Source organism: Lepisosteus platostomus, chromosome 7, assembly GCF_059453375.1.
Source record: "Lepisosteus platostomus isolate fLepPlt1 chromosome 7, fLepPlt1.hap1, whole genome shotgun sequence".
Classification (NCBI taxonomy): Eukaryota; Metazoa; Chordata; class Actinopteri; order Semionotiformes; family Lepisosteidae; genus Lepisosteus; species Lepisosteus platostomus.
In genome coordinates this window covers 30275021-30563378 of record NC_142617.1, presented here as the reverse complement: position 1 = coordinate 30563378, position 288358 = coordinate 30275021, and the positions used below count along the sequence as shown (strand labels likewise).

The following is a 288358-nucleotide window of genomic DNA, read 5'->3' as shown; positions in this document are numbered from 1 at the left end:
AACTTTTATTATAATAACTTTTATTTATTAAGCGCCTTTCCAATCCCAAGAATGCTGTACATCATTAATAAAGAAAAAAATAAAAACATACGGGTTTTTACAACATAGACCACGGTAAAAAGGTGAGTTTTAAGTTTAGATTTGAAGTCTAGAGACTTCAAGAAGTTTTAGAGAGAAGTTGTCTCTCGTAAAGTCTGGTGAAGGTCATTCCACCACATTCCACAACACTGAATCAGCGACAGAGAAGCAAAGTCACCAAAAAGTGACCAAAAAGACCAAAAGTCTGTGATTTAGTCCTGGGGACAGTGAGTAGAGGACCAGCCTAAACGGAGCCTAGGGGAGAGAGTGTAAACATGGAGGAGTACAGAGATGTACAGCATGATGGAGCCAGATTGTTTAGAGCCTTAAAAGTCAGTAACAAGATCTTATATTGAATACATGGTTTATAGGCAACCAATGTAGAGACTTAAGAGTAGGAGTGATATGCTTCCAGGGTGTGGTGTGAGTAAGTAGTCTAGCTGCAGAGCTGTGAACATATTGCAACTTGTTGAGAAGAGAGTTAGGGAGCCCATAGAGTAAATATTAGGAGAAATCTAGGCTTTATGTTATAAATGTGTAGGGGTTTTGTGCATTTAATGGGACAATTATTAATTGTAGCAGTAAGTCACAAAATGATTATTTGATGGCTATTAGAAAACCGACTAATACACGACAATACATTTATTAATACATAAAATGTGCATAGAAACATAACAGATCTTAAGAGTGAGGGTTAGCAGAATACAAGAGTTACAAACCAAGAGGGACATACATTCAGTATACCATTCATTTATATCGTTTCGTTAATGAGCTTTGATTACAATTTCTATACTAGATACTTGCAAGCAAGTATGTCACTCATAGGAATTAAATTGATATCAACTCAGTTTGAGGTAACAATTGAATTCTCGAGCTGCAATGCAGAATGTTGAATACTCATCCAATCTGTGTGGATTCAGATCTCCCACGGATACAAGGGAACAGCAGCAGGCTGTTGCTAAGTCAAATCGGCTTCCTTTGGCCCGGTGCCAGGCAGTGCTGGTTCGGCGTGGAGGTGTGGGAGAAAGAGGGAGAGATTTCTGCTGCAACGCGCTAGCAGTGGGCTCTCTGAAGACTGGCTAGTCAGTCCTGGCTTAACTAGCAGAGATTGTGCACCTGGAAAGTGACCGCTGAGATGAGGGAGAAAGGGACTGGCAAGGGAGCAGCAAACTTAATTCCTGTATTTTTAATAAGCCTTGCCGCTACAAATGCATGGATAAGGCCAGGATCAGGGTGAAGTTTTAACATAAATCTGAGTATCATCTGCATGATGAAAACTGTTTGCATATAATAGTACAGAGTATTATTTAGTATATAAATATTAAAAAAGTAAAGGGCCAAAAACTATAACCATAAGCACACCGTGATAAACTGGGCCCATGGGGGTTTTTATGAGGACCAAGAGAGAAAAAATGTTGCCTGCCAGTCAGAAAAGAGCAAAACCAGTAAAGTACCACTGATAGACAAGAATGTGTACAAGTGACTGTGACTAAGCAGCACTGAATGATTAACTATACCAAAAGCAACACTAAGGTCGAGGAGGAAAAGAATACTTATGGTCCCTGAGTCAGAGCCAATAAGTAAATCATTTGCAACCTTGACAACAGCAGTCCCAGTGCTATGATTTGTCACAGATGTCTGAAGGGACGAACCGTGGAATGGCAGGAGGGCGATAAAGACCTTATGCGTAGTGGAGAAACGGGGGTTAGCCTGGGCTCAGCTGATCAGGAAATGCCATATAGAAACCTATGCCCTCAGGCCACAGACAGGAGCGACCTGGTGCTAGGCGGGTCTCAGGACATCCTAATGTCAATGCTGAGCGAGGAGCAGAGCAGAAACAGGAGATAAATAGACTACACAACAAGACACACCAGAAAGACATGAATAATCACAGGGAACTAGGAACAGGACAGAAGTAGAGTGCCCTCTAGGTGTACTGGGTGTGACATGATTTGAGTGGAAGCCAGACTGAAATGGCTCAAACAAGTCATTAGCTATCACATATGCCTCTGGTTGATGTGTAACCACACACACTAAAACTTTTGACAGAAATGGCAAATTAGAGATTAGTCTGTAGTTCATTATTATATCAAAGCCCAAGCCAGGTTTCTTCAGTACTGGAGTGAAAGACGCAGTCTTTAAGGCAGTAGGGACCACACCAAGGGAAAGGAAACTGTTGATGAGGCATGCTTTCAATAAAGAGATAGGGATGGGATCTAGGCAACAGGAAGTGGTGAAGTTGTTGATACATAGACTAAACTATCTATCCATCCATTTCTAATGGTGGCGCAGTGGTTAATAAAGAACAAAACTAAAAAGTCTAATAGGATTGGTCGAATAGCTGACAGTTTGTGGTAACCTATCATATAAATTGAGCTTTGCTGATGATAGGTTAAGCTTTCGAAACCCAACCTGTTTTGATGCATGTGATTGATTTTTCACCCTTGTTTTGTTGGTTAAACTGACTGATCACAAGTACAGCCACGTTAACTGGAATGTGTAGTTTTTAATTCAGTTTGAGCCACGGCTTTAAAGAGAGTGAGCGCAAAAAAAGTTTCGGTACCATCGTCTATGTTTTAAAGGTACCCTCTGCGTAGAAGAATTTTCACCTTGAACACAAAGTGTATGTGCAGACACACATTATTTCAAATGTTGATTGCAAACATTTAAAAAATGTTCTTGCAAGGTAAAGATCTCAGTAATACACTGTTATATTAAAACTGAACTCTGGGGGCACTATACAGTGTTTCCAGGTGTGAAATATCTGTTGTAACTGTTACAATGACCACACAATGCATTAACAAATATAATTGCAATGATATTACCATAAAACAATATACAAACAATATTCACATTTCTGATAACTGTACACATTACAGTATATCAAATGATCAATATGAATATGAATAATAAATAATAAAGTAACAACATGAATGAACCTCTAGACCATCTCCAGGATGCTCGGAAAGAACATGGGAGGAGTAGTTTTGCCAGCCAACTAGCACATAATCCCCTCGCAGTCGGGAGAAGGGAAACAGGGTGTGGAGGTTTAAGTGCACTCTCCATTAATACACATTTCTTTAGTTACACAATTCCATATTAATATTCCCTATCATATGGTATTAAATCAGTATTACACCATCTTTTACAACAATATCAGCGAGTCTTCTTATTATGTATTCTTAGAAAAGGATAAAACATTATAGCTTTTTATGAAGTACATAAACTTTATATAGTGAGAACAAGCACATCAAAGCTTTTCCAAAATAACCATTGTAAGTTAGAGTTAAAGATTTTGATGCATAACATATTTATGAAGTTGATGGAATACTGTGTATACTTTTTTATGTATTTAGCTACCACTTCTATCTACTGTACATTACGTATGCATTACATGTGAGAGCATATGGCTTTAAAGCCGCTACTGTGCAGTATGTGTGAAATATATTTTTTCCTCAGCAAAATGTAATGTTACATTGTTTCTTAATTACTTGTTGCATAAATTTAGGTTACATTGCATTAGGTATGTATTACTGTATGTTATACTTCTACTTTTATTTTCAGCTACTAGAATTTCCCTTTAGTTGTAAAATTCCGTAATAATATTCCATATTAAGTGGATTTAAAAATGCACAATATTGATAGAGATTAGATCGAAGCAATTATTTCACTTACATCTGATGCACTGGAAGTGCCACCTATTGATCATATTTGACCTGTGAATTGCATACTACAGCACACCACACAACTTTTACCCTATTAGGAAGAAATGCCACACATTCTGAGTGGCCGCAACTGTAATTTTCAGCTTTTAGTTTTAGACATTTCATTTTTAAAGATGTGGTGTTATGTCCGGGCTAGATGCAGCTTCCATTCCGATACCCCAAGCAAACAACGCATTTGCTACCTTCCGACACCGTGTAAACTCACTAAGAATGCATATTCCCATGGCCATCTATTTTTCAATAAGTAGGATTCTTCCAATTTTTATCATTTTTTTATCAATTGGGCAGAGTATTTAAGGTTGTCAGAGGTCCGACATTGAGCAAAGCGCTCAGTGCTAAGCTTTGCACTACTGAAATGCTCATTCAACATCATTCTCATTCTTTGAGAATTCATTTTGCACTGCTGAAATGCTCATTCAATGGGGCAGTGCAATGGCTCTGTGGCTAAGGATCTGCGCCTGTGGTGGGAAGGTTGCCACTTCGTATTCTGCAGCCGGCAGAGGAATCCTATTCCATTGAGCCCCTGAGCAAGGCCCTTAACCGCAACTGCTCCCGGGGCACCATATAAATGGCTGACCTGTGCATCTCCCCCTGTCTGTGTGTGTCATGGCGAGCAATTTGGGGTATGCAAAAAAGATAAATTCCTAATACAAGAAATTGTATAGGGCCAATAAAGTGATCTTATCTTATAACACATGCGCAATTTTTATTTCCCAGATTCATGAGCACTGATTCAGTGGGGCCATTCAGCCTTCACTGTTTTTTGCAGCTCATACTTTTTTCTTTGCTTTTTCTTTCTCATTGCCTCCTCCAAAGCTATGGCTCCCCAGCTTTCTCCCACTGCTGTACCAGAAAGTCTCATTCTGCTGGGAACGTTTGCATATCCAGACAGCTGCATTCCAGTCTTCCTCATCATTTCTAACAGATGTATTCGAGCCAGTCACTCCGCTTTATCAAGCCAGCCTATTGGAGCTCACTTGGAGCTCGGCTTATCATTCTCCATGGCCGTGAGAATTCAGGGACCACAGTGTAAAATGTGGTAGATGTGAATTCAAACAATAGAATTACAGCATAATGTATCCAGCTTTTATTCACACAGCATCTTATAAAAAGTCTTGTTCCCATCTTTTTTCACTTTTTGAATCATGAGCTCCAGAAAGATTTATTTACAGTGTGTATAGTACCACATAAAGGAGAAACTCATGCCATTTGTTAATTTTATGGATAGTAGAAAACCTTAGCTGCCACAGTAGTGCAGTAGTTAGCATTGCTGCCTTGTAGTGCTGAGGCTCTTGGTTTAATTCTAGCCCTGGTGTGCTGTGTGTATATTCCTCCCATTTATGTGTGGGTTTCTTGCAGGTGCTCTGGGTTTCTCCCACAGTCCAAATATATACTGGTATTATTAATAACTGGTTTTATTTAACTGGCTTCTGGGAACTTTGGTCCTGGTATGTGTGTGTGTTTGTGCCTACGTTTGTGTCTGTGTGCCCTGCAATGGACTAATGTCCTGTTCAGGGTGTACCTGCCTTGCTCCCATTGCTTGATACTTGAAACGTGTAGTCCAGCTGATTTAGCATGGGCAGCCTCCATCCCATTTGAGTGTTGTTCTGAATTTGAAGAATATTAAGCACCTTTTCCACCAGGTCCATAACATCATAATTAAGCAGCAAAACCATTTTAAATGGTTTAGCACTCAGATAAACCTTTAACAGGTAAAAAAAGAATAGTTTCCATATACTGAATAAGATACAGTATAAGAACCATTGGTTTCCAGGTCATGGATTTAAGTATTTCCAGGTGACCGCTTCACAAGTTGAAACAAAATACCCTGTGCAAAAATAGGAATGGAAGGCAGCTTCAGCAAATCAAGTTGCAACATAGCTGTTTTTTGTACAGTAAAAGAGACTTATAGAGGAAAAAAGGCATACAGATTAGATCACTAATATTTCATATTTTTATTATTCCATTTTATTTTTCAAGGGATACAGTATACAGTATAAGACATATATACATGTTGGCAAGAAATAGTAATTGATGTAAAGGTCCTAGTATTTCTGATTTTTTTGTGTGTGTGCTCCGGTATTACAGAAAAGTTTACTACCTTTCTTGCATTGTTATTCACTGAATGAATGCTAAATTTGGATCATTTTAATGGCAAATTCAAAATCATGTATTTTCTTGGGTAAGGTGGGTAATAATGTTAGCTATCTTGTTACATAAACTGAGACTGATTGATCACATCTATTGGAATATATGTTAAAATAAATCAAACAGCAGAGGAATGACAAATGAACATACAGTACCTCCAAGCTTCTATAAATATGATAGTGAGTTGATGTGTGTGGAAACGTCCGCTGCCTGCACTCACTGTACCAATATATAGGGAGTCCCACCCTTAACATCTCCCTGCTTTTATTTAATTTAATTTTTGAGGTCAAAGACATAAACATTTCACAACTTTTAAGCACAAAAGATCTGGTCCAAAACTGACAAATTTCTATATTTATCTATATAGCTTTGTATTACATACAACTTTTAAGAATTGCATGTGTTTGAGATCATTATGTAATTTTTACCCTTTTTTCTATGCCCCAACTTTACATCTTCAGAACACAAAGAGCCCTAACAAAGAAGATGAGACAAATAATGAGACGTCCAAGCACACCACATTGCTACATTAGTTAAAACACAAGTAATATTACCATTCAGAAATAGATTTCCCCATTTATGTTTCAAACAAGGTTAAACTACATTTAAGTGATCATTTTACATTAATTACAGTAATTATTCTAAAAAAAAATTGTACTCATAAAATGGGAATACTGGTGTACCCTTATATCCTGGTCCCTATTACTGTTGAAATACATATATAAGCAGAAATATGTTGCATTTAACATTCTCCAGGAAAATATTTGTGCTTTCTGTCTCCATTAACATTAGTTCCATTATTTCTTTTGGAAAATAATTCCCTACGTAATATCCATGTTTAACAGTCCCCTTTGAAGAAGTTAATGTAATGTAAGGTCTTGTATTCCTTTTGGTGGTTCTCTTGTGTTTCCAGAATGGTTACTGTAAAAAAACAACACAATCTGTGTTTGGGCTTCAACATGAAAGCAACAAGACACTTTTCCCATGCAAATATCTAGTCAGAATCCTAGCATGTTTAAACTTTAGTATCCTATATGAAACAAAGAACAGAGGTGCTTCTGAGAGATATAGTAGAGTAGAAGTACAATCTTTTCTAATCCATTATACTTGAATAAAAGACAAAGCATCCCAAAAATAAAATACCTAAGTAAAGAACAAATCTTGGAAAAATGTACAGTACTTAAGTAGTGTAGCAAAGTAATTCAACTTTATTACTTCACTCCTCTGCCTACTAGCATGTCATTGAACTGTGGGAGGAAACAGGACTAACTACCTTTGCAATACATACATTCCATATCTTCGCTCATACATCAAGGACACCGAACACGCACTCCAACATTTTAATGATTTCCAATTTCAGGGCCCCGAGTGCTACATTTTTAGCATGGACATCACATCTCTTTACACTGTCATTCCCCATAATGACGGCCTAACAGCCCTCAAGCATACACTGGACAAATGCAAAGTGCTTGATCCACCCACCCACACCCTGGTACGCCTTGCAGAATTGGTTTTCACACTGAATGCATTCTCATTCAATAACCTTTTTACCAACAGATCAGTGGAGTTGCCATGGGCACCAGAATGGGACCCAGCTATGCCCAGCTTTATTTTTGTCAGCTGGGTAGAAGAACACTTCTTCACTTCCTACACTGGCTATGTCCCTGAGCTCTACAAGCGTTATATTAATGACTGCGTCGGTGCCACCACATGCTCTAATGACCAGCGTGAGTACTTTCTGCATCACTTCACCAACTTCCACCCGTCCCTCAAATATACAGTTAACATATCTTCCACTATCTTCCGTTTCTATACATCAACGTCTCCATTAACTACCCTCAACTCTCTACTTCGGTCTATTATAAACCCATGGATTCACACAGCTATCTTCTGTATAGCTCATTTCACCCCAGACACTACAAATCTCTTCCCTTTTCACAGTTCCTTTGGCTATGACGGTTATGACGATTATGCAACAACAACATCGATTTCCAGAACCAAGCCCTCAAAATGTGCTCCTTTTTCATCAACAGAGGATACCCTACCAGTGTTATTGACAGGGCCCTTGCCCGAGCCAAAAACACCCCTTGGACCATCAACTCAATCATGAACTCCCGCCATATCAATCGCATTCCTATGGTGCTTCCCTACCACCCCAACACACTTCCTATCCACAGGACTATTAACGAGAACTTTTCCATCCTACAAGATGATCTCTCCATTGGGGCCCTCTTTTCTGACCCTACCATCATCTCATATTGCCGACCACTAATCTGCGTGACCTTCTTGTTCACAGCTCCCGTGACCGTCCTCAGCAACCATCCACACCAGGCACTTTACCTTGCAACAGCGCTCGCTGTATCACCTGCAAGTACATATCTAACACCACACTCATTCAAGGCCCCTTAGGACAATTTCGGATCACTCAGATGACTTGTACTTCCAGCAACCTTATTTACTGTATCTCTTGCAATAAATGCCCAGCCATCTACATTGGGGAAACAGGGAGGAGACTCGGAGACCATTTCAGAGAACATTTTAGGGCTGTGAAGATGAAAGATTTCTCCAAGCCCATTGTTTCTCATTTCACCTCTGATGCTCATGATCATACTAATCTCTGTGTTCTCAAAGATGGTTTTCCTAACTCATACATTAGAAAGACTAAAGAAACTAAAATGATCCTGCAGCTAGGATCACACCTTCCCCCTTCTCTCAATGACAGACTACTTTTCTTCTAAATTCTCTCTATTCGTTGTAGGTTTCACTTCATACCTCTCTTCACCTATTCTGACTTCACACCTCTTGATTGGCCTCTCTTTCTGTTTCCTGCTCCCGCCCCTTGCTCCTCCTCTCTATCAGCTTTTGTGCTCCTGCTACATTACCTTTACTTACTGCCCTGTCTTTCTCACACCTGATGAAGGCTCCACGGGCGAAACGTTGTTTTCTTTCTTATCTTTTCAGCATGAAATAAACCTATTACTTGTTCCTTTGCAGCCTACGCATGCTGATGCAGCTACCCACCTGAACTACTACAGCATACTGTACATTGCATATGTTTTGTAATTCTATAAAGGTCAGATGCTAATGTAATTTCTGGTTCAGTTTTTACCCCTGAAAAGGGAAGAAAAGAAACACGTTTCAGCTGTGGAGTGTCCTTCAGGTGTGAAGAGAGTGCCAATTCAATTGCAGCCTAAACCTTCCTTCACGCATTAGGCAAAACATAAAGAAGCGCTTGGAAAGCACTGAAAGCACTCCAAGGGACAATTTGTTAAAAGCCTAACTTCCTTTTTTGCTGTGATCAACACAGACATTTTCAATGCGTGTTTCAGTGGCCTATTTAATACCACTTTGTTATTCTACATTAGAATTATGAAATATATATATATATGATTTCGTTATAAGAGTTGTTTTTACCCCTGCCTTTGACAGTATCCACTTTTCAATCTCTTTCATGTTCATTATTAATATTTCTGAATAATATCTTCCAAATATCTTCTACTGCATTTAAATTGGAATGTTTTTACAAGTATAAATCCACCAGTCTATCTATTTTCTAATTGCTTTATCCAGGACAGGTAGGAGTGTGACCTAAAATACTATGTTACATATTCTAGGTTTTTGACACAGACTTCAGAATGCTTCGACTGATGTGTAAAAAATTATGTTTATATAAATATTGTGAAAATTTTCACAAGTTGCGATCTAATTACTGTGGTTTGAGGGCTCTGTGTCATTTGTTCACAAAGTTATTGACATCTGAATCATCGTGTCTCAAAAATAGGTCTTTTAATAAGAAAGTGAGGTTGTGGAAACAGTGACAAAAGACCCTGAACAAAATACAAGCAATTTGAAATCTAATGCACCACAAGTGCCACCTGTCGATCTCTTGGGCCAGCGAATCGCATAGGGGTAAATTGCAGCCCCTGTAATGCGTTACAGGGTTTTAACATGCATTCTGAACAGTTACAACTATAGATAAAAACATACTGTTATAACACTTTCAGACAAGAATAGGCCACTTGGCCTGTCCAGGCCTGTTTGATAGTAGTAATTCGATTTTAGAATCTAATCCAACCATTTCTTGAATGAATCCAAAGTATAAGCTTCAATCACACTCCAGGGTGATTTGTGCCATTTCATTGAATAAACCAAATTAAAAAAATGAAATTGTACTCTATGGGACATTGCATAGAGTAGTAACTGTCTTCAGTGTTCAATTACTGGCAGCCCCTCTGCACCCTCTGGCAATGAAACTAAACTTAAGTGAAATTTCAAGGTGCCAGAAAGGGTGAAATTAGTCATCAAGCATTGTTTGGAAACATATATTTCAAGCGCACATCCTCCATACTGTACAGTATTTGCAAATGAAAGTGAGTGTAATTTTACAGAAGCAACAACAAAAAACATCATAGACAGTATTCTACGTCATTTATTCTGCGTGATTTTATTATTACTATTCTATGATAGTATTAATACTATAATATTTTCCTAGGTATAATTATAATTATATTAGTACACAATTCTTGAGAAAGCATTTAATTAGCTCGTCATTGCTGTACAGCAGATGTGTTTGTTTTCAGATAGGGACAGATGTCTCAGATTAGGAAATATTCTGTGAATGTCTGTGTGGTGTGAATTACAGGAACTGTAATTACGGGAACACTGTTGGAAATCCTGAAATGGGAAGCCTGCTTTTTTGTTCATTTGGTCACAACCGCCCTAAATCATAGTCATTCCTGATGTAATTTCCTTAAAATTAAATTATAAATATTGTACATAAGCCCCTTCCCTTCTTCACATTTGTCTTTTGTCTTCCTTCTCCACCCATCCTCATTTGCAGCAGCCCCTTATTTACTCCTCATTCTGCTTGGGGGGCCCAGTCTCCTCATCTTATGGCCAGGTGAATGGCCCATATCCAAGAGATTTAAGCCAAATGTAATATGATAATACACGTAGTAATACACTTAGTAGACATTTTCAATACTCTTAATTACTGGGTGTTGTTATTCCTAGTTATTCATAAACTGCAGTTATTTCTAATTATTTTGTACTTCCTGTTCTGGTTTGTGAACTGTAAGTTCAAGTGCCCTCAGTAAATAAGTTACAATAAATTCTATAGAGGAAGGCAGTTCAAGGGTCTGGAGCTCAAAAACTGGGCCAGTATATTTTCCTCTATATTGTCAAAACCTGTGTTTTAAATATGACCAATAATGTGAATCATTAGGGTCAGTAATGGTCTGTTCCATTAACAAAATTCATCCTACATACATTATGACTAATTTTTAAACTTTTCATTTTGGCAATGAAGTGAAATCATTATCTATTTTATTCTGGCTATTAAGCCCAACTAGAGAAATATCTGTGAGAAAGGGTGTTAATACTTATTGCGATGATAATTATAATTATTATTGTATTTATGTGAGGAGTCAAATCTGTTATTTAGATGTGTGTGGCAGTTCCGAGACTCAAAATTACTCCCTTTTCTGTCAAGCTATAATTATCCTACTAATCCTCTGAAATATACAGTCATTTAGTTTGCTGTTTGAGGACTGTTTCCATTTGAAAGATGCTTAAAGTAGTGTTTGGTTGGAAATATAACCATAAATTATTATTTCCAAAGCTTAAAATGTTGCAAGTAACTGCTAAATTTGTGCTACACATTTTGCAGTGTTATTTATGTACCATATTGTATTAGACTTTATTTTAGAAATTATTTTGGTATGTGGTATGTTCTTGAAATCACAGCGTAATCTGATATTGCCAGATCCCAAGGCTCTCACAATAATGATGAGGAATGGTAAAGAACAGTAATGGCTTCCTAATTGTACTTTACAGACACATATTAAAAGATGCATGTGTAGTGTATGCAATATGCTGATAGACTACTGTTGAGATCAATGGACTCTTAAATTAAGGTTCTGTATGAAGTTGAATGTTGCACAAAGGTAGACCATCTTACTGCAGTAGTTATTTCCTGCTTGTCCTCTTGTAATAAACAAGAGGACATGCTGTCATCATGATAATCAAGTTCTTCTACATTTCTATAACAGCTGCAGTAGTTGTCCAACACATTTATCATCACAAATTGTGTAGTGTATGAACATTTGACTACTAACATCAGATTTATGCATTCACAATTGTATGCATATAATTTTTGTTTTGAATTAAATATTAAAAGTAGGTGATAATTGTTGTAGCAATTTTAAATTGCCTTAAAATCAACCACAATGGAAACATCTTGTAAATAAATTGGTATTTCCTTTTGGAAAGAAAAGTATTCACATATATTAAATATATTTACATATTCATCAACCATTTCAATGTTCTCATTGTTACAGACTCAAGATTTAATTTAAATGTAAATTCACCTTCCTAAACGCATTATATACTTCTATAATCTTCTTTATGTTTAAAGCCAAGAAGTTCGCTTACCTGCATTCCATTAATTTATAAATTAAATGTTTGCAGCAATTTTCCAAATCAATCAAAGGCTAACCCTATAAACTATACTGCATGTCCTCTTCAAGTTTAACAATAAATCGGTTTTCTGTGCTGTTTCTGCAATCATTTATAAATAAAATATACAGTACATGGATAAAAGTACACAGCCTTGTGAAAACATACTAGAAATATGAGTTACTGCTTGTTGAATTCTATTTACAATAATATGTTGAGGCCTATTTGCATCTATATCCTGTTGCAGCATGCAGTCTACAGGTACCAGATCAATTAGGAATAATGACTCACATTAAGAACTGGGAGAAATCTCAGGAGATATAAATGAGTAACATGATATAAATCCAGAGACAACTATACAACATCACAGAATAATACTTCAGGAGATTCTGACATTGAGATGACTGTACTGTACTAACAGCCACTCAGTTGTTTCATTAGTGGTGTTCCAGCACGGTGTAATTTGGTTGAGTGATTCACTGACCAAAGACAAGACAGATGATAGTTGGCACTTGTGGTGCATTAGATGTTTGTGAAATTATTGCGTTATTTAATCTGTTTCCCTACTGTACTTCTTTAAATCCAGTTAATGTAAAATATTAATATAAAGGACATTTAGGTAGCTGCAAATAGAAATAATTGAAGTATAACATCTCTGAATGTCATAAAGAATATTATTATTATAATTTATGAACAGTAGATACTGTATTAGTATCTATTAGTAAGTAGTAACTTAAAATAAAAAAAACACAACACAAAAGAACACAACAGTATTCCATCTTCTTAAAAAACATTTTATCCATCAAAATCTTCGTCGTTTGCTGTGGTTATTCTGGAAAAGTTTTGATGTGCTCGTTCTAACTATATAATGTTAATATATTTTATAAAATGCTATAATGCATTAACAAAATGCTTTAACTTTTTCCATGAATGCTTGCTGTAGTTATTGTTCTAAAAAAAGTTGTAGTACTTTTCTAAATCCACTTAATCTGAAATGTTAATATTAAATTGTAACTAATGGAAAATTTTGGAAGCTGAAAATAAAAATAAGTTGCTGAATGTCATGTCATTTACCTAACCGCTTTTTACCATACAGTTTTGTGGAAGCCTACCCGGCAAGCAACAAGCACATTGCAGGGTACACCCTGGATGGGGCACCAGTCCATCGCAGGGCAAGTTCCAGTTCCATGGAGGCCACAGTAAAGGCCAAGGGAGGAAATTTCGCCCGGACACCGGGATTACTCCCTACTCTTATCAAGAAATGCCCGGAGATTTTTAATGACCACTGAGAGTCAGGACCTCGGTTTAACGTCTCATCCGAAAGACGGCGCCCACTACAGTATAGTGTCCCCACCACTATAGCGGGGCACTAGGACCCACACAGACCGCAGGGTGGGCACCCCTCACTTGTCCCACTAATACCACTTCCAGCAGCAACTACAGCTTCCCAGGAGTCTCCCATCCAGGTAATGACCAGGCTGCTTAGCTTCAGTGGGTAGGCAGTTGAGAGCTGCAGGGTGATATGGCTGCTGGCTGTTGCTGAATGTCATTAACAATATTAATTTCTAGATATAAATCTTATATTGATATCTATAATTATAGCTGGTAGTGGTACTGTATTCCCCTTTCTTTGTAAATCTGCATCAAATTGGTGTTCACTTGTGGTTATTTTGAAAACATTTTGACATGACATAAAATGCTTGCCTACTGCTTGGAAGGTCCTAGGTTTGATTCCTAGTCAATGCACAAGTTACAAATGAAACAAATGAATGACAAATGAAAGAATTGCAAAAGCTAAATTTTGCTTTCACAAAGCAAAATTACTCAGCCAGATATATAAAAATTGTTTAATATTATAGCTTGTTATAAACGCAATGTGATTTATTCATGTTTACGTACACATTAAAATAATCTATATTTTGTCTTAACGTGACTTTAAGCAACAATTAATCAGTAAACAATTTTATTTTTGATCTTGATTATAAAAAAATCTGTTTCACCCATATTGTACTGTAGTGACTTTAAAACCATATGGTTACATAATGTAGGTACAGTGTGTGCTGTATATACAACCGTATACCGATCAAACTGCAGTTGATTTATTTGTACACTACTGTTTGGATGTATTTACGGATATCATTTCATGTGACTTGCATGTGTGACATGTTGGGAATTGTAGATTTTGTTCACGTATTTGATTCAAGTGGCCAACATTTCAAAATTACATTACACACCATGAAGGAAATATGTTCCATTTTAAATAGACCATACTATCTCATAATAATAATGTTTGGAGTTGGACCACCTTTAATCACACATACAGTGTGCTGCAGAAAGCAACATTTGTGCTGCTTTCATTTCGAAATGTACAAGAACTGTTATGCTGTGGTCCTGAGGTTTTAGGGCCGTGGCCAAGGGTAAGCCAAGCTGCAGGCATAGGTTCACAGAAGCATCTTCCCCAGTAGTCTTCCAAAATGCTATTGAGAAATGATGAAGTCATAATATATGCTTGATTAAAAATGGAGCTGCATGAATAATGTGAGCCGAAAACAGGCTGTGGAAAGGCTGGCTTGAATATAGTTGCAGCTATATCACCCTGTATCTCACAACAGCTAAGCAGATGTAAGAGTGGGCTGTACCTGGATAGGAGTCCTCCTGGGAAAGCTAAAGTTGTTGCTAGAAGAGGTGTTAGTGTGACCAGTAGGGAGTGCTCATCCTGCGGACTGTATGAGTTCTAATGTCCCAGTATTATGATGGGGACACTATAAAAGAAAGTATTTCGAATGATTCATAAAACCAAGGTCCTAACGTTCTAAAATCATTAATATCCCAACGCATTTCTTGAAAAAAGTAGGGGTGTACCTTAGTGTCATTGGCAAATTCCCCCCAGGCCTTTACCATTCATGGCCTCCTAATAATCCCCATTTATAAATTGACTTCATCACTCTGTTCTCCTCCCTAGTGATAGCTCATGTGTGGGAAGAGTACTGGCACATTGTGGCTGCCGTTTGCTTTTTGTTTAAACAACTGTTATTAGCACTTTAGATCAGAAAAGTCATTTATCAAATACAGCTCAACAAAACAATAGTATTGAAAGAAAAAGGCCTAATTAACCAAGAGTCTGCAAAGTAAAAGTACATCTGTTCAGAATGTCCAGGCATGAGCACAATGATGTACATAAGCAATGTAAGCACTATGCCAATAAATGAATACAACTAAGGATTAGTCAGACATATTTCAATCTCCACCCAAGATCACAAAACAGATCTTTCGGCTATAGTTAGATCTGCCTTAATATTGCCTGAAGGTTGATAGTAACCTGGCATTCGTACAACTAGAATTGGAGCACTGGGCATCATTGTAAAAGTTACACCAATTACATCTAAGAGCACATCAGGTACAATACAGTACATACATCCAAAACAGCCATATCACAGGACACTCCCAAGTCCTAATATGTAAGTAAGTGCCAGTCACACCCTGTGAAATCAGTGAAATAGAGTGAATTAGTATCAGTTTTAAACCAGAACTGCAGGTATGGCATTGTGTACATTTTCTGTGCAAAGCTAAAATGAAATAACTTAAGTGCCAAAATTTTAGAAGAAAAAATATATTCTCTGACTGCATGATAATTAGGATTACCATGGAGTTTATCTAATTCTCTAACTCTGAGTTCTTTGTGTTAATTTAACATATAGTTTTTATCTTCTGGGTAATGTAAGAAATACAAATAAGAAAAAAAAATGTAATTAAATTATCAAGATATACTGTATAAATAAATTAATAGAATTTAAATCAACAATGGTTCATCATTTACATAAAGTATCTAAATCTTACATCTTATTTAATTAAGAAACGTACCAAAAAAAAGGATACACCTCTAGAATCAGTCCAAGAAGAGACACAAGACACAAGAAGAGCAACCAGTTACATTATCAAGTTTAAGTCCTGCACCTACACTGGCAGACTAAAAGAATTGAAGCTTTTTAACTTTTACCAGTCAATCCTCATAGGCATTGACAAAGTCAATCCAACAGACTACGTTTCCAACAAGAAACAGCGATGAAAAATGGACAAGAAGATACAAGTAAAAAAACAGAGATGTTTATTTACAATTACAATGGAGAATATGATCCACTCTCTTTACACATAAAAGTTGTGTAGTCTAAAACAAACTACAAAGCTATGTTGTTGAAGTTTCTTTTTTCTTTCAAGAAATGACTGGTTCATATCCTCAAAACCTTAAGCAAAGGTTCAGGAGGAAGTCAAACCTTCATATTACCCACTTTCATCCCTGTTTTCTATTTTAAATATCACATTTCTAGTTGGGTGACAGGGTGGCACAGTGGTTAACATCGTTTCCTTGCTGTATTGGGATGGCTCTGGCTTCTCCGTTGGATATATCCGTTGGATATAGAATGGGTTGATGATGTCTCTAGTTTATTCACTTGTGTATTTTATGGTAACCAGTACAGCCAAAGCAGAAGTAGTTACTGGTCCCATTCTTTTCCCCAATGATATCCAACATGGAGCCCCAGACTCCCGCCTCTTGACTCAACTGTCAATGCAGTCACCTTCATTTTCTAATTATCTCTAATTCCACTTCTGGATTCCTCACTTTCATTTTACAATCTGATACGTTGCTGTTTGAGTGGTCTCTGTGTTTATCCACGCTCCAAAAGTGATGCTGACTACTTTTCTTTCTAAAATTATACCTTTAACTTCCCTCCTCACTCTGACTCAAAACAAAGCACTCCAACCATTCCAAACTGTCTCACTAGATGACTTTCACTAGACATTTTTTTTATTACCAATATTCATTTAAACTGGTTCATATTCTATTTTTAGTCTGTTGTCTGTGTCTTTTACTTAAGAATTCTGATTGGCATGAATTATTTTTCTTTATTTGGTGCTTCCAACAGCTTAATCCTCACTAAAAGGATTGTTGTTCTCTTCAGCCAGGTGAGATAAGCCATTGAATCATAGTAATTTAAATCACGACTATGTATCTTAAATTATGGGTTTAACATTCCTCAAGTTAGAAACAAATCCTAAATCTCATCCGCTTCTGCCTGCTTATCTATAAATACCATGTTTCTAGCTTACTTATACTGTATATGCCTTGATTCATATCCTACTCTCCACCACATCTTTGCCCTTACAGCTGCTCCCTCATAAAGGGAGTAGGGATCCAAGAGTCTTGTTTCCACAGAGAGGTAGTCTTTCTCCTCGGAAAGTCAGGTCAAACCAATAATCACATTACTTGAATTAGAGTGTGAGCACACTACAGAACACTAAGTTACAAGCAACAAAATGGGCCATGTGATCTCTACTCTATATTATATAAGAAACTTACTTTCTTATTCAACATACAGAAGAATATGATAAGAATGGTTACAAAGGAGAGGAGGCTATTCTGTTATCTAGCTTGTTAGGTATTGTAATACAGAAGAAGAGATAGACTTCAGCTCAGACCACTGAAGGCAGTAGGTAATCACACACTTACAGTGAGTCCATATCTCTCACTGATAGTTTCCAGGGAACTGCAAAGATCAATGGTAAGTGGGAAAGTCTTGCGAGAGACAAATCAGAGTCTCTTGTACGAAAAATTAAACTCTGTGCTATACGACACAGAAAACTTCAGTATACTGACAGTTAAGATGTCTGTCACAGGGATTGCTGGAGGGGTGCCCAAGTTTCAAAATAGCAGCTGCAACAGCACTCAGGTGCAAAAGTAGCAGTTAGTTTGGACAGTGCTCCCCACAAACGAACAAAACAATTACATGTAGTGCAAAACAACAAAATGAAACAAAAATTACACAAAAACATCCTCTGAGAGTTCTAAGCCAGGAGTCCTACCACATTTAGGTCCTATGAGCTAACACTTCCCTGGCATAGCCAAATATATCTCATGATAAACTTATTTCCCCCTATAACAATCCAGTCATTTTTTAAACAATAGAATATACAGAATGTACAAAAAAAGCGAAGAAACATGAACAAAACATTTTATCCCTTTCAACTGTATTTGTAAAAATGGTACTTCCTATACTGGAATAAATACGCATACACCACTCAGCATTGACACCACAAAGCCAAGCTGTGAACAGGATTCAGGTTTGGACCCCTGAGGTGACAATCCACAGCGCAGAAAAAGGAAGGCAGACAGACAAAGCACTCTCTCACTTAGGTACAGATGGAGCCATTCAAAGTGCGCAGCACAGACACGTACCGGGGGTAATTGGCTACGGCCTCGCGCATCGTGACGCGAAAACTCTATGCTTAAAATGTTTAGGGAGAAATGGAATACTGGTGTGTATTTTTTCTTTAAAGTACCGAGACCAGCCATATACTGTATGTTTATGTTCCAAAATTAATATCGTTTATGGCCTTCGCACGCTTTACAGTATGCTCCTTTTCTTTTTATGCTCAGCTACTAAGATTTCCCTTCAGTGGTAAAATTCCATATAAATATTCAATACTTAAACGGGCACAGTAAAGACATTAAATATACATATACATACTGTATACAGTACAGTTTGCATACAGTAATATGTTTATGTTCCTAAATCAATCTTTTTTATGAGCATGTGAAAGGCATGGTGAATCGGAGATTCTCAAAAATTACTGTACTTTGCATGATTGGAAACAAATGCGTGATTGCGAAATGCTGTGGTGTTACTTTTACAAAACGGTCAATGAAAAAAAGAATGTGGACCAGGGCAATACTTTGAGTTTACAGCTTGTCCAAGGTCATTCATTATTAATACTATTAGTAATATCTTCGTTAAAGACTTTGATGGCTACAGCTCAAACATGAGAGGTTGAGCTTTATTAGCTCCACCTTGCAGAAATTCCGGATACTATTATTTTACTTGCGGTACCACGTGGTATTATGAGGTACTATACAAGAATTTACGGTAACTCGCGGTAGGCTGTGTCAAGCGCAACGCAAAATAATGCAGTATCATCTGCTCGTTTTGAATGGCTGCATCTGTAGGTACAAATAAACAAAAACATAACATTATCCTTGAGTGTGTTTGTGTGATTTCTCTATGAATAACAGAAACTGATCTAGAAGTAAAATATGGTCATAGTTTTGCATGTATGAAATGGGAACCTGCTAGCGAAGCTCCGTGTGTTGCACTTTCGCAACCTAGCTAGCTGACAAATACTGTAGATGTATGAATGCGTGTATAAATTAAGTGGGATAACGTATGTGGTGTAATGTATTGTCCGCAGACAGTGACAGAAATCCCTCTGTCACAATGTCCCAGATATTGGAAACTGTCAGTTTGTCACACTTGTAATTTCCTCCTACCAACTCAAAAAGTCATTAAAAAAACACCCTGAGTTAAGAGAGAAGAAAAAATAAACAAATGCTTTTGTTTTATTTCTCATGAATCTATTCAGAGTTTGCTCTCACTGGATATAGATTTTCCACAGTCTGCACTTTCCACTTAATCTGCTCTTTCTGCCAATGATTTCTGATTTGTTTGGTTTCCAACCCACCACACCTACAACCCTAGAAATATCTTTGTTGTTTACATCTCCTTCCCTTTCCCAATCATCACATTCCACTGTGTCTGTAAGAGCCCTTCCAGCCACTGGTGCTCAATGTGCCCCTCTGCACGTGCAAATTCACTACGTCAGTTAGCATCAGATCTGGGGTTCTTCTTCACAACTCCCTCCACCTGCAAAACTGAGGTGTTGGTGACAGTTGCTGTTGTACCAAGAGTGGTGTCAGTCTCCCTGAAACTGTCACGAATGACTGGCAGACAAATCAGGAGGATGAACCCTGTGCGGTATCTCAGGGGTTAGGGAACAAAGGGAAAAAATCCAGTAGCTTCCAATCAAGAGAGGGCTAGACGAGAGACGTAGTCGAGGGCGAGTTCTGTAGTTCTCATCAAAAAGAGATTAGAAGACTCTGAAAGGACAGCAAGGTAGGAGCTCCGAAGGGGCGACCAATACTGGGCAAAGAACAGAAGGTTTAGGGGGCTTAAATATTATGAGGAGGAAGGTGCGCTGACAGGATGTTACAGACGTGGTCTGCAGTCTTTGTCGGGTTTTGTAGTAGACCCTATGGGATGCGGAGAAGCTGGAGAACACAGGAGGCGTGGTATGGGAAAACCCACAGGGGTTTAATGGTGCACAAAATAGCAGTAATAGTCTGTGAGACAGTGAGCAGGGGAGACAAAGAATGGCATCCAAATCCGGCCTATGCCCTCAGGAGACGGACGTAGGGTATCCTGGTGCTAGGCAGGCCTCGCGACATCCGTACCCTAATTTTGAGCCCAAGGACTGGAGGAGCTAGACTTAAAATAGCTGTACAAGGTACACCTGGGGAACTTAGCAACAATCACGGGACTAATGACAAGAGTAGTGGAGTGCCCTCTAGAGGAGGAATGGTGGGTGTGACAGGTGGAGTGTTGTGGTTGGTTGATTGACAGGAATGCTATCGTTTGGAAGAAGTGCTCAGGGCTGGAGTGTAATTAGCATGAAAATGATTCCGTGTGGGAATTCGGTTGGATGAAGGCGTGACAGAAAATGTTTCATCCACATTCTGTGTGCCCAAGTTGAGACCTTCCCCAACACACAATAATCCAGCTTTCGTCCAGATGCCTGCTCCAGCTACTCTTCTATTCAGCTCCAGTTCTGCACTCCAGGCCTTAGGCTTGTGCGACTATCTGCCACATTAATGGATCCATTACACAACTCTCAGCTCCAGCTCTACACCCCTACCTACAGCTTGGGTTGTTGTACCACTTGCCTCAATAGAATCATGATGCAAATCTTCCCTTTTTCTGCAGGATCCCACCCATCCTTTGAAGCCTGCTTTGCCTGGCCTCAATTCCATTCCACACTTTGTTCTGCTCAGGATTAGCCCTTTAAGTACAACTGTCACAATAATAGTAATGACCTGTAGTCAACTATGGCACCTAACAATTTTAAAGGTACCAGAACACTTCTCTTTGCAGAGGCAGTCCCATCCCCAGCAAACAATGCAAGTATTCATTCGCAGCCCATCGTGCTTTCATTGGCCACACTGGTCAAAGATTTTCCCACAATCCAGCCCTCTGATGGTTCTTCCTTCGTTTACAAGATCCCCTTCATCTTTCTTTTTTTGGATGACTTTCTCTCATTGATTCATACTTCTAACTAGAACTCCTTCAGCCTTCACTTAGGTTTTATCAGATGTCTGAGTTCCCTTCAGCATCGAGAAATCTTTTTGGTTCTCTAGAGTTCATCCTCAATTCTTACCTTTCATGCCTTCTCTGCTGGATTAAGTCAATTCTCACCCCTTTATCCCTCATTCAATACAAGCTTCTGAACCTTCAGTCTGTTCAATTAGTACTTAAACTACACAATGTATATTGTTCTTCTGGCTACCTTATCTTCTTAACCGTACTTCCTTTGTAATATGGGAAATTAAGTCCTGCTCCAAGAGAGAAGCAACAACACAACTTTCTATAGTGGTCTCCTACGGAACAGGTTGTCTTTCTTCTCAATAAACCTTGCCATTTGAACCATAACTTTAATCATCTCCACCTTTTAATCAAATGACTGACATAAAATTAGAAAATACATACAATATTTAAAAATGGCGTATTTCTGACATGAAGTTCAACCTTTAATGCTGTGAAATCTTACTTTTCTCTGGAAATGTCCTCTGGAAATGTCTATGCCCATTATTTTATATGAGCCCCACAGATCTAACATTCCAGATAAAGGAAAATGCTTTTCCACATTGAGAGAAAATTAAAGAATAACTGAAAGTACAGAAACCTGGCTCCTGTTATCTTGTAATTGGTTAAACACAATTTATTTAAACCTTTTTCTTTCTTTGATCAAAGACTAACTGGAATAATGCCACTTAACTGTGGATTGTAAGTCAAAATATCTTATATTAGGGTATGTGTGCTCTTTTCTTGTATGCATGCATTCCCACCTTGTCTGCAGTGAGGGTTTTGTTACTCCTTGTGCCATGACAAAGTCAAGAAGAACTGTGAACCTCTCTCTCAGGGACAGATAAGAGTTGCACAGACACGGCCATAAAACCATTTGACCGTGAACAAAGTAGGCCAGGTGAATCTCAAAATCAATAGAAGAGACCCCCCCCCACTCCAGAGACAAGATCATAAATGTGGGGCCATTACTTAGCAAGAATCAATTTTAAGTGGGCAAATAAAACTTAAAATCAAGCATGTACTGTATATACACACTCTGTAACACAAACACCATGTTTTGCCTTTCAGATTATATTAAATGAAAAAATACTGTACATAGTTATACTCAAAAGAAATATAATCAACTGCATTAAACCTTAAGAAACAAGGGATATCCAAGCAAATGCCCAAAAATTGGTCTTGAATTAAAGAGCTATTTCTAATAAAACAGATATAACAGTCAAAATTCTATTTACAAATGATTGCAACAAGCATTACTGAAAGGATTTAGAATTTAGAGAATAGATTACTCTGATCAAACCATATCGATTGAGGATCCAAGTTTGAAATGCCGAGTCACCCCTCTAGTAGCTAAATGAGATAATAATAATAATAAACTTTATTTTATATAGCACCTATAAAGGTGGTTTCTAAATGCGCTTTACAGAATGACAACAACAACAATTAAAAATAAACAATAAAAAATACACAAGATAAACACAATGAGAAAACACAGGGGAGACAGTAGAAGGTGGTACTAAACACAGTCAGAGCAGAAGGGTAAAGAATGGAACCAGTTAAGTAACAGCTCTTCTAAAGAAGAAGGTTTTGAGTCTGGATTTGAAGGAGTTTGGAGAAAGTGATTCTCTGATGTCCGGGAGAGAGTTCCAGAGCTTAGAGGCATAACAGGAGAAGGCCCTGTCAACCATAGTGTAGAGCATTACAGTAGCCAATTTGGGAGAAGACAAATGTGTTGATCAGCTTTTCAGCCACAGTTAGTGATAACATAGGGAGTAGTCTAGCAATATTTCTTAGGTGAAAAAAAGATGTTTTAATAATATGCTGCACATGTGTGCCGAATGTTAAGCCTGAATCAAACATTACCCCAGGTTTTTCAATTTAGACTGAAGCTCAAGTACAGAACGATCTACAAATAGGGTTACAGGATTGGCTTTACAAAGTTGATGGGGGGTGACTTCAGTCTTGTCACAGTTAAGATGAGGGAAATTTTGAGTCATCCAAGTTTTTATGTCAGAGATGCAATTAGATAGAATAAAGACAGCCACATCAGTGTCAGGTTTGGTATGGATGTATATTTGAGTATCATCAGCATAGAAATGATAGTTGAGGCCATGTGATCTTAAAAGCTGACAAAAGCTGAAAAGTATCGAGCCCTGAGGAACACCAGACTTAACGAGACCAAAATCAGACCTAAATCAGACCTAAATCCACCAAGAGAGACAAAATGACAGCAATCTGTGAGGTAAGACTTGGACCATTTAAGAGCAGTATAAGAAACTCCAAACACAGTCTTAAGACAAGAAGTAAGATGTCATGGTTAACAGTGTCAGAAGCAGGACTGAGATAAAGAAAAATGAGGATAGAAAGAGAACCAGAATCAAAATCTATTAGAAGATCATTAGTAACTTTGCCCAGGGCAGTTTCTGTGTTGTGAAGTTGATGGAAACCAGATTGGAGGGGTTCAAAAGGTTTTTTTACAATGAGGTGGTTAGGTAATTGAAATTTGACAGCACATTCTAGAATTTTTGCAAGAAAGGGTAAATAGAAGATGGGGCAAAAACTGAGATACCACTCCTTCCCTTTGTTTGTATAGCAAACTAGAATTTTGACATAAAAAATAGCATATTTCATTCCTTATTGGTAAAATACTGCACGAAGTACTGGATGTTTTGCCACATCACATATTTCATTCCCTTACAAAAGGGTAATCTCAGAATATTTTATTAAAATTAAAATAATAAAAAAATACACCAATATTCTTTCAGGCAGAAGTGGGCTATGTTTGCTTGGTATCAAATGAATGTGCAAAACATGGGTAGTTCAGAAATCTAAATATCGAACCTGTGTGCATTATTCAGAAGAAGTGGAGTTTTCCCAGGCGGAGGGAAATGCAAATTTGAATTTGAATTGGTCAACCAGATTCCTGGCTGAAAAGAGTGGCACATCTTTGTTTGAGGCTAATAAATAGAGCAAGCCAAGAACCAATGTTTTGTAGAAGTTAGGCCCATGAGGACAGAAGTTAGGCACAAGAAGACTAGACATCAAGACCCGGGAAAGCCAACCAAGGAGAAGTAGTAAAGACTGACTTAACTGGACTCCACCCTCTCCAGCCAGCAACTCATCTACTTGAACTCCACAGCAATGCCAGATCAACTCCTGAGCTTGGTTACAGCACTCGTGGATATACAGTAGTAATGCCTACTTCCCCACTATCCAGAATATAAAAGACAGGAACACATTAAAACTTTTCTAGTTTGCACACTTTCCTTAATTTAACTTTATTCCATTTGTCTTCATTTAGAATTTGAGGTTACTAACACTTAGTTGTTCTATATCTTAGCTACTTGCAGGTGACCCTTCAAAACCACCTGATCTACAAGATTTTCATGGTAAAATTCAGAAGACAGACACCTCCTTCCTTAGAAAATATTCCTTACTTTTGCTCTCATCCACAATGTCCTGGGCATTAGCAAACATTAGGTCAATACAAGAACTTTTTTTGTGAGTGCTTTTATAACAGTCACGGTTCCATGCGGGGTCACACCTGGGGCGCGCACTCGGGTCTCCGGTGTAACGCAACAGGGCACCAACCGCGTGAGTTAAAGGAGGCCTCCCTCAGCCCAGGGAGCTGAGGACCCTGTTACGTGCCGTGAGGGCACTGACGTCACCACACTAGACTTAGAAAAATGTTGATTGTGAAATGTTGATTGGTTCTCTGGGTCATAATTAGCCAATCAATGTGAGGGAATTTGAAGGATGATAACAACACTAAATTAATTCCAATGCCTAAGCTGCTAAAATGAAAAAGCTTTTAAAATTGACATGCTGGTCTATCTACAGTAACCTCAATGAACTGTAATGTCTTTACAGAGTGATTAGGACTTGGTTACGGCAGACAGCAACACATATAGTATATATGTATATAGTAACAACAACTGTGAAGACACAAGTCCTACTGTAAAACTGACATTTCTGACACAGTAGGAAGTAAATATACAGGTGATCTACAAAGGAACACGTACTTAAGGTAATTCCTTAATGGAAAATGCTAAAGAAAAAAAAAACTTTCATTTGGGAAGTCTTCATAGATATAACAGATTTTTATCGAAGATCAATAAATCATCTTATAACTCAACATTTAATACTGAATCGTACTTTCTTAGTTAGTTTCAATAAGACCCAGCTGACCCTATGATTTTGAGCATTTTGTGTCACACAAGTTTATATAAAAATCTTCTGGAACTTAAACATATCTGAAACATATCATAGATGTTATTTAATTTTATATCAAATGTTATTTGTTTGTTCAGTCCCCCTAATTGTAGATGAATATTATTGTCATTCATAAAGGTTGACTTTTCCAATTGCTGAATAACAAATGTTAGTTCTCTACATTTTTCAAAATATTATTGATGTATTCTATTTCAATACACGACTCTTTTATGTTGTACTTGTATAGTTGTAAAACTACAACATCACCTAGACCACAAGGAAGACTGGGTTTCAAAGGTCTCATGAGCAAGACTGGTACTGCGTGAATAAAAACAATACTAGGTTAGGAGATAGACTGTAGCACTTCAGAGGTAAAACAAGTAAAACTCCTGCTAATTTTACATAGGGCATTTTTGGATACTTCTTAATGAAGAGCATTAGGAGAAATACAAAAAATTGTCACTACTACAATCTATATACAAAGTTAAAGGCTCAGTTCTCATCTGCCCTTGACCTAAGAAAGTAATTCATCAACAGACACCCAGAGTAGCTGGACATTTTTTAGCACTTAAGCTGTAAAAGGGTCAGTTTTATGATGATCGTAACTTTTATGAACAGAAAATTACATAGTTGGTCTTTACACCTTGACTGACACATACACCTTGTTCTTGTAGCTAAGCATTCCTATTGTAAAAGTGAAACAGGATTTAGGCTGAAAGGTACAATGTGAATTATGTGTCTTCAGGGCAATGGTCATAAAGTTGTTTTTGCCCTCTCTTGTGTTACCACTGCTTTAACTGTGCAGTTGCACATGGTGAATCTGTTGAAAATAACTAGAATGTTTTGAGAGTATTTGGGGTATCTTTTACCATTTTATTTTTCATATTATTCACAGAATAGAGAGGAGAGTAAATTAGTAAAAAGAAACAGGTTTGTAGCATAATTTTGTGAATGCCTATATTACTAGGCAATTGATAAATTATAATGAAGATGATTGTATACAAGGTGACTTTTTACATATGATTATTCTAAGAATTTAGTGCAGCTTTATATAATAACAGGAATACAGGAAAAGATAGGAAATTCTGGTTTCTAAAAGTAGTATCCAAGAACCGGGTGCAACACCTGTAATTCAAGATGACATGATAAATTGTGAATGATGTTCTTCAGTGCATAATTATTATTAGGTTGGAAAATATAATTGTGAATGTGCAAAAAATTGAAGTGTGTTATTATTTATTTAGAAAACAACTTTATCTAACTGATTTATTATATGTGCATAAAAGTATCTTACTCGTCTCAAAATGCTTTAAAGGAAAAGTAGAAAAACAAATAAAACAAATAAAACAGTACAAAAGATATGAGATCACAAAATTAGCACAAAAAACAGAAGGGTTTAGAGTACAGTAGAAGATGTAAAGGGACAGACACCTACATCACTTTAATAAAAGTCTTTCTGAAGAAGATATTGAGACTGGATTTAAAAGCTCTCAGGGAAGGTGACTTTCTGATATCCTTGGGGTTAGAATTCCAGAGTTCTGGGGCATACAAAGAGAAGGCCCTGTCACCCGTAGTATGTAGACAATCGTGGGGGTAAAACAGAAGACCAGAGTCAGAGGAATGAGGGTTGAGAGGTGGGGAGTAGTAGATAATAAATCAGACAGGTGATGAGGTGCCAAGCATTTAGAGCATTATAGGTAAGCATGAGGATTTCATGAAACCCGTCAAGCAAGGACTTCAGGACAAGAATAATTTGATCATTTGCACATGACCTGCTCAGAATCCTGGCTGGTGAATTCTGGACAAACTGAAGTTTATTCAGCATGGTTTTAGATAGTCCATCAAGTAGGGCGTATAATAAAATACAGTACATAAAACAATGAAGAAGATCACAATAGCCTGGAAGAGCAAAGCGAGTGTTACACAAGATAAAGCACTGAACATACAGTAGGTAGGTGCTGGTGTCACGACCAGCAGGCAGTCAAGACCAACTCTTAAGCGAGCTAATCAGCACCAGCAGTGCTATTTATACCATCTTCACCTGCTTCACGCTGCTCGGTATTGAGTCTACTCCTTGAGAGCTCTACCTGGCGTTTTTTCCCGTACCTCGTTTATTCTGGTTATTGGACTCCCCTTCTGCCTTTTCGACTTTGCACCTCGCCTCTCGCCTCGGACTGTTTGCTACCGGAGTTCTCCCTGGATTACTATTGCCTTACGCCTTTTGACCACGACCTTGCCTCTCATTTTGGATTGTTCGCCTGCCTCATCTATTACCCATGCCTGCGTCTGCACAGGATCCTTGTATCTTCCCACCAGGGATTCCTAACAGCTGGGTGGTTGAAACAATAGTAGGGAAGTAAATGGGTCTTAAATAATATTTCTGTTGCAATATGAAACTATTACAGTTTTTCTCAATCACTTACACATTAAAACTCTTTCTATGAGCAAAACATCCCAAACCATTTCATCAGATATTTCCCATTTCCCTATGGAAATTTCCCAAAACTATAAGCACTGTTCACCTGTTTCCACACAAGCTACGGATTTGTCCACAACTCTACACACAAATTTCCTCATAAAGCACAGGTTGCACCATGTGCCCATTTAGAAAGTACTGGCATTCAATAATCACCACAATATTATCACAACCTGAACTCAATTAACACACAATTCTCAAGATGCAAACACTAATAAGCAAATTTGTTCACACACCACTCAGAACCTCAGGATGTATAAAAAGGGCCAAAGGTGAGCTCATATGCTTTCGAACAATTGATCCAAACATGAAGAAAGTGCTCAAGTAAGAGAGGAAGAGTACAACTGAGAGGAGGTGGAGGTGGAAGAGGAAGGGCAAGGGCAAAGAGAACATTTGTATCTGATGAGGTCCGTGCTACTGTAGTTGACCATGTCTTTGTCCATGGAATGACAATGAGGGACGCTGGGCAAAGAGTACAGCCAAATTTGAGCCACTTCACGGTAGCATCTATAATCGGACCTTCTCTGGACAAAACAGATAAATTACTGCTATCTACTGTAACACTGGAGTGCTGTACTCTGCTCTCTTACCTGTTGTTTACTCTTCTGTACTGTAATAATGTGTGGAGCTGAGTGAGGAAATACATGTGGCTGCAAAGAAACAAGTAAAGGGTTATTCCATGCTGAAAAATAAGAAAAGGGACACAACATTTTGGCTGTGGAGCCATAGCGTTTGTTCCACCTGAAGAAGTCTCCACAACTGAAATGTTGTGTCTTATTTCTTTTCAGTAAGGAATAAACCTTTACTTATTCCTTTTCATGTAATATGTTTACTGTCAATTGTTAGGATTTTTACATATGATGAATGCAATACCAATCACAAGCTCATGAAAAATATCCACTTTAGAAGAACATGTAATTGCTATTATGGAGATAATAATGTCTGAAAAAGTTCAGATGTCAGAGTACAAAATATTATTTTTCAACTGAATAACATTATAAAGCAACAATAAGGGATCTCTATTGCATAATGCAGTAGAGAATGTTAATACTCTTAAAATTCTGAAATTCTTAAGAACTACAGAAGGATTTTGCTTAGAGATTCTATTCTTGAAACCTTCCACAAAAACTAGATCAATATTTGCAGTAGTTTTCTATATGCATATATTACTTACCTGTATGTGAAAGGAATTTAACTGATTTTCTGATAAAATCCTGAAAACAAAATTAAAGTGAGCATAACATTAACTCAGACATTGTCAAGGATAAACAGAACTAGTCCTTCGATGGTTAATTTTATTTAGGTCCACTTTGTACCTGAAACAGCTGTTAAAGCAGTCTATACAGCAACACATGCCCTTTCATAAGCTTTCCAGTACATGGACAAGTGACTCTTATTTTTACTTTTCAAAGCACAGGGGTTAAAGGTGTAGTAAATCAGCACAAGTCTGACAATACAGTCTCCCAAGGCATTCAAATAAGCAGCTGTAACTCTGTGTCCTTTTGTGCTTTAAACCTTGCTGAATTGTTTTCACACTTGTCACATTCAGTTAAGCACTTCTACTGCCTTAAATCCCTTTTATTAATTTATGAAGGTGCTCTGGAAATTATGCAGCAAAAGAATGTTTGGTTGAAGCAGACTCTCTAATCATTTTTACATTGTAGCGGCTTTTTTAAATTGTCACAATATCTTCTGCTGGGTTTAAAATTTCATTAACCACTCAGAAGTGTACTCACAGCAGCGAGTGTTTTCTGCAATTAGATGCAAATAGTAAAGATACTGTACTGCAGTTTTTGCCTGCAATTTGTAAATCACGGGTTTGAAAAAGTTGACCGAAGATAAGCTGATCAGTGGATCAGAAAGCCATAGTGTATTTTAAACCATTGAAAAATGGAAGAATCATGTTTTCACCCAACCAAGGACTTTATTTCAACTTGCAGAAAATCTATCAATATAGCTAACAGATATTTGAGTATATATAATGAACAATGTAGATCTTCCTTTGGTTTTTAACAAACAGTACTTCTTTACTTAATAAATTTTGTCATAGATCATACCGCTGGATTTTTATTAGTAACTAAAACATGTCTCAGTGTGGTTTTTCTTCGATACTAGTAACTTTCTCTGAACACATTCATGAAAGAAGGAGGTAAACATGCTGGTATCTTCTATTATGATTAGAACAAAAATGTGTGGACAAGTTATATTTTTCTATAGTTTACAGCACCATTACAATAATTGGAATTATTTATCAGCCACTAAAAATCCTATCAGTACAGTACATGATGGTTTGTAACATTACTGTTACAATCACATTACAGGAATAATCTTCAGTATCACTGCTGGATTCATATAGTTATAATGAATTCCTGACAATGCATTGCTTTCTTCAACATGAAGGAAAGAACAATGGTTTAGTAATGTTCATTTTCAAATGTGAAGACATTTTGAGTTGTGTCTCCTAAAGTCAAGCAACATTAACATTTGTACTCTATAAATATATACAATTACATAATTTATGGGTGAATTCATGCCATACATGTTCTAGGAGGAAATTTTGCAGGCCCGATTTACAGATTTTAAAAGATGTGAAGGAAAATCCACTCTCTAGTACAGATGCAGCCATTCAAAATGCGCGGTAAAAACCCGCGGTACGGTAACCTACCCACAAGCCACCGCGGGGCACCGGAGCATACCGCAGGGCAAGTGATTGGCTGGCCAAAATGACCGACAGGGGCACTCGTGGTGCATTGGTTGGTAGTGCAAAGATTGAATCATTTAATGTCTTTACTGTGCACATTTTAATCCGCTTAGTTTTGAATATTTATATGGATTTTACCACTAAAGGGAAATTTTAGTAGCTGAGCATAAAAAGAAGAGGAGCATAACGCATCTGAAGGTCATAAACGATATTAATTTAAAACATTACTGTATGTATGTAAACTGTACTGTGTATGGCTGGTCTTGGTAGTTTAAAGAAAAAATACACACCAGTCTTCCATTTCTCCCTAAACATTTTAAGCATGAAAGTTTTATGAAACGGTACCCAAATATGCGATTGCTGTATAGAATGAATTTTAATTAAAAAAAAATATTTAACACGAACATTAAGCTGTTTACATCTTCCGCCTGAGAACAGTCACCCGTTGCTACCCAACGCAGAATGGTGATTGGCTGACACCATCTGACACCCCTCTGATTGGAGAAAAAAGACGTGCTGGCGTGCTATACCAGGAAGAGGATTCTTTCCATTCAAAACGTGTATTTTAAAAGTTTAAGAAGTAAAAACCTTACAGCGTACACAGATTTCTAAACTGATCAGGATCGTTATCTTTGTCTTATGCATAATAATGTTCACCGCTCTGTCCAGCAAATTAATAATAAACTTTATTTTATATAGCGTTTTAAACGAATAAGTAATTAGATTGCTCATAAACCTAATCACTTGCTTTTTCTTTTTATTTAGGCTCAGATTACAACTATAGATCGAATTATTAATAACCATAATAACAACCAACCAACAAAAACAACCATATAAACATAATGGTGGTGCTGGACCTTCCAGTTTTATTTATTTATTTTTTAATCGCGTAACATAAACATATTACCGTATGCAAACTGTACTGTATACAATATGTACATGTATATTTAATGTCTTAACTGTGCCCGTTTAAGTATTGAATATTCATATCTAATTTTACCACTGAAGGGAAATCTTAACATAAACATACAGTATATGGCTGGTCTCGGTACTTTAAAGAAAAAAATACACACCGGTATTCCATTTCTCCCTAAACATTGTAAGCTTCGAAGTCTTTAACTAACGTGATACCGGAGTCAACAAGCATACTTTTAGAATTTGATTAAAAGGGAATATAATATGGAATCGCGTATCTCAAGAAATTAATAACGATATAATTATATTCATGTTGCAAAAGAACTGCAACGGACATAAAAACTCCCTTGCATGGTTTCATTACGACCAGAATCGGTCTTGAGATATTTTTAACTTGATTTACAGTATTTGAGAGGTATGTCTTAACACCGATACTACAGTGCTTAAGTACTGCTCACGTATATGTTTCTAGGTTTATATTATGCATTTCATACGGTCAAATTACTTTTGAGCAATAAGAAGCGAGAAACGGTATGCGTTTTACTTTCGTTTTGTGCTGGGACCCGTGGATTGATTAGAGATATCAAGTACATACAAGTCATTTTTTAAATGTTGTAGTTCGTCTTGAAAAAATGTTACGAGTACATCATCTATCAACAATTACACAGGTTCTGTTTCCATATTGCGGATTTTGGTTACGTAATATTATTTTCTAGATTTCACGTTGTGAATATGATGGGATGTCTGATGGGATGTTTCTAAAAATCCATCCTCTGTAAAACGTCTTCTCCAGTTGTCCTGCATATGTATTCGCTAATGAAGCTGTGTGTTCTGAGCCTAGATCTCTACATTTCTGTATGAACCAGCTTAGAGGGCTAAAGACAGCTTGTGTTTAAATTGAGTGTAAGGCAATTTATGCTTCTAAAGTCATGGTCAGCATTTATCTTTGTACTGTGTTGTAAACTTGTTCTGTGCCAAGTCACATTATTTTATAGCGTTTTTAAAGCGTTATCAAATACGGTGTTACTGTAGTTTACTGAGTCCCATGTCACATGGTCTGTGATTGAAACCTGTAAAACCGGTTTAATTCGTCACAGCCAGCACTCTTCAGGTGTGAGGGTCTTCTGCTCAGAATGAAACGCTAAAATGTTTGTGTATATTCTAATGGTAGTGGGGGCGGGGTGTGTGGGAATAAGTTTGGTTGAAACATTTTCTCTGAAAGCATTTTCTTCTTGTAACCGATCTTGTTACAGCATGTTACAGTTTACTATTATTAACCATATTAATTTTAAGTGCTTAATGTAAAATCTTGTAAAAATATATTTTCATTGTTCAAATATACATTAAGTCTGACTATCATATAATAAGTTAAATACAAAACTAAAGAAAAAATAGGGTTAAATATAATTCAAAATATTTTGCTAACAATGTTAACTGTTTATGAATAATAAAATGTATTAACTAAGGAGTAGGATGGCACAGTTGTTAGTATGTTTTTTGTTTTTTTTTTAACCCAATCTCCGGGAAACCATTAGTACGATGGTGAATCGGAGATTCTCAACCCTTGCTGCGTACGACTGGAAAAGAATTCGTGATCGGATCAACGAAATGCTTCGTAGGAGGAGGCAGTCTTTTCCTCTTGTCTAACAGTCTGTCCACAAACAAAACATTCCTGTTAGACAAGAGGAATTGAAAAAAAAACAATGTTGTCAATGAAAACCGGTGTGTGTGTCTCTCCCTGCTGGATGTCCCTCTCACAAACTGCTGAATGAATAAAATAATTTTATTGAAAACGAGTTTGCGATTGTCTGGTCTTTAAATTCTGTAGATACGCGATTCCATATTATATTCCCTTTTAATCAAATTCTAAAAGTATGCTTGTTGACTCCGGTATCGCGTTAGTTAAAGACTTCGATGCTTAAAATGTTTAGGGAGAAATGGAATACTGGTGTGTATGTTTTCTTTAAAGTACCGAGACCAGCCATATACTGTATGTTTAAGTTCCAAAATTAATATCGTTTATGGGCTTCACACGCGTTGCAGTATGCTCAGGCACTAAGTAAAAGGAGATGCTTCGTATTGCTTGACTAATTTTAAAAACTAAGTTATAAATATAAAAATTGCAGGCGCTGCTCTGGTGCGTCGGCTCCTACACAGTGCCTGTCTGCCGTAAGCGTTACAATATACATACAGTACCCAACACTGCTTGTACCCATCTGTCATGTAAATAAAACACCTTGAATTGAATTGAATTGAGGGGAGAAGGGGGGGATACTAAAGCCAATACTGGCTCAATGGGCTTTGACGTGCTAATGCGTTAACGGTCCGGGTGTGGCAGGCTTCCAATGTCAACTCGACTCGATTAGAAGACAATGAACGTATTTTAGCCCTAAATGAATTAATAGCAAACATGGTTTACATAAAATACATTTTTCCAAGAAAGTTTATAATAATACGATCTATAGTTGAAATCTGAGCCTACTTTAAAAATAAAGGAAAAGCATTTTCAGAGAGCAATCACGCTGTGTTTATGAAGAAAAAGTGATTAGGTTTATGAGCAATCTAATTACCTATTCGCTTAAAATGCTATATAAAATAAAGTTTATTTAGAGATGAATGATCAGTGTCGCAGTTTAAATAATGTGAGTCAGGAAACTAACACAGCGCCACCGGATTTAATAACGCAATAAAAACGCTATAAAATAATGTGACACAGTACAGCACAGTACAACAATACTGACCATGACTTTAGAAGCATAAATTACCTTACACTCAATTTAAACACAAGCTGTCTTTCTGTATGAACCTCTAAGCTGGTTCATACAGAAAATGTAGAAATGCATTAGCCTGATCATGATTAAAAAACACATAATTAAACACGCGTTTGCGATTTAAATCAGAACACGATTTAAATCAATATAAATGTTTATATTGTAACGCATACTGTCCCGCCTCCATTTCTCTATAAAAATTTACTGTTGCACACACACACACAATAGAAGCAGGAACCACTGTCAGAAGGGAAGATATATTCAAAATATCGCAAATATCGATCATGTTGCGATATTTTGAAATATAAAAGTCAATTGATTGTCCATAATATCGCTTACCTATTTTTTCGAAGAAATGTTTGTTAAAATAAAAGTCCAGCACCAGCTGGATTCGAACACACAACCTACCAGTTGGAAGTCACGCACCTAGACCAGTAGGCTACAAGACAGCTCGCATGTTCAGGTAGGCGAAACAGCCTTACACAGTCCTGCCGCAGTACACGGATATAATCATACCGTTATTAAATTCTTTAGATACGCGATTCCATATTATATTCCCTTTTAATCAAATTCTAAAAGTATGCTTGTTGACTCCGGTATCACGTTAGTTAAAGACTTCGAAGCTTACAATGTTTAGGGAGAAATGGAATACCGGTGTGTATTTTTCCTTGTGATATTTTAAGCTCTAGTTGAATGATAGGTGTCGCATTTTAAATCATTTTCGTAGCTAGAAATTATGAAACGCCCTGTTAAAAGCAAGGAAGTTTTTATGCCCCGTTGAAGTAAAACAAAATGCCTGACAAAGTATGGCTTGGACAGATTCCAAGTGCTTGTACAAATGTGCTAAAGAAATTATACTTTGAGTATACAGCTTGTCCAAAGTCATCCATTATTAATACTATTAGTAATATCTTCAGTAAAGGCTTTGATGCATAAATATTTCTGATAAAGGTAGGTTGTGTACTTCTGTCCAACTGAGCAATCTTGCTTTCATAATATATACCAACATTTTAATGACTGATGATTAACATGCTGTAATACACAGTTCAAAATTAAAGGCTCAAATGCTGTACATGAGAGGTTAAGCTCCCCCTGGCGGTTTTACAAGGCGACGCCGGATAGTTAGTCACGTGACACACGTGAAATGCGTGATACCGCGTGATACTGTGACACGCCCACCGGGGTATGCCGCGAAATACCTCACCCATTTTGAATGGCTGCATCTGTAGCTATTAAAAATGTAATGCAAAACACATCAACAGGCAGTAGAGACTGAAGGCAAATGGGTGAGGGTTCCCCTCTTCAGGAGACCGGGAATAGAATCAGAGTCCTAGTTACAGAGGTGAAGCAATAATTCAGCTGAAGTCAAGGTGCAATAGCATGAGACGAAGAAAAAGTTCTTCTCTCTTCCTCTTTCACTATCAGTTTCCCCTGATTCAGCTCTCTAACAAAAGTTATCTTGCAGCCACCCTCATCCAGCAACTGGATGATATTCCATTCATGCCTTTCAAAAAACGTATTATTTTCTTCAATAATTTGTAGCTGTGCATTATGTGAGAATTACAATTACTTACTGTTAACAAAAAAATCATTTTAAACAGACATTTTTACAGTTGTGAGGCCTTCAAATCACTACTAGGTTACACAGAAGGTGCAGGCATAAGATTACAGTGATTTTGATTTTGAGATTATCAGGGTGCTGTATAATATACTGTACATACAGTATACTGATGGAAAAAAGAAACGCAACATTTTCTGGAATAAGAATACCATAATTATAGCTTATGTACTTTCACAAAAAAGTTGACAATTTGTTTTAAGCCCTCTGACCAGCAATACAGTTTGTGCAGTGAGGCATTGCAACTTGCCAATCACATGAAAGCTCATTAGGTGCACGTTTACCCAACGCGGTCCAGGTGGAACAATGCCTGATCAGGTTATCAGGTCATTAATTCAAACCTTAGGTCACTGCAAGAAAAAGGCCACACTTAGTTTTCTGTGCATTCCATAATGCCTTGAATGTCACCAGAAGCAAGGGAGAGGTCCATTGGCATACTGCAGGCAGGCATGTCATGTGCCAGCGTTGCCAGAACCTATGGAGTAAGCCGATCTACTGTGTCCCGACTGCAGAGAAGGTTTCGCAGACCAACAGGATAGATGACTGTCCAATATCCGGTCGCCCTTGAGTAACCAGCAGGATCAACACATCAGACTAGTCCATCTGAGAGATTGTTTCAGATCTGCCACCCATACTGCTGCTGAAACTGCAGGCAGACACAATGCCCACATCGGAGACAGGACAGTGAGGCTCCATGCTGCTGGCCTTAGAGCAAGACGACCTGTCAGAGGCTCTCTGCTCATACCTCCTAGACATCACACCCAACTGGTTTGGGCCAGACAGAGGCTGCGATGGACTCGTCAGCAGTGGCATCACGTCCTGAAGAGTCACCCTTCAGCCTGTTTCATGAAGACGGGAGGGCCAGAGTATGGAGGAGAAGGTATTGCATGTTTTTTCCATCAGTATATATAGAATAAACGATCTTTCAAAATATAATATATACGCTTTGTTGTAACAGAAAGAATAAGGTTCTTGATCCCGAGATGAAGTAAAACAGATGAGTTTATTGCATGCAAGGAACAATAAAGCCGAAGTCTTGTTTCCCGCAAGAAACAACAAAACCGAAGTATTGTTCCATGTGCCGGTACAAACTTTTAGGTTATATAGTCCTTGCTTGCTGCTTCAGATGTCATTCGATGTTATGGTAAGGGGGGGGGAGGTCATGGTATTTGGCCGGTTAAGAGGCCCTGGCCAAATGGTCAGTTTAAGATTATGCCCCCAGGGGGTTCCTTGCTCGCATCTGGAATCCTTATCAGTTAACCCCCTTTCCTGCCATAAACCCCTGTTGCTTAGAAGTCTAATTTTCAGGCAGAACTGACTTAAGTTATTTACCCTTTTAACATCTTGTCTCTTACTTCAGCTTATTCTGCACTTACCATTAAATAGAAAAAAGGTACTCTATAAAACAGAAGTAATGTTAAATCAGGCTACAACAATAAAACAGCAAGTTTCCAAATGCTTCAACACTAATTGCAGATTAAATCTGGGTAACATGAACAAATACCAGACTGACACTGTAATACAGTACGGATGAGTTAGGAGCATTGCACTCTCGTGACTCTCAGTGCCACACCGTAAACACCAGCTTCTTTGGTTGCTAACTACTGTTAATTGTAAAACACACCATTAAAAGGAGTCCTGGGTATACTGCATAAAGAGTTGCAACAAGATGTGAAATACATGAAAAAAAAGATAAAAAGTTATATTTTTAATAATTGTGTGTCAAAGTACAGTGCAATATAAAAATAGTGTGAAATCTGCCATACTATTGGCAGCCGTAAAACCAGCTGATGTGGTTTGCCCAAACAGTGTGCAACTAACTAGTGTTCTTGCATCTAGTTACAAAATGCTATCACAATTATTTAAAATGCAGCAACTATCTTTGGATTTTTCAGTGAAGAACATTAAACAAAATGTTATAATAAATACTGCAGCATCTGACTGGCAGTTAGATCAGTTCTCAGGCTTTTTAGCCTTTGTTGACATACAGGTCAGATTCACTTATGGTTTCCTTACCTACAGATATACAGATGGTCCTATGAAAAAAAATGGTTCAATATTAATCAATTTTTTCTGACTTGCCTATGAGACTGACTGTTTTCAGTGAAGGGTAGTTTATCTTACCTGCTACACATCCAATAACCATCTAGTTGTGCCTAACCGTTCATGCAATGTGGATGATTATTGGATGCTTGAGTTCAAAATTGATATAAAGTCTGGGCGATATAAACCTCACTGAACTAAAACAAATGTATATTTAAAAATACTGGAAAAGATTTCCATTTCCAGCAGCATGAAGCAGATTGTAATGCTTTTTGCAATTAGTGTAATTCAGAAAATTCTGGTCACTGAGTGTCATGGTGTGTAGCATTCACCAACATCACATGTTGCATGAGTCACAACATGTCCACCACCATTTTTATAAGGGGAGGAGGATAAGTGAGAGTTTGTTGGAAGGGAAAGGGATCAAAGTAACTAGAGCTACAGTTTAATTTCTGTGGCAGAACTCCCTTGAATACATTGCCTCCCTTAATTCTTGTTCCCCCAAGGGCAACATAGAGAGGGGTCTATTCAATAGTGATAAGTGTAGGGGTTTTGTGAATTTATTAATTGTAGCAGTAATCATGAGGTGGTTCGTAATGGCTTTTAGAAAATCAATCGATCAGTGACACACACACATGGATTCAATAAACGAGATACATTTATTCATACATAAATTGTGCATAAAACATATAACAGTCTGTCTGGATACAGGTGCCAGATCTTACTGTGAGGGCTATCAGAGTGCAAAATATATAATCATGAAGAGATGCAAAACACAAAGAGATACAAAGAATATGCTTCAGTATACCATTTGGATATACTATCATTAATCAGTCTACATTAGCTACTCACGAGTAAATACATTACTCATATGAATTTAACTGATATCAACTTGTGTTGAGGTAACAGTTGAATTCTCGAGATGCAATGTAGAACATAGGGTTTACTTATCCAGATATGGATTCGTATTTCCCGGCACAGACACCAAAGACCAGCTAGCACCTGCTTCCAATCGCTGCGGTTAATCTTGGTTTAATTCCGGTGTAGCGCTGTTGCTGAATAAAAACTTATTGAGGTTGTCAACAAGAGTCCAAATGTACACTACGGTGATCAAGCAAAGCGTCCACGTTTGCATTGCCGTTGGCTAGCGATTTACGTATGGGCATTCCCCGGGCTGACACTTTGCTGAAACAAGGTTCCAGTCCCTATACAGACAACACTGGCCATCACGTGATTGTCGCGGAGAGTGTGAAAATGGCCGGAGAAGCAAAGTTTCTGAGCTGTGCAGTGTCTTATAAACCAGAACCAAGACAAGTGATGATTGGTCGAAAGTTTAGCGGGCATTTCAGACCCACGTGGGGTTACCATGCCCTGCAGGTTCCTGATTGGTTGGTCAAGGTGAGGGATGAGTCACAATGACCTCTGACATCTAGGACTCCAATCCAGGTGTTTCCTCACAGACAGATAGGCACCAGGAATGGCCATTGGCCATGATAGCCAGGCGTGGTTGGGTGCATCCCCATTTGGCAGCTGCTCCTTATCTGAGAGAAAACACTCTAAATCAGAACTGCATGAATAGCTTCTCTGTGGCTGCACCACAGAGATGAGAAAGAGAGAAGGGGCCTCATTTAGGAAAGCACAGCAACACTTAATTCTATCTTATTAATAAGCATTGCTGCTACATAAGGCAGCCTTTCTCCAAACAATTAGAAGATTGGAACAAGGATGTTCACAAAGAGCCTTAATGACTTTACTCTTGAGGAATGTTTTGGATCTCTGGATGGGCAATAGGAAAGGTTGGTCCTCGAAAAGTGCAACACAGACATTAGCCGGTCTCACTTTTAGCTTTTATAATAGTACATGTTGCACCCCACATAGAGTCATGTTTATGGGAGTGACTTTTTACTAAATTCTTAAATAGCATTTAACCGGAGTAAAATAGCACATTTAAAGACCACGTCTGTTTCAGGTCAAATACCCTATTAGCCTTAGAAGTTAGCAAGCTGGTTGAGTGTAACATGTTTATTTTTAACTGATCAGGGCTCAAGCATGAAATCAGTTTGTAGAAACTTAATTCAAGGCTTTAACAAAAAGTCTGTTTATTGTGCCATATGTGCCATTTACTTGTTATATTCAATATCCAGGTAGCAATTCCTCACATTTTTTGGGCTAGTGGACTCTACCTTTACAACCCTTCAACCAACGTATTAGATTTAACAGACTCTGTACACACTGTTTTGCAATCAGAGAAATCTCTGTTTTCATACCTTGTATATTATTCAGTATTGTTTCCAGCTGCTTTGCATCACTGTGGTCAAATATTAATTTCCATTTCTCTATAGATCTTAGATAAATCCAATCTATTAGGAAAGATAATCTTGAGCAGAGAACCAAATTCTTATCATATCATATCATATCATATCATATCATATCATATCATATCATATCATATTGTACAAACTTTCAGTTCAATTACTTTTCTCAGAGGTTCTTCAGTATGTATTTTCCTGCTTGGCCAATGTTTTTTTCAATTGCAGCATGCCTGTCTGCTTTCAAAAAGTATTTGCTCATATGTTATTCTCAAGGATTACTTCTACTTGGTATGTTAAATGTACTGAATTTAGTAACAAGTCATGAGGAATGTCACTGTCTGCCTTGATCACGTAACTGACATTAGCTGAATCAAATCCAGTCACGTTTTTAATATCTATTTCTAATGCATTTAAACATTTCACCATTTACTTTTCCCCTAAAGAGTAATTCAAAGAATGCAGATAAATCTTAAAATAACTGTCAGCTAGCCAGGACTTTATTGTCCTTGTAAACCAAACAACAAGTGCAAAACAGATCTTTTACATCAGACATTTGTCTGCAGCAGGGGTATCAAACTCATTTGCTTTGATGGCCAGTTTTTTTAAATTAATTTAAATGTATTTTAAGCAGGCCATACATGCCATAAATGATCACAATACTAGACACTACCTTTACATACTATTATCTGTAGTATTTTGAATTGTTTTTGTATTTTTTTTACAACTACTGTCTCCCTTCCCTTTAAAATGTAGTTAGCAGTCAATGTGTGTTGCCAGTTTAACTAAATAACGCTCTAAGAATGAAATGTTTTAAAACACTCTAGTTGTGATTCTTAAATCTTTAACTGCTTAAATTTCTGTTCTTTAGAAAGTAATATTGTCAGGATTTATTGTTTTACAACTGGCTGAGCTGTCCAAAACCTCGCCTTTGGGAGCCATTACAATCCCTTCCGACTATTGAGGAGCCCTTTCTATGCATCAACATGGACTATCAGACCCCTTCCTAGGACATCTAATGGTCATGAGTACATACGGATGATCCTTCATTGTGTAACATGGTACCCAGAGGCTATTCCGCTATGACAGGCTGTCAGCAGTGCAGTGGTTAGAGAACTAGTCATACTGTTCACTCAGGTTGGGCTTCCTCGGGAAACCTCCAAGACCAGAGCATCCCATCAACATCCCATCTTCTTAAGGAGGTAGCCGAGATACCTCATGTGAAGACCTCAGTTTATCAACTCCAAATGGACAGGTTAGTACAGCACTTCAATCGGACCCTGAATCAAATGTTAAGAAAGGTGGGTCAAAGAGACATGAACCTACTCAACTATGCTAATAAATTTCAAGACCACCTTGCCCACCTGAAACTCGGTGCAACTGGGTGCTTCTCCCCCCTATCAGGGCATACACGCTTTACACATCTCCACATCAAAAGGCCCCCTGGAGTCATTGTCAGAGTAGCACCCTACCTCATATAGGAGGCAAAATGTTCAGGTACACCTGAAAGTGGAAAAGATGCTGGACCTAGATATCGCCAAGGACAGAAACAGTCCCTGGTCTTGCCCCATTGTCCTCATGCCTAAACTGGACGGCACCTGGAGGTTTTGCAACAACTTCAGGAAACTCAACGGGGTCTTGATTTGATGCCTATCCTATGCCTCGGATTGAGGAATTGCTGGAAAGACTGGGGAAGGCCAGGTACATTACCACCCAGGACCTTACTAAAGGGTACTGGCAAATTCCTCTTACCGAAGAGGCAAAGCTGAAGACTGCCTTTGCCATATTCTCTGTGTGGTACCAGTACAAGGTAAGGTATATTGCTTCCAGACCACTGGTTTGAGCTGAGGGGAAAATCTACGCTGTTAGCCCACAGTTATTTCTTCCTACCCATCTATAGCCATGTGAGAACACGGTGCTTGTATTAGCAGCTGCAGCTGAGTCTGATTTTCGACTCAGTTCTAAGAATTCCTCATGATGCTATATGAATGTACAAAAAGTAGAAGCCAGTAATCCCAAATCCAGAGAGCATGATTGCCGAATCAAAGCCGTAATCCAAGAGCCGTAGTTAAATGGAAAAAGCCAGAAATCCAAAACCAAGAGGGGTACTTGCCAAAACCAGGTCGTTATCCAGAAACCATAGTTGAAGAGAGAAAGCCAGAAATCTGAAAACAGGGAGTGTACTTTCCAAAGCCAAGCCATAATCCAAAAGCCATATTTCAAGGGTGTAAACCAGGAGTCCGAAACCAGAGAGAGTACTTTCCAAAGCCAAGCTGTAATCCAAAAGCCGTAGTTCAAACAGAGAAATGCAGTTCCAAGCCAAAAAGGTGTAAAGGAGAAAAAGGTGTAACGCAGCAAAGTAGCTCACACAGAAAACCAATACTGAGCAAAGAGGTTAGGGAAGACTGTGCTTAAGTATATAAGGAGATGGAGGTGTGGTGGTGAATGAGTGATCCGAAAGGGTTGCCTCATTTAACATGGTCTACGCCTTCTTCTGCTAAGTAACTTCCAGTAAGTTACTGGAGTGAACTGTGCGAGGATGCAAAAAGGGACAATATACTTGGGGGCAAGCTTGCAAGATGGTTGCCTTAGTGGAAGGTTGCAGGTTGATAACCTGATAAATTGTCCACGTCGGAGTCTGGGTAGAGTTTGACGGTGCTGGTCCGCTACGTTCTTTTGCCGAGCTGCGGTGCGAAGCAGGGTGGCTTTTGCATTTCTCCAGAGGTATATTGCAGATTTGTAGTATATTCCTGAACAGATGGAATCTCCGTGTCTGGTGGGGACTCAGGGAAAAGAGAGGGCTGAAAACCCAAGGCACATCTGAAGGGTGACATGCCTGTAGAGGAAGTTGACAAAGAATTATGTGCATATTCTGCCCACGGAAGCAATGACACCCAGTTGTCATGATTAGATTAAATATATGCCCGTAAGAAGGTTTGCAGTTCTTGATTTATGTGCTCCGTCTGACCGTTAGCTTTGGGGTGGTGGGCTAACGTTAGCGAGACTGAAGGCCCCAGTGATGTCCAAAAAGCCTTCCAAAATCAGTAAACAAACTGGGGACCCCTATCTGAAACAATGTCTTTAGGAATGTGTAGCAGCAAGGCTTATTAAAGTACAGGAATTAAGTTTGCTGTTCCCTTGCCAGTCCCTCTCTCCTTCATCTCAGTGGTGCTTGATACAGAGAGGCCATTCAATTTGGTTCACATTTAAGGTGATTTTCTAGCTGATAGAGTGTCCTGATAAGGAACAACTCCCAAAGCTGAGACACATCAACCACCCTAACAAATGGTCATCTCTGGCGCCTTGCTGTCTGAGATTTAAAGGGAAAGTCTTATCCCAAGTTGTTTACAACCCTAAGGTCAGAGTGCATTGTTACTCATCCTCAGCCAATCAGGAACTGGTAGGGCAGGTTAAACCCACGTGGGTCTTGTATGCCCATGAAACTTTCAACCAATGAACAACCGTGGTTCCTCCAGGTAAAACAGGAAGCACAGAGTCCCTCAGAGCACCTCCTGGACATTCTCGACTCAGCGCCTCCTGGACAATCACTAGTGGCCAGTGTGTCCAAGTAGCAGGACTTTCCTTTGTTCTAAGAGTCGAGAACGGAGGTTGCCAGCACGTAACCAAAGGATCCACCCAAGGTTAGCCAGCAAGCCTCGTGAACCCACCGCAAACACTCACCTGATCAACAAGTGAACTACGGTCGGAACTGTGGACAGCTGAATCAGTATTCAGAACTACATCAGGAACGAACCTGTCTTCTTCCTGCCTAAAGAGTGTGACCTCCTGGGACCCGCAGTCACTTTTCTCCTGTGCAGAAACTCTGCTAGTAAGCCAGAACTAACTAGCCGGTCTTCAGAGAGCATCAGCAGAGCATCGCAGCAGGAATCACCCACCACGTCGCAAGCCACAACACCACTGCTTGGCACCGAGCCAGAGAGCGCCGTTCAGACACAGCAACAAGCCTGCCACTGCTTCTTTGTGCCCGCGGGAGATCTGAATCCCCACAGATTGGATGAGTATTCAACATTCTGCATTACAGCTCGAGAATTCAATTACCTCAACCCCAGTTGATATCAATTTACTTCTTGATTATGAGTGATGTACTTGCTTTTGAGTATCTAGTGTAGAAGTTGTAATCCAAGTTCATTTACGAAACGGTCTAAATGAATGATATACTGAATGTATGTCCCTCTTGGTTTGTAACTCTTCGTGATTGAATATATACGTTTTATATTCTGCTAACCCTTTCGATCGGGGGATGGGTAAGGGTTGAAGAGGAGTCTGAGAAGACTTAATTTGGGAACAAATAGAACAGGCCTGAACATACTCCCTGACATCTTTAGCAATTGTTGGCTACCAGAAGTCCCTGGAGATTAAATCCAATGTACATCGAATTCCAGGGTGTCCGGCAAAACGGGAGTCATGTCTCCATTGAAGAACCGAAGATCTAACCGAGGTTGAGACTAATAATTTATCCGGGGGGCACTGAGGAGATACAGTCTGACCAGCCAAGGTGCATCTAACTATTACTTCGATGTCCCATCTTATGGCAGCCAGGAACTTACCAGTTGGAATGATGGGCTAGGGAACCAGTTCAGTCTCAGGAGGGTTGAGGATGCGTGAAAGAGCATCTGCTTTGATGTTTTTGGAGCCTGGAGTGTAGGTAATAAGGAAGTGGAATCTGCTGAAGAATAGGGACCATCTGGCTTGGCGGGGACATAGACGTTTGGCAGATTGCAAATACGACAAGTTTTTGTGATCTGTGTATATCAGGAATGGATGATGAGCTCCCTCCAGCCAGTGCCTCCATTCCTCTAAAGCCAACTTGAGTGCTAGAAGCTCACAGTTACCCACATCGTAGTTCATCTCTGCAGGAGATAACCTCTTAGAAAAGAAGGCACAGGGGTGAAGAATCTATCTTTCCCCATGGCTCTGAAAGAGAACAGCACCAACACCATGACTGGATGTGTCAACTTCAACAATAAAAGGCAAAGAGGGATCAGGGTGTTTCAGGATTGGGGCAGTTATGAATAGATGTTTCAGGCGCTGAAGTGCCTCTTCCGTCTGAGGGGTCCATTTACCTTGTCTTGATCCTTTGCAAGTTAAAAAAGTTATAGGAGCAACCACAGAGCTGAAGTTTCAAATAAACCTCCTGTAAAAATTGGCAAAGGTACAGGTCCTGGGTACAGTGAGCAGAGGATCAGCCTCAATTGACCAGAGCCTATGGGAGGGAGTGTAAACATGGAGGATATCAGAGATCTATGATGGATCCAGATTGTTTAGAGCAGTGTTCCTTGCTATTTTTATCAAGGGTGCCGCATTGGTGGGATACCATCAAGAGGAGAGCCGCCTACCAAACACAAAGGGAAAGGGCTGATGTTTAATAGGCTTGTAAGAAACGAACAGTGTTACAGTTAAACGGTGTTTAACAGGATCTTTAAATAGGCAATAGGGAAAAACAAATACAGTGCTAAGGCACAAAGCTATGTTTTCAGTTATTCATCAGTTTTTGATTTAGTCCAGTGTTCTTCACTATTTTTACCAAGGGGGCCGCATTTGTGGGACATCATCAAGAGGAGAGCCGCCTACCAAACACAACCAACATTCAGCATATCTATCTAAACTACCTATAAATTTCTTTCCATGCCACTCAGTGTTTGACCGATATATGTCTATTACAGTGCGGTACATCAAGGTTATGAAGCAGTCAAATGAATACAGCAGTACAAATGAAAACAGGTCTACTTTAATGGAGAGATGAGCGGAACTGTGTAAGCATCTGTTTGACATTCTTAATGTTGTATTTGTAGCTTGTTGTGGCAATCCTTGTAAGACAGTCCAGGTGCTCATTGGTCAGTCTGTTTCTGTTTCCTTTTCACCATATTTATTGGAAAATGTGAATTCACATTTATATGTGCTTACAAAAAAGGACATTACCTTTTGCACACACTGTTTCACAGTAGGATAGTCTACCTCAGAGACCATGCTCCAGAAGTGGCCAACACCTGTTCTGAGCTCAGCTTTCAGGTTGTTATTCGTCGGTAACTCCACTACTTCACTTTCAAATGCAGCACAGACAGTAGGGGAGAGCTGTATAATGACTGGGATCAGAGAGGTAACAACCACACTGAAGAGGTTATCAATTACATTGAAAAATGCCTGGTACTCCTTTACATCCTGGAATCTGGATTCAAACTCTTCCCTCAGTTCCTCCAACACTTCTACAAATGCACTGTATTTGAAGTACTGCAGCAGTTCAGGGTTATCTATAGTCACAGCTCTCAGTTTTGGAAAGTGAATGAGTTCTTTGTCAAGTATGTACAATTGAGTGATTTTGTTCTGGAATGCTTCTACCACAAGTAGCTTGTTACCTGGGTGTTTCTCTCTTCTTTGGAGGTGGAAATTAAGAGTGTTGAGGTGAAGTCAAATGTCAGTCAAAAGGGCCAGTTTGAGAATCCAGTCTGGGTTTTTCAACTCTGACTCACTTTGCTGTCAAGAAGGTTTCATATTTCTGGGAGGAGGCTCAGAAAGCGTTCAAATACTCTGCCTTGAGATAGCATCTCACTTCGTTGTGGATCACCAAATCGCGGTTCTCTGTCTCATATTCCTCCAACAGCTGGCGGAACTGTCAGTGATTCAGTGCTCTTGAAACAATTAAGTTGACCACGTGCACAACCAACTGCATCACATTTTGCAGCTCATTGTTTCTGAGTTTTGCTAAAAGAGCCTCTTGGTGAATGATGCAGTGGAAGCTAACAAAGTCTGGAATTTCTTCTATTTTCCTCATCAGTCCAAAAAGTCTCTTTCCCTCGCATTTTGGGAGTGCTGTCCGTGCTGTAAGAGGACCCGGGGAAGGGTCATCTCTAACAGGTATTTCCGAAACAAAACACTGAAAATGCTAGAGATTGACCTTAGCAAGATGGCGGACAAAAAGAATCAGCTGACCAGTAGATGGAAAGGGTCTACCTTAAGAAACAACGAGACACAGCTGAGACGCATCAGGAACCGGAATATAAGTGGCCCGGAGGCAGTGAACAGGGCGGAAGCCGGTAAGGTGAATGCGTTTTGGAGGAAAAGAGTGGAAAGAGGTGGATGTTAAGGATCGGGCTAACGAACGACTGCAAGGAGAAAGGTTTATGATTTTGGATTACGGACACTGGTTTAGGATACATCGCGGATTGTCTTTATTACGAACTTTTGGAACTCGGAACTAATCAGGACTAAGGGAACGGATTACGGACTGTATTAGGAAGACAGTTGTTGGAAGAAACGCCACGGATCGGAGGACAGTAAAGTGTGGTGTAAGAACGACCTTCGTTTACATAAACTATTCCCCCGGAGACACCACAGTGCACACTGATACAAGACATGACCAGTTAAGTTCGTTCTCATTAAAAAACGAGTGCACTCAAGATGTCCTCACCTCTGGTTTGGCCAATTAGTTGCAGTTAGCATAACATTTCTTCCCTAAATGAATTGACTTTCGGGAACCTGACCCTCACACAGAGCTGAGCAACGTCGCACACATCTGTGCTTTCATCCAGTACGATACTGAAGCACGAAGCAGTGGACAGTTGCTAGTTAACTAGTTGCTAATGTATTAACCGATGTCTTCGACCCACCTTATTATGTCTGAATCTAATAACTGGAGTCCTTTGAGTTGCTTTATAATTGTGTTTTTGTTGCTGAAATTGGCATAGTCTTTATGCATAAGCAAAAAAACACTCTTTTACTATTTCTGCATCAGAAAATGTTTTTCCGCACTTGCTAAGATCCATGCAATCTGAAACGTTGCCTCTGTCAAATGCTCAGACATTGAGTTTGTTCTGTGCATGAGTTTTTATTGTTCACCCAGCGAAGCAGTAAGCTCATCGATTTTGTTTTTCCTAGTGTTACTCCCAGGTGGCAACGTGTCATTAAATTTCGTGTGCATAGTTTGACAATAGTATTCTAAATTACAACGTTTGAAATCAGAGAACATTTTGTGGCAGATTAAATATAGTGGATTGGCTCCATAAAGTACAAATACAAATTCATCTGTCCACTTTGAACGTTCTGTGTTCATCACATATAGATTATACGTTTTTCTTTTTGCTTACAGTAAGCTCATTTTGGTCAGACCTACATGTACCTTCCTGTTTCCCTCCTTCTTCCTCATCATTTTCATTAGCATGTTGATTCAATGGTTGTGCGGTACTTTCAGACGCGTTTTCACTGGTCTGCTCATTTATGTCAATTTAGCATTTTTGTTTTGTCACAAATCGATCCATGGTTTTCCTTGGAAGAGCACACTGCTAACTATGAAACCCCGCCAAGCAAAAAGAAGCGGTAATTGTGCGCCACCGTAAGGTGTTATGGAATTCGTAATATAGTTTTCATATTCTGCCACCTACTGGATAAGAAACATATTGTGTCGAATAAATTGGCTGCTTCAAAAAAACCTTTTTGCAAACTGCACTGTGTTTGATGCAATATTTGGTTATAGACTATTAATGGACAGGAGCCGTCAATTAAAGTCTCGCGAGCCGCACAATGAGTAACACAGGTGTAGAGCCTTGGAAGTCAGAAACAAGATTTAATATTGAATATGTGACTTTATAGACAACCAACGTAGAGACGTAGGTGTAGGAGTGATATGCTGTCAGGTTCTGATGTGAGTTAGTAGCCTAGCTGCAGAGTTTTGTAAATATTGCAACTTGTTGAGAAGAGGTTAAGGGAGCCCATAGAGTAAAGAGTTGGGAAATCAAGCCTTGATGTTATAAATGCTTAAATCAGGCACTCAGCATTGGACATTGATAGAAATTGCCTAACTAGGAAAATATTTATAAGGTGAAAGAAAGATGTCTTAATGACATTTTTTACACGTGGCTAAAAAAAAGGAGATCAAGTGAGACTCCCAGATTCCTGACTATGGCTGATGAGTGAATGGGGAAGCCATCAACCGTTTCTGTGAAACCCTTGAGTTTATAAAGATGAGATTTGCTGCCCACCCGTAATATTTCTGTTTTATCACTATTTAACTTTATGGAATGTGATGACCGGAGTTTGATGTCATGCAAACAAGAGAGGGAGGAGTCCAGAGGAGGAAGAATTTTTAACATAAATCCTAGTATTATCTGCATAACAGTGAAACTGAAGGCCATGTTTGTATATAATTTGCCCAAGAGGTAGCATATAAATAATAAGAAGTAAAGGGCCCAAGACTGAGCCCACCATGATTGACTAGGGCCATGGCGAATTTATGAGGGCCAAGGGAGACAAAATGCTGCATGCCAGTCAGATAAGACCAAATAGAGCAAATAAAACAAACAGTTAAAGACAGTACCACTGATAGCCAAAATGTTTTCAAGTGACTTGGCAACAAAGGTTGATTTACTCCATAAAAAGCAGCACTAAGTTCAAGGAGCATAAAAATAGTTGTACTGTAGCTGCGAAGGCAATAAGTAAATCATTCACAACCTCAACAAGAGTAGTCTCAGTGCTATGATTTGAGTGAAAGCCAGACTGAAATGGCTCTAACAAGTCATGCAACCACATGTTCTAAAACCTTTGATAGAAATGGTAAATAAGAGGTTGATCTGTAGTTCATCATTATATCAGAATACAAGCCAGGTTTCTTCAGTATAGGACTGATAGATGCAGCCTTCAAGGCACACCACACCCATGGAAAGGGTGATGATGTTGACAAATAATGGGCAGATGTCTAGGAGTCAAGTTTTCAGTAAAGAGGCAGGGATGGGACCTAAGCAACAATAAGTTGTTTTACAGGTGTAAATATTTTTTGTAAGTTGATTAATTGAGTTGATTAGACTAAATTCAGAAAAACCTGGTACAGAGAGAAAGTCAGTGAAAAAATTAGGGCTCAAAGAGTTGTCTGAATTAATTTCAAGGCTGAGGCTTGATTCAGGTAATTTTAAATGTATAACATTAATCTTTGAATGAAAGAATAGCAAAAACTTAAACGGCAAGGGTGGAAGAGAGAGCAGAGTTGTCAGGGGGCTTAGTGAGCTTGTTAATAACAGAGAAGTGCACTTTATAATTTATTTGTCCTGATCTAATTGTATTCGACATATAACAGGATCTGGCAGAAACAAGAGCAGCTTTGTAAACATGTAGTGTAGATGTTCATTATACTAGACCAGATTTTTTGCTTAAATGTTCCAAGCATCCATATACTGTAGTTTCAGATTTTGAAGTTCAGATGTGTACCATAGAAAGGAGGTTGAAGAAAACTGAGTGAGATTTAAGGGGGGCAGTTTATACAAAGTACTAGTCAACACAATCTTTAGATCATTGACATTATCAACTAGGTCATCTGTTGTGGATGACCAGTCTTGTAAAAGTGGAGATCTAAGTAAAGTATCAGAGAAATTAGAGTTGTTCAGAAATGTCAGTTTTCTAAAACAAATTGTATGTTTATATCTCACTGAAGAAAGAAGGATACAAACATCAAGTAATACAGCTTTGTGATTAGCAATGTGTAGATCAATGTCACAGATACAAGCATTCTGGCCAGAAATGCAAACAAGATCAAGTGTGTGACTGCAGACATAGGTGGAACAATTCACTGATTAGCGAGAGATCAAAGCGGTTTAGGGTGGATAAAAAATCAGAACGCATTAATACTAGACAGGTCATGGTGCTTAGTGTTGTCAACAGTTCAGATATTTTAGATAAGAAGAAAGGGCAGGACTTAGGAGAGCAATAAAGTGCAAAGTATTTAAAGGATATGACACAATAAATAGAGATATCTTTGATAATTATATCTTGCCTGTAAACTACAGCCAAACTACTGCCTCAACCAACAGAGTGTGGTATGCCTACATAAGTAAAACCTGGATGGACAATCTGATTTAATAAAATAAACTTGTTTGGTTTTTCCAGGTCTTGGTTCTGCACAGAATGTCAATGCATCTATCAATGATGAAATAATTTAGGATTTTATTTTTACAATTTGTAAAATTTACACAGTGTTTATGAGTGCAAATTTAATGTCACATAGGTTAAGTGGAATATAAAAGGATCCCTCAAATGATGCAGAAGCCATGACTAGCAACACACTGGCATTTATTTCTGTGGGTATCTCAATCCAATCAGATGCTTGGAATACAGCCAGTTGTCACAAACTGTACTCATTTTCCTCCCCCCCCCCCCCCACCCCCGGACACCCGGACAAACTCTTTATGGCAGAACATCAGGATCAGTCTTTGGTCAGACAGACATGCAACGAGCAGATCCTTAACAGGGCTCAATGTCGAAGTGCTTCCAAAGTTGTGCCTTGAACTTTTAGTGGGGACCTAGAATGAAACTGTCTGAAAGGAGATGGGTCAGACCGAGAGACGCTGAGTGGTTCCCAGGGCAACCAAGGGCTGTGAGTTGCCAGGTAGAACAAATAACGATTGATTCATATGATAAAGTGCTCTGTCAGCAGTTTCAAGCAGCACTAATGCATACTGTACCATTCACTACGGTTTTCCACTTTTTTCCACAGTATTTTTAGTTGGCTTACTATGGATGCATGCATCCATTTAAACCTCTTTGCAAACAAAACATACACATACACAAAATAAAGATTTATATCTTATTTTATATTACTTATCTGTTTGTGTGTGGGGTGCTTTGTCTTTGTCCTTGTTTGGTTGTTAGAAGGATTTGGGAAAGCAGAGCCACTTCTATCTTTCTGATAAAGGACCCAATCATAATAGCCTATTTCACTCTCTTTCATATTAATATGTAATTGGGACATACTGTTAATGAACAGATCCAGCCATTTAGAATGCATGGTGAATAATGCTGCAGAATGCAATGTACATACCACACAGCACCACACCACCTTTTAAAAATATTCTGATGCAGTTCTGCACTACTTTGTACCACGAGGTGATACTATAAATGCTTAATGTGGCATGGAAAAGCATTTGAGGTGTTGCCAGAAAACAACAATCCCGGTGAACGCTAAGGGACCATCTTTTTCCAATTATATAATTTACATTGTATGATGTTTAGACTTTTATTAATTTTAAACTCTGTATTACAGTATGTTAAATATGAAATTATTTTAAAAAGAAAGGCTTTTTTACAAAATAAAATTACTCAGTTGGATATATAAAATAGTTTATTATTATACTGTACCCTGTTGTGACTGTGATGTGCTTCTTTACGATTTACATCTGCATTGAGATTATCTATATTTTGTCTTAAAGAAAATGTCAGCAACAAGTAATCAGGAAACAATTTAACTTTAAATTTTGATTATTACTGTACTGTAGTGGCTTTTAAACCATACGTTGTCATACTGTATAGATAGTATATTTATATGGTATACAGTCACGCTGTCATTCATTGACATGTACACTACTGTTTTGGTAAATCTGTGCATATGACTTTATGTGATTTGTGTTTGTGGGAAGTAGGGAGATGAGAAAGTGCTGCTTAATGTATCCTTATAGTGAGAAAAAAAGTCCTGTGTATGATTTTGTTTTTAAATTGTAGTATATAGTCTAACAGTGTGAATTAACAATGGGTAAGACAAACTGTTCCAAAAAAGCCTTCTTCTGTGTTGTGGAGGCTTCACAGCCAAAACGTTTCTTTTCTTCTCTTTTCAGCATGGAATAAATCTTTACTTACTACTGTGCTTAGTTGTCCTTGACAAATTCTCTAGATAGATGTAAAAATTGCATACCTAGCAGCAAAGTGATGTCAAGACTGAGTAATATCTTTGCTAACCAGGGATATCCAAATGAATTGGTCACCTACAATGTAGAGGTTACTGAGCATATGATGTTCATTATATAATGACAAGTTATCATTACCCAGAAGCCAAGGGGGAAACAGAATGAGTGTTGCATACTCCTAAGAAGGCATCTATTTTCTTGCCTTGTTAACCTACAGGGCTACTTCACTACAGCTACAGGTGTAAGAACACTCTTAATACTTGGCAGACAGTACAGAACCACTTTTCCTCAAGTTAATTTGGTAAATTTACCATTAAGCTAAAGAATACTTGAGGTATTTTGTAAATTGACATACAGTACAGTAACTTTGCTCACTTTGCTGTGATGCTATGAGTTACTGGTAATATATCTCAGAGAAGAGGTGCCAGTGGTTCATCAGAAGAATACCCTGCTGCCAATGCTGTCACTGACATCAACGGGACTGAAGTGGAAAGGGTCAGTAACTTTAAATTCCTTGGTGTCCATATCACCGAGGACCTCACATGGGCTCTCAACACCACCTGTCTGATCAAGAAAGCGCAACAGCGCCTGTACTTCCTAAGACGGTTGAAGAAGGCTAAGATATGTCCCCAGATCCTCACTAACTTTTACAGATGCACTACGGAAAGCACACTGACAGGCTGCATCACAGTGTGGTATGGCAACTGCAGTGCTGCTGACCGCAAAGCCCTACAGCGGGTGGTGAAAACTGCCCAGTCCTTCACTGGGGTTACCCTCCCATCTATCCAGGACATTTATGACAGACAGTGCTTGAGGAAAGCATAATCAAAGACCCCACACACCCCAGCTACAGACTTTATGATCTGCTACCATCTGGAAAATGGTACCGGAGCATTCGGGCCCGGACTACCAGACTCAGAGAGAGTTTTTAACCCCGCACTATCAAACTGTTAAATTCCCAGCCTCTCTCACTCTTACTCTCACCTCACCTCTCACCTATGATCTGAACCTCACAGTGCCTTCTTCCTTTCTTTCTTTCTTACCAAAAACCCAAACACACATTGAAAATCTACCTCTACCATACATGTCAAAAGCTCACTCCCCATAATTTCTATCCTTTTATTTTTATTCTTTTTATGCATATTTTTGCACATAACCTGTTACCTTTTGTTGTTTTGCACATTGCCTGTTGTTGTTTTTTGCACATTGCCTGTTGTCTCTGTCTTTCTTTTGCTACACAATTGTATTGTTGTTGTTTTTTCTCTTTGTACTACTTATGTACGAGAGCTAGCTAAATTTCATGTATATGAGTGTAATGACAATAAACTTGAAACTTGAACTTGAACTTGACATGCCAGGACTCGTAGAAATTCCAGTAAAATTCACACTGAAAGGCCAAATCACCTGAAAGCCACTGTACTACAAATATGGTCAGGAGATATTCATCAACTACTACCTAGGTTATTTTATAATTAACCTTCTAGCCTTAAATATTTACTTGCAGAAGGAGTAGTCATTTATTTATTCATACTCTTCACTAGACTCAAATGTTTTTTCTTTAATTTAATCAATTTGCTGACTTAAACCAATAAACTCACCATATTTAGTTTATTAATCACAATGCTAATAGCATTTTTGTAGAGATGTGCAAAATAAGACATTGGTCAAAATCTGATTTGTGTCACTGAAGTATAGTTTTGAAATAGTTCAAGCACTGTAGGTACTGTAGGCTGGAAAGGAACAGGTAAAGGTTTATTCCATGCTGAAAAGAAAAGAGAAGTTTTGGCTGTGGAGCATTCTTCAGGTTTCAAGTTCTGAAATAATTTAAAATTCTAACATTTAATATATTGAAATATTATAGTTACTTTCATCTGTTTTAGATAATGATAAAACGTTTGTCCCTTTTAAATATCAGGCTGTAAATGAACACTTTATCTGATTGCAGGTTTTTATGTATATTTCAAGAAATCTTGAAACTCAAACACAAACTCTTAGAGCTCCCTAAACCAGTTGCTCCTAACATTCCCTGACTTGATCCACACTGATACCAACAAGCTTTAGGCCAGCACTTCTAAAACACCACAAAGCCAACCACATCATAGCATATGTCAAAAAAAAACTTGTACCTCATCCACTGAGACACACAACACAAACTGGAATGTAATCACGTCCTGAAAAGACATTGCACACCACTTCAGAATCTGATCAGGGTGAGAGATATCCAGGACAAACAGAGCCAAAAATGCATGTTCTGTTGCTACTGAAAGAAGTACTCCAGGATTAAACAGACATTCTTCCCTAAAATAACTAATCTAATCCTAGAATTCCCACACCTGTTAGAATTACAACAGTTTCTGAGCCTACTGGAGGAGGGTGTAGCAGGAACTCGGTAAACCCGGCGCCCAGTATGTGACAGCCTGGGAAACAGATACCAGGCCTCTCAGACAATGTTTATTGTTAATGTCTGCAAAAGTCAGGTTAAGACAGAGAATGAGAACGCAAATGTGTAAATGTTTTGCTCATTGTTATTTATTGTATATGGCCACAATAATCTTGGAAAAAAAGGTAAAACAAAATTATTTTCTAAGGCTCCAAGACCGATCTTGAGATTAAGAGTTTTCAGCCCACATTTGTTAGATATGCATGTTCATTTGCAGTTACTTTTGAGAGTTATTCTTATAACATACAGTAGCCATGTTAATTTGAACACTGGGCAATATATTGTCTAATTTAATTTATTTTTTCTTCGTAAAATATACTGTTTATCATTTATTTAAAATATTATTTTCTCTCTTATTTCCATTAACAATTAGTTTAGTTTCCTGTCTCTATTTTTATATTATGTCTCCGTTTTATATTAGGCTATTATTTAATGTATATAATATAAAGTGTGTAGTTTGGGTACCGTTTTTTCACATTCTTACTTTTTATATATGTAAAGCACTTTCAGCTGCTCTCAACAAATGGAAAGCACTATGCAAATTAAGTTTTATTTTATTGAGTTTTAGTGGCATGGGCAGGCTCTTTGGGTATCATTATGTTATACTGTTTTTAATGAAAAAGTGTATTTTTACAGATTGTTAAAATTTATGATTATAGATACAAGACATTAGGAGACCAGTGTGAAACAGGAAAAGTACGCACAATTACAGAAAGATATTGTACACACAAACTCTGACATTCTGCATGCTCTGAACACTTCTCTGCATGTCTGAACCCAGGCATTATTTTTTTTTCCTTTCTCTTTTTTTCTTCATATAAATGAAAGCTGAGTGCTTGGCAAAGGTACTGAAATTGTGGTTACACCCAAAACAAGGTGTTTCAGAGCTCCGTGACTCTAAAATCAGGGTGTGGTGCAGTGATTCAGTAATTAAAGAGCTCACTATAGTCTGGATGCACCATTTACAAGAGCTGAGATCAACAGATTACCTCAAGGGCAGTTTACAGGTTCCCCAGCAGGTTTCTCTGCTCGTTTTCTTCTCCTTGCCTCTGGGTATTGTCACAGACACACAAGACGTGAATGTCATCAAGGAAGTGCAGTATCGGAGGAGCAGATGGTGTTTTTCATTGATTAAGTCAGTTAGAAAATGGCATAGGAAATTAAACAAAAAATGCTCTACTGAATTAATTAACCTCAGTACACCATAATTAACAACTAACATCAGAATTTGATTTTATTGAGGAGGAAATAGGACAGAGGTGGCAGCAAATGCAAAGTACAAATCCATTATGCCTGATAATGCATATACCTTTAGATTTGCTTGACAGATTGAGGCCTACTTTACACATAGCCCAGATTTGCTCATCCATGAGGTGCAGAAAGGCCAACTGTTTGTTCTACACTCTGCAGACTAACTCACATGTTCCCAAAACATCGTACTATACATGCAGAGAGTAGCTGGATGCTGTGATTCTTCAGCAACCTTAATAATCTTAATCAAATATTTCTGCATGTTCAACTTTGTATTACAATCCAATGCTAACTTTGTATAAAAAACTAAGATAGCTGAAAGGCAAAGAGTAGCAGATATTAAGATATCTGTTTTTTTTTAGAAATTAATGTCAAACTTTTGGGTGTGGCAAATAGTTTATTAGTCACACAGATGAAAACCCGACAGCTTTTAACCTTAGCTGGTTCAGCAGAATGAATATCTTTTTTGTATTTTCTCACGCCTGCGCTGGAGGGATAGATTTCTTCCCCACATTTTCATTTAGAATAGAACCCACCCTTCCGAGTACTTTACAGTTTTTTTCTTTAACATTTTAGAAGAGGTTTGGGGTTCCTTCTCTTTGCTTTCATCTTTCTTATTGTATTTAAAGTGCTTGAGTAAAATATTATTAGACATACAGTAATTATTGGTAATATCCACCATGCATGAGCATTTTCAAAAAAGTGTATTTAAATTATTTATACAGTAACAATTATCTAATAACTGTGATTATAAGGGGTTCAAATAAGTGATGTGCTTTTTTGGAAAATGCATGCTACAGAAAAGTGTCTTCTGTATACCATTTTACTATGTTGTTGCTCTGTAGAGCTGAAGCATGGCAAAGTGCACAAACAACTGCAGAGAATGGTGCTGTGGAACAGTATAGTGAGTTATATATTAACGTATACATTTGAGAACCCCTTTGTATGACATACTGTATGGAATACATGGGAAGAAATTAGAACCAGTGTGTAACCAGTTGTATCATGTAAGGATACAGAAGTGACTGGGAGCTGAGGTTTATAGAGTGTAAACATAGTGCAGAAAGCCAGGAGGTAATGGCAGTGAGAAACTGAAAAAAGTTCTCTCTTACTGCCCTCTTTCCCCTGCACTGGTCAAGGCTGTGTGTCTGATTCACTATAATTTCTATTTTTGTTTTTAATTTTACATTTTCAATCTAGATATTTGTTTGTCATGTGTTGTATTCATTCATATTTATTCTTAGAACATTTTTTTTTCATTTTAATGTATTACAAGACTTTCAGCACACATCAAATGCTATTGGTTCCAATATTTATCTAGTTCTTTTTTAATTCTTCTTAGTATATATTCATATTTTACCTCCACTCATTACTCTGCCAGCATAATATGGCTCTCCCATCAGAAGAGAAACTATAATTTTGCTAAATACAGAAAGTACAATTCCAAAGAAAAAAAGTAAACGTTTTTTTTGTTAAGTGACAACTTTTATTATGTATTGAGGTTCATATACTTTATAATATATCTTCGCTACTTATAGTCTACTTTTTGTCATTTTCATTTACAGTAATGGTGAATACAAAGATATCTCTTTATTAATATTTCTAATTAAAAACATGAGAGCAAACTCAGCACACCATCACCAGGCCTTTCTGCAACATGCAAATTAGACTTTATTCATACTAATAATATGATATTAATTCACTAAATATTAATATACACTGTGAATCTTGTAAAATGTAAATCTTCTCATTGCTTGTGTCAATACATTAAAACTTTAAATGCATCTTAAAGGCATTTCACATTTATAAATGCTGAAGTATACACAGGCTTTAACACATGTATTCATAAAGTGTAATTTTCAGTCCTTAATTGAAAGTGTCACCAAAATTCTAAAACAAATATTTGTCAATTATTTTTAAAAGAAAAACTTTAACCAATAAAGCTACAAGAATAAGATGATTGAAAGGATTAATGGGTAACACTTTTATTTTGGTTAAAAAAAGATATAGTATTCTACATATCTTCTACCCTGGTTTATACAGTAATCATTTTCACAATAGTTAGCACTGGGACTGTCAATCTTGGGCCCCGAGGGCTGATGTGTACAGTACTGTATGCTGGTTTTCTAAGTCATAGCAATATGTAGTTCTTCATAAAGTGCAGAAATATTGCTTACAGGTGCTGTTTGAACAGATTTGACATAAGACAGAAAAGTAGTGAGCAAGAAACTGTTTAAGTAGTTTCATAGGCATTATATGTGGATAACTGGTGAAAATAATGGAGTTGCACACCTGCCTATCTGTAGGAATTTAATTTTTAATATTCTTCTAAAAAGCATAACAACACTTATACTTCAACTGTAACATAAAGAAATGCAATACTTCAAAGTATTCAAAGCACTTCAAAGCAATACTTTGAATAGTAGCAGATATCGACTGTTGTCTGTTTTAGTATGTTTACCTGAGTATATACAGTAAGTGGAATAAAATAGAACTGTATGGGTAAAACTGGTCTGATTCTCTTAGTCCTAAATGATGTATTCTGATTTGCAATCAAAACAATCTTAAAGGGGAAAAAAGGAGATTTCCCTGTAAATGGAAATTCTTTCTGATAAGGAACATGTAGGCAATAATTACCTTAAAGTAATGTAAATGGATTATGCTACTTCCTCATAGTACAGATGTTTACTTATGGCTTTGTCTAAAGCCTCAATTTACATCTCCATGAAATAGCCAAGTTACTGACAGGATCTTGTGACTCAAAGCCTAGTCATCAGGAGAAGCAACCACATATTCTAACTTAATTTTAATCAATCTTTTAATTTCCAACATCTACATTCTAGGGCAAATGTCAGTCCATGTGGTGGTTGGCATGCTGCATGATTAGTATCCTTTTGATACTCGCAACCAGGCCTTTAGTTCTGGGGAAATAAAGGAGTGTCTGAGGCTCTTTAATCCCTAGTGACCAGAGCATATGAGTATTTCATCAATCTAATATAGGCAAATTAATCTCCAATGCCATCTTTCATTTTGTCACACAGAATACTGGGATAATGAAACAACAGATGGTTACAAACAAGCTTTTTCTCAAAATTAACTAGAAAATGCCTCTGAAATGCATATTGTTGTACTAATATGGTATTAAAATACCAGTGGAAGGCAAAAGAAGATTTATCAGGTGGTACTAATAACTTAAGATGGATGTGGCATGTTAATTTCATGTCTGATGAAATGGGTAGTATCCCAGCATTGTGTACCACAGAAAACTGATTAGATTATTTCACAGGGTGGTAACTATAAAGTCACGTAATGTCTTGAATTAAAAAAATATATAACCAAAGCTTAGGAAGAACAGAGAAACAGTATAAGAAAGGCAAAAAATAATTATATTGTAACAATGCTGCACCTCTTACAAATCAATAAAAAATACATGAGAATAGAAACAAATCCTCACAAAACAAAAGATAAAAGATAAAATCTACATAAATAAACTGCTATTTGCTTTTGTTGATAAACATAAAAACCCTCTTCCAGACTGTTAGACAAACATTCTAGACATCTAAAATAGAAGTAGAATATTTAACAAAAAAAATTATCTCATTCTAAGAAATGAGAATCTGGTCAATTTTAACAACCACTGTAGAGTGTTGTTGCACCCTTGAGGGACTGGTGTCCTAACCAGGGGGGTGTCACATGGTCTCTAGTCTGCTTAACACTAAAGAAACTAGGATGAGCTCTGACCTGCTGAGCTTCTGTGGCTGCAGTAAGGACTTCACCTTTATTCCCTAAGAATTTCACACTGATTTAAATTGGTTCTGAATTGGTGCAATACAGTCAACATGACTATAAAATCTTTAAAAATGTACTGGAAATGATTTTGAGAATAGTTCAGCAAGTGTCTTATTGAAAACCTCTTTTCTAGTTGGTTTTAACCATCAGTATTAGTTATTAATGTGATAGGAATTGCAGTTGTCAAAATACAACTCATTGTACAGAAAATGCTGTTAATGTTCATTATGCAGTAGAAATACTGGGTCTTTCACATAGTGCAGCATAGGTTTAGAGAGGGAAACAGTATTGAAAAATCAAAACAAATACAGAGCATGTGAAAATATAATAAAGTATACATTACACGAGAAACCTTGGGAACAGCAAAAATGTTTAAAAATCTGTATCTACAGGTGTGGACCACACCGGTTATAAGGAATCACTGAAAGGTAATGAATTCTAAAGTAGTGTAATAAGTAATATACTGTATAGAATGGTTTATCTGCATGGTATAACACATTTGGATATTTGAGTGTTTTGACCTTGGCAAATATATTACCTTATTCAGATGGGACTATATTGGTTAGGGTTATTGTAGTTCTAAATGATGTGTTAAACTTTGCAGTCAAAACCAATTAAAAGGAAAAGGGGCCATTTTCCCTGTGAAGTATAATTGTATCCTATGATTTTTGGAAACATACTATTTCCCAGTGCTTTGGCTGTCTTTTCATAAACTGACTTCTGAACCACTTTATAACAGTTTTAATTTCACAGTGCTTCCTGCACAGTAAGTAACCCATAGCAAATTTAGACAGTCTACTTATGTAAAAAAGAAACTGTAAATGTCTTGGCACATGTTTAAAGTTTTTATTTCTATAATTAGATTTATGATGAAATATATATTTTTTTGCTATCAATTTGATATTCACAGCTGCTGAAAGGTTCAGGTGATCTATTATTCTTTATTATTTTAATTCTCCTCTCTTATATTATATATTACAGTACATGTATTTTATGTGCTTCTACACTGGCTAGTTAAGTTGTATGTACCTCACATCGCCAGGTGATCTCATTTAGTTTCATATAGTATGATTAAGAGAGTAAAATCCCAGTGTGTTTAATGGTATCTTAGAGTGTGAATTTAAACCTAAAATAAGGGATGCAGATTTCTAGGAATGCTGATGGGATACTACTTCTAAATACTAAAAGGACAAAAGTCCTATGAACATTGACAGACATTCTCACTATTTTTCAGTGCTTGTGATCCTCAAGAACAATTGCAAATATCCATTTTGTAAATATGTAAAGGTAAAAATCTTAGTAAAAACAATACAGGTGTAGTCACAGATCACAGCACTGGACCAACCATGTTCAACAATGTTCTTGACTGATATCTCCTCCAGGTACTGTATAGTATATTGAACACTCTTAACCACAAACAGAATATTAAGTTTCTAGTAAACTCTATGATGTCAAACACAAAATGTGATTTTTTTTATACAACTATATACAGTAGACATTTTTAAGTTGAAGAAATAAGCTTTCACATACTGTGTTGTAATAAACAGACCATGTTCACAACCACTTTCTAGCACGAAAGAGTGTTCAGTCCCTGCCCAGTGTAAATGCTATAGTTTCCTGTTTAAATAAGTAAATATCAATATTGTCAGTATTAAATGCCTGTGACTGTAAAAAAATGAACACATATTTACATTTAAAACATTTGAAGAATTAGCAGGTGATTTTTGTAACTTTGCACTTGAGAACAAACTGAAATTAATTCAGTAATCATTATTTCTTACAACAGTAATAGTAGTTTTGCCTTTATTTAATACAAGCAAAAACTATCACTTGTCAAAACTATCATTTAAAAGAGCAAAGATGCCAATTAAACCTGATGCAAATACTTTAAATGCAAAAGTTAATACTTTTAAATATTTTTATCTTATATTAAATCTTTATGATATTTTTAAACTACTGTTATAAAAAGCAGACATTCTATGACAACTCTGACTTTTTCGTGATTTATGTTTCTATTTTTACACATACATGATTTTTTAGAAATATAAATCGGCGTTCAAGGCCTTCTTGTGGTTTTTGTAAACTAGCCGCTTCAATTGCACTTCCCAGATCTCAATTTCTTTGCTCGTTTCCCAAAGCTAAAAACGTGATTCCTGTGCCCTAGATCGAAGTAGAAACTTAAATTGTTTTCATTAAATAATCAGTCGATATTCTCAACATTATAGTATGTAAAGAAAACTCAAATTCCATATTTGGAACTTAATATTCTCGGCATATAAGTAAAACAACAGTCATTATCTTTTCCTTTAAGCATGCAACTTATCTTTATAAATATTAACTGCCATTGATATTAAAGCGGGACCCTCATTTAAAAATACACATTCTATTACATTGTTTACAAGTAAAAAGTGCGCCAAGGACCAGGTAAACATTTCAGCCACGACCTTGTAGATTACAGTGCCACTGTGCCTTTCAGCTTCTGGGCGTGGAATAGGTGTGGTACCATAGATAGGGCAGGTGTAGGTGTACAGAGTAAGTCTGTTATAGAACTCCAGACGCTGTAGGGAAGGGAAAGAAGGGGAAGTGCACACTGCATCTGGATCACATTGGGATATAGGATTAAAGCGCACTGTTGCTATTGTGGTAAAAAGGGTGAAAAGCCATTTTAACTATATCAAGAAGATACAGCTTTCAGCATGGCTAACGAGCCGCTCAGATCGGCAATGGCTAATATTGGACTGGTGGATGACACGTCTTTAGCGCTACCTTCAGATCGCAAACTGCGGTCAGGGCAACAGCGTGTTCTGGACCAGGTGCACACAATCAAGAGGAGCAAGTCCAAATATGGCTCGGGAGGACCTGTTTCTCCTACAAGTAAGAATTCGACTGCTTTTCGTCGCGCTGGGGTTCGGTTTATAGATTTTGAGTGACCATTATGTTATTCAAAAGAGTGGCGAGTAGTTTTAGGTTTGAAAGCAAAGTATTAAAAAGACGTGTGCTGTGAAAAAAATTAAAATAATTCAAATAGCATTATGTTTTAAAAAGAGAAATGGCCATAATCTTACAGAAATGTTATCATGTAGAAAAAACCCTAAGCGTGTGCAAATCTGTTAGCATTAGAAACGGTTGTATCGTTTTTAAGTTACCTGTACCTGTATGTATTTTAAAGAGGAAGACCCACAAATGGCAATACCAGTATGACAAACGTTTGTTTGAAATAGCCATACAAAAATGTTGTCACGTGAAGTCTTAGTAATAATACAGTGTGCGTTTTGCTTTAGTTACTTTAAGGGCTTGCATACATACAGTAATTTAATAACAGATTTTCAACTATAGCCAAGGTCTTTAAAAATAGCCCCTAATTGTTCCTCTTGTTATCTAAATGCTGTTGCCTCCTTTATGCACAACAGTAATTATATATATATAATAAAAACATTCTAGGTGTATTTTTTAAAAAATACGAAAAAGTTGTTGTTGTGTAGGGAATTAAATTAGCTCTGACATGATAAAAAACAATGTTTTTTCATTTCTGGATGCTGATTTCGGTCATGAAAAATAATAACGCTGAACGGTACCTCAATTTCTAAGGTTACAGACAAGCCCTTTTGCAAATTACATGCGTCGTTTTATGTGAACTGTAAATTCTGTTTCTGTGGCGCATAATTATCTTTTTATTTATAATATTACATATTTCACCTTATGCAAAGTCCCCTTTAAAATCTGTATCTACGCACAAGGAATATTCTATTAATTTAACTTTCCATTTTCTTTGTCAGAAAAAAATATTTTGATGCGTCATGAGTTATTACATTTCTCAACATACATGTAAGCTTTGTTTATGGTTTAATTTTCCTTTTTTTTGTTCACAAAAAAGACCAAGGTTTTATGATAGTAATGATAAAATTTAAATAAAAACTAGCAGTTTATGTACAGTAATTCAAATGTATTATTAGAAATATTTTTGTATTAATCAATGTTCGAAGCTAGAAACAAATTAAATAATAATTATCTGTCACACGATTCATTACATAATATTTAAAAGCTTGTGTAAAAAATGTTATTTTCTGAAAGAATAAAAAAAAACTTTAATGGTGCAGATTCGGTAAAATAATATACAGTAGGTGAACATTATTTTTTTAAATGGCCAGTAAATTTAGAATAGGACATCCTACATCCTGTAATTTGTTGTATAAGTCTAAGTTGCTGTACTGTGAACTATAATTATAAAGGTGTGTTTATTTTTTTTTTTAATGTTTAGAATTGTGAACATTTTCACACCAATTTCAAGAAGTGGCATAGTTACTGATTTCTTGACTTACTGTAGCTTTGTATGCTGATTTAAAACTCGCATTTTCCAATGTGATGTAGATAAAATCATTCAGGTGGGTAGCTGCGTCAGCATGCATAGGCTGCAAAGGAACAAGTAATAGGTTTATTCCATGCTGAAAAGAGAAGAAAGAAAACACAGCGTTTCGGCCGTGGAGCCTTCTTCAGGTGTACAGTACAGTAAAATCATGCACAGTACAGACCTATCCTGAACAGTACACTGCCTTCTTCAGGAGAGGAGTGTTTACATTCTGGATAGACTACCTTGGCTTTTTGCAAGACAGAAAAGTGTTTTCTGTGGGGAAGATCAGTCCTTATGGTCTTCAGAATCTGTAGTGAAAGCTGATTAACCCATATGCGTGTAAGGGATGTTTTGAAGATATTAAGTTTATATGCAGTGTTGTTGTTTTCCTTGGTGATTGACACTCACTGTAGTTTAGGACTCTGTAGACGAGACCCCTTTTTAAGAAAAGGAACTGTCCCTTCAGCACTATTTTCTGAAGTTAAGGGAAAGAAGAAGGTGGTTGTCACTCTGTGGCAAAATAAAAAAAAAAGATTTAAATAACATTTATGATATTTCTTTGGTTGATATGGTGTTTTGTTTTCCAAAGCAGCTGCGAACGATCCTTTTAGTCTGTTGACTTCAGGGTAAATAAATGTACTTTTTCAGTAGATGACATCCCTTGACATAAGTTGCGATCTAATTTTTCATTCTACACCTCCATTTCTACAAATCCACACTAGCTATCAGTAGCTCAAAATGAATGTTGTCTAGGTGTATGAAAACAGCCAGTTTAACAAGTGTATGGTAACCTTTTCTCAAGAACAGTTACATTCACAAGTCTCTAAATGTAATCATATGGTTGTGAACATTTTTAATGTTTTGTTTTAGAAAAGTAGTATTTTGTGTATTCCTTTACTTTTTCCAATTACTATTTATGTACAGTACTGTATTTACTACATTGCAGTACAACATTACTTTGTAAACGGTTCTGAAAGGGTGCTCACCACCATCAAAAGGATATCTACAAAAGAAAACAGTTTATAAGAATGAATAGAAAAGTATATAAAATGTCTCACACGGAAAGGTCTACAGCTGATATGGATTTCACAGACAGATATGGGTTAATACCTGAAAAAAGGCCAAGTCATCCAGTAAAAACATATGTCTACAGTAGTTGTGACAAATGTTCTCTAGCAGTCACAGTGCCAGCCTGAGTCTTAGAAGGAGCAATGGTATAATTGTTTTAGAAAACACCTTTAGCTTACTAGGAATGTGATAAAATGTCTTCAAAAGCTACATGTCTATTACTTAATTATGTTTTAGGGTTTGCACTCTTTGAAAATGAAGTATATTTTTGCGTGTACTCACCTTGATTGTGTGGGATTCCTCAGGGGTGCTCTGGTTTCCTCGCTGAGTCCAAACGCATACTAGTAGGTTAACTGGCTTTTGGGAAAACTGGCCATAGTGTGAGTGTACATGTCTGTGTGTTCCCTTTGATGGACCTGCAACAGGTAAGCTACATTAGAACTATGGCACTGCATGTACGATAATCCAGTGGATGCTGTGTTTGCTCAGGAACTTGTCAGCTCACGGAAAGAAAAGATCTCCTGGGAACATTAATAAAGAGTTGCCTGCATGTTATCTAACACAATAACAGAGCACAGGCAAATACGGTATGTGAATAGTTCACGTATAACATATTACTAGTTATTAATTAACAATAAGCAATAATTTTGTATTTCTTCTTAAGATAATAATGTGGAATGCTTTTAGCATTCAGCAATGATAATGGTTTAAGATAGATAGGTAACAATATATTTTAGTTCTTAGTGTAACAGTTGTTATAACATGAATAATTATACTAGAGAAACAATCAAAATATATAAATATTGTTCTAGTAATTATGATGTTTTCACTGCCTTTTTTCCTATACTGAAGTTATATGTAAGCCTTCTCAATGGTTACCAGTAAAAAGTCAATTGATTTACTCATTTGTTGAGGAATCTGTATTTTGTTATCATGTTAATTACTTAAAGAGGAAATGGATAATAAAATCTACTTTTAATGTGTCCCTTCATAAAAAATGGCTCTGTCCTTTGTTTCAAAGAATTGGAACATTCCCTGGTAAGGACAAGAATAAACTTTAGAATTCCCCTTTGTTTTTTGCAATATTTTACAATGTATAGATTATTTACAGAATATGTCTTATCATAGGAGTCCTGTTATGTATAAAGAGTCTGAGACTCACCTGATAAAATGAAATGAAAATGTTTATGTCCTTATATACTGTATGTAGGGGTATTGTGCATTTACTGGGACAATTATTAATTGTAGCAGTAAGTTACAAAATGATTCTTTGATGGCTATTAGAAAACCGACCTTGCGGAATAACTCAGAAGACACACACACGGATACTGATACATGACAATACATTTATTAATACATAAAATGTGCATATAAACATAACAGATCTTAAGAGTGAGGGTTAGCAGAATACAAATACCAAGGGGGGCATACATTCAGTATACCATTCATTTATACCGTCTCGTTAATGAACTTTGATTACAACTTCTACACTAGATACTGAAAGGCAAGTACATCACTCATAGGAATTAAATTGATAGCAATTTGGGTTGAGGTAACAATTGAATTCTCGAGCTGTAATGCAGAATGTTGAATACTCATCCAATGTGGATTCAGATCTCCCGGGGACACAAGGGAACAGCGGCAGGCTGTTGCTGCGTCCAGTCGACGTCCTCTGGCCCTGTACCAGGCAGTCCTGGTTCAGCGTGAGGTGTGGGAGAAAGAGGGAGAGATTTCTGCTGCGGCGCGCTGGCAGTGGGCTCGCTGAAGTAGTTAGTTAGTCCCGGCTGAACTAGCAGAGTTTGTGCACACGCTTTAGACAGGAAGAAGACCGGTTGGCGCTAGTCCTGAATGCTAGCTGTTGACAGTTCCGACCATAGTTCACTTGTTGATCAGGTGAGCGTTCGCGTTGGGGTACCGGCAGTTCACGAGGCTTGCTGCTGGGCTAACCTCGGGCGGATCCTTTGGTTACGCGCGGGCAACTTCCATTCTCGACTCTTAGAACAAAGTAAAGACTTGGCACTCGGACACACTGGCCGTCACGTGATTGTCCGAGCTGAGTCTGAGAATGTCCTGGAGGAGCCACCTTCTGGGCCTTGTGCTGCCTGTTTTATCTGGAGGAACTACGGTTGTTCATTGGTTGAAAATTTTGTGGGCATTCGAGACCCACGTGGGGTTACCCTGCCCTACCAGTTCCTGATTGGCTGATCGAAGTGGAGGATGAGTAACAATGCTCTCTGGCATTAGGGTTGTAAACAACCTGGGATGAGACTTTCCCAAGGAATCTCCCAGACAATAAGGCGCCAGAGATGACCATTTATTAGGGTGGCTGGAGAATCTCAGCCTCGGGAGTTGTTCCCTATCAGGAAACTCTATCAGCTAGAAAAACACCTTAAATCTGAAGCAAATGGAATGGCTTCTCTCTCTGTGTCCAGCACCACTGAGATGAGGAAGAGAAAGGCTGGCAAGGGAGCAGCAAACTTAATTCCTGTATTATTAATAAGCCTATCCGCTACATATATAAAGAATGTAAATGTATTTAAATCACATTTAAATGTGATGATGAAGGCAATCTGAGTGGTAGCACAAGATCTTGATGAATAAAATCTAAAAAGTTCAACCTTTCAGAAATATTTTTTTAAGGTAAAGGGAAAAAGTGTGTTATTTTATTGTGTACAAATCCAAGAAATTAAAATCTAGGCTAGTTCAAAACTGAATACTTATCACTCTGGGGGTATAACTTGACATAATTGAGACTCTTATATGTTTGTAGCAAAAACATGCAGATAATTCATTAGAATCAGTTAAAGGAGTAGGTAGAATTTTATTCAAATCAACTTTTGAATTAGACTCCCATGAAGTACACTGATATTTAAGTCATTAAAACTGTTTAAAAGAACTGTGAGAGAAGTAATGAAACTAGCAACAAGAGTTTTTTATCTTGGTGTATATTATCTAATAGTAATAGTTTATTAAGTTGTACTGCAAATTACTGATACACATAGAAAATAATTCAGAATTTACAGCAAAACATGTTCTAATGTGTGAAATTAGAACAGGTTGACAGGTAGCAGCTTGTCAAATTCCATTATCAAAGAAAGGAACGTTTTTACATAAAATGAAGCAGTAATTAAAGGAACAGTTGAAAAGAATTATTACCCAGCTGTGCTTTATCTAACTTTGGGCAAAGCCACACGTCTCCATGTCACAAATGTGTGATCCTATGTTGAGCAATTTGATTGTATTGTTCTTATTATTTCTACCAAAGTAGCTAAACTATAGTCTAGCTCTTGTAATGGTATCCCAAAAGCGAGCACAAAGTGAAATACATATGTCTGAACATTGCAGCTCTTTTTGCGTTATTTAAACTGTCAGGCTAACATACACCATGTATTAAAATGTAAGTCTGGGGAGAAATGATTGTTCACCTTTTCCCATTACCTCTGCCGTAAGAGTTATCAAGTCAGTTTTCTCACTTGAGTGAACTTCACTTGCTCAGCGAAGCTCCTCCATTCCATTCCATTCCCACTGTAGGAGCCCTTTGCTTCACCTTGGTAGGGGAATGTGGACATCTTGTTTAATAGCAAACAAACGTCTCAATCATATTTATCTAATACAGAGTTTGTCTGAACTAAAGAATATTGTGATTATTTTTGATTTGGTGATAATGGTGTTAGATTAAATGTCTGCAACAAAACTGTAATTTGAAATAAAGTTTCCTTACATTACTTGGTTCTGGCACAAGTTAATTGGAAATGCTATTTCTTTTGTAAGAGTGAATAATGATTGTGCTCTGGCTCATGCACCTCACTCATAGTAGCATGTGTGAATTGGCATTGTATCCAGTCATTCAAAAGCACTTGATTTATAATGTTCTGAAGTCTAGAAGTATAAATGTTTCTTACACATAGTGGGAAAAAAGATTGCTAATTGGTTATATTTGACCTGCTTTATTATTTATTTAATAATATTATTAATAATAATAATATTCCACTTAAACACCGGGCACTGATTACACCATGATGTTTGCACAAGACTGGTTATTTTGTGAGGAAAAAATGAAAACATAATCCATCCATTTACCTTTTTACCTGTTCTTCCATATCAGGGTTAAGGGGGTCCGGAACCAATCACAATGACCAACAGTTGCAATCCATACACGCCAGTCCATCACAGGGCAGACACATAGACACAAACGCAGATACACGCACACTCACACCAGGGCCAGTTTTCCCACAAGCCAGTTAAACTATCAGTATGTTTTTTGACTGTGGGAATAAACCAATCGGAACTCAGGAAGAACATACAAACTCCTGCCTCTGCATATAAAAATATAATGTGAAACTTAAATGTTGATTGTGACATTACAGAGCTCACGAGTATGTGTTAAGACACTAATAGATGTGTATTAGGTTATCTACAGTTTTATTACTTGCTATTTGATCATTATAGTGCACGAATAATTGTGGTTTATTTCTTTTTGTTTTCCACCTGCCCAGGAATTGTCAGTGCAAATCATTTTGTACAGAAATATAAACATGATAAATTATATATTAAATTAATAAACCAATAGTTTTTTAAAATTGTACATTATTCCTGATAAAAATACTGTACATACAGTACATAGGTAAAACAAATATATCCCTGACAGGAATGCAAACACAAACTTTCACTCCCTGAATTTTTATTTGCTCCCTGACACATTTTTTTATGGTAATTAGCGTGTTATCTAATTTAACCTAGACGAACTTACTATGCACTGATTCCACTAAATGGAAATTTTAAAGGTAATTTAACTGAATGCACATTGTTAATTAATTTTGTATTTCAATACATTTGAAGTTATTTAATACAACCACAGTCTTATGAGGTTATGAGTATACCTTTATTAGAAATAATATATATTTGTAGAAGCAGACATTCACACTATTACAGGGGGTATTCAGAGCTTTGTGTTCTAGAGACAAATAGATGTGCTAAAGACATATTCCTCTTCAGTGTAATTTTGGTATTTAAAATTGTCTGTATTTTGAGAAACAATTGAGAAAATGTACCATTAAAGTAAATATTTTGAAAGCGATAATTTTCCAATGGAAGTGACTACTGCAAATAAGTAAAATGTGCAATTTGCAGTGCTAGAATCTGAGCCTTAAAGATGAGAAGATTAAGTTTATTTTTATTTGTTACTATTTTGTACCAAGGTAAACATTATTTTAGTCCACCGTTACTCTGATCTGTAGCTCGAGAATAGTATACCAGACTAGAAACTTTTTATGGGAATGAGAGACTTTTAATTAAGGGAATATATCCCCTTACAGTTTCTACACTGAGTATACATATAGAGTATTTACAGGAGAGGACACTGGTACTGGTAAAACCTGTTTTTTTCTTTGGAATGCTGGTCTCTTAATCAGGGTTAGTACCATTTTATGTTGCAACTCCACATGTTTTTTTTTAACATTCTCGCAATATCTAAAAAAGCATCTTGCTAGGTTAACTCTAGAACTTGCAACATTTTCAGTAATGAAAGTGTTCATTTAATGTTGTGTATCACTATGTCCTTGTCTTTATTTTTTTCACCAGGTCCTGAAAGTCAGTCCAAAATAAATGGATTTGGTTCATTTAAGTTCAATCCACAAAAGATAAATGGAAGCACTTTATCTAGAAGCACAGCAAGTGGGAACTCTTTCTATGGAAGACTGGTAATTACTTTTCTCGTTATTCTGTTATCTTTTATGTGTACTGTAATCTGTTCATGTTACCTTAATACAGTATACTTTTAAATATATACATTTTTGCAGTTTTGTCTCCTTTAGTTTTTTTTTGTATCCATGCACATGGTCAATGTTTCAGTAATGTTTATAATTAAAAAATATAACTTTAAGAGGTGACATGTATGGCAAATACTGTATCTTTGTAGAAACTGTCTTTGAAGTTCCGGAGAGTAAATGTCATGTGCAAGACATCAATTAATTTCTGTAAGAATTGGGAAAAAAACTTGTATAATGAAGATGATATGAATTATGTTTAAAATTGCTCCTTCAATGTCTTCTGTACATAATTTTTATAGAGTGACCTATCATAGAAGTGTACTTGTAAGTACTTTCTAATAATGAGACAATATAATAGTTTATTAAAAATACAAGACTCAAATAATACAAATACAGTGCTTTGATGTTTACTGTTAAGGTATTGAAATGGATAAATGGAAAGATTTTTTGTTGCTTTGTTGTATAGACAGGATCTCTGCTAGTCTTTAATGATGGAAAACAACAAGATTGAATTGTTTTTTGTTTGCATTTGCTGCCTGGATTGTTTATTTGTGATTTAAATATCATATCCAGTATCCAAGTAATATACAAAGAACACTCTGTGTTGGATTATTAATAATATTATTACTTTACTTATTTGTCTTTATTTTATATAGCAGTAGTTTTTTCCATAGTCCATCTCAAACTGTTGAACAACAAAATAATCAAACAAAAGAAGGAGGTATATACAAATTTTACAATTATTAATTGCTTTAACATACTTTGACCCAAAAAATCTCTAATGGGATGTGAAACCTGCACTAATATTGATATAAGTTCCGTAGATTTTCAGAGATTATTTTATAGGAAGATAAAAAAGAACATGGTTTGTTACCTTAGTAAAGCTGGTGTAATGGTCACTGTGTGTAACCAAAGCATTATGTCAGAGTTTTAGTTCACATCAACAGAGATTAGGAAGCTTATCAAGACTGGTGGGGGCATAGAGTGAACAAAGTACTGTCAAATAGTAGAAGTAGAAGTGCTTTAGACCATAAAGCTGGGACAAATACCTTTCAGCAGGACAAATTATCCAATGCATAAGGTCAAAGCTACAATTTAAATTTGGAGTGGCTTAAAATAAAGTGGCTGGAGACTATCCTGACAAGCAATAGGAGCAAGGGATACACCCTGGATGGGATGCTAGTCCATTACAGGGCACACATAGTACACACCTATTCACATTCACACCAGGATCAGTTTCCCCCAGAAACCATTTAACTTGCCAGTATGCATCTGGACTGTGGGTGGAAACCCATGGGAACACAAGAAGAACATACAAACTCCATGCAGAAATGAACCCAGAGCTCCTGTGCTGCAAGGCAGCAATGCTAACCACTGCTCCACTGTGCCACTGGACAATATAAATACTATGTTAGGATTAATTTTAAGATGTGTTGCCCTTACAGACAAAATATTTATGTAAAATTTAGGATAAATTCTGGTGCTGTCATCCTTAGTTACTGTACATTATCAACAAAGACAAAGTTCAAAGTTTGAATATGAGCCTATAGAGTACTGAATAAAGTTCTAGAAATATTTTGTCTGCTTCTGTAAAAGGAAAATGCTACCATAGTTATTGAGCGGTATTTCACCACACAGTATGACAATGGCAAAAAACATATACAGTAGGTATAACCAAGAAATTCATCAGAAAAAATTAAATGAAAAATCTTACACTGGTCAATTCAGTCTCCAGATGTAAATCCAATTAGACATGCAAATCCAATTTTACATGCTGAAGGAAGAATTCAAGTCAGAACTTCCCAACAATAGAGACGAATTCAAAGTGGGTGCAGAAACGGCTTAGCAACATTTCAGATTACACAAAGAGTGTGCTGACCTCATTGAGTCACAGAATTCAATTCATGCAGTTACTGTCTCATTTATGCAACCAAATATTGATTTTTGTACTCTGAAAAGCTACCAAATGTATGCATGAAATTAACCAAAAATAAAATATATCCAAAAAACCAAAAATGTTAGATAACTTTTATCATTTGTGTTAATCTCATGGTCATAAATACACTTTTGCTTAACTGTAAAGCAAAAATCACAATTTATCATGGTTTATCAAAGAAGCAGTTCTGACTTTATATGCCCTATTTTGTGATTGGCTGCAAATGTTGATGCTGTGAGTTTACTTCATGATTTAATGGCCTTAATGCTTTATATATTAAGTTTATTGTGTGGTTAGCGCCTGTGTGCATAATACTTTGGTATTATATGCAGCAAAGAGCTTTTCTTTGCACCAGTGTGGCTGAAGTCAATAAAAAGCTTTGTTTGACTGAGTTCAGTTAAAAAAAATCTTGTCTGCTTGAAATGATTTTAACCAGGCCATGTGTTATTTAATTCACATTTCTTAATCCTGAGCATTTTCCATATATGTGTACTACAGTATTTAGGAAGTTTTAACAAAAGGAAAACAGAAGCTACAAATACAAGGGAGATTTTTTTACTCAAAGTACCATTCAGTAATCAAGGTAATGGTTGTTAAAATTTACAATAAGTATGCAACCACAAGTTTAAACTAAAACATTAAAATATCCACTTTACTTTCAAAACCATTGCGTGTTTATGGAGTTGTCCTTGGATCCATCCAGACTGAAAGCTAAGGGTTTATTAAAAATATGGTAACTTATTTATATTTGCAGTAAATTATACAAAGTGTTTTGTTCTGATTCCTCACCGTCTATTGGCAATGTGCTGTTAAGTGAATTAATTGTAGGTTTAGCATTGAATGAACAGTGTTTGATATAATTTTTAAAACTTTTTTGTAGTTTCAACATTTCAGGTGTTCAAGATGTCTGTTGTGTTGTTTTGGTGCACCATTATGGAACTGGAATAAGCCTCAGTGTAAGACGAGGCTGGACTTTACAATCATATCACTGTCCAGGACCACTTACAGCATTTAAGATCGTCACACCCAGTAACAGACCGTTTAGCATGTACGGTATGGGCTGAGTGTGTCAGATTACTCAGACGCTTAAGAGACAATGGATGAAATCCCAGTTTTGGCCACAGAGAAACACTACGAATAGTTAATGTGAGTTGGGGGGTGCCACAGTGACACGGTGATTAGTATTAATGGCTTGCAATGCTGAGGCCTTGGGTTTAATTCCAGACCTGGGGTTGTGTCTGTGTGGATATTTTGTGTGCTGCCTGTGTTTGCACTGGTTTCCTCCCATAGTCCAAAGACATATTGTTCAGTTTATTGGTTTCTAGAAAAAAAATGTTCCTATATGTGTGTGTGTGTTTCTTTTTTTTTCTCTGTGTGGTTGCGCTGTGATGGGCTGGTGTGTGGTGTGGTCAGGGTGCACTCTGCCCTGTGTCGATTGCTTATCAGGATAGGCTTTGGTTCCCCCATGACCCTGAATTGGAATAAACCATTATAAAATGGATGGATGTTACAGAGTTGTCAGAATGAATAAATGGATATCATCTCTGAAGCAGGTGTGTATTGAAAGTGATTTAAGTGATTTCCATTCATGTTTATTGAAGCATATTGATTTTTTTAAATTACATCTGTAAAGTCTGCTACAGTATATTCTTTGACAGCAGAAGTTAAATAGCCACCCAGTGAGTATTTATTAGAATGAGAAGCTATATGGCATTAATGTATAGTGAATTAATTTTGAAAAGGTGCTAGCAATAACTTATTTAGACACACCTATATTGATGCATGATGCTCCCATTTGATAGTGATTGACTGACTTGTTTAGCCTGAGAATGCTGACATGTTACTGTGTTCTCTGTGCATGGTCAGTTACACCAGTTTATTTTCAACTTCCCTCAAGGCAGTTATTGTAAATTGTAAAGACTTTGTGATAGAGACTAATCTGATATCTGTATCGGCTTGTATTTGACCTATTCTCCATTTTTTGTTACTTTTCTTGAATAAATTCACTAGTTTGTGGTCACAACTAACGTCTTCTCTGCTTATCAGATACTTTCTGGGCTTGATTCTGTTTTTATTTTAAAAAATAATATTTCCAAAAAGACCATACAGAATATGTACAAGCATGAAATCAAGAGGATAAAATATGTTATGACCTCCTGTAGACGGGCTCATAGCAAGTAACATCTGTGAGTCATTGTGGAATGGGAACATGTATAGAGCTGTGTGAGTCAAAAGCAAGTTCTCACACTACAGGACACTGGGCTGGGTGTTGGTGTAGTTGAGTCAGAAACATCATCTGCATGATCCCATCTCTCTTGGCTACGGTAGCCAGCAGAGTCACTTTTTCCTCAATGCCAGGCAGCCATTATTAGAAGAATACATGTAAAAATGGGAACAACAATGACTTCATCGGCACCTTTTCTGATTCATTGCAGAATGAATAATGACAAGGTTAAGTGAGGGTAAACACCGGACTTGTATGAATAAAGGCATTGTTTGACTGTGTCATATCAGAAGTGTGAGTGAAGATTCCAATCTTCCCTGCATGTCCCAAAAGCTTTAAGTAGAACATTAAGACTTTGTTCTTCATTGCGCTTTTATCATATACAGTATAGTTCAGTGTTTTTATAATAGTAGTAGTGTAGCTGATAACGTGCTTTAAAGATGTTTATACTTAAACTCTTACAGATTTTTAAATGCCACTCAGTATTCAATATTTATAATTACTCTATTTCACTATAAATATTTTAATGTAATTACATACAGTATACCATTTATATTAATTACAGAAAACAGTTATGTCATTGCATGTTAAAAACATTATGTATTTTTTATTCCCAAAGTTTTTTTTTTAATATGCCATATTCTCTTACCCATTTTAATAATGGATAATAATGCAACATGAGAATAAGTATGAGCTCATTGTAAAAACAAGAAATCATTGCAGTTGAGATCACAAAAATCCAGAACAGGACTGAGTGTAATTCTAAGACACAATGTCTAAAGCTTCGAGATTCAGAAAACACAATGCAGTTAAAGGGCGTTGGCTGTTTGGAAGCTTTTTATACTTGCCTTTGCATGCCTTCTCCTTCAGGGCTGTAAATGAACACGCCTCTTCACAGTTTTGCTTGTCAGTATTACTGAGCTGCCATGCTTGCTTGCTTACTTAACTTTCACTTCTTATTTTTTTCTTATTTGTATTTGATAGTCAATTTAACTGTTTAAGCTGTTTGGAGTATTTCCCAGAATATTTCTCCAATGACAGTCGTACTGTTTCATACATTTCTGAACTAAGACTTTATCATCATGGGTTAGTGTTAAGACAATGAATATAAGAAGAGATACAAAAGGAGATGAGACCCTACAGGCCACCTGTGTTGCTGTCTTACTAGTAACCTGAGAGTGTACTTATTTATTTTGCTGGAGATTTTGTCCAAAGCAACTTATATTTCTGCCCATTTAGATAACAGAACATTTTACTACATATCCTTTACTACTGTAAATGAAGTATCTTGCTAATGTACAAAAGGGCAGTGTCTCTCTTGAAATTTGAATTCACAACCTTCCAGTTCATACTAGAGTATTCATCATAGAGTCTTTTAACAACATATCTGGGCAGTTTGTTCCAGACACCAGTGACTGTCTAAAAAAGTGTGTACCATTTTCAGTCCTAAATTCATCTCTTAATTTCGTCTTGTGCATATTTTTCTGTTGTTGAGTATAAAGTAGCTCCTTGTGTTTGAATACTTTAATCAAGACTCTATGAAACCAGGAGTGTCATTTATGACATGGGAGCAAATTTACCAGTAATACCCCCAAATGGGAATTGTAGTGAGAAGTTAAACGGCATTTGAAGTGCTAAAAAGGGTTCTGGAAAAAGAGACTGTTCATGACACACAAACCACAGAATCTGGCCAGACCCCCAAAAGTTTACTTCTAGCATGACCACATCTGCATTCTGAGTTTTCAAAATCCTTGAGGGTCTTTGCAAAGTCAACCCAGTCAACTTTTTCAGAATTAACAGTGAAACATGTTAGACACTAATAAAAACTACAATTAACTTAAAAGTGAGAACAGGAAGCATTTTTGCAAAGGGTTGTAGGAGTATGGAACAAGCTACCCAACCATATTTTTGAATCTGATACCTTGGCTTCTTATAGGACATGGCTGGATAAGATCCTCAGAGCAAATATCTACTATTAAATGGGCTAGATGGTGGGCTTAGCCCCCTTTTATTTGTAACAGATCATATGTTCTTATATGGATAAAATAGCACCACTTCATGCACTAATGGGCTTCAACAGCTGCATTGCCCTGTAGATTCTCAGGTGGTACAGCAGGGTAACAGCCATAGATCAAAAATGATAGAGGTCACTGGTTCTAACATTATCACTAGTTCTGAGGACCACTGTAGCTGCTAGCTTTTGCTCCAATTTATTAATCACAGGTTAATTAAGATATTTTTAATTTTGGGCATAATTCTTTCAGCTCAATTTTCAAATGGGATTTGGAATTGATAGCAACCCTTTACTAATTTCTGAGTTTCAGAAGTGCCATAATTGAGGTACTTGAAATATAACCAGATGGACCTCTGCAAAAGGAATAAACATTTATTGTGGGAGTGTCCAATACAGCATCATTCCTATTTGTGTCTTTTTAATTGATCACTTGTTTAGTCAGAAACTGTTTAGTCAGAAATAAGGAGTGGCACAGTCGTTAGCATTGCTGTCTTACAGCGCTGGGCCCCTAGGTTCAATTCCTGGGGTGCTATCTGCGTGGAGGTTTTATATTCCCCTTGCATTTCTGTGGGTTTCCTCCGGGTGTTTACTCCCACAGTTCAAAGACATATTGGTAGGTTAATTGTCTTCTTGGAAAATCGTCCCAGGAGAATGTGTGCATGTTTGTGTCTGTGTCATTGTGTGCCCAGTGATAGACTTGTGTCTTGCTCAGGCTGTATCCTGCTTTGCAACCATTACTTGCTGGGATAGGCTCTGGTCCCTCATGAATCTGTATTTGATAAAGTGGTAAGAAAAGCGATAGTCAGAAATGAGTGTAAGCAGACTGAGAAAAGGTTACTTAAACTTTAAGAAACTGGGAGAAATAAAACATTGGAGCTAGGATTTTTTTGTTAAATTTAGGACTGAGTGTTGAAATGTGTTAAATAGAAGTCTAGCCAAGCAAACAGATCAATTAAAGTAGTCAGTGTGAACTGGTGATTCAGTTCAGCTTGAATGAACACCTGCAGATTGTAGTCCCCGAAGACTGGTTTGGAGCCGCTAGTTTAGTCTAGCATGTGCTATTGTCTCTGAGTCAGGGAGTGTGAGTCGCCTTTACGTCAATGTCTTTTATCAAAAGAGTTGAAACTGCAATTCAGATTTTTGTGTTGTTTTTACTCTTCCTAATATTTTAAGAATAGCTGCCTAATAATGACCTGTGATCTGTTTTAGTACTTCTTCTATTTGCCACTTTACAAGAAAACTGTTGTGTATGACCAGAGTCCAAGAGAAAGTATTAACAAATTTTGCCAATATTAGATTTTTATAAGAGCTGTAAATATCACTTGACATGAGATACCATTATGCAGTCTTAATTAGTGGCATTTATAATCATCAGTCTGAAATTTTGGATACTACAGTCAAGTTGGAGAGCACTGAATAAAATATTTAAAGAATGTATCCTAAGCAGTTGAATTATCTACCCTGAATGAAGACTAACTGGAAGAAATAATGTTTTATTATTGCTTTTAGGTAAGCCAGCAAAAGAGCTTCCCTCCAAACACATTTCAAAACAGGACTACAACAAGGAGAATTGTGAGCTCCTCAAGCCAGAGGGAGTTTGGCTTCTTGCCTGCCAGTCCACCCAGTGGCAATCCAGTACTGAAGCCTAGCCGCAGCGATCCCGAACTGGCAGTTTTCTCCACAATCCAAAGGCCAGCAGTTCGCAGTGCAACAGTCAATGTCAAAACCAATCGGAGCAGTGTGCAAACTGTACAGAGCCCTTCTTATCAACAAAGCCCCAGCCAGCCTCGCTTCAGAGTACCCTCTGTCAACTCGAGCAAGCTAGGGTCAAAAATATCTGTAACAAAGAGCAAAGCTGAGCAGATTGGGTGAGTAAAGAGCCATCCTGTGCTAAGGACAGGGCATTACAATATCTTACCTACAGTATTTCAGCAACACTGTGTTATAATTAATTTTTATCAAAAAATATTCATTTAGTTTCTACAATACCATTTTTTTATCATTTCTATTTTTCTTGTGGCCGACAGAATAAATGGGGATGTGACACAAGCTGATATAACCATGCAAGAAGCTGTGGAGTACCTGTCTAGCAGAGATGAAAACTACCAACACTGTGGTTCGTCTTTCATCCAACACGTCACCTTCAAAGATGACAAGGCAAAGCAAGAGGTGAATCAGACTGCTGCTGTTGTATGTCACACTTGACTCAAGTATAGCACTGATAGATCATTCTCACCTATCCTCCAGAAAACAAAACAAACAAATTGTAGTGAGAATTCCTTTTAGCTATAAATGCAAATTAATTAGACACTAACCATATAATTAACAGTATATAACTAACAGCTTTTTAACAATGGATGGAAATCAATCATACATATAAATGAAATATATGTGCTTCCTCAATCCTGATACAGTACATTCGAAAATATTTAAATTCACCTTTTTTACTGCAAGTACAAATGTGTGCAATTTTACCTTTTCAATTTATATTTTACATAAGATTATACAGGAATTCACCTCTCATTTTGGGAATCTGTTTCAAATAGGAAAAAAGCTGAATCCAGACCTTTTCCCACCCACCTTCTAAAAACATTTTTTTTCTTTGAAACAGTGCTAACAGACTAATTGCTAATGTAGTTCAACTCAGCTGGAAGTAATTGTATAACAGCAACATTTATAAAGCCATGGCTTGTTCAAATCTGGCTTAAAAATAAAATACACTAGTTTAAAACTTGATAGAATAAAAACAAGTGGTTTCCCACATCTGACAGACATGTATGCAATAAGTTAATAGGTCAATCAGAAGAAAATTTGTTAAAAGTTATTTTTAAACATTACCTATTATAACATTGGCCTTAGGCCCTATCCTTTAAAAGTACCTCTCATCTCTGAGCAATTCTTGACAGCTTAATTTCCCTGACCGGTAAGAATCTCTGGGCACTGAGGGTGTGTATGGCCACATGGAATAGAGCTGAGAATACAGGAGGTAGGGGAGAGTGAATACAAAGGAGGAGAGAGTGAATTCATACTCATTGCAACATTGATTTCTGGCAGTAGTTTTAAAAATCTGTACTATAAATGAATGCTATTGTTAATGAATCAGTGAATAAGTGCTAGTTACCGTCTTGTGGCGTGATGTCATGTAGTGCAGTAGTGTGAGAAATGTGCCTTTGTGTTTTTTGTTGCATATCGGAGGAAAAACCTAATTTGTTTGCCTCAGTGATTATTTTCGTTATGAATATAAAGAGACTTTTTAAATAGTTTACATCTCTGTATATTATCGTTATTATATTCCATATCTGTATATTAATGTGTATGTTCAATTGTATACAATTGCACTTTGAATCTAGAACACAATTAAATAACTCAAAATTATTTCTAAAATGTTTACTTAAGTATATTGTTAGTTGAATTAAGTGTTCATTTATATACAGCAATTAAAAGTTTGGTCTAAAAAAAAAGGTTATTTAAGGGCCCCAAGGGTCACATTTCCTAAACCTTATCCTAAGGTGTGTTTCCTATGTCAGGTTTACAGGCTTAATGGAATCCCCAGTCTTATCAGTCTGCTTCAAAGCTCCAACCCTCAAATTCAGCAGACAGCTTCTGCAGCCCTTCGCAACCTCGTGTTTAAGGACAGCACCAATAAGCTGGAGGTGAAAAGATGCAGTGGGATTACTGAAGCTGTGAGACTGCTCAGGGATACAGACTGCACTGAGACTCAGAAACAGCTGACAGGTATGCAGTTTGCATTATCTTTTGTAGAGAATGGGGAAAACATCCTCTTAAAGCTGGAAATGTTAAAAACACTAATTAGCTGATTATAGGTCATCTGAATCACTATTGTTAAAGATTCCAGTGAAGCTTTATAGTCTTATTGTGTTTTTTTTGGTATCAAAAAAAGTATTAAACTAAACAGATAAACACAAGGACTGCATTGTCTGTAAATAATAAACTTTTAGATCCTATGATTCATTGCTGTATTTGATATGATATCTTGTTAGGTTTTGCTAATTGTAAAACATCCTTTAATACTGTATGCTAAATTTTTTCATCCTTCAATAATGTATGCTGAAAATATTTTTTTCCTGTACTATTTAACTCTATTTTTACAGTTCATTATTTGTTTTGAATCTAATATATGTAAAGTGCTCTTACAACAGTGTGAATATGTTGGTCTTCTAGGACATTAACACCTTTAATAAGTACTGTGTTGGTCCTTGAATAACTTAGTTACCAGTAATGATGTAACTTACAAAATCTAATACCTTCTAACTCCACTACTTTTGTTAATATATGTTAATTCAGTAGTTCTCAAACTTTTTGGACCAAGTACCAACCCTGATCAAACCAAAGAATCCAAGTACCACCTACAGGTCATCTTCTCATAGGAACCACAGAAAATCTCAATGACCAACATGAGTGCACATGCGTGCACACGCTCAGATACACATATAATAAATATTATAATAATAAACTTTATTTGATATAGCGCCTTTAAAGGTGGCTTCTTAATGTGCTTTACAGAAAAAAACAGGAACAACAACAATTAAAAATAAACAGTAAAAAAAGCACCATTTCAGTGAGAGGGGTGAGCATGTTTAGTCGAGCAAAACAAAGGTGAATTCATTGGTCAAGCCTTGATACAATTTACAATAGAGTCTTACAGATTTTAAATCGTCAGGCATTTTCTTGAAAGCAAAGGCCTCGCGGTGGATGCTGCAATTCATATCTGGAGCAACCTTTCTTAATTCGTGCAACTACACTGCTGTGTCGGCTTGTCATCGCTCTTGCATCATCTGTACAAACTCTGACACATTTTATCCAGTTGATGCCATTCTCTTCGATAAATTCATTCAGAAGCTGAAACATGTGCTCTCCTGTAGTTCCTGTTGGTAGCGGCTTACAGAACAGAAAGTCCTCATGGGACATGCCCTCAAACTTGTATCTAACGTAAACGTGCAAGTTGGCCAAAATAACGACATTTACAGACTCATCTAATAATAATAACATCACTTTATTAACCATTTACAATTTCTTGCATTAGGAATTATCTTTTTGCATACCCCAGCTTGCTCTCCATGAGACACACAGATAGGGAGAGAGCCTGGGGTCAGAGCACAGGGTCTGCCATTGTATGGCGCCCCTGGAGCAGTTGGGGTTAAGGGCCTTGCTCAGGAGCCCAATGGAGTAGGATGCGTCTGCCGGCTGCAGGATTTGAACTGGCAACCTTCCAGCCACAGGCTCAGATCCTTAGCCACAGAGCCACTGCTCAGCCGATGAAAATTAGTGAAAATTAGCTTTTCACTAATTGCAGTGAAAAGCATCTGCTCGTCTTAACGCGCTCCATCAGCGTACTTTTGACATCATCCGCCATATCAATAATTCTGAGTGACTGTGTCTTTCGGTGGGGGCAGCAGGTCGAGCTGTTTAGCAGCTTTTTCTCCACACATAATGTGTGTCAGCTCTTTTGCCAATGGTAAACAAAGTTCTTCACAAATAATGTGGGGCTTACCTGCTTTAGCAATCCGCAAGCTTTCATTGTTCTCCGTTTCCATTTCAGGAATCCGTCTCAGAAGTTAAAAGAAGTTTTTATTTCATGCGCATGGGAGCGAAACACAGAGATGCTCTGTATTTTTCTAAAATTAACCTAGAACAGTTCTTAAATATTTTTCTGTTATCTATCACACTTTCCTATGCTCATAAGATTGCCAGCGTTCGTAGTACACATTTCTATACTTTCCTGTGCTTACTACATTGGCATTGTTCCAAAATCACACACATTCTCCTACCTCCCTGTTTGCTGGAGCTAACTTTTTTTAAATACAGTTTACCACTTACGTTCATAGCACGCATTCCAATAGAATGGTATAGAATTACATTGTAGCTCTTGTGTCCACTCAAGTATTAGCGTGCGCTGTATCGTAGTATGTAGGCTGTGTATTTTTCAGTGTACACAACAAAGTTCCAGGGTCATATGGCATACCTCCTGGCGGCGCTCTGCGTACCACAACTGGTATGCATACCACAGTTTGAGAACCACTGTGTTAATTTATTTTACATCTGATTAATTCTAATTTACACAAAAAGAGAATATAAGAAAGGCTGCAAATGAGAGTCCATTTAGTAGTTTAGTAGCTAAGTAAATTTAAACTTTCATCCAGATGCTGCTTAAACAGGCCCAGAGTCTGTGTCTCAGCCACTAGATATCTAGATACCCAGAGCTCCTTATGTATAGTACAAAGAGTTTCTAGTTGATATCCCTTCTACTATACACCTGTAATCTTGTTCTAGAGTGCTGCTGAGTCTGAAGTAGTCTCCTTGACCCTTTCTATATCCTTTAGAATTCTAGAATCTATATGCTTGGTCCACATCTCCTCTAAGTCTAGAGAGAAGCGATTCAGTTTCTTTGACCTGTCTGTACATAACAAATCCGTTCAGAGCAGAAACAATTTTTGTTGCTCCCTTTTGAACACATTCTAAAGGTGTAATTCATTCCTGTGGTACAGTGACATAACTAAACACAACCATCTAAATGAGGTCAAAGTAAAACATTGTAAAACTATAGATTAAATTAGCTTGATATCAATTTCACATTTTGCACCCAAGCATTCTGTTGTTGTTTATTCCTTCCCTACTTAATTACCAACTTACAAAAGAAGATATTCCTGCTCTGGAATCAGTCCAGACTAGATCAACAACATACATTTTCAGACTCAAAGGAATGTCCTACACTGGCTTAGAGAACTGATTTTTTTATTTTTCAAGCTTCTTATTTTTTTCTTTTTTTCATCCTTCCCTTGAATATGATTACAAGGAGATGTGATCTGAATGTTTTAAATCTTCAAAGGCATCGTCATCATTTCATCTCAATTGACAGATTTCAGAATCACATGTGAAACAAGAGTACATAAGTGGAATATACTTCTAAATGTTTTAAAAACTTAAATGTTTTAAACTAAGGATTGTGAGATTGTGAAATAAAGTGACCTGTCATATTATTGAAGCTGGTACCCTAGGAGAACCAATAAATGGCTGAATAACATCCTTGAATCAGTTAGCTACTAGCAACCAAACAGGCTAGACAGATTGGTCTTGTAACTTATTGTCTCGATGAAGACACAGGAAAATCTATGCAAACACCCTGGTCTTTTTTATGCATAGCATCCCACATCTAAAAATATGTTGTGTGATATGTATAGAACATACTCATAAGGTGCCGTTTAGGCCATTACTCAAACTTCTCATACAGACAGAAATTGCTCTCACATACACACAAAAAGCTCTCACATACACACAAAAAGCTCTCATATTCACTAGTTTTATCTCTCACATACACACAAAATGCACTCACATTCAGTAGTTTTACCTCGCACATACTGTACACATACAACGCTCTCACATTCACTAGTTTTACCTCACACATACACAGAAAACACTCTTTCACAATGTGAACGTGAGAGGCAAAACTACTTAATGTGAATGTATTTTATGTGTATGTGAGAGGTAAAACTACTGAATGTGGGGTAAAATGGAGAATGTGAGAGCATTTTTTGTGTATTTGAGAGGTGAATTATGGCCAAATGTATGTGGTCCGTCTAAGTGACACAATGTGATTGGCTGAGAAAATTTATAAACAAGCTTTCTCATTTTCTGCTTCGCTCCAAGATTGAGGAAAGAAATTAACCTCAACCGCAACAAGCACTAAGCCAAGCCGTAGCTTTAATTAATAACATCTTAGCCACACCAGAAGCAGTAGTTTCATTGCCATTGACTACGATGCTCGCGATAAGTGTTCTTCCATCAATGCAGCATGCACAGGGCCGGTGCCAGGTGAAAAAATCTGTAGGGGGCGTCTGAAATTCTGATGGGGGCTGTGATACTTTGGTTGACGCGGTGTCGTTGCAACTACTCAAGTAAAATCTCGCAACCATGCCACGGATTAGTGCTTCATGATAGACGATAACGATGTGCAATCTGGTATTTAATGATGAAGTACAATTTCACGTTCATCAGCACTCTCGCGATTATTGTTGCCTGAAGTGACAAAATTTCATATGCGTTCATTTTTACAGATACATTGACGGTAATGAGGTTCTAAATCATTAAGAAAAAATAGTTGTAAAACCAACATAAAGCAAAAACTTCTATAACTACAATCCTAGTTATATAATGATTGTAAGTATAAGGAATAATTACTGCAAGGAATTGGTCCAATTGAGCAAACAAGATCGTAATAATGTTGACACCCAATTACATAGACACTATGTAATATGTGCCGTTCCTGGACGGATAGCCCTCCTGCACATCAAACAGTCCAATGTAGTAACTGTGAATTCGGGGTTAGTGTAGTTATCTGACCATTGACAAAGTACAACTATTTTTAGGGTGCAAGTTAAGTAAGCGAAAGTGTTCAAAAATCCTTTTGTCCGAAACTGAGGGGGTGGGGCAGTTCAGTTGCGGGGGTGACACCCCCGCTTGCCCTCCCATGGTGCTGGGTCTGAGCATGCAACTACCGAAGCCGAAATAAATATTTTATTTTGAATTAATGATGGTGGTGCCAAAGCTTGGATGGAAACGTTAGCACCAGTATCAGCTCAGAGACAGTCTGTACGATACAAAGCCCAAAGAAATTACGTTGAAATAAAGTTTCAGCATCGATAATTGCATGATGCGTTGACTGAAGAACACTCATCACAGGCATAACCGATGACAATGAAGCTAATGCTTCTGGTGTGGCTAAGATGTTATTAGATAAAGCTACGGCTTGGCTTAGTGCTTGTTGCAGTTGGTTGATTTCTTTCATCCATCTTGGAGCGCAACAGAAAATGAGAAAGCTTTTTGATAAATTTTCTCAGTTAATCACATTGTGCCTTTTATGTGTATGTGCAAGGTAAAACTACTGAATGTGAGAATGTTTTGTGTGTGTATGAGAGGTAAAGTTTGAATAATGGCCTAAACAGCACCTAATACATACTCCTACTTTGCACTTGTCAGTGTTAAATTTCATTTGCCAATTGTCTGCCCAAACCAAATGTTAATCTTTTTGTAAATCCCTTTTTCCCTTCTCTGTTTGCCACTTCTCTCTATTTTTTTAATCATCTGGATATTTAACTAGTTTTTAGCTTGCTGTTCCAAATCACTGATACAGTTCAGGAGGACTAATGGAACTCTGTGAATTACTATAGCTATCCACTACTAAGATCAGTGAATTTGGAGGTTGTATCCCTTAAGATGAATCCGTGTTTTCTATTTACATGTTCAGTTCATGTGCATGGATTATCTTGGATTTACTGTACTGTACTGTATATGGCTTTTTATTTTATACTCAACGTTTTATAGATGTTTTTGTTGAAAGCTTCTGAAAATCCAAATATATTCCACATGTTTTAGAGCTGACGGCACAGTGCTGCAGTGGTTAGAGTAGCAGTCTTGTATCACTAGGGCTCTGGCTTCAACTGGGGCATTACAGTATCTGTGTGAACCTTATATGTTCTCTGTTTGTATGGATGGATAATTTAAAGCAGAGGTGACAGAGTCATTCCTTGGAGCTCACAATGTTTCCTGTTTGTTTTTGCCAATCCAAGAATCATGTTTGGTAAAATCTTTTACAAATGATTAATCAAAACATTAGCTTCATTAAAGGTATCTGTAAAATGCCTGGTTAGAATTTTACAATTATTAAGATACTTAAATAATTACACCAACCTTTTAACTGAGATCTTGGATGGGACAAAAACCCAGACAACATTTTACTCTCCAGGAATTCAGTCTCTATCATCTATTCTTGCTGTTTATTCAAGGCATTGAATAAAGAAATTTTCAAATGAGAAGAAGTCATCATCTAAAGAAGAAGCCCATCTAGCATATTTTGTTTTATTAATTGGGTTAGTTAGATCTAAATATTCTAAATCGGCATTAGTTGTCTTTATATTTTATAATTATTGCTAGTTCAGTCTTTTTCCATAAAAGTACCAAACTGATTGGTCTGTAATTTCCTGATTCAGTTTTTTTAAGCCATTTTGAAATTGTAATTATTAAATTTGCAATTCTCCAATCTATAGATCTATCCCATCCTTTGTGACAGTTGAAATATTCCAGTTAAAGATCCATGGATAACATTCCTCGTTATATTAAGTACAAATAGGGAAATACTGTCAGGCTTCAGAATTTTATTGGTTTTAAACTCTCCTAGACCCTGTAATACTTTAAAGTCAATTATGTTAAAATTGCTTGTACTGACAGAACTCTTTCTGTAACCTGGGGCATGTCATGACATCTTTTGTTAGAACATACATTAGCAGAATGGATAGAGAAATTATTTGCTGTTTCTTTTAGTATTGTCAGGGCAAAACAATTGTTAAATTATGTGTCATAGATAGTTGGTTAAAATATTTAAAATATTGTACATGACTATAGAGTGTATTTCAAAATGTCATTCTAACAGGAGAAAACGGACAAATTCTAACAAATGTTGCCCAGCCAAAAATAAATGGGTTCATTTTACAAATATATTTCATATGCTGTATCTTCATAGGGGAGATCTTTGGCATTTGCCAAATTTAAAGCTATATCAAAAAGGCCATATTGTAATGTTACTGCTTTATAGCCCAATGTTTTTTAAAGTTATAAAACTATTAAAATCAGTACAAACATTAGGCAAATACAAAGCAATTTAACATTCACACAGAATAAATTGCTTGTCAGAAGTGAGACCTGGCAGTAAAAGATACTTTGTCTGATAATTTTGTAAAGAGCAGGATACTATACATGTGCTATGGCTTCAGTCCTCACTTCTCTGATTTGATTGTCTGAATTTATTTTCAGGCCTCCTGTGGAACTTGTCCTCAGCAGATGAGCTTAAGCCTGAGCTGATCAAAAGTGCTCTTCCAGTGCTTACAGAAAATATTGTGGTGCCCTTTGCTGGATCAGCAGAGCAGATGACCAGTGTCAATAGCAATATGGACCCAGAAATGTTCTACAACGCCACAGGCTGTCTTAGGTGAGAACCTTAGTGATTCTTGTGCCACATACAATGTCACTTATAACAACAAATCATATTTTTTCACCACATCACATTACCACTTACAGTGGCCTGTACCCTACCTCAGGTAGCATAGGTGCAAAACACAATGGGATACACCCTGGACTGGACACCATCTCTGGGCACAGACTTGCACACACTTATACCAGAGCTAGTTCCCACAGAGAACACAAGTACAAAGAACACACTCCATGTAGATAGCACCACAGGAATTGAACCCAGGGACCCAGCATTGAAAAGCAGCAATGTTAACCACCATGCTCCACACAACATATTTATTTTAAGCTGGAATTTTACAGTGGTGTATGAAGAGCAGGATCTAATTACTGAATAGAGTTCATTTTTTTAAACACTGCTTTAACATATCAGGTTATATATTATTTTCTTACATGAAATTCTATATTTAAAAAGCATTTCCTTAGACAAATGGAAAATTCCAAAAAGTCAAAAAATTCCAAAACTTTGAAAGATAGGATTTCCAGAGACAAACTTTAAAATATCTTGGTCTTATATGTAACACATCCAGTAAAAGCCCCTAGTCAGGATGCATTCTGCTCTCTATAGCAGAAGTTGGCAAGTTCAAATGCAGGCTATGACCATTTTTGTAAATTCTACAAATCATTTGGATTTGAAATATGAACTCTGTTCTTTTATATATTAATTTTAAATACTATAGATTTAACTATATATTTGCAGAGAATATAGCACAACATCAGCATGCATTGAATTACATGTTTTTCTTAGGTGACTTCACATGCTGGTGATGTCTCATTTACAGAAAAAGAGTAACCTTATTGTTGACAGTGGATCAAGTCAGATTTGATCCACTGTCTCTCAACCACCTCCCATTCCTCAGAACTGTACACCAACAATTTTCAACCTGGGCCTCTACCTAAAGATTTCCCTATGACATCTGACAGAGTAGGATTTCTAGTTGTGGAGTCACAAGTATGTCAGTGGGTGATTTATTTTTTTAAAGGTATTAGTTTCACACTTCATTAGTTAAACACAATTCTGTTTCTCTAGTGCAGTACAAGTAGCTCTGTGACAATAATTATTTTCTGTCTTTCATCACTTTCATCTTGCTAGTTTACTTTAGGCTTATAACTATCAAAACAATTTTAGCTTTCTTGAATATAGTATACCTGAAACAAGCTGCTGAAAGCTCAAGAACTGATTAAACATTCATTTGAAGCAGCTTCTTGTTTTTTTCTAAGATTTTATAAAAATTCTTTATCCTTAATTATCCTGAAAGATGAAATCAAATCTTTATAATAAAAGAACAGTTGTTTGGTATTATATAAAGTATTATTGACACAAGAATCTCATCCAGCTGTTTTTTGAAGCAAGATGGGGCATCAGTATTTTAAAACATGGCTAGGTAGCTTGTTCCACAACCCCTTGTACGAAGAAGTGCCTGCTGCTAGCAGTTTTAAATGCACTTCTGTATACTTTTCACTTCTGTTGTCTGCTTCATGTTAATTCTGAAAAAGTCCACTGGTTTGACTTTGTCAATCTCCTTGAAGATAAGTTCAGGTGGGTAGCTGCATCAGCATGCGTAGGCTGCAAAGGAACAAGTAATAGGATTATTCCATGCTGAAAAAAGAAGAAAGAAAACACGTTTCGGCCATGGAGCCTTCTTCAGGTGTGAGAAAGACAGGGCAGTAAGCAAAGGTAATGTAGCAGGAGAACAAAAGCTGGGAGAGAGGAGGGGTGAGTGGCCAATCATGTAGTGTGAAGTCAGGATAGGTGAAGAGAGGTGTGAAATGAAACCTACAATGAATAGAGAGAATTTAGAAGAACATAGTCTGTCCGTGAGAGAAGGGGAAAGGTGTGATCCCAGCTGCAGGATAATTTTAGTTTTGGTAGTCTTTCTGATGTTGGAGTTAGGAAAACCAGCTTTGAGAACCTAAACAGAGAGATTAGTGTGATCATGGCTGTCAGAGGTGAAATGAGAAACAATAGGCTTGGAGAAATCTTTAATCTTCTTGGAGAAATCTTTAGTTTTCACAGCCCTAACCTAATACAGCCCTTCACAGCCCTAATCCTCTTTGAGGATTATATGTACTTATACAAGGTTCCCTAGCTGTCTTCTCTGTTCAAGACTAAAATGGTTAAATTATTTCAGACTGTCTGTGTAGGACATTCTCTAAAGTCATAGAATAAATCTGGTTTCTCTTCTCTGGACTGAATTCAGAGCATAGTGTAAAATCGTGTTACACAATTTTAATACAACATAGTTCAGGTGGGTAGCTGCGTCAGCATGTGTAGGCTGCAAAGGAACAAGTAATAGGTTTATTCCATCCTGAAAAAAAGAAGAGAGAAAACACAACGTTTCGGCCGTGGAGCCTTCTTCAGGTGTGGTTTAATACAACATGCCTTGATTTGAATTATAAACTTTTGATTTTATTATCCTAACACTTTGTTAGCCTTTTTTGCTAATAATAAAGTCAACATAAACTGTTGAGTCTTTCATAAGCATCCTCTTCTAACTTAGTGTTTCCCCTTTTGTATTTATAATTTATTTTTGTATTTATAATTTATTCTGAATCTATGATTATTAAGGTATTTTTCCACATAGAAGATCATTTTATTCATTTATAATAATTGTTTCCAAAACCACGTAATTGTATGTCTGTAATTAGTTGATCAGTCCTTTTAAAAATGTTTTTTGTTATTTTTTTAAAACATTTTATGAAGCACTTCCTTTTCCATAATATTTTTCATTTGTTTGTAATTGACATGTTTGTACAGATGGCCTTTGTCATGGAAAGTTTCCAGTGGCAAAGGAACCCGAAACATTTCTGCACACCTGCCCTATGTGTTTTGTTTTTGGATTCGTTATCTGTAGTTGTTAATGTCACAATGTAGGAAGAGTACAAGATCATCTATGGAGATTGCCAGTTCCATCACTGATTATACTTAGTTGCTGAACCTAAGCAAAAAGACCAAATTACAACCAGAGAAAGGGTTTTGTACGTACTCTACTGTGTAGAGAAGTCAAAGCTTGCCAAAGTTGATAAGGTTAGACTACTTATCTTCGCAGCACATATTCAACAGTATATACTGTTCGGAGACACCATTGACATAAAGTCCTATACAGCACTAGCTAGTGTAGCTGCTGTAGTATATTTTATATATCATGACAGTACTGTTTTTCTAAATTTTGAGTAGTTGTTTCAAACATCTGAAGTGATATATGTGCTCTTAATTTATCTTTGCCTTTCCTGCAACAGAAACCTAAGCTCTGCACAACAGGGTGAACGCCAAACCATGAGGAACTGCCGTGGATTGGTCGACTCTCTGATGAGCTATGTTCAGGCCTGTGTGAGCGCCGACAGGCCAGATGACAAGGTGGGCTAGGATAACAACCAGCATTTAAGTTATCAAGTTAAGGGGCTTTCCACATTTAGTAGATTTTGTAAGTGCACACACCTCCACATAACATAATGCCCAAAAAACATAGTTCTCAATTTAGTGAAAAATTTGTTTAGTTCTATGGCCCACTTCCATCACCATGTTTTTCAGACCAAGTTTGTGACAAGTTACACAACTTCTGTTATTTCTGCAAAACTAAAAATCTAAAATGCATGCAAGGAATAACCCATCTATCAAAATATAAGTAAGACAATGCAGGTGGTAAGCTTTTTGTAAGGCTAGTGATAAGATGAGGAGATTCTTCACAGCAGTCTGATTTAGCACAATCTTTGTACAAATTTTTATCCATATGTAATAGCTAAGCTTATTTTTTGCATTTTTTATTTAAGGAAGAGGTAAAGTAGATGTATTGTGTAACAAATATCCCAATTAAACAAAGCATCTTATATAATTATGAATCATAATTCTTAAAATATCATAGTTGTGGAGATTATACACTGCATACAGTATATTTCTGTTCTTTTTAAACTGATATGGTTGAAATATTTAATTTTACAACTGTATAAAATAAATGTGCAACAATGTACAGTGCATGTATAATAGTTTGTAAAGTGAAGACCTGAAATGCAGGTTAGATGGGCTGTGAGGTTAGTGTAAGTATCACCTGTAAACTCTACTTGAAGAATTAATTAGGCAAAACATCAATCACTGTGATTATAAGTTAAAAACAGATCACTTTTCCTAATTAACATTAACATAACTCAAATTATCCAAAGGCTAGTTTAAATGGATATCATGTGATGAAAAAAACACTGAAAATATGCAACATCATTTATAATGCACACTGTAAGCATGGCTGTCACCTAAGTTTGGAGTTGTTTCATAAATAATTGTCAGTTTTTTCATTCTTTGTATAAAAGTTGATGTAATCTTATTCTGTAAAAACGTATTCTGTATTTGGAAACTATTTGGATTTATCTCATATGTCAACATTTTTGTGTTGCGTTAGCTATTTTAAGTACTCCTAGTATTATTAGAGCTAGTCTTCAAAGTTCTAGCAATAATGCATTGTTTCAATTGTCTGGATTTCAAATATCTTGAAATGCTTGAGTAAATTTAGTTAAAGTTTTGTAAATGTACTGTAGTTACATTTTACCTATTGAAAAAATTCATTGCTCCTGAGTAAAGAACTGTAAATGTTCATGTGGTTTGGCAAAGCCTTAGAATTTACTGCATAACTGGTCAAACCACATTAAGGCTACCCATTAAAAGTGTTCATGGCACTGCTGTGTGCAAAACTTGTTTTCACACAATACATCTCTCTTTTCCACAAAACTGTTGCCTGCTTCTCTGTTTCTCAGTAAAACCTTGCTATACAACTGTTATTAAAAATTAAAGTGCCATGACAATTGCTACAATAATAACTGTAAATTAAGTTTTTATTTCCTGGCAACCCAGTGAAAATCATGTAATATACAGTATATGTGACAAAGCAAAGCGTTAAGTACAAATTTTGGATAAACAGATCTTTTTATCCACTGGCTGAATCAAGAGAGGACTTGAATGTTCCTTAAGAAAAACTGATATTACAAAAATGTATTATAATTGCTTACTTTAAGATTGATTCTGTTTATACAGTATTTGCGCATACATATGTGTTGCATAAACTGGTTGCAACGATTTTCAAAATTAGTCCTTATTTCTTTGATGTACAGTACTTTAAGTTAAGATGAGGAAAGTCTTGGGACTTGGAAGATCACCTATAACTTAATCATTCTTAATATTATGTTTTCTCTAGTGTAAAGCTTATCATTTGTTGAATATCAAAAGAGTAAAAGAAATCTAAAATTATCTTAAAGTGAAAAAAAATAAAATACATGTTTTTGCATATTCACATTGTCTCTTGCACAATTTGCACATTTCAACTTTTACAGTTATTCTCAGAAAATCCGGGGCAAATTGTTTTGTCTCTGGAGCAAAAACAATGAAAATGACTCTGCCACTATGCAAATCTAAATTGGAGAGACTGTGGGATTTTAAGACAGAAAGCAGGCTTCTCATCAAACACTGTCATTTTGTGTTTTGATTAAGTTTGCTGGGTGGAGCTGCATGTGTTTTGTACAGTTAATGGCTGTGTCTATTGAGCTTATTGCTGGCTGTCTATTTCTGGGTTTAATATTTTCTCTCCTCATTCTTGGCTCAGTCTGTGGAGAACTGTGTGTGCATCCTGCATAACCTAACGTATCAGCTGGAGACTGAGGCCCCCAGCAGCTTCACCACAATCAATGCTCTTGCCAGTTCACCTACCAGAGACATGGCCAGCAACAATTCTTCAGCAGTTGGCTGTTTCAGTGGTCAAAGCAGCAAGATTGAGCAGGACATGGTAAGAGATGGTATATCTAATATATATCCAAAGTTGTTTACACAAGTACAGGCTTAAATGTCTGCAGTACTGTAACTTTTTATTTCATGGTCACAATATTACACCTATTTTCAGCATAATCTCCCTTTACAGGAAAACAGTATATTCCACAAGATTTTCCTTATGAGTTGCCTGACATTTCAGACTTGAAATTGTCACTAGTGAACATACACACTTCAGATGTTGTTGTTGTTCTGTTTCTGGTTCCTACTTGTAGACCAAAGTTTGTGTTCATCATGTTGTCAATTATCAATTTTGTCCCTCCACTGTATAGTTGATTAGAGGTGCTATAATGTTTGCAACATAAGCCAGTGACCTTGGGCATGGGCCAATATTAATATAGTCTAGATTAAAAAGGACCAAGAAGCAAGTCTTTGTTCATGCAGAAGAAATGTAATATAAAGAAAAAAAATCTTGTCAAGTTAACAGAATTATATAAATACGCATGTATATACCTGTATACAGTGACAATCCCTTAGGATATTACAGCCTTCATGTCTTCCAAGCTACTGCATTCTTTAACTTATTTAAGAAGGCATCAGTGTGATAGTCAAGTTCTGAGCAACAGAAGTAAAACATGGAGATGAATGCTCACTTTAGTGCAAATCATCCAAATGTTTTATTTTTGAAGGAAATCAGGTCTTTAAAAAAACATGCTTATCAGAATGCAATAACTATCACATTTAAATGAACCATTCTTTTGCAAGAGCAAGACCTTTTAAACAACCTGAGGCACGTGCTGGCTCAGATTGTTGATTGACTGATTGGCCAAACACTGAGAATAGGAATGTCTGTGCTTTCTTATATTGGCCTTTCCACCCTGGGGACCACACACATGCTTCACCAGGAGGTCCTCAGTATGACCTCAGCAGCATGGTCCTCAATGTGTACAGGTGCATCCCTACTGGGCATGACCAGCTGATTTAAATTATTGTGCACTGGGAGTATCCACATTACTAATGTTGATGTAGAACTTCTCTTATATCAGTTATCGAGTATTTTTCATGTGACTGCAAAGAAAAGTGACTCTTCAAAAGCAAAGTTAAACACCATTGACATGCCTCCATAATGAAAACTTACCTAGAAAGTTGGGATAACAACACTTAAATATTCTGTTAGATTTAGAGATTTTTAATTAGACATGCTAGAGAGTTAGATTTAGATTTCATTATATATGAGTGTATTGCCTATGTAATATTGAGCAATATAGTTAAAATCATAATTAAGATACATTTTGTTAATAAAAGTAGCACAGCAGTCATCAAATGTAATAAGAACAAGTAAAGGTTTATTCCATGCTGAAAAGAGAAAAAAAGAAACATAACGTTTCATCTGTGGAGCCTGCTTCAGGTCCTTCTTCAGACAGCTTCACATTTGAAACATTGTTTCTTTTCTTCTCTTTTCAGCATGGAATAAACCTTTACTTGTTCCTCTTCAGTCTACACATGCTGACACAGCTACCTAGTTGAAATTTAATTGTACAGTGTAGTACTTATTTTTCTAAAAACTGCTTTATAAATAGTTAAATCATTTCTACTGATAGATGAGATGACTGAATATATAGATGTTACAATTACATGCATGGAGACTGCTCCAACATGTTAAGGAACATCAGTGCTTTCTGATAAAAATATAGTTGCAGGAAGTAGGTACTATAGGAGGTTTTGGTGATAATCTTGTGAAAATACCTGTTGGGCATGGCTATGTGTTTATTTGCTGTGTTTTCGATTGCTTCCAAGTCACATCTCATGTTGATTGATATTTTACAACTTGACTTGCAAAGTTGTGTCCAAATTGATGCACCTTATGGGTGTACATTAAACTGAATAACATGCTTACTGCTAAAATAGCCATTAAATATCCAATCTTTAAAGCGGTAACTTCCAGGTGTACAGTATTGTTTGTGTTTCATTTATTTTCTATGTTTTGAAGGGATGGCATTGTAATGAGAACAGTAAAGAGGTGTGTCACCAATTCATTTTTTTAAGTTTGTAAATGAATTGTTATGTTCCCAAAACAGTCAGAAGATAAGAGCATAAGTAATGTTGCTTTCAGAAGAGCATGATTTTATACCCAACAATTAAGGTTCCATTTCTGGGAAAGTTAATCTCTTTAAAAGAAAGATTTACTTTTATTTCTGGCATTGTTAGAAGCATATAATAAAAGTTAAGGGAAGATATTAAATAAGTAAGTTTGTGCTTTTTAGAAAATAAAATCAAATATAAATGGAAATGTCTATTATTTTGCAGATTTTTGTATTTCAAAGAAAATGTAGACTCTTAACTCTGTGCTGTTGGGTATTGAGAAGAAGTGTTGTGTAAAATGATGTAAAGCTATTTAGTGCAGAAGTATTCTGTCTGCATTCTAAATATAAAACAAAAAATATTTTCCTCTCTATCAAGAATACATTTGACTATCCAGTGATGGAGGACAACAATCCTAAGGGAGTGGGCTGGCTCTTCCATTCCAAAGCCATGCAGATGTATCTGTCCCTTCTGCAGAACAGCAACAAGGACTCAACTCTTGAGGCCTGCGCTGGAGCTCTCCAGAATCTTACTGCCAACAAGGGAATAGTAAGAAAGGGGTTTGTGGGTTGCTATATGATCCGTAGAAAAAAATGTGTTCTGTGGCACCTAGCTACACAAGAGCACTGGGAAATTCTAAACACATTTCTCTTTCTGAGGTGTCCAATGTAATGAGCCAGACAATTGTGCAGAAACTGAATGGACTACCAGAGATCGCTCGGCTGCTTCAGTCATCTAACCCCAGCCTGCAGAAAACTGCCAGCTCTCTGCTGGGGAATATGTCCCGGACCCCAGGCCTACAAACCACCATGGGTGAGTCTCTCAGCTTTTGAGATGGGGACAGTATCAAGAGGAGAACACATTTTGCAAGACCAAGAAAAAAAGGCTTTTGTCAAATTCTGTTCCCCTTCTTTTGTGTAAAAGTCATCTTTATCTTTCTTTTGTGTAGCTATATGAGTACACAATTTTATTAAATTCAAACAAGAAAATACAATAATAGACTACATAATTTGAAAAATGTAAAATCTACACAGTCTTAGCAGCCAATGACAGAAAATTAGTGCTGCTTTCTTTTTTTTAGAAATTGTGTTCACAAAAAAACGTGTGCAGGCCTATGTAAAAAAAATGCAAATATGCACTTACCTGTTACCAAGAGATCCATGTTTCCACAGGAGTCACGACAGTAGTGGTGAAGGAAAGGGAAACTACCTTTTAAACCTGTTAGAAATACACAATCATAATAATTGTGTTTTTCTCTTTGGTATTTAACTTCACACACAACAACATTACAATACAAAAACAAATTTGGAGTAAAATGCCTGGTTATGGACTGTGGCTCAAAAGTCAGATGACTTTCACTTTGCTCCATACAGCACCATTTTGTGATGTAGAGGGAACAAAGTTTGTTCATTTGCTCTTCACCCTAGTAGGAAAGTAATTACCATTCTTAACTTTATTTCTCCCAAATTGTAATTAAGAAAACCAAAACAAAGCTCAATACATTGTTGTAGGAAGAGATAATGTATCTGGTGATTCATTTGTCTTGATTATTGCTATAGAAAAAATCCAAAAGTTTCCTTTAAGAGCCATTCTTTTAATAAGGGTGTGAGGCTTCTGAAGTAAAAGCCAGATTCCATGTTACTATTGCTAGTTCTCTTAAAGAGTTCAAAGAACTATGGTGCTCTACTGCATCTTTCTGAGATATTGAAGAAAATTACATTGCTTAAGTATTGTATTTTGAGGGTATTTTGCCTATTCATGCTAGTTTGTTTTCCAGAGCAAAACTGTAACTTCTAGTACTAGTGCATCTGGGAAATAGATTAACATCGCATTTTAATTGTGAAACTTACATTTTCTTACACACAACACACCTCAAAGCACACCACCCCATAAAGGGAGCTCAATTACATCATTGGGACCCCTAGGCTGGAGTTTCTGACCTAGCAAGATACTGTTTACAGCTAAACACAGGCCATCAATAATAAAGCATGATCTGGAAAAACAAGTTATGACACCTCACCAAGATAAGTGGGATCATACTTGCTACTCTTCCTGCTGACTTATTCCAGCAGATCAACGCATATCCTCATGCTGCTTGTGTAAACATGGATTTCTTGCTTGATCATTATGTGACAGTTGGGCCAGGGATGCCCTGAGCCCCATACTTAAGTCCCATTGAACATTTTGTATAGGGTGAACTGGAACAACATGTGACATCTAAAGCTTAGACCAGTTAATAAATATGTGCTCTCCGAGAGAAATGAGACCGAATCCTCAAGGTATTATTTGCAAACTAGTGCAAAGCTTGCATCACAGATATACAGTTACAGTTACTTCAGACTGTGGCTTGTGAATTACACGGTAGGGACCTTGTTTACCAACCCTGTTAATGACAAATGTTAAACAGTATTATCTATGTATATCTATTATCTACATCATCTCTGTTCACAACGTAAGTGCAATGCTATAAAAAAGACTCATTTCTGGATAACCTTTTGCATTATGAGTAATGTTTCTTTTAATGCTAATTATAATATTATTCAGAGCAGGGATTTCCATCCCTAGTCCCAGTGAGCCCAAATACAGTTATTCTTATAGCTCCTGCATCTTAAGATTGTCAACACCTGTAAGTCAAGCAAGTAATATATTCAATTAAGGGATCACTGGTCCTTGAGAACTGAAGAGTACTTAGTTTTAGTTATAAATGTTCATATTTTTAGAAATGGCTGATTTAATGGCAATCATCAATACACATACCTGATAAGGTTCTGTAGGACCAGGGTTCAAAATCCCTGGACTGAAATTTCTGGAGTTTGTATAACAGGGAGGAACCACTCAAATGTGAAGTGATATTCGTACTGAGTTTTGCTCTTTTTGGGCTGTTCTAGCTCGAAGTATCCTACCGAATCTGACTGGCCTTCTTAGCTCTGGGACAAAGAATGGAGCTGATTCTGATGATACCCTAGCAGCAACATGTCACACTGCCCGTAACCTGATGATGTCAGTGCCCGAAATGGGAAAGAGGGTGCTGAACACTGGCTTGGTCAGCTCACTGAATGATATCAGTAAAAATAGGTGAGACTGCCACTAGAAACATGGAAGAAAATGTTAATCAGTGTTAATTCCTGACTATAATTTGTTATTATAAGATAAATAACAGTGTTATCAAAATTGCTGGTTTGTTCTATTCTATAATCTATTCTTATTTTATTGCATTTTCACTTTTTCACTACTGTGGCTCTGTGTCTCATTCTGCCTTAGTTCATTTTGCTTCTGTTTTCAGACCTGCCAAATGTTGACCTCATTCTACTCTTCCTCTTCTGACTTGTCTTTGCCATCTCTGTCTCTCCTATTGCATTCATCCATCTCCTTTGAGCTTGGACTCACTCCCTCCTCTTCTCTCAGTTGCCCCATGGAACTGCTGGGAGACTTCATTTCTGTTTGTGTATCCCTCTTGACTTCTTAGTGATGTTGGATCATTAAGCTACAGTAGCATATGGATCCTTTCTTCATGTGTTATATACATAATTTATACATTTTATATAATTGTTTTTTATAAGATTCATGTTATGTTGATTAAATTAAATTACTTCTGTAATTTTATTATATTTTTGATTGTTTGAATATTTATATACAATGTATATGTTCAGTAGTTGTAGTATGTACTAAATAGTACATATTATAATATTAATCTGTGTAATTTCAGAAAAGGTATTTCTTCTTGTAACTTATATTGCCCTATTACTTTAGAAAAGGTAATTTGCCAGTGCAATAATAATAACAGAAGCAAAAGTATTAATCCAGTTGTAGAAAATTACAATCACAGGATATATTTCCACATTGGTTTTATGAAAGCATACATGTAATCTTAGTTGCCTTAGCAAGACTGGAAGTGAGATGTTTGTGAGGACCACATTCAGTCATTACTCATGATAATTAAGTACAACAAGTAACCTGGCTAGACAACGGTTATTTCGAAACAATTTTCTTTTCTTTTGCCTTTAAACATTAAACGTTTCTGATCATTTTTAATACTCAGGTACACTTTACTTATTTACAACTAAAAAGCCAGTGGTCTTTGACTTAAATTTTTCACCCAAGATTTGTGAAATGTCAAGCATGGATTTTATTTGGTTGAAATTAAATTTAATGAGGAGTCTCTCTAACTGACAGAAACTTTCCAAAAGCCAGTAAAGCTGCTGCACTCCTGCTGCATGACCTCTGGGGAGAGAAGGACCTTCAGAGTTTCCTTAAGAAGGTAGGAATTCATTAACTGTTCCATGAGCTAAAGAAGTGCTTGAGTATTACTCTGACAAACAGATTTTGAGTATTGATCATTTTGGCAAAAGCAATAGTTTGAGCTGTGGAAGAGTAACAGACTTTTTCAATTTATGGATTTGTAACAAACGTTCGGGAGAGATGAGTGCAGCAGGACTATTTAAATTCAGTTGCCACACAACCCACAACTAATCCTGAAGTAGTTCCTCAGATTCCCATATATGACACATGTGACTCCTCTTCCTCACTTGGTTGCTTTTGTGGGGAATGGGGGTCCCAGTCTCCCTGTCCTATGGCCAGGAGGTAGGGCTCTCAGCCTTTTACACATCTTTGGCTGCCCTCATTCCTTTTGAAATTATATATATATACAGTATATGTAATATATCAGAGCATAATCAGCCATCTTTTATAATGTTTATACTTAAAAGAGACATTTTTGCACTGTCAATAAGAATGTATAGAAAACTGATATATTTTTAATAGTATTATAAGAAGCTAATTGTGTTCCTTCTTTGTTTTTCAAAATGGAGTACCTTCCAATAAAGAATACAAAAGACTAGCAGCATTACTTAGGAAAATTTAGTAGATATTTCCCATGTCCATGTCAGTTTTCTATATAATGTGATATTATCAACCCATCCCTCACTGATTCATTTGCTTTTAGATGGAAGGCACAAACAGTACCTCAGTTTGTTATCTTTGTAAATGCAATTTCTTAAGAAGAATTTAAACTAATTTCTTAGATTTCTATTATTTCTATTATAACTATTATTAAATAAAGTTTTGGACACAAATTACAAAAGGTGGATCTGTGCAATGTGGTTACTTGCTTCAAAATACAAATTCTTCCAAAGATGGTAACAGAGGCAATATTGATAGGAATTTGGATTAGGAATTAGGAATTTTGTAGGCTACAAAATAAAATATATCATTGCATAAGATTTTGCACAACCCAGGCTGTTTTTTTATGAATGGCCTCCTGGAATGGGTCCAGTAGCACTCAGTGTTTCACCATGTTTGCACAAGCAAAGATATCTTTAAACTGATACCATGGGTTGGTGGCATAACAAAAGGTATAACAAAAGGTTATATAGTGACAATTTATTTTAAGAAGTCTTGAATTTATCTAGATTTATGAGAGGTCTTGTTGATGTATTGAAAAGCATACTTTTAAAAGGTGCTGTTCTTACTTGCATTTTTAACAGTAATTGTAATATTAGTAAAGTTTGAAATTATTCTAGCAGTATTTTGTATGGGTAATTATGTGAATGTTGCTTGAAGCTGTGTATGATTTGTGTAATTGGCAGGATTCTGGAAGGGTATTTTGTGTTTTATTGAAGAGAAAATGTTTCTTTCTGCTATCAGTTGATATCAGTTATATGTAATTTGCAGTTGATTTAATATTCTCAGTTTAATTTACTAGATGGTATAAGATGTCCAGGAAAGTACAAGATTCAAAGTACAACTTCATGCAAGTACAAGATTCAAAATGATGCAAAAGCATTTAACAGAGAGGAAGAGAAAAGAGTACCAGACAGTGCCACTCCTCAGTGAAGTATTATGGAAAAAAAAGGAGTGGATGGGTGGAGTGAGTTTCCACCCATGTAATTGTATTACAATCCCTTCACTTTGCTGAAGTTGCAGCACTAAAACATACTAGAAGAGGAATCTTGACAAACCAGTTCACACCTTGACCACTTCACTGTGATCTGATGTACAGTATTAGGTTACTTCAAGTCTACTTTTCCCCTACCACAATAATAAATATGGATGTGAGATTATCTATAGTCCATCAAGCATAGGTGATTGTTTTTTTAACGGTGCCAGTTCAAGACTAAAAAAAATGATTTTTTTGTTGTTCTTGTTCTTATAGGTGTAGATGGTCACAAGTACCTAATTCTCATGATTACCATCTAACAGCTGTCGGGGTACTGGAACCTAATTCTCTCTTTGTCTTGACATTCCATTTACTACAAATTATAGGTGCTTGTTGAATGAAGTGTAGTGTTGTCACCCCTGAAAAGCAATGCCACAAATCTCTAGCCAAGCAGGCAGGCACATTTTATCTAATCAAATATATAGACCATCTGTAATGTACTGTACCATATCTGTGGAAGTGTGGTAGAGCTTTAACAGTGTATGGATAATTTATTCCTTACGATTTGCTGAGGTTAATTGGGAAACAAAGTGCACAGAAAATCATGATCACTGATGACTCATCTTCAGTGATTGCCTCATTGCCTGAGGAAATGCTTTTCAGAAATCAGATTTTCTGTAGCAATGCAGGCTATACAGCACTGATGTATAGATATAATGATGTATTTCAGTGATGTCCGATGTATCCCGGTATACATAAATAGCAGATAACATTACAGCTGGCGCTTATTAGGTGCAATGTTGGTTGCCAAGGCCATCCAGAGAAGCAGTACTTGCTGTAAATATAAGGCAGGTCTAGACAAAAGCATTGTGGTATTGGAAGGCATGTATAATGTGTATATATCACATACAAATTGTTCCATACTTTTAATCAAATGATGTTGATGTTTCTTTAAATATTCTCTATAGAATAAAAAGGGTTTCATTATACAAGATTTTCCACATCACAATGCACATCCCCCATCTATATGCACAGTCTCTCGTTTTGCATCATGACCATGAGTAACCAAAGTAGGTGAGCCAGGTCATTACTGGCAGTATGTGGGTAGTCATTCAGTAGAGCTGAATCTACTGTACACGACTTCACACATTTGCTTTCCATTTGTGTAGCATTTTTTACGCAGCTGGTAATCTACACTGGTTGTGTCTCTATCCTATTCCGCTCCCTGTCTTGTGAGTACCACGGAAACTCCTCAGCTTCTTCACCATTTCTTTCTTTCTTGTCCACAATATAGCATGAATGCCAAGAAAACTGCATATCCAATCAGTATATTTAATAACTATACAAAAGATTAAACTTTTTTAATGAAATTGTATTTGAATCCCTTAATATTGCTGTAATATGAACTGTTACAAATATTAATGTCCTGTTTTATTAAATACAACACTTACACTATGCATTGACAGCAAAAGAATGGCATTCCAACCATATTTTTCAAGTTATAATAAACTTTTTGAAATTCTACAAAAATAGTTTTTAAGACATACATTTTTTAAATGAGTGGGTGGCACAGTAGTTAGCATTGCTTCCACGTAGTGCTTTGGGCCCTGAGTTCAATTCCTTGGCTGCTCTCTGCATGGAGTTTGTGTGTTTCTGGGTCCCCTGGCTTGACTTCTAGAAAAATGAGCCCTGGTGTGCGTGTACAGTATGTGTATTTGTGTCAGTGCCCTGCAATGGATTGGCATCCCCATCAAGAATGTATCCCTCCTTGCATCTGTTGCTTGCCAGGATAGGCTGTGGAATTCTAGTGACCCTGTATTGGATAAAAAGATTTTCTCAACTTTATTTAAACTTCATTGAAATAATGCTACAAGGATAAGTCAGCACATTGTGGTAAGCTTTATTTATTTTCTTTTTATTTGAAATAAATATTTACTGTTTCTAAAAACTGATTTAAAGTCATTGACTCCCAGAATCAACTATGTATTGGTTTCTGAAGGAAATTACACACATGCTTTTGTTTACATAATATTTTTTGCTTGCACGGCAACTTGCATCTTAATCTGATTTAGGATGTGCATTTCAATTTTTAAATATACTCATGGATATTCGGACATTGAAATATTGCAATATTTTGTAAAAACATTAAGCTAGAAAAAAATACATGTTGTATATTACGGAGGTCTCATGTTATATGACATGCATGTGTTAATGGATGTTTGGGTGCTGTTATGTTTCTAAGAATAAGAACCAAATTTCATGCAGCTTCACCAATATGTTAGTTCCATGTTAGTTCAACTAGAATAGAGATGTTGTCCATGCATTGTGCCAAGTGCCATATATGTTATAAAATAAATATTGATTTCTATGTAAACCAAATAGATATGATAAAAATACCAAGTGATTGTTAATGACACTTTTATTCAGAAACTAGTTAATTCAGCAGCAGATTAATATATTTTTGTAAGGTTGGTTCTCTTTAAACATGAAGGTGTCAAACATTTCAAAAGAGAACTTTAGAGATGACAGAAACTCATATAAAGCAGTGGCTGTTCACCAGATTCTGAGCCCTGAGGTTGTAAAAAAAATCTCAAAAAGATTTACATTCTTAAGGTCCAGTGCTGGAATTGTAAACTGGTAGCACTACATATGGTGCCTGTGGGCAATGCCTTCTGTGAATTTCAGACTGTTTTGAGATTCGGATCGCTTCATATCGCTACATTTTTAAGGGGGCACAAACACATTCCTCAACTTACTCACATCCCATAATGCATCTTAATATTTTGAAAAAAGCAGACGGTTATCATACTTCCTATCAGCACTTTTGTATTTCAACCACATCTCTGCTTTATCGAGTACTATCATTTTTGTATTATCATTTTATCAGTTATTATCCAAAAAATGGAAACTCCAATGGAAAGTCACTTAATATGGCACAACACAATATGTGACCAGTACAACTTGAACATGTTTTGACATAGTCTACCAGTGATATTTTGCAGGGAGTGGTACACAACAAAGTCTCACACCAGATTACCAGAGGTGGAACTCTTCTAGAATATTCCTTGTTCATGCTCATGCCCTAGGTTGTAATTAACTGTCATTATGTAGTTACCAGTTTTTCCTTGCACTTCATACTAATGTGTGAACATTATGATCCTGGAATTTGTGCTTATGCCCATTGTTGCTCTTTGCTGATGATGTCTTTCTTTCAGAGTTTTATGCTGAAATCACTTTACACACAAAGAGCTGTCTTGGTCTTGAAACTCCTGCCAAACATGCCCTAACAATCACCCCTCTTTCAAGGTCATTGAGATTTCCTCTTGCAGCCGTACTAGTCATAATTATAGGCCATAATTACTAGTCCCTAAGCACACTGGGATATTATTTACTTAATTAGTGCAGCAGCCACACCTGCATGGAAGCCCTTGCTTTCAATATATTATGTCTGTTTATACTGCTTTTTTTTATAATAAAAATTAAAATAATTGCTTACACTTATATAGCGCTTTTCTGGACGCTCCACTCAAAGCTCTTTACAGGTAATGGGGATCCCCTCCACCACCACCAATGTGCAGCATCCACCTGGATGATGCGATGGCAGCCATAGTGCGCCAGAACGCTCACCACACATCAGCTATTAGTGGGGAGGAGAGCAGAGTAATGAAGCCAATTCATAGAGGGGGATTATTAGGAGGCCATGATTTGTAAGGGCCAATGGGAAATTTGGCCAGGATGCTGGGGTTACACCCCTACTCTTTTCGTGAAACGCCCTGGGATTTTTAATGACCACAGAGAGTCAGGACCTCGGTTTTAAGTCTTATCCGAAGGACAGCGCCTGTTTACAGTATAGCAACCTTAGTTTTTCCCAGGAGGTCTATCCAGGTACTGACCAGGCTAACACCTGCTTAGCTTCAGTGGGTTGCCGGTTATGAGTTGCAGGGTTATATGGCTGCTGGCTAATTTTTGTCATCTAACAGTAGTTCTCTTGTAGTACTGTGATTGGATGAAGAGCTAATTAATATTTATAACACAATTCTTTTTTTTATTTACATGCATTCCAGAATATAAATGATAACATATTTCTTTATAGTAGAAATAAAACTTCAGGAGAGAGGTCAGAGATAGACAGCTTTGTCAGACTAAAGATTGCTTTAGTCGCTCCTGCACCACGCTGATGCTGCTCACTTGGCTCCAGTTTCATCCTCTCTAGTGCTCACTGCCTTTACTAGCACAGCAAGATTCAGAAACCATCATTCTCCTCCTCTAAACTAAGATGGGATTAGTTTCAATGCCATCTTGAACGCGCAGCTCTACAATGTGAGCCTCCCTGTAGAAATAAACCATCTCCCTGCACCTGCCATGGTGTATCCTCTTTCTTTCAGCTCTCCTAACATCACTTCTCCATGGAACTCCAGAAAAACCTCAGCCGCTTCCTCCCTTCCCTTCCCTCTCTTTCTCCAAAATCTCCACTTATGATGCTCATTCAGCCCTGTGGCGGCAAGAACATGGTTTCAGTCTGTATTGGATCTGGGCTAGATCTGTGGTTTCCTGAAGTGTGTGACACATAATTCCAAACTGATCTGGCCAGCCTAAAACATAATTATTTTAATAGTTTAAGATTCTGTAATGGTGCATTTCTCAGGGTCTTTTGGGGGATTTGGATAGGCTGGCATTTCGTCAGCTCGACATGTCATTCTGAACACTTATAGCAGATATTTTTTCTCTCTATCACATTCATTAGGTTCTAACTACTGAAATGGAGTATTTAACAATACATTCTGGAGGAAGGATAGATCTTATCGCATAGTGTACTTCCGCTAGTCTACATATGTAAGTCTTCCAACTAGGTCTTCTCTTCTCATATCTTTCTCATATCCCTTCTGCTGCCCTTTATATACCTTGCAGAAAAAACACCCTAGCTCCTCACTTGCAATAGTGAGGGGGTGTGTGGATAATCTGCATCAATGTATTTCAGGGCGTTTTGGGGGTTGGGATATCTAAGGGGTTGGCTAGTCACGCCGACTGCTTAATTCATATGTTGTCTCAAGATTGCATTCATTAGGATCTAGCCGAACTACTGAACTAATTCATGTTGAGCCAAAACTCAATTGTTATCATAATAACATGATTTTTTTTATTGCAGCTTACAACACAAAACTATTTTCACATCTGTTTATATAAGTTATGTAACAACATACACAAACTTTTTATTTTCACAATACAAAAGATGGAAACTTGTGAAAGGGGAAAGGGCTGATGTTCAATAGGCTTGTAAGAAACAGTTTTAAACGGTGTGTAACAGGATCCTTAAATAGGCAATAAGAAAAAACAAACACAGTGGTAAGGTAGAAAGCTATGTTATCAGTTATTCATCAGTTTTTGATTTAGTTAGTTTTAGTCAAGTTGACGAAAATATCTTAACAACAGAAACATTTCCTAGCACTAGTCAACTTAAGTCTGTTAAGCAAAACTAGTTTGTATCAGGGAAAAAGTGACAAAAAACTTCCATCTCATTCAATAAAGTTCTGAAACAAAGTATTTCTTGGCTCTCCACTGCTTTTCTTTTTATCATCATGGTACTCTGGTTTTCTTATCCTAATTAGTACAGTGTAGAATTCTTATCATTGTTTGTTTAGGTAACCATCAATTAACACAAAATAAAGGTTCATGATTCTGGAGTGTAAATACGATCAGCTGGAAATAAGGGACTGTAAGAAAAAAAAAAGGAAAAAAATGGCAAACCCCTCTAATCCCCAGCTTTCACACTGAGTCACCTTGCAATCCACGTACAATCACGTACACGCCTTAGGATTAGACTTGCTAAAGTCAGCGTGCTATTTGCCAGACAGAAGGTAAATACTTGAACAATGAGCCTAATGTGATGAGATTTCCGGCTGAATTATCTGAATTATAGTCAAACGTGATTTCATCTAGTCTCACTCAAACAAAACTGCAAAGACATTAATTATCATCATTGTTCATTATTTTCATGAATCTTTCATGGTTGACTAAAATGAAAAACTAATAAAAAGTGCCTTTTTTACCTCTTTATTTACAATTTAGGGAAAAACTAACCAAATCCACACAAGAAAACCTTTCTTCTTTTCCTGTCTGTAAATAACCAGGGATCAAAATGGCTGACTGGCTTCAAAACAGCTGTGACTCTTCCATAAAAACTTTCCCCAAAAACTACTCTTTCAAAAACATCTCTGAGACTTTTCAGAAAAGCATGGTTCCCGCCCCTGGCTTATTGTTGGGTTACTTGTCTACTCCTGTATTTCTCTCATGTTGCAGTAGCTCCATCAGGTTCACAGCCAGCAGACATCGATAGCCCTTTCTTGATTTTAAGCCCCTTGCTTCTGAGTGTAAATGTCACCAGACCAATCGTTTTCCACCAGTTTTTCCAGTGACATCTGTCTTAGGGAAATGTAGTTCAACCAGAACTACCATGTTGCCTCTATCTGCTGCCTTCTTACAATGAATAAATTAAAATCCATATAGTTCCTTATAATTTGACAGTTAAATAGATATTGTCTTTACATGATATTGTTTTTATCATTTGCTGTCTTGCAGTTCAACACATTGACTTTTTTTTCCTCTCACAGTCTCTCTTGTTTTTGTTGGACAGTATTGTAACAGAGATAGAAAAAACTAAGAACTAGTGGAAAAAATGCAATATGTTGACTTTTGTTGACAACATTTACATTATTTTATGTAACCAAACCAAAGGAGAACAATAATCATGGTAAAACATCATGCTATGATGTCAGTATTATGTCAATAAAAGGCATTCCAGGGTGAAATCAGCTTTAAGGATTATTTCAAGTTTAATCATATTAAACTGTTCAGATTCCTGGTAAGATGTGAACTTTAGTATGAATTTTGAAGCAAGCAAATGCATTAACTTTAAATGACTGTTGATGTGTAACAATAACCAAATGATAGGTGCCCAGAAACTATAATTTCATGCTTTAAGTTGTTTTTTCCATAAGATGTGTTCCATAATCACACCTCAAAATTCTAATCAAGTATTGTTCTTTATGCTTTTCAGAAAGGGCTGAGTAAGACCTTCTTTGTAAATGAAATCACCACATCTGCCCACAAGTCTGCTCAGGGTCTCCTGTGAAACAGTGCCTGAGGGAGTGGTTAAGCCTAGAGGGTAATTCACCTTTAAATCTCTTTAAGCATCGTGGGGCAATTTAATGTCTGCCTTTATATATCTGAATTATAGCTCCATCTATTAATCCTGTACACAAGAAGTAGTCTCTACAAAGTCTCTATTGTCCTTTTCTTAGTCATCATTAATCTATGCCAGTCTCCAGAAATGAGTACAGTGCAGTATTCTCTTTGTAGTATTTCCCAACATCATTACCCTTTGCTGCTTCCCATTGTTGTTGTGTTAACTGTGTGAAAGGGAGAGATTTGATATATTTTCAGTTTAGAGTAAAGCACTAGTAAGCAGCATTATCAGTTGAAGGCACATTTGCATTCCTAATAATTAACAATGAGGACCAATGATAAGCATCCAGGTAGAATATGGATTTGTTGACCATGAATCAAGTGGAAAAGTAGAGATACTGTATCTTACCCAAATTTATATTTAAGATACGACTGGGTGCTGGGACTTGGTTAGTCCAAGGCAAATGAGTTTAATTTTGTCAGAAAGCCAATCCATGAAGAACTTGAACAATATCAGAAAAATCCAAAAAAGATAAAAATGAGCCATTTAATGATCTTGGATTGTGGTTTGTGGAATCTGGCATATTTGCAGAACGTTATTAGTATACCAATAAATTGTTTCATCAGGCTATGTGTATTGTGTAATATTTACAAATTGTCCTACTTAGGGTTAAGTGAAGGTTATTTGAAGCATAATTCATATATATATCTACTTAAAACAATGAATATGAAAATAAAATATAATAACTTTATCAATGCATTCACTGAATAAATAATATGTTTTATTTACAAATAATTTAAAAAGAAGAAAGTCTTGAATGTTACACTAATAACATTGACTAACATAAATACTTCATGTGTCCAATATCTTTTATTTAACTTGCATAGACAAAAACATAAATTAATAATGTAAGTGAATGTGTTGGCATTAAAGTTTGTTTGCTAAATTCGAAGTGTCTGGTGCCCACAAGTATTTTGAATTACAATGTTAGGCTTCATGAACTAAATGTAATTAAATGTAATGGAGATGCTGTGCCATATTGTAATGCCAAATGCAACTGCTGTTCTCTGGTTCTTTTTGATATTTTATTTTATATGTTTGATATATTTGTATTTTTTTATTGTTTTATAAAGCTTAATAGTTCCAAATGTTGTGTTTTTGCATTAATACAGTGGGGAAAAAATGTCTTTACCAGCCTTAATCTATCCCTGTTCTACCACCTTTAGGTTTATGCATAGAAAATATTTTTAAAAATGAACATTTCAACCAGCTGGGTATCTGTGATTTTTGTTGATTCAAAAATATCCTGGTGCTGGTGGACAAATGATTGCAATATTGGATTGAAATGTTGGGGTTTTTTCCACTACTTTCTTACTAAGGATAAACTGCTAAAAATCTTAGACACTGTGTTACACTTACACAATCTTGCTTCACAATGTAAAAACTAGTTACAGTTGATGGTGATTACTGATTGAGTTATTTAGGCTACAATGTTATGTATGATGCCATTCATTTCAAGGAATGTAGGATGTTTTTATATAACAATTCATTATTTTCTTTTTCAGATGGTTTAAGCACATTTGAAACATGGAAGTTTGAAGATGAAAATCCAGGAGAGAAAGTTGGTTCTGGTCTCGTAGTGTTACAGATGAATGTATTCTTTTTACATTTGAGAGGTATTGGTATTTTTTCAGCATCTTTTTTTTGTCAACAGATTTTTTAAAATCAAACACAAATGTCTTTTTACTGTTACATTGGAATTCAGGGACAACACAAGGCTCTTGATGCTAAAGATTAATAAGTCTAGACTGCGACTGAAAGAGCTGAGGTAACCACAGATCAGAAGTGTAGATCTGTCAGTCACAAGCTACTGTAGCTGTTCTATATACTGTATGGTCATAGAAGATTTATAGATGATTAACGAAGTATATTAGGTCAACGACTTGTCTTCATTGTCCTTTCAAGGTTATGACAAAACAAATGCTGAGTTTATACACATCCTGAGCTTATAAAGAAACATTTTTGCTAGGGTTGAATAATTCCTTAATATTACAGGTCACCTTTAATATAAATAATTTAAGAAAAAAAATTGTTTGACAAGTTGAATTTATAGGAAATTGGCAGCTATTCAGTAAAGATTAACATTAAAATGTTGTGGCTGGGAAGCCTGACAGGGAATTTTTGCATACATAACTTTATTTTCCTTGCAGGCCATAATCTCTTTTATCAAGGGCAAAATGGCTAGAGGGGCATGTGATGTGTTAAGTTGCTCAGTGTGAACCTGAATTTCATGTGCTATCACACCTAGTATAGCACTTCAGATTCTAAATGCTTTTTTAATGTTGATACAATGTGTGTGGCTATAGTAAAAAAGATCGCAGCTTTCCCATAAAAATCCAAATATGCAGACAGGCAATGGGACTTTTTAAAATATTTTCAGTAGTTTTGGCTCAAAGAGTGCAATCTATGCACTATATTTTTGTTTCAAAGAGAGTTTTGTGCTTAACTTTTGCTTGACTCTAAAGTGATGTCATTTACTTGCGGACAATTAATAAATGTTAATTAAAGTAACATTTTTTATGGTTTGAAGGCCAGCAAATAAGGACATAAGCATTTTGTCTCAGAACTCTTACCTAGATGCTACTAAGCAAAAGATGGTACTTTCTTTCTCCTGTTCTGTATAATAATTTGGTTATTTTATTTTTGTACAGATACTATGGACTCTATTCCTCGTCATGTTTACTGGTTGTCCTAGAATGTTTAACGCAATTTCTTGCACTACTAACAATTGGTAATATTTAGAATTTGATACAACAAAAACAAAATGTGCAGATGATTAATTGTTAATGGGCAATTTAGCAATGAACAATGTAGTCAGTCAAGAAGGAAAGTTTTATTTAAATGTCATCCTATGGTGTACTAATGGAGTCTATTAAGTAAATTAAAAACATTTCTAAATGAATAGACGCAAGTTGGTCAAATTATTTTTTTAATAATAAGCAGTTTAGGTTGGGTTTGGAAAATTATGTAAGTTGTGCAAAACCAAACAGCAGATATTTTAAATGTTTAATTAGTTTTGGAGAAAAGGAATTTTTCAAAATGTTCTTATTGTTTTTACAACAGCAATCATTTTTCATGTTAAATGTATCTGGTCCAGTTTAGACTCGACAGCACACAGCTATTAAATCCTACAATTGTGTTAACATTTGTTGACATTATATTGCTGTAGTTCAGGTTTATCAAGTTCACATTCAAAACAACTAAAAGCTTTTTTAAGTTGTACGTTATATTGATATGTATTTCATTTCATTTAAACTTTTTATTCATGGTCAAACATCTCTGTTTGGGAGTTAATGCTTAGCATTTTAATTTACAACAACATACTTAAAAAAGTATACTTATAAATATCTATATATGCATTGCAACATAGGAAAATAAATTGCTATCAAAGGGGCGAGAGTGAAAGGGTTGTTTTTGTATATTTTATTAACTCATTTTATACAGAGAAGAATGTTTTTTGGAAAGAGGTGGTGGAAATGAGGGGTAGGGCTATGATGCCTTTATTTCTGGAAATACAAACTGGTTGTATTATGATTATCTGCAAGACTTCATGAAACCTGCACATCTTTTCTGCAAGACATTGCTTTGTAGTAAAATTGTCTATATTGAAATAAAATCAATAAAAATATAAAAAAAACATTTAAGGTTGTTTTTTTTCACAAACTTACCATGTTCAAGTTTATTGCCATTATACTCATATACAGGTATATGGTATAATGAAATGCTACTTAGCTAGCTCTCAGATGATAAGTAGTACAAAATAATTGTATAAGAAAAGAAAGCCAGAGACAACAGGTAGTGTGCAAAACAACATCAGATGTGCAAAATCATACATCAACAGAATGAAATAAAGGATAGAGAATTATGGGGAGTGAGCTTCTTGACATGTGAGGTAGAGGTAGATTTCAATGTATGTTTGAGTTTTTGATAAGAGAGAAGGCACTGTGAGGTTCAGATCGTAGGTGAGAGAGGCTGGGAGGTTAATAGTTTGATAGTACGGGGGTAAAAACTGTCACTGGTAGTCCGGGCCCGAATGCTCCCGTACCATTTTCGAGATGGTAGAGGGTCATACAGTCTGTAGCTGGGGTGTGTGGGGTCTTTGATGATGCTTAGAGCTTTCCTCAAGCACCGTCTGTCATAAATGTCCTGTATGGATGGGAGGGCAACCCCAGTGATGGACTGGCCAGTTTTCACCACCCGCTGTAGGACTTTGTGGTCAGCAATACTGCAGTTGCCATACCACACTGTGATGCAACCTGTCAGTGTGCTTTCTGAAGTGCATCTGTAAAAGTTAGTGAGGATCTGGGGACATATCTTAGCCTTCTTCAACCGTCTTAGGAAGTACAGGCGCTGTTGCGCTTTCTCGATCAGACAGGTGGCATTGAGAGACCATGTGAGGTCCTCAGTGATATGGACGCCAAGGAATTTGAAGTAACTGACCCTTTCCACTTCAGTCCTGTTGATGTGGATAGGGGCATGTCCGTTTTGCAGTTTTCTGAAATCAACATCACATCACCAATATCACATTGTTCACTTAGAAATTCAATATGATCAAATTCAATGTTGCCCCTGCCCAGACACAGTGGATGAGTTGTACAGTGTTATGGTAGAAGGCAAGAATGACCTTCTATAGCATTCCCTGCCACACTGTGGTTGGATCAACCTATTGCTGAATGTGCTCTTCATTCTCAAAAGCATGTCATAGAGGGGATGGGGGACGTTGTCCATGATGGCCATTAATTTGGACACCATTCTCCTCTCAACCACTACCTCCAAGGGGTCCAGATCAGACCCAATGACAGAACATGCTCTTTTGATGAGCTTGTTCAGCCTGTTAGCATCCTCTGCTCTAATGCCTGAGCCCCAGCACAGCACCGTGTAGAAAATGGCACTCACTACAACCAACTGATAGAACATATGGAGCATCTTACTACACAGGTTGAAGGACCTGAGCCTCCTCAAGAAGTAAAGTCAGTTCTGACCCTTCATGTAGATGGCTTCAGTGTTCTTAGACCATTCCAGTCTATCGTCGTTATGTACACTCAGGTATTTGTATGACTCAACTATCTCCACGCCACTCCCATGGATGCAGACTATGGATGCAGTAGGTTGGACCCTCTTCCTCCTGAAATCTATCACCAGCTCCTTTATCTTTGCCACATTCAATTGCAGGTGGTTCTCCCCACACCACTCCACAAAGCTGCTGACCAGTTCTCTGTACTCTTCCTCCTGCCCACCCTTGATACATCCCATAATTGGAGCGTTGTCTGAGAACTTTTGCAGGTGGCACGACAGAGTTTTATTTAAAGTATAGAGGAGTATAGAGGGTGAAGAGGAACAGAGAAAGAACTGTTCCTTGAGGAGAACCTGTGTTACTCACTACCTGTTCAGACACACAGTTCTGCAGTCTAACAAACTGGTCTCCCTGTCAGATAGTCAGTGATCCATGAAATCATGAAGGCACCCACTTGCATCCCCTCTAGCTTCCTTCCTAGCAATAAGGGTTGGATAATGTTAAAGGCACTGGAGAATACAAAAAAACGTAATCCTCACAGTGTTGCCAGCCTTGTCCAGGTGTGAGTAGGCCCTTTGTAGCATGTAGATGATTGCATCTTCCATACCAACATTGGGACGATAGGTGAACTATAGGGTGTCCAGTGATCAACTGACCAGGGGTCTCAGGTGGGACAAGACCAGCCTCTCCAGTGTCTATGACATGAGAAGTCAGCGCTACTGGTCTATAGTCATTGAGGATAGAGGGGTGCCCTTTCTTTGGTACCGGGGCCAGCATTGATGTTTTCCAGAGCACAGGGATGTCTCCAAGCGCCCGCTCAGGTTGAATAGGTGCTGGAGTACTCTGCTCAGCTGATCAGCACAAGCCCTCAAAACTCTGGGACAGATGTCATCTTGTCCTGTGGCCTTACCCTGATGTTCTCTCTTCACCTGGTCGGCCGTGATGGTCAGCCGGCCCTGGGGGATGGTGCTCATAGCCCTGTCAGTGCTGCAGGTGTTAATGGAGGTGTTGGAGAGTGGCAGCTGCAGGGGATGGGGGAGCGAGTAGCTGTTGGGGGTTGTAGCTGTAGGTGGCCGTGGGTGTGGGGGGATGTTGGAGGTGTAGGGCAGTTGCAGCTGCGAGGGCTTAGGGAGTGTGTGGCTGTGGGGGGATGGGTGGTGAGCCACAGAGGGCCCTGAATTAAACCTATTAAAGAACTGGTTCAGGTCATTGGCCATCTCCAGGTTCCCCTCTTCACCCCCAGTCTGTTTGAAGCCAGTGATCTCTCTCATGCTGCTCCATATGTACCTCACCCTATTCCTTTGCAGCTTGTCTTCAACCTTCCAACTGTAGGTGTCCCCCCTCCTCAAGGCTCTCTTCTTATCATTCAGAAGAGCCTTCAGGTCACATGTGATCAAGGATTTGTTTTGGGGAAAGCTGTGTACATCTGTGGTGGGAATGGTGTTGTCTACACAGAAGTTAATGTAATCAGTAACACAGTCTGCAATGTTGTCTATGTCGTCCCCATGCGGTTCGCACAGCACTTCCCACTCGGTAACTTCCAGAGCACAACAAAGACCCTCCATAGTCTCCTGAGACCATCTCCTCACAGTCCTCATGGTCACAGGTTGGTGCTGGACAATAGGCTTGTATACTGGTATAAGCAGGACAAGGTTGTGATCTGATCTGCCAAGGGGTGGAAGGGCAATGGAGCTATATGCATCCTTAGCATTGACATATACATTGATAAGTCCAGTGTTTTATTTTCTCTGGTTGGGCACTTAATAAACTGGTGGAAAATAGGCAAAGGGGTGGAAATAGAAATGTGATTAAAATCCCCTGAAATAGCCATGAAAGTGCTAAGGTGTTGTGTTTGTAGCCTGGCTGCGACTATGACGTCACACGCTGCCTCTGCATTTGCCATAGGCAGAATGTAAGCAATAACAAACAATAGAAACTCTAGTTTGTAAAGTACAGTTGTTTCAAAATTATTAATCAATGAAATGCTGATAGAATATATTGTAATGGAACAAGTAATAGGTTTATTCCATGCTGAAAAAAAAGAAGAAAGAAAACACAATGTTTTGGCCGTGGAGCCTTCTTCAGGTGTAAGAGAGAAAAGGCAGTAGGCAAAGGTAATGTAGCGGGAGAACAAAGGCTGGGAGGGAGGAGGAGTGAGAGGCCAATCAAGAGGTGTGAAATGAAACACCCAATGAATGGAGAAAATTTAAAAGAAGAGTAGTCTGTCGTTGAGAGAAGGGGGAATGTGTGATCCTAGCTGCAGAATAATTTTGGTTTCGGTAGTCTTTCTGATGTATGAGTTCGGAAAACTGTCTTTGAGAACACAGACGAAGAGATTAGAGTGGTCGTAGCCATCAGAGGTGAAATGAGAAACAATGGGCTTGGAGAGATCTTTAATCTTCACAGCCCTGACATGTTCTCTGATGCGGACTCCGAGTCTCCTTCCTGTTTCTCCAATGTAGATGGCTGGGCATTTACTGCAAGAGATACAGTAAATAATGTTGCTGGAGGTACAAGATGCCATCTTGGTGTTCCGGAATTGTCCTGAGGGGCCTTGAATGAGTGTGGTGTTGGATGTGTACTTGCAGAAAAGAAGTTCCACCTATTTACTTCCTCTTAATTCATTTTTTTAATATAGGACATTTTCATTCTATATTTTGAGAGGTTTTTCCTTACCTTTATCCAAATTTAAAAAAAAAACAAAGTATTGATTAGGAGTAAATACATTTCTGCAGTATTCTGTTGTATTGCAAAATATATAAATATTCCTTGCAAGACACTCAGGAAGTTTACTGGAGAAGTAACTTTGGAGCTTTTGATTTGGAATGGCAAAAAAGACAGTGGCTCCTTGGATGCCAATATGCTAGAATCTTTATTCCTTTTTCAGTAAGAGATCAATGCAAAATTAGCATTTACAAATATATGAGATACATTATCCTGCGGGACTAGCACTGATAATTTGAAGAGAATTTTAAAAATAATGGAAAAAGCAGCATAGCATGTGCTTTCTTGCCTTAATTATCACTTAAGTTAATTAAATTAAAACTTTCAGGAATAATTTATTTGTTTTTGTTAACATAATAAACAGAAGGTAATACAATCAATGATTTCTTTACATACTTCATGCTCCCTTAACATCTGCAATGAAGAAAAAACTCCCCTGACATTTTAAAAAAGCCAATTTCGGGTTCAAGATAGAAATCTAGAAAGTACATATACAGGTTACACATAGCCTACAGATAGATGTTTGAAGGCGTCACGTCCAGTGGAAAATCAGTAGAAACCAGCAAGAAAGTTTCAAGCACAATGTTGCAGCCAACTTTTCACCGAATGATTTTACATCAATAGAGGAATGACAACACCCAAGAATTAAATGTATTGGAAAAACATTAATTGAGCGCTTAGTCATTGTACATTTGTCTTATCCAGCTTAGCTGTCAGGCTGCTTCCTGGCCATAGGACGAGGAGACCTTAAGTTTAAGAACCCATAGGTTTACTTCTTTAGTGCTAAAGGTACACTGTACATTGATCTTTAGTGAGTTGCAACAACATGCTTTAGCAGAAGTACTACACAATCACAAGGGCACAGATCATCTTTGGAAGCCTTCTCATTTTGTGACAGGTTTAATCCTGAAGAATACTTATAAAATCTTGTGCAGCACTTTTACAAACGTAAATATCCTCATTATAATTTTATTTCTTTCATCCAGCAGTGCATAACCAAACATTAGCATATTATTTTAAACAACATTTATCGGATATGAATGTATAAGTAAAACATATAGAAACTATTGTAAAGGTACATCCTGATCTACAGTGCTTGTTTTCATTTTCAAGTCAGTAGAATGTTTTGCACTACTGAAATAAAGCTACAGTAAGCAACTTATTTATTGTTCATGAGGAACCAGGTGTGTCTACAAGAGCTTCAGCCATGTCAGTGCTTGTTGCAGTCTGTGTCTTTCTCAAACTTTTAGACACCTGAAACAATGCAAAGTCAGTTGTTTCCCAGGTTGCGTGTTGGAGCAATGCTTTGGATTCTCTGCCAAAAGTAATACAGCTTGATTAGTATACACATTTCCATAGTGATGGTTCTGTTAATTATTTTCCTGGCATCTTTAGCACACTTTTCTTTTTTTAACTGAGCTACAGACAATTAAAGGCTTTTGAACATAACTGTTTGTGTGTGGCATTGAAAAACCTTTTGCTTTTGAATTATGGTTTGTGAGTTCATAAAGAGTTTAAACTCCAGTGTGCTAAACTAGAGACGTGTGATTTTAATATTTCATGAAATGCTACCACTGATCAATTAATTAGTCTTTATTAGTCTTTTTAGTCTTTATGAGAACACAGTGAAAGTTTAACAGTTTAACAGTTTTTGCTGCAATTATAAAGTATTTCTTTCCTTGCTGAAGGCATATTTTGACAGAGCAGAATAATTGTACCTCGATGTACATAATGGAAGAGCTTAGCGCTATTCTATGAACTGGTTCTCCAGACTATCTGCACAATTTTCTGTTTCCTGCTGGGGGTTGTATTTCACAGACATTGATTTTTCTAATACACAGAGATGTAACAAAGGGGAAATCCAAGATTTTACTTTCAGTGTTTAATAATCAGTATAAATATTGTTCTCTTACTAGCAACTGATTTGAGGTTGTTTTTAAATAAGATTTTTTAATTGCAGCCAATACATTTTGCTACAAATTTGCTCTTAAAACCTAGTAATTAAAAAAAATAAACTTAGGATCACTCATTTTGTGTAATTATGAGCTTTCACTGCTCTTACATGCAACAACTATCTACTCCATGGAGTCCGAGCACCTAAATAGTCCCAACACACCTTTTTTAAGTGAAGGCATGACAGCTGTCAGAATCTGCTGCACAGGTTTAACAGGTTGAAGATCTGCTCTGCATAAACCAATTCAATGCTCTCCCAATGTTGTCTTCTCTTTTATGGAAGGCCAGAACCCATTGCAAGAGGTGTGGTAAGCTGTCCATGCTCCCTCTAGCGACTGGGAGGACTGCATCACTTCAGGAAGAGTACTGTCACTCTAACGCATAGGGCTTTAAGAGATAAGTGCTTTTCCCAAATATCTGCAGGACATGAACACCATATACTTGAGCTGCAAAAACAAAACAGAAATCAAGCCATCATAATCAATATGGAGAAAGTTAGAGTATGCATTTTTATGTCTTTCAGTAACATTCACAAGATACAAGGACAATTTGTTTCTGTGTGGTTATACACATACTATAAATTCATGTTATATAATGTGGTTACCTAGAAGATGCAAAGCTTTTATTTAATATAACTTATACGTATAAAAATGTACAGTATTTATTCACAAAGATTCTTTTTTCTTTGAATGTTAGGCATGTTACATGGCTCGTACTCTGGGAACGTTCCCTTGTCAAGATACTACACCACTACCATATTCAAACAACATTTATTTCACCTGATTGAAAACTACTAAACCTGCAATGAAAAATGTAGTTTAGACTGTTTAACTGTGGTCAACCTTGAGTAATCAGCCTAAGTCCCTGCTCCTACTTTGTTTAGCTAAATCGGACACGGGATTCAAAAACCATACCACAGTTCATGAGACACTGGCTGTATGGAGCATAGAAAAAAAAATGTAAAAGAATTTGCAGATTTTATTTTGTAATATAATAACATCATAACAAGCATGAATGCTGAATACCTTCATTACATTTATGTGCCTTGTATAAACTGAGAGGTCTAAATCGGCTAAACTGATCGGAATGGTTTATTCTGTATAATAATTATGCAATGTTTTTTCATGGGAAAGTTTGAAACATGTAATAGGCAGTACATGGAATAAGATAAAATAACCCTTACAATCTCAGTACAGTATTTACAGTTTAGTAAGAAACATATTTTCTATGTAATTAATAATTACAAATCAAATTATGTTAGGGTATTCTAAATCCACACATCCATTATGAGGATCTGGTTATTCCTGGTAAAGACTGTGGTACTCCAGAGCCTGTGCAAGGAGGAACTATACCTTGGCCATATCATTTGTATTTTTTCTTTCAGGTCTCCTGATGTCAGCGAGGCTTCTGGAAAATCCGAACAACTGCAGCAGATTTCTTCCCCTTCTTCCCTCTCTCCTACTAATCTCACCTGCTCTGTTCTCCTTCTACCCCCATTCTCTCTCCATTTCTGATCTAGTGTTCAATACACCACACCTACGGCTTCAACCTATATCTGTTGTTTAATCTCTTCCCTTCTCTATCCTTCATTTCAATGTTGTTTCAAGTGACCCTGCTTGATGACTTCCACTCCACTCTGAGGGTGTGAGCAAATGGTGTCTTTCTGCAATGGATCCAGGCTTCCTCCCTCACACCCCTCTGTCCCTATTGCTAAACTACCCCTCCTTTTTGTTGATCGGTATCCAACTGGTTGGTAATTGCCCTTGACGTTTCCTTCTCTCAAATCTTCCATCTGCACACATAGCTGATAATCATTCTCTTTCTAATGTTCAGCTCAGAATACTGGACTTTCTAATCCATTACACCAAGAAAACATCAGCAAACAGCACCTCTGTTTTCTGTTGCCCACCACAGAGTCCCAATGCCAAGGTAGCCAGTGCAGATACCAGCTAACTATTAGTCCGCCCTGGCTTATACCTCATGAGTGAGTGGGGACGTGACAGCACTCTCTGAGCAGCCAGGTGAGTTAAAGCCAAAGTACTAACCACACTATCTATACATGCGTTGACTCGCTTTGTCATTATTAGAATTTGACTGAACAGACAATTTAGAGACCTGATTGGTTGGTCTGTTTGGATGATTGACCATACTCTGTGACTTTTAAGATTACCCTGATGTCCCCCTGCTAGACTTGCAGGCACCAGCACTGGACATTAGGGATTATTGACACAGGATCTGGACTGCCCTGGTAAGGATTCTTATCCAAAAGACAAACTCATCACCCTTACTTGCCCAAACATAAAGACCACTAGGTCAACCTGTGACAGTGGTCACAAAGAGTGGCCTCTTTAGCTAAATTCTTGTGTAAGGCAACAGGCTGGTTGGTTAAGGCACACAAAGATTATTAGAAATATTTAATAACACTTATTTTAAGTGAAATATTTGGCTTTATCCCTATACCATTATGAAAATTAGAACTCTCTTTTGAATGGAGTCTTATAGTGTATTTTTGGTTAATTGTTGTCTCTTAATTGCCCTTGTGTGCTTATGTGTAGATGTGCATCACCCTTCATTAGACTTGAGTCCCATTGTGAGTGTAATACTGCCTTGCACCTTAAGCTACTGGGAAAGCCATAACTTTTACTAGAGTTTCTATTAATGAAGGATTTCAGATACTGTAGAAAACATTGTTTCCAATACATTGAAAAGAAATAGTGCATCAGAAAATTTTGTATTAGCCTTTTAACTAAAGTTTTTTTTTTCTTCAGGAGTTAATTTGTATTTTATATTCTTGACGTAATGAAGTAAATCCTAAGCATTTTTTTCTAATGTGAAAATCAGTGTTCCTCATGTAGATTGTGTTTGGCACCACGGTTATGCAATTAATTACTGTTTGGCATTCAGTGGAAGGATTCACAAAATCACAAAAGACGTACTTGTACCATGTCCATTCTCATACTTCCCATGAGCAGAGAGAGAAAGCAAGAAATTCTTAATTGTCTTAATTCTTCACATTGGTGGGTTACAATGGGATTTCAGGATATATTTTAACAATAATGATCTTCACTCATTCTAGGACTTGAAATTGCAATGCAGATGGTTCTTCTTTCTTTTTATATTTATGTCTCCATTCTTGCTGTCTAACACCCAAAGCATGTGTTGACCCAAGGATCAAAACAAAGGAGTGGACTTCTATTTATGTTTTGTTTATTCAAAGATGCATACAAACCCTTAAGTGAGTAGTTTAGTAAATTCTAAGTAATTCTAAATACAACAAAATAAATGTAAATGTATAGTAAATGTAATATGTTAGTGTTTGTAATTAATTTATTTGTCTGAGGAATTGATAGTCATGGTTGTATGGTCAAGGCTAAGTCAATTCATTTACAAGGTACAGTATAAACCAGGGAGGATGTTACAATGGTGAAGACCAGGGTGGAGAGTGGAGTGCAGATCTGAAAAGATACTGTACACACAAAGGGATTCAAAGGGTTGCACAGCAGGGGTGTATAGTAAGTAAGAGAGTGAAAGTGTGAGATTGCAATTCAACCTCCTCCTGAACTTATTTAACAGCTGAACCCATTTACTCGGACAATATTTAGAATAATAGTAGTTCTGCTTCTATAATCCTAAAGATCATGTGATCCACTTATGTTTTCTTAACAAAATATATTTATTTCCCTATAGACAAGTTAATATTTTTTTTGTTTAATTAAAAGAACATCTTTGCATTCAGAATGAATCATGAATCCCTTAGTTTATTATCTTTACAAGATCATAAATGTGAGTGGTACAGTGGCATTACAGTAAGTATTACTACCTGACAGCTCTTGGGTCCTGATTCAAATTCTACCTTGTATGTGTGGAGTTTTCATGCTCTCATTATGTCCATATACTGTATATTTTCTTTGGGTGCTCCAGTCTACTCCCACCTCTCAGAGAGATTCTGACTAAAATAAATGATGTTTTTAAATTGTGTATGTACTTGTAAGTGTGTTAGCCCTGAAATGGAATAGAATACTGAGTGTAACTCCACCTTATACCCTATATTTCTGGGACAGGCTCCAAGTTGCTATGACCCTTAACAGGAATAAGAATAATATTGATAATGAAGAGACAGAACATAAAAGACTATATGATTAAACAATATTTGATTTCACATAAACTTTATGATAGAGGTCTTGATTTTTTCTTAAAAAATCCTGATAAAAAACAAGTTCAGTCCAAAGCATACAGTCTTTATTTATATACAGAAAAGAATACATATCAGAAAAAAAGAAAACAATATCTCACTCTAAGCATTCACATGCACAATATTACAACTAGTATAAAGCTGCAAAGCAAGTGCACTTTCAACAGCAAATTACAACCCATTCTCTAAAACCAGACCAACAGGTGAGTTTGAAGGCTGTGAATCACTCTTGGTTGAATGTGTGGGAGACATTTCCATGAAGCATCCAGGTTTTAAATTCCCATCCAACTATTTCCATCGGCCACCAACTTTAGTTTTCGTTCTTCCACCTTTAGAGCTGCATAAAAAACAGCATGTTACCAAAGCAGCAGGAGGATACAATAGCCTAACTTTTGCTCACTTTACAGCTGGAAGAGAATGTTTGAAGAGAATTTAAAATGCCATAACTTTTGAAAAAGATTCTCTGTCACCTCAAAATGTATCCAGTCAAGACCAAATTTATAGAAGAACCCATACCTTTTTTGTTATGACATTACAAAATGATGCATATACTGTATATTATTTTGTATTCAAAATCTTAATGCTCAGACTAAATTTTATCTAAGGGTAAAATAAGTTGCAATAAATGTCAGCAAAAATTTAAAAAGAAAAAATAATCAACATCAAATGTGTTGATTGTTTTATGTATTCAGATCAATAGACTTAATATTTACTAGTCTTTTTGGGTATGTTTCTACCAAATTTGTACAAAGGTGTTGTGCAATCTTTGCCCATTTTTCTTGGTAAATTTGATTAAGAACTCTCAAGTTCCTTGGGCATAACTTACTGAACAGACATTTTTTTCCTGTTTTCCACAGATTTTCAATAGGATTCAACTCACACCTTTTACATGACCACTCAAAGACATTAACTTTCTTGTCCTTAAGCCACTCTAGACTTGGCGTGTACTTTGAGTAATTTTATTGTTTAAAGGTAAACCTTGATCCTAATTTAATGTCTGGGAACCTGTAGCAGGCTTTCCTTTAATAATTACCTACAGTACATTGTGTTCAGTCCATCTTCCAATGAGCCTTGACAAGCCCATCCCTTTTGATGAAAACCAGCCCCAAAACATAATACTGCCCCAACCATGCTTAACAGTAGGGATGGCATTGATTGGATGATATGCTGTGTTGTTTGCTCTAGATGTATCATTATGCATTTACACCAGAATGTTTTAATGTTGTCATATCTGATCACAAATAAAATTTGTTATATGTTTGCAGTTTCACTTAAATAATTTGTTGCAAGCTCCTTGCAGGATTTGAGATGATTTTTTCAGTAATGGCTTTCCTGCCACTCTGCCACACAGGCTCTGTGAAAATTTCTCAAATCTCAGCAATTGAACTCTGCAGTTTTTCAAAGTCACTTTTGGCTTCACAGTGGCTTCCTTAACCAGTTGACTTCCTGGCTGGATGCTCTCTCCTGCCTTAGTAGCCTCACCTAGCAGGTGGCTATACACCTTTTTATGATCAACTTCACCATACTCAAAGCGACATTCAGTGTCTTTCAAAACTGATTCTGATCTGCTGATTTTTGCCTTTCTACATCTTTAGTCCTTAGTTGTTTTGAAAGCTCTTTGGTCTTTAAGGTTGAATTTAAATTGATTTAAATTCATTACCTGACTAAGGTACCTTACAGAGGCAGGTAAATTTACTGTATTCTGAAATCATGTGAATCAATTCAATCATTTCACAGGGTTGCCCCAAGGCGCTTAACAAAGAAAGTGACCAAACATGTTGTGAATACAGAAAAGAAAAGACCAGAAGACATCAGTGGAGAGGAACCAGAAACCTCTAGGGATCCAAGGTCAACTGGCTGCCCAACCCCTTTGGGCATGCTAACATTATACAATAAAAAAGGAAAATCACTATTATTACACACAGACATAGGCCCTTCAACTAATTTTGTAGCTTGTTATGTTACTATTGTCACCTAAATTATTGTTGGTTTACCACAGGTAAGGGTTTGAATAATTATTGAATTATGATCTTTCCATTTTTCTATTTTTGTCTTTGTTTGATTTTGCTTTGAGTTTTTGGAACAAGTTGTTTATAAAAAAATATTAATTGCCACTTCATTTTGTCATGACCACAAAGTTTGATGTAACAAAATGTGTAAGTTTTTTTTTGTTTAATTCTCTGTAGGATGACATATCACTGCCAGTTAAGTAACAATACCATGTGTTCACTATTCTGTCCTGATGATATATTTGTGCAAACGTATAATTAAAGTTTATTTATTGCTCATTTGTGAGTTTCATTCAACTATTAATTTTGAAATTATAGTAAGATCAAGGATCATAGTTTACTTGGCTCTTCCTGACTTAATCTAATATTTAGTAATGCTGTTTTTCTTCCTTTAATGATATTTATACTGTTCTTCAAATCATGTGCATGACATTCAATTAATAGATTACAGTATGCTTTGTGTGAAGCTGATCTTTTTAAATCCTTAAGGATACAAAACAATGCAGGGCAAGTTGTAGCAGAAGTATTGTATTTAATAAACTATATGGCTGTAACGTAATGGAATTAAAATATAATTTCATTAAACTGTATATTGTGTTATTGAAAATGTTGTTTGGTTGTACAGTTTTGGCAGCATCTGTGCTATACTGTTAACAATAAATAAATAGGGAACGCAATACATATATCGGATTTTGGTTTTTCTTTAAAGATAAATAAAACTAAGGGATTCATGATTCATTCTGAATGCAAAGATGTTCTTTTAATAAAACAAAAAAAATATTAACTTGTCAAGAGACAAGAGCAGATTACCAGTTGCAGATGAAACACTATGCGAGTGGAAAGCACATATGGGAAGCAGTGTAGATTTGGTGCAAGAATATGATCACTCCCTTTTTTCCCATTCTTTCGCTTTACCCTGGGGTGTTGGTGAATTAATCATGTTGGAGAATGAACTTAGTAATTAAACCAGGTCATGTGACAATACGTTTGACTAGCTATAGAAAACCAAACTTCAGATGAAGACAACAGAGATTGCCATTTCCTAATGTCAGTCATTAATGTTTGCATTCAAGAGTTTAGAGCATTTTTTAGCCAAGAAAAACATTTGGGCCTACTGACAAAAATTAGGGAGATAAACAACAAGCTCTGGAGAACAAAACATCAAGGATCAGAACTAGGTACTAGTATGGTTCACTAAGAACAGTATGGTTTTCAGTAGCTCCATTAAAAACAAAAGGTAGAGAAGTCATCAGGAAGTTTGTAGAAAAACTTTTACCCCTCTGAATTACAAGCACAGTGTTGACAAAGATTTTGTGAGATACTGTAGCTTAAAAACACTAGTTCCACCCACTTATTTAGATGAAGTTTCTTGCAAAGCTTTAAACCAAAAAATGTTCAGCAATTGTAAAAAGGCTTTAGGAAGGTTTGCAAGTCATGACAAATCCCAACTGCTTCAAAAGAGCATAGATTAATGCAACTGCTGCCTGCTCAGGAGGTAAACTGTAGAAATGACAGAAGCCTAATGCACTTTAACCAAAAACCTGTCTTCCATTATGTAGCTGGCATTTCAGGTAAGTTTTTGTTTTTCCACATGCAAATACGTTGTCATATTTAAACCATTAAATGCATGTGTTTTTTACTTTGTATCCCTTACTATTATTTATGTTATAAATCACGTTTTATAAATATATATGTTTTATGTATTATAATAAATGTTATTATTTATTTTTAATAACAGTGTAACAATGCAGAGAAGCTACTATTAAGTGAGTGATACTAACTTCAAAATATACTGCTTTGGTCAACTGGCCTCTTCTCATTTGAAATGTTTCTATGTTCTTCTGGTTATTTTTAAATCTTGATCAAATACTTTACGTTAATAGAAACATTATGAGGAGATCTGCAATCTTAGTATGGACACAATAAATTCTTATCTTTACAGTGTTGTATGGGCATTTCAAAGTGGACAGTTTTGGTATCCAAAAAAATAATAATCGCTCACCTTTTTCTATGTGCCATGAAAACCAAGCATGAAGGAGAAGGCCGTTAAAAAGCAAAGCAGAGCAGTTAATGAAATGAAACAAAAACTACAATTTATTGTTAATTCTTAAACATGAGATTTTTGTCTTAACATGTTTTATTTTATAATTAAGGTGAATTATTAGCTCTCAATTACTCATTGAAGCACCTTTCCTTAGAAAGATTTTATTGTACCTGTGAAGTAGTGCCTTTTTAAAGTTATACTGTAAATATACTTGTATTGCCTTTGTTTTAGTACGGGGCTTCCAATTTCTAAATGTATAAAATACACCACATCAGCTTCTTAAAACTCAACAGATCTAGAGTACTGATACACATTGCAAAGTGTACTGAATAGGGGATACACTCTGTAACCTTCAGTTCTTATATTAAGACAAAACTGCCAATGTGCACGTTCTTGATAGAAATTAGGAGCCTCCAAATCATTAAAAGAACATTAAAATACTGGTTTTACAGTTGTTACAGAATATTGTTATTTTAGTACTAGAATATCTGCACGCACTTCCTTGAAGCCAAAATTATGTTTGATTGTTTTTCTGAGATTTTTTACCTCAGATTTTGTTTCCTCTTTTATGTTGGGTCTAATTCATTTGAAGAAATTCTTTAAAATAAAAATGTCTAACCCATTAGTATGCAAGAAGAAGATAATTTACGGCAACTGTGAGACTGGCGAACTGTTATGGGCCTTATACAGTAACTGGCTTAAAGTTATGACTGTCAGTATCTGTCATGAATTAGTAGTGAACTGACACAATATAATCAGTTAGTTATGAAAGAGAAATAATAAGTATGTGACAAGTTGTGTTTCTCTCTTGGGAATAGTCCAGAGAATTAATAGATGCCCCAGGCAATTCCATGTTTATGTAAAAGTAAAATACAAATAAATAACATTTCTTAAAGGTTAACATTTTTGTGATTTATAATAGGTGATGTTAGCTTTGTAATTGCAGTAAAATAAAGGACTTTCTTGTTTATTTCATTAAGATCGCATATTGTATGTACTGTAATTATGCATCTTTAAAAGACAAAGAAAAGTTTCAAAATATGACAAAAATATACATAATTTTCAATAAGACATCTGAAGTCTCAGACTGTATGTCACTGAAGTAATTTCTGGAAGTAACACCGAAGACATGTAAGTATGATACAGAATGTGCAGGACACACTTTAGTAAGCAGGTGTAACAGAAAAAATGCAAAAGCCAGAGACTGGTTGATCTGAAGTCCACCCAATCCCAGCAAGATTCACTATCTAGGGAATCCAATTCTAAGTCAAATCATGACATAAAGCACGTTCAAACTAGAAATATCTGGACAATATAGTAGGAAGTACAGTCTTGGTGTTGTATGAAAGGTTTCCATTGATTAGAATAAACAAACAAATAGGCTAATATCCAATATTACTTTAAGGCAATGCCTTTCGAGTGCACTGTACACCCGTTTCATCTTTGTACTGCCAGACAATGCTTTCCATGCTTTAGTTAGTTTTCAAGAGGTTGATGTGTGTTGGGCCATGGGTGCAGGGGATAATTGATTCAGACATGGGAGTGGGCTCATATAAAACATCACTACTGTGCCTCTGTGTCTCTGGTGACTGAAGGCTGGGTGAAAATACTTACACATTCTGGTGGTCACTAACTCGATTTCTCAGGACATTAATCTGGAAATGATTAAAAAAAACAATTATATTTTGCTTATTATAGGAGCATATTGCAGTGCATTTGCAACAGATACATGTCACAGAAATGAAAGTTATATTGCTAGACATATTGTATTACAGCTAGCAAAATCCAAACTAAATATGAATTTAATCTTTTTAAGGACGTATGTCACCTGATTTTCCATGACATTTTAAATATTAACTGTTATTTAAATACAAACGAGCATGATAATGCCAAAAACATTCTGTATAGTGCAGAAATTAAGCTTGTGCACTCCCAATATATTTATGTCACCTTTGAATGGTATTTCATGCCATTTTACCATTGTTTAATTAAATGTAGTCATTTCATAAATAGCCAAAATACTGTATATTTTATCAATTAAATGTTTTTGATACAGTTTGTGTATGAAGTAGAAAAAATAAATAAGAATCCATATAAGTGAAATAATAAATGAAACCCCAGTTTACTTAGGGGTAATAAGAATCAGGTGGTTAATCATCAATGGAGAAATCTAAGTGGCTCACGGTTTTCCATGGCTTCTAGCTTGCGACCAGACCTTATTTTGGCCTGTTCTCCTAATCACCAATCAGGACTCCAATTATGCCATTATCCTTTCCCCTATACAAAGTTCAGAAGCACTGCCTTCCACTCCACCCTCCAGCGTTTTCTCTCAGGAACTTCACTTCAACTTCAACCAGTCTACTCCTGCCTGGAACTTCTCTTCTGCTGTCCCAGTCTTGCCGTTATCCTGGCTTCATCTTTGAGCAGCTTCACTTGTCCAGAATCCCAGGACTCATCTCTGACTGTTTCCACCCTGCTGCTGGAAGGTCTTCAGTCCGACCAGTCATTATAGACTGCCTTCACTCCACCTGGCATCTTCATCTCTTCTCGGGATGCCTCAAACATACCTAGCCTTCTTCCCATATCAATGTTTTGCCTTCTTTTTCTTTTCTCTCTTCCACGCCCACCTTCCTGCTTCCCAGCAGAGCCTACCTTGTTCCTGGGCTTCCGTTCTCTGGGATCTATCTGGCAGCCACAAGAGGAACAGAAACCATTAGCCCTCAGAGGACCCAGTCTTAATGGTTGACACATCCAGCTCAGTCTTGAGTGTGCCTTGATGGCTCACGGTGGCCTTGTCTCGGGTGGAGACCCCCTTAAGTGCATATGTACTGTACAATGTGGAATTAGGGCACCTCCCTTAGACTGCCCTTGTGTGAGTGACCCTCCTGGCATCCTTCTTGGACCTCTCCGCCTTCCAATGTACTTTGGGGCTAAGTGCAGTTCTGGACCTCGGAGCTCCCCTTAATTTCCTTTTTACCATTTCACTTCCTCTTTTTTTTCTTTTATTTCTTTCTTCAGGTCCACCTTCAACAGCGGAGCTTTCCTTGTTCATGGAATTCCATTCCCCTGGGTTCGTCTGGGAGCTCTGCCGGTGACTGTTTTGGCCAGGGTGACTTCAGGCAGTCATGAGAGGATCAGAGACCAGGATCCTTTTGGACTCAGCAGTTGACACTTGCAGCTTGGTCATGGCTCTGAAGTCTTGATGGTGCACTGGTCTGATCTAGGGAGTAGAAGCCCCAAAGAGCACACATTCCATATAGTCTGGCATTGCCACACCTTCTAGTGGTCCATCAACATGAGCGTCCTGACCGGCCTTCTTGCTGGACTTCTCCTCCTTCTATATCACCCTGCAGCTAAGTACAGCTCCAGATCTCTCCCCTTTCCTTTCTCCTTTAGTCGTCCCTTTCTTCCAGGAGCTTTTTGACTGGTCCCAGCCACTGTTGGGCTCATCGTTCATTGCAATGATTGAGCTCCAAGTCCATTGGTTCCAGTGCCAAGCTCACTAATCTCAATTCTATCTGGCCAGGGCTATCATAGCCCCGCCAACCAGTATTTAATCATTCAATTTAAAAATCTCAGGGCTTTTCTTGAAAAGAATAGGTGTGTTACCCCAGTGTCCTGGCCAAATTTCCTCCTGGCTATTACCAATCATGGCCTCCTAGTAATTCCTATCTATGAATTGGCTTAATTATTATGTTCTCCTCCCCACTGATAGCTGATGTGTGGCAATCATCCAGATGGGTGCTACACACTGGTGGTGGTGGAAGGGAGTCCTCAATACCTGACAAAAAGTCCAGGAAAGCACTACTGTATGTAAGTGTAAGGAAATATTATTATTAATGTATTGCCTAATCCCTCATCACTTTCCTTCTATTGTTCCTGAGTGCTTGATTCCCAAACATGTGGATATTTTCAGCATTTTAGGTTGAACGGGGTTCATTCATGGTTTCCTTTCTTTGACAGTTTTTACAGTTTTTCTAGTTGGAAAATCTAAATTTAACTTTTGTTTTTCTGCCAATGATATTCAGGGTTTGGAAATCCATGTTGATTGTCAAAAAGGGAGAGAGTTTTAGTATGTTTTAGTATGTTTTCACAGTTCCTCAGGCTATGATGACTTTGCAGTAACGACATGGATTTCCAAAACCAAGCACTCAAAATGCATTCTTTTTTCATCTACAGAGGATACCCCACCCATGTTACTGACAGGGCCCTCACCTGAGCCAAAAACAGCCCTCGGATCATCAGCTCAATCGGGAACTCCACATTCCTTTGGTGCTTCCCTACCACCCTAACACACTTTCTATCCCTAGGACCATTAACAACAACTTTTGCATCTTACAGGATGATCCCTCCATCAGTACCCTTTTTTCTGACTGCTCCATCATCTCATATCACCGACCACCTAATTTGCGTAACCTTCTTGTTCATAGCTCCCTTGACTGCCCTCAGCAATCATCCACACCAGGCACTTTCCCCTGCAACAGAACTTGCTGCATCACCTGCATATACCTAACACCATGCTCATTCAAAATCCCTTCAAGACAATTCCAGATCACTCAGATGACACCCTTTATCTCCAGCAACCTTATTTACTGCATCTCTTCCAGAAAATGCCCAGCTATCTACATTGGGAGAACGGGAAGGAGACTGGGATACCGCTTCAGAGAACATGTTAGGGCTGTGAGGATTAAAGATTTCTCCAAGCCCATAGTTTCTCATTTCATCTCTAATGGCCATGATCAAACTGATCTCTCTGTCTGCATTCTCAAAGAAGGGTTTCTTAACTCCTATTGCAGAAAGACATCCTAAACCAAAATTATCCTGAAACTAGGATCAAACCTTCCTCCTTCTCTCAATTACAGGCTCATTTCCTTCTAATCCTCTCAATTCATTTGCAGGTTTCGACTTCACACCTCTCCACCTCTCTCATCTTTGCATCACCTGAGTGCCCACTCTTCCTCCCCCTGCTCCCACCTCCTCTACACTCCTGGCTTTTGTTCTCCTATGATACAGTATATCAGCTGCTGACTTCCCTCTCTTCCTCACACACGAAGAAGGCTCCACAGCCGAAACGTTGTGTTTCTTTTCTTCTCTTTTCAGTATGGATTAAACCTTTACTTGTTCCTTTACTTGTAAAAATAGAATACATACAAGTCCAAATCAGGCCTATAGGTGTTAATAGTGTTTAAGCAACAATGACTGCTTCACAAATGTCAGCAGCAGGTAATATTCTTGAAAAACAAAACAGAGAAGCAGTGTTTAGATTCAGTTATTACTTTCTTATACAAGAACAGCAGTCAAACATTAGTTTCCTCAACAACTCAGGAATGGTACTGTACCTCTACATTGTTCAGTACTTAGAAAGTTAATTGGGCAGTAACAGTGAAGTAACCCATTCCAGTTGCTGACAGCAAAAAAAAGTTCAAATTCTGACTAGTAGTAGCTTTTTTCAAACAGTTTTAATTATGTCTTCTCATCATTAAAGTCCTCTTGATATGAAATCCCCACCAAAAGGGACAACATAAAACTGTGAGCATTTTATTGCTCTTGTCCTGTCATTTTTTTGGGTTCACAAAATGCATTTTAGTAGTTCTTTACTTTTTTTGCATAATGTATAAAGGTGAAAAAGCCTTGGTTCTGCAAAACTACAGATTTTAGTGTGTGTGTGTGTGTGTGTGTGTGTGTGTGTGTGTGTGTGTGTTTAAACCATCACTAGTAAGACCTAAAAATAATGAGTATTTTACAATAAAATAGTTGGGTGCTGCACATTGGTGGTGTTGGAGGGGAGTCCCCATTACCTGTAAAGCGGTTTGGGTGGAGTGTCCAGAAAAATGCTATAGAAGTGTAAGCAATTATTATTATTATTAATATAGCAATCATGGATTCATACAGATTAAAAACTAGATAAACCTGTAGTCCTCTAGTTGGATGCCTTTAATAAGACTCATAAAAAAGTAAAAAAATAATTCCAATTCAAGGGTCCAAACCTATACCATAATCTGCACTTACTTCATATTTCTGCTTCTTAAATTTGTACTGCAGGTCAAACTTCTCTGCCTCCAGCTGGTGCATCCACTTCCAGAGTTCCTTAGCTTTATCCCTGAAGGAATGAGATTTTATTCAAACTGTAAACTTCAAGATGAAACTCGTTGCTTAAATAAACACTTTCAAAACTTTGCTGGAGTACAATATATTCATTTTTTTTTCAGAAATCAGTTAAAGAGTTTCATCAATAGAAAAATCGAATTTTAAAATCAAAATATGTATTTTGATTCTCTTCTTCTTTCCTAAATTGTATGTTATTAGATTTGAAACTTCAAATATTAAAATTATTTATATAATATTTGCCCTGGAGCACAATACTTTGAAAAACAGAAAAAAACAGAAAGTATTTGCTCAATGAGAAACACGCTTACTTTAGTTTGTCTTCACTGAGGTTGTCGATATTCAGTGGCTTTCTTCGATCATTGAGGATTTTCTTCTTTTTCTCTCTCTCGGTCTGTTTCTTTCCGACCCGCCTCTCAGTCTGCAGTGATACCAGTTCAAAACCATGACTTCACATCATATTTGACCTGACAAAGGTATTTTTCAACTCAAGGCTATCGAAATTTAATCCCCCCATCTAACAAAAACTGGAATTTCGCCTGTTTTTCTTAGCATTAAATACTAGAAGCTAAATGAAACCCTAAGGTGAAGATAATTTGAAGGGATATGTTTACTTTATGTTTCTCTCATTTTACACAACAATGTTTTATATAATTATTTACCAAAGACATAAATGTGTACAGTAGCTGTGAGATTGAATATTGCCTTTTACAGAATTTGCAATAATTATCTTAGCTTCCTGTTCCCAATAAGATAAAGCCAGTAATAAATCATTAGAAATAAAAATATCATAGGAATCACTTAGAAAGAATGAGAAATGTGAAACAAAAAACAAGAAGATAAAGAAAAATAATCTTTCTGTTCTTGGATTTGCACCTTTTGGTACTAAATGTTACAGAAGTAATTTTTAGACTTTATTGACAGTCACCACAATGTGACCTCCATGAATAAGATAACACCACTGCAGTCTTAAACCTTTTTTTAGTTTTTTTTCAATGCCTTTCTTTGTCATGTAATTGTGCTATGTGGAAACAATTATGATATATTTACTAAAACCATTTTGTTTTTTGTTTACAAAAATTGGATATATTTTTGTTATAATTGTTGCTATTTTATTTAAAATTAACATCTGTCCATTGATTTTCTAAATGCTTTATCAAACACGGGGTCATGAATGAGCTGGAGCCTCTCCCAGCAATAACAGGTGCAAGGCAGGATATACCCTGAACGGGACACTAGTCCATTACAGGGTACACAAACAGACACACCAGGGGCAATCTTCCCAGAAGCCAATTAACATACCAGTATATCTTTGGACACTCAGGCAAAAATGAAGAGAATATACCAGCCCTACATAGATAACATCCCAGATCTGGAACTGAACCCAGTACTGAGGCAACAATGCTAATCACTTTTTTTCCATCCTAACCCTTAAAGTAAAAGTTCATTTCAATAGACTTGCATATTGCAGTGAAAATAACAGACCTTTAGCTTAATAAATGTGTAGAGAAAAAAAATGGTGTTAATTATGAAAAACACTGCAAATACATCTATTGACTAAATGTGTAAATATTACTACAGTGTTTCATTTTATATTGGTTTCTAATATTGTTTATACAGTAGTGTACCTCAGGTTGCTGAGTGAAGTTTGTGAAGATATTGATCAGTTTGAATTTAAGATAGCTAAATGAGAAGCTTGGATTCTTATCCAAACTATAATATAGGTAAAAAGAAAGAGAAGACTAAGTATACCCGGTATAAGTATTCACATTCCTCAAAGCCAGTAATAAAAGTTATCTCAGTGATCTTGTTTAGTAATTCCTGATAGTGCATAAGAGGTCTAAGACTTGTATAGCAGTGCAAATGTTTTTACCTTTTGAAGGTAACCACCAAAATGAATATTTGTGAGGTTTTTCTTCTTCTTAGCATCTTCTTCTGCTCTCTTCTTTGCCTCCTCTTCCTCCTTCCTTGCCTTTTCCTCCTGAAAAGGTCTATGTAAAATCTCATGTATTCATAGCTTTGTTTGCAGTATATAATATGCTGTTTTCAGTATATAGAACAGTATACTATATATATATTCATATCTGCATTGCTAGCAACACAATAAGACATATTTAGAGTTAACTGTGATGGTCACTTAAGACCGCAAAACTGACCAATAGACTGACCAAGCTCATACAGTACGTGTGCTCAATGAGCAATCACTTATTGTCTTTTGCAGCCTCAAAATCTGTGATCACAATTAATTTAGGGAGATTTTAAAATGTTAAATCATTATTGGCTGAAAAATAGATCATTTTGACCAATGGAATTTTTATTTTGTAATATTCATAATGATCAGACAGAATAAAAAACATTGTAAGTGATATCCAGACCAGATTTATCTGACCCAGACCTGACATAAAGTAATATGTGGTGGAGTAGATAATTTTTTTAAAAGTGTGTTGTGGTTTTGATTATTAAAACCAATGCACTTACAGCCACCCTGTTCTGTCTCTCTTTCTCTCTCTCACTGCGAATCCTCTGCTGCTCAGCTCTTTCAGAGCGACGATGCTCCTACCAATAGGGGAAAGAGGTCAGAAACAAAAATGCTTTACTATACTGTTTAAGAATTGGAACAGAAAACTGTGCTACATCTTTTTATCAGCTTTTAATCATTTTCAGTCTTTTTATTTCAATGTAAAAATATTTTTTTTTGTTTTGATCCAAATGAAATTAAAATGATAAACCAATATTTAAGAAAAATATGTATAAATATGTGTGGGTAAAGACGTTTACAAGTTTATTTTAAAAAATGTCTCGTACTATAAATTTTGCAATGAACAAATTCTTCCCTAGAGTAAGATACTTTGAAGAATTCCATACAAAATACATTGCATGTAATTGATAAAAAGGGATTATGTCATGTACTGTCCAAAGAAAAGTCAGTGAGCATAACTTCCCCCAGTGAGCAAACTGAAGGTGGGGTCACCCCGGCAATTCAATTACTTTGGAGTGAGCTGCATAGCGAATCAGTCACCTCTTCTCTACCTGACATTTGGCAGGGGGACACCCTAGGGTGTTAGTGACTTTCCCCACCTAGAATAGTCCAGCGGAGGAGCATTCATATTAAGGCTTCCTAGCATATCCTGTTGTGCAGAACCATTTAGAAAGTTCCTTAGTTTGTTTGTGCTCTGCGCTCCTGTATATAGTAATAGAAATATAGTTCTGTTCGCTTCATGCTGGTGGTCAAAGTTGTTAATGCTACATATTTTTAAAGCTGTGAAAATGATGATTGTTACTTTCTAATTAAAATGAATTTGACAGAAATGTGATATTACTGACATGTCTTCTAAAAATATAAAATGCAAAAATGTTCAAATACAATTGGTCACAACTCATTTTATTTCACAGATGCCCTGCATAAGTACTTTTTAATTATTTTTTCATTTTTAGTCTTAAGAAAAATAATTGCCTAAAACTTATAAAGCCTATTGTCTTAGACCTTTTTTATTGCAAAGGGTGTTGTACAGATCAAATTTTGATTTAACAATATTTCAAAATGTATAATGAAATATAGATTTTCTCTTGCAGTTGTACGCAACAGGTAAAACAACAAGAAAAATCCTTTGATTACTTTATAGTATTGTATAAAGACTAATTAGCATTTACAAAACAGAATGTGAAGACAAAAAACAGGACCAAATTTTTTAAAAACCACATTCATAGATATGACGTAATCTTGAAAATTCCCATTTGTTTTTGTCAGATTTGATCTCTCGGCTGTGTGAGTGCTACTCACAATCCTTTCCTTTAGGCTGATGAGTTCTTCCTCCTCTTTCTTGCGGTTCTCGAAATGAGCCTCAATGAGCTGCTGCAGCTCATTTAAATCTTTCTCCATGCGCTTGCGGTGGATATCCTGAAAAGTATCAGCAAGTAGGTTAAATGCTACATTTTTCTTTAACAATGCTTAAGATTACTTAATCAGACATTGACAATATTCTGTAGTCTATAATTCTCACAAAATGTGTGGACACACCCTTTTTTGTCTTTCCTCTCCTACAGCTATGTGGTTTTTGTTATTTCTTATTAGCTCTGTCTTTTTCAGTCTGGTGATTGTATGTTTCGCACTGCAAGTTGGCATAAACATTTTCAGTTTTTTATACTGTATATTCATTAACTTTTCATAAGTGCTTTGAATTGAGTGCCAGATATGCAGTGAATTGGTTTGACAGTTTTTCGGCTTCTTAACCTTTATGTCAATATAAAAGACATTTTATCTGCCTTTCCTCAGGTGCACTTTAGTCTTGTTGAAACTTGACATGTAAAGTGTGTTTGAAAACTGCTTACCAAGTAACCATGATTCACAATCTAGTTTGAGCTTGAATGTCTGAAATTAAGACCTAATATGCAAAAATGTCTAATTAATATGGTATAATACTTAATATTTACTCTAATAACATAATACTTTAATTTATTGTATAGTTATCATTTCAGTGCTTGATACTATTTGATGCAAAAATGTCAAGACGTTTTATGCAAATTATGTCATTTGCACGTCTCTATTAAGCATTATGCATGTGATTATAATGTACTGTGTAGCCACTATGAAGGGAGGGATTATGAAGCCATTATACAAGAACATTCAAATAAAGTTTTACCATAATATCTCATTCTGAATCACATTCTCTAGCTCTTTATAAAAAAATATTTTTCCAGCTTTCTCCTTCTGCATATAATATGGGCTCTTTTAGGTCTGCACAAATGCACAAATGAACACTACTCATGGATTAGAGGCTTTGCTGATTATTCTATCAATAACAAGGGAGCATTTTTACAAGCTGAATTTTTGTTTTCTTACAATACTTTTCATATGTCCATTTGACACCACGTTGCAAACACAAGGGTTGCAACTCAGGATATTGCACATATTAAAAACAAACACTGGCTTAATAATTTCTTACATCCAGACCTTCACACATTAATAATATAATTATATTGTTTTGAATATAAAGAGTATAATTAATGTTATCATTGTTTAGTCTTTTGTTTTGCTTTCACTCAAATATCATGTACAGTACACTAAACACCATCACTAGTATTTGCTGATTCCAAAGACTAACAATACTCAACCAGTCAAAGAATCTACCTTCTTACCATTTAAACTTTAAATTACATTTATAAATGATAAATTACATTGTATGTGTCCACTAAACTACAAAAGTAAAATGTTAATTGTGCATCAGTAACAGTGATATATATACAGTATATATACTGTATAAAAGAGGATTTATTCTCTATGGTCTTCTGTCTTAAGATCACTATTGTAAAGGTCATGATTTCAGCCTGGCTGTATAATAGTTATTCTGTATATATATACTGTATATCTAATTTCCTACAGCTTAGTGTTCAATCAATACTAGAAATGCAATGAACGGTAGATACATGGCCTCTGAGACATCTAGTAAAGTCCAGCCTGTACATGAAGAATTACTCACATCAAAGTCAACTTTCTCCCCATCTGGGATTTTGGGAGGCACAAGGTTTGGCATAAATAGCCTGAAAAACACATTTAGAATTACATTACACAAAAGCTACCAAATATACAGTTAAATATAAAATATTAATTTACCAGTATACTTACTTGGGTCTTGGTTTAGCCTCTTCTGATTTTCATGAAAGAACAAATAATGATACATCATTAGAATTAATTGTTGTTAACCACTAATGCTTACATTTTCATGAAGGTTTCCTTTGGTGAGACTTTGTGCTGTGACATGAACTTACAGTATCAAGGATGCTTTTTAATTTAACATTGCTGAACACATTTTATGCATGTGACTGTATAAATACTTATTTCATTGATAACAATATACACATTATTATAAAAAGGTTATACATTTTCTTGGATACAATAACCAGCATATTCTCATGCAAGAATAAGAAGTTAACGATTGAATATAAGTGTAAATAACCAGTTTCTTCCTTGGATCTACAAAGCCAACTGCCAAGAAATGATTAGACAATCATATGTGAACAAGAGAAAACTGGTGTTAATGCAGTGCACTCAGCAAAACAAAAGATTTGTGGTATGAAGTGATATCAAAGGCAAACCCTACCCAATCTCATAAATCTAAGTGTCACTTCTGACTTTCAGAAGTAATGTCGAATGAATTCACAATGAAATAAATTCCTTTAGTACCTCCTCCTTCTTCATGTTCTTCTCCAGCATCTTCAGAAAAAAAGGAACATCGTGACTGGAATTTGTGTTCAACTATGTTGACTGACCGAGCTGCGAGCCAGAGTTGGTAATAGAAGGGACTAAAATAGGCAGCAGATAAGATAAAACTTTGCAATGGAAAAGTGTCAAATGTCTGATAAGAACTGGACTTTGATAAAACTGCTTTTACCAAAGAAGGACCTTACTGCACAGCTCATTTCATGATATGCTGTGCATAGTAAATATAATATGAAAGCATATATACTATGGCAGGGCAATGGAAGCATGGAGTGGTGGCACTGTGGCTAAGGATCTGTGCCTGTGGCTGGAAAGTTGCTAGTTCAAATCCCATGGCCAGCAGAGGAATCCTATTCCATTGGGTCCCTGAGCAAGGCCCTTAACCCCAGCTGTTCCAGGGGTGCTGTATAAATGGCTGACCCTGTGCTCTGACTACAAGCTTCTCTCTCCCTGCCTGTGTCTCATGGAGTGTAAGCTGGGGTATGTGAAACGATACATTCCTAATGCAAGAAATTGTATATGGCTAATAAAGTGATCTTATTTCATGGGCATATTTATGAAAGTATGTCACCTCCTGTGTTGAGACTGTATTGCAGTTTCTGTCTGCTTTAGATTTTAGATTTTTATTGCCTTTACACTGATTATATGTACACGCCCTGTTTGGGTGTGGAAAATAATATGCATTTCCCATTAAAATGAACAAAACATACTGTAGATACAGCACAGAGAGGAAGAAATTGTATACCAAAAACAAATCCACCAAAATAAAACTCTAGTGTCTAAATCAGATTCAGAAAAATTATGAAAATATGTATATACTTTTTCTATAAAGGAAAAATGCAGCATGTAGACAAATGATGAATGTTAAAATGTACTTGTAAGTTTAGAGTTTAAAAAAACAATACCGACCATGACTTACTTATACACAGTTCTCCCCCACACCACATAATTTTGAAACACTTACAATTAATAAATTTAATTAATAACATACAAATATCAAACCCTTGCTATTCATACCATCACTTCATTATAGGACATAGTATTTAATTTAATTTGGTTTAGATCATTAAGACCAATATCAGACATTCAGCATTGCACAATATAATAACATTATATGGAAATAATTACATTTTTGTAGTAATTTTGGACATAAGAAAGAAAATAAATGATAGAAGACTATTTAGCCCATCTAGTTTGTAGATTAGTAAATAAAAAGTCAACCATCCATTTATGACGGTCCATAGAGTTTAGGTCTCAGCCTTCTGGCTTTGAAACCTTTATTCAGAAACCCACAGCTCCTTGTTAAAAAAACATATTTTCTTTTCTCTGTCGTGAATACATTCCCTTTTAATTGCCAGGTGTAACCTCTAAAGTTTTTATTGAATTATTTTGAAGTCTGAACATATTTTGTCCTATGATTTAAATTCCGCACTGTGGTATATCGAAGCTTTCTGTTTGCTTTTCTTATCGCTTTCCTATACGAATCTAGAAGAATCTACATGAATACCCAGATCCCTTTCAGGTCCAACAACTCCTCAAATATGAATCACCCCTACAATGTAAAGGGTATATACTGTACTGTATACCTGTAGCGTATGCTCTGACTTCCTACCTACTGCATACCACTTTACACTTGTCGGTATTTAATTTAATTGCCAAGTGTCAGAATTTTGAGTGTCTGTTTCTGTGTTTTTCCTGTTATTTTGGTATAAACTGCATATAATCTATTATTAATTGTATCACTACCTAAAACCTTCAGAAACAGTACATCAGGAAGAGCTACTGGCTTAATATAGATCCCTGTAGTATAACCCTCCACAAACTGGCCCCATTAAAGGGGCCAGGGTTTTTTTTTTAACCCACATGCATCCTGTACATTATTTTGGATTACAACAGCCATTACCTTGGATTACAACAACTCTTGGATTACAAAACTCTCTGAGAAACTTGACATGTAGTGTTTTATGGTTTAGAGATATTAACTGCCCTTGTTGCTTGTTCAAGATATTCAAGTTTAAATAATTTAATTAAGTTTAACAAGCACATCTTTCCCCAATTCCATATTTACAGACATTAAAAATGATCTGTGCTTAAAGCAGAACATCTTTAAACTGTTGTCCATTCTCTACTAATTACACATCTGTCCCATTCTACATTTAAAGTCAATTGACTACTTGTACATTCTAGTTCAAATGTTTTTGAATTTCTGGGATTCCATATTATCTTGTACAGTACTCAAGTTTTTACAGTTCTATTGTTACTCTAATACTCTATTTCCCTCTTGGCAGTTCTAATGACATGCCTGAAGCTCAGTTGTATTATTTTCTACTGTGAAACTTGGGCCCTTTACACAATCTTCTTTTTTATTTTTGTCATTAGATCATTTTGACCTTATTTTCCTAAGCCTGAATGATATGGGATTTCAGCATTAGCCATAGAAATTAAAGCTTCTATACTTCCCATTTGCTAAGTGCCATTTGGCAATTTGCTCGTTTATGTGTTGCATTTATTTATTTTATAGTTTGCAATTAACTTTTTAATTTGCATTATGTCTAACATGTATGGTCTAGTACTGCCTGGTTATGCAGTGGTTAACATTGCATCCTCACGGTACTGGGGCCCAGGGTTCAATTCGGGACCTGTGGCATTATCTGCATGAAGGTTATATGTTAGCCCTGTGTTTGCATGGGTTTCCTCTGGGGGCTCTGGTTTCCTCCCACAATCCAAAGACATATTTGTAGCTTACTTGACTTCTGGAAAAAGTGGCCCTTTTGAATGTGTGCATGTTTCTGTTTGTGTGTGCGGTGCGATGGACTGGCATCCTCTCCAGGATGTGTCCTGCCTTGCATGTTCATTATTTGCCGGGATAGACTCAGGGTCCCCTGCAACACTGTATATATTAGAAAATGGATGGATGGTCTGTTCACAGAGACTCACAGGTAAATCATTCTTGCTTTCCAATATTACAAGGGTAAAGTAAGTATTTCATGCTTTTCCATTTGAGCTTGATTTTCTAGTTCCTTCCAAACGAATCACAGATCCTGGGTTTCCATGTTGTGAAATGTATATACTTTGCTTTTCAGATGCCCACATTCCCCACATTCAACAGTATGTTGGCATATTGTTAATCAGTTTTTCTTCATTCTTCCCTAGCTCACCTGGCTCCTGAGTTGCATCTTTCTCCTCTTCCTGGTCCTCTGCAACATCCTCTGCTCTTGCCTGATCATCTAGAACAGAAAAATTATCCATTTAAGAAATTTAATTTTTGATAGATCTTGTTTTTACCCTCAGATTTTGCAGTTCAATAATGAAATACTGCTTGAGTGTACTGTTAAAAATATCAGCTCTGAATTGATAATACTTTTAGCTGGCCAAAAATATATTTTTCTGATATGTAGTATTTTTTTAATTTAATGCCCTATTTAATGAAATCTAGTTATTTAATACCCTATATCAGGAATGTACAGTATACACCACCTTACCTAAGGTTTTACATTACTAGTTACATAATATTTTAATAACTTCAGACTAACTCTGTACTACTGATTTCAACAGAATATCTGATATTTTATAAAGAAAAACATTTCTGTAGACTAAACCGGAAATACTTTAGAACCACAATAGATCAAAAAAATATGATACACACCTTCACCACAGAAAAATGCTTGACAAGGTAGATTCAGACAATCCTAAATGCTTAATCAACAGTATGTAATATAATAGGAGTATCGTGCATTCATTTGACCATTTTATCTAAAAAACCCAGCTGTATTTCAATGAACAAACTTTAAACATAGTGGAATGTCTAGCTCTCTGACAAACTTTTCTTGCCTGGGTCTACAGTAAATACCAGAATTCTGATGAACAGGACTGAGCTACGGAAAAAAGATGTGTTTATAACTGAAAATTGTAGTTGATGTTATATTTCTCACACATCAAGTGTCTAGACTTGTTGTTTTATATTACAAGGTTCAGCTCAGCAGAAAACACACTAAAAGACATGGTGCCTATAGACCTTTTTCATCAGGGCTGGCAACACATGCGAACTGTTATGAAGCACTTCAGCACCACATGTTTGAATAGGCAATACTACCTTCTTCCTCCTCCATCTCTTCTATCACCTCCTCCTCTGTGCAAAGCAAGAGCAGAAAGTTAGAAGCCAGCAGAGGGTGAACACAGACACAACATGCAGCAAAAAGCATTTGCTTTAGCATTTGATTAATGTTACTCTCATTGCTCAAGTAGAAGGCATTATTTGTTATATGCCTTCTACCCATTCCATCCCCTAATTCCATACTGATTCCAGACACCCAACCTATCCCTACCTGAAATGTTTTCCCTACATATTGGAAATGCTGAAAACCTTCTAGAGTTCTAAAAGGCAGATTATTCACATTTATTCAAAACTCAGCACAAGTGGTATGTACTCCATGGCCAAGCCTCAATATCTGCTAGAGTTATAAATAACTAAAAGCACTGAAGATAAAGCTCGAGAGAAGGACTGAATGGCAAGTGCTGCAGAACAACACAAATGTGTGCCTATCAGCTATTTCTCTGAAAGTAAGTGGCAGCTGACCTTAGCTGTGAGCAATAGCAATGGCCATTACAAATCCCTACCAAACACACTTTCAAATGCGTTTCAAGGAGAGTAGGTTCAATGTGTCCCTAAGCTGTAAGAATACTGTGAGCTGTTAGACTTCACCAATATTTCTGTTCAATGAATGAAAAACAGGTGGAGTGTATGTGTGGGATTGCTCCCTTAGGGGTACTTCAGAGTAAAGATAGAAATTGAGATAAGATTGTTCCACTACTGCTGCCATGTCATAGCACTTCAGAAGCTAAAGGTAAAGCCCCAATGGAGACACTGAGGAGGGGCTGTAAAGAGGAACAAAGGACAGCTGAAGACCTCTGAAACATAATTCCATTGCTGAGCTTATTCCTAACTTACTGCCAAGGTTAAAATAAAAACATTCTTGATGCACATGTGCCAGTTGTCTAAGTAACAGTATTTATTTGAAGATGTACATTGTGCTGTGAATACTTGGGAAACATCTGAGTTACAGTTTAACTGTTATTTCTAAGTAAAATAAGATCAATATAGGAAGCAAAAATTCAGATATGTTATTTAAGACAGCAACTTACTTCAAGTTTCACTACTTTCAGGAAAAAAGTAACTTGTTTAAAAGTAACATGTTGGTTCTTTCCGCTAGTAAAACTAGTAAAAAGACCAGACTCATACCCCAGGAATAATGCCTGAGTTTATGTATCCTTATTCTTAAAATGGTTTAAAATACTGCTAAAATATAGTCATCCAAGGGAAAACACAACCAAAAAAATGTTAAAGTTTAGAACAAAACATACAATCCATTGTGTATCTCATTTAAGGGGCAGCAAGTGAAGTCAGAAGCTGTTATTGATAAACTTTACCACTTTTTCTGTGAAGCACATACCCTCAGCAGCTTCTTCCTCTGGTAAGGATGTAAGGAAAGAAAAAAATTGTTAAAGATTTCTAGTCCATCAGAAGATGAGCTTGAGTTGTTCCATGTACTTAGAGAAAGAATAAAGACATACTCTTCAAAGACCCAATTATTCATATACATTTTCCTTTCATGTGTCACAAATTGCACATTTGCATAATAATAATAATCATCATCATCGTCATGATCATCATCTTACCTTCCTGTTCCCTGTAAGATAAAGCAAAAATAGAGGTTTATTAGTGGATTTCCAGTGCAATAATGTTGCTATTTTAATATTATAATAATATTTTTCTAGTGTTTTCTCTGTACCACAATATAAATATTATCCTAGTCAAATATCACTCCAGTACGCTGATGTTGTGTTTTAAAGTTGCCCAGTTTTTTTAATATATTACTTAAATTTCTCAAAGTATCCTATGTTGTTAACTAAATCTCTCTACTTCAAGAATACTGTACCTGCACAATCATGTTTTGTATGTCTTGGCATATATTTATTATTATTATTATTTTATTTTTTCTCATTAAAAAGTTGATAAAAAAATGCCCTAAATGAAAATAACAACTGAGGTTTATCAGGAAAATGCCTTATTTTTAAAGCTCTTGTTTTGTCTGGGTTGATGGGACTTCATCTCACACAGTATAGTAATCATAATGTGATTATGATAATAGCAATAATCTGCAAGTGGCACCAGACAAAATTAAATTTATTAAGGCATATTAGAGAGCTTCATCTGAATTAGTTTAAATAAACAGAAAACAATCAGTATTCTTTAAAATGGAACAGTAACAGGTGAGGCACATACTGTACCATCTCTTAATAGCTATAGTGATTTACTCTTAGGGTGACTGATCATAATTTAGCACTCAGAAGAGCTTTATTAAAACATTTTCACCAATAAATAAATAGTATTTTCAAATTACAGTATGTGTGTAAAAACTTACTCATAGTCCTCTGCAACTTCCTCTGTATCAGACATCTTTAGTTAATGATCTGTACAGTGAGAAACCAAAGTGGCCAAAGGTGAGTGAGTGACCAAAGGAAAACTGTAATTTGAGTTTATATATTGTATTTCTTTGAATACTGTATAATGTATGTTGTTGTTGCCAGCTCTAGTCTTAAATAACTTAGAACTCTGTCTTCTGGCATTCATTCTAACTGAACTCTAAAGTACCTGTGCTACTTGATACTTTTATCTGTTTGCTTGACAAGACTTTGAATTGTTTGAATGTTTCTGCATTCAGTCCTGTTTTTTAAAAATACTGTACCAGTAATGTAGGTTTATTTTTTCCAATAACTTCAGTTTATTGAACTATGCTTTGTCCTCTTAACTTTTACAGAGGTCCAGATAGTTACATTTCAAGCAATACACCTGAATGAGGGGAGTTGGAATAGCAAATTCTTTTTCATCATCTTACAAGCTAAAAGCAAAAATGTTTCTCAAATAGAAACTCCAGAGAAAAGACAAGCCTCAATGCATTTACATAAAGTACAATTTTATAATATAAATAGCCTCTAGATCATTCATTAATCATGTTAGCTTCTATTATACCTATTACCACTGCCAAAGTTATGGTTAATCACAGGGGGTTGTGACTACCTCCATGTCCATGTGACTAGACTGTTGATCCTCAAACCAAACAGGTAAGGCCAAACATTGCAACAAATGCTTTGTCTTTAATTAATTTTGGTGTTTGTACCTATTGAACTGTTATTGTTTCATTGGTAACTGAAATGAGAATGAATATACATTTATTTTTTACAAATCTTCTTTTTACTGTACATTTCTTATACTCTTCATTTTTTATCCGCTTTTACACAATACAATTTTATATTTTTCTACATAATAGATTTTCATTTTTTTAAACGTGTGCAATGTCATAATAATCGTGGGATATTAGACGTACCTGTAGAACTGGAAGGGGAAGTCGGATGATCTCGCAGCTTGTGTGACCAGAGTGTAAAGCCCTTATCCCACCCAGAACACCACAAGTTTTAAAACTGCCCAAGTGTCATGTGACAGATGCCTGAATGTAGAAAGGGTGGGATTCTAATGCCAGTGAGCGTGAGGTTAGGCCCCCAAGCTCCTATTGTCTTATTTTTAACCCAAGTGGCAGTCTGTCCATCCTCATACTTACACTCCCAAAAAAGGATGGTTCTTTGTTTTGACAGGGAGTGTTATTTTCAAACACTATCTGGATATATGCACTTCTCACACTTGGGCAGATTGCCATTAACATAACACAGGCTTTTGTCAGGCTCCTTAGCTGACGAATGCTAACAAGAATCTCCCTTCTGATGCCCCCCTGCCCTTCAGCATTAGGCATGACCAGCTTTTAGCCTTTAAATACTTTCCATCTACATGTTGAACACTTTTTTCCACTGGCTGTGCATTGGTTTTAGAAATACAGTATGTCGTGTCCATGTACTGTATAATTATGCACAAACTACAACAGCTGTTGCCACTGTCTGTTCATTTACATCAAAAGAAATAAATCATGACCATTCATTTATTTTACTGTCTTCAAAAAGTCTTCAGCTTTATTTTTCATATTAAAGGAGCAGGACTGAAAATCAATTGTGTGGTAAATAACAAAAAATAAACTTTCTAGTCTTTTGTTTTGCTGTGTATTGTCCATATTAAGACCTTTTCCTGTCTTTGTGGTACTTAAAGTTCTGGTATCCAGTACAGTTTTATTTAATATTAATACGTACTTGGCCTCTTCAGTTTTCTGTTTGGTTAGCAATTTAGATATTCACTATTTTCCATTTTTAATGTGCTTTTGCAGTTTAATATGAAGCAGTTTTTATCCAGCCATCCAGAAACTTACCATTAAAAACAACTATTAAAAAAATCTGAATTTGTTTCAGAGAGCATCTAGAAATTTTACTTTAGTGCACCAAATACTGTTGTTTTTCTCACATTCTTTATGAAGGTGTAGCGGTGAGGCTTAATAATAAGAAAGAATTAAGTGTTCTGAGCCTTCCCAAATGAGGCCGCATTTCTCTGTTCATCTCTGTGGTGCAGCCACAGAGAAACCATTCATGCAAGGTGATTTAAGGTCCAAGGACAGCTCCCAAAGGGGGATGCACTTAGCTAAGCCTGGCTATCATGATCAATGGTCATCCATTGGCGCCTATTTGTCTAGGGAGTGCCAGATGGACATCTGGACTTACTAAGTGTCAGGAGTAAGTGACTCATATCTCACCTTGATCAACCAATCAGGGACTTGTAGGGCCGAGTAACCCACGTGGGACTCTGATGCCCATGGAACTTTCAGCCAATCAATGAGCTGAAGTTCCTCCAGGTAAAAACAGGCAACAGAGAGATTCAGTAAGATTCAGAGAGATTCAGTAAGATTCTGGAGAGGATTCTGTGGACTGTTCTAAAGGGAATTCAAAGGAGAATTCCAGGGCAGGACGGCCCAGGAGCAGAAGGCTCCCAAGGGCAGGACATTCTCGCAGAGCGCCTCCTGACCATCCTGAGACACAGCCCGGACAACCACGGAACGGCTAGTGTGTCCGAGTGCCAGAACCTTCCTTTGTTCTAAGAGTCTAGAGTGGAGGTTGCCAGAGAGTAACCAGCAGCAGGCCTCGTGAACAGGTCGGAACTGTGGACAGCTGAATCACTATTCAGAACTAGCTCTTCATCAGGAACGAACCGGTCCTCTTCCTGACTTGCTGGGACCCACAGTCATCTTTTCTCCTGTGCACAAACTTTGCTAGTTAAAGCCAACAGTGAGCATCAGCAGCGCACCGTCGCAAGCCGCACAGCACAGCCTGGCACCGAGCCAGAGAGCGCGGATTGGACAGCAACAGCCTGCAACTGTTTCTTTGTGCCCGCAGGAGATCTGAATCCCCAGAGATTGGATGAGTATTCAACTTCAATGCATTACAGCTCGAGAATTCAATTGTTATCCCAACCAGTTGATATCAATTTAATTCCTAAGAGTTATGTACTTGTTTTGAGTATCTAATGTAGAAGTTATAACCAAGTTCATTTACAAAACGGTCTTAATGAATGATATACTGAACGTATGTCCTCTTGATATGTGTAACACTTTGTAACTGATTGAATATATATCTTTTGTATTCTGATAACCCTCTCGATAAGATCTGTTAGTTTTACATGCATATTCTATGTATTAATAAATGTATCCTCGTGTATTAGTACCTGTGTGTGCGCGTTGTTTGAGTTATGTCGCATGGTTGGATTCTAAAGCCATCAAAAGAATCAACTTTGTGATTTACTGCTACAATTAATAATTGTCTCAGTAAATACCCAAACCCTACAGAACTGGTGCCTTCAGAGAGCCACTAAATTACATATTTGGTGTCCCTGAGCCGGTTTTCCTACATTATTTGGCGTCCCTGGGTGGGCTTTCTTACATATTTGGCGTCCCTGAACGGCTATGAATCACTACATTTATTTGGCGTCCCTGGCACGGGCGTGGCAAGACTGAAATGAGTCAACCAAGCGGAATAATTCAATATAAAACACAGCGGGTTTCATACACGACAATACAGTGTGCTGAAACCCGAAAGAAAAAAAAGTTCCCCTCGCTCTTTAAGCAGTGCTTGATTGTTTTGTGATCTTTTGCAATCTACCGGGTTGATTGCATACTTGATCTTGTGGTTTTCTGTGGTAAAAGTGTGATTTCGTACTTATAAGTAATACTCTTTAAGTTTAACGATGGTTGCTAAAAGGTCTGAATTCGAGTCACTATTAAGCACTCTCTCTAGCAGCGACAGGTCTGACCACGATCTCTTCCATATCTCCGTCAGCGGAGAAGCTAGAAGGATAAATCTCCATTCTCTGAGAGAGCTAGCGAAGGACATAGAGAGATTTGACCCCGCAGTGTCAGAGAATAATATCGAGAGTTATATTCAAGACCTCAGGTATAACCTGCAGTACCTGCCAAACGCCACAGAACAGGAGAAAGTGTTTCTGGTCAGGAAAACTACCAGCAGAGCTGTACATGAGTGGATGGCTAGGCAGATGAAAGAAGTCTGTAATGACTTTGAGCAGCTTTGTCATGCACTTATCGACGAATACAGTGCGTTTATTGACCCGACTGCCGCGATAGCCGCCGCCCTTAACATTAAGCACGAGAGAGCAGAGTCCCCTCGCGAATATTACGAGAGACTTAGACGAACTTATTTTGCAGGGCGAAATGATGAGGGTTGCGAAGAGAACACACATTTCAAGGGTTTATTCATTGCGAATCTCCACCCATCAGTCAGAAATATGATCTTAATGCATACAGATGCACAGGCCATGAAAATGACTGATATTAAGAGATTCGTGCAGAAAGCCTGGGAGTATGATGTCCAAAGTCGCTCTGAGCAAAAACCTGCTAAAGTGACTGTGTTCGCCGTCAGAGCCAGCAGGGTTAATTCCCCCCTGCTCGAAGGAGCACAGGCTCCTGAGCTGGCTAAGCCCCGTTCCAAAGCACTCACACAGGACCGCACCCAGCGTCCTAAGTGCCATGAGAACACCGGGGGAGGGAAAGGGCTAGATAAAGCTGAACAAAAGCATTCAGTAGCCGCCCGCCTGGCCAGGCTTGAACAAGCTTTATTAGGACAGGGACTGCCACAGGAGCGGTGCTCCAAGCAGCCGCCTGATCCACCAGGTAAAGCACACACCTTTTACATCCCTAAAGAGGAGCAGATCTCCCCACCTGGCGATGAAAAGGAGCTTTCCCTGTGCACCCTGGCACCCAAGGGGGGTCAGGAACACCACCCTGCAGTGGTGGAAGGGATCCAGATGGCAGGAGAGCAGGTTAGTGATGTAGCCCTCACCCTTAGCCCTGAGAGGTCCTCTATTAGTGAGGATCTGCTTGAGCAGCTGTCACAGGGCCACCGCCAGGTGCCCCTGGTGCAGCATTCACAGGTTAGACAGGAGGTCCAGCTGGATGCTGAGACTACTGCGCTGTGGACACACCTGATCCCAGATGCCGATTCCCTCTGCTGTGACCCAGGGAACCTGCAGTCAGGTAACATTATTTCTCACAACTACCAGGTAGTGAGTGAGACTGACCTGATTGTTCCTGCCTCAACGGCAGGGTTGCCAACACACCCAGTCCCCCAGAAGGGACAGGGAATGAAAGCCGTTTTCTCACAGCCACCAGCTCAGTCTGTCAGTCTGAGTCTGACCAACAGTGGTTCAGCCAGACTGGAGCTGGATGGTCAAGTCACCCGCCTGCCAGTGCAGGACATCGCAAAGAGGGATGTCAGAATCCCTGCCTGCACTGACATGGGCCTGGTGGGTGATAGTAAGTTCAAAGACAGTGAACTAGCTATCCCACTGCTGGGGCAGCTCCCTGAACCCCTAGCGAGGGAAGGGGGGAGCGAGCAGGTGTCCTACACCCACGCCCAGCGAACGATTGTAAACATGCCGAAAGAGGGATTCCTCAATCAGGAAGTGTGCAGGGTGGACCTGAACAGTGAGAATGGGGTAACAATCCCAGATCACTCAGGTGCTCCAGATGACCACTCAGCCGAGGGTCAGGCATGCTCCACCGCTGCACCACCCCCTGCAGGGTTCCTAGAGCACAGGCATGAACAAATTGAAAAAGCAGATGCCCTGGAAAAGGAGGAGCAGCATCAGCAGCTGCGTCAGATCTCCCCAGATTTCCAGGAGGTTGGTGCCCAAGATGCCACATGGCATACTGAGGAAGACACCATGTACATGCTGCGCCAGCTTAGAAAGGCAACAGTCACCCAGAAGGAGATGACTGGGATCAGCCACCCGAAAAGACTTTTGGGAGGACTGATTGCTGCCGCCACTGTTGCACGTTTGCTTTTTCTGGTAGGTTTGTGTGCTACTGGCACTCTCACCCTGACTGCCCCAAGAAGGCAGGTGTCAGAGAGGCCAGAGGGTAGTGACAGACTGTATCGACAGCAGCAAAAGTTGGAAAGCTTAGGGAAAACCCTACAGGCAACTTCCTATGCAACAGGGTTAAACCTTATTCCCCAACCAGTGGACATGATTGTTGGTGTTATACAGTGGGTTTATGCTTGTGTGCAACAGGCCAGAATGTTGACACAAGACCTGTTAAGGGAGTTTAGTGCCACTGTAGCCAGTCTAACCATGGCACAATTCCCAACCCACTTGATTCCACTCTTCTCAGTAGAGGAGTATGTGACATTAACCCCATCGCTCATAGCTCACCCAGAAGGCAATCCAAGATTGAATTCGGTTCCAAATCTTGAGATGGGTATGGCTACCAAAGCTATCCATTGGCTGTGTCTAAACGATTCACCAATGAAGGGTGTAAAGCTACTAATGGACAGAGGGAGGTTAATGAACCCCATGAAGAGCAGGTGGGAAGTAAATGGCTGGTCAGCACACCACATTTAACTGACACTATGACTTGTGACGGGCATGATACAGCTACCGCAATGCAGCTACCTAATCAAAACAGTTTTCCTGTAAGTTCCCGAGGAGGCCATAGTACAGCTTGGACTTAACACTGTATGGTCTGGAACCAGACAATATAAGACCGAACTTGAGGTTGTGGATGCCTTCAGGTGCCACACTATTGAATTGGATAGAAATCCAAGAAACAGTAAGCCCTGAAGAGGTACAGGGAGTTAGTTTGCTTTAATGGAACAAACCTCCAAACCACCCTAGCAGATACCCAACACATGTTGTGGTTTATCGGGGGGCTGGGAACAGGAACTGGTGTTATTGTAACACTGCTGCCGGGTAGCTGGATCATGACTGACAGTGTACTCTGAATGATGTACTCTCACATCAAGATGTACTCCGGGTAGCACGAATGAGTCAAAGGTAGCATGTCAAAAGAAAGGAAGTGACTTCTCCCCAAATATCTACCACAGAGGTATCAGATATTGACAGTGAACTTCCTGATGTGTAATTCCTAGACTTAGATAATGTCTCCTACCGTGTTTATACATACTCCAGATGTTATTCATCCTGTTTGTATCCAATGCTGGTTCCGGTATGAATTCTCGAGGAGTAATGTGGACATTTAAGGTTAATGTTCTAATGGCAAGGGACATCACTTAACTCTGTTTTGTTTTGAAGGCAACAATGCCTCGGGACCTCGTGACCTTCAAAAAGGGGGGATATGTAGCGGTGAGGCTTAATAATAAGAAATAATTAAGTGTTCTGAGCCTTCCCAAATGAGGCCCCATTTCTCCGTTCATCTCTGTGGTGCAGCCACAGAGAAACCATTCATGCAAGGTGATTTAAGGTCCAAGGACAGCTCCCAAAGGGGGATGCACTTAGCTAAGCCTGGCTATCATGATCAATGGTCATCCATTGGCGCCTATTTGTCTAGGGAGTGCCAGATGGACATCTGGACTGCATTACTAAGTGTCAGGAGTAAATGACTCATATCTCACCTTGATCAACCAATCAGGGACTGGTAGGGCCGAGTAACCCACGTTGGACTCTGATGCCCATGGAACTTTCAGCCAATCAATGAGCTGAAGTTCCTCCAGGTAAAAACAGGCAACAGAGAGATTCAGTAAGATTCAGAGAGATTCAGTAAGATTCTGGAGAGGATTCTGTGGACTGTTCTAAAGGGAATTCAAAGGAGAATTCCAGGGCAGGACGGCCCAGGAGCAGAAGGCTCCCAAGGGCAGGACATTCTCGCAGAGCGCCTCCTGACCATCCTGAGACTCAGCCCGGACAACCACGGAACGGCTAGTGTGTCCGAGTGCCAGAACCTTCCTTTGTTCTAAGAGTCTAGAGTGGAGGTTGCCAGAGAGTAACCAGCAGCAGGCCTCGTGAACAGGTCGGAACTGTTGACAGCTGAATCACTATTCAGAACTAGCTCTTCATCAGGAACGAACCGGTCCTCTTCCTGACTTGCTGGGACCCACAGTCATCTTTTCTCCTGTGCACAAACTTTGCTAGTTAAAGCCAACAGTGAGCATCAGCAGCGCACCGTCGCAAGCCGCACAGCACAGCCTGGCACCGAGCCAGAGAGCGCGGATTGGACAGCAACAGCCTGCAACTGTTTCTTTGTGTCCGCAGGAGATCTGAATCCCCAGAGATTGGATGAGTATTCAACTTCAATGCATTACAGCTCGAGAATTCAATTGTTATCCCAACCAGTTGATATCAATTTAATTCCTAAGAGTTATGTACTTGTTTTGAGTATCTAATGTAGAAGTTATAACCAAGTTCATTTACGAAACGGTCTTAATGAATGATATACTGAACGTATGTCCTCTTGATATGTGTAACACTTTGTAACTGATTGAATATATATCTTTTGTATTCTGATAACCCTCTCGATAAGATCTGTTAGTTTTACATGCATATTCTATGTATTAATAAATGTATCCTTGTGTATTAGTACCTGTGTGTGCGCGTTGTTTGAGTTATGTCGCATGGTTGGATTCTAAAGCCATCAAAAGAATCAACTTTGTGATTTACTGCTACAATTAATAATTGTCTCAGTAAATGCCCAAACCCTACAGAACTGGTGCCTTCAGAGAGCCACTAAATTACATATTTGGCGTCCCTGAGCCGGTTTTCCTACAAAGGTAATATTTCTCCTGTACTAAATTACCAAAAGTTCCAATTGTAGATTATACATTGTGGTTGATAAATACTAGAGAAACCCAGATACATTTGTTAAAGATACACTGTACACAAAAAGAGCCATACATACAGTACATGAAGAAAAATGACTTTTATTTTTAAAATGACATTTACACAGTTGTAAAGATATGATGTTTTCCATTTTGGGAGGAAAAAAGCTAACAGTAGGTACTTTTGAAAGTTCTGGTGATTCTAAATTGTAAAGGTGTCTAGTTTTAATTATTCTGCGATAACAGTACATTTGATACTCAGAAATATAGAAATATAGAATGCAATATGTCATTTTCTGAATTGTTAATTTGACCTAACAGAATTTATACAGTCAGTTGCATTACAACTTTTTTTTTTACTACTGAGCAATAAAATGATCACATATTAAAATCTTATTAAGCATTACCTACACAAACATTTGTTTAGAGACTGCATGTATGAGTGTTTTCTTTTTCTTCAGGCTTCCTGTAAAAAAATCATCTGGAAAACATAAAAAGAAAAAGAATCTAGAATTTAGACATTTTTTTGGCTTTCAAGAAGTAAATATCCCTTTATATGTTTTCTGCTAAATATGTGTCTGTAAATGTGGGCATTCTGGGCCTTGTTTCTCCTATACAAGTACTCTGCTTCAGACTTCTATTGGTTCCCTCTCTGCTCCCATCCAATTCAAGTTCCTTGCTCTTACCTATTGTGTGCTCTACCACTCTGGTCCTTCTCACCTCTGGTCTTCTACTTCTACTTCTCTAATCTTATATTTGTCTTCTGCATGTTATTGTCCCCTCTTCTTATCCACTGCAAGCCATTTCCTTCCCCTTACTTCACTCCTATAGTGTAACCAGCCACTTGCAGACAACTATAAAGTGGAGCAATAGTTAGACCTCCTGAAGGAAGAGTCATGGTTTTACAGTAAATCCCAGATGGGAATACTATTGCTTACTATTACCCTTGACCAAAGCACAATCAACTACAGTATGTTCACTGGTACTAAAATATGCATGCATATATTTTAGTAATATGGATATCCTCTGTAAGTGGTTTTGGACAAAAGCATCAGTAAAAACAACCAATACTACTAACAATTCTACATCTTTTTAAAGCTTGTCTAATTTTTGTAATTCTTATATCTACAATTTGGTGGCTATACTGTGATTTCTTAAACCACAATTAGGATTTTTTTATTTAGTCCTATCTTGCTCTTCATCTGCTGTGCTAGTTTTCATAATAATACTCTTATATCATTCTATATCACAGGAGAGCTAAAAATATCCCAGCAAACAATGGGTGCAACCTGGATGCATTGCACGGCAATCACAGACATAAACACACACTCAAACCAGGGCCAACCTTTATAGCAGCCAATTAACCTACCAGTATGTCTCTAGACTGTGGGAGGAAACCGGAGCACCTGTAGGAAACCCACACAAACGTGGGAAGAACATACACACTCCACGCAGACATCACCCCAGGTGCAGAATTAAATCCAGGGTCCCAGCACTGCACCCATTATATTATCATAATATATATTCCTTAGTAATTTATTATCATTATAATATTAGTAATATGCATGGTATTATGTTTCAAATTGTCACAATTGTATTCAAATCTTCTTGAATAAAGGATACATAAATAAAATGAAAATAATTCAGTAGATCATCATTTATCAATGTTTTAATAGCATCGTATTTCTGCACATTCTTTAATACAAAATGGGTGTTGTTTTTGTCAAGTGTTTTAATTTTTTAACTGCTTAAAAATACCAGAATTAAAACATTGATTACTTCAAAACACTCAAATAGACTACAGATTTATATACAGTATAGCAGATACAAAGTAGTATATGTACTGAGATAAGTAATATCTTGTTTGTAATGAGAACAATTACAAACAAGATCTGACAATTTGGCCTATATAACCTAGTCTAATCTAACTAGTGTAACCAATTAAGTTAGAAATTTGAAAGAAGCCAGGGTATCAGTTCCAACAATATGGCTGGGTAGTGGGATAATGCGTGAAGTCTGACCACGCTTTTAACCACCGGCGTACACTTCCTTTACTCCCTTTTGTGTGGAATCGATCCGTGGAAAGTAAGCAAGAGCTAATAGAGAGAACAGAGACCAGCTAGAAACAAGGAGAAATATTCCCTTTACTGAGAATGAGTTAGCGATAAGGCCTTCGGCGTGGTTCTGTGATGAACGCCACAACAGCCACATAAGCATTTAATATAGGATACCCAATTAGGGACAACCATGTTGTTCAATAAGGAACTGCATTCCCACGCAGCTGTCAGAATGTCAAGATCCTCTGGTGGTGAACAGCGATAACATGGTAAAAAGTGAATTTTTGCCACAGTGTCACAGTACCTATTTCCATACTATCACTATTGTGCGTTTAATAATGAAATGGCTCCTTTTCTCAGCCTCAAAAGCACTTTGTCATTGTTTACAATTGTTTGGAACATTCAATAATAGTAGCAGTGATAGTAGTAATCATAACTACTATGCTATAATAAGTACATGTACTGTATATACAGACTTAAACATGATCAGGTACTCGCCAGAAAAGGTTATTCTTTTAAAAGGAAAGAGGATAGAATAATGATTTATAAAAGGCCATTAACAAAACCCTTAATCTAAAGATTCCTATTTGAAGATAAAAAATAAACTGACTGATGGAATTAGGTGATAAACCATGCATAAATCTTTCAATAGGGCTTTGGATGTGTGTCGTATCCAAGGGGCAGTGCACAAGGAACTTAACTTACTCAGGATAGCACATTGTGAACCAGAGGCAGTGCCAAGGGTAAATATTCTAGCACAAAAAAGAATAAAAGATTGTCCATAAATAGATCTGAGACCCATTACCAGTGTAATGCCTCTACTATACTGCCTGAGGACATTGTTATCAAAACCGAGTTTCCCCCAACTCAGGTATATTCATTTGAAATGGGTAATTCAAGCCAGCATTTTTGTAGCTGTCAACTCTCTCACTTTTATTTATTGTTTCGCTCACTTGCCCATACAGCTGTAGAAGCCGATAACAAGTTTCCTCCTGTAAACTAACTAAATCTATACTGTTGCCAAGGTAACATTTTCACTGACTTCATTGTTGACAGGTAACATAATGAAAACCTGAATTAAAGATATAAATCAAAGGAGATTTATCCTGTGAAGACTGGTTTCAGGGCTGACCTATTCATTTTAAAGAACAGGTCTTATTAGTTCACAAAAATGTTTAAATGTTAAAAAACTGTAACTCATTAGCAAAGCAAGAAAACAAGGTTAAGCATTTTTTGTTTAAAATGTAGACTTGAAAATTGTTTCATATCACCCAAATTGGATTTTTGACCACATGTCAGAGCATGTAGCATATAGCATGTGAACCTTTGGTACAATATACTTGTTTTAGTACCAGTAAGACTTTGAACACAACCTGAGGCATGTCAATTTTTTCCTCAGTAAGTACAGTGAAATATTTGTTTGAAACTGTAACCATTTCATTTTCATTTTCTAAAAACTTCCCATTATCTCTGAGACAGTTAACTTCATTCTCTGTTCTTTTGCTATTGTAATAGTGAAAAAATAATAATTTATTTTAGCTTCAGTTGTTATATTTGAATTTATCTTGGTACATTTAATGCTATTAATACCTTTTTTTGACACATGTCATTGTACTTTTTCTTTTTATGGGTGTTATTATTTTTAATTAATGTAGTAAGTGCTTTGTCTTAAGACCTGGTTTTTTATACTATAGTTAACCAACATCTCAGATCCCGAAATTATTTTCTGGAATACATACTAAGCTGGTAAGAGGCGACATTCCTACTGTTTGGTTTTGTCTTATTTTGAAGGTTTAGGAGGCAGCTCCTCAGCTCTGTTTTCCCAGGTATGCCGTTTACTGGAGATGTCTATGTTCCTCAAATCCTAGGAAGATTAGCAGAGCAAGAAACCTTTAATTCTCCTCATGTCTCAAACGAAATAGCTTTACTTTTTCATTCAGAGCTAAAAGTTTTTAGAATATAGTATATAAAATGTAATCATCATATGCAACAGATAAAGAATAAAAATGGTAAAAAAAACTAATTAAATGAGAATAGAGGAGACTACTTCTACTCCAATATCAAAACAAAGGCAGTTACAGAGAAAGAGACACTTTCTGTAAAAACTTTCTCTGTAAAATTGCAACACTGCCCTCTAGCCCCATCAATCTTAAATTACAACAAAAAAAGAAAACAAAGCTCAGATCATGCAAAAATATTCCCAACCTCTTCTCATAGAGTAATTTAAAGACAGTGCTTCACACACTCTTACAGTATAACTAGATTATTATGCCTATGTGTTTCAGTGAATTTTTCCTTATCAATTTGACAGTTATGTTTCTGCAGAGCAACACTTCTCTAAATATTAATGATTTCAATAATATTTAATATTTAAAGGAATCTAGCAAGAGAGAACAACAGATATGGAAAAGAAGAAATTAAATTAATTTTACTTCTTTTTAGAAAAGGCTTCCAACCATATGAAGCTACTGTATGCTTCACCATGCTAGTCTGGTTCGTAGGCAACTGCCGGGATCAAGCCTTATACCTTTACAACAACTAGTACAAACCAAGTTCATGTTCAAGTTTATTGTCATATGTACATGAGTACAATGAAATGTGTTTGCATGTTTACTTGCATGTTTCTTCACAATATAAATGACATAAAAGAAGACATAATGTAAACATAACATCACAAATTGTTGAGGACAGGAACACAGATACAGTTGCAGCTGTAATCTTCAGCAGCATTCAGACACATGGGTTGTATGTGAGGGTAAGAGGATTTAAGAGGTGGAGTTAATGAGTCTTTGGCAGGCTGTGGGAAAGAAGCTTTCTTTGAACTCCTAAATCTTTTACCAGAAGGAAGAAGAGAGAAAATTGCATTCCCAGGGAGGTTTTGATCCTTGATTATATTATTTGCCATTCTGAGGCAGCACGTAGTGAACAGAGGGAAGTTCTGTACCAGCGATGGCCTGGTCTCCAGTAACTTCTGTAGTTTTATATGGTCATGAGCTGAGCAAGTGTCATACCAAACTAATGCAACAAGTGAGAATGCTTTCTCTTTTATATCTGTAGAAATTTGTTTGTGGATTTGTTTTCGGTATATGTTTGTGGTGACATACCAAATCTCCTCAGAAAGAAGAGGTTTCTTGTGATTACTTCATCTGTGTGATTGGACCAGGTCAGACTGTTGGTGATGTGAATGCCCAGAAACTTGAAGCTTCTGACCATCTTCACGACGGCCCCATTAATATAGACAGGAGTCTCGCCTCCTTGCTGCTTCCTAAAGTCAACAACCAACCAGTTCCTAAGTTTTGTTGACGTCGAGGTTGTTGTCCTGGCACCATACCAACAGATCCTTAAACTCTCTCCTGTACTCCATCATCAACATTATTTGTGATGAAACCTACAATGGTGGAGCTGTCAGTGAGTTTAAATATGGAATTGGAGCTGTGTCTAGTCATACAATAGTGGGTCAAGACGGAGTAGAGTAAGGGACTGAGCACACAGCACTGTGGGGCTCCTGTGGATCTCCTGTGGATCTCTGTGTGGAGATCAGTGGGGAGGAGATACTGTTGCTATTGTCACAGATTGAGCACTGCCTGTCATTAAGACATTATACTGTATCTCCCACTGCTTTGTAGAACACTATGCTAGTAAAGTAAAGATACAAGGTATCTGTTTGCCCCAACTCATCAATACATCTTATTCCCTCAAAGCAGTGACCGCTAAACTGTAGTAGGATATATAAAATAACATTTTCAAAACATTTCAGACAAGAATACTTCCTCATCTGTTTATAAAGATATGCAGACACAGTACAAGAAATGTGTTGTTGCTAAAAAATATTCTGTGCATGATGTTTTGATAGTCAGAATAAATGTTCTTTACAAGAGGTTTCAGTGTTTGAAGTGTTTGAAGATGCGCTCTTGCACACCTGAGTCACGAGTCAAACAGCAAAGCAAGGGAGAAGCAGAAAATATTTAAGCATCCATCAAATTTACATCTTAAAATACTATATTTAGTAACTATGAGACATTATATGAAAGCACATTGAAACTGACAATTTAAATAAGCACTTGGGTGTAAAATATAAAGATGTAGCTCAGCTGGATATTATTAGGCCTTGAAATCATTAAATATTTAATTTAATTATTTGACATGAATACATGTATCTTTTGTGTTTCTGCTTATTAAGGGCCAAACAGATACACTTCAGAAAATACAATTTCAATGCCACTTTATATTTTCACAAAATTAGTCTTTTCAAAATCAATTTTGAATATCTTAAAATATACAGTGTGAGACTGGAGTAGAACACAATACATCTCTTCCTTTTCAGCCTGTACTGTCAACACGAGTGCCCTTGTGAAGACTACACAAGGCTGCTCAGAGATATAATGCAGGTAAGGGCAGAAGAAAGTAAAAACATAAATCATATACAGTTAGCATTCAGACAATGGTATTTTGGAAACAGGAACACAATCAATTTAAACATTATTAAAATATCCATGGTGCATTGCTGGATATATTAAGTCTTATTTCAGCAAATTCCCAATAATCCCAACGTTATGGTTTCCGGAGCACATATTTTGTGGTTAGGCTGTATTTTCAGATAGGAGATGACAGATTTTTAGCATACTTAAGAAACCTTTGAGATAAGTTTAGTACGAGCAGCTCTAGTTAGCAGTGATAGCAGTACAAATTATAGCAGAAAAGGGATACATCTGGATGAGGATGACACTTACTGAAAGCTCAGATTTCTGTGCCCTGGAGACCCAGCGATTAATTCGTTCTGATATTCCAGTTGAGAAACTGAGATGTTTCTGTTGGAAAATAAAACAAAACTGTTTCACGTTATATGCCCTTAGTCAAACATATTAATCCATTTCTTTTCAAGACCCATGGTGGCATGAAGGGAAAGATAATATGATGAACAGAATGTGGAGATGGCAACAGATGGTATCATTACTACACTAAGAAGGGATATACATATACAGTACATTCATAGACAACACACTGCTGCATTCATGCCAAAAAGAAATCCCATTATATTGCAGTCTAGTTTATATATATAAAAAAAACATCTGCACTGGCTTGCAAAATATTTTTAGACATAGACGCAAAACATGACAAACATTTGAAAACCAGTAAAAAACTTTCCAAAATCAAAATTCCCAGCAATACAATACAAAAACTAAAACAATATATATACCAAAAAGCTATTCATAAATGACAACATACTTTAAAGAGTGTCAGAAGCTTGCACACATTATTTACACGTGCTTGTACAAGACTGTAATATACTGTACTTCAAAACCTTCAGAGGCACATTGACAAAGTACATAAACTTTATTTTGTTCAGTATATATCATTCTTAATGAAAAAGCAATCCTGCAAGAAAACCAGACATTCTGGATTATTCAAAAGTCAACATATTTATGATTTCCTGCCATTTCATTTTTTTTCCGGTGAAGTAAGCACTGCATGGTTTTGTCTGTGATGTTCCAAAGGGATTTTCTGCAAGAAAACTTAAAAAACCTTGAAACAAAATAAAGTGAATTTCCTTCGTAGGACATTTTTGTAAGAAGTGCTGTATACCTCTCTATATGCAATACGTTAACATTGTCATTCATAATTATTATTCCGTAGTTAGGTTAGTTACGACACTAATAAATGAAAGAGAGAGAGGTGAGATATCCTTCCATCCATTTTCTAACCACTAACTCCTGCTGGAACAGGCTGAGCAGTTCCTGTGGGAGTTTCAGACACTCCAAGGCCAGTGTGTCTTAGTTCTCCCCCTTCTCCTCCCAGTGGGATCTGTCTGGTATTCCTCTAACAGGTGGTGTCCGGGGGGCATCTTCATCGATTGCCCAAATCTCAACTGGCTCCTCTCTATCCAGAGCAACAGTGACTCGGCAGCTATATATATAGATGATATATGGCTGATAAAAATAATCTATAAATAGATATACAGTAGCAATTATATAGAGATAATACACGATATATAGTGATATACAGCAGCCAGCAGCTATATCACCCTGCAGCTCACATCTGACAACCTACTCGTACTAAGCAGATGTGAGCCTGGCCAGTACCTGAATGGGAGACCTCCTGGGAAAGTTAAGGTTGCTGCTAGAAAAGGTTTAAGTAGAACTTGTAAGGAAAGCTCAACCTACAGTCCAATGCCCTGGTATAGTGATGGAGACACTATACTGTAAAAAAGTATAGTTGCCGTCCTTCAGATGATATGTAAAACTGAGTTCTTGCTTCTGCTTGGTCATTTTTGGCCAGATCTCATCCACACCTGCAGCCCTGTCACTACAGATCTATGGCTGTGGCAGTTATCTCAGTCACAAAGGACGCAGCCACACCAGAGTCTTCTGGCACTGCCTCCTGAATGGAGGATGTACAGATGCAGCCAGTCAAAATGGGTGAGGTATTTCGCGGCATACCCCGGTGGGCGTGTCGCGGTATCACGATGTTCACGTGTGTCACGTGACTAACTATCCGACGTCGCCTTGTAAAACCGCCAGGGGGAGCTTAACCTCTCATGTACAGCATTTGAGCCTTTAATTTTGAACTGTGTATTACAGCATGTTAATCATCAGTCATTAAAATGTTGGTATATTTTATGAAAGCAAGATTGCTCAGTTGGACAAAAGTACACAACCTACCTTTATCAGAAATATTTATGCATCAAAGCCTTTACTGAAGATATTACTAATAGTATTAATAATGGATGACTTTGGACAAGCTGTATACTCAAAGTATAATTTCTTAAGCACATTTGTACAAGCACTTGGAATCTGTCCAAGCCATACTTTGTCAGGCATTTTGTTTTACTTCAACGGGCATAAAAACTTCCTTGCTTTTAACAGGGCGTTTCATAATTTCTAACTACGAAAATGATTTAAAATGCGACACCTATCATTCAACTAGAGCTTAAAATATCACAAGGAAAAATACACACCGATATTCCATTTCTCCCTAAACATTGTAAGTAACGTGATACCGGAGTCAACAAGCATACTTTTAGAATTTGATTAAAAGAGAATATAATATGGAATTGCGTATCTCAAGAATTTAATAACGGTATGATTAAATCCGTGTACTGCGGCAGGGCTGTGTAGGGCTGTTTCGCCTGCCTGTTCATGCGAGCTGTCTTGTAGCCTACTGTTCTAGGTGCGTGACTACCAACTGGCAGGTTGTGTGTTCAAATCCAGCTGGTGCTGGACTTTTCATTTTTATTTATTTATTTTTTAATCGCGTAACATAAACATATTACCGTATGCAAACTGTACTGTATACAGTATGTATATGTATATTTAATGTCTTAACTGTGCCCGTTTAATTGAATTTAAAAAAGTTATTTAAAACACGAACATTAAGCTGTTTACATCTTCCGCCTGAGAACAGTCACCCGTTGCTACCCAACGCAGAATGGTGATTGGCTGACACCATCTGACACCCCTCTGATTGGAGAAAAAAGACGTGCTGGTTTGCTATACATACTGTACCAGGAAGAGGATTTCTTTCTATTCAAAACGTGTATTTTAAAAGTTTAAGAAGTAAAAACCTTACAGCGTACACAGATTTCTAAACTGATCAGGATCGTTATCTTTGTCTTATGCATAATAATGTTCACCGCTCTGTCCAGCAAATTAATAATAAACTTTATTTTATATAGCGTTTTAAACGAATAAGTAATTAGATTGCTCATAAACCTAATCACTTGCTTTTTCTTTTTATTTAGGCTCAGATTTCAACTATAGATCGTATTATTAATAACCATAATAACAACCAACCAACAAAAACAACCATATAAACATAATACCAACCAAAAACATAGATAACAACCACAATACAAAATCAAATAATCAAATCATTTTACTCTCGCAAAGTCCTCCAATTATCATAATCCCGCCCCTTATGCAAAACCAAAGCTTCCTCCCATCCCAGTTTATCCTGTTTATCATAAACAAAATCCACCTCAATTTTCAACATAAAGCATTACACAAAATCAATACCTCAACACTCCATACTCAACAACGATAATTCACAAACAGCCAGAACATGTAACTTCACATTCCCAAACAGACCTAATTTCCATAGCCCTGCCCCTTATGCAAAACCAACATCCCTCCCCTGTTCTCTCTCTCCCCTGGCGGTTGTAATTGTTTTTATTTTCAAATAAATTTTAGCAAAGTCATGTCTTTTAAAAATCTTAAGATTTTTATATTTATGTCTTTATTTAGTGGTTTCATTAGTGACAAAGGCTAAACTTTCTTGGAAAAATGTCTTTTATGTAAACCATGTTTGCTATTAATTTATTCAGGGCTAAAATATGTTCATTGTCTTCTAATGAAAGAAGGGTTCCTTTCGCCGTAGTCGGGAGCCTAGCCTTTAACTAGTAAGTACTGTACTTACTGGGTTTTTGAGGGGGGGGAGGTGTCTTTCGCTGGAAATCTCGCCTCCTACTTTGAAAATACCCGTGAAACCGGTTCAATTCGTCACAGCCAGCACTCCTGCAGAGAGGGGGGTTGTACTTGCAGTGTATACAGTACACGCGTTATGCTCTTCGTTAATGTCTAAGCCGGAACATATCATTATATCTCATTTTGTATTTCTTAAAAAAAAATCGTTTTCCCAGCCTAACAGTATTGTTTTTAACCTGTTTTTAACCTTTGAGGAGCCACCTTTAAAGGCGCCATATACAATAAATTTCATTATTATTACTATTGTAAATTTGCTGGACAGAGAGGTGAACATTATTACACAGAAGACAAAAATAGCGATTTACGTTGCATTGTGTATCGTGCTGCTTTAATACAGTTTTAAATAATTGAAAGTCTAAACAGTATCAGCTTTATTTATGGGTTTTAAATAAAGGTGATTTAAACGCGATTTAAATCAATATAAATGTTTATATTGTAACGCATAGGTGACTATTCATTGTTATTAAAATGACTTAAATTCGATCATGTTGTGATATTTAGAAATATACATTTGTTTGGTGCGAGTGAAGTTTTATTTAATCTCTGAGCCATACTGATTCTTCTGGAAGCCAGTTTCCGCCAGGGAGTAAAAAAAAAAACACACTATGGTATTCTCTCCAATGCAGTGCAGTTAAAAACATACCTCTGATGCTGCTCCTAAATGAATATCGTTTATGACCATCAGAAGCTTTATGCTCCTTTTCTTTTTTCCAGTGGATTGAACAGGGAGAGGCATTTCATGATGTACTTTTCACTGGTGAAACAACAGTGGCTCTGGAACAGTTTTCAACCATGTCGTTTTATAAAAAGGGGAGATATGTACACGTTACTGAAGCTAAAAGTTTAGCCTTTGTCACTAATGTAACCACTAAATAAAGACATATAGAAATCCCTACGTTACAGACTGTATATGGCTGGTATTGGTAGTTTAAAGAAAAAATACACACCAGTATTCCACTTTCTCCCTAAACATTTTAAGCATCAGAGTCTTACATGTGGTTATTTATTGCATAATTTAATTTTGAAAGCCACTGAGACATCAGGTACTACTGTTGTATTTATGAAAAAGAAACAAAACAAAAAACATACTAACAACTGTGCCGTCCTACTCCTTAGTTAATACATTTTATTATTCATAAACAGTTAACATTGTTAGCAAAATATTTTGAATTATATTTAACCCTATTTTTTCTTTAGTTTTGTATTTAACTAATTATATGATAGTCAGACTTAATGTATATTTGAACAATGAAAATATATTTTTACAAGATTTTACATTAAGCACTTAAAATTAATATGGTTAATAATAGTAAACTGTAACATGCTGTAACAAGATCGGTTAAACTGCGAAGAAAATGCTTTCAGAGAAAATGTTTCAGGTGTGAAGAACATAGATCTCCAATGCAATTTCAACCAAACCTGTTCCCACACACCCTGCCCCCACTACCATTAGAATACACACAAACATTTTAGCGTTTCATTCTGAGCAGAAGACCCTCACACCTGAAGAGTGCTGGCTGTGACGAATTAAACCGGTTTTACAGGTTTCAATCACAGACCATGTGACATGGGACTCAGTAAACTAACAGCGCCACTGAATTTGATAATACCTAACCAAAATCCGCAATATGGAAACAGAACCTGTGTGATTGTTGATAGATGATGTATTCGTAACATTTTTTCAAGACGAACTACAACATTTAAAAAATGACTTGTATGTACTTGATATCTCTAATCAATCCACGGGTCCCAGCACAAAACGAAAGTAAAACGCATACCGTTTCGCGCTTCTTATTAGTTGCTCAAAAGTAATTTGACCGTATGAAATGCATAATATAAACCTAGAAACATATACGTGAGCAGTACTTAAGCACTGTAGTATCGGTGTTAAGACATACCTCTCAAATACTGTAAATCAAGTTAAAAATATCTCAAGACCGATTCTGGTCGTAATGAAACCATGTTTCGTGTATGTTTTCTTTTTCATCTTGAAATAACTCATTTCTAAACCCGTTGTTTATTTATTTATCCCGTATTAATAAATAATAAATTTATTTTATTATAAATATAATAAATTTAATCTAACGTTTATGTTTATTTATCCCCCGCCAGGGGAGAGAGAGAACAGGGGAGGGATGTTGGTTTTGCATAAGGGGCGGGGCTATGGAAATTAGGTCTGTTTGGGAATGTGTAGTTACATGTTCTGGCTGTTTGTGAATTATCGTTGTTGAGTATGGAGTGTTGAGGTATTGATTTTGTGTAATGCTTTATGTTGAAAATTGAGGTGGATTTTGTTTATGATAAACAGGATAAACTGGGATGGGAGGAAGGTTTGGTTTTGCATAAGGGGCGGGATTATGATAATTGGAGGACTTTGCGAGAGTAAAATGGTTTGATTATTTGATTTTGTATTGTGGTTGTTATCTATGTTTTTGGTTGGTATTATGTTTATATGGTTGTTTTTGTTGGTTGGTTGTTATTATGGTTATTAATAATACGATCTATAGTTGAAATCTGAGCCTAAATAAAAAGAAAAAGCAAGTGATTAGGTTTATGAGCAATCTAATTACTTATTAGTTTAAAACGCTATATAAAATAAAGTTTATTATTAATTTGCTGGACAGAGCGGTGAACATTATTATGCATAAGACAAAGATAACGATCCTGATCAGTTTAGAAATCTGTGTACGCTGTAAGGTTTTTACTTCTTAAACTTTTAAAATACACGTTTTGAATAGAAAGAAATCCTCTTCCTGGTACAGTATGTATAGCAAACCAGCACGTCTTTTTTCTCCAATCAGAGGGGTGTCAGATGGTGTCAGCCAATCACCATTCTGCGTTGGGTAGCAACGGGTGACTGTTCTCAGGCGGAAGATGTAAACAGCTTAATGTTCGTGTTTTAAATAACTTTTTTAAATTCAATTAAACGGGCACAGTTAAGACATTAAATATACATATACATACTGTATACAGTACAGTTTGCATACGGTAATATGTTTATGTTACGCGATTAAAAAATAAATAAATAAAAATGAAAAGTCCAGCACCAGCTGGATTTGAACACACAACCTGCCAGTTGGTAGTCACGCACCTAGAACAGTAGGCTACAAGACAGCTCGCATGAACAGGCAGGCGAAACAGCCCTACACAGCCCTGCTGCAGTACACGGATTTAATCATACCGTTATTAAATTCTTGAGATACGCGATTCCATATTATATTCCCTTTTAATCAAATTCTAAAAGTATGCTTGTTGACTCCGGTATCACGTTAGTTAAAGACTTCGAAGCTTACAATGTTTAGGGAGAAATGGAATACTGATGCTGCTCCTAAATGAATATCGTTTATGACCATCAGAAGCTTTATGCTCCTTTTCTGGAATGGTGATTGGCTGACACCATCTGACACCCCTCTGATTGGAGAAAAAAGACGTGCTGGTTTGCTATACATACTGTACCAGGAAGAGGATTTCTTTCTATTCAAAACGTGTATTTTAAAAAGTTTAAGAAGTAAAAACCTTACAACGATTCCATATTATATTCCCTTTTAATCAAATTCTAAAAGTATGCTTGTTGACTCCGGTATCACGTTAGTTAAAGACTTCGAAGCTTACAATGTTTAGGGAGAAATGGAATACTGGTGTGTATTTTTTCTTTAAAGTACCGAGACCAGCTATATACTGTATGTTTACGTTCCAAAATTAATATCGTTTATGGCCTTCACACGCGTTACAGTATGCTCCTATTCTTTTTATGCTCAGCTACTAAGATTTCCCTTCAGTGGTAAAATTCAATATCTACAACGGGCACAGTAAAGACGTTTACAGTAAGTCTTTCTACGACAGACCAACGGATCACGAGTGCCCCTGTCGGTCAACCAATCACGCACCGCGGTACCCCGTGTCATCTTACCTGCGGTACGTGTCTGTACCGCACATTTGAATGGCTGCATCTGTATCCACTGGATTTAGGAGTTCCTCAAAGTGCTCCTTCGATGTCTCATCAACATCCCAAGTCAAGGTTGACTTTTCCCTGCCCTGCCCGAGCAACATTCTGCCTTCCTCTCCTGAGTCATCCAGTGGTTGCCAAAACATCTTTGAGGCTATCCCATAGTCATCTTCCGTGGTCCCTCCAAACATCTCCCATACCCGGGACTTAGTTTGAGTGACAGCTACAGCTGCAGCCATCTGGGCCTACTCACACCTCTAAACCAAACGGCAAGTACGAATCATGCAGAATATATTTATCATAACTCACCTAGCTAAGAAAATAGGAGTCTTGCCATAAGGGCTGTCCACACCACCCCTTTATTGTGAGGATTAAAACATGGAATTGCTGTGGGGGTGTATATGGGGAGGGGGGAGAAGTAAGAGAGAGATACAGAAAGTCCTGATTTAAGACATACAGTTCATAGAGGTGAGTGGAACAGTGCTAACCTTCCTCCCGGATTTCTATAACTTTTGTTATAATAACATTTGTTATTGTAATCAGCAATATGATCATTATCATGATATCATTATATTATCATTATAATTTATTGGTCACAATAGGAGAATCAGCAAGAACTATTAGCAGTAATATTCAAACATCTATACCTGTTTTGAATTGCTAGAACTGCCTTCCACAGTAGCTCCATCCTTTTCAAACACCCCTCTTTTCCTTGCAACTTCATGTACCAGCAAGAAGAAGTCTTTCTGAGTTGCACTGGGGGACTTAATGGTCTCTGATTTCTGTCAATGGAAAAACAGAATACCAAGAAATGGCAAAAAATCATAAAAATTTGATTAATTTAAAGTAGCAGAGGAAACCTGTGGATAATATCTGTTCACCTACTGTACCTGTGCAGCCAAAGCTAGCTTCTCCAGTTTCTCCTCGATTGTGCGAGATGAGATTCTTTGCCGCGAGCTGAAGGAATTGCCAGACCACAAAGTCAGAAAACACAGTTCAGCACTTCCGCTTAATATTTGCTCAATACACCCCCACTTTGTTTTTCTTAATATAAATCTGAGTAACATTTTATGATAAACAGAATTGCTTGCATCTTTATTGCAAGTTTCTTCCCAAAGGATCTCATATCACTTTACCTATACTGTAGGAAGGAAACCACTTCTTCCCACACTGAAACAGGACCTGCCTGGGTGATACACAGTAGCCAATCTGTGATAGAAGCTCCAGGACTTAACAAATCAGGTAGAGAAATTTGTAATTACTTCACCAACTGAATGAAGAGGGAACACTTATAAAGACCAGATTGTATAAGCCCTGAGAGGAATTTACCCAGGACACTTCCTATTCTTTGGGAAAAAAGTGATGTGGAATGACCATCTAGTCAGGACCTTGGTTTAACATCTAAAATGAAAGAGTGAAAGACCTCCTATAGCACAGTGTCCCCAACCATATAGAGCCACTGGTTTCAGAAAATTCTGGTCCAGAAGGAAGAGTGCCACCTACTAGACCACCAACACCGCTCGTAGCACCAACTGATTGATTTTCTATTGAATATGTCACATCCTAGTACTGATCAGGTCCAGCCTTGCTTATAATCTGAGATCTAACAAGATCAGACTACAGTACATGGCCGTTTATACTTGTAAAACAATATATGGTTAACAATTAATTAAAATATTAATAGAGCATTATAGATTTTTGGAGCAGTGGTAAATCAGATAGCAAAGGCATCTAGTTTCTGACCGTAAGGTCCCAGGTTCCATCCCAGGTAGGGGCAAGCGATGTAGCTTGCTCTAATTCCTTCTAGATGGCTCTCAGGTCCACTCAGCCTGCTTTCCAATTGAGTACCGGGGCTTAATCCTGGCCGGAGGATGAATGCCGACCACATCACCTTCACTTCCAGTATTGGATAGTCAAGAAAAATGGTGACTTGCCCCCTATTCCCCATGGGCCTTTATGGCCTGAAAAGGGACCTACCTACCTATTACAGATTTTGAGACAGATATTAATCTTTATGGAGAAGTTTTTAGAAACTGTTATTGGTACAGGCAGCATTGTTACTACTGTACCTTGTAGCCTAATTTTCTCAGAAGATGAACAAGGTAGGGTCTGCTCAGCACTATGATAGGAGAACTCTAAGGTAAATCATTTTGCTCCTGTCAAAGGTGTGGCTGGGCCAGTAGGTGACACATATCCCCCTCAACAAGAATTTCCAAGCCAAAGTCCAGTGTGATGATAGAAGATACAGTGCAGTTGGATGTGCTACCCTTTGGGTGAGATATTAACTCACAGTCCCAAATATGTGGCTTTTAAAGATACAATAGAACTATTTGTAATCGGAGGGGAACTAAATGCTTTATTTAATTTGTTAAGTACTTTGTTAAGGACTTTTTAGAGTCCTCTTGGATGACAGTTGCACACACAAAACGCAATTAATTATCAATATTGTCAAGTGTCACTAAGGATTATTGAATAACAATTGAATGACAACTGAGCTTTTTGAATACCACTCAATACATACAAAGGAGAGTGTTAGGAATCCCTGGTGGGAAGATAAAAGGATCCTGTGTAGACGCAGGCACGGGTAGTAGATGAGGAAGGCGAACAATCCAAAACGAGAGGCAAGGTCGTGGTCCAAAGGCGTAAGGTAAGTCGTAATCCAGGGAGTACACCGGTGGCAAACAGTCCGAGGCGAGAGGCGAGGTCCAAAGTTGAAAAGGCAAAAGGGGAGTCCAATAACCAGAATAAACGAGGTACGGGAAAAACGCCAGGTAGAGATCTCAAGGAGTAGACTCAATACCGAGCAGCGGGAAGCAGGTTAAGATGGTATAAATAGCACTGCGTACCGCACGGTGGAGTGAATGCAGGTGGGTTAACTCGTGCAGTGGCGTTTGTTAATAATCACCCGCTGTTGGTGCTGATTAGATTGCTTAAGAGTTGGTCTTAACTGCCTGGCGGTCGTGACAGAGAGATGTTAAGTTTTATTAGAGGTAGTATTGCAAATAGATTTAAACCTGTGCTCGAATAGTATAATAAAATCACAAACTCAGAGGTGAACGGACTTTTCTGGGGTCAGCTAATTAAATCAGAAAACATTTGATCATCTCTTCCATCTCTACTCCCAATGTTGAAGTAAAACATCATGAATGCCATATTCTACAGTCTAGACTTCTGTCCTTGCCAGTTTATTGAAATCTGTCTTTTGAGTTCCATGTGAAAAATTTGATTAAGGCGTCTTTTTTTCACCTTAGAAATATTACCCACATTAGCAATTTCTATTAATGTCCGGTGTTGGGTACCTGATCCATGCATTTATAACATCAAAGCTTAATTTCTGCAACTCTTTACTCTATGGGCTCTCTAACACTCTTCTCAACAAGCTGTAATATGTCCAAAACTCTGCAGCTAAACTGCTAACTCACACCAGACCATGGCAGCATATCACTTGAATGCTCAGGTCTCTATATTGGTTGCCCATAACGTCACATATTCAATATGAGATCTTGTCAATGACTTTCAAGGCTTTCAATAATCTGGCTCCATCATACATCCCTTTTTACACTCCCTCCCAAAGGCTCCAGTCATTTGAGGCTGGTCCTTTGCTCATTGTACCCTGGACTAAATCACAGACTTAGTCAGTCAAATTCAAACTGAAAATGTAAATTCTGTCTTTATGATCCTGTGATTCCTTTTTGCTTATTTTTCTTATGCTAAATTTGTCTCATTGCTAAATTTGACACCGCTGGGAACTGTCAGTCACAGTGAACCTGGGTTGTTAACTCTTGGTTCTGTTAAAGGCTCAAACTAGGTACTCACACCTATTGCATGTATTGCTAAAGAATAATCTGTGTATTTTGTCAGTTAGTTGTTGCAGATAAACAGTTGTTTGTGTCTTCTACGTTATCTAGGTTTATCTACTCTGAGTCTTTACTATTGGGGGAAGCACTATTATGTTTTATCAGTTTGCTTACTAGGTGTCAACAACCAGATTTCAGAACTGTAAGTTCAGTCATTTATTTAATCTTTTTAAGATCCCTATTTATTAAAATGATCATCTTAACCTGACTATCCCAGATTTGTCCTTTATTTATAACCTCATTATTATGGCCTGTGATGCTTATTAATACTTTATAATATAATAATATTAATAATTAATAATAATTGCTTACAATATATCGCGCTTTTCTGGACACTCCACTCAAAGCGCTTTACAGGTAATGGGGACTCCCCTCCACCACCACCAATGTGCAGCATCCACCTGGATGATGTGACGGCAGCCATAGTGCGCCAGAACGCTCACCACACATCAGCTATCAGTGGGGAGGAGAGCAGAGTAATGAAGCCCATTCATAGAGGGGGATTATTAGGAGGCTATGATTGGTAAGGGCCAATGGGAAATTTGGCCAGGACACTGGGGTTACACCCATACCATGGTGTAAAAAGTTTTCGAGAAGCGCCCTGCTTATAAAAGTTTTATACCTGTTTAATGATATTTATATATCCATCCTTCGTATGAGACATAAAACCGAGGTCCTGACTCTCTGTGGTCATTAAAAATCCCAGGGCGTTCCTCGAAAAGAGTAGGGGTGTAACCCCGGCATCCTGGCCAAATTTCCCATTGGCCCTTACTTATCATGGCCTCCTAATAATCCCCCTCTATGAATGGGCTACATTACTCTGCTCTCCTCCCCACTGATAGCTGATGTGTGGTGAGCGTTCTGGCGCACTATGGCTGCCGTCGCATCATCCAGGTGGATGCTGCACAGTGGTGGAGGGGAGTCCCTATTACCTGTAAAGCGCTTTTAGTGGAGTGTCCAGAAAAGCGCTATATAAGTGTAAGCTATTATTATTATTATTATTATTATTATTATTATTATTATTATTATTATTATTATTATTATATAAATCAACACTTAACTGTTAAACAACTGTTAACTGTTAACCGTTGAACAATGGCACAATAGAATGTTTGGTAATGCAATATTCAATGTTCTGTTACTGAAATGATACAGTATAAGATGTCTTGAAATCAAACATTGGCAGTGTGCTTCTTCACAGCTTTGGGATACTGGACTTTTAGCTGGCCTCATCTGTGTGGAGTCTGCATGCTTGCTCCATTTCTATGAGGGTTTTCTCCATATGCTCAATTTTCCTCCTAAACTCCAAACAAATGCACTCCAGGATATTTGGTGTCTCTAACTTGCTTCTTGAAAGTGTGTGCTTGCTCTCACTGCGCCTCTCTAAGGACAAAGCATTAATAAAACTAAATGGAAGAGTGGATGAATCAAATATGAGTGTTTTGAGTTTAGCTACAATCTAGAGAAATTATCAAATTAACATTCGTGGGTGTGTCATACTACTTAGAAAGCATTAACAATATACTTCTTTCTTTGAAGGATTCAATTTAACTCTTTAAAATTGTATTTTTTTATTTCTTATTGGCAATGTTATTGCTATTTTAGTCCTTTATAAGCTGAAAGCCTTCTCAACTGATAATGTGGATAATTAAAAACAGTGAGCAAAAATGAAGGAAGTATCTGCTTTTAAGATCCATGTACTGCAGACAGAGAAGGTACTTTTAACTGATCCATGGCTACATTTTTGTTTAACATATTTTCTCAACTAAAACCTAAATTGAACTTTTATCTTCTGGAACATAAAGCCTACTGTCCAAAGCATTTTGTTAAACATTGTGACTCACTTTCTTTGAAATGGAGAAGGTTTATCCTCTTCACGATTGGGTGCCTGGAACAATTAAAATGTGATATTCATTACCATATCCATAATATTAAAGTTTTAATTCCTAAACTTGTTTTTCACCTATTGTGATCTATCGTCCCATTAATTTATTTTCTCTTTATATTTTTGTTAAAAGCTCACCTTTCCAACCCAGGATTGCTTCAAAATGAGATGTAGTAAGTCTTTGGTTTGTACGTGAATAATATATATTTCAAATATAAAATTGAGAAATTAGATAAGTTTCTATGGTTTAATTACAAATGCAATTGCAATTATTAAAAATAAGTCTAAGTAACTGAAATGACATTATAATGTATATATGAAATATAGAAAGCATAGACAAATATATTTAAAACTGCAGGATCCTTTAATAATAGTCCTGGTGATGATATATAAGTGTTACATATTCTCAGTTACTTTTGGATTTAGAAACCAAAGCTAATTATTATAATAGGTGTAATAAAACTAATAATAGTGCTTGAATGTTGGATTTTTTTGTTCAGGTCTGTAGTGGAAAATGGAAATACTATAACACTATATATGAAGTATATTTATTGTGACAGACCCTTTCCTTTACCATAGCTGTCCCAAGAGTGAGTGCACACAGAAACTAACAATGGCCCAAAACTAAAATCCAGATCACCCCACTCTCTCAAAAAGACAGCACTCAACAAAAACTCCAATCCCAATTAGTACTGTGCGGCTCTTTAAAAAACAAATAAAAGCTCAATGGCACCTATGTAAGAATGTTTAATTCTCAACATTTCACCAATAATGCAATAATTAGATAATGAATTCCCTGTGCGGTTACTCATAAAATTTAGGGGCTAAAATGTCGGCCTCTAGTGGAATGTCAGATGTAATTGCAGCACCCTTTTATACTGACCTGCCTCAGTCATCTACAAATGTATTTATACTTCTTACTTTATTTTTTGTTTAACTGAGATTATTTGCCGGTTAGAGCTCCTTCAATTCATTCATAAAAGTGTCAGATGTTCCTGTGAACTGAGCTAGATTAGTGCCAGTACTTCTGTCTGGTGAATTCATAAAATTTATATAGAAGAAGAAAGAACAATATGTCATCTGAAAATGTGAAAGAAACTCTTTGTCAAAACTTTTAGTCAAGTATTACATTTTGTGTCCTCAGTCTTCAGTCTTTATGCTTGGATACTATATAATGGATTGTACCAATTTGTAATCATGGCTCTATCCATTAAATCTAAGGATTGTTTAAGGTAAAAAAATTAATTCAGGTCAGATTTAGGGTTAAGATCTTTATCTTCTTACCTTGCTGAGTCTTTCCTCTCTGCTCCTTGAGGTTAATCTGACACTAGCACTGTGAAACAGACCATAGTATACAAAGTTACATAAAGTTACAGAAAAGTCTTCTCATCCATCACTGTACTCCCTCATCATTCATAAAAGACTGACTTTTCATACACACTGGAGATAGGTTTTAAGGTAGTTAGCTGTGTTGGCTCTTGGAAAGGCAATGACTCCAGTGACTTCCTGGGCACCACGTCCGGTGGTCACTTCAGTGAAAACATGCCGCCCCTCCAATTGGCACTAATCTTACTGTAAGATCCAACAGAGCTTGTGTCATGTCAACAGATTAATGGTTCCAGCTTGGAAGAGACTGGGTGTCTGAAGTCAGAATTAAAATTAAATCTTAGTCAGAACTTAAACTAAATCAGAACTAAAACTCATTAAACTCATTCATATTAGGCAACAGTGAATGTTTTAATTCCTTAAATGACACAGTTAAAAAGCAAAGAATGACAAAGCATATTTAAGAAAATCTTTGTTGTTGAAACCTGTCCTTTCATTATTCAAGCAAATAATAAATACTATGTTACCAAGTAATAGCAATAGGAACAAAGGAAAAACTGACAGACTTGAATATGTTTTTTTTTCATTAAAGGTGTACTAATTAAATATAACAATGAAGATCGTTTTAAAATAATAACTAGTCACAGGTATTAAGTTGGTGGGAACATAAATGGTAATGGAATTTGGAGCAGCAGTACATGTTCTCTAAGCTATGGCAACTAAAGACACTGGTCTCACTCACTGATTATTACTGCTTATTTGAACTGTCAGGGTGAAAGAAGCACACAGAGTTCCAGCAGGAACGGTAGACAGGTCAGAGAAGCCTATCTGCATTGATCCATTCATCGTGTCTAGTTACAGTTTTTAACCAGTAAGAAAACAATTAAAGCTTGAAAGAAATTAGAGCCTGCATGTGTTTGCACATGGGCAAATAACAGTAAGAATTAAGTCTATAAATAAGATATGTTTCATATATAGTTTTCTCTAAGGTACCATATGTTGGACAAACTATAACATGCAATCAATCAGCAATAAATGAGCCTATAAAAATGCTGTTATCAAAGAGGTCTTAAGTACATTGTTAAGATGGTAATATTTAGTAAGATTATGAAGTAAGACTGGTGAAGAATTAGTACAGTAACTATTTTTTTTATTTATATTTTACGTGTCCATAAGACCATTAACAGTGTACAGAATAGAGCAGAGGTTATAAAATATGGGAACTGTATTTCATGTCATTACAACAAATGTCGATTAACCTTAGAATACCAATCCACAAAAATAAAACTACTTGCTGTGCTCAGCCAGTCATTGTTCAAGATCAATAAGGATAAAAATGACAAAAACAATAAAAAACAATCTTACCTTCTTATTATAGGAACAGACTCTTTTGTCTTACTTATGACCTGTCAGATTAAAAAGATTTTCAGTTAAGTTCCCAGAGTTAACTTATTTAATTTATATTAAATAAATATTTTATTCTTTGTTACATTTTTACATTTGTTTTACTGTCCCAAATTTGGAATAATCAATTCCTTATAAACTTGAAGCACTACTACAGCCTTTATACCAAGCAGGGAACAAGAGATAAAACCAGTGATGTACACATATCCTCTATACACTTGTCAGGTCATCCAGATCCTGCCTGGACTCTGACACCAATTAGTGTCATTGGAAGAGTATACTGTATATATACTGATGGAAAAAAGAAATGCAACAGCTCCTCCTCCACACTCTGGCCCTCCCGTCTACGTGGAACAAGCTGAAGAGTGACTCATCCGTGAAGAGGACCTGATCCCACTGCTGACAAGTCCATCGACGCCTCTGTCTGGCCCAAACCAGTTGGGTGTGATGTCTAAGAGGTGTGAGCAGAGGGCCTCTGACTTTGCTCTAAGGCCAGCAGCATGGAGCCTCACTGTCCTGTCACTGATGCGGGCATTGTGTCTGCCGGCAATTTTGAGCAGCAGTACATGTGGCAGATCTGAAATGATCACTCAGGTGGACTAGTCTGATGTGTCGGTCCTGCACTAGTGTGATCACTCAAGGGCGACCAGATCTTGGACGGTCATCTGTCCTGCCAGTCTGCTGAATCCTTCTCTGCAGTCGGGACACAGTGGAGCGGCTTACTCCATAATGTCTGGCAACGCTGGCACAAGACATACCTACCTGCAGCATGCCAATGGCCCTCTACCTTGGTTCTGATGGCATTTGAGGCATTATGCAATGCACAGAAAACTGACTAAATGTGGACTTTTTTGCAGTGACCTAAGCTTTGAATTAAGGCCTTTTTAAAGGTGACCTGATCAGGCATTGTTCCACCTGGACCTGGTTGGGTAAAAGTGCACTTAACAAGCTTTCATGTGATTGGCAAGTTGCAACGCCTCAGTTGTATTGTTATACAGTTGTATAACTTGTATTGCTGGTCAGAGGGCTTAAAACAAATTGAAAACTTTTTGTGAAAGTACATAAGCTATAACTATAGTATTCTCATTCCAGAAAATATTGCGTTACTTTTTGCCATCAGTATATATCAGTGCAATGAGTCAGTTACCCATTACTGTATGCGTTTATATTTATACATTCTATTTTTCCTAAAGGATCCCAGAATGTTTTACATATAGAAAGTGTCCCACTTCATCCACAACTAAAGTGCAGTACCCTCCTGCATTATGTGCCAGCACCCCAACCATGTAAAGATTAGGTACACTGTAGATGTGTGAGAAATTACTCCACAAATTGAACTAAGTATGTCCAAGCCCATAGCAGAAGACTAAATAAAGACTAAACCCAAATTTTATTAGCACTTTGATGAGATTTTTAATGATCAAGAGTTTGCTTGAATGTCTCACCCAAAGTACTGCACTTGCTACAGAGTATCCCTGTTATGGTTCTGTGTCTGTGGTCTTTACTTTCTGGTTCAAAGAGAAGAGCAACACTCATTAGTTCACCAACACCATAGCCTGGTTTTCCTTGCAGGTCTCTCATCACAGTACTAATCTCAAGCTCAGGCTAGGAGTTAGTAACACTGCTATTGTTAACACTGCCAGCTGAAAGCAGCCTGAAAAACTACAGGTATTGCTATTGCATGGCTACATAAGGCAACTTGGGAACACCAAATACTGGCATTAAATAGCAAACTATGAGCTGCTACTGAATAAAACAGTACCACTGAAGTAGATCAGATTCAAATAAGTGCCTTCTGCACTCTAGGACTCAACATACTGTATACATTTCTATTTGAGTAACTCGGGAGCATCTTTAATATAAATGGCTGTAATCAATAGTAATATTGAGTTATTAAATAAACCCTGGCTCTGCCAAGTACTGATACGGATCAAGTACAAATTGACACAAAAGACAGTCTGCTACAATTTAACAACCTCCAAAGCAAAAGATGGAGACTGAAGTTATATTAAGGTGTTCTGAGGTATGGATTTATTGGTGCTTGAAAAGTTTTAAAAGGAATCCTTCCAGGCAATCCGTAATACAAAACCAAACTGCTTTAACCAGCTATTCCTTATAATAATGGATTAATTTTAAAGTATTTTGCACAGCTCTGAAGGTTAACTAACAACAATCAAAAACAAGTTACTAACAAGTAACTAACAACAATTAATACTAAAATTTTTACTCTCACAAAGGAGGATAATAAAGACATGAAAAAACTATACTCAAGAAATCTAAAATATGACAAGTGTTTTACCCTGAAGGAAGCTGCTCTGGGATGATGTCTCATGAAAGCAGTCTCCTCAGGGCCCTCGGACTTCCTTCTAACATCTCCAGAACCTAACTCATATCCGACCTCTCTGCTATTCAGAACCTGGAAGTATAAAAAAATTAAGTCTAAATAGTTTCCATACTGGAAAAAATCTAGTGTAAATGTTTAAATTCTCCTAATTCCTCATTCAAGGAGTAACAGACAATCCCCAAGTAATGAAGGTGAGACAAATAAAAAGAGCTTTTACAGATATGTACAGGCTTGGATGTGGCCACCTGGCTATGTGGCCAAGTCTGTTAGAAACTCCTATATAACAAGCCTTAGGGCTGCCACACTCGTGTTGGAGGTGGAGTTAGTTGTGTGCTAATTGCAGGAGAAACATTTGGATAGAAAGCCTAAAGACCTACATTTATACATATCCCAGAGAACAGGAGATTAGTTGGATCACAGACTTGTTTTTCTACAAAATGTTCATAATATACCCCATATATAAAATGTATATTTAAATAACAAACAGTAAAGACCTGTAGTTATTGTTAAGAAGGGGTGATAAACTTATTTTTGGTGCTTAAATTGCTTTTATTCCCTTAATAATTAGTTTTAAGATTTTACTTTTTTTCACTTACAGTAATTATTATATGCAAAACTGTGTACAGTACTAACAAAATCAAGATAAGCTTTTTTAAAATGAAAATCAGTTAAGATAGGAGTTGTAAAAATTTAAATAGGCTAGGGGGTGCTATTGCTGCACTAATACATATTTGAATTCACATCTGCTCAAAAACTGATAACATAAAGAGGCATAATAACAAATATAAACATGAGATGAGTAGTATCTTAATAGTTACGAGATTCTATTCACCTTGTTGTCTCCATTCTCTCTGATTTCCCAGAAACGTCTTGGGCTGTGTATTAGCTCTTTTTCAGCAATGTTTTGTACAGAAGGGCTGGTAGGACTCATCGGAGAGAATACATTTCCCCTCCCAGTGGGGGAACTTGGACTCTTATCAAAAGAAATGGAGAGAGAGCTGCAAAGATAACAACAATAGACAGTAAAAACTTTACACACAATTCAAAGGCACAGGTGATCATGAAACATAATACAGCCAGCAACCCTTGAGATGGTCTTGCAATGTCCTAGGATTAGTTATGGTGAAAGATGCATACAGACGTATTATGAAAATACAAAAACGAGAAACACTGTAAAATTATTACACACGTTATTACAAGATAAAATTATTTTTTAAATGGTACTGAGGAAGCATTACTTTTAATTTATGTTAGAGTATATCTTTACTGCCTATATAAAATAAAGGAACAAGTAAACGTTCCATGCTGAAAAGCACCTTCTTTGGGTGTGTATATAAAATATAGTTTGCTGTAAAATGAAAAAATGGCTAAAAAGGTGTCATCCATTGTGAGAAACATGAAAAAGATTAAACATTAATTTAAAGGATAAGCATGAGGATGTTTTATTGAAGAGAACTATCTTAAAAGACTTTAAAACATATAATACTGTAATATGCAATTAACCCTATTAGTACTATTTAGATTTAAATAAATTATTGCTAATAAAAATAGAAACACAAGTGATACACTATAAAAAATTAGCAAAGAAGAAATATGGTATGATTTTAAATTTTTTATATTTTCATTAGTTCATTAGAACAATCTAATGAATCTGTTTCACAATTACCTGACAAACATCCGGGGTGACTTAGTTGGAGTCTTTTTCTCTGTTTCTTTGTTATACAGGAATTCGGTATTTTCACTCTAAAAATAAATGATGAGAATAATAAACTTCATGTTTAATAAATACTATGTCAACTTTACCCCAAAGGACTTTTTTAAAAAGAGCTGTGGATGATATAACTACATTTAAATATGATTTTCGTTTATCTGATTTGTAGCCACTTTAAATATCAGAGTTATTGATCAGTCCTTAGAGAATGCAGTATTACAGATGACTTTTTCTTTCCTAGGCTAAGCAAAAGAGAATGCTATTTCTAAAAAGGCATTGAACATTTCTTTCAAGATTTGCCATTACAATAATGAACCATTGTCGTCATTGTCTTCTTGAACTGCATATGGACCTGACCCAAGTGAGACATATCTTTATGTCTTTAATTTTGATAAAGCAAATTAAATTCAGAAAGAAAACCAGTCTTCTTATTTTCCTTGCCAGTACTTTCACTGTCTTCAACAAGGTCAAGTTTTGTTAATAAACACTGTTTCATTATAATATCAATCATGTACTCACAGAGAATGAAACTCAGCAGGTGGTAACATGTGACCATAAGGAAATGGGAACAGTTTGCTGGCACTTAACCTCAGGAGCTTTCATGTTTTAATGACCTTTGAGCATTTCAAATGGTTTTCTTTCCAGTGTAACAGCACGAATGTAATTATTTACATTATGGGTCTACTTCTGTAATTTTTGTTGTAGATTGTGATTTTTGTGCTGTCTTGTTCTACTGAATTATAATAATGATAAATAATAATTTAATCTCAAAGGACTCTAGAGGCCCCCTCTAAAAAATGGGAAGATTAACTGCATTATAACATACTTACTACATTCTTTTTGACTGACGCAGAGTTGCTTCTCAGGTCATTATCATCTTTGCTGTTGGGACTCCTTGGTGTCTCAGCCTTGGGCTCTCTTCTTCCTTCAAGACTGTCATCTTCTGCCTTGAACTCAGCTTCCTGCCCCTCCTCCTCTCGTTGCTGCCTCAGTGTCTCCACGTGTCTCCTCTTCCTCTTCTCATCTCGTGCCTTTAGCATCTCTAAAAACTCCAGGTGGGCCTGAAGATCTTCTGGTTCAGGGGTGTCCTCAGAACTGCAAGAACAGCATCAAATTACACAAACAACAAAGAAACATAGACAAACATACACACACTTTATATGCAGTGAAAAGCGAAAGCATTGGGACAGTGTTGTGAAATTTTTCATTTTTGCTAAAGTTTACTATATACTAATGACATTTGTGGCTTCTTGGAAAATCGGCTCTAGGTATGAGTGTGTCCATGTGTGTGCTTGTATCGGACTGGCATTCTTTCCAGAGTATACCCTGCCTTGCGCCCGTTGCTTGTTGAGATAAATTCTGGCTCCCTTACAACCCAGAACTAGAAAAAGCAGTTAGAAAATAGATAGGAGGACTAATGAAGTTTGTATTTCTGAAACAAAAATGTTTCTTTGAGGCAAAAGAAGAAAAGAAGAATCTTTTGTTTCTGTGTATTATCTTGTACAAATGTTTAGCCATGTTTTAACAATGTCATTTGTTGCATCAATGCCCCAATTTCAGCTAAGTGCAAGTATTGGGACAAATAGCTGACAGGTGTTTCTAATTACTCAAGCATTCCATGCTGCATTAATTGTGGCAACATAAAAGAGCTCTGAATGTGTTACCTTGGTTCCAGCCTTTCCAGTTTACTTTTTGGGTCTGCCTCTTGAATTAGAAAACATTAGCCAAAATGTAGACCAGAGAGTTGTCTATGTTGGAAAAGCAAGTTTTGGTGAAGACAAGAGCAAAGGAAAACCTATTAGAATCAATGAGATTGGGAATCGCACAATCAAAAATATGTAATATCTTGAAAAGAAAGAAACTACTGGAGTTCTAAGCAATTGGAAAAGAGCAGGTCTTCCAAGGAAGGAAGAAGACAGCAGCTGAGGAAAAGTCACTAGAGCTGTGAATAACTTTATAAATCTTTATAATCAATAGTTCAAAATAAATTCAAAATTCAAAGGAATAAATTCAAGAGGAGAATTACAAGGACTGCAATGCAAGATACAAACCTCTCATCGGCAAAGATGAGCCACAATAGTTCTGGAACAAAGTTTTATGTACAGACAAGATGAAGATAAACCTTTTTCAAAGCAACTAAAAGGCAAACGTGTGGAGAAAGAAAGGACCTGCTTTCAAAATCTTTTCACTGTAGATTAAGCATATTCATTACAACTGTTGTTTTCAATCCTGCTCCTGACGAACCTCTTTCAGAGCCGAAAACAGATTTAATTCTAAGTGGCTAGAACATTGAAATTATTCGCACAGAGCTCAAGTTTAACAACTATAAACCATATTTTGATCTCTAAGACCTGGCCTATTTTATTGGTCCAGGATTATTCTATGCTTCCAAGAACCTAGTGTTGGAAAGTTCTGAAACCTAATGTGCACTCTTCTTCTGGGGTCCTTGTGTTGCTGCTAATCTTAAAGAAGTCCCTCAAGTTGATATAGTCACTTCCTGTCAAAAGTCTGAATCCCAGAAAGATTCAGTTCCATTAATCTGAGCATTTCTTCCAGAGAATAAATTAGTCTGTCTGCTTTCCTTTATACTGCCTCTAGAGTGCAAAGGGAAAAACCTTGTTTTTATAACATAATGACAAAAACTGTACACAGTATTAAAATTTCACAATTTTAAGATAATTTCCCTTGATTTAAGATATACTCATAATGGTCTAATCCAAGTAGTATGATGGTTATTTTTACTTCTTTCTCACATTGACTAGAAAAAGGAAGGATTACTTAACATCTTTGATTTTTATCAAACACGACCTCTTTAGTATAGTGCCATCCATTTGCTATTTAATGGACTTTCAGATTGCATTTTTAGATTGTATATATCCATGTTAAATTTAATTTGCTACGTTTGACCTATATCTGAATTTTCTCCTCTTGTATTATTTGCACTGCAGATGAAGTATTTGAAGCTCCACCTATTTGTGCATTAGCTGCAAATTTGATGGGATTACTAGACAACAGTATATCAATTTAAATTTATGATGTATATCTGGAAGTGATCCTAATACTGTTTCCTGTAGTTTTCCACTAAAGATTCTTTCTACATTCCACTGAGATTGCTATACTGCAAAGGGAGATTGAAGACGTCTGCACACCCCCTCTGTCATGTCCAAGACCTCTCAGGGCTCAATCACATCACAGCATGCTTGCATGTGCATTGCAGGTACATGAAGCCACAGTTGCACAGCATGCTGAGGAACCCCTGACTGACTAGAGCTTACCCAGCTACAGTGGCAGTTGTGCACCACTGTTGGGAAATCCCAGCCAAGTCAGCTAATACAGGGCTACTCAATGGGTCTTCCAGTCTGCTCCTTTACAACACATTGCTACAGAGAAGGCCTTATTAAATTGAACCCATTGTACTGACCAATTTATCAGTTAAATTATCTTTATAAATGGAAAAAGGTTCTAGGTGTCAGATTGTATAGCTTGTGTGAGTCCATGGCACCCTTTCCATGAGCAAGATAGATCAAAGGACCTAGTGTAGAAACTGTTTTTATAGTCTCATATGCAAAGGCATTTAGTCAAGTATTTAAGAATTCATCTTAATGCAAGCAATAAAATATATGGACGCTCCAGAATCAGGACTCAGGACCACATTAATATAAGTAAACAAACTGAAAGTAATTACAGCCCAGAATAGGAATGAAAATTAGCACTCCTTAGTACAACAACAACTTAGACCAGCATTCAATGATAACAGCTAGTAAAATAGGCATAACATGCCACATAAGGTTTGTCAGAGCCACTGATCCATTATAATTCTTTTAACATTCTCTTCATTAAAAAGCCTGTAGAAGGGAATATTGCTGGCATTGCACAGTAGAGAAGAACACCCAACTGTGGTTGTTTGCTTATTTCTTTTGGTTCTGTGAAGAGTGTTTTTTATGTTTCCCAAAATGTGCACACCTGGTAAGATCCCACTGGAAATTATGAGTAATTATTTAAACACATAACATTTAAATAACTAGGGAACCCAACTACTACATACAGAAAAGTGCTCTTAAAAATATTTTTTGTACCATGCTTTGATGACACATTTAATTGTACAGTAATATCTGTATGCAATGAATTCATTAATTTCTATTACTCAATTTCAAGAGCTTTTACTGCAATAGCTCCAACAGAGCAGGCTGAATACTGTACTTGTGTTTATAAGACCCAAGGTTTCCACAGGAATCAGAGTTTTGGCCCTCAAGAGGCTTCATATGTGCATTCTTCCCGATTTTTGTTTTTTGTAATTGACCACATTTTAAGTAATTTGACCAAGTCAGAATTTAAGGAGATGACAGCTTTCTAGCAATGAAGACACACTTTACTGATCTAAGAAAAGGTTTCTTACTGAACCAGCCACACCTGCTTGGTATCAGGGCTGTGTCTTCTGGGGTGGCATCAGGTGACTCTGACACAGAAGTGCAGCTTCGGTTTCTTCTCCGTCGCTCACGCTCAATCTCTTCCTCATCCTCCACTGTCCACTGGCGTGTCAGACTGGAAGATGGAAAAAAAATAGGTTTGGGTATTTGCCCACTTTTCATGGATTAGAAGTGCTCCTTATAGCTTACTCATTACATATTACATATCATTACATGATAGAAAAAGTGTGGAGCTGTCAAAGTGAATAAAAAAAGGCTCTTGCTCAATCAGGTTTTACCTGTTGATCTTTCTGAAAGCTTTGTAGCCGGAGGATGCAACTCTGATTATCGAGTGATAAATTTGATTATTTCTCTTTCATCTCAGACTGAAAGTAAAACTAATGAAGTAAACAATAAGTCAAATCAGTTGTGTTTTCTTCCAATTAGTCAGGTGGTTACCTGAAGAAATTGAAAGGATTAGTCAAAACTAAAACCTTTAATTAATTAAGGATTAATCAATCTGATTAAGGAACCAGGCATTAGTTAACTGGAGTTGTCTACCTATTATGTATAATTTAATTGTTTGGTTAAGAACATTCAGAATTAATTCCATTCCAGCCTGATGAATATAAGAAACATCAGAAAACAGTTTGGTAAGCATTCCTTAGTCACATATTATTACTCATTTTGACTGCATAATCATTAAAATATTTGGTAAATGCACAATATTTTGAATCTTCCAAGAAAACATTAAAATGTCACACAATATCACTGTAAGCACCGGTCCTTAGGTATCATGATTTTTAAAATCTTCTGTTGTAACCGCTTACATTTTAAGTCATCAAGTTGACAGTAATGTAGATGAAAAAACAATGGATGAAATGTGCTTAAGTAGTTTTATCTAGGTTGCACTATGTGGGTGTTCCTTTACTTTGTTTTCTTTGCATAATGATAAGATAAGATCACTTTATTAGCCACATACAATTTCTTGTATTAGGAATTTGTCTTTTTCGCATACCCCAACTTGCTCTCCATGAGACACACAGACAGGGAGAGAAGCTTGGGGTCAGAGCGCAGGGTCAGCCATTTATACGGCATCCCTGGAGCAGTTGGGGTTAAGGGCCTTGCTCAGGGGCCCAACGGAGTAGGGTTCCTCTGCCGATTGGGGGATTTGAATTGGCTTAGCCACAGAGCCACCGCTCCCCCCCTCCTGGATTTTCATGAGTGTTCTAATTAAGTAACTGATTAATCTATTATGTCATTACTTGCTCCGCTTTAATGAAAACCAGAAAATACTATTGCTGTACTACAGACCTGTGACATAGGATATAAATTTTAACACTATACAGCCAAAGTTAGAGCTATAATCAAATGTATTGTAATAGTTCATAAGAAATTTAAGTTATATATATATTTTCAGAGGCCTATTTCTCTTTATATGCTTACTGTATGTGTTCCCATAACCAGAACACACCATCTATGCAATATCACAAAGAATAGAGAGGCTGGGCATCACCCCTTGGTCTAGCCAATCAACCGATATGAACTCTCACTTAACTTGTCTGAGCTATACTCACCTAAAATCTCAGAAGAAAAAGTCATGGGAGTCTGGAGCAAGATACCCAGTCATGTTGTTGAAGAGAACATCATTCAAGAAAATACTGTATAAGCCCCTTAGATTAAGCAGGTACTCCCAACCACAAAAGCTGCATTAAATGCGTCAAATAGTAACCTTATTTCTGGTTTTATGTAATGCTAGTATCCAAGTTATCCCACTTCCCAGGATTTGACTCTATACTGTATGTATATTCTTCATCATGAATTGACTGTGATCCTTTAAATCAGATTTGCAGAAGTAAAAGGGTGGCACCTCCACCATATTGTTTCAGTTCTGTGGGTGGTTCCAAAACAAACAGATATTCTTTCTAAGGTTTTGTGGCTGTTTACGTGTCTGCTTTCCATGCCTGCAAATGTATTTTATACATCAGGCATGAAAATGAAATTTGTATACAGTAGCTCATAAGAACATAAGAAAGGTTTTTAACGAGGCCATTCAGCCCATTTAGCACAATAAGTATTTAGTAGCTAATTGATCTGAGAATCCCATCCAGCCTTTTCTTGAAAGAAGCAAGTCTATTCAACATCATGGCTGTGTGGTTTGTTCCATATTCTCACAACCCATGGGGTAAAGAAGTGCATATTGTTTTTGGTTTAAAATGCACTTGCCACAATGCTCCATTTATGTCTTCTGCTTCCTGTTTCACTCTTTTTCCTGAAGAATTCTGCTGGGTCGACTTAGTGAATGCACTTGGGAGTTTTAAAAACTTCTGTGAGGTCCCCTTATACTCTTTTTTATAGACTTAAAAGTTTTAGGCTTAAAAGATTCAGTTTCTTCAGCTTGTCAATTTAGGACATTTCCCTTAGCCTCAGAATATATTTGGTTGGTCTTCTTTGGACTGATTCAGAACAGAAATATCTTTTCTATAATGCGGTGAACATTATATTGTCCCTTAGGTTGATATGCGTTATACAACTTTATCATACTGTAACATAATGTAACATAACATACTGTAACTGCAATTTCAATTAAAAATCCTAACATTTTGATGTCCTATTTAATTGCTCTCCCACACTGTCTAGAAAATGTAAGTGATGCGTCAACATAATTTGACACATCATTAATATCTTCTCCTATCTCAGTGTTTGCCATTTTGTACTTAAAGTACATGCCATGCTCTGCACTTGTCTGCATTAAACATTATCTGCCAAGAGGTTGCCCAGCCTCAGATTTAATTTAAATCTTTAATTTGATCTAAAATCATCCCCTGACCTCAAACTCAGCTCATAATTGTTGTCTTAGTAGACAGTGCATTCAGTGCATACACAAGGAAATTATAGTATAGAAACTAAAAAAAAAAAAGATTATGTCTGGTAGCATGGTAACAATGACATAAGACACATGAAGGAAATACAATTTTTTGCCATTTTTCAATCATTTAATTAAAAAAAACTCACTGTGTCTCTGTAATCTCACTCTGGGTTGTTTTCCTTCCCAGCTTCATGTCTGAGAGTAAGTGAGAAATACACCCTCTATATGATAGTTTTCCTGTTGTCTAAGGGCGTTTTTTATCATGTGGTGAGATCTAAAAACTCATCTCTCAACTGTTATGCAAATATTTTATTAGGTTTGTTAGTTTTCTGTTTCCAAATATTTAACTTATTGGTCTGTCAGATTGGTCTGTCACCTGACATCACACTTATAACTCAATACAAGTGCTTCCATGTTTATAGATATGTATAGCATAAATTAATCCCAGAATCCTAAACTGTAGGGTTTCTTAATGTTAGTTAAGTTTTTTTTTAAAAATGTCTATTATTGTATCCAAAGCAGGACTATTTAAAAATAGGAAAGGGGGAGAAAATAAATTATATATATTTTTAACTTAAACTTTTTTAATCAAGCAACTGTTAGATTTATTTAGAAATCTATGCAGAACATAAACTAGCAAAGAAAATTATAGTGTTCTACAAATATATTCGCTTGCATGTAGGCCAATATTTTAATGCAGCTAATTAAAGAATAGCATAAACACAAAGCACGCTCAAAGGATCTTGCACATCTTGGAACCCTATCACTATTGTTATTACTGTAAATTAAACAGTAAGGTCATATACTGTAAGTATCAAATTCTTCATTTCGGATTATCGTCTAGGCTTAAATCGCCAGATGGAATTAAACCAATAGTTCTATTACTATTACTAAGAATGCGCATTATTACCCAATCCATGTACATGCATCTATTCTAAAGGATAAAAAATAGTCATTTTGAAGCAATGTTTATTGGTATTATTTGCATCTAATCTGAAGAAATGCAAATACATTATGCATTATATCTCGTTCCCAATGTTTTGGTAAGAAATGTCTGCTATTTCAGTGACTGCTTTATGTGAAGGTTATGGGTTACAGTTAAGATTGGGGATAGAGGTTAGGTTAAGGCAGTTAGGGAGATGGATTGAGAAAGTGTTAGTGTGAGGTAATTGCTGCAATGTTTGTTGTTCCCTATGCTAGCATGGGTTTCAACAGTTAGCAGACTGAGCAGCAGCTCCCATGCTGCTGAAATGGCTATTTTACACTTTGGTGCATGTACTGTAGATCCACAAGGATCAGCTGTTATTATTGGAGTGTTTGACACACTACCTTTCCCACCTGTGTCTGAAGATTACTGACTGATAACCAGTTAGGAGCTGTTGAGAAAATTCTGTTAAATCAGCTATTTTAAACCAAGTTGAAGAGAAAACTAATTTGCCACATCTTGTGAATGTAATAAACATAATTGATTTCTTATACCTAAAAAAGCAGTTAATATCAAACAATTGTTTAAATTAAGGTTTCAATAGTTTAACCTAATTAAGAAGTAATTTGAAATAACACCCATAAAAAGCATGGCAAACTAGGACTGGAAAATATTGTGAGGTATGAAAATATTTAGCTCTGAAAGATAAAAAAGAATAATAGTACTTATGGTCTTACTACAATACAACTGCTTTCAGTTCTCAACTATGCACCTGTTCATTGAGTTTTATTATTAAGGTATGAGTCTTCCAACAAGCCCCACCTGGTATGAAGATGTTCAAGACAAGACAAAAACTAAAAGCTGGCTTCTGATGTGCTAACGAATGGATAGAGTCCACTCAATCATTCATCTCCAAACTAGCGATTTGCAAAATTACTTATTCTTATTTAATCCATGCATTTGTTGAGAGTTCCTAACTTGTAGAAATATCTATGTTAATTTCTTAAACCCTTATACTGTACATGCACACACTCAATTGTGCAAACTGATTATTACTGTATATAAAATTATCTGTGGTCAGAGATACTGTAGCTACACTTTCATCGCAGGTACTGTACAGCATGTACAGTAGTTAGTAGTTGAACTTCTCCAAGCACATTTTGTATTTTTCCCTTAAACTACAGAAAAGAGTGGGTGTGTTGCTGACTAAAACATTAGCAAACACAATATAAACACTGATAACTGCCAACTCGATAGAGCATTTGTGATAGAGACTCCGGAAACCATAACAGTTCACCCGCAACAACCAGGTAGCAAACTATCCAAAGTAGTATAGGTATGCACCAATTTTCTAGGTCATCGCCAGATTTTAACACAAACTGTATTTAGATAACTGTAATACAGCTACATTATATAATATAAATGGTTTTATCCTTACCCCCTTGTAATGAAAAAGACATCAGAGTACTGTGTGTATTCATATAGACAGAAATTATATTTACATACAATCTATAGATTACAATACGATGGAGCAGACACAGATTGTAAAAATGTTATCTCATGTATCTGGTGCTGTACCGAGTTTACAAAGCAAGGTGCTTGAACAATTAACAAGAGAAAAGCCTACTAACTTACCTGGAAAGAGCTGACCAATTCTTTCGGCTTAAAGACATTTCGATTGTCTCTCGCTGCAACTTCTTACAGTCCCAAATCAGTACTGAACAAAAGAGGGATCTATCAGACACTGTTAGACTCCGGCAGGAACTTCAGATTTTCTCAAAACTTTCTGTAATCCACCGTAATGCACTGGTACTACAGTACATCCACCTTTACCCCGCGCTGCTGAAAGATCACATGACTTCTGATATCATTGTTTCGAGATGTAATTTACCTGTAAGCAGGACCTTCCAAATGCACTTTGCGCTCAAGTAGGCGGATGATCTTCAGAAAAAGGTTCTACCTTAAAAAAGTGATGTTTTGTTTTGCGCTTCGCATCGTCTTTGTTTCTCTTTTGGTCTGACAGTTTTTTCCGCATGTATTTGTACAGTGCCGAAATGGAGTTTCAGGACATACTGTATAATAACGTCGTACCTGAAGGCAAAGCAGAAGTATACGCCTGAATACCCCTGAGCTGGGAACAATAACCTGTAGTATTATAGTGTGAAGTATTTTTCACATGAGTAGGAATAAATATGAACTGGATTTCTAAGCAAAACGAATGAAATTTAAGACATCAGCTTGTACTTATTCTATTACTGCCTGTGGATGACCGTAGCTTGTAATCCATAAATTTATAGCTATACGATTTTTTTAAAGGCATATTGTTTTTAAAACAAAAGGAAAGGTGACTTGTGACAGCTTAGTTTATAATAATTCCAAGTATACATGTATAATTTAAGAAAAAGTACACACATGTATTTTGTTACATTTAGATTGTTGCAAGATAATCCAAATACATCCAAACAAGTATTTAATTCAAAAAAGAATTGAATTATAGTGTATGTACTGTATAGTATTTTGATATTAATATGAATTTATAACTTAAAATTCCTATAACTTAAAGATAATTTATTGCGTTTTAGGGAATTACATTTTATAATATATTCTTTTCATATCTGTTTTTATTTCATTAGGATTAACACTATACAGTATACAGTTGTGTATATGTAGCCCTTTTCGTTACATCTACTGTATAATGTAACATTTAAATGTCATCACATTTCCTAAGATATTGAAAAGATCTAAGCAATAGATGTTAAGGGACTTTAATTAGTGAAATGTATATAACAAAACAAATTTCCCACTCAGGGATAATAAATATTCTCTCTCTCATGACTGCAATCCAAGTAAAGATCAGAATTAAAATACACATTTTGAACTAATACTGCAGTACTATTGACAAAAGTTTTGTGACATAAGAGCTTGATACACAAAAAGAAATATCAATTCCCTTTGAGATATTATTATCTGCCTATCCTTACAACCCATATGAATCATTCTGTGTTTGCTGTACTGAAGAGCCACACCCTTACTGTGAACCACACAGGACTTTGCCCAGTGCAGTTTGAAAGGTGTAGATAGTTCCTCCTGGGTGAACTATCTACACCTTTCAGTTGTAGGACACCTGCAAAGGGATGCCCAGAATGAAAAAGATAAGCAAATATGCAAAGCTATCTGAAATTTCCCTGCAGATAAAAAAAACAGCCTAATTATGTTACATAGTGTGCCCATATTCTATGATATTTGTAAAATTATTTTATTATTTTGTGATTTATTGAAGAAAATGCTAGCACTGTAATTGGTTTGAATGGGATCAATACCAGTTTTTAATGGTTTAATGTCTGTTGGCATATTTACTGTATACCTCCTAGTACACTGTCATGAAGGTTTAGGTTTCACAGATTAATGAGTTAATAGAACGGTTTCTTCATGTGTGGTGTCTAAAATACACTATATTGTCTAAAAGGAAGCAACATTCCTTTTGCCCTCATTTTTACAGGTTAGTTCTAAAATATACCGCTATCTAATATTATATGTGCATAAAAAGTCACTTAATTATAATAGTTAATTTGTTTAAATAAAATAGTACGAATATTAGAGAATGATGCACTCCATAAGAGTTACACAGGCTGTACAACTTAATGGGGGTACCTGACTTCCTGAGGACTGTAAAGTCACAGCAGACCATGCCTTTTTCTGTCTGTGACATGCTCTGGGGAAGAAGACTATGTAAGTGACCTTGGAAGTTTAATAATTCTTGGTGTACATGATTGGTGCATCACTGCTGGCAACAGCAGACCTGGATAATGCACCATTTCAGGTTAACAGGCAGTGAGAGACAGATAAAAGGAAGGAAAGAAGCATAAACTAAGCTGTAAAGAGCTAATAAGCCAAAGGGACAGTTCGAGGGGTGGGTACGCTCAAGAGATGATTAGTACAATGCCCTCTTCCCAGAGTCTGCCTCTCATTAGGCAAGTGAAGCTCCAGGTGATGTAGAGGGCAGATGATGTAGTTGTATAAGAATATCTAGTCTTTAATACTAATTTATTAATGTGAGTTTTCCTGAAGACTGAAATCTAATCCCAGTGCTAGTATAGAAAAGAACACATTGGCTATGGACTTTCTAAAATGTGGTTTTCATGCCTGTATTATATTTGCACAAGGTATTCTTTAATAGTTCATTTAAATTACCAAACAAACATTGAAAAGAAACTGAGACACCTTTCTAGAAGCATGTTCCAAACAGAGGAGAGTGTATTAGAAAGTTCTAGTCTGTGCTGGCAATGGTATGTTTGTGCATGTGAAGGAAATTATCCCAATATCTGTAATCCATATTCTCTTCATACTGATACACATACACACCCAGATACACATACACACCCAGAGCACAAGACAGTATTACCTGCTGAATGGAAAGATAGTCCACTGCAGAGCACAAACACATGTACACAGTGACAAATTAGAGACACCAATTATTGTGGACAGCATTACTTTGGACAATGGAAGGAAATTGGAGCACCCGAAGAAACCCCACATGCACATAGGGAGGACTTCAAAAGAAAAGGTGCTGCAGTCCAGAATCAAACCAAAGAGGCAGCAGTCTTCACTGGCACACCACTATGCCAACAGAAATATCAACAGGAAGATGAAGATGTGTTTATAAAAATCTGTTCAAAAACAGAACAACAGTGCAAAGGTAGAAAAAGGTTAATCCCCACCCAGAAAATCCTCCCATTGCCCTACAATTGTATAATACAAATACAAATCTTTTATATAGTCAATTGTAATACGTAATATACGCATTATATTAATCTTTCATCTTTGCCAATCTGTGAATGAAATTGGAATTTTGAAATTCAAAAGATATGGAGGTCAGGGGCTTAGGGTGAGGCTAAAACCTAGATTTCCACCATTGTAGGAAAGAATCTTGCTGAACCATCTAAACATTAACCCAACTATGTGTGCTTAGATTAATTTTTTACAGAAGCTGTGTTTCATTTTGAAAAGTAGAAATTAAATCTTGCTTGTAATTGAACCACTGCATAATACATTTTAGTCCCAACATTTAAATTTAAGGTGCATTTCTGTTCTCCTCTTATTGTATTATACTATTATGCATATTAACTTCAATAATTTTTTAAAAAAACTGAAAAAAGTGAATTAATAAAGATGTGTTTTTAAACATCTGTTCAATAAAAGGTATTATGGTGCATTCTTGTAACCCCAGTCAGCAAGGATCAATCTACACTCTGGAAATCCTCCTGTTGCTCTACAATTGTTGTAATATATACATTCCTTTATTAATCTGTGAATGAATTCTGAATTTGGAAATTCAGAAGTCTTTTATTGTTGAGGTCAGTAGTCTAAGGTGAGGCTGAGACATAACCTCAACATTTTTTTATACTCTATTTTCTGTGAGCTATGAGAATTTCTAGTTCTTGGTATTGTTTCTGGTTTTAGACAAGAACTGCAAAATATAATCCCATTTCATGCTATATGCTGAATCCTTCAAAAATATATAACATTTTGGCTGTGATATGATTTGGAGCTAACTATTTTAAAAAAATCATAATTTGTAGAATGAACATCACTGAGACAATAAGACTTGCATTTGGACCACTACCATATATCCCTTGATATAACATAACAGTTCTCTTTGGTATGTGAAGTTAATTGGTAATCATTTATTTTTCAGTCTCAGTGAGAATTTAAACTGCTTTTGTTGTTTTTTTTCCCTTTAATAATAGCATCTATATACAGTATGACAAATTTCATGACCACTTGGAATTAAAATGACTGTCATCAATATCTCTGAGTCAAAGTCTGGGAAAGATTTTGTCACTTTCTGAAGCAGCCCCAGTTGCTAAGTCATTAGTGCTCGATTTGGGGCTTTGGGTTTGTCCAGCAGTCGTAATTACACATGGAATAGAAGCAATTTATGGTATTTTTTTCAGACCTACAAGTTTTATAGTAAAGCATAAATGTTTTTTGGCTCTCAATTCAAATGTTTAAAATTAAGTAAAATTGAAATCAACTATACCAATACTGTATATGCCTACAATGCATTAATGCGCATGCTTAAGACCTTCACAAGGCAGACCTTTTACGTTCTACTGATTTTGACAACAAATTTGCTCTGAAGTAGTAATACACACCAGTAGTAAGATGATGCAATAGGAACCTGCAGATCACAAGAAGAAAGTTCTTTTTATTCTTACTTTTCCTTTAAACATCCTTATATGTTTAAAACATCTTCAGATATTTAAAGCTCTACTTTTTGGGTGCAAGGCATAATAAAATATTATTAAGAGTGAATTCTACAGATAACTGCAAGAATTAACAATAGATTTACCTGAATGTTGACATCCAAGTTTGAAGACCTAGATTATCATTATTGATCTTCACCATTTTGAAGGAAAGACCACATGACTGTTACAAAAGGAATTTGGTATCCCATCAGCTTGTCAACGTCTCATCATCAATATTTCATCATGAGACAGTGAAAATGTGTCTCATTCATTCGTTTTGCTCACAGTTCCATACAATATACTGTACATTATAAACACTATTCACGTGTTCCATTTCAGTTTTCTTATAGATTCAAGATATTTTATTCACACTTTCAAGATGTGGAAATTGCCATTGTTTTGACAGAAAAAAATCATTTTTGGGAGGCCCTGACATTGTCTGCCAGGAGTTATTGTTTTTTGAGGAAACATTTTCTAAGATTTGGAGTTCACAAATGTATGGTAGAAACACACCATTGTAACATTTGACAATGTTATAAAATATTGTGTTCATTTTGGTTAAATACTATAAAATCTAAAGTAGGCAGAAATAAGGAGAAATTAACATAAGATGCATTTGGAATATAATACAGGAGGTATGTATTTAATCAGAAAGCAATTGGAATTTGAAACAAAATCCGAGTCACTTTGTTGAAATATAATTCAGGAAATGGCTACATGGGTGTCATATATCACCAAGATACTAGAACAAAAACAGGGTGGGTTGGGCTAAATGACGCCCTCTTAATCGTAACAATGTTTGGAATTAGTATAGTTACGCAAGAAATATGTTATTCCCATTGTAGGCAAAACTATTATGCATTTCCTCAACCACTGAATTTATTGCATTTCATAGTTGTGTGTATAATTACCATTAATAACGATAACCATTTTTCCTCTGAAATAATTAGTCACTGGTTTAAACAAAACTCAATTAAGTTGAAACAACAATTAATTCATGATTATAATTAGCACTAAGGAATTCCATGTAGTGGATCCACGAAGTTGTCCTTTTCTGTGTGTTCCGCCATCTTGTGTCAGGTTATAGGACCTGCTGCCTCATCCTGTTAAACGGGAAACTGGTGTGGGAGTATTTAGCCTGGCCCAGGTGGGGAAATGGGGTGTGTTGTTTGCATTGACCTTCTGTACTATTTTTTTTAATCAGTAAAGATTCAGACAAGTTAAATTCTGCATTTTGATGTCCTGTGTTTATCCGTGACTTGACTGATCATCTTTGTTGGTAGTCAAGTCACACTACCTCTCGGTTAATTTCTTTCTCTAAATTGGGTTCAAGACTCACCCTATGGCCAGGGAACTTAACCAAATGGGTGAAGCAAAAGCTATCCTAAAATACTCAAAAACTCACAAAGCAACTTATTCTTGTATGTTGTTGTACCTCATGAACTGCAACTGACACAATATATTTTATGTGATAAACAGAAGTGAATAAATAGGAAAAGTGTAATGATGAAATATATAACATTAAATGTGAATTATTGCAAAGGCAATGTGTCCTTGCTAGCAAGTTACTCCTGATTAAGAGTGCTCTGGCAGCTTTTACGCTCTTAGATTAGAATTTGCATTTCAGTTCATTCAGCTTCACTGGCACTGCATTATTTCAAGTGAATGACATTACACATGCAAATGTGTGGCAATAGTCATGCTGAGCCACTTAGATGACTATCACAGAATAAGGGTTCTATTGTTAAGATTATTTACTAATCATGTGTAAACATCATATACTAGAATACTAGAAGAGCCATCATATGGTCCAAGTTGACACATTACAGACAAGAGTATTTGTTTAAAACTTTAAAGGGCTGAAATTGAATTCTGCTTGCAAAACGATAGCTATAGCCATATGCTTATGTATAAAAGAGATTTCAAATAATGACCCCATGCCACTCTAAGAGAGGAAACTTCCCAACATAAAATTTAATGAAAATAAAAGTGCTAATGAAAAATCTAGTTGGTCAGGTTTTTTATCTGTTTTGAATCTTGATAAAGTCATGTACTGCATTTTGGTATAAGATGTGTGTCGTATGTCATCATGTCCCTGTTTGTAGGTTTTTAACATGTTATCTTTCCATTAGGTGAAATTCACTTTTAAAGATGCAGGGATGCATTCATTACTTTCATAATAGTACAAAGTAGAGGTACTGTATGCTTTGCACTGCACAGGTAGTGTCCAGCATAGGGGTTTATTTTTTCAGGTGCTAAAGGTTAAAGATATTCTGTTTAAAAGTGCATAACACAAGTATTTAAATAAAATTCTGGTAAGCTATTGCTCTAATGGTTAAACACATCAACTAATAAGAACTGAAGGATAAATAAAGCACTTTATAAATCCTTCAGAAAAGAACAATGTCTTCCAGATAATGCAGGGAAGCAAGAACAGCAAACAGAATTTTAAGATGTAAAATATTATAATTGTAGAATGTTCATAACTAATGTTAAAATTATCCACATTTAGAATATTGTGTACAATTTTGGTAATTAAGTTATACATGAGATTTTGCAGCTCTGTATTCATAGAAAAACAATCATTATAAAGATCCATTCCTCAGCTCAATGGTCCTACTCTGACAGGCTAAAATAACTGAATCATGAATAGAGAGAGAAAAACAGGTATTCAAACCTCTTGACAGGCATTGAGTCTGGAAATAACAGTGAAACAGAAAGGTACAGAACACAATTGGAAGCTATTGGGAAGTGCATTTAAAGCCGAGAACAAGAGACACGTATTTATACAAAGTGTTTTAGGAGCATGATAATAATCTAAACACCTACAGTATGTTGTTGAAGCTCATGCCTTAGCTTCTAACAAGAAACAGCAAGGTTATGTCTTCAGATCAATTAGTATTAGAAGTCAAAAAGCTTAATTAGTTCAATGTGGAGAAAAGCTGTGCGTAAAGAGAGAAAACAGACATCATGGAAAAGTTTTATTTCAACATTAGTGTAGCTCTACAACCACATGTTGTGAATAGATCCATGAGATGTAACACATATCCTATGACACATTTATAACACGACCACATTTTTAAATATTTGAAAAATAGACATTTGTCCTAAAAATAGAGCTTTCCAAAGGACTTATTGGGTGGAAAACTGCATCTTACTGCTATTTGTATTGTAGGTAAACTCTGAATCTTCAGTGGACATTTTGTTCAGTCTGTGGTTTCAGTAGTTGTATATGAGTTTCATCTGTAGAAAATAAATCAAATAAATTAATTAAATCTTTGCAGTTTTGTGTTCTTGCATATTAAAATCATTCAGTACAAAATTCTTACTAAACAGCTGAAGTTCCCAGCTGCCATACAAATGGCATGAACCCTTTTAAATGAGTCAGCAAGCAGATACTGTATTAAGCTGTTACGTTTGTTGCTTAACCACAAAGTTTAGAAGACACTTGCAAGTTTAAAATTGCAGCATTCCTATTGTGATGCATTTTTGTTACAAGCAACTTATTGAAATATTCTGTAGCTTTCTTTAAATGTACATTCATAAAACATAAATGATTACTGTAATACCCTGGGTGCTGGGGGCTGGGGTATCTAAACTCAACTGAACAAACTACGGTATGTCCAGAATTTGGCAACCAGAATCCAGACCATGTTTAGTGCAAGTGATCACCTTTGTTCACTCCTATCCTGGGGTCCTTGCACTACTATTGCCCTACTTCCCACCTCGCCACCTTCATTCTTCTAATTCTGTCCCTCAAGCCCATCTATGCTTCGAGAAACACTTTCTATTACTTTTAAAGAAACTGTATAAAATGAAGTATATGAGTTTTATTGTTATAACAATATTATGTGGGAAACAGTGTCTGTGCAAATCAACCTTACTGATCCAATTCTTCCTGGTACAACTGACCAGTTTCCAGCTTTATTCTTTATTATGTGGCTACTTGGTTTTCTTAAATAAGTATCAACAACCTATATTTACATTTTAAAATAATATTCAGAAGCGCACCAGGGATGGGTCCCCTGTTATTGCAGTGTCTTTGTAGCAACGTTTTAAGCTGAACAAACAGGTCAAGATCAGGTCTGTTTGGAATCCTCACCTTTTCACTGTGGGGTGCCAGGTTTTGCAGCATCAAACATCTTCTTTCTGCCTTCCATCCCAGACATGGCCTCAACATTCTTCCTCCAATCACCCACCTCCACTGGTCTCTCCTGTATTGAGAGGATGCTTTCAGGACAAAAAACTTGACAACACATTTTAGCTACAGTAAATGCCCTTCTTCAGAAATTTCCTGAATAAACTAAAAGCCTCTCAAGTTCCTGATCCATGACCCCAAATACATTTGATAATGTTCATATTTCTGTTCCTTTTCCCTGTCAAATGACAAAAAGCTTTTTAAAATCAGGTGTCTGATGACATTGAGACCAGGTTTGGTGGTACACGAATACAACTTTGGAAAAGCAAAATGCGTCTTTGACATTCTCCTTATCTTGGTTACCCTTATCACACTAGGATCATTATGTCTGGAACTTTAGCCTCACCATTTCAGATCTTCACATCTGGCTGAAATATTTTTTCTTCAGTTTCTGTTCTGCATGTTGCCTTTGTACATATTAAACCCAATCCCAAGCAGAACAAAATTGGTTTTTAAGAACTGAGTGATGGATTGTAAATTATGTAAAACATATTGTACATATACAATAAGATTACTTTATTAGCCATATACAATTTTTTGTATAAGGAATTCATCTTTTCACATACCCCAGCTTGCTCTCCATGAGACACGGACAGGGAGAGAAGCTTGGGGTTAGAGCACAGGGTCAGCCCTTGTGCAGCACCCCTGGAGTAGTTGGGGTTAAGGGCCTTGCTCAGGGGCCCAATGGAGCAGAATTCCTCTCCCAGCCATGGGATTTGAACTGGCAACCTTCCAGCCACAGGCCCTTTACCACAGTGCCACCACACCACCCTAAGATAGGGCTTTAGTGCAAAATACATTATAAAATAATTTAAATCAAAAGAATTTTCCTCTGTTGAAGAAGAAAATTTAGATGGAAGTAGAATATTAGTGTTCAGAAAAAAGATTAAACATGACACTTGAATCATATAAACAGGGTGGAGGCTGAGTACCAGCATAATCAGTTAGCTGGCTGAATCCTCTCCAAGGTAAAAGCCATTGCGTCCTTTAAGTTCTTTAATGTTATTGTCAGAGTGTTTTCCAATATGCAAAAGGCTTTCTTCAATAGGATTAAATACTAGGGTCATCTCTTAGCCAAAAGCATATGTCACAAAATCCTTCTTTTATTTACTGGTTTTGAACTAAAACAACATCCTGGGATTAACTGTTTGGTAAAGAAAAAGCAGACTGCAATACTGGTTTTACAGGTCTCTGAAACTGTAATTCACACAAAGAATTGTTGATTGCAGAAGTACTGCACATTATGAAAACAATGGAGAAGTAGAGATCTAAGTTAATCATGCTTGGCAGGTTTGAAAATATGGACAAACGCATTTATTTAACAGACAATATACTTATTGTAATTCTCTGAAGATCATATAAGGCTACCACCCAGTATTCTTGGCAAAACAATTTCCTGTCAGAACATCAAAGTCTAATTATTTCTTTTCTTTTGCTCCCTTATTATAGATTTTTGTGTTTATCAAGGTTTTCACCTCGTTTACAATGCAGTTCTACTGTAACTTTGCATCACAGCTTTATAAATCAGTCAATCTTTTATTTTCTGCATACTACATTTACTGCATAAAATATACTCAACCATTTGTTGATGTTTTATACATGAAATGCATTAAACAAAAGTAATGTATACAAGTAAGGTTTGTTGAAAGAATCAATTTTACAATTTAATGAAGGCAGATGTGTCTTTTTATCTTGACCAACCGAGACAGTTTTGAGGTCACCTTAACCTTCAGTTTTTGACCTTGAGAAATAGGTTCAGTTCAGGGGATGGCTGCTTATCTTTTGTAGGAGACAGGGATACAGTTGTATTCTTCTACATACCCTCTAGCAGTATACATGAAAATCTGCTGATGGACTGTCTCCTTAAGTAATACCACTCAGTTTTTGGTTTGATTTTCTAGTTTTCAAAAAGCCACTGAAGTGGGTCCTGGGGAGGGTCGGAGAATTTCAGTTACTTCCTCATCTAATCATGAAGGATTGCTCTCATTGCTGTGTTCAAAGGACAAAATGGGAACTAAATCTATTGTGCATTTTAGGATAACTAGAGGTTTGTGGAATAGCTGCAAAAACGTGTGTGAAATAAATATATTATTCTGGGATGCAAGTTGTTACATTCCCATCTCCCTCATCTTTAAAGGCTTTACAGGACAATATAAAACCGCTGCATAAAAAACCTCAATGTCACCTTAGGGTGGAAAATCATCCATATGCCAGCAGTGCTTTACTGCCATCTAACGTGAAGACCAAGTCCTACCTTCTCTGTGTCTTCCTTTTTCACTGACTTCAGGTTGGCTCTCAAATCCATGGACACCTTGTGCTTGGAGCCCAGTAGCGACCGCAAAATTGCATCAGCAGAGACTCGAACCCGCCTCAGAGCGGGGCGTTTGAACTTCCCACGCAGGTCAAACACCTTCATGTTCAGATCTTGGATCTAAGAAGAGAGATTTAAGGTGAATAAGGGAAATACATTTCCTTGGACATTGAGGGAGAAGTTGAATTTATCCTTTGTAGCAAGACACAGACTGTAAAATCACTTAAAAAATGTATGGGCTCATTTAGTCATTATGAAACCATATAATGAAATACTTCTGCAAATAGATACACTTGACTCCAGTACTCTCCAGTATTTCTGTAGCACATATCGTACCTCTCTGGTATTGTGAATGACTTTAGCCTCAATGTCATAGCGCTCCTCATCTACCACGTCAATCTTAGCATGTAGTTCCTGGCAGAGCTCCTGCAGAGGGAACAAAAAGGACAGAGAAAGAGATAAAGCCATTCCAAGTCCCTGATGAAAGACATTTACCATATAAAATAAGGTCAGAACATACTGGTTTAAATTTCAACAGGAAAATACAGATTAAGGGTCTAACATTTTTACTTAATTGTTAAGAGAAGCATGTTTCTTACTGCTCTTCTTTTAATTTTTTGTTCTGTATTTTCAGTAAGTTACTGTCTGTGCAACAATAAAATAATAATGAGCTACAGAGAATATAACTGAATAAAAACTACATCTATGAAAACACTACATATACAAATGAAAAAATAATCATATATACATATCTGATTTTGGGTTCAAAAATGGTCAATACAAATGAGTAGTGATATTTAATAATAATGAAATTAATATCCCACATATGAGTTAATCAACAAAAACAATAGCTTTGATAAGCATCAACTGGAGGATTTGATCCATGATTGACCACATTTTGTATCAAAGATCAATAATAAAAGCATATACAATAAATTCCAACACATTTGTGTGTACAGGTTCTCAGGTTCTGAGCATCAATGTTGAACTGTGTAGAATTGTCTTTGGTAAGGTTTGAGAAAGGTTAAGAAGGAATTAATTAGGTCTTGCTGGGCCTGTGTAAATGGCAGTGATAGTTGTGAAAGGGGAGTTTTGGGATTTAACTGAAGTGTAGCACACTTACCTGCAGCTGATTGTAAGACAGGCCATGGAGCTGCAGTGGCGGCACTCTCTCACTCAGGTATCGTTCCTTTTCTTCCTCCTTGTCCACAATTTCCTGTTCCAACTCTTCTTTTGCCTTTGCCAACAGCAAGCTCTGAGAACAGAGAAAGGGTCATTCAGCCTTTGCACATTGTTTGCACTTTTGTCTGTCATTCCAATAAACGCCTGCCCCTCTACTCAAGCTTCCACCGGAATATCTTTTTTCAAAAAGTGACAAACTAATTTTTGTAAAATTGCAGTATTTAAAGACTAGGATTAATTTCCAAATCCTTGCTCTTATTTAAATAAATGTGCATTACAATGCACAAATATGTGAAACTAATATGATTAACAATAAAATCATGAAATAAATGTTTCATCTTCACATTCCCCTACAGATCGCACTATTTGGGTATATAATGAAGATCACTTACTGGGTACAATATTCTGCTGACAGTAAATTGTTTTCTCCCTCTTGTGGTAAAGATCGGAACAGCACTTCTATATTTATGCATGAAGGGAGTGCAACATTCAGTTTCAATGGATTTAGTCAACGATGTTGGAAAATATTAATTAAATATATTAAAATTTGGATAAAAAACGACATCAAAGAACTATGCTATTTCTTTATTCGAATCTACTCCAACCACTCTGATGGCGATCCACATCCTGGGTACATTGATGCATTGACTTTAATGAACCCCTGGTCCAACTGCTGTGGGACACTGCTCAGTTGGTGAAGGCTGCCTGAGTGTGTTTTCTACTGTTGATGACTGTGGTAATTTGGTATCACAAATATGTCATTGGACTCTTGTTAGATGGGGAAAAAGGTTAGTCAGATTAAGTTAAATGAAACTTAGATTAAACTGTTTTCTGAAGCCTCACTAATGTGGCCTGTGTGGTCTTGTATTGTTCTGTTGGCATGCAGGGATGAAACAAAAAACTGTTGACTGAAGGACTTTGTGTATTGTAGTAAGTTTGCCCTCAATTGGTGTTTGTTAAGAATTATTCCTTTCTATATCCTTCCAATTCCACTACCCACCAACTGGCTTGAAAAACACAGTGCATAATGCTCACCATAACATCACAATACATGTTATCTTTCCTTTTGTTTTTCATATAGTTTTTTTGCCCACATAATACGAAACAACCATAAGCATGTGGACCATTTTCAAGAAAACAAAGTAATATCCACGGTGGCGATGTGCAGATTATTTCTTAATTTGAGTGTGTTGTGCTATATCTACTGCAATCTGAAAATGGTTATACAGATGGGTCACAGATTCAGGGCTAGAGTGGTGACCTGGCTTCCAGGATTTGGCCTGTCAATCACGTTTCTTGTTGTTGTCTTCTCTGAATTAGTCTGCTGATTAGCAGTCTGCTGAGCAATGTTTATCATCTTCTTTTTGAATGGGTGCTTATACGGAATTTCATCAACTCCCTTTGGCAATTTAATTAAATTCAGGTACCAAACACTGAGCACCTGGTCTGTGTTTACAGAATCACATGGTTTTCATGTGGAGTTGTTTTTTATCCAAAGGAACTGTATCACTGAAATTATTGAAAATTTACCTTCTTAGAATTTAAAATAGAAATAACATCAAGAACTGCAATGCCCTCAATTCACTGATTCAGTTGTGACCACCGTTTGTTGTGCAACAGTCAATTGGAATTATGCCTGGGGAATGCACAAAACTGCTAGGTAGGCAAAAAATTGAGAAACCTTAAAAAAAATGTAACCATAAAACCATGTTAGGTAGAGCTAGAGCTAGCTACGGCTAGCTGTTATACTGTAGCATTGGCTATAATGTTAGCCGTAAACACTGGGGTCGGGGTCTGGCTCAGGCTTACTGGATGACAATCCAGCAGGCTAAAAATAACCAGTCAATTTGGGGACTTTTTAAGTAAATCCTTCTTATGCTGTTCTTTTAAACACTGTGTTTTTTGTTTTTGCTCCCCACTATCAGATTGTAACAAATACCGCCAACATACAGGTTGGACCAACCGGTTGCAGCGCAGTGCCGGCACCGCCCTCTACTCCCCTCCACATAACAGGGAGGTTGGCCACCCGAGCTGAGGAAGGTCTTCTTTAGCTCAGCTGGCAATACCCCTGTTGAGCAATGCTGGTGACCTGGGTTCGAGCCTATGTGGTGAGGGACAAACTGAGGCAGGAGCAGTGAGGGCACAAGCCTGAGAACCTGGACTTGCTAGCTTCTTTTTGGTATATTTTCTCGATATTTCTATCACACGTTTTGATGCTAGCCACAAAAATAATGGCCAGTCAGGGGCTCCTGATCATCCTGGGCCCCTAGGCTACAGTCTATGCCAGTCTGTTTGTTAATCTGCCCCTGGTCAATGAGCACTACCTGGTTTACTGCAGCCATTTTCCTTACCTTAAGCATAAGCTTGCGGGAAGCAGTTATCTTGGATTTTCTCTGAAAAATAAGTTTAAAAAAATCATCTTTAATATTATGAATTTTACTGGATCTCTTCTTCTGTGATCTTTATGAAGCATCTATGAAAAATAAATGCTGAAAACATACAAAGTTCACTGCAGATTTTCCTTTTTTTTGCAGTTCAGATGGTTTTACTGTGTTTTTGTTCTCAAAGAATCTTATATTTAATATAATGAAAATATTTGCATGAAAATCTTTCAGAACAAAAATATTTATTAATCTGTATTTAATAAGAGTACAGGAACTCTGCTCTCTATCAAAAACGAATGCTGTATTTAATTAGAGGCAGAAAAAAGATTCATATTAAATTTAACTTACCTCTTGTCTGTAAAAAAAGAAGAGAAAATGGATGAATAATTTGTAAACAAAAACATAAATGAAATAAACAAAAAAATATAAAAACATGCAGGTAGCAAATGTCAAAAGTTGATATACACAGGTGGCAAGGAACATCTGTAAGTTAAATAATACTCACGCTTGCTCCGGCATCTTGGCTCAAAATGACTCAACCTACAAGACAAAAAAAAATCGTTTTGATAATGCACCTAATGTGACTGATGACAAAATCTTGTATTATTTTTCTTGGTGTAAAGTGTAACAGCTGATGAAATTTGTGTTTTCACAGAAATGGCAAAATAAAAAAATCTACATTTATTACCTAACATTAAAAGAAGGATCAGTAGGGCGGCAATAAGTGTTGAGTCTGGTCAGAATCACCAAAAAAGATTCATATACCTCAATATACATTTTCATTGATATATTCTATATAAATATTCTAAAGATATATTCTTAAGGAACCTTTCAAGATTAAGTGTCCCAATGAGGTTAAATTAAGACAGATCAAGTTAATATTGTTTACTATGTTTCGTTTGACATAATTTTTAGGTAAAAAATATAATCAATGAGATGGCAGTGTTCTCTTATGTGTTCTGTAGCATGTAAAATGTACATAGGAAAAGGTGGAAAAAGATAAATCAAGTAATATCTCTGACTATCCTAATTTAAGATTACATTCCCATCAATGTACATTCTATAGAATGAAGTGCATCATACACATAATATGGAATATTATCAATATATAAAGATAACACTAGCATAAAGAAGTCTATGAAACAGCATACCTAATAATGTAACAGTATCCTAAACATTTTTCCCATTACGAAACATACCTATTTTTAAAATTCAGTTCAGTCTCCAAGGCAAATTAGGAGTTATTTTGCATTTTTTTCATAAAAGAATCACATTGGAATATAACCAATATTTTAATTTACAATTGAACCTAATCAGTCAGCCATGACTTTAAAAAAAGAACCTGTGTAAAAAGTTAAAGCTATCTTGAGGGCAAACTTGGCATTTAATGGATTAACTCTGCTCTCAGGTCAGTCATTGGCAACTGCTTGTGAAGACTGAGCCTAGCTTAGAAGATAAGCGTGGCTTCTGTTTCATTTCTCTGGAACACTTGATTGTAGTGACAATGCACCCAAAAAAGAAGCTGATACTGCAGTAGACAAATGGGGGTAAGATGACAGACTGATTCAAGCATTTAGACAATTTCAGCTACATAGCAAGGCCTGGTTTCTCTAAAGGATTAGTCTACAGATGGGAATTCCACAGCTGTCAAGAGGCAAAGCTCTACAAATAACCAGGTTATTTAAAAGCCTTTTCTTCACATTTTCTTTAGGGCATCCCTTTCTGGGTCAAAGCTTTGATATGCAGAAAATAATAAGAGATTTTCATTTGTCATTTTTACCTAAATAATAGTGCTTTGCCACTTATCATTGCAGTGTAATTCGATTATATCAAATATCACTGTAAAGTAACTATAATGCAGATTCACTTTTGATCTTTTTGGTAACATCGCTTAAAATCAGATATTGCATGTTACAAAAATGCATGATGGCACAAACAAAACCTCTTATAGCTGCAAATACCAAATTTATGTTATTGTGGGATAAATGAAAGTGTTTAGCAATCAAAATTGACAATTGTAAGATAAGCACCCTTATACTGAAGATAAAAGACAGGGTCCAATTATTAATTTGTCAGATTTTTTTTTTAATTCAGCTGTCCCCTTACAGACTGTATTAAAGACTGTAATCTTTTATAGCATTCTGTGCTGTTTGATTCTTCCAGGAAAATTTTTTTTGCAAAAACATTTCCTTCAGTGATTCCCGTTCTTAAGTTAGCATCAACATTGTAATAAAAATATTTTGAAACTATTTTGCATTGACAAAAAATATGTTCTATTTTTTTTACTTCAATCAAACAGCTAATTGGCATAATTTAAAAATTAAAGTTAGACAAAAATATTCAAAGGTTGAGTCCTATAGACAGAGAAAAACAGATGTAATTCATATAAAATTGAGGCTATTATTTAATTAATTATATTTTATACAAAGAGTGATATTTTACTATGAAATTTGGAAATTTATGACAGTATGACACCTTGAAGGAATGGTTGTCCTACTGTATGTTATTAAAGCATGACTACTGTATTAAAACAATCACTTAAAAAATAAACTTCCAAAAACAAAGCTTTCTGACGTTTCTCTCAGGTTAAGTTGAATAAAATAGACGGAGCCTTCAAGAATATAGCCTTCACTCAAGGTATTAACAAAGCCATCCTACCTGTGTCTGGAGTGGATAGGACAGACAGCAGACAGAACAAAGACGCAGGGAAAGAATGCCCCCATCTATTTAACCTCAACTCTCATTGTCAGTCCTGTCTGTCACTGGGCAGTATTAATAGAAACAGCAGCTCCCATACACTGAAACACTTCAGAAGGGCCTTTGTTATCCAACACCTAAAATGTTCAACTTCCCAGTGCCTCTGGTTTAGGCAAGGCTTGCCTCCGCACACTTGTAACTTTTTGGTTGCATGCTGCCAGAATAAAACACATTTACCTCTTTTTCATATTTAAAATTCCTATGAAATGTCAGAGGGGAAGCATGACACTAGACTTGATGATTCTGGTGATGTGAATTAAACTTTTATAAATATGTATATCAGCAATACTGGAGATATCCTTCATAATTGTTGTCAACATCCACAATGGTCCTGGTATGTTCACAGTTCAAGTTTATTGTCATATGTAGCTGAGTACAATGAAATGTTTACTTGCATGCTTCCTCACATAATAAATGACAGCACAGGAACACAAAACTGGAACCTGAAACAATAGCATATATGCCAACAAAATAATGGAAAGGAGTAGTATAAAATACAAGTAGCAGCAGTATGCATAAACCTACAGTAAGCAACAGTATACAAGAGATTAGTACAGAATTCAATAGCCACAGTATACAAGAGTAACGACTGTAATCTTCAGCAGTATTCAAATTGCAGCAATATGCAAAAACCAAATAGGGACAGTATTGTGAGTTCAGTGCAAAACCAGTGGGGTGTAAAGTTAGTGTAGGAGGATTAAGGATTAACAGGTGGTGTTTAGAAGTCTTATGGCTATGAGAAATAAACTTTCTTTGAATCTAAAGGCTGGGACTTTTATACTCTTAAATCTTCTGCCAGAAAGAAGAAGAGAGAAAAGTGCATGCTCAAGGTTTTGATCCTTAAATATATTATCTGCAATTCTGAGGCAGTGCATAGTGAAGATGGTCTGAAAGGAGAGGAGTTCTGTACCAGTGATGGCCTGGGCTGTCTCCACCACCTCCTGTAGTTTTTTAGGGTTGTGAGCTGAACAATTACCATACCACACTGTAACGTATTCAGTGAGAATAATTTCTACAGTGCATCTGTAGAAATTTTTAAGTGTTTGTGAAGACATACCTAATCTAAGGAAGTAAAGGCGCTGGTGTGTTCACATGATTACTTCATCTACAGTATATGATAGGACATGGTCAAATTAATGGTGACATGAATACCCAGAAACTGCTGACCATCTCCACAGGAGCCCCTTTGATATAATGAGGGGTGTGGACTGTTTCCTGAAATCAACAGCCAGCTCCTTAGTTTTGCTGATATTGTGGGAGTGGTTGTTGTCCTGGCACCATACCAGCAGCTATTTAACCTCTTTCCTGTACTCCATTTCATCATTGTTTGTGCTCAAGCTTACAATGTTGGAATCGTCAGCAAGCTTAAAGATGGGGTTGGAGCTGTGTCTAGCCACACACTTGTGGGTGAAAAGGGAGTAGAGCAGAGAACTGAGATCCTAGCCCTGTGTTAAGGATCATCGACTCTCAAGGATAAAGGTCTACCCGTAAGGAAATCCAGGATCCAGTTACAGAGAGAAGTACCAAAAAGTCCAAAAGCTTGCTGACTTTTTCGATTATGGATGGGATTAAAGTATGAAATGCAGAACTATAATTTATGAATAGTAATCTGGCATAGGTGCTTATATTGTCTAAATGAGCCAAAGCAGCGTATAATGCAAGGGAGATGGCAAACTGAAGTGGTTCTCGATTGTCTGTGAAGCCAGTATTAATGTGCACCATTACCAGCCTGTTCTTTAGAAAACAGTGACACTATTTTCCTACAATTGATTACAATGTGAATCCAATTGTGTCATTAACTAAATTATATAAGGCAATTAGCATAGCAAAAATGCATAAACATGCATCATATATGCATTTTTGGTATACAGCAAGTGTGTTGCATTTACTAGAGTATGGTTCAGTTGGTGCACATTTGGTAAAAATACTGGGTTACAGTGGATCTAGAACCCATGGACTAGAATGGGTTAATGCACCTCTTTAACACCTTATTTAGAGAAGAAATTTATATTTTCTGTGATAAATTTCATGTAGAATCATTCTCTTGAGCAAAGCCTTTCAGTTTCCCTTAAAATCTGAAGTTTTTATCTTAAATGCACTTGTACTACAAGTTGTATACATTTGAGATAGGATTCTAAACAAGTGATGTCTGCCTTACATACTGTACTGTACGTAACTGTACTTACACAGACAAATAATAATTATTTTGTATTGTTTTGTGTGAATAATAAAAATAGAAGTGTGTTTAATCCACCTGCATTTTTTACTGAAAAATATAATAAAAAGCTTAGTTTCTTCCTTCTGTGTTTAATTGCTTTTTTACTCCAGTTTTATCCTCCCACAATCACTGTGGATGTCTAATTGTCCTTACCCAAAAATCTAGTGTCCAGTTACAAAGCAGAAGAATTGTTTATTTTTGATCAGCTAGTTGCAATTCAATTTGTATGAAATACTAACTGAACATTTTCTTTCATTTTGGAAAAGCAGAGTTTATTTCTTTTTATATTCCCTTATTTTTGGAATTATCAGACATTGACTTGGTTTTTCTACACTTTATTTCCTATTACATCAAGGATATGACTAAATCTATATACTACTATATGTTTGCATATAACAGGGGATGTTAATCCTTAGTACTCCTTAGAAATCGAATTAATCATTAGGTTCCAAAAGATAAGGGTTTAATATTGTCATTTGTATTGTCTTGGTTTTGCATATTGCATCCTGGCTTTAGCTTTCTGTCTCCCAGTGTTGGGCAGTTGTTTGGAAGAGTAGTTAGGGTTCTGTACAAGAGGATTAAAAATAGTGTATTTTACCTTCTACAAACAGTTAACTTATTGGGTTTCCTTTCAAAAAAGTTTAATCATTTTTACTCTCTTTGGTTCACTTGCCTCAGAAGAAGCTAAACTGGCCACACCACCAGCTGCACCAGGCCTTTCAGGCTTTGATCCTCAGGGCCCTCATGCCTGCTGATTTCCACCCCAGCCGAGCTCTCACTTATTTTTACATTTTCAGGAAGGACAAAGGAGGTGGTGGGGTGAAGCAATATATTAAGAATAACGTGCAAGCTACTGTATAGAATAGAAGCAAACAGGTTGTTTCGAATCTGTGTGGGTTAATTTGGAAAAAGAATATTAGTCTTAACGTTGGTACATGTACAGGTAGTAGCAAGAGAACACCTAATATGGACACATATCTTACTATATGATAAGATTAGAAAGGTGCATAGAAAAGGTACCTTACTAGCAGTATATAACTAATATAATGTACTACTGTACATATAATGTATTAATGGGAAGGTTCCGCTTTCCACACATAAATTTGCATTTTGTGACAGAAAATAAAGAAGCTAATAGGGTTAATAATTCTTCGTAGACCAATCTGTGAACTCTCTAACTAGGAAATATACTTATCGACGTAATCTTTTCAAACAACCAGGAATTCATTAAAGGGTTATAGACCTACTGACAAATTGTGACCATAGTACTGTATACTTTAATGTATACTTTCATTCTCTGACACTCAAGGCAGATAATAGTTTTTCTAATTTTAGAAAAGGAGACTTTCAGACTGTGAGGGAAGAAGAAAGAAACTGTAAACTGAAAGCAATGAACTGCAAACAGATACAGTTTACAGCTGTATATACTGTATGCACCGGGAAATGCATAACATCTTTCCAGTATTACACAAGTATAGATATGTAGAAGCTGGATTTAATAGTTTATACGATAATAAGGGATTAAGATGAAGATGTCAAAAATATAGTAAACATGCTAAATTAATATTTCAACAGAAAACACCAATAGCATCCTGCTGAAATGTTGTAGAACAAGACATGGCAATGGATAATGTTAACGTCATTGACACTGGGGTTCTACAAGGACAAAAGCGGCAAATAATAAATCACCAAGAACTGATTAGATTTTCCCAGTCAGGCTCAAGGAAATGAAGGATGTTGTTCATAGACACAATGGTAAGAGAGTTCATCTCTCACTTAATCATTTACAATGGAGGTAGTGCCTACAGATTGCAGGATTTAACTTCTACATGTTGGAGATTTTAAGAGCTGCAGGCTTCACCACTTATTAAAAAAAGATCATTTTAACAAGGAAATTATGGATCAGTCAGTCTTACTTCTGTCACAGATAAAGTTTTGGAAATGGTAACTAGAGCTAAAATAGAACAACACTAAAAATTCAAACAATTCCTCAAACTAGCATCAATTATAGCAGATAGAACTAAATTACACAATATGATATATTTAGATTTCCTAAAAGCTTTGATTAAGTCCCTCTTAAAATATGAATCCACATACTGTACATACAGTAAAGGTTAACAGTACACTTTCACTTTCTTAAGGGACACAATTCCCAATTAAGCAGTGCTGTGCCACAGCCTTCTGTTTTGGGCCTATTCCCCTTAGTTGTCTACAGTATATCAGCTATGTAAATTCTCATATACAGTATTTAGCAAACTAAGTAAATTTTCAAAACTAGCTGCAAGGGAATTACATAAACACTTAAAAAACTAAATTAGCCACACACTAGGCAAATTAAATTGAACACAAATATGCACAAAGTGGTAATAGAAACATACATTGTACAAATTGCATGGATGATTTAAAGTTGGAGGAAGCTACTGTATACACAGAAAGGATCTCTGTGAATATGTAGATTATTCTATGTGATCAATACAATATATGGGAAGAAGCAATAAAATGTAAACAGAATGTGACTATATAGAAAAAAAAATAAAGAATATGAGTTATGTTTAACCTTTACAATGCACTAGTAAGACCTCAAAATACTGTGTTCCATTATGGTCACCAGACCACACAAACTATATTACAGCTTTAGAAAGTGTTTAAAGAAGAGCATCAAGAATGATTCTTTGTCTAATGGAATTGTTATATACTGTACAAGAAGGGGTGTAAAAAGTAGTGACCCCTTTGGACCTCTACCACATTTTGCTTTGGACTTTTATTTATACTATTAATGAAACATATTTAACATATGATGGGGCATAGTTGTTTTTATTTTAAAAGAAAATTGTATGAAAAATAGAAAATTGAAAAATCCAGCTTGAACAAGTATTTGCCAACTGAGACCTTACACATTTAATATTTAGTTATTCCCCCTTTTTCAGCAATTACAGCCTCATGTCTCTTGGAGTATGTCGTAACCAGCTTTTCACATCTCACCCACTCTTCCTTGTAAAATTGCTCCCAATTACTGTGGTAGCAGTGGTGTACTTTCAGTCCCTGTCACAGTATTTCTATTGGATTTAAGTGTGGATTTTGACTGGGCCACTCAAGGACCTCCACTTTCTTCTTTTTAAACAATTTCAAGGGTTGCTTCAGATTTTGGTGTTTGGGTTAATTGTCTTGTTGAAATATGAATCTCTATTCCAGTTTCAGATCTTTTGCAGACTGTTCCTGTTTTTGCTCCAGGATCTACTTGCTATTGCTATATTTTGCTCCATCAATTCTTCCCTTCCCTTGACAAGCCTACCAGTCCCTGCCAATGAAAAGCCACCTCACAACATTATGTTGTCACTGCCGTGCCTCAGGATCAATTATAACACGTTGTACTGTAGGTCTTCAAAGGGTTGTTTTTAGCTTCTTGACTGCTTCTCTGACCAATGAACTTCGTTCCTGGCTGCTGAGTTTTGAAGGTCGTTGAAGATTCTGAGTACTCTTATGAGCCCACCACTTTCAGATAATGGATTTGATAGTTCTTTGTGGAATACTCAGTTGTTTTGAAATCTTTTTATATACTTTACCTGACTTCTGTCTGTCCACAACTCTGTTCCATAGTTGTTGCAGAACCTCTTTTGTCTTCAAATTGCTTTGTATGCAATGTCCAACAGTGGGAAATCACACAGACAAGTGTATTTAACCTTACAAAGACAGGTGTGTTCAAATTGAATGGTTAATCAATTTAATGTACACAACTGTATTCCAATCGACAAATTGTGCAAATTCTGAAGACAACTGGTTTAGGAAGAGCTTATAAGGATGTTAATGCTAAGGGGGTGGATACTTTTCCAATTAGGATTTTTATTATTTTAATTTTCAACAAAATGAGTAAAACTGATGCCATAACTCCAGCAATACATGCTGTCCTAAAACATTTAGATAGGCAGGGCATCTGTGTTAATATGCTGTGAATAGATTACAGCTCAGCTTTTACACAATTGTTCCCACCAAGCTGGTCACAAAACTCAGCGCTTATGGTATTTTATCTGCAACTGTATACTGGATTTCCAGATGGGCAGTCCTCAGGTGGTGACAATTGGCATCAATATCTCCTCTACAATGATCCTAAACACTGGAGCTCCCCAAGGTTGCTGTCTCAGTCCTAGACCATATTGCTTGTTCACCTACTACTGTACAGACACTTACAGCAGGAACCACATTATTAGAGGGAGTCACACTCCAATCAGTATCAATGGCACAGCAGTAGAAACTGTCAGATGCCTCAGTTCCTTGGTCTGCAGATCTCCACTGACTTGGCTTGGTCTCACAACACTGTAGTCAGTCTGAAAAAGGCACAACAGCACCTGCACTTTCTGCAGTGCTTAAAGAAATGTGGTATGGGGAACCAGCTACTCATGAACATGAACATAGAACAATATAAAGTATCCTCACTAGTAGTATGACTGTGTATTATAGTAAGACTACCATCCATGACAAGTATGCACTACAAAGGGTTGTGGCAATGGCACAGAAGATTAGAGGATGTGATTTACCATCAATCTGTGAGATTCACACCATCTGCTGTCACAATAAAGCCCAATCCATCATACAGGATCCCAACCATCCAAGCAACAAACTGCTCCACCCTGCACTCTGGCAAGTGGTACCACATTATTAAAGCAAGGACCACTAGACTCAAGAACAGCATCTACCCTACTGTAGAAAACATCCTTAACAGCTAACTGCAATGTCTCAGACTCAATACACTTCTGCACTATACACTTTTTGCATGGTCTACCTTTTTTTCCTCAGTACTACATATATACATATACATATATACATAAATATAGAAATTCTATGGGACAGAGATACGGTTAATCCACGAGACTCATTTCACACTCAGTAGTGAAATAAAAACACGGGTCACAATGAGGCACTAAACAGGAATTTATGTAGGATAAAAATAGGAAGCATGTTTTTACACAAAGAACTCTGGATATATGGAACAGGCTCCCCAGGTAGTTAATCACAAAATCCATCCACTTTTAAGAAATAGCTGGAAATAATTTGAGTTAAAATGCTAAAACGTAGAAAAGCATATCAATATAATACGTATTAGTAAAATGAACCATTTGATGTCCTGAAAAAATGGAACAAATCAATTTAAGTATACTATTCTTTCAGTTGAGGTTACAATTACAGTACATAGACAGTGGATCCCAAAACCAGACATGGATCTCCTTCTGTATACAATGCATAACAAAGTAATGTTCTTGCCTTTATCTCATGAAAGCAAAGAAAATGTTTGACTGAGTTTACTTTGGGGCAATGGGCCCTGAGATTAGAACACTGTTAACTATCTACTCTGGCATCCAGATCCCTCCAACCTTTGGACTATTTGTGTCCTTTAGAAGTAGTAAGAAGAAGGCCTGCAAGTATTTCAAATGACTGAAACACTTTACAAGACATTATAGCAAATCAATTCATTCAGAAGTGATATGATATCTATGTTGATCTTTGAAAATACTTCCTTAAACATAATATTTTTAAAATCTTGATGTTTGTTTTCTTTGCTGTAATTGACCAAACGTAATTTTATAGGGAAATGAAGGTGTACATGTTTCTTATATAGGAGAATTCTTAGCTGGTGCTGGCATTATTTACATTTAAAATTAAGCAATGTCTCCCTGTCTTCCACCAGTGAGTATACTTTCTCCAGCTGTTCCTGTCAGTCTGCTAAAGTAACTGAGGTCAGGGTGGTCACCAGTCTTGATTCTTAAGCTTGCAGCCTTCAGATTACCTCCACAGAACCCTGCATTAACTGAGGCAGTGGCCCTGGTAATCACTGTGGTATCAGATTGTTATATGATGCAGGAATGCTCCAACCCAAGAGAACAAGGGGCCCATGGCTTAATTAACAGATTTATGATGGCCACCGAGAGCCATGGAACTGTTGAAAGGAATGGCATACTCTCGCTTGGATTCTGGCAGAGGTCTGCCTCCTAAACTTAGACTCCTCAAACAAACACCAGCTGACATTTTCAGCAACCTTGTACAGAACAGTAGACCAATAAAAGACCAGCACATACATGAACCTTTACTGAACTTCAACACACATAAACACCTTCACAATTTCACAGTAGTTTTCTTCACAGTTGTTCACTAATGCATCCCCCTATTCTCTCTTCTTAATGACTTGTTATTTTTTTACTTCCCACAAAATATTGCACAGAAGCATACTTTTGAAATATTTTGTTGCGTTTGTAAACATAGAACTTTGGGAAGGTCCAGACATACATTTAAATGCCAGGAATACAGAGGCACTAACATGAGAACTGAATAGAACTTGCTAAATATTTATTCAGGTAAAAAACATTTAAGAGGGAATGTGATGGTTTTGAAATACAGGATGACAAGCAACTTGGTTACAAATTAGAGTAATGTAATAAATATTTTTTCTTTATAAGTTAAATAGTTTTGGAAGGTCTGGAGCAAGAAATCCTTGAATGTCGTCCTGGTAGTGTTTTTTAATACAATTGTCTATTAGAATACTTTATATATCTATATAACAGCTTTGTGTAAGCAGACTGTATTTCAGACAAATCCTCTGAGTTCGTCTGTTGGAAAGGCTAATACCAAAGAACATTCTGGAAGCACTGGGATCATTGTGGTTTGGAAAGTGTTTAAAGATTGACAGAATGGGAAGGAAAATATTTCTGTGAGCCAAGTAGATAGGTTTTCTTCTGTTGTCTGTCATCACAGGAACATCCACTAGGGATCTAACAATGGTGTATGTGAAAGTCAGCACCTGTCTGGCCATTTGTCTCATTACACTGTTTTATTCTGCAGCCAGCCATAGCAGAGAACCCTGCCATATAAAAATGGGCAGAACCAAACATAACAGCACCCAGACTTTGTGCATAACTGGATATATCATGCTCAGGGCAAGATCAAGCTACTGTACATGGAGTGGCTGTTTTTGCATACTCCATTTTGTGTTTGGTGCTGAAGGATGTTCAATTTGGTATTGTATTTTTTAGCGTGTTTTGTAATACGTATATTTTTTGTTTTCTTCCACTTTAATTAAGCAAATCTGGCTTCACGATGAAATTGATGAGAGCCTATAGAAACCTCTGTAAGTACAGACAATAAAACAAACTTTTAATAAAAATTACTTGCAAGCCTGTGACAGAGTTTTCTAAAGGAAAATCATTATATTATTTAAAATCCGGTGATCAAATTTATCATATAATTTATTTAATTAATTTACTTTATTTAAATTGTTTTAGAAATGTTTTTATTTGGAGTTCTAAGATTTTTTTTAGTTTACTGTATGTATTTTTTTATTTACAGTATGTTTTGGTGATATTGGAAATATCATAATTTTGTTTAATTAGAAAGTTTAAAGTTTAAATTTATAAAAGCAAGTCCCTAGAATATTATACAAGGTATAGCTTCCTTTAATATTGATGAGTTTAAAATCACCTGAGTTAATGTTTATGATGATAAGTGTAAGATTTCCATTACCATCATTGACCAGTGTTGTGAAGATCCAACCACCCGTCACAAGAAGTACTGTACACTAAGATTTAAGAATTTGTGGATTTGATTATTTATAAGCATAAGTCATCAGGATAGAGTTGAGAGGCAATATGAAAAAAAAGGTTGTGGGATGGGGATGGGGCTGTGAAGCTGTGAATTTTAAATCTGAAGATTCAGGATAAATTTGAGTCTTTGTGCTAGCAAGTGAGTCTCTTCTACCCTTAGATCTGCACAAAATGAATGAAACATGTTCAACAAAACTTTTGACTTTCAACAAAGAGGTTTGAGGTTCTTTTTCTTGCTATGCTGTTCCCTGGGGTTTGCAGAGATGTACAGAAAGCCTGGCTTTCTCATGTGCCACATGATCCTTCACCCCATTAAATCCTGAGGATTGCCTCTCCGCTATGCTCTAGCTGAAGCATGAGCATTATCTTCCAGAACAAGCCTGTTTCATCTGTGTTGAAGACCTGTTCTAGCCTCTATCCCTTCTCATTAGTGAGCTTCCTCAGGTTCTGGAGAAATCTGTGGCCACTTGAACAGCCGATGGAACCTCCCCTTGCATCACGGTGTTATAGAGAGTATAGTACTTCTTGAAATTGATGTTATTTATTTATTTTTATCCTTTAGTGTTGAAAGATGTGAAATTACATTTTTTGAAAGTGTTACATATGTTACATACAGTGGAACAGTGGAAGGAAATGAGCAATGATTCCATTGATGCAAGTTGGTGGCAGGTCAAGGCAAAGGCTAGGGTTGCGGAGCTGAAGGTGAGAGTTGCCTGATAATTCTGCTGATGTAGGTGGATGTGGCCCTAGGTGCAGGGTGGGGAGGGATGGAACTAGATGCAAAAGGGACCTGATGCTTCTGCAGATGTACCTGAAAGAAGGGAGTCCAAACAGTGGCCTGAGCCAAAGGTAGTAGATGCAGAAGGAGTCGGTATGCTTACATCACCACATCTTGACTGCTAGTAGGAAAGGAAGGGAGCCCCATTGCCATCTCAGGTGGTAAGGGTTGTGAAAGAGCTGTCAAAACCTAACATGGGTGGAGCTGCAGAGCAAGCATCAGCAGCCAGGCAGGCTCCTGTGGACAAAGTAAAAAGGTGAATATGGGAAATGAAAGAAACAGACCACTGGGACACTTGCACTTTTTGTTTTGCATTTACTTTTCTCTGTCTTTTTAAAATTGTTTTCAAATTGGGCTGGATTTCAGTGGCTTGCTAAGTCGGAAGAAGTGCAGGAGTTTGGTTTCCTACAAGCATGTGTAAGAATAAGAAATCATGGAGTGTTTTGCAGTAAGGTTGGTCTCTGGCAACAGGAAGTGCAGAATATTATTCTTTGACATGAAACATTTTATTTTGCCAGTTTTTTTTTTATTCACTGTGGGAACAGCTGGAAGAGTTAAAGAGAGAAAGGATGGGTATTGGGAACAGGACTGAAAAGGGCAATAAGGGCATGACTGTAGAGGCATGGTGTCATCAGGACAGATCAATGAAGAAGGAACTGTGGAAACTTCGATGAGCAGGTTGTTTCCGAGGTGTAACTGCTGTAGGTCACTTGGGAGAAACTTGAAGAAGAGACTTGGGACTGAAGACAGATTCAGCTGCTGGAAGAGTTGTGAGAGAATTGCTGTGGGTGGATACAGATAGATGTGAGGTCAGCATGGCAACACCAACCACTGAGATACTTGAGCTTTCAAATATGCTGGAGTTTTGTGGCTTGCTGACTCAGCGGGAGCATTGGAATTTGGTTTTCTTTGAGCAGGCAGAAGCAAAATGGGAAGCCACAGAGTTGCATAATAAGGTTTGTCTTGGGCTAAAACAAAACTCATACATAAGCTAGAAATGTAATATTTATATGTAGGTGGAAGTGGGCAATATTAGGGTTTGACCCTTCAAAACAATCACAGAACTACAGATAATTGGACAGTGTGGGAGTTACACACTCAACACAGAAAAGTTAACAGTAACACATTTTATTTCATACAATGTGCTATAACTGCTGAGGCTGTGTATACTTTTGTGTATTATCTTCCATCTGTACTGACTATAAGTGTAAGCAATTATTATTATTAAAGCATTTCAGAGACCTACGTCTAGACCACCAGGGCAACCCCAGACATCTACCAAGTATTTGAATCTTAATTAATGCCTACAGAGGCCAAAATAAGAGATAAGCCACCTTCTAAACTAAATTTAATACAACCTACAATTAAGTTTCTCTTTCTGTGCAAAACCAGATGCCACATAATAAATGAAAAAACTGAGATATTCTTCACTCAGGAAATCCAATTTCTCTAAGAACACAGAATACAGGCTCTCTTTAGCAAGGTTTAAATATTTAGCTCCAATCAGGTCTTTTGGGATGATCTTAAACAAGGAACTTTCTCCTGGCACGAGCTTCAGGTTCCCTCCTGTCTCCTCTCTTTTTTGTGATCTGACCTTGTTTTTCTTCTCTTTTCCTCCCCTTTCTCTGTCTTGATCTCATCTTACAGTATATTGTTGATTGACAATCATTTACCCACAACTTAATGAACTAAGGAATCTTTTGATAAGTGTTTCTCACACCCAACACAACTAAGTAAATATCCCTTTGTTTTCAAGTGGAAATATTCACACTAGTTAGGTATTACCCATTGTGTCTAAATTCTTAGGAACCCCTCCATTGTAACCTACCTCAGCCAGTAACAATAGAAATCGAGAAACAATGCTACATCGTGCAACAAAACTCATAGATTCACATAGATTCACAGGCCGATGCAAGTGAACAGATGGAAGTGCAAAATATATGCCAAATGTTAGAATAATACAATAACAGAGGCAGAACATGTATTGCAGCTTAGATGTGAGTCAGAATATAATGGAAATCTGTCAGACTGTCTCCAGGAATGTCTAAGTTACATTTAGCTAGAACTAGGTTTACACACAGTAAAGGGGCCCAAACAAATGCTACTCCAGGCCAACACACAAATCTGTCATCACCAGCCCTGGCCAAGAGGTACTGCTGAAGGACTTTTCACAGCACTTATAAATCACACTGCAGGACTCCTGCTTCAGAGCATGGTGCCATTGCTTCTTTGGCAAATATAAAATCAAACTTAAACAAAGTTTGTTTAAATAAAAGTATATAAATCTAGAACACCACCATAGCAAAACAAAATAACCAGCCATAAACCATGCAAAGTATCCAAGAGCCAAAGAATCATAAAACAGAAAAAAGATATCACTCCAGAGAATGTCCCCACGAAGAGCCTGCAGCCTGACACAATGTACAATTGCCAAAATCTCTGCCAATATTCTCAGACACCCAGATCCCACCAGGCCAGTCCTTGAATTTCTAAGTCTTCTTCACCTCCTTCAATCCCGCTCTCCTGCAGGCCCTGTGAACATAGTTTCTTAAAATCCACAGTCCCATATAGTTCAAATAACGCACCTCTTTATTTAAAAACAAGCATGTTCTTATACCTCTCAAAACTTATAACCAAATCAAAGTAGTGCACAAATATGCCCATGGTACTGCTGGAGTCATAGCAGTAACCACTCTGTACTGCACCAGGGTAATGGAGAAGCTGTCTTCCAGAATGTAATTGCAGCTGAACGTCCCCATAGGAGATGATGTATATCTTCCTCTGGTCTACAGCCCTGACATTGTAATCTGGTGGGCTTCTCAAGGTGATAGTAAAACACCATAGCAGCCATAACAGCCATGATCGAGGGCAATCAGCCATGAGGTCTCAGTGACTATTCATGAGATCAGGATGTATAGCATTTTCCTTTGCTACAACCATTTATCTTAAGACCCTTCACCACAAACACTGGTTGCCCCAAACAAAGAGTTTCCTACATTCAGAGAAACAATCAACATCATATGCCTAATTATTCTTTCCACAAATATCTTAATTGCATTATAATGAGAAGGCATATCAAAAGCTATTGGCATAGACAGAGAAGCATGAAAGATTTTCATAAATATTGCACAAGACCCTTATAAAAGTGTGGGGAGGGGTTTGGGATCTGTCTAAAAATGGCAAAACAAGGAACCTCTGATCTCCCACACACAAAGAAAAAAAGTACAGAAATATAGTTTACCATTACTAATTCAAAATGTGCATACCATTCAACACACCAAATACTTTGACTTCTTCACTTTAAAAAATTAAAATCTACCTAGAGTACTCCAAAAATTGATCAGTCCATCATTGTACCACCTAGTACCTAATCAGTAGCAATATCAACATACTTAACTCCAAAGAATTTGAACAAAACACCTAAAATTGTAAGAAAATCTTCACAAACCTACATTAGAAACTGGAAATCAAATCCACACCTACTGTGTAATACACTACTTCATAGTTCTCCCTATCTAATTAATACAATCTGGAACACTCTCCCCTTCTTCCTTTCGATCATGCCTCACATCTCCTTTAACAATCTGAACTTTCTTGTGAAAATAAAATGTCTTTTAAGAAGGGTTTTTTTATCACTGTAAATACCAAAAAATACTCAAGGAATAAGATGTTGGAAAACAGTTAAAAAAGAATAATCTGCATAATCACACAGAATACTTTTGCATGTATTTAGCTTCGTGTAGTCCTAAATTGTCCATGTGATATGTAAAGAAACTTATTACACGGGGAAGAAAGTTGCCACTTATTATAAAACGATGTACTGTATATAAGGGAATTTTGCCAACATCAACAATTTAAATGTAGAAGATCGGGGAACGTAAAAGCATAAACTTATACCATGGGGGCTTTTCACATACATTCAATGGAACAGAGTAGTATTAGAGACCATATGTTAAACTAAGTGTATGTTTGACTTGTACAGTAGCTACCAAATATACAATAGTGTTACTATATTTGTATGCTACAGGAAGCATTTTTATTTTAAAAAATATCACTCACTTTTATATTGACATAACATTTTTTTAATGATGAGATCAATTAATGCATTCTAAGCAACATTTTAAACTTAAAAAAATAAAATAAAATGCTCCCTTATATGACTGTACCTTAAGAAATAGATAACTACTATTGTTAATGCTCCTGCACCTTTTCTTACATACTGCACCTATGTTGTCACTATTCTCTGAACTCATTTTTATATGGATGCAAAGATAAAATTTCATAAAAGCTGTGACCCCTTGTGTTCTCCACCAGCTACACAAAACACAAGATACAAGACGTTTTCTAAACGAAAGCTTAGTCACAAACATTACACATTAAACAAAGTCACAAAATTAACTTTACCATTGCATCTTCTTTATCTTGATGATGTTAGTGCAGGGAAGAATATTTTATTTGGGTGAATTATAACAGTGGTCTTGTGTGGATCACTTTGCACTTCCATCCATCCATTTCTTACCTCTTCATCCAATACAGGGTTGTGAGGGAGCCAGAGCTGGGGTTGCCAGAGCCTATTCTGGGAAGAAACAGCCACAAGGAAGGATACTCTTTAAGAGGCACCAATCTATCACATGGCACAAACAGACTCACACACACACCAGGACCAATTTTTCCCAAAATCTGCCAGTATGTGTTTTGACTGTGGGAGGAAACTGGAGCACCTAGTTTCAAACTTAGAAAACATACATACAGACAGCACCCAAGGAATTGAGCCCATTCTACCATACCACCAATCTTAATCTACATTTGGTACATCTTTCCACTCCATGATTGTGTCCAAGTCTTTGTACAGTAGATACTTTGTCTGATTTCTGTTTCCAGCAATCCTTACTTTTTGTATCTGCATATTGAATTATTTTATTAATTACATCAGAAATATAATAATTAATAAAGTTCAGAAAGAACAAGGGCCACAAACAGATCCTTATAGTGCAAGTCTTCTTACATTTGTTGCTGGGCCCCAAAAGATGATGAAGATTCCACTGCGCTAAACATTTCTTGATCCATGTGCATTTCCTTGGATATGACTAGGAAATCAGGACCTGGTAATTTATTGTTTTATTGCTGTCCTAGTCCCTATAGAACCTCAGCGCCAGTCATGTGAAAAACCACCCAACATGTTCTATAATATGTGGCATGTTATTGATGTTTTCGATTGTAAAAACCAATGTGAAATATTAATATAGTATTCAGCATTATTGTTTACATTATATACATTATATTCAGCATATGTTTATATTATTTTCTTCTTTTATTAATTCCCTTTGATAATCTACTCAGTCCCACTTTCATAGTACCTGTACCGTATATTAATTTGCCTCTAATGCCATTTTAGGATCTTTTTTAACTGCACCTGAAGTGTTTTCTATTGTTGAATCTGAGCCATTTATGCTGCATGTAAAGTGCTCTCTTCATTCTGATTTTTCTTTTCAATCTTTTTTAAACTAAGCCAAATTGTTTGGACTTCATTGTTTTAGGCATAATTTTGTTTTAAGCTTCTAACCTTGTTATGTGCTGACCTATGACCATCATTCTTGACTCTGTATTCATCTTTTTTTCAATTTACTACCTGCATTCTGTGCCTCGTTCTTTCATAGCCTTGTTTTCTAAAATTATAAACCTAAATGTTGACTAACATTTTAGACATTGAAAGTATACAACAATAGATACCATATTACAGTCACAATTTGGTAGTGGACCTATTATGTCTATATCCTGGTTGTTTGAAAAGATTAGGTCAATAAGATCACCTTTCCTAGTTGTGCTTTTATAACCTATGTGAAACCATTTCAATTATATCAATTTATTTTTTGTGTTTTCTATCTCTGTATCTTAATTTATGTGCAGAAAGTTGAAATCCCCTAGAACATAACATCACCTTTGATCCACACCTTCCTGATCTCATGTTATAGTAAGATAATTATGCCCATTTACACATTGTATGTCTTTAGTTTTCAATCAAGCCTTTACAGGTTCTAAACTGCCTGTTACTTCAGTACTCTAGTTTTCAGGATATTGTTTATACAGTACATAGTCCCACGTCACGATCTCTTCTGTCTTCTGAAAAAACTGCATGCATTAATTTTCGATTCACCTTTGTCATCCTCTGAGAATCATGTTTCAGTTACTTCTATATTATGTTATTTGTATATTCGATTTTGTTTGACTTTGCTATACTTACCTCCTTTTCATTTACACAAAATAAGCCACAAGGCCACAAGACCACAAGGACACAGAAGCCTCCTGCTTGCATAACTCTACAATGATTCCTCTTACTATTCTGCAGTCTGAAGAAAGACGATTGGCACTGATGGATTTTGTGGATTACTAGTCGAATCATTCTTTGCATGACTGGGCTATTCTAGGGGATTCAGAAACCAGCCGGGGAGTTAGATATCAGAGTCATATAAATATAGACCATGATGGGACTGTGTTACCAGCCAAATTCAGGTAGAGCAATATAAGAAGAGATAACTTCTGTTCTTCCATTGCGACAAACAGCTTTATCTCAGAAGTGGTGTGAAATGAAATGTTATTAGCATTAACACTATTCACTTTTATTCCTTTTTCTGATTAAAAAAGTGAAATTGTGGGTAAAGGGAAAAATAGCAATTTTTTAAAACATTTTTTTAATAATGGGGAACATAAATACTTACCTGTATTTTGATTTATCTGGTTTTCATTTTCTATTATTTTCAGTAAATGTAGTGCTGTCAACGACCAGCTCGAAGGAAGATGACATCGTCGACAGAAAAGGTCATTCAACTTCGGTAATTTGAAGATATTTTGGCTTTTTACGATCAGACATAAAACAGAGCAGCGTGCACTGCAAACTGTGCCGCAGATCCGTGCCAGCAAAGACAGGCGACACCACGAACCTATTTCACCATTTAAAACAACATGACCCGTTAGAACACGCAGAAAGTAAAAAATTACAGTCACAAACTAGTGTTGTTAGTGGAAGGGGACCATGTATAAGCACCAGGCCACTATTCAGTGTGACTACACAGCAGCAAACCATAGTAGCAACATTTTCGAGCACCGTGCCTTACGACAAAAAAAAACAAAAAGACATAAAGACATCACAAATACAGTTGCATATTGCATTACAAAAGACACGCTTCCCATTAGCACTGTCGAAAATGAGGGATTCATTCAAGAGTCCTTGACCCCAGATACGAGCTACCTGGTCGGAAACATTTTGCACTGACTGCACATCCTTTTTAATTTTTAATTTTTCTATTAAGATATTTATTTAGTAAATTTTACTCATGCATATTTTGACATAAAAAAGACTTGAATACTCTCTACCTCAGATTTGTTTAATGTTTCTGCTGTTTGGCAAGTGTTTGTTGTGTTCTTAAAATAAAGAGTTGTTTAATTTACCAATTAACTGTCTTGTTTCTTCAACTTTCACTCAGGAGAAAAACTCTGCCTTTAAACTTGAAAGAAATAATGATTTGACATTTATCGTGATAATTATCGATATCGCCTGATATGAAAATTTTTATCATGATAATGTTTTTGGCCATATCGCCCAGCTCTAATTCAATGTACTAACTTATTTCAAGGGCTCCATGCTCCACATCAGTATTTTATAAGTTAACATTAATACCATTTAATTGTTGAAAGTAATTATAAAAAAATCTTGTCAAAAATATTTTAATGTTTCAGACATTTATCTGTACATTTTTAACCTCTTCTAAAAACTATTTTATGATTTTATATAGACTATATAAAATATATAATATTAAAAATATAATATATATTATAACTATACAGTATAACATATATTATATATAAACTATTAACAACTATTTATGTTTCTTTTGCATAACAAAAACCACATTCATTTTCAGTAATAATTGTCATTTTTGCTAAGGCACAGAATTATATCAAAATTGTTGCATTTCACAGAAATTATATTGTCCAATAGTGTTGGATTATGTAAATGACAAAACATACAGAACTATGATAAAATCTTCTTTAAATAATTAAACACTTCTCTAGTGTTCTACTGTTTAAGATTTATGGCTTTAAATTTATGGCATTTTACATGTATTTGACAGTAGTTCAAATTAATTGACTACAACTCTTATCATAGACATTGAAGTTTACCCTTTAATGGGCAAGTACTAAAAAAAATGTTAATTGTTTTTTTCAAGTGTATTTTGTCTCAAATAACACAATTACATAACTTTTTTCAAAACTGTGTGTTTATTTTCCATTTTACAAAATGTATCCCACAGGATACGGTGCCCATTTGGGGTATACATCCGAACTGTTTTTGGCAACTGCTCACATAGTCAAAAGAACCATAAAACCATTAAAACTCACTCCTTTTTCTGTATTTCATTAAAAAATATAAAATCTTACCAAATACACCCTTGTCCCTACTTGCTTTGGTGTTTAAAAAATTACAACTTACAACTTACAAGTTACTTTAATACATTGTGTGTCAAGATTGTATGTGTTTTGTCTGATTAAAAAGAAGGTGAAGCACTTTTATTCATCACCAATTCTAAATCCTAGAACGTTCTGAATGGCAGCAGTCGTACATCTCTAAGATCTCTGGTCTTGGGTCCTTTAAGAATAGTGAGACTGCCCTCTACTGGTTCATTCAGAATGCATCAAATCAACATTTCTGAATTTAACAATAAATGACACAGCTTCGAGTACATTTGGCATTAAGGTGTTGATTTACTAATTGAAATGCCTAAATAAAATGTTGAATAGCAGCCAGTATGTTTTCTAACTTCAGTCTAAGGAGGGTCTGGGTCACCTGCAACTCACAACTGGCAACCCATTAAGGTTAAGCAAATGTGAACCTGGCCCGTATCTGGATGGGAGACTTCCTGGGAAAGCTGAGGTTGCTGCTGGAAAAGGTGTTATTGGGGCCGATTGGGAGCACTCACTCTGCAGTCTGTGTGGGTCCCAATGCCTCAGTATAGTGATGTGGTAACTATACTCTAAAAAAGATGCTATCCTTCAGATGTGACCTAAAACTAAGGTCCTGACTGTCTGTAGTCATTAAAAGTACCTGTGCTTTTCTTGAAAAGAGTAGGGGTGTTACCCTGGTGTCCTGGCCAAATTTCCCCCTGGCCTTTACCAATTATGGCAGGCTTCGGTGGGTTACCAGTTGTGAGCTGCAGGGTGATATAGCTGCTCCCAATGTATCAGCATGGTTTTGGAAATCAGAGCACCTGGTGAAAACCCATGTGAACAAAGGGAGAATATAAAAACACCAACAGATAGCACTCAATGTCTGGAATTAAACTCAGCTCTGCTGTCTCTGCGAGACAGCAATGCTAATCACTGTGCTAACATACAGCCTTCAAAGTGGAATCACAATGTGGATATAATGACAGTCCATTAGAGGGTGTATATATATACAGCATAGGAATGAGTTTATTCCATGCTGAAAAGAGAAGAAAGAAAACACAACTTTTTGGCTGTGGAGCTTTCCACATGTATCATTTTGAGAGACAAATTCACCTAGCCACTGTGTTCTTAGGAGGTGGTAAGAAACCAAGCAAAAACCATGGTAGAACATGCAAATTCCACATAGATGTCCATTCCAGACTCAAGCCCAAGACTCTACAGTTGTGAGGCAACAGCACTTTTGTAATAATATAATAATACAAAATAACAGCAGCATTTGTCATAAATATTTTGTACTGTTTGTATAGAGACATGCAATGTACTACAGTATTTTATACTGTGTGAAGTCAGTGAAAGGTCAAAGTATAACTATCTGTTCTAAAGTATCACAAGCATCAATAAAACCAAATGGAATTGCAGTGCTAGACACAGGATGAATGAAATGTTGATGACAAAGTTCATATCTAGACAAAACAAAGGCAAAGCTTGTATCTGGGGGACAGGTACCAACTTGTTTACTTTATGTGGTTTAATTATCAATGAAAAAAGTTTGCCAAGTTATAGGCAAAACACAAAATAAAAGTAATTAATAGTGATTATTTTAAATTTTAAATGTTTAAGGAAATTCATTCTGATATTTAATTCAAGTTTTGCCTCTTACATAATTATATAGTTTGTAAAACACAATGTGTACTTCAGATGTCAATGCTAAATATTTTTCAAGGATCTTTATTTAACTCTCACTTGTGTGTTTCATTAAGAGGCAGCTGGAATTTCACAGTTTGAGACCACTTTATTGAATGGAATCTTCCAAAGGCATCACAGGGAGGTAACAAAATGTGATTTCACCATAAGCACCTGTTTAACTCAATGTAAATTCACCTTTTCTGACTCTATTTCCTTACAGTTTTGGAGATATCCTTCTGATAAGTAAAAAAATAGAACTTCTGGACTTTATGGCTATGAAAAGGATAATATTGAGGATTTTTTTTAAGTTGTAAACTGGAGAGTATAAAACTAGTTTATGAAAAGGCTTTCACTGTCTAATCTAATTTAGGTGCATGACCACAAACTTCCTACCAAGCATGAAAAAACGAATGTGAACAACATACAGCTGCTGTCCACACTGACATGCCTGTGTTCACAGTTACATTAATAGATGAAAGTCATTTTATCCATGACGCTGAGAGGAAACCTTTGGGCATACTAGCCCCTTCTGTTCACCCTTTCTGGTACATCACAGTGCACTCCTTTTGTTGTAAGAGAGGTGCTACAGTATTGCTGAAAGAATGCCAGCAGTGAAATGCCAATGTTCCTGGCTCTTGGAAAGCAGATGAGATCCCCAGTTATACTCCAGGATACAGACAGCTAAGAACTCCCTAAAAATGATTCATTAAAAAGACAAATCTATTACAAAGCACCTGACAAAGGGAGTTCACAGACCACCTCCACTAATATAAACAGGATTTAAAACACAGCATGACAGCATGCGATAAAATATCATACTGTATAAGTGAGTGTGGGTGGAAAGAAAATACTACGGAAATGAGAGGTTAAAAACAGCCAGCGTCTTTGTGTACTCATCTCACACAGACAAATCTAAACTAATGTACTTTTTGTTTTCTTTCTCATCATTTGCTTTGGCATAGAATTCTTCTAATGTCTCAAAGCAAGTGTTAAAGAATTTCTTACATTTCAGATGATTTTGAATTGGGCTGGTTTTGCATGTGTGGCAGTGGGTGACAGGTGTCCCCATGGACGAACAGGCGGCGGTGTCTTTACCCTGCAAGGGTTAACGTTGGATTCACCAGCAGGAATGTGGCACAGCTGTGGCGTGGGCGCTTTGTGTTTACTCTCAGCAGCTGAGACTTTCTCACGCGGACACGAGTCAGCGCAGACTTCAGACTCCAGACTTCAGCCCCATGTCTCCTACATGCTGGGCCCGGTTACCTCACAGATCTTTATACAGAATAATTAACTATGGAGTTGTGCTCCATCCTAAATTAAGAATTACAGATGTTAGCAAATCATTAGAAGGTCGTTTCTGTTCTCCACTTACTGTCAGATCATGCTTTAATACCACAGAGACCATGGGTATAAAGAGCCCTCTGACTTAAAGAAGCATGTATCCTTCACATTTTCCCATTACTTCATTTCTTTCTCAGATCCCACATATCCTGTTATGATACTCTGTGCAGTTCTCTGTTGTTGTTTTTTATTTGATTGTGATTCTTCGTGGTAATTTGCAATCTCCAGGAAAACATGGCTTCTGAAAAGACTTATCAAAGGCTCTACATATTTTTTTTTTTGCTCAAAAGAAGCACTAACAGTATTATCTTCTGCAATTTCCTGTCATTTAGAGACACTTAACATTATTTACATGTAATATTTCCTGGTAATAATCATCTGAGGAAATCTCCCAGAAACAGATTCAAATTGGCAATTCAGCAAGCATGGTGTGGATTAAGGCAAGATCAAGCAAAAACTTAATACCCTAACAATTAGAAGACTTACCTAGATAAAATGATAGAAAAATGATCAGGGTTTGGTATGGCTACATTTTGTGTGTAAGGTATATTTATTGATGTAACTAAGAATATGGTACAGTTTCTCATGGGGTAGAGGTCACTCTTGTTTCATACAGTAAACTCTCAGGGTTTTTATTACAAATATTTTCCATCCAAAACTACTTTGGTAATAAGACAAGATCTATGCATGTGGCATATGCCTGTGTCCATCACAGCTATAGATACATTCATATGAAAGCCTAGTAGGAGAGATATCCAGTTTTGTAAAAAAAAAAAACTTATTTAGTCCATAGTTTTGATCATCTCATATTGTATATCGAGTCAATGTGACTCTGGAAAAATATTGTATCAATAAAAATATGACATTATCCAAGATGAAAACATATTTTATCCATCTTCACAAATGTAGATTATAAACCCAGTCAGGATCAGTGTCTGATGCTGACTTTTGTTTTGCCAGTTTGCTTGCTTCTTCCCAAAGGAAAGTCTCCATCAAGTGTTGGGTTTGTCATTTCAAGATGGGATTTGATTTAAATTTACATTTAAGGCTGCTCACGGTCAGTGGAAGATAATAAAATAAATATCCTACAGTGCCCCAGTCAAAGGCCTAATTTGAATCCTATTGAGAATCTGTGGAAAGGTTTGAAAACAGCTGTCCATAAGCAAACCCTAAGTAACTTGAGTTTGAATAAATCTGTGAAGACTGGGGAAACAATTGCACCAACACCAAAATTAGTAAAGTCATACACAAAAATGTGTATGAAACATTTCGTAATTTAATAAAAGGAAAAGGAGAGGTTTCAATTCTATGTACTCATATAGGCGATGGATGTTTAGGAATGCAAGGTAATGTTCTAGTCTGAAGGAAGAAGGGAGAAAATCAAAATAACTTCATTAGCTATTTGTGTGTAGGTGTACAAAACTAAATTCTAAACAAATTCAGTTCAGTTTTTGATCATGTATCCACAAAAATGAGTACAGTATTTAATTACAGGTAACTCTGTATAGTAGTGTTCATTGTATTTCTTAAAACTATGTTTTAATGCACTTCTGGCTACTAGTTGTCCATGAAAACAGGCCAGCTTACTTTTCAAAATATGTATTTTTTTCCTTCTCTCTCCTAGTTTAAACAAACAAGGTTTTTAGTTTCCAACAACTCCCACAGCCTGTGGAATTACTTTAGATTATATTTTTTGTATAACAAGCCAACTGCAGTGTACAGCTCACCCTATTCATTCCAAGTAGAGCTGGCCTCACACAGTGCTGTCAAACCTCTTTATCTGTGCTTTCCTGAGGTTTTATCAATCCCTGACACTTTCCTGTTAACGGCACCTTGGGATTCCTGTGACATTTTCAACATACAAAAATGTGTGAGGTCAGACTGGAGAAACCCATGCATTAGATACCTAATAAGTAGAACAGCTGAACTTTATTTTGTTTATTTTGTTTATTCTGTGTTTGTGGAGAGTGTGTATATGAATTTTGTAGTAGTTTTTAAGATTTTTTGTAATATCATTAGAGGTACTGTAGATGTAGTGAATGAGTTAAAATTCAGGAAGGATTCAAAACAGGTAGTTTATGCTGCGAAAGGTAGCACTTTAAAATATTTAGCCAATATTGATGCCGTAACACGTGTGCCTCCTTGAGTTCCATATGGTTAATTAAGTGTAATATTGCCTTGCCCAGTCCAGACCTTTGGCAATGAGGTAAAGTTCTTGCCTTGGGAGCTTTCAAGTTGGGTTTGATTCCCCACCAAGACCTGCATCACCCTTAAGCATCACATTGGTGTCAACATTTTGGCTCCTGGGCTGTTCAACAAAGAAATGTGCTGCAGTTACGAATACACACAGAGTACTATGTGTGTCCCCTAGAGTGATGTGTCAAAGAGATTGTGATTCCACCTACCACATGCAGATTGTAATGTGACTTTCACAGTAGTACTTATTCTGAGTTCTGAAGAGATTTGTGTAACAAACGGTGGTGATCAGAATATCTCCTACAGCCCTGCATGATTTCACATGCATGCAAATAATGTTTTTTTTTGTATTAAAGTTAACTAATTACTGTATTATGATTTAAGTTATCACCAGTTCTCAAACCCCAGTTGCAAACCATGGCCTCAGATGTATCCCTGAGCATTAGAGTCATCCAGGTCAAAAAAGACATCCTGTAGACACACCATTGTACACAGTGTACATTACACTCATGTGAACTCAAGGAAATGGATTTATCATAACTGGTTCATTGTACAGAAAAATATGAATAAAGTGGAACCTTAGTCTTAAAATATTTACAACACCTGACAGAATAACCAAGTCTGCCCTTTTCTGTTGTTCTTGGTGTGTTATCAGATTGAGCCACTGACCTGTAAAAATATATAGAGTATGTAGTAGAGTATGACCAGAAAAATAGATTCAGATTTTAATATGATAAAATTATGCCAATGTATATAGATTTAAAAGAATTAAGAATTTTATTGATGCGACAATTATTGACACATATAATTGAAGTAAAAAAAAAGTAATCAGGAAGATTTTTTTATTCTTTTGTCTTTATCACAAAAATGTGGGAAAGCAATAAAAAAGCAAACATAATGTTTGAGTACATAACTAGAAGTACAGAATTTAAATCTGGGAAAGTTAAGCATTGCAGTGCAGTAGTATGATTTAACACAGAATCTTGTATTCAGTTGTGGTCACCATATCACAAAAATGATACTATAGCCTTAGGAAGAGTTGCAAAGAGCAACAAGTATGATTCCTGGTCTCAAGGCATTATCATACAAGGAAGCTAAGCCTAAAATAAACTAAATTGAGACTAAACTAAATAATCTGCATTATTCAAGCAGATAATCTCCTAAGCGTTAGAGAGAATGCACAGTCAAACCTGGAGCTTATTCCACAGTCAGTAATGGAAGATGGACATAGGGTCATATGTGGAAACTAAAAGTGAGTTTATTTAGGGTACATAGGATACTTCTTTACAAAAACAATAACCAGGACGAACTCCAGAGGCGTAGTCGATTAAACAGTCCGAGGTCCGAAAGCCGAAGGTAAACAAACTGATGCAAAAGTACAAAATCAGAAGCGGAGCTGTAAGCCGTGAGGAAGCCAAGAGTCAAAGCCAGAACAATAATCAAAGTATCAAAACAAAACCAGGAGACGTAGTCGGGGAACAAACCAGGGTCAGGAAGCCAAAAACCAAGAAGTAATTAATTGCAAGAAGTCAAGGTAGCTCTAACCAGGAAAAACCTAATACTGATCACAGGGGAGAGTGTGAAGCAGCATTAAATAGGCTGGGGTAAATGGGCTAATTGGGAACCGTGCTGGAATGCAAGGTGGAATGATGAGTCCTCCGGGGGTGTGGCGTAATACAAGAGGCTTCTTATGTTATTATATTTAAATGTTGGAAATTTCTAAGGGTCGTAAGCTGTTATATATGAAATGCAATTATTTTCTCAGGAAACCAAATTAGAACATAAGAATGCTCACACTGGAGAGGAGGCCTATCTTGGTCTTACATTAGTTAAGCAGGTAAGTAAAATGAAAATGTCATGCAGCCATTGCGTAGTTGTCTCTTTTACTAACTGTGTTAAAAAGCCAGATCATTAATTGTTTCCATCACAATATTCCAATTTGTATGTAAAAAGTAGAAATATTCCAGTAATGTAATGAATTTTTAGACACAAGATACATCAACTTCCTAATCTCATCATACCACTAGTATCTCTGCCCATGTCAACTGGTGTAGCTGTCACGCCTGACATCCCTCCCTAGAGGGCACTACACTACTCCTATTATTGTTTCTGTGATTAAGCTTCCCAGGTGTACCTTTTTAGGTTTTTTATTTAAAGACTAGCTCCTCCAGTCCTTGGGGCTCATCATTAGGGTAAGGATGTCGCAAGGCCCGCCTAGCACCAGGAAACCCTACGTCCGTCTCCTGAGGGCATAGGCCTCATCCCCGACACCTCCCGCTTCCTGAGCCCAGGGTCTGGAGGATCTCGCACCGTCACACTTGGACCTCCATGTTTTGTCTCTCTGTGTGTTCCCCCCTCCCGGGGTTTTTAGCCTTGTCCCATCCCAGGATGGATTTCTTGCTGATGGACTCTCGGACTGTGCCCTGACCTGCCGTTGGACCCATTTGGATTTGAATGCCGTTCTCTGTCTTCCCCGTTCACTGTCTCACGGACTGTCACTATTATTTTGTGCACTATTAAACCCCTGTGTGTTCCCTTTTACCACGCCTCCTGTTTTCTCCAGCTCTTACCGCATCGCATAGGGTCTATTACAAGATCTGACACTGATCTCAGTCCGTGTTCGTGACAGTAGCATACACCTTTTGTTAAAATCTAGTGCTTGTATTTTTCAGTTTAACCCATAAACTGCCTGTACCCTAGCACTTTAGTTCTCCAACTGCTAGACATTGTCTTAACCACTACACAATGAAACAACTTAAACACAACCTCTGTGGCAGATACAAAAATGTCTATGCTCACTTGATTAGGTTGTGAATCTTCTTAAAAAATATAGAGATGAAACAGCAGAGAAGTAAATCAGATGTAAATCTTCAGTTCACTCACTGTTGTATTTCATTTAACAGCCACATGAGTATGAGTAAAGTTTAATTAATTGCAATTGGTCTCTAGCTCATAGCAGACACAAGAGACAATTGTCAATTTAACACAATGCTAGACATCCCCAGAACTACATCCTCTCAAAGATAAAGACATGGGAAGTCTGATACAATGTATCTACTATAGTATTATACATAAACTGTGGCACTCCTGGAATACCAGGAGTTAAAGAAAAATTTACTTATGCTCAAATTCTCATTTAGAATATGTAGTGGTTTATTACTAAATTTAGGTTCAGGAAGTTAAATACTAGTAACTTCCAGGTTGACTTGAAATTATTTCCTTTCTTTAGGAATAAAGAGAAAACAAAGACTTTCCAAATGCTTCCAGAGTTCACACATTAACTATGCAAATGTGCCAACAGTTATTGCCGAGATGAAAAACCTGATTGAGATTTGCATATTTGGATTCTGCCTTAAATATTATTATGCTTTATATGTTGGCACTTGTGTTGTGGTTAATGTGAAATATGGTTAAATTTACTGTACATGTTTAGCACATAACAGTACATGACAAGAGCCAAATGTCATGTATGCATTTGATTATAGTGGCATCATCTCAGACATTTTAAAATGTGTGGCTAGACTAATGTTTAGGGCTCATTTTAAGAGACCAGTTAATGTGTCTTTAAGGTCCAAAAGAAAAAGAAATAAAAACAAAGCAGAAAAAAGCAGTGATTCTTCAGAATATTCTGTCAAACTATGTGCAAACTTACAAGTATGTAGTGTCAACAGGGTGGAAAAACACAATTTACAGTGTATCTGAATCAGAGCTCGAATTTGCTGCTTTTGGATGTGAGTACAGAAATGGGAAAGCTCATTCTCCTTCAGTTCTGTTTTGACAAGACATTCCTTGAGCTCAGCCAAGCTCTGAAACATCCCCATCGCCTGTCAGGGAGGAGCCCATATTACACCCACACACAGAGCAGAAACTCCTCACTTTACCCTCAGTTCTGAAGTCTTGTGCCAGACAGCTTAAAATCATCGTTGATGCATGAGGCATTCAATCTCCTGTCAAAGTCTACAGTACATAAGTGATTTGTTTTCTTTCTTTCTGTAAGCAACCTTGCATTCCATTTTCTTTTGACTGTTTTTTAAGAACACAAGATTGTTTTAATAAATATCATGTTTTTATCAGCCTTTTTATAATTTTTGTATAAATTCAAAGCAAATTATTAACTGACTTACGTACAGTTAGTATTTGTTCTGGAATTAGACTGCCTTTATCAATGGAAGTTTTCACTGTCTTTTCAGAGTCATTCATTGTTGGTCAATGCCAAAAACTGTTGAGAAAAAAACTGCTTCATTGTCCAAGAAATAGACAAACACAAAAAGAAATACAAATCCATCCAAAATGAGCATCTAAAAAATTTTTTGAACTGGTTACATTCCCACACCAATTCTTATGTCATGTCAGCATTCTGTAAGAGTTTGCCTAAGACTCTGCAAAAGACCAAACTACTAGATGCTGTTTTGTGTTTGGGGTTGAGTCACATACCGTACGTATTATCAAGTGAATGCTGCTTATTTTAACTTGAGCACTGTATTTTTAAAAATGAGACAGAAAGTCACACGGGGTATTACCATGGAAGAGGTCATTACAAGGAAATGCCAAATGGTTGCAGAATTATGTTACTTTTTCAACTTTCTCAGCTCTGGGGTCTTCTAAACTATGTAAATGACATTTCAATATATGAAACGTTTTGCAGAGCTAAAGTACTTAAGTTGTAAGGTCACAGTTCACCCTGGGGCCAGTCTCTTTGTTTCTGCATGGAGCTGCTGAAGAAGGAATGTGAACTTGATTCTGAAGTCACCCAAATTGTCATAGCTGGGCCACGGTCATTGGATTTTACATGATTGATTAGAACGGTGACGGGGTAGGAGAGGAAAAAAAGAAGGAAGGTTAATACAGGATAGACCTAATTAGTACTGACAAGGAAGAGTTATAAGAATCCCTTGGCTCTCCTTGTATTCCTTCTACTCCTCCACTACTATGCATGGAGAAGTAATACCAATAGTGTAATATGACCTTTGCTGTTCCTCTTTTCTAGCACCTCTGTGATGGAAACATAAGACACCAGGACAGTTCATTCCCAACAACCTTCCACAGCCTTCTCACACCTCATCTTTTTAGGCTGAACCTGTGATTTCTATGCTCTCTTTACTCTGACAGCTCCAATTCATAATCCCCTTTACATTGATTGAAACCTACAAGTCTACAAGAGGGGGTGGAGTGCTGTGATATGTAAAACCTGATTATGGCTTTTGTTTCGTTTTCTGTTTTTGCTAGATCATATTGTTTGTTAATCTGTTGCCATTTTTATCCTGTGCTGTGTATTGCATTTTATTTATACTTTCAGCAGATTATACTGTAACTTTGGCTTTATGATGTTTTTCTGGTTGTAGTATCATGTGACATAATTACAGTTAACTTTGCAATTGTGAATTATTGTCATGCAAATAATGATTACTTTATGCAAGTTGCCTTGGAAAGAAATCTGATTAATATGGTAATTCCAGCACCACAGACATCAGCTCTAAGTCTGACAACTTGTAAACAATTTGTCAACAATTTGTAAACATCGTTTTAAAAGCAAACAATGAAATGTTATCTTCTGAATTAACAATAAAGCATAAACAAAAATGGTATAAAAAGTACAATGGTGAACTAGATCCATTACCATCCTTGAGTGATAAATCAAATGACTTGCCATTTTACATTGCCAAACTAACGTGGTTTCCCAGCACTTTAGTATGCTAATCTTAAATCTGTTCTCTATCCCCTTTTTTATTGGTAAATTTCAGGTCTGCAGTGCCAAAATTTGTCACGCATTTCCATGGAAACCAACGCCCCTACTTTTGGACAGAGTGACCTCTGAGAAATGTGTTTTCCTGTTCCTTTGCGGGTCAGCACTGTCCTCTCAGGCTTTGCACTGCCCACTAGGCCTAACAATAATGTGTTTGTGAAAGAGGACTGATCTATGATGCAACTGCTCATCAGGACCATCTTGAACCAGAGGTTTTTCGCAACCAAATGTTTAATGTTTGTTATTTTAAAACATTTGGAAAGAATAAACTAACAAATGTTGCTCATTTATTGTTGCATTACATGGTTTAATATGTTTATTAAATGGGCATCCTATCAACACAATATTTCATTATTTTTGTATGACCTAGTGCTGTTTATAGACTGTAACAATCACACACTGTAACAAAGTGAAAACTTACTTGCAGCAGAATTATACTAACTAGAAAATTAAATGAAATCTTCCTTCAAGTTCATTACATTATATTTTTATTTCACTGAGTCTTCAGAATGTGTTTATTTCTTAGTAGTATAAAAGCTTTCTTTCCCCACTTTCAGGTGGTTTAATTAGTGCATATAAAAACAAGATAGTTCAGAGCAACATTTTGCAGCATGAATATTATGGTAATAATTTGAAACTTCTGTTAAAGACTAAAGGTAGATATAAAACCCAACTTTAAATGTACATGTACTCTCAATCTCATTAGTTAAAAACTCTGCTTGATTCCCCCTTCTCAGATTCAAGGCTGATTAGTCCCCTCACAAAATATTCTACTTAACAGTTACTCATCACCCATCAAAACGCATTACTGAAGTATCATTCTGCATCTCTGAATACCAATATGTCATAAAAGTAATGTTATCCACAATTTTGTTCTTTGTAAGGCTGCCAATAGGACAGACTATCCAAATGATGTGCACTTGTGTTTGATTATGTTAATTAAAGATGGTTTCTGACAATATAAAAGAAGTGCAGAAGGATACAGTATTTTTTTTTTATCTCCTGTCCTTATAACTTTACATTAGGAATTATTTGCTACTACTGCTACTGCTACTACCACTATTCTTCATAATAATAATATAAAAAAAGAAAACACTTTAAGCAAAACCTTAGTCTGTTTCAGAAAATTAGATATTTAAAACTTCTTGAAGCAATGAGTAAAGGCATAAAAAAGGAAACCGAGACCAAACAACATCCATTCATGACCCAAGAACATTCAGACATTATCCAATCACATCTTCATCATGTGAAAATAAGATTCTTTTGTTTTTCTCAAAAGCATATTTAATAATACATTGAGTCAACTGTATTTAACTGTTCTTGTTTACACCTTCACAAAAAAGTCAGACATGAATCCTGTAGGAGAAAAGCTGTTTTAATTTTTCATGCATTAACACTGTTTCATTTATCATGAGCCTAAAAACATTCTATTTCTGCCCACACATCACTCATGTCTGAAACCTTTGTAGTAGTAAAACTTATATAAGAAAATACAAATAAAAGGTCCAACTTTCTAATGTGAAAGAGAACACAACGTTTCGGACGTAGAGCCTTCTTCAGGTGTGAGAGAGACAGGGCAGTAGGCAAAGGTAAAGTAGCGGGAGAACAAAGGTTGGGAGGAAGGAGGAGTGGGTCACTGGTCACTGGTTATGACTTTCATTGTTACTAGTGATAACATTAGAAAGTTCAGGTGGGTAGCTGCGTCAGCATGCGTAGGCTGCAAAGGAACAAGTAATAGGTTTATTCCATGCTGAAAAAAAGAAGAAAGAGAACACAACGTTTCGGCCGTAGAGCCTTCCTCAGGTGTGAGTGAGACAGGGCAGTAGGCAAAGGTAAAGTAGCGGGAGAACAAAGGTTGGGAGGAAGGAGGAGTGAGAGGCGGGAGCAGGGGACAGAAAGAGAGGCCAATCAAGAGGTGTGAAGTCAGAATGGGTGCAGAGAGGTGTGAAATGAAACTTCCAATGAATGGAGAAAATTTAAAAGAACAGTAATCTGTCGTTAAGGGAAGGGAGAATGTGTGATCCTAGCTGCAGAATAATTTTAGTTTTCGAACTATCAACTACCCCCGACTGTCCACTTCAGTTTATTACAAACCCACGGATTCACACAGCTACCTCCTGTACAGCTCATTTCACCCCAACCACACTAAAAACTCTCTTCCTTTTTCACAGTTCCTTAGGTTACGACGATTATGCAGCGACGACATCGACTTCGAGAACCAAGCCCTCGAAATGTACTCATTTTTCATCAACAGAGGATACCCCAGCAGTGTGATTGACAGGGCCCTTGCCCGAGCCAAAAACAACCCCCGGACCATCAACCCGATCAGGAACTCCCGCCGTAACAACCGCATTCCTTTGGTGCTTCCTTACAACCCTAACACACTTCCTATCCCCAGGACCATTAACCAGAACTTTTCCATCCTACAGGATGATCCCTCCATTGGGGCCCTCTTTTCTGATCGCCCTATCATCTCATATCGCCGACCACCTTATCTGCGTAACCTCCTTGTTCACAGCTCCCTTGACCGCCCTCAACAACCATCCACACCAGGCACTTTCCCTTGCAACAGAGCTCGCTGTATCACCTGCAAGTACACAGCCACCACCACACTCATTCAAGGCCCCTCAGGACAATTCCAGATCACCCAGACAGCATCTTGTACCTCCAGCAACCTTATTTACTGTATCGCTTGCAGTAAATGCCCAGCCATCTACATTGGAGAAACAGGAAGGAGACCGCTTCAGAGAACACTTCAGGGCTGTAAAGATTAAAGATCTCTCCAAGCCCATTGTTTCTCATTTCACCTCTGACGGCCACGACCACTCTAATCTCTCCGTCTGTGTTCTCAAAGACGGTTTTCCGAACTCATACATCAGAAAGACCACCGAAACTAAAATTATTCTGCAGCTAGGATCACACATTCTCCCTTCCCTTAACGACAGATTACTGTTCTTTTAAATTTTCTCCAGTCATTGGAAGTTTCATTTCACACCTCTCTGCACCCATTCTGACTTCACACCTCTTGATTGGCCTCTCTTTCTGTCCCCTGCTCCCGCCTCTCACTCCTCCTTCCTCCCAACCTTTGTTCTCCCGCTACTTTACCTTTGCCTACTGCCCTGTCTCTCTCACACCTGAAGAAGGCTCTATGGCTGAAACGTTGTGTTCTCTTTCTTCTTTTTTTCAGCATGGAATAAACCTATTACTTTTTCCTTTGCAGCCTACGCATGCTGACGCAGCTACCCACCTGAACTTTCTAATGTTATCACTAGTAACAATGAAAGTCATAACCAGTGACCTTATGTTTTTCCTACAAAAAAACTCCTTTTGGGAGACATACATTCTAAAATAATATATTCGAGTGAACATTTCACTATTTAACTGTTTATTGCTTATTTTTTCCTCTTGATCGTCAAATACTGACAAATGCTTTTACTTCAATATGAGGTTTGCTACATATCTGCAAAATAAATGGAAACTGAAAGAAACTTGATAAAGAAGTAACAATACAGGAAAGTGTATGACATTATAGGTTACTTAAATTTATTTGAATAATATAAATGTTATTTTTCCCCCAACAGCACAAAAAAAGAGTACTGGGACAAAAAGTTTTAAAAACAGTGAAGTATTGTGATATCTGATGAGAATAACAAATATCTTAATAATCTGACCTCAAAATAATGCTTTATATATAAATAGATACATTATTTGCGCAGTTATTACATTTTAGGACTTTATCCGAAAGCCATCCATCTTCATGTATATTATTGCCTCAACAGTTTCATCATAGCAAGTGGCACTGAGGTTTTAAGTTTTTTCAATTAAAATACTTACAGTATTTGTGATTTAAGTATTTTATCATAGGGCTAAGAAACAAGTAGTTGGCTTGTAAATCAATACAGCCAGATTAATGATTTTCTTTTTTTCTAATGAAATTTGTACATTATGATACTGTCAGAGTATTTAAAAAAATAAAAGCTTAATATTTCTGAAGTAAGTTCTGGGTATTTCCTCTGAGTCTTACTTGAGACTTAGCCTAAGGCTCTACAAGACTGTATGAATGAAAGAATGAAGCAATGACACAAGAATAATGAAATCTATTTTAAAAAATCCCCTACATTTCCAACTCAGTACAGTCCCTGCCATGAACAACCTTTGTTTTATAAGTATGGAGTCCTGTTCCTGTCCCTATAATACTAGTTTTCAGGAGCCTGCTTGAGAAACTAAAAATCATAAATGGGTAAAATGGAGTCTTTTTACAACAATATGTAACCTTATCTAAATGTCAACTTAAACCTAGATTTTGAATTAAATGAAATACATGAAAATATTCTAGAAAATGTCTGCACCTGCCGTATATCAGGATATGAGTTATTAGGCAGAAACCCAGAACCTGAGCAAAGTGCAGACTTGTTGCTGTTCAACAAAAAAACTGTCTCAGTGTGCACGGAAAACAAATTTGCAGTAAGTACTGTAGTTGCTAGACAAATGATGATGTCATATAGCATAAATAAAACTAAGCAGAGATGTCATTGTCCATAGACGTGCCATTTTGTCATTTAATCTTCAGTCAGTGAAATCCCGAAGTCTTCAAATATTTGAGGCAAACAATCCACTCATCTACAAAACAACATCATGCACTTTGTCCAAAACTTTGCAGATGATGTTTCACAACAGTTCCATACTTCTAATAGGATGATTTCCAGTAATGCAGGTATAAAAGGGTTAGTGTCTCAGTTTTAATTTTGAGAGCAAGTCATCAAGTTCACTGTAATCGTATTGATGAAAGGTTGCATTTACCCAGGTTCTGTACCTTCTGTACCTTTTCGGTCTTGTAATTTTATGCAAATCCAATCATGAGTGTGCATGGTCTAGAAGAAATAAAAATAAAATAAAATTAGGCATTCATGACAGTTTACTTTAAACAAATAAGCTTAATAGGTCTAAACCATAAAACAGACATGATATCTAAAGGTCTTTCTTTAAAATTGATGTTTTTTTCTCAAATCAATGTCATTTGTTTCTCTTTATAAGCTGACAGTAAATATGTAAAGTGAAAATGTGGATATTGATAGTACATTTCAAACGCACAAATCTGTACTTTATCGATCCTTCATTGATCCTTATTGTACTTTATTGGTCCTTCCGTGTAGTAAAAGCTAATAAGTTATCTGAAGACACAAAGTCAAACATCCTTAATCTTTTGTGAAAACATCCTTCCATAAACAAGCTTATTGTTTACCATTTCTCTGTGCCAAAAATACACTGAGCTGAAGTAATATTTTCTGACTTTAAAGACCATGACACCTCATCCTTTGAGTCCTAATTCCCAAAAATTACAAATCTGATTGGAAACCAAGAAAGTACAGATTTAAACTTAATGAAATCCTCAGGCAATAAAGTAGTATCCTGTATGTCACTAAAACAGCAACAATTTCTTTCCAAGAGCTTCAGAATACCGCAGCATAATAAGATTTAATGATCTGACTCAGTTCAATCTGAAAACTGTTCTTTTCTCAATTCAACCTGAATTAAGAAATGATGCAACACAAAATGCAATATTTTTAATATAAGATATAATGCATAACTCATTTTTATCTCTGAAAATACATTTTATACTGTGACACTATGCTAATTGTATTAAAAAAACATTTACAGGTACTAACATTTTTTTCTCTTGGCAACTGAAAGACTTCTAGCCTATGAATGGCTACACAGCCGGAGTGACTTTGACCATGAGCAAAAGTGAAAAGCCAATGTCTTTGTTGCAAATGACAAGACTTTTCTTTCACTGTTCCTGAACTTCCTGCAGCTCTGGACGTTGTGTGCAACTCTATAACTTGGAATGCATGGACTGCTTAAGGTTCTTAGTCTCCATTAACATGAGCTAGACATTCATTCCACAAGTGTGAAGGCTATTTGTGTCTCGTAACATCACCGGAAGCAAAGTAATGAACATGGAGATCACTGACTGACTACATGTCCACATTTAAGTGCAAGTTATCTATAGCATATATATCTAAATACATATATAGCATATATATCTATGTAACTTAAGCACATTATTTTCAGTGCTTTACATCTACCACAAATAAACTATAAAGCTGTCACCTGTAAAATGGGACTGGATTCTCCTAGTACATTTTAGAATGCTTTGCCAGAATATCCCAGTTAATGACCTGGGATTGGTATACTGAAGCAGTAGCAGAGTGGGGGTTATTAAAAGTTTTTTTTTAAATCCCTCCAAGTTTCCACCACTGTATGACTCATTAAAAACTGGGCTAAACATCCAAGATTTTGAAGCCTGAGGTCACAGACTCCAAAAAGAACCTATAAAATATTAAATGGAAATGTAATTCAAATAAGAAAGCTTGCTTTTTGTAGCCTAAATAGATATTTTTAGGGAGGATTCTGTATAACTTCAGCACTTTCCAAGAGAAAGTGAACCTAAAACTGACAAAGCAGTAAATATAAATTACCTGGTACTGCATTTCTTGTATCATATATCTTACACCTTATAGGGATGACATCACAGTAAATTTTAGCCTCCTCGTCATAATACTGAACATATTAAACAGTGCAGTGTCTACTTCTTACCTCTCAAGGACATCTGTTAAATAGCCATAATCTCCGAGTATCATAATGAAACTATAATATTCTTTCCATTTTTCAGAATGCTGTTGCCTTGAACGCCTAGCTGCATATGAAAGTAATTCCAAAAGGGGCCAATATTGGTAAAACCGGGCATCCTGACAGAAAGAAATCTGCCTGAAAGCGTTGCCAACCTCACGACTGTAAAACAGATGTTATGTTGGAAGGTTAGGCACAATTAACTCCACAGGGAGTGTGAGCCGTTCTTGGTAAAATATTGTGTAATAGGAATAAATTACAACGGGTAGCTTTATCTTTACTTTATCCTTTACGCTATTTCTCCTTCAAAAGACTTCTAGAATAACCCCCCCGCAAACAAAGTAAAAAATGTGCCTTCAAACTTGAGGGCAATCTAAATCCTAGAATGCAGGTAACCATAGTTAATACAATGCTAAACATCACCAGCACAAGGTGCTACTGTACAGTTCTGAAAACCAACCTCTTTTTGTCACGATTCTGGTGCTTCATCATCCCCGGTGCTGCCTAGGTGAGACAGATGTCTGGTTCTTCCAGTCTGCACGGCAAGAAGGTTTTTAAAGCGAACCAAGGCAAGTGCTATCTCAGCGTTCCAGGCGGTCCCATCTTGCTGGCATCTGAAGTCAATTTCCTTGCCCCCTGCCATGACGATGGTAAAGTACACCAGTCCCCGCTTATATTCGACACAGTCCACCGTGGCCATCCGCTCAAATCGTAGCTCTTTAGCTTTAGATTGAGGCCCGGAGCCGGAACCGAGTCCAGTGGCTCCGCTACCACCGCCGCTCCGTTTCCATTCAAAAAGACGCAGTCCATCCTCTGTCAACACGCAGCGTTTCTTCTTCCACAGCTGCAAAAGACCGTTGCTCCTTTTTTCCAAAAATCCTTCTTTCAGCTCTTTCTGTGGATTCATCATCACTCGTGCTGGTCTCACCGTGGCACTAAATATGTTTCAGAGACTTGTTTCGCAGCGCCCCTGGGTTAGTTTTTCATTCTATGCATTGTTCTTAAACATCTGGATACTCCGGACAGTGTGTTCGCCACTAAAAGAGAAAGAAACGCACGATCTTTTCCAGGACCGCTTTCCGAAGCCTATTATTATTATTATTATTATTATTATTATTATTATTATTATTATTAGTATTAGTATTAGTATTAGTCACCCAAAAGGCAGCTGTTTATGATGCGTACATGAAGACGTTTCTTACATATTGTGTTTCTGTCGTTTTGTATTCGAGTAATGATTTACATGTGCGTTTTTGAGTACCTTGCATTTAAGGCGCTGTGTCCAGCTGAAGTACGACCCGATGCTACTGCTTGTTGTCCCGATTTCAAGGATATGTTTGTACTTGCCCAAAGCTGCGGTTTGCCTGCCTTTCAGCGAGTAATTCAGTCAGCCCAGCCCCGGCCTGTGATGTCATGTGCGCTAGCATCGTGTTAAACATTACACTTTTTCCTCGCCTCGGTTACTGCTGACTGTCAGTCTTAACAGCTGTTACTCATTCACAAGTCGGCCGGCTGATCTGGCGTATTATTATTAAAAGTATAACAGGAAGCAAATGGATACGTCACACGTTTTTTTTAATGCTAGCACTTAGCTCCTCGTTTTTATGGCTCAAAGGTTTCGAAACTGATGACGCTACTTTCTTTTTAAGTTAGTACCTGACAGTAAGTCGCTAGAAGCATTCTGATGGTATGGTAATTTTATTTTTGCAACCCTAGACACACTTACCAGTTGCATAATCAGTACCATGCACATTTTCTATAATTGTTAATATTATCCTGTTCAAGTTCTGCGTTAGTCAACAAGAAGATATGATGATGGCATCTCTCTGTTCTGAAAATATTTATGTTCTTTTTTCATATGTGAAGTATTTGGCTTAATGCAACTGTTTCCAAAGACCAAAAATACTGTCTTCTTTTTCATCTGAGTTCTGAAACACATTGTACTTACTGTATAAACAAAGTTAGTAAAATCCATTTATAATTAAATTACTGGAATAGGAGAATTACAAAGTAGGTTATTGCAAGCAAGCCCTTCTTGTACTAGTATAATGTTGTTTCTTGTATTGAATACCTGTTTATGCTAATTTTTAAGGTTTAGCCAGTGTAATATTGTTCATTCTTCAAAAACAGTTAAGGCTATGGTAAAGGGAAGTTCCATACCCTTGATAAAAAGTTTTTTGGAAATTCTTTCTCATTCACTATCACTTTTTAAAAATGTGTTTACTGTATTCCTCACACAATGATACTGTATCTCAACAACAGCTTTACATAGCCAATATCATTTGCTTTACACTCTGTTGCTTTAGGTCAAGATGAGGTTTGTTGATTCTGATTTTTTTTAGCATCAATCAATAAGCCAGGTGCACCAGTTCTGGATCCCTTCCTAGTTACTAGCATTAGTAAGATTGTTGTCCTAGATGGCACATATAGAATACTGATCCGAGTCATATTTGTCTTGGTCTTTAATGTGATATACCGTAGCTAAGAATTTACCAGATCCTGCTTTGCCAGAGGAATGGTTCACAGCCACTGCTGTTTCACAGATTATTTTTTCCTAGACCTTACAAACCTGATGAGACGTATCAGTAAACTACTGATACCCAGTCCTGGTGTTGGAGGGCCAGTATATCTACAGGTCTTTCAAGTTGTTTTTACAATAATGAACAAATTTAAACTGTTAATAACTTAGCTGCACCCGAAGTCCATGTGGACTTTAAGCTGTTAATAACTTAGCTGCACTGAAAGTCCCAATGGACTTTCTCATGTTAATAACTTAGCTGCACTGGAAGTCCCTATGGACTTTAAGCTGTTTTGTAACACTGGAACACTTCAGAGTAAGCACCAGGTGAAGGGGAGGGTTATTATAAAGTCCTAAATGTTTTACGGTCTATACATTAATAATATCTATGAAACAACCCAGAGATCTACCAGAACATGAGGAAAAAATGTTCTTTGTGAATATGTCTCCAAATTGCATTCTTCCTTTCTAAATATAATTGTTTTTGCATCCATCCATTTTCTAACTGCTTTATCCAATAAGGTGTATAGCCACAGCCACAGCCTATCCCATGAAGTAATAAGTAGAAAGGCCAGATACACCCTGGACGGGACACTTTTTTTGTTTTCCTTTGAACAAAAAGAAATAGATTGACAAGACAGAAACAGCAGCCATACAAGGTCTACAAATAAATCTAAGTAGATAGAACACATTGATATTACTCTATATCACAGCTCAGTCTCTGAGGATGCAAAAAGTCAGAAAGCAAAGCCAAAATTGCTGTTTGCTATTAGGTATCTGATGACAAAGACAGAAACCCTGAAACAATACTACCACAGTTCTATATTCACAGTCAGATTTTTAAAAACATGCTTCTTATTGAGGCGGTTGTACAGTATGTTCCATAACAGACCCATTACTTTCAGGATCCCAACCATCCTGACCATAAACTGTTCTTCCCCCTGCGCTCTGGCAAGCGGAATTGCATTATTAAACCACGGACCTCTAAACTTAAGAACAGCTTCTATCCCACTGCAGTACACATCCTCAACAGCTAACTGCAATGCCTCAGACTCAATACACATCTGCACTTTTTGCTTTGTCTACTATGTTTTATTTCTCACTACTACATATGTATTGTCCCACAACATATTTATTCTTCCTATTGTTATTACTTAATATGTTTATAAATGTACCATCTACATTGTATGGTGTTAAGGAACAAGTAATAGGTTTATTCCATGCTGAAAAAAGAAGAAAGAGAACACAACGTTTCGGCCGTGGAGCCTTCTTCAGGTCTTATCATTGAGAGTGTCATTGAGGTGACACCTGAAGAAGGCTCCATGGCCGAAACGTTGTGTTCTCTTTCTTCTTTTTTTCAGCATGGAATAAACCTATTACTTGTTCCTTTGCAGCCTACGCATGCTGACGCAGCTACCCATCTGAACTATTGTATGGTGTTGTTGTCTGTTGTATTGTGTATATCCCAAGAGATCAGCGCTAATAAGAATTACAATATACATGTATATAATGGCAACTCCTCTATTTTTTTTAAAGATACTCTACTTTTTGAGATAACCATATTCAGTACAACACCATGTCAATGTCACCTCAATGACACTCTCAATGATAAGACAATGACCTCCCAATTGCCTAGAGCAACACATGTAATTTTTCAAATTTAACCGTGTAGGTAAACCCTGGCTGTGTACTGGTGTGATAACTCAATCAGATCCTGTGGAAAATACAGTACAAAACATGTGTCATAATCAGAAAACAATAGCCTTCTCTTTAGCCCAGAGTCTGTAGAACATTACCAAATCTGCTCAAGAATTCTTTGTATAAATACAGCCTACAAAGAATCTCAACATTATAAAACCATTACAAAACATGAATTACTATTTAAAGACCATAAATAGTAGTCCATGTTGTGAATGATAAATAAAACAGTTTATATAATTCAAAATACCTTATTATTTTGTGTATGATAATTATAGAAGTATAATTAATAATTATTTATGTCTCATTCATAACTAATCACTAACTATTATTCATGGTTTTGCCTTTTCATTCAAGGTTTTAAATATATGATTATATTATGAGCTTTAAAAGGAAATTATCATACTATGTGTGTTTGTACTTATAAAAATAAATAGTATAGTAAATAAATTAAAAAATAAATAGGTTTGAATATAGGCAAATTGCTTTTGAAATCATTTTGATTAATTGATCATTCATGGCTGGCTGTGATATACAGTAATTGTGTGACTGGTGCATAACCATTTAATCACCACATTACTGACAGAGTTGATCTGGTGATAATGTTGAATATCAGACATGGTGAAAATCAAGAAAAGATAAACATATAAAGAAACCAAAATATTCCACTTATCAAAACAATAGTGCTTTCATATTATTGTTATGTTGGAGAACACCTTAGGGTGGACTCACCAGCATTTAAACCAAGTCCTTGGTTGGATGTGACAAGGACATAGAGAACAATGTGATATTTTTTTCTTTACAGAGTAACAAATTGATGGAAAACTGTGTTGATCTGGCTAGGAGAATCTAGTGACTAGAGAATGGAACATTTGGTGATTAATGGCAACCTGATTGCACAATACCACATTGATAAGGCACCAGGACATCACTTGCTGTTCTTCCTCTAGTTTCATCCTAACATGATAACATGCCAGCAGGACAGGGAATGTAATCATTCTACCCACATAACAATGTTTTTCTTGTGAGAAGAGAATGTGGCCAGACTGCTGAACATTTATGTTATGAGCTGGTAGATTATGTGCCATCTGGGACTCTGAGACCAGAGAACAGACACATGGCTTGTCCAGGTTCTTCTGAAGAGAATGGGACAGAATCCCACAAGAAACATCTGCATCTGGTACAAAGCATGAATCACAGAAGTGCAGCATGTATTCTTTCTAATGGTGGCCACATACTGTATGCTGCTAATGTGTGACTTTCACAGTGGATTAGCACAGTTTATGACAAATGTTAATCAGCATAATTCACCTTCACCTTTTGTCATTTCAGCAAAATGTCAGTTCCTACAAAAAAGATTTTGTGATTTTCTTTATAATTAATTCAATAATATTTTGCAATTATAAGTAATAGGTTTCTTTTCATGATCAGTATACATTATGCTATTTGTATGTTGGAATTTTACAATGTTTTCTTTTGGTTCAGTTTCTTTCAAGAAACAAAGGAACTTCCTTCAGCTTCAGTACATATATAATTTATTACTTTTTGCATACTGCATCCTCAAACAATGAAATGCCGAAAAAGATGTCAAGAGTCACTTTTTTAGAAAACATAGTAAGGTAATGACTGAACCCAGAAACTTCTTCCCGCGCATTTGCAGTGTTCACAGTTACAGTATTAACTGCAGACCACAAGGGGGCAGATGGACATCACTTTTTCAGACTTTTTTACAGTACAGGGCTATGCTGTTAGTAATGATCAGCAAGGCATACTTACCTTTGTGTAGTTACCTCCACTAAAACTGACATTCTTCTTACCATGAAAAGTATTAATATTTGCATGGCCCAAGTATTTCAAATAAAAGTAGTTCAATACCAATAATATAAATATTAATATTTAAAAAGTGTCTAAATTTCTGTGAGATCACTTTGCATCTTAGACATATTTATGATTATAATGTCTCTTCAGACCCCACAGAGAGTGAAGTTCAATGGAACAGAGAAGGTACAACAATACTTGATAGTTTTATAGCAATTGGCATAATGATTTTTTAAAAGAATTAAGTGTTTTGCGTCAGACTGTACAGTATATCAGCATTGCAATAACACATAGGAAAAACTGATCAATGTCATCAACAGGAGATAGTAACTACCAGCCATCGTCTCCCAGCTAGAAACATTTTGGCTGATCAAATGTCACACAAAAATTGAAGGTTTCTTTGATCTATTTTGTTTGATATTTTTGTACAGATTTCTTGTGATATATTGTATATTATCTGTTTTCTTAGTGTATACCCTCATATAGGGTGACATCTATTGTTTAGATTTTTAAATTAAAAAAGGAAACTATAGATATAAGTAATAGGTTTATTCCATGCTGAAAAAAAGAAGAAAGAGAACACAGCGTTCCGGCAGTGGAGCCTTTTTCAGGTGTGTGACACACCTGTGTGTCTGACACACCTGAAGAAGGCTCCACTGCCGAAACATGGTGTTCTCTTTCTTCTTTTTTTCAGCATGAAATAAACCTATTACTTGTTCCTTTGCAGCCTACGCATGCTGACGCAGCTACCCACCTGACACACCTGAAGAAGGCTCCACTGCCGAAACGTTGTGTTCTCTTTCTTCTTTTTTTCAGCATGGAATAAACCTATTACTTGTTCCTTTGCAGCCTACGCATGCTGACGCAGCTACCCACCTGAACTATAGATATAGTCATACGTTCCATAACTGTACTGTCACGATCGTCATCACTCCTCTTAAGTGTGCCCCGACCCTTTCGTATTTTAGTTGCTCCTGTTTTGTCTGTCATTATTTAAGCCTGGCTCTCCCACTATTCCTGGCTCAGCCTTGGGAGAAGGACGCCCAGAACCCCACCTACCAGCAGGTCCAGGAGAGACCCGACGGCATAGGCTTCATCACGGTGTCCTGACCATCTGAGTTTGGGGCTCAGAGTGCCTGACTTCGTAAACCTGGTTTTTAATCCCTGTTCCTGTTCCAGATCTCGTTCCAGATTTTAACCTTATTTGTCTATGATGGATCTCCCGCTTTCTGGACCCTGGACTGCACCCTAGATTTCCCCCTTGGACTGTTTGGACTTGTTTGCCTGCACCACGCCCCTGAGCACCTGACCACTGTCGTCACGACATGAGAGCTGTATTTCTTTAGTGCAACAGTATATGTCACATTGTCTTTCCAAGTAGCACAGTTGTTAGCATTGCTGATTCGCAGTGCTTGGTTCTGCATTTAGTTCCTGCATCGAGTTTTTATGTGCTTCCTCTTGTTCACCTGGGTTTTCTCCAGATACTCCAGGTTCTTCCCATACTCCTCCCACAGCCTACAGTCCAATTGCTGGTAGACTAATTGGCGTCTGTAAAATTAGGCCTGGTGTGAGTTTATTAATGTCTTTGTTTGTGTCTGCTCTTCAAAGGACTGGTGTGCTGTCTTGCATCTGTTGCTTAGGTTCTAGTTTCCCCCATGACCTTGTACTGGATAAAGCAGGTTTGATGGATGAATGAATGGATGGATGGATTTGAGACAGACAAGGCGAGGAAGAGACCCTGAGGTGTGGAACATGCTCTTAATGTTTTACCAACAACATAATGTAACTGGATTAGATTTTTTTATGTGCTTCTGGACACAATTGTAAGTTTATGTGACCAGAAAGCATTTGAATGTCTATTTGTGTTCACAGCTCTGTGTTTATGTTACTATATGTTAACCCACTTCTGAAAATACATTCTTAATGACATTAATTGTTTTATTATTACTTGCCTAGGTTAATCTACTAAGAACATTTCTGGGAGAAACTAAATATACTATTTTAAAAATAAATACATATAATTTAATATTAGATATGCCATTACATTTTTGTGCTCAGAACTTGTCTAAATAGTATCTTTATGGGTGAGTACAGCTTGAGTGCCTTTTTATTTGTAACCACTAGTGTTGTTTTTTAGATGAAAAAACACAACCTTTAATTTAGTTCAGGTGGGTATCTGCGTCAGCATGCGTAGGCTGCAAAGGAACAAGTAATAGGTTTATTCCATGCTGAAAAAAAGAAGAAAGAGAACACAATGTTTCGGCTGTGGAGCCTTCTTCAGGTGTCAAGTGTCAAGGACACCTGAAGAAGGCTCCACGGCCGAAACGTTGTGTTCTCTTTCTTCTTTTTTTCAGCATGGAATAAACCTATTACTTGAAAAAGGAACAAGTAATAGGTTTATTCCATGCTGAAAAAAAGAAGAAAGAGAACACAACGTTTCGGCCGTGGAGCCTTCTTCAGGTGTCAAGTGTCAAGGACACCTGAAGAAGGCTCCACGGCCGAAACGCTGTGTTCTCTTTCTTCTTTTTTTCAGCATGGAATAAACCTATTACTTGTTCCTTTGCAACCTTTAATTTATGCTTCCTCATGACAGAGTGAGATAATGGGTTTCTGCCAAGGATTTTTTTCTGTAGTACATTGAATCTTAGCATCTGTTGGGACTTTCCTTTTAGGGAAAGACCTGTCTGCTGTTTATTACTGACAATGTTAAGCAGCAAACTTAGGAAACTATGCTTGCTAAGAGCCAGTAAGCTAACATTTTGCAGATGTTTCTTGATCCAGTCTTCCTCTTTCACCTTCAAAACAAGTTCCTTTTTTGTTACTGTATGTGCTTGTTTTAGGAGGCCTAGATTTGGTTATTCTATTACTTTAAACCACCAATTACATTACATAATAATGTAGGCTGTTTGCTTATTAATGACAAATACTTCACATTTATTTTAAGAAGCAAACTGTCTTGTAAATAAAACTCTTACCATATGGAGGTTTGACAATTTAATGATTTAAGCAACTGCTCTTTCTGAAATTTATTCCATGACCAGTTGCTGTATCTTACTATATGTTATTAAGATATTTTAGATTATTTGGATTTTATAATACTATATAAATATATTGTAAAAATGATGTATATTTATAACTGTGTAAGTGAGTGAGTGGACAACATTTTAAATGTATTAAATCTAAAAATGAAATCTGCATAAGAGGCTGAAACTTGTTAAACCTGATATGGCTCAAACCGTAAAACAATGCATAGTTATTTTCACGTTATGAACACATTGCAGTTTTAACTGTTTAAGAGGGACCACCAGTAAAACTACTGTATATAATGCAACTGCCAGTTTAATTACTGTGGCTAGACTGCTGACTTCCTTGAGTTATTGAGTTGTCTGACAGACTGCCATGATAATGTAGACAAAAGACTCATTTTCATTGAGTGGGCACACTTACCATTAACTGCTCAGGGCAGGCTTCCTCTATTCAAAAGACTATCAGAAGATGGGACGGGATAGCTGTTGATGTGAGAGATGTGAAAAGTCCAAGTGGTGTATATTTTAGTTTGAGTTTTACTTCCAGTTTTACTCCTGCACTAATATATTTACAGTATATGTTAAAATCAGTGAACCTGTGAAGCAAACTGAAAGCAGCAATATATTAAATGGAGGTGATCCCATGATGATGCAGTTACTCTTTAGTTTTTGAAATTTACTAATAGTATCCTGTATTCACTAATCACATTATATAAAGTGAATTGAAATCCACAGATTCCTAAGTTGATATTAGCTTCTGGCTATTTTAATATGTTTGTACGGTCAAAAGTGAATTAAAATGAAAATGTGTTAAAAGTGTCTTTTTGTAGGTAGAATCTGGTTCTAGTTTTCAACGCAGAAATTGATTAATACCTCCTTATTCTAGTTGCAATTTTGCAAAAACTTTCAAAATAAGCCTGTGTAAACCACAGTAACTACTGATTTAGTGCAAACTACCTCTACAGCTATTGGATGACAAAACCAAGTGATCCTGATAAAAATGGATTTCTGAAACCAGATGTATAGAGCATTTGCTGCCAGTAACAATTGTTCTGTGTGCTGGAGAGAAGGATTTTTCTAGGTCTTGTCAGCCTTGCAGCTGTTTCCTGTTGTTGCCAGTGTTATTGTACAAAATATCAGACACTGTGAGTGAAGTTGGGAGATAATTCGCAATTGAGTGGCAATTGTTTTGCATTTAACACTACCAACACTAAAATAGCCAACCAAAATTTTCAAGAACTCCACTAGACCTCAGACATTAGTATTGTATGTTCTGTGTAAAAGGAATATTGAAAACAAATGTTTGGTGTGCAGTACATACTGTAGTACATGTGGAATTAATTCATTTTGCTTTTCTTGGAGATTTTAAAGGAGGTTCAGGGGAGGGAGAACCCCAGCATTATACTCTCTTCCAGTCACGTAAACATGGGTATCAGGTATCTAACACACTTTCCCAGCATTCATTGTACCACATCCCTCCCCCGGGAAGGTGCAGCAGCACCTCTTCTCATTCATATGGGCAGGCCATCACTCCCTCAGCCAAACCAGAAAATGTCTATCTAAAAATCATTAAGGTAGCTTTTCATTTGTTAATTTGAAGATTTTGTTATTCTGTAGAACATTTAGATATCAACCTGTATACAGTATGGAATTGTTAGAATCTATCCACGCAATCTTTAACATAAACATACCTTTTTTTCTGTTAAACAATTCTCACTGATCAAAATTGCTGAATTAAAGATATAGAAATTATAAAAGTAAATGAAAAGAGAAGTCCTTTGCCAGACTTAGCATTTTTTGTATTTCTCATTAGAATATGAATAAAAATTTTCAATTCCATTGAACAAATCTGCTATATCATATTGCAACCCAAATTATAATATTTAATATTACAACCCAACTTCTTTCTTACAAGCTGGAACAATTAGTTCGGTTACAGATTAAGAATGTTATTCCTGAGAACAGACATCTGATCCTAATATAATCTTGTTCAGACCTATGTTTAGCATAATTACAGACAATAATGTGTTAAAAGACAAATTATAGTTCACTTCAGTGAATATTTTAAAAGATTTGATCTACAGTTTCATTCTACAATATTCCCCTTTTGTATCTTACACCAGTGATGTTTAATCTTAAATACTCTACACATTTTTCACATAAAATACTACTCTTATTCTTTGAGTAAATAGATTATGTATTGGTTTCAAATACTGCAAAAACAAAAACATGAGGTCCTTCTTTAAAAGCTCCTTTCAACCTTTTTACATATAAATGTAGAGTTAAACTATTATTATTTATGCAGACAAATATTTTGGTGGCAGAAGTGTAATAGCCAGTTAAATTCAGCTCCTAAAGTTCCTGCTGATACTAATCCATCTGTTGAGTTTTGATATCTGTCTTCCAGCCAGCAGCACCAAAATTAACACAATCCCTTAATATTTTAAAGGATGGACATCCCTGTGTTTTGTGCGCAGTGTGTCTGTCAGTCTCTGTTATGATATTTGCATGGTTTTATTACAGTTTGTTGTGAACACTTCAGGTATTGAAAGCTTATATAGTGATACCTCACTGGAATGCACTTTGTGATTCGTTCCTCTTGTGACTTTTAAGACAAACTTGTTTACAAATGGTACAGTGGTAAAGTGTGCAATTTTCATGTTCTCACATGATGAAAAGCCATATTTCTACACACGCCTACAGAATTCTTTTACACATTCCTTCAGTTTATTCCACCATATATATGTATAGCATGCAACAGTCTTGATTATGAATATCTGCAAAATATTTTAATCCTTTCCAAAGACAAAAAACAATACAAACACAAATTATAAGTGTCCAAACACCATTTTGAGCTACTCTACCTTGGCATATCTGTGAATTCTGGAGGTACATGTCAATTAGCAAGCTATCAAGCAAGCAGTATAGATAGAAGCTCTGACTCACTCAGTCAGACAACACTAAGAGCATAATGTACTGTATGGTGTTTTGTTCTCTGTAATGGTATCTTTGCATAACCATAGTGTGAACATTCTAATGTAATTTCTTGTCTCACAGATATTTCTAGTTAATGGTACAATTGTGATATGGCAAGTTCGGTTTTGCATTCATATGCATCTGAAATGCCAAGGCTTTGTTGGTTGATAAAAATATTTTACGTAAGCACTTTTATCTAAAAGGATTAATACTGTAAATTCTTTCAAATAGGAGAGTATACAAGCACTTGTAGCCTTTTACTGTAGTAAAGCTCCATCTCAATACCCATACAGCATATCCTCTGCTGAAATACCTTGTGGGATGTACTGTATGTCTTTCACAGGGGAGGTGCCAATCTGGCCTAGTGAGTCAGAGCTCATGTGAAATTTTGCTAGTTTAATATCATGTAATAAACATGGGGGCAGGAATGCAGATGTGACAGGATTCGGAGAGACCCGGGTGTCCTTGGTATTCTGTAGACCTGGGCAGTTCTCTACTGGGCATGAGCCAATGCCCCTGCTCCCTGCCCAAATCCAAAGCCTTTGGGACCAAAGTTTTTAGCATAACATCCTGTGGAGACAGAAAAATACATGTAAATATTATTATAATAAAATACAGTATTACAACATACATGCATAAATGTGCATTAGGGTATTACAAAAAGTATTTACTTTGTTACATTTTTACAAACTTTACTTTATGGTAGACATTATTTGACATAAATCCTGTGACTCATTCTAAATTATTATTTGTATAACATAATGGCAATTATTTATCATTAGATTAAGTAATTATAATATAAATGTAAAATAATTGTGTGAAATAAGCTTTTTAAAAAGAACATCTAAATCTCTGCTTTTGTAACACACACAATCCTGCACAGTGTCAGAATTCAATCCTTTGTATCTTGTAAATTAGCAGGAAGGACCCACACCTTTACAATAGATTTCTCCGTCCTTGTCTGCCAAGGTGGTGGACTCCAGACCCTTCCCACATTTAGCACAGCGGAAGCAACTCTTGTGCCAAGACTGAACAGAGGAGAAAAGTAACATTGGCTCAGGTTATGCGTTCAGATATTGGTGGTCTTTATCAAGAACAATCAAGAATAATTTGTAGCATGTTAAAAAAACATTAATATTATCTAATTCACACGATGTACTGTAAATACTCATTGTGGTAGTTGTGAACAATGTAATTTTATAACCTAGTTAATAACTTTTGCTTATTGCTTTTTTGATAACAAATTTACAGAACATACGCACATGATAAATCATAAATGTATATGATTAAATGTTGCGCTGGAAAAAAATGAATTTGATTGACAAGAAAAGCTCCAAATTTTAGAACATCTTCCAGCCAATAGAAAGCAAATGCAGTAAAACAGAAGCTCATTTATTGAAATAGTGAGGCATTGAAAAGTGATTGGTGATTTAAACAAAAACAGTGTATTTTAAATTTATGAACTGCAATTATTAGCACATTTGAATTAAATGAGGACTTGTTATGCATGTGTAATGCTGTAATGGTCCCTTTGCATAACTGCAGGATGAACTGTAGTGAGATATGATTTGTGTTCTTTTTATTTAATTTATTTAAATTATTCTTTATGTTTTGAAATCAAATGTAATTAACAGTTCTGAGAGAAGATATATACATTCACATCTTCCTTAATATTCAGAGCTTTGATTAATGTATAACAGTTTATGTTTTGTTTTATGTATACAGTATAATCATCTCATAGAAATGGGTATATTGTATTAGGGTACAATTCCTACATAATACCTATTAACACTACCAACACTAAAATACTCAACCAAAACTTTCAAGAACTCCACTAGACACCAGACAGTAGTATTGTATGTTCTGTGTAAAAGGAATATTGAAAACAAATGTTTGGTGCACAGTACATACTGTAGTACATGGGGAATTAATTCATTTTGCTTTTCATGGAGATTTTTAAGGAGATTCAGGGGAGGGAGAACCCCAGCCTCATACTCACTTCTAGTCACGTAAACATGGGTATCAGGTATCTAACACACTTTCCCAGCATTCATTGTACCTCCCCCAGGAGGGACCATGTGTTAAATTTAAATATATTTTAAATATTATTATTATTCATATTATTAATTTCATTTCTATATCACTTTTCAACTTATGGGACCCAAAAGTGCTATACATATACTGTACATGGGGACCCATGGGGACCAACCACTGAAGTGTAGAGCCCACCTTGGGTGCACAGCAGTCCCCACAGGTATGTGCCAATTGCTCCTCTACACAGCAGGATCACGTGGAGAAGTAATACATTACTTAACCAATTGAATCAAGGGGAAACTTTAAGAATGCCAAATATGCAAACCCAGAGTAGAATGTAGCCAGAACTCTAGGGTTATCACCCCTACACTAACTCACTCAGGACCTGAGTTTAAGATCTTGTCTCCAGGACTCCGTCTCTTACAGTACCATGTGCCTGTCCACTAAACTGGGACCCTGGTGTAAAAAATGTAGTCCAGATACAAGAGTTCACCAATACAATTGACAGAACAACCTGATTTTCCTTATACAGTATGTCTACCAGTACTTTACTTCCAGACTACCAGTACCAGTACTACCAGTACTTATTGCACAATAAGTACTGACCAGGCCCAGTCTTGCTTAACTTCTGGGATCTTACAAAATCAGATTAGAAGGTGGTTAACCTCTTTAACATTAGAGTATATCAGTTAGGTCTTTATTTTTTGTTTGGTCACTAAATTTTAAATTTATAATTAATAAAAATAAATAATAAATAATAATAAATAAAGTATGTGATATATCCCTGAGGAGTTTCCTATGTCAGTGAAATCCCTGTATTCAAAATTGATTGTCTGTAAACAATTATTTACATACTTCATAACTGGTAATTGACTGGTCAATCATCTACCTGAGAAAAACTCTCTAAAATACAAAGTATAACATACCAACAGTTACATAATTATGATCAATTAATTTAAATATTATTAATGAGAAAACAACTGTTAAAACTGCATGTGTGTAGTTAAGCTCACAAAAACCGGCTTAACTACTGAACTGGCCAAACAAAAAAAAGAAAAAAACTAAAAAGAAGAAAGAGGAAGGGCATATTACTTTGACTACACATAATTGCCCATCTTCTATAAGAAATTAATAACTAATAATTTAGCAAGCAAATAAAAGTGCCAGTTTTGGAAGGCAGATCACAAATGACTTTAAAATCTTGAATTGTTTCCTGCATTCACACCCAGATCCATTTTGATGGATAGTTTGAGCATTCAAGCTATTTGGATGAGAACACAGCTGTTAGCATCTTGGAGTCTTTTTCTCTGAGAAAATGGTACTTTTGTCAATCTCTCCCTCCAATATTATTTGTCCCCCCATGCTATCCACATATATACTTCAAAAGTCTGATTCTCAGCTGAGGAAGTCAGTAAATTTACAGTGAGCAGCAGTTTCTCCTACTTACGTTGCCAGCTCCCACAACCTTCTCTGCAGCATAGACAGCCTTGCTGCAGCGTGGGCATACATCTGAGCCCCCAAACTTCTGAGCAAACTTTGATGGGTTGGGGTTGGTGGTGGGATGGTGAGGTGCAGTCCTATTTGGTAAAAATGAATAAAGAGATTTTATTATCCATATCAAATGTTTTAATTCTGTAATATTTTGTCAGTTACAAAATGAAAAGGAATTTACAGTTATAAAATGATTCATTTTATATTCCTTACTTTTTCCTTAAACATCTGCATTACATACATCCCTCCAACTATCACATGTAAACTTTGCTAGAGATGGTACATTCCTCATGCTTTTAGCTGTCAGGTTAAATCTACAGCACTAAAACAGCATTTAGTGCTGTAGATTTAACCTGACAGCTAAAATCATCAGGAATGTACCATCTCTAGCAAACTTTACAATTTACAATTTACATCCATCCCGACTCTGCCGTTATACTATATCATACTGTATGATTACCAATATTTATATGCCTTGTATTCAGTGGATAATGAGTAAATCACTGCGTGCCAGAGGTCAGTGTGAACAGCATAAATGGATGTACTGTACAAATGGTAATGGAATAATAGATTAATTTATCAAAACATGCATACCTTCAATTATATGCACTTTTAATGTGTTTTCAGCAATCACTGTTAATAACATACTAACAGGGTAACTTAAAAAAACATTTTTAATTAATAATTTTAAATACCATATTCGAATGGCATGGTGGCATAGTGGATAGCATTATTACCTCACAGTGCTAGGGCCCTGGATTCAATTCTGGACCTGGGGTACTATTTGCATGGAGATTGAATGTTGTCATTGTGTTCACTTGAGATTTCTCCCACGGTGCAAAGACATACTGGTAGGATAATTGGCTTCTGGCCCTGGTATAAGTGTATTAGTGTCTCTCTGTCCAGCGATGGACTGGCGTCCTGTCCAAGGTGTGCCCTGCCTTGCACCAATTGCTTGCTAGGATAGGCTCTGGCTCCCCCTTGACACTGAATTGGAAGAAGTGGTTAGAAAATGGACGGGTAGATGGAAATACCTTATTCAAATGCTGTTAGGTACATCAGAGTGGATTTTTTTTCTCAAAATAGAGTATGCCTGCTGTTGTGTCTATAGGGTTTCGGAATCTGACTGTGTGATCTTTCAATAGCCTAAATTGTATACAAAAGAGTTTACTGAACATGTGGAAGCGATGCCACTCCTCCTACATCTATACGTAGACAGTATAGAATTCTGCCACAATAGAACACACAATCTTTTTGGCTCTGGGGAGTTTGCCACTGTCTAGGGAACAGTGCTGTGTTTGCTCTCTGTCTAGGAGTAACCGTGACTGAATCCAAACAGAAGGAGAGCATGGCTACATGCATTATATACAGTATATAGCATATTTACACATATATTAATATGTATAAATATATTATTTTACACACAGGTGTGTAACATGATCAAGGTCCTGTTGTTGAGAGTTGCAGATACAAAAATTAAACATGTTTGTGTTTGTCTGTCTGTACAGAATGTTTGCCACTGGCATCCCATTCTGGATGGGGTACTGCCTTGCTTATATGCTTCCAGGATAGAGTCTGGGTTTCCTCAACAATGAAAATGGAATATTCTGATAACAAATGGATAATTAATCATTATAGAAAAAGTATGCATAATTCAGATTACAACCAATGGATTAATTCACTATGCAACAAGAAACAACAATGTTCTGAAACTAATGAATTCTTGACTTACTCTTCAGGTTTGATCCCAAGACTTTCACCCTTGTCCATGCTCAGTGTCCCTGCACCTTGTCCATATCCATAGCCTTTTGGTCCATACTTCTTGCCATAGCAGGCTTTGCAGAAAATCTCATCTGCATGGACTGCCACTGTTGTGCTGTCAAGATTCTTCTTACACACCACTTAACAAAAAAAGGCACAGTACTAAAAAGTGAATATTGCAGGAAGTGGATAAGTGATTGCACAGTTCTACAGCATCACAGTGGTATAGTGATTAGCATCTACTGTATCTCATAGCTCACTAGGTCCTATGGTTGCTCTAGGTTCTTCTCGCCTTCAAAAGTCATGCAGTTTAGGTTTGATTTGGAGTTTTCATTTTGTTAAGTTCTGCGGCTTGTACAGCAAGTACTTAATATTAAACTATAGGGAATCAGAACCAAATGGTCCAAATGGTCTCCCATTCATTTTTGCTCTTAAGGAGTCTACTTGTTTTCATTCTCTAACAGGTTCTCGTTCGAAACTGAACAGAAACAAGTAGTCTTCAAAATGACATTGGTGGCTGAGTAGGATCATTTTTAGGAGGCATGATATTTAACTGATCATTATTAGGCTTAGGCATTACTGATAGGCTTCTTGTTTGAAAGAGTTGCGGGAGTAGGGTACAAGCTACTGAGCCATGTTGTTGAAGCAGATTTTCTGGTTTATTGTAATACAATTATGAATTAGATCTTTGAATCACTTACAGTAGCTACTAATGTGTTTGATGGCCTAAATGGCTTTGTCTTGTTTGTAATGATTCTTATTTGGTCTTTAGGATGAAGAAATATAGTGGTAAACGGCAATTCTAAGCACTTTAACTTTAAAGCAGCTTTATACAGTATAGCATTAATAAAATGAAGTGTTTAAACTACAATAAGTGTTCCCGTTTCCAAAATGCAATTTTTAGTTCCAGTTTTATGTTCACTTTATATATTATAAATTCATATACACAAAATATGACAGCTAAAAAGTAAAAAAAAATCATTTACAAATTAAAGATAAAGAAGAAGAAGAAGCAATTATCCTTTTAATTACACATTTTTGACTGGTTTGAAAAATTTAATTTAACATTCATCTTGGTATAGGGAAAATCGATTAATTAATCATTAAGGAAATAAAACCTATTCTACAGCAGATGTTGTCTGCAGATCACTACTGACTGTTAAATTATTAGGCAATAATTTTGAATGACTCTTAATCTGTAGAGCATTCCAGTGTCCTGTTATGCCCCTACCTTTTCTTCCTTAAAAGGAAGATGGACTCAGCATCACTTGTTTATTACCAAATATGGCTACTTACATTTTAAACAGTAATGACAATCTGAAGAACTTTATGTGTTTTTTACTGCTAAATACTCCAAATTCCTTAACAGAAATACACGTCTATAGAGATTACTTAATTGTTTAAATCTCCACACGTGCTCCTTAAACAATTTAAGAAATTCTGCTAAATCGTCACCCAGTGTTGCTATCCAGTAAGGTGGGGTGGGGGGGTTATTCAGTTAAAAAAAACCTGGGTGGAGGAGATGAGAAGTGATGGGGTTAGGTTTTAAAGTATTCAATCAAACTTAACATGCATGTTTTGGTGAGAGAGAATTAGCTATCTTTTGCTCTCCTTACCCACCCCTATTACTTTATCATCCTGCACCCTCTCTCTCTGTCACATATGAAGAAGGCTAAACAGCCAAACCATTGTTTTGTCCTTCTACTTATCAGTGTGGAATTAACCTCTACTTTTTCTTTTTCAGCTCCCTTGCTTGACACAGCTCCCCACTCAGATATATAACCTGTGTGCCCATGTTTCCCTTATATACAGTAGTTAATAATAAAACTGTTAACAAGGTATAGTTAACTATATTATCCCAGATGCCATAAAAAAGAGCTGTGACTGTGGATGTGCAGTAGTCTCATGCTTTTATTTAAATATCTCTTGACATTTAGGGAAATGAGCAGACATCTGACTCTTTCATGAGATCACAATTTCAGAATAACAGCAGCTGAACTTACTGCAGAGAAAGCATGATTTGTGGAAACTCTTTCCGTCACACTGCACTTCCTCTGCGAAGTACACAGCTTTCTGACATACTCCACATTTGTTTCCTCCACCAAAAGGCATCCTGTGAAGCAAAAGTACAGTCATTATTTCTATTACTTAATCCTCAATAAAAAATAATATACTCATATACACAAATAAAACAATGCAGATTTTTATAAATATGTTTTTTGACAAAAAAGAGATGTACTTATGTTCTACCTTTGTATTTGGGATGGAAGAGCAAACCTATATCCAACATGTTTAAATCAGTATAGTGTCTCAATCTAAAACAGAAAAAGTACAGACCCCATTAGGCAGTTTCATTTACAACATATTGTATATACATAGGTATTGTTTTATTATTGTTTTTAGTAATAGTATATAGTTTTTTTTCCATGTACATCATATGAATTTTGGTGAAGTAGAGGATATTGTTTCCCACCCAACAATGCTTTTAAGTTCAACTGTTTTGTTCATTTTCCATATGTGTTAATAGCTCTTTCCACTGCTGCATTTGTTAATGTCTGCTCCAGTCACTTCCAGCACATCCCTCCCATTCCTGCTGATTAGGATCAGACAGTCTGTTCCTGAGGAATGAGGTAATCTGTAGAATAGCTGTTGCCTTATAAGGAAGTGCTCTTATGAGGGTGATTTGTTCTGTTTACACTTGCAATAGAAATGTACAGTTTGCGGTGATCTATGCAACCAGGATCAGGCCTTTCATGGGATGCAAAATGATTATTGTAAAATGACTAAAAGAACTTTATACTGTTTCAAGGATGTCTAAATATTAGAGAAAGACAGCTAAGAGTTACTGTACAAACAATACAAAATAGTTAAGGTTACAGCAAATTATTTGCTAACCAATCAAAAAAGCAACAAAACAAATATTTGAAATTTAATCAACTTACAAAGACAGTGGTAGGTGTTTCTAACATCCAAATACATATTCTCACAAAGCTAAGTGCATTGTTTGAGGATATTGTCCAAACAGGAATATTTTTCTGATTCAATGTACTATTTTGCTAAAACTAAATCTGCCTTAATTTATGAGAAAAAAAGTGGACTCTGACTTTTTAAACTCAAGTTTAGCTTCAGCACTGGCCTTCTAGTGACCTGGAGTGTTTTGTAATAATGTTCTGAGTTGTGGTTCAGATCCTCTTCAGGGGAAGCCAAGCTTTCAGCAAACAAAACTAAGACAGTCCAGAGCAAAAGATAATTAAAAGAAAGGATTAAGTGATGGGCATAATATGTTTTCTGTTACCTCAGGTAAAGGCATTCATTAACATCAGAAAAATGTGGTTATAATTTCACGTTATTTGAGGTGGCAAAGAGAGGAAGTCCAGGATACTGATAAAAGCGATCCTCCAGCTAGGCCTGGAAATGTGTGAGAGAAGGATTAGTTATTTGAATTTTGAAATACAGCTGCATGAACAAAGTTTGTTCTGCTCCCACTTCGAATCTTTAACTAAAGTCAATAAATTTCTACATTAGGGGTGCATCTATGCCTTGCACACTATGGTTTTGGGGTGAAAAAAGTGAAAATGGATGGATGAAACTGCAACCACCTTTTATTTGTTGTGTTGGTATACAGTATACTGTACATACCTAAAAATAATATCTGTATTAAACTATTCAACTATACAATATAACAATTATATTTAATATTAATTACTGGCTTTTCAGAAGTTCGAATGAGGATTTATTAAGCTTAACACAAAATCCTCATATAAGTTCTTCAGAAAATGCCTTATTGTATAAATTATCTGTAGTTTTCCATATAAATGTTCTAATTATTTATAAAAACCTAGAGAATTATTTCTTTAAAATTTATTTTCATAAGGGGAGTCAGAAGTTACAGTATATTAATATTCCTGGCCACTAAAACAATCAAACAGTCTGTATAATATTTCAGTGCTATAGAGTTGTGGGTAGAGACAATTCTGCTACCAAATTCTGCTACCAAAAAGATCCAAAGGAAAATATCTTCAGACCCCCTCTTTTGCTGTCCCTTAACTGCTGACTGTACTGCTCATCATCACAGAATTGTGGCCTTCAAACGTAAACACTTGCACTTCTTTTCTTCAGGAAGTACATAATGCATTCTTTTATGATTATGCCAGCTATACATTTATACAGCCCAAAAATAAGAAGAAATATTGATCTGTTCTTGAGATTTGAAGCCGTATGCATGCTGTCATCAACCACATCAGAGCAAAGAAATCTAAGACTGCCTTAACTGGGTATCAAAAACTTTACATAGTGTCTTGAATCCAAAGTTTGTATTGCTATCTGTAAGATTAATGGTGTTTCTTGCACATTTCCCTTCTTTGGCTTTGGCAAAAAGTTTGTAGCTCTGTGAGATGAGAACTGTTTTATATAATATACAAGAAAAATGATGCAGTGACTGCTCAAGGAATAAACTAGTGTTTGAGAATTCAAGCTCTGGAATGAGCCAACATAAACATTTTTTTAGTTATCATAACAAAATATAACTTATTGTGACTGAGTGAAGTTTGAAAAAAAAGACCTAAGCCTCAATATGCATCATTTTACACAACTTGGTAAAAAACACTTTGGATTTTAAGAGGAAATTGTCAAAGCAGTTTAATCTCTTAATTAAATAGCTGCGTTTCAAAAGATTTCAATAGAGAAATCTATAGTTTCGCTCCAGTTTTGATCTAATTAACAGTCTTGGTTTGGCCTGCAAAAGAGAACAGACCTGGTAGTTAAGGGTTAAAACTTATTAGTATTAGACTTTCATCAGTTCCCTAAATCCATCACAGTGTTCGTATTGAGCATGTGTTAAGAATATTGTATCATTGTATTATCTTAATTAACATTGTGTCTTAATTCTCAATCCATTACAGCTTTCAGGTTTAAAGAACTTCTGTGCGCTATATCATCAAATTGAAAAGATATTTATTCGTAACTATTCTATATTAGTATTCATGTTTTGTAACATTTGTTTCCTTTATTTCAGTCTGCAGAATGGCACTGCAGTCTACTCAACCAACATTGCACCAGTGGCTGGAAGGTTGCAGGTTCAAATCCTGTGGCTGCCAGAGGAATCCTACTCTGTTGGGCTCCTGAGGAAGGCCCTTAACCCCAACTGCTCCAGGGGCACTGTACAATGGCTGACTGTGTGCTCTGACCCCAAGCTTCTCTCTCCCTGTTTTTGTGTCTGTGTGTCTCATGGAGAGCCAGCTGGGGTATGCGAAAAGATGAATTCCTAATGCACAAAATTGTATATGGCCAATAAAGTGATCTTATCTATTACTCTCAGAACAATGGACACAGTAATACGTGAAACACTCTTGTGATTCTATACACAAGTTAAATCGACTGTATTTCTTGGACTTTTTTTTGTTTTCTGGTATAGTATTTTTTAAAATAAAGTATCATTTTATTTTATATAAAAGCAGCATTTCCACTTATTTAACCTTCTCTGAATGGAAGAGTAAAGACCAGTTCTGAGTATAGTTATTTTAAAAAACTAATTTACAGTTCCCTGTGACCTGCATGAGGTATTAGTTTTTGAATTCACAACAAATTGTAGGAAATTGCTTTTAAGTGATATTGAGCTTTTATAGTATACATACACCTTAAATAGATTGCTATATCAGGGTTGCAGGGGAGCCAGAGCCTATCTTGGAAACGGGCACAAGACAGGGTACATCCTGAACTAGACACCAATCCATTGCAGGGCACTCACAGACATAAACGCAGACACACTCACACCAGGGTCAGTTTTCCAAGAAGCCTTACCCTGCCAGTATGTCTTTGTACTGTAGAGGAAACAGGAGCATCCAGAGGAAACCCATGCAAATACAAGGAGAACATACAAACTCCACAAAGATAGCAGGTCTGGCATTGAACCAAGGGCCCAAGCACAGGCAGACAGCAATGCTAACCACTGTGCCACCATACCTCCTCCATTTGTTGTAATCGATACCTTTAAAATATTCCACACAAATTGGTAATTTTTCAAAGCAAAAAAAAAAACCTTTTTTAAAACCAATATATGTTTTTATAAAATGTGACAGATAATTTCCCTGGGTTGGTTGGGTTGCTAGACAATGAAATTAAAATGATATAAACATTCTATACACCTCTCCTTAAAGAGGTGACCATAAAGATTTTATTAATAGAAATGTTGGTGGATTTTTAATCAAAACACCCATTTAATGACAATATTGATCACAAATACTATTGCTATGAGCTCCAAATTCTTTACATAAGGAATTAATTACTTGTATACATCTTAAAAAACACTAGATATTGAGGTTTTTGTTTGCATTTACAAAACACAGAGAATTAAGCCATTGTTATACAAATAGGACAGATTTACAGTAAAAAGACAAGTGTTATGATAACACATTGAGTTTAAACATAGTTCTTGAAATAGAGCCCTTGTTTTAAATGAGTAAAAAACATTACGATATAATAAACTGCTTTTGCATCCAAAGCTTATATGCACTGTAATAACAGCAGCTAAATAACAAGCTATGCCTTTTTAATTCTTGTATTACATTATTTAAGTGGACTATAAACAAGATCTGTTTTTTTTACTCTTTCAAAAGTTCACACCTAAAGCCCCAAACTTAAAATTAAACACTAGAGTGAAACATTACAAGGTTTATTCTTACAAAACCTACAGTATATGTTCTACATGTAAGCCAGAGCCTTTAGCACAAATCACACTTGTGTTTAAAGCAAAATCCCATTTTTCTCCTATTCTTCAGTGTTAACCTACGTCTGCAAATACTGTATACATCTGGATTGTGAAATTATGAAATTATGAAATGCATGCCTTTTCTCTTTATTTTTTTAAAAATCTTTTAAAATAGAAGTAAAATCATACTTTTACAATGTACTGAGCCTTCTCTTGTTCATTAGATACTAAGTAATTAATCCTTACCTGTCGGCCGAAGTAAATTTGAAAGCGAAGCTTAGGCTAGAGCCCCTGGGTAATTTCTCCAGCTGCTGTAAGGAGTGGCACCTCTGGGCTACCGAACTTCCCAATTTAATAGAGTCAGTGGAGACGGGGTTTGCACACCACACCAGGGTAGAGGGCGTGACTATGACAGAGAGAGGCAATGAAACAGAAGGACACTGAGCGAGAGAGAGAGGCAGGTTTGAATCTCAGCCAATCCTCCAACCCTTATAACCAAAACACAGTTCAAGAACAGACTGTTATAGCTGTGTAGCCTGCTGATATGTTTACATCTTTTTCATTCTGTTTAACATCTGATATGTTTAAGAATGTATGCCCAAATCCAAAGCTTTATCTTAATTTTAATTTAAATCAATATTTTCTGATGTTTAGAAAAACACAAAATACTGAAACAAACTAAAATCAATCTAAAACTAATAATTTAAATATGACTTTAAAAAGAGATAGCAATGCTTTCTTCAAATATACTGGAGAGGAAATAACTAAGGTACAAAAAACAATAACCTGTAATGTGTAGACCAGGGGTGGGCAAACTTTCTTGGTCTAAGGGCCACATAAAATATTGAAACTGTATATCGGGCCACTTCAGGCTGCTGTTACGGATAGCCTATGCCCTGTATAAGTTTAAAACCCAATATAGGCTTCTTAGTTCAAGGTTCATGATAACCTGAGAGAAAAAAAATATATAAAAAAATAAAAATTGAAAAAAACTTGACGTTCAACTCACAAGCCAAGTCTTCACCGATTACCTTGACCCGATGGGTGACTGTTAACTGTTAACTGGTAACTGTTCTGCATGATAAACTTATTTTCTCAAATTTGTTCTTGCTCTCTGGACAAAGAATATCTGCGGTTTCTATTATATACTCCTTCAAAAGCTCCCCTTGAGAGAGCAGCTTGCTTTGTTTAGCGATTTTATATGCAGGCAGGTAGCTTGCCTTTGTGCTGGCCTCTTGGATAGTAGAAGGGTGGAAAATTACATTTTGCTGAGCCATTAAAGTAGTGGCAGATTGCTAGCATAGTTAGCATGTTTGATAGAAAACTGATGCCAACTGAGATTGTATTCTTTGAACACTGCGACACTTTCCTTACAAATTAAACATATAGCCTTTGTTCCAACCTCTGTGAAAAAGTATTTTGCAAATCATTCTTTGCTGAACACTCTGCATTCACTGTCAACTTTCTGCTTCTTCAATCCACTCATTTTGGCGCAGGTTCCCTCGCAGTACGATGGACCCACTCTAACTGGTGAATCAAATTGGTAAAGCAAATTGGTAAACTTTTTGAATCCATGCCTCCTTTGACCTGTCAAATTTTCCACATGTGTCCCCTGTGTCAAAAATAAGTGCTATGGCAGTGTGATATTTTACAAAAGATCATACATTTGAAAAGGAAATGATGGATCAAAATAAAAACAAAGTTGATACAATTTTTATTATTTTTAATCATTTTCAAAACCAAAAAGCTTGATCAAAACAGTAAAAATACTTGACAACACATTTTATTAAAATGATTTCAATATAAAATAATTGAAAACTTTTAAAAAATAATCAACATCTTTGTAAAATGCAAATAAAATGAATTGGAAAAAGTAAAAAATTAACATCAATGTTTTTTTAAAAAGGGAGAGAAATACAATGTATTTTTGTTTGTGCCTCTTAATGGGTAGGTGGGCTTGTTTAATAAATTATGTTAACATAATTCACCAAAAATACTGGGTAGTATGTTTGAAATGGCAACGTGCATCTCCTTCTCAACATTGTCTCTTGATGTGAACTTGGATTTGATAGCAAGTGCTGAATACCCTAGCCTCACCAAGGCAGGAAATTGCAAAAGGAAGCAGAATTCACAGAGCTCTGTTGCTTATTCCTTGGTATGAGTTTTTTTTGCATTGTGCTAATCGGTATGCAACTTTGTATGATGAAAGATGAACTTTGCTGGGGACTGTAGTTTGGTTAGAAAAAACAGCTTTCTGTAAATTCATTTAACTTTGTCATTTAAATTGATGTTTCAATTTATTGGGGAGCATGCTTTCAGCAGCCAACACTTTAAGGCAGACAACACAGAATGAGGACATTCTTCAGTGTCCAGAATTGTGCACATGAAACCGAAATTCAAGAAACTGTCATCATACTTTCTGTATTTGTGTTTCCTTTTCTCTTTAGAACTAGGCTTCTTGTCCTTCACGTTTTTTACTCATATTTAAAACCTCTCAATTGCAATCGTGTAAGAAAAAACTCACAAAATGACCACTCACAGAAACACCGAAGCCACTGTCAGCTGGTATGCTGCTTACAGACTGCGGACTCTTGTGGCCAGTGTCATGTGACACAATCTAGTACCTTCAAATCCGCTAGGTAGCTCGCAACTCATACATTCTGTGTGCACGAACAGCGGGTTTTGCTCATAATAAATTTTTTCTTAGACTGGCGATACCTGAGCGACCACAATGGCGCCTCCCCAAGGTGGGACGATGTACAGTTTGGAATCACTGTGGTAAAGTGTTCGTGCACCATCTAATGGCACAAATAATTAAATGTAAGAAAAAACATCACCAAACAAAGTGGAATATGGGGAATATTGACGAATTTATTTTTTACCTCAAGGGCTGGTTAAAACTGGCTGGCGGGACGGATCCAGCTCGCGGGCCGCAGTTTACCCACAGGTGAACGTCGCTTAAATCTCCCGCTGGAGTTTTTCTACCCGCTACATTATGTTGGAGGAAATTCCCAATTGTCTCTCTCTGCTTTCATTGATTCAGGGGCAGCAGGGAACTTTATAGACTCGTCACTCGCCCGGACCTGGGACATCTCTTTATTACCGGTAAAACCCCCACTTCCAGTCCAATCCTTAGATGGCTCACCTGTATCCTCTGGTCAAATTCACTGGCAGATTGCGGTTCTTTCTCTCCGAATTGGAGCAATTCCTACGGAGGAGATCCATTTATTTTTATTAGATACCCCATCACACCTGTTACTTGGACACCCTTGGCTATAAAAACATGATTCTCATTTCTCCTGGTCTCAAAACGACCTATTGGCTTAGGGACCTCAATGCATCTCCAAATGTTGTCATTTACCCATGAAGGCAGCTTGCACCAATCTACCCCAGCAAGAAACTCCTAAAATCCCACCTTAGTATTCAGACCTGGAGGAAGCTTCTAGTAAGCAAAATACATTGTCTTCACTCCCTAATCGTCATATGACTGTGCGATAGATCTCCTTCCAGGCACATCTATCCCCTCTCCAATATGGAATCGGAGGCTTTGGAAAAATATATACACGACTCGTTAAAAGCAGGGATTATTCACTCCTCAACATCTCAGGCCTGTGCAGGTTTTTTCTTCATCGAGAAGAAAGATGGGGAACTCTGACCATGTCTAGATTATAGGATTTTAAATGATATAACTAATAAGAACCGATACCCCTTAACTTTGATCCTGGTGGCCCTAGAATCTGTACGTGGCGCTACTATTTTTTCTAAATTAGACCTTCGAGGGGCATATAATCTTATTAGAATCAGGAAAGGTGATAAATGTAAAACCATTTTTATGACTACCCACAACGCCCTGATAGTCTTTCAGGCTTCATTAATGACGTTTTTCAGGACATAATACAAAGATTCGTTTTAGTTCACTTAGATGACATTTTAATTTTCTCCAATAATTTCCATGTTAATCACTTTAGGTAGGTACTCTCCAATGTCATAAAGAACAATCTTTATGTCAAATGAGAAAAGTGCATCTTTCATGTCACCGAGACACAATTTTTGGGACATAATCTTTCCCCATTGGGAGTCGAAATGGATTATAGTAAGATCTCAGCCATCAAGGATTGGCCGTCACCTAAGAATTTAAAACAGATTCAACGTTTTCTTGGATTTGCTCATTTCTATCAACATTTTATTCAAAATTTAAATACAGTGGTGGCACCAATCATGTCTCTCACCCGTAAAAGTCCCAACCAGGGCAAGTGGAATCCCCAGGCAGAAGAGGCCTTTCAGATATTAAAGAATTTTTTACCAAAGCTCCATTCCTGCGTCACCTGGACCCATCATTACCTTTTGTGGTTGAGGTAGATTCATAGGCGCATGGGGTAGGGGCAGTTTCTCAATCCTAGGGAGACAAGGGAATACTTCATACCTCTGTCTTTTTCTTGAAAAGGCTAACTTCTGCAAAGATGAACTACGACGTGGAAAATTGTAAGCTTTTCGTCATAAAACTAGCTCTTGAAGAATGGAGACTGTCAACGAAATTCTGGACTCTATTGTCACCGCAATTCTCAATACCTCGTAGACTGGGAAGGCTATGGACCTGAAGAATGCTCCTGGGTACCAGATAGGGAAATCTTGGATAAGACTCTCATTCGTGAAATTCTTCAGTTTCATTCCTCTAGGCTGTCAGGAGCCGCCCATGAGGGGGGCGGTAATGTCACGTCTTCAGCTCCCCGACAACCACAGACCTCAGCATTGACAGGCCTCTACCTCCACCAATTTCCGTAGGCGGCGACCTCGGAAATTAATTAACCTATCATCTTGCCATTTCACTACCACACCCCACAGTACTATCATATTTAAGGATTTTTAGCAGTATCCTCTCTGCTCAGTACTGGGTTTACACCGCTAAGAGCCTTTCCTTTGCCTCTACAAAATCCTTTGAGTTTGTTCATCCCCGGCATCAAAACTAAAGCATTTCTTCTGACTACGTCCTAGGATTTACTTCTCACATAAGTACTCTCGACCCTTTTACCCTTTAGACTCTGCACAGGGTCCTTACACCATCACGCAGAGAACTGACAACCCTAACAAGTATAGTGAGATTAGGCACCGCAAATGTTATTTAATATGTTATATGAATTTGAGTTGAAACATTTTTACGTCAAGAAAAAAACATTCCGGTTGTTTTAGCAGAGATTCTTGCATAGTTTATTAATCTATGCTTTAACTATTTGTAAGGCATCTTATATAAATACATCCTTCACAAATCAAATTCTTGCACAATCAGAGCTCATGTTTCTGACTTGCATTGTTTTTTTAAGTGAACATGAATGCACTTAAAAAAAAGTACTCTTACTCTTAAAAGTACTTTTAAGAGTGAAAGTTAAATGTAATAAACAGCAGCAAAGAGGATTTTTTTCGTATTCTTTCATCCATAAAAGCCTTCGGTTTGAACATTCAAGTTTTGATTGAGGTACTGTAATACATAATTTGGAATTCAATTGGACTATTGAATCCAATTATGATGACAGCCATTACTTTTACATCTAACTCACATTTAACTCTTTCTGCTGATCTGATCATGGGAGTGAGCTTTCTGTAGACTAAAGTTTGTCTAATTATTTCACTATTTTAGGTACTGTTGCTAGTAGTTGAGAAGCCAGGCATTATATGGGCATGGAGAAAGGGTCTCAGGAGACCAGATTACACATCTGGCATATATCACTTCTGTTAATAAACTGTTCACTGGTATGTAATAAGGATTCTCCTGCAACAGGACAAGCCTCTATTCTCCTAAAGAATGCAGTAATTGCATGTGATCAATACAATGTGATCAGCTGCAAGACTGGGATGAAGAAACTGAATATCAAGTTTAGTTCTAGACAGTTTCAGATTTTTTTCAAATGAGAAAAGATAACATGAAAGCACAAGGTCTAACTGAATGCAAGAAAAAAATGTGTTCATATTCACCCAACAAAGCACCAGAAATGTCACCCACAATTACTGAATTCTTTGAGCAGTTATATGATATGGCAAACAAAGGCCTCTAACATGATGGTATGTAACTGGTTAAAGGTATTAAATCATTTTGATTCATGTGACATCTGTTAAGTATTGAGAAGAGTAAGAGAACACAAATTGAGGATGTTTTTTTCTGTAAAACCTACTTCAGTTTCTTGTCTTTGCAAGAGCCAGTTTGTTTTCCTTCGAGACTTTTTTGCTGCCTATTTTGTTTTTGAGTTAGCAGCTTGCAATTACTGTAAATGAGGCATAAGTAAATGGAGCTCCATCGCTTTCATATAAGGTTATAACTTATTGTTTGAAGGTCAATTTACTTCAAAACAAACCCATAGATCCCCACATCCTAATGCTCTAAGACTGCAAAGTTAATTTAGCTATTTTGTTGGACCTTTGTATTCCAAAAGCTATGTGATAATATGTTTTATTTCTCAGAGGGAAAGAAATTTAATTTAATGAGCTATTAAAATGGAAGCCTTGATATGAGTCATGCCATATAAATCACATTCACTATTCAAAAGTAAAGGTCAAGCAAGACTTCTGTATAAACTAGCAAGATGCTCTTTTCAAGGCAATCTCAGGAGCAGGCGTAGATCATTTAAATACAATTTTAATTTATACTTCTCATAAAGCAGTATAAAAGTGACTTACTGCAAAACTCACTGTGAGGATGCAATGTCTGTGCTTTTACATGTTGGTGACATAATACAAATGAGAAGAGACCATTCAGTAATACTACCGTACTAATACTTTTAGTATTGTACTGATCCAAGGATCTAATCCAGCTTTTGTTTGAAGGAAACCAGGGTAAAGGTTTAATCAACATGGCCAGGTAGCCTATTCCATATTCTTACAATCCTTTGTGTAGATATGTGTCCTCTGTTCTCAGTTTTACAAGCCCTTGCACATAATTTCCACATCCTCTGGTTTGTGTTTCACTCTTTATTCTGAAGAAATCCACTGCCCTGGCTTTGCCGCCTAAAAAGGTTAAATTCTTTCAGCCTGTCAGTTAGGACATGCTAGAATGCATCTGGTTCCCAGAATGCATTTGGTTGCTCCTCTCTGGACTAATTCCAGAACAGCAATCTTTTCTGTAGCATCATGACTAAAACTGTGCATAGTATTCTTAATAAGGCTTTACTAGTGTCTTATTATTAGATTAAATCTTTCATTTCCTTGACCACTGTTGTTCAGATAACATCAGACCCTTACACTGTCTGAGGAATGTTACCAAACAAATGTCTTTTGTCACATTAAATTAAAATATTGTTTTCTTTGTTCTCCTTTTTAATATGAGGCTAAATGCTTCAATTTTTTTTATTTAAATAAATTTTGAAACTATTTAGCACCTTAATGTACTTTTGTGTGCTTGGAATGCAAAGAGTTTGTGACATGTATCTTGGTTTCTATTTCAATGTGATGTATGTCTAATTTAATTTGTTGTATTAGACATTTTTATTGTACGATGTGAAAAATATTTTTTAGATAGATAGATAAGACTTTATTGATCCCGAAGGGAAATTAATGTAATTATTTGTTTCAGTTTGATAAACCAAGTTTTTTTTTATTGTGGCTTAAAAAATAATGATTTTATCAAATACTATGCTTTTCTGTAGTTTAAACAATACCTTAACCTTAATTTTTGTCACTAATTAAAAACAGGTAATCTTGATAAATTTTACAATGTCTCTGAAAACATATAATACACTGTATAATTTAGATCATACAAAAAGTTATTTTGAAAAGAAGCAATGAACATTTTCAACTGATGTTGTATCTTACACTTCTTTTCTGAAGAGAGAATATATAGATAATATAATATAATATAATATAATATAATATAATATAATATAATATAATATAATATAATATAATGTAATATAATACAGTATATGTACTTAAACAATTGGCTCATACAAAAGATTAATGTCCATTTGAAAAAGAAATACAACATAGTATATGATTTACTTACGGCTAAATCACCTAAAGACAGCTCCCAGAAATGATTGAGAAAAGAGCACAGTGTGAAAGACTGAGACAAGTCAGCAGATAACAATTAGACACTTGATTTTAGGAAAAAAAATTCTAAAAAGAAATACCGGCAGAGTAAACAATAAGGGAGTAACAATGACTGAAAGGAAGGAGATAGTGGAATCAATGTACTATATAAGGAAAGATACAGTGGGAGAGAAACTACATGCAATCTACAAACCACAGTCAACAGATAAAAACGTTAGGTATACAAACAAAAGTACTCATCAACAATAACAAAATGATTCTATATAGAAATACAATGTTGCCGTCAAAACAATGTTGCTCTTTGTTGATGAACCTCTTGTGGTTCTGTAGTCATATGACATAGAATACATTGCCTCTCTCTCTTGAAGCCATTAATTGCAGTTTGAATGAAAATGAGCCTATGTGATTTTCTAAAATTGATTTTTTTTAGATCAACTTGACTTGTATCTTTTAGGACATTTCCTAGTTTGGGACTTTTTAGCTTTCTGATGGTAGTTCATCTATGTTTTCCTTCCTGTGCCTGACTTCTTTTCCTTTTATTGAACATTTAGAACATTTAGGCATTAGGTATTAGGCTTTTCATTGGAAACTATTGAAAAATTACTTCCTTTCACAATAATAATAATAATAATAATAATAAATTAATATAATCTAATTCATGTAGAAAGATTCATTATCCTTCTTCACATTTGTTTTTGTAAAGGTAAGAAGTGAAAAAAAAAACAAGGGGACAAAAAAATAAATGTTCAACTCACTTGTGTTGTATAGAAAAAAGGGTTCTAGGCTTTCATAGAACATCTAGGACTTATTAATTGTTAAGCTAAATTATTATGCTGTAGTAATGGGTGAATTTGCGGGGCCAATTACAAATTGTATCTGTTACAATGCATGCATGACTGTTTATTATAATTGGTAGTGTGGCAAAGTACACAGTGGTTAGCATTGCTTCCTCACAGCACTGTGTTCAATTCCAGACCTGGTTTTCTATTTGCATTCTCCCTGTGTTTGTGTTGGTTTTCTCCTTGTTCTCTGATTTCCTTCCACAGTCCAAACAAATACTGGTAGGCTAAATGGCTTCTAGGAATAGGTGTGAGTTTGTGTCTGTGTCACATCTGTGTGTCTGCCCTGCAATGGACTGGTATCTCATCCAGGGTGTACCCTGCCATGCTCCCATTTCTTGTCAGAATAGGGTCTGGCTCTTCTGCTATCCTGAATTGGAAGAAGTGGTGAGAAAAAGGATGGATTGAAAAATATTTATTTATCAAAGATTGAAGGGTAGAGTTCAGTAATCTGACAGCTTGTGGGAAGAAATTGTCTCTGAATCTGGAAGTTCATGTCTTTATGCTCCTATAACGCTTACCAGAGGCAAGCGGGAGAAAAACGAGAAACCAGGATGACTGGTATCCTTAGTAATACTTCAGCCTTCCTGAGACAGCGAGTTGTAAAAAATCCAAAATAGAGGGGAGCTGTACTCCAATGATGGACAGGGTTGACCTGATCACCACCTGTAACTGTCAGACAACCAGTCAGACAATGAGCTGCTACCAAACCACACTGTAATCCCACACACGAGCACACTCTCAATAGCGCACCTGTAAAATGTGGTAAACAGAGTTGAAGATAGACCAAATTCATCAACTGTCTGATGACTTCGTAGCTCCAGGTACCCAGGAACTTGAAGCTGCTAATCATCTCTACAGCCACCCCATTGATGTGGATAGGTGTGTGGTCCCCACCCTGCTTTCTAAAATCAATGACCAGTTTTGGATTTGCTGACATTGAGGGAGAGCTTATTGTCAACGCACCACTCCCCGAGGTTCCTGACCCCATCCCTGTAGGCTGTCTCATCATTAGCAGTGATTCAGCCAATAATGGTAGTGTCATCAGCATATTTGTAGATGGAGTTGGAGCTGTCTGGCCACACAGTTGTGGGTAAACAAGGAAAACAGCAGGGGGATGAGAGCCTGAGGAGCACCTATGTTGACAGTTAGAGTGGAAGAAAGCTTTCCTTTGACCCTCGTAGTCTGTGGTCTTCCAGTTAGGAAATCCGTAATCCATCTGCACCTGGTATAATAGTAGTTTTCTTAAAACACATGGGAAAGGAAGATTGTAAAAAGTGAAAGATTAAAAATTTCTGTAAAAACCATGGCCAGATGGTCTGAACAGGACTTAAGGACCTGTCCAGGAACAGCGTCTGGGCCGGTCACCTTCCGTATGTTAACCCGTCTAAAGGCTGCCCTGCCTCCATGACAGACACAGCTGTATCAGCAGCGGCTGGGAGAACCGGCGGTTCCGTGATTCCCTTCTCAAACCGAGCATAATAGGCGTTCAGCTCATCCAGGAGATAGAAGTCACTTTCATTGGATTTAACACTGCTTATTTTAGCATTATGGTTTGTTATTGTCTGAATACTGCGCCACAGTTGGGGCACATCAGAAGAGGAAAAAAGCATCTGTATCAAAACCGATCGATTCACATATTGCATGTACTATTTTTTTTTTAATTACTGTATGTGTGTTTTGGTATTGCATAAATAAATTGTATATTCTTTACTTCCATGTGATGCAACTGCTGATTATTCATTCCTAATAGCCATAAAGCCAGAAAACGCACTCACAATTTGCTGTTTTGATGGACATTGTCACAGATTTGTATACTGTGAAAGCCATAGGATATATAGGATATATATCTTTCCAGAGGACAAAAATTTCTTCAGAATTACACAGATTTAGCCTCTATAAGGCAAGACAGAAGCAGCTGCAGAGAAAAGGCCACATTATAGTAAATGAAAGATCATGAGACCATGTGTCAAAATATTCTCTGGCTGATGAAATAGAAATAAAAGTCTTATGCCTGAATGAAAAGTTCTATGCCTGAGATAAACCAAACACATTTCATCAAGTACTGTAAGTAACACCATCCTTACCATGGATGATTGTGGTAGTACTATTATCATTAGGGATGCTTTTTAGTAACAGGAACACTTGTCAGGATAGAGGGAACCAAAACAGGCAAATCCATAAGGAGATCTTGCTTCTGTCAGCAAAAGACCTTACCTTAGATACAGCATTACTGTTTGCCGCCGTTCTCTCAACAACCATCTGGTACATTTTCCCAATTCAAGTTTCCAGCACAAAGAAAATGCCAGTTGGCAACAATTCCAAACACAGGTCCTCCTCCCTCATTCAATAAAGCCCCACCTTTTAAATACCCATGACTGCAAAAACAAGAGTAGGGTGTAATTACACCAACAAAATCACAGGGACACTCATAATAGCAGAAAAAACATTATCAATTGCTCAGAAAACTACTGTACAACTCACTGCCTCTTACACTGTAATGTGCTCTGTATTTCCTGTTACCATGAACTGGATGATTATATGCATTTCACTCTGCTTTATCTGTTCACTTTGGGGGCTCTATTTTCTACAAGTATCACAACAGTTATCTACTAAAGCCACAGCTTGTTTACTCCAGTGGAAACAACATTCCTACAGGGGAGACCTGGACACTGGCTGGTGTTAGGGCCCTATCCTGCACCATTTGCTCTTTGCAATCTCAAACAGCAAACGTCTGCCCTGCAGCTGTCACTGAGGTTGGCCCTGATTCTTTTACCTCTTTTGCCTATTTTACACTTAGACAATCAAAAAATCTTCGTGATTGTCCTGTATTATTCCTCAGAGTTCATTAAGTCTGTAATAACATTAATTCTTAATTTGTTCTTCATGCTTTTTCCTTCATTTTGTAGTTTCTGTGGTGAAGCTCATGCCCATTCTGTGTGACCCTATTGTCCTTTCCCTACACATTCTGTCTCATCTGCCCCTAAATGATTATTGGTTCATCTCTCCACAAGTGATTAATATTCTTAAATTAGGTTCCTAATTTCTCCACCACTCTGATTCCAGTTTCACTCATTGTTTATAGATGGTCTTTCGTTTGGTTTTTCTACTGGTCTATTTGTTCTCCCCCTTCTTCCATTATTGTAAAAATCAGCAATCAGTAACCTCTGGCCCTGAGTCCATAGACTCTTTAGTTATTGACAAAGGAATTATGATCAGCCCCTTTGATTTATCATCTTTTTTGTTTACTGTATCAGCCCCATTGGGATCACCATTCTCAAATATTCCAGGACAAAGAGTGTAATAATCGACTTGTCAGCTCCTACTAAGTCCTGTGTTCCAGACATTAACAGCATTATTCCCAGCTCTGATTTTTCTCTTCACTCTGATACCATCAATCATGCTATTTGTCCCATTAAGAAGGCAGAGCCAGGAGCTTCGCTTGCCAAAGCAGACATCTTCAATGACCTATTGACTTATTGACCCCAGTTTCTGGCATCTCTTTTGAGTATGATGGCTGGAAAAATGTCATTTTGATAGGGTGATACTTGATCCAGGCTTGATGTTTAACCCACATATGTAACATATTCTAAATACATCATTATTCTGCTTCAGAAATATCACCTATGTTGTTGCTACCTGTTGCTGAATAGATGGTCAATGCTTCTGTCTTCTCTCTATAATTACCAATTAAATGCCCCTCCCCACAAAAGCCTTGTCCAGCCACTTCACAGTCATGCTATTATTTAAAGATATTTCTGACTCTTTGCCTTATGACAAGCTTGACCACTCAACTGTATCAATTTACCAACTTGTCAGCTAAAGTTTGCAAAAAAGGAACTTCTATTACTTTTGGGTCACCTAAACTATGCCATGTGAATTACTCTCCAAGGCAGATTATTTACTATTTTTTTATGTATTTTGTATTTTGTATCTGTCATGCCCTCTACAGATAGAGGGCACTCCTAATCTGTCCTGTTCCTAGTTTCCCTGTGCTATTCTTGTCCTTTTGGTGTGTCTTTGTGTGGGTTTGACTGGGTCACCCTTTCCTCCTCGCTCAGCATTGAGGGTATGGATGTCGTGTGACCCACCTATTACCAGGTCGCCCCACGTCCGTGGCCTGAGGGCACAGGCTTCTATACTGACATCGTCCAACCCCCTGGGCCTGGGCTAACCTCCGTGTTGCCCCTTTTGCCGCTACGCATAAGGCTCTCCTTGTCATTCCACAATTGCTAATAGTAATAGATCATATCTTAAAACACCTCAGTAGTATTGCTGATTCTCCTTCTCACTTCCAATTTCAGAGGTTCAAGACCTTAAACCAGATACCAGTCAGGATTCTTGCCTGATTCCTCCTCCAGATCTCATATTCCCTTGAACCTGCTTGGTTTATTTAGAGTCCTAGCCCCTTTGTCCTACAGCCAGAAGGCTGGACCTCAACCAAAAGGGTTAAACCAATATGACAATATGCGTTTAATATGCGTAGTTTTATTCCTCATTGATTTAGGTATGGACGCAAGCAATAAGTAGTGGGGATGTTAACCCTTTTGTCGCGGTTAGTCTGAGTAACCTCTCAACTGAGTTTGCATACTCTAACTTCCTTAAAGCTGTACTTAATGTTGTTGGTGAAGCAATTTCATACTTCACCAATGTCTGCTATGTACAGTAGTAGGGCAGTTGGCACATAATGGTAGCTGCACATTACCAGGTGTTGCAAATCATTGATGGATGAAGTGTAGTAATAATGCTATAGGTACAATATAAAGAAATGAAATATTAAAGAAATTCTATAAACTGTGAGTTCCCAAAGTACAGTACAAGGTTCTTTTGATTATGTGAGCAACCACTGTGTCAGTGAGAGAAAGGACAAACCACTGAAATCCACAGGATGTACAGATGCAGCCACTCAAAATGGGTGGGGTATTTCGCGGCATACCCCGGTGGGCGTGTCGCAGTATCACGCGGGGTCACGCAGTGTCACGTGGTTAATCGCGCGTCATTTGACGCTCTGCCGGAAACTATCCGGCGTCACCTTGTAAAACCGCCAGGGGGAGCTTAACCTCTTATGTACAGCATTTGACCTTTTAATTTTGAACTGTGTATTACAGCATGTTAATCATCAGTTATTAAAATGTTGGTATATTTTATGAAAGCAAGATTGCTCAGTTGGACAAAAGTACACAACCTACCTTTATCAGAAATATTTATGCATCAAAGCCTTTACCGAAGATATTACTAATAGTATTAATAATGGATGACTTTGGACAAGCTGTATGCTCAAAGTATAATTTCTTTAGCACATTTGTACAAGCACTTGGAATCTGTCCAAGCCATACTTTGTCAGGCATTTTACTTCAACGGGCATAAAAACTTCCTTGCTTTTAACAGGGCGTTTCATAATTTCTAACTACGAAAATGATTTAAAATGCGACACTTATCATTCAACTAGAGCTCAAAATATCACAAGGATCCTCAAGAGCACAGCAAAGACTGTATTAAAAGATAATTGTATGTATCAACGCTTTCTTTTCCGTATACCAGATTTTATGGAACCACTTCAGAAGGGTGTCAGCCAGTCAGATTCCAGGAATCGGTACTTTAAAGGAAAAATACACACCGGTATTCCATTTCTCCCTAACGATTTTAAGCATCGAAATATTTAACAAGCATGTGAAATAGCGTGTGAAAAAGTGGTAGTTTTAAGCTTTTCTGCTAATATAATATGGAATCGCGTATCTAAAGAATTTAATAACGATATGATTATATTCGTGTACTGCGACAGGGCTGTGTAGGGCTGTTTCGCCTCCCTGTTCATGTGACTTCCCCTGTAGCCTACTGGTCTATGTGCCTGACTAACAACTCATGGGTTGTGTGTTCAAATCCAGCTGGTGCTGGACTTCCCTTTTAACAAACATTTCTTCGAAAAAATAGAATAGCGATATTATGGACAATCAATCAGGCTAATGCATTTCTACATTTCTGTATGAACCAGCTTAGAGGGCTAAAGACAGCTTGTGTTTTAATTGAGTGTAAGGTAATTTATGCTTCTAAAGTCATGGTCAGCATTTATTATTGTACTGTGCTGTAAACTTGTTCTGTGCCTAGTCACATTATTTTATAGCGTTTTTATAGCGTTATCAAATCTGGTGGCGCTGTGTGTTAGTTTCCTGACTCCCATGTCACATGGTCTGTGATTGAATCCCATGGAACTATGACTTTATTTTTTAACAAACATTTCTTTGAAAAAATGAAACGTTTCTCTTGGTCAGAGATTAAATAAAACCTCACTCGCACCAAACAAATTTATATTTCTAAATATCACAACATGATCGAATTTAAGTCTTTTTAGACTTAGTGTTGGGTATGTATATTTTGATATTTACACCCGGCGTGGCACCGAGGGAGCGTCTCCATTTATAACTTAGTTTTTAAAATTAGTCAAACAATATGAAGCATCTCCTTTTACTTTTAAGTCCCTTAAATACATTGAGCACAGCTTTCTCACCACTTAAGATTGGAATAGTCAGGTTCCAATCTTACAGTATCTTGATACAGTATCTTTGTCTTCTAAGTATCTTAATAAACTTTCAGCATAGCTTTCTACCTGTTTAGATGTATATTTCTTGGGATTTTGGGATCAAACGTGGAAGGATTAGATTGTAATCGTTTTTATTTGTCAAATATGTGATTGTATTTCTGAATGTTATGTTACACCTACAGTAGTTCACTGCTTTAAATACATCTGGTATTTACTTTGGTCCCTTTTAACTGTTTTTCGATCTACTGTATTTCTTTGAGATGCCACTTTTAAAGGTGATATATAAAATAAAGTTTTTTATTATTGTTATAGAGAAACATGATCAGATTTTCCCTGGTTCAGAAAAAAAGATCTAAAGTGCTACACATAACTTTCTTAATTTGATGTATTTAAAGCAGTGAACTACTGTGGGTGTAACATAATGTAGCGGCGAGGCTTATTAATAAGAAAGAATTAAGTGTTCTGAGCTTTCCCAAATGGTCCCATCTCTGTTCATCTCTGTGGTGCAGCCACAGAGAAACTATTCATGCAGGCTGATTTAAGGTTTCCTTTGATAAGGTTTCCTAGGACAGCTCCCAAAGGGGGATGCAGTTAGCTAAGCCTGGCTATCATGATCAATGGTCATCCATTGGCGCCTATCTGTCTAGGGAGTGCCAGATGGACATCTGGACTGCATTCCTAGGTGTCAGGAGTAAGTGACTCATATCTCACCTTGATCAACCAATCAGGGACTGGTAGGGCCGAGTAACCCACGTGGGACTCTGATGCCCATGGAACTTTCAGCCAATCAACGAGCTGAAGTTCCTCCAGGTAAAAACAGGCAACACAGAGAGCCTGAGAGTTTCAGAAGATTCAGTGGAGAATTCTGTGGACTTTTCTAAAGGGAATTCAAAGGAGAATTCCAGGGCAGGACGGCCCAGGAGCAGAAGGCTCCCAAGGGCAGGACATTCTTGCAGCGCGCCTCCTGACCATCCTGAGACTCAGTCCGGACAACCACGGAACGGCCAGTGTGTCCGAGTGCCAGAACTTTCCTTTGTTCTAAGAGTCTAGAGCGGAGGTTGCCAGAGAGTAACCAGAGGATCCACCCGAGGTTAGCACCAGCAGCAGGCCTCGTGAACAGGTCAGAACTATGGACAGCTGAATCACTATTCAGAACTAGCTCTTCATCAGGAACGAATCGGTCCTCTTCCTGACTTGCTGGGACTCACAGTCATCTTTTCTCCTGTGCAAACTTTGCTAGTTAAAGCCAACACTAACTAGCCGGTCAATGAGCATTAGCAGCCCACCGTCGCAAGCCGCACAGCACAGCCTGGCACCGAGCCAGAGAGTGCGGATTGGACAGCAACAGCCTGCAACTGTTTCTTTGTGCCCGCAGGAGATCTGAATCCCCAGAGATTGGATGAGTATTTAACTTCAATGCATTACAGCTCGAGAATTCAATTGTTATCCCAACCAGTTGATATCAATTTAATTCCTAAGAGTTATGTACTTGTTTTGAGTATCTAATGTAGAAGTTATAACCAAGTTCATTTACGAAACGGTCTAAATGAATGATATACTGAACGTATGTCCTCTTGATATGTGTAACACTTTGTAACTGACTGAATATATACCCTTTGTATTCTGATAACCCTCTCGATAAGATCTGTTAGGTTTATATGCATATTCTATGTATTATTAAATGTATCCTCGTGTATTAGTACCTGTGTGTGTGTGTGTTGTTTGAGTTATGTCGCATGGTTGGATTCTAAAGCCATCAAAAGAATCAATTTTGTGATTTACTGCTACAATTAATAATTGTCCCAGTAAATGCCCAAACCCTACAGAACTGGTGCCTTCAGAGAGCCACTACATTTACATTTTGGCTATGGCAACGTTACAATAACATTCAGAAATACAATCGAGAATAGTTTTGTGGTGTTTGTTTAGATGAAACATTCCTAAAACGTATAACGTAACAAAATTAAAGACGATTAAAATCTGTAATCTTTCCCACAAGTCATCGGAAAGTTTCTGCTTTGTGTAAGGATGGTATCAAAAAGCAATCTTAAGTGGTGAGAAAGCTGTGCTCAATGTATTTAAGGGACTTAAAAGTAAAAGGAGATGCTTCATATTGCTTGACTTATTTTAAAAACTAAGTTATAAATGCAGACGCACCCTCGGTGCCGCACCGGGTGTAAATATCAAAATATACATACCCAACACTGATTGTACCCATCTGTCATGCAAATAAAACACCTTGAATTGAATTGAATTGAGGGAGAGAGGGAGGAGGGGGTGAGAGATAACCAGGACTCAAGGCAAATAAGATACACTCCACAGGCATTCACAACAGCAACATATGAAACGTTTGCACGTATAGTTAAGTTATTACTTGGTTTTCAAAGTGCAATGAAATACAATATTGCTGTTGTTGCTGTTCTTGTTGTTTTTATCCTGTAAAGCGTTTTGAGAAGCCACCTTTAAAGGCGATATATACTGTAAAAGCGCTGATTCTTATGGAATGTGTTCCGCCGGGGATTCAAATTTTTTTTAATTTTTTTTAATCGCGTATCTAAGGAA

At 36.7% G+C, this 288358-nt stretch overlaps 6 protein-coding genes across 14 annotated transcripts; 1 reads left to right on the top strand and 5 right to left on the bottom strand.

The window, feature by feature from the left end:
• Positions 1-63317: 63317 nt before the first annotated feature.
• On the top strand, positions 63318-113775 carry pkp1a (plakophilin 1a). Its single transcript, XM_088639820.1, has 14 exons — positions 63318-63671; positions 71794-71912; positions 79665-80023; positions 80183-80324; positions 81683-81890; positions 88980-89154; positions 92433-92550; positions 94778-94957; positions 97399-97569; positions 97680-97833; positions 99909-100095; positions 101194-101278; positions 109950-110057; positions 111644-113775. The coding sequence occupies exons 1-13, from the start codon at positions 63494-63496 to the stop codon at positions 110022-110024; spliced, it is 2151 nt and encodes a 716-aa protein (XP_088495946.1). The 5' UTR covers positions 63318-63493; the 3' UTR covers positions 110025-110057; positions 111644-113775.
• Positions 87436-247951, bottom strand: phlda3 (pleckstrin homology-like domain, family A, member 3). 2 transcript variants are annotated; one of them, XM_088639830.1, is made up of 4 exons: positions 247619-247951; positions 246818-247394; positions 244528-244598; positions 207486-207520 (listed from the first exon to the last, which is right to left on the bottom strand). In XM_088639830.1, exon 2 carries the CDS (start codon positions 247265-247267, stop codon positions 246827-246829), a length of 441 nt encoding a protein of 146 aa, XP_088495956.1. In that variant the 5' UTR covers positions 247268-247394; positions 247619-247951; the 3' UTR covers positions 207486-207520; positions 244528-244598; positions 246818-246826. The 2 variants fall into 2 exon arrangements, 1 of the variants encoding a protein (XP_088495956.1); XR_015940088.1 differs by lacking the exons at positions 244528-244598; positions 246818-247394; positions 247619-247951 and adding exons at positions 87436-87450; positions 209639-209818 and having other exon boundaries at positions 207482-207520.
• tnnt2a (troponin T type 2a (cardiac)) lies at positions 124047-145905 on the bottom strand. 3 transcript variants are annotated; one of them, XM_088639799.1, is made up of 13 exons: positions 145847-145905; positions 144490-144525; positions 143555-143623; positions 140361-140450; positions 139803-139824; positions 139657-139717; positions 137961-138077; positions 136658-136735; positions 136053-136160; positions 134491-134600; positions 134084-134174; positions 129689-129729; positions 124047-124358 (listed from the first exon to the last, which is right to left on the bottom strand). In XM_088639799.1, the coding sequence occupies exons 2-13, from the start codon at positions 144503-144505 to the stop codon at positions 124310-124312; spliced, it is 852 nt and encodes a 283-aa protein (XP_088495925.1). In that variant the 5' UTR covers positions 144506-144525; positions 145847-145905; the 3' UTR covers positions 124047-124309. The 3 variants fall into 3 exon arrangements, with proteins under 3 accessions (XP_088495925.1, XP_088495926.1, XP_088495928.1); XM_088639800.1 differs by having other exon boundaries at positions 140361-140390; XM_088639802.1 differs by lacking the exon at positions 140361-140450.
• lad1 (ladinin) lies at positions 155534-192706 on the bottom strand. Of its 5 annotated transcripts, none has more exons than XM_088639826.1 (14): positions 192549-192706; positions 186868-186999; positions 183288-183552; positions 182413-182489; positions 181579-181744; positions 180702-180818; positions 178364-178404; positions 176957-177005; positions 175632-175675; positions 170821-170887; positions 170578-170712; positions 162235-162312; positions 159244-159368; positions 155534-155928 (listed from the first exon to the last, which is right to left on the bottom strand). In XM_088639826.1, exons 3-13 carry the CDS (start codon positions 183495-183497, stop codon positions 159285-159287), a joined length of 1068 nt encoding a protein of 355 aa, XP_088495952.1. In that variant the 5' UTR covers positions 183498-183552; positions 186868-186999; positions 192549-192706; the 3' UTR covers positions 155534-155928; positions 159244-159284. The 5 variants fall into 5 exon arrangements, with proteins under 5 accessions (XP_088495952.1, XP_088495950.1, XP_088495947.1 ...); XM_088639824.1 differs by lacking the exon at positions 192549-192706 and adding an exon at positions 192293-192527; XM_088639821.1 differs by lacking the exon at positions 192549-192706 and adding an exon at positions 189879-189963.
• On the bottom strand, positions 199874-207062 carry LOC148658515 (troponin I, slow skeletal muscle-like). The gene is made up of 6 exons (XM_088639829.1): positions 206948-207062; positions 204538-204669; positions 203751-203840; positions 203358-203534; positions 201008-201119; positions 199874-200148 (listed from the first exon to the last, which is right to left on the bottom strand). Exons 1-5 carry the CDS (start codon positions 206954-206956, stop codon positions 201012-201014), a joined length of 516 nt encoding a protein of 171 aa, XP_088495955.1. The 5' UTR covers positions 206957-207062; the 3' UTR covers positions 199874-200148; positions 201008-201011.
• A 10171-nt stretch (positions 247952-258122) lies between the features above and the next one.
• csrp1a (cysteine and glycine-rich protein 1a) lies at positions 258123-270789 on the bottom strand. Of its 2 annotated transcripts, XM_088639828.1 has the most exons (7): positions 270632-270755; positions 266975-267087; positions 265683-265792; positions 263651-263819; positions 261875-262004; positions 259328-259421; positions 258123-258963 (listed from the first exon to the last, which is right to left on the bottom strand). In XM_088639828.1, the coding sequence occupies exons 3-7, from the start codon at positions 265789-265791 to the stop codon at positions 258887-258889; spliced, it is 579 nt and encodes a 192-aa protein (XP_088495954.1). In that variant the 5' UTR covers position 265792; positions 266975-267087; positions 270632-270755; the 3' UTR covers positions 258123-258886. The 2 variants fall into 2 exon arrangements, with proteins under 2 accessions (XP_088495954.1, XP_088495953.1); XM_088639827.1 differs by lacking the exon at positions 266975-267087 and having other exon boundaries at positions 270632-270789.
• Positions 270790-288358: the final 17569 nt, after the last annotated feature.

What these genes read in the sequence shown, in the direction of transcription:
- lad1 (XM_088639821.1), bottom strand. Translation starts at nt 189,925, where the DNA reads ATGAAGCTGGGAAGGAAAACAACCCAGAGTGAGATTACAGAGACACA. An exon ending in AGTGAGATTACAGAGACACA is followed by an intron (nt 187,000 to 189,878) that starts GTGAGTTTTTTT and finishes TCCATCTTCCAG; the next exon opens with TCTGACACGCCAGTGGACAG. An exon ending in TCACCCCGGATGTTTGTCAG is followed by an intron (nt 181,745 to 182,412) that starts GTAATTGTGAAA and finishes TTATCTTTGCAG; the next exon opens with CTCTCTCTCCATTTCTTTTG.
- LOC148658515 (XM_088639829.1), bottom strand. An exon ending in TGTCTTACAATCAGCTGCAG is followed by an intron (nt 203,841 to 204,537) that starts GTAAGTGTGCTA and finishes TTCCCTCTGCAG; the next exon opens with GAGCTCTGCCAGGAACTACA. An exon ending in AAAAGGAAGACACAGAGAAG is followed by an intron (nt 201,120 to 203,357) that starts GTAGGACTTGGT and finishes CTCTCAATACAG; the next exon opens with GAGAGACCAGTGGAGGTGGG.
- csrp1a (XM_088639827.1), bottom strand. Translation starts at nt 265,791, where the DNA reads ATGCCTTTTGGTGGAGGAAACAAATGTGGAGTATGTCAGAAAGCTGTG. An exon ending in CTTGGGATCAAACCTGAAGA is followed by an intron (nt 262,005 to 263,650) that starts GTAAGTCAAGAA and finishes TTTACCAAATAG; the next exon opens with GACTGCACCTCACCATCCCA. An exon ending in AGGTTGTGGGAGCTGGCAAC is followed by an intron (nt 259,422 to 261,874) that starts GTAAGTAGGAGA and finishes TCCTCTGTTCAG; the next exon opens with TCTTGGCACAAGAGTTGCTT.
- pkp1a (XM_088639820.1), top strand. Translation starts at nt 63,494, where the DNA reads ATGGCTAACGAGCCGCTCAGATCGGCAATGGCTAATATTGGACTGGTG. An exon ending in ACTCTTTCTATGGAAGACTG is followed by an intron (nt 71,913 to 79,664) that starts GTAATTACTTTT and finishes TATTGCTTTTAG; the next exon opens with GTAAGCCAGCAAAAGAGCTT. An exon ending in AGGCCTACAAACCACCATGG is followed by an intron (nt 97,834 to 99,908) that starts GTGAGTCTCTCA and finishes GGGCTGTTCTAG; the next exon opens with CTCGAAGTATCCTACCGAAT.
- phlda3 (XM_088639830.1), bottom strand. Translation starts at nt 247,267, where the DNA reads ATGATGAATCCACAGAAAGAGCTGAAAGAAGGATTTTTGGAAAAAAGG.
- tnnt2a (XM_088639799.1), bottom strand. An exon ending in TCAGCCTAAAGGAAAGGATT is followed by an intron (nt 136,736 to 137,960) that starts GTGAGTAGCACT and finishes CCCTATTGGTAG; the next exon opens with GAGCATCGTCGCTCTGAAAG. An exon ending in AGAGACAGAACAGGGTGGCT is followed by an intron (nt 136,161 to 136,657) that starts GTAAGTGCATTG and finishes AGACCTTTTCAG; the next exon opens with GAGGAAAAGGCAAGGAAGGA.